The sequence below is a fragment of the Desmodus rotundus genome, chromosome X (assembly GCF_022682495.2).
Source record: "Desmodus rotundus isolate HL8 chromosome X, HLdesRot8A.1, whole genome shotgun sequence".
NCBI lineage: Eukaryota > Metazoa > Chordata > Mammalia > Chiroptera > Phyllostomidae > Desmodus > Desmodus rotundus.
Window position 1 is genome coordinate 41060559 of NC_071400.1, and position 288358 is coordinate 41348916.

Consider the following 288358-nt stretch of genomic DNA (forward strand, 5'->3'; position numbering starts at 1 on the left):
CTCTCTCTGGGATCCCCTGATGCCAACTCCCTCCATGTGTCCACTTCCCCCACCCACACAAAGAAACACAGAATCACACAGCATTGGGCAGGGAGCATGGGGGGAGGAGATGGGTGTACAGGAGGCAGGGGGAGCAGGAGGGTCCCAGGCAGTTCCTGTACCAGGATCCAGTCTTGGCCACCACCTGCAGAAGCCACTTCCAAACCTTGTACCCACCTCCTCCTTACCTATCTCCTCCGCCAGCGACCACCATCTCTCTCCCTGTGTTCCTCCCGCAGAATGACTTTCTGCTTCTTGAGCTCCTGGACAAAAGATAGACCCAGCTAAGATGCTTGTGACTGCCTGCAGTATTGTTTCCTCCACCAATAAATGTTGTAATTCTGGTCACCTGAGACTAGTTTTCAGGCTAGTGTGGCACAGGGAGACTGCCACCCACCCACCCTAACATCCTACCATTCATTTCTCAGCAGTCTGTCAATCGTCAGGTATATGTCCTTCCCCATCTCTTTGTCTCTTTTTGTCCCTTTTATCCCTTTTCCATGGGATACACCTCTGGGCCAGCCTAAGGGTGAGCATGGTCACATGACCCACTGTCTGCCTGCACATGAGCATGCAGTCAGCATGTTGGCCACATCCCTGAAACACCAAAGAGCAGAATTTTCTGCCTCTGGGTTGAGTTGCTTGCTAGAAGAACCTGCAGCTCCTGACCAAGGTGAAGATAGAGAGCTGAAGGAAGGCTGGATTTGGAGCCAAAGCTTCCAGCCCAAGGCCTGGGACTTGTTCTATGGGTACCCAGGGCCGACAACGAACACTGAATGAGGAGTTTGGAGATGAAGTGACATTGCATATTCTTTCTAAAACTCAAGAGTGACATGTTAAACATACACACAGGATCTGTCCTGAAAAATTTTGTTAGGCAAAATAAACATTCAAACTCCAGTTTCCACCACCTGGGTGATTCCTGTTAACACTTGTGGTTGTGAAGGGAGGCAAAACTGCCATTTTGCCCTATTTCTATAAACCAGTAATTTTCAACCGATATGCTGCAAGGATTTTTGAAGCATACAATACCTGACTATTTAGTCAGGGACACTGACCTATTTTCCCTTAGACTGTCAAATAAAAAAAATGACAACAGCCAACACAATAGCTGTCTGGTGTGAATGAATCAAAATTATACCTATTTTTTGTCAGATCAGCAAAAACGATATTTTTGGTGTGCTGCAGAATTTTAGTAATTAGTTTATGTGTGCCATGAGATGAAAAGGTTGAAAATCGCTGCCATAAACCTTGCATATTATAATGAGAAAAAAACATATTGCACTGTCAGAAAAATTACACAAAACTTGAATAAAGACAACATAAGTTACTGGATATCATTTCAGTGTAGGGCTAGGCTTCACTTTCTTTTGATTGAGCAAGTTTTCCACTCTGAGAGGCTGATGTTAACCTGTAGACACTTTGTTCAATAGCTATGGAGATGATTTCTGTCCAGTGAAACAGATAACATCAATGGCTACAATTTATTGCCCTCAAGATACTATCATTTTGTATTTAACCCAGCAATGTTATCCTTATGTTTATTTTCTATGCATGTATGAAATTTAACATACTATATTTTTTATTATATTGTATACACACATCTCACATACTCTTAGCAGTTCTTTATTGTGTTGAAAAAATTTTCACATGTTCATTTCTAATTTATAAGTCATAATTTAACCTTTTCAAAAATTAACATCATCCTCAGACAAAACAGAAACATTTCCACCATAACTAAAAATAATAAAACATATTTCTCACAACTCTGGACTCCCTGTCCAAGCCAATTCTATCCCTGACTTCTGCAATTTCTATCTGAAGGTATGGTTATGTTTTTTTTTTACTTATTATTGTGGAAAATACACATAACATAAAATCATTTTTTAGTGAACAACTCAGTGGCATTAAGTATATTCACAATATTGTGCAACCATCACTGCAATCCACTTCCCGAACTTTGTCGTCACTCCAAAAGAAAATGTTCTTTTGAATGTAAGTCATGTAAAAAGGTTGCAATCCTCCCTGACTGGTGTGGCTCAGTGGATTGTGCGCCAGGCTGCCAAGTAATGGGTTGCTGGTTCCATTCCCAGTCTAGGGCACATGCCTGGGTTAGGGGCCAGGTCCCCAATAGGGGGCGCTCGAGAGGCAACCACACATTGTTTCTCTCCCTTTTCCTCTGTTTAAAATAAATTATTTTTTTAAATGTTGCAATCTTTGTACAGTCAAGAGACTCATAAACTTAGCAACCTTGATAAATTATTTTTCTTTAAAGCATTTCAATTAAAAAGCTAGTTTTTCTTAAATCTCATGGGGGCCCACTTTTCTTTCCAACTTAGAATTCTAAGTGATTATATGTCTAAAAATTTCTTCTAACACATATATTCATTTATATAACTATCTTTTCCAACATGTCTATCCATATATTAAGGCATTAGAAGCATATTCTTTTTTTTACATCCCTGTCTTGTTTCCCTGTCTCTGAAATGTTTTTTTGCATTGTAGATTTTATTCCAGACTATGGAGTATACGAAATTTCTTAAAAAGTCATTTTGAAATTGCATAGAAGTTTTTTACTCAAATTTTAAAATGGTATCAATTTTTCTTTTTTTCTAAAAGATTTTATTTATTTCTCCGCATCCTTGCCAACATTTGTTGATTTATGTTGGCCACTCTGACCGGTGTGAGATGGTACCTCATTGTGGTTTTAATTTGCATCTCTCTAATGGCTAGTGATGCTGAGCATCTTTTCATATGTCTCTGGGCCCTCTGTATGTCTTCCTTGAAGTGTCTGTTCAAGTCCTTTGTCCATTTTTTAATTGGGTTTTCTGTCTTCCTGGAGTGGAGTCGTGATGAGTTCCTTATATATTTTGGAGATCAGACCCTTGTCTGAGGTATTATTGGCAAATATGTTTTCCCATACTGTTGGTTCTCTTTTTATTTTAATGCTGTTTTCTTTGGCCATGCAGAAGTTTTTATTTATTTTTAGAGAAAGGGGAAGGGAGAGAGGGAGAGAAACATCAATGTGTGGTTGCCTCTCAAGTACCCCATACTGGGGACCTGGCCCACAACCCAACCATGTGCCCTGACTGGGAATAGAATGGGTGACTCTATGGTTCACAGGCTGGTACTCAGTCCATGAGCCACACCAGCCAGGGCTCAATTTTTCCATAGAAGATATTCTTCTCTATTTTACCAGACATAAAAGCATGTGTCATTTCATGGCAATAAATAGATCATTGTTAATAGATGCATAGTATTTCTTTAATACTTGCCTTGGACTAGGATCACAAAAAAAAATCTTACTCCTGACTCCATTTAATTGGTGTGCTACTCTATTATTTCATTCTTTTGGTGGCACTGAAGCAACACGTGCACTTTTGAGTTGTAAAATTTTCAGATTTGGCTGATTTAGTTCTCCAAACTGCCCTCAATTCTAACCACATCCCTCAATAAACTTGTTTCACCTATTCCAGGCAGACAGGATACATCCAGACTACTAAAACAGATTTTCCAGTTACACACTTTTCTTCACACCACCACTGCTCACTTACAAGAATGACCTAATGGTTTATCTTATCCTACCCTTCAGTGACCAGTTTAAGTGGGCCCCTCTCCTCTGAAACATTTTTCAAGTACCACAGCCCTCAGTAATCTCATTCTTAAACTCCAGGAATGGAATTTTCCAATGAGGGTACGCTCGCCATACTTCTAATTATCTATGTTGGTAAGTGTGCACAATGAATCTGCACCTAGATTTTAAACTGAAGGGTCACTTCTGCCAATTTTCACACAGAACTTTATTGAAAATACACTCAAATACAGAACCATATGTTTAAACAACAAATAGCAGCATAGTTTACACAGGCGACTCAGTTCATTGGACACTCAATATGAAAAAATACTGCAATCTGGACAGCAAGACAAATATGAACACATGTTTTCAGCTCTAATATTCATTTGGCATCCACAAAATGATCCAGCTTAAGCCAAGAATTGGACAAAGTTGACATCAGCATAAAAATATAAGTTACAACATAAAATCAGACTGAAAACCAAAGCACTACTCAGGGATTTTTAGGACATAAGGCTGATCAAAGACAGGTCAAACATATTAGTTTGGTTGCCCCCCCTCAGGATCGTTTTGATTGTCGATTTGGGTTTGTAGTTCCTTAGCCAAACTCTCAAATTCGTGGAATGCAGAAATAAGTGGCTCAAGACTGAAATCATCATCAATTGAGGCCAGTGTTCCATTTCTTATAATATTACTGATATTTTGAAACATTTTAATAACAATTTGAATATTATCATGTGACTCTTCCAAGTTAAAAAGACCCACAAATACCGACAGAGCTTTAGCACTGAATAGCTTCTTTGCCACCATAGGATTTTCAGACAGGTTCAACAGCATTTTCAGAATGCAAAACTTCGTTGTTGCATCTCCTGTGACTAATAGAGTGAGAAACCCAGACATAAAATTGGCAACCAGTGTGTGATAGTCAGTAGTCATAGTGAGGTGCCTAAGCAGCCTTAATCCAAGCAGCTGCTCAGGGGAATCCACGCTTTGTGCAAGGGTTTCCTCACACACTTGGCATATGAATGTCTCAATCATGTTTAGATTTGGATAAGGTGGAGCCATAAGAATAATATTTTCCAAAAACCTTGTTCGAGCTCGGGAGGAAGGATAATTGAGCAAGGTTTCAATAAGTGAGACAACACCTGAATCCCGAATAAAATCTCGGGTAAATTGAGAAGCACTTCTCATACCCATTGCAATTTTAGATATTTCCTGAATAAAGGGATCTCGAACTTTTTCCATTAACAGGAGGAGCTCCTCAAACTCTCCAGAACTGATTTTAAGCTCACATTGTATACAGCTGCAGGACCAACTCTCAGGCTGTGCACTTTCCCTGGTCCTAAGATGATCCCGAATTTCCCTGACTGATCGGTAGGATGGTTCATACTGAAATGTGAATTGAGGTCCAGGCTGATTGGCCTCATCTTCACCTTCTGAGGTAAGTTCCGCATTCTTGGGCTTTCCCTCAAACATTTCAGCAAATGCAGAGGATGCTTCTTCAGGAATTCTAAAGGAGCTTGGGGATGGGAAGCCAATCCTATGACAAGGACTAGGTTTGAATTCAACAGTGACCTCTTCCCAGGTTTTGGGCCTGGATGATGCCTTAATTTCCTCCTCAGCTGAATCTCTGAACCTGGAAGTAGCCCTGTACACAGGATTGGGATTTAGGTCAAAGCAGGCCTCATCCCTGTCCCAGAACCAGGACCCAAATATGGCTTCTTCTTCAGACTCCTGCCTGGTCTCTTCTCTGGCCACAGCCCCCAAATTGGACTCAGGTTCCTCAGTCCAGAACAAGGATCCACCGATGGCCCCCTCCTCAGCCCCTGGGGTGGACTCACAGATGGCTGAAGCCCCAGCCTCCACACCAGCTTCTTTCTCTGCCCAGAACCAGGACCCAATGATGATGTCCTCCTCAAACCTGGTGTCTGGTTTGACCCTATCACTGTTATTAACATCTTTCTGGGCCCTGGGCTTCAAGTCAGTATTAGGCTCCTCCTGATCTCTGGACCTGAATCTACTATCGGCCTCTTCTCCAGGCAAAAACCAGGACTCCTTATAGTATTCATCTTCAGACTCAGATTCAAAAAAGTCCTCTCTCTTTGTCCTGAGCTTGGACCTAATATTTGCCTCATCCCTGACTCTGGGTCTGAACAAGTTATTGGTATTTTCTCCAGGCCACAAGCAGAATGGGTTGCTGGACTCCTCCTCAGACCCAGACCAGGAATCAATATAGGGATCTTGCTTGGACCCAGGCCTGGACCGGAGGTTAGGCTGATGTTTAGCCCTGTGCCTGGACCTGGTATTGGCCTCTTCCCTGGGCCATGATCTGACACTGGCCTCTTCTCCAGCCCAGAGAGAAGAAATAGTAGAGGTCTCATCTGCTGACCAGAATCCAGATTCATTAGAGGCTTCCTCTCTGGCCCTGAGCCTGGGATAACACCAAGACCCTGTATTAGTTTCATCCCCTGATCCAAACCAGGATTGAATTCCTGACTGAACCTGGGAGCCAGGAAAGGTCTCAACATCCACATTTACCAGTTCTCGATCTACAGACATGGCCATAGGTTGCACAACTGATTCAGACTCAGTACTGACCAGTGGCCAGGCTGCTGCATTGGTCTGGGGCATGCCCTCTGTTTGGGATATTGCCTCGGCCCCGAGCTCAGTCTGGGCAGAAACCTGGGCTTCATCTTTGGGCCTTGCCCCAGGAATTGCCTTGGCCTCAGTTTTAGGGCATGCCCCACCTATTGCCCTGGCCTCGGATTTGGGCCTTGGCCTAGCCATTGCCTGGAGTTCGGTTTTGGGCCTTGCCCCAGCCATTGCCTGGGCCTCAATTCTGGGCCTTGCCCCAGCCACTACTTGGAAATCAGTTTTGGGCCTTGCCCCAGCCACTACCTGAGACTCCGTTTTGGGCCTTGTCCCATTCATAGCCTTTGACTCCGTTTTGGGTCTTGCCCCAGGCACTGCGTGGGCCTGGGTCCTAACCTTGGGTCTAACCACCATCGGGATGTCAGTCTCTCTCTCAACCGCACCTCCAGCCTCTTCTCCAGCCTTCTTTCCAGGCTTGGCCTGGGCACCAGGTTCAATCTCAGCCCCAGTCATAGTACCAATTACAGAAAAGACACAGTTAAATACCAGTAACACAGTCTCTGCCTCTACCACTGAAGAGTCAGTTCTGTATCTTCACACTCTGATCTTTCAACGATTCAGACAATACAGTTGGAAAAGAGTCAATCACCAGTCCAGCAGTTAATCAGCCTCCGTCCCAAGACTAGCCTCAGCCAATATCACAGGCAGAATGCAGAAGAGGCACAACTAAGCTGGAGGAGGATGGATGGTTCCCAGGTGGGTGTTGATCTGTTGAGGGTGGTGGTCAACAGCAACTGCAACACCACCAGAGCTGCCAATAGAGGTGGATCTAAGGAGAGAGAATGGAATGGGGCTTTGAGTCTCTTCCAATTCTGTCACTCCAAGCAGAGACCCACACAGAGACTGGACCTTGAATTCTTGGTAGGGCTGTTGGGCTGTTAGAAAGTATGCCACCCTTGTTTACTCAGAGCTGTTACACACTTAGTCTGCCACAAAATAGGTATAAGATTGGTGGGAAAATACATTGGTGATGGGGCTAAGGAGCCCCTAGACTAGACCCTAATCACTCTTGGACCTATGTTAGTCTCCACTACTCCACTCTAATTTGTGCCCACTCCCATACCAACCTGCTGACGTGGTGCAATATCCCCCTCCTTGCTTTGTTCCAGTTGTATTAAGCCCTACAGCAGACAGCAGGGCATCCTATGGACAAGTAAACATACAGGAGAAAATGGAGTCTGAGTACTTAGTTGACAGGCAGATGCTCTGACCTTTGATGAAAACATCTCTTTCTGTCTAAGGGTCAAATTTTTCTAATATTTCCTGTCTCCTGGTTCCTGACCTCAGGTTTGTTCTCATTTACAGCCCAATTCACACCTACACAAATATTTCTAATGCCATCTGCTAGAAATGGATAAGGGAGGCTAGGGCTCTGTACAAATCTGGCAGAGCAGGAGAGGCAGATCACAAAGACTTGCCACGATCTCACTCTGTAACTGTCCCCTGCATTCTCCCTCTTTGCACCAACCTGCAGCAAATTGATCCAGTCTCTTTTTCCTTTCCTTCCTTGTAGAAAGTGACCAGCCTTAAAGTTAGCCTACAGACACACAGACAGAAAGATAAAACAGTCAGGAGACCATGGTAGCAAACTGAGCACTTAGTGGATAGGCCAACACCAATGATGGAAGTCCAGAGTCTTCTTGGCTGAATATTTTCCTTTAATGAAGGCCCTGTATCAGGAGTCCAGATAACCATATCTTTTCTTGACGTCATAATCTTCCCATTACTCCCTTCTCCAATTCTGAGTATTGACCACTAGGTGCACTTCATCCCTTTGCCTTCTGCAGAACTTGGGGGATGGGGGCCCGCATATTCTAGAAAACAGGTTATACAGTGGTGCTTGTAATTATGAATGTTTCTCCCTCGACTCTGAATCCATCAATTTTGGTTGGAGATAAGGCAGGAAGTCAAGGGAATTGTCTAGAAGCTGGTAGACAGGGAAATTTTAAGATTCCTGGATGGTTGACCTGTTATGGTCTCAGTCACCCCCCTATTGGGGTCTCCAGTCAATTGTTGTTGCCCACCAACCCCCATCCGCACACACCTCCAGAAATCCACGCTATTTTCGTGCTCCAACTTTTTCTCCAGCCGCTCCTCTACAGATGCAGCCTGCCGCCCGAAATCGCCAGACCTACTGCGCAGACAGGAGACTTGGGCATCAACGAGGTGCCTGTGGGAAGGGAGAGCACCCAGGACGCGGGGCCCAACAGGCCCCCTTTCCAGAATCACAGGCCTGAGTAGCCAACGCCACCCCCCCCCCCCTCCAGCCCAGCTCCCGCTCCGCCATTTCTCCCGCAGCAGCCTCCCACCCCCACAGCCCTCTCCCAGTACAGACACCGTCGAAGGCGGGGTGCGGGCGCCGGGAAAGATGGTTGGGGAGCAGCCGGCGTGATTCGCTTCCGCGGGACCATGGGGAGCCTGTCTGGCCACCCCAGCGCCCTGAGCCCGGCGCCCGCCAGCCGCCGCCTCCTCCTCCCCCCCCCCCCCCCCGGGCTCCCGCAGCGCTGCGCACCTCTAACGAACCAGCTCCGACCGGCCGGGTCGCCTCCTCCTCGCCGGGCTGTCAGGGCCTGGACGTGGGCTGGAGGCTGGTGGAGAGTGGGGCACCACCCTCCGCCCCCACCACACCCCCACTTGCCTTTACGGGCTCACGGCCCGGGTGGTCGTCTCCCCTCCTCTCGGAGCTCCTCACTCAGCTTCCCGCTGCCCTCAGTGCGCTCCGAACGGCGAAGAGGCGTCCAACCTCCCCACCCACCTCTCCCGCTGGCCGCTGCACCAAAACGGGAAAAGGTTGCGCAGGATGCGGCACAAACCCCTGGCAGCGAGGGTGTCGGGAAGAGGGGCGGAGGGATATGGCACGAACGGTTCGACGCCCCCTCCCAGTCCACTGTAGTTCCGACTGGGAGGGGGCGGGGCCGGGAACAAGGCCGGGGGCGGGCGGAACCCCCGCCTGCCTTTGTGGATTTACGCACCCCCCTACCTGGCGGTCACCCTCACAGTCCGGGCACTACAACCTATGGGACCGGCGGGCCGGGGCCGGGGTGCGGGTTGGGGAGGTCAGAAGCAGCTGCGGGGGAGGCAGCAGCGGATGGATACAAACCGCCCCTTGGTGCGTGTGAATCGCCAGACATCTCCCTCTGCCCGCCTCCCCCTCCCCCATCCCACCCGCCGTCCATCTGGGACGCCGGTGGGGGAGGGGCTGTGGGGACTGCGGGCTGGGAGGGGAGAGGCGATCCGAAGCCAGACCACCCCGGACGTCGTGGGATAGCCCCCAAGGTTTTCTTTTACTGTTCGCGAGTGAGGGAGGGGAGGAAGTCGGGCGGGGGCTGCCACGGAGGCCTCACCATTTGGCGAGCAGACCTAGATCTCTAACCCTAGGAAACAATCCACTGCTCTGCGTCCAGAGTCATTTTTTCTGTCACACTGCTTTTTCTCTCATTCGAAAGGGTTACCCATGTTGCCATTTTGCGGTCCCCACGGTGGTCCAAGAGTTCCTTTGCCTGTCAAGACCCACACTGGTCCAGCAATCCTCGCTGTCCGTCGCCCCACAGCCAAGTGTCAAACACCAGATAGGGCAGGTCCTGGCTTCCCTTCCTCTGCTCTGTCAAGTCTTCTCCTGCAGTCACATCCAAGCTCTCATGATGTTTGGCAGTCTGGAAATGTGGCAGGGATTAGAACCAGCTTGGATTCAGCACTTCCCATACGCACCTGTCTAGTTTGCCCAGTCATTCTTTGGGGAAGGTCCCAGCGGGAGCACTCTTCCCAAGAGAGAAACCTGGCAGTTCTTGAATCCTTTGGTTCCTTCACCCCTACATTCTTCCTCTAGTCTTGAGTCCTACTTTTCTGTGCCATGGGCAAAGAGCACAATCGTGGTTAGGCACACCTGTGGTTGAACACAAACCTGTTGGTACTGTTTTCCTTTTAAAACCCAATTAAACAGCACCCCCACCGTGATAAGTTGAATGAAGGTCCCCCAAATATGTCCACATCTAATTCTCTAGAACCTGTAAATATATGATGTCACAATGCAAAGGACAGTTAAGGTTGCTGAGGGAATTAAGGTTGCTATCTAGTCAAATATAAAGATTAAGGATATGCCGGATTATCATGGCCAATGTGATTGCAAAGGTACTTTAAATGTGGAAGAGTCAGTGCCACAGGGAAGTAGCAGGAGAAAGACTGGACAGTCCAACAGGCCCTTGCTGATTTTGAAGATGGAAGGAAGCCAGGGGCCAAGTAATGCAGATAGCTCCCAGAAGATGGAAAAGCAAGGAGACAGGTTCTCCCAATAACCCCTTGGAGGAATGAACCCTGACATCACCTTTATTTTAGACCAGTAAGACCTTTTGGTATTTCCAAACACCAGAACTGTAACTGAATTTCCGTTATCTTTAAGCCACAAAGGCTGTGGTAATTTGATACAGCTGCAGTAGGAACCAAATTCACTGACCATCCTGATAAAGTGTATTTCCCTTGACTTTCTTTTCTTGGGCTTCAGCCTCGGGAGGATCAGTTTTGAGGCTCACCTCTCACCACTGTAACTACCCTCTCCAGCAATTTCCTTCACTTTGTTTTCTAAAAAAGATAAATTTTTGCAAGGGTTTTTGAGGCTCATGTTGCAGAAAATTCCTGTTTGCTAAAAATTAGTGATGTTTCCCAGGATGAAAAGGGAAGCATATTCTTACCATGAAACTTCCTAGCAACTTTTATTTGTTTTTAGATATTTATTATAACTGCAATGTTTAGGTAACAGCAGAAAAAATCTGGAGATGATTGTGTATATAGTATTTGGAGACAATGGATGTGAATTATCAGAGGACAGTCACTTTTTGTTAGAAATGCTCGAGAAACAGAGGTGGGAGGAACTGGGTGATCTGATCCAAGTGCCTTTATTTGATGCTGCACTTACAGCGGGCTGAGTCAGTATCGACTCCAGCACCGGGAGAAGGCACGAGTGGGGTTTTTAAAAGAAAAAGCGCTGGGTTTGTGAGGGAATAGGAGAGGGGTTAGTCTCGTTCTTCATGGGCGGGTGCCTCGGGCATTTCAGGATGTGAGCCAGGACAATGGGTTAGGTGAAGGACGGACTGTTCCAGGTACAGGAGGTTGTGGCTGGTGCCAGACCTCTATTGTGGGAGGTGGGAGACAGGTTCCATTAAGCTGCGGGCTGTCAATTGAGTTGGGATAACTGAGTCATGGGCAGTCCAGCGGCTTGGAAAACTGGCCTGACTGGGTCATGAGCAGTCTGGCAGATTGGGAAACTGGCCTGACCCTTTCACTTTTACTGTGCAGTTTAAATGGCTTTAGTTGAATTGTGGATTTTTCTTTGTTCCGCAGCATACTCTCTTGGTAAATACTTGGCTTTAAGAAGGGAATCTGAGTTAGGCAGGTTAGTAAGAAGCTAAGAAAATTCTTCAGCAAGTGGAATGGAGAAACTGAGACAGATAGTTAAACAGCCAATCAATTTATAGCCAGATAATAAATTGCACGGTCTTATCTTCCCTAACCAAGGACAATTAGGAGTAAATGATTTACATATTCCTGACTGTGCTGGGGGCAGACCCACCTTGGTCTGGGTCCCTTTCTGGCGATTTAAGCATTGCTGGGATCTGTGGCGGGGGGTGTGAATTTCTTTGGCTCCCTGAACTGCTCCTTCTCTTTCTTAAAGTTACTTTTGTCTTTCATTCATTCTACAATTATATATTGAGTACATACTTTGTTCTAGACCCTGGGGACACAGTATAAACAAAACAAAAAGAAATTCCTGTTCTTATTGAGCTTACATTCACTTGTGGTTTCTATTTTATTTAATTTCCTAACTAAAAGTTTACAATCATAGCAGCATAAGGCATCAGGTAATTCTCAAGGTGCTGGAATATTGATTCCAAGACACTTAGTGACAGGGGAGTGGATCTGCAAAAAAATGATTTTACTGTGAGATTTTGAAATATCTCTTGTGCAATTTGTTCTCAGTTCATTTATAAAACAGGCATTGTATGCTGATTAACATTTATGGAACTGAGAAAAGTCCTATTTTAATCTCTTTATGTGTTAGCTCTTTATGTGTATATACCAGGTAAGTGAATTATCATCTTTAAAATCAGAGAGCAAAGAAAAGATGGAAACAGGATGCAAGTGACTGAAGTCAGTCTGACTGTTAATTAATATTCTATTTATTTCTTCCTAAAAATGGATTCCAGTGTGATTGCAACATTGTTCCACTCCCCATTGTCTCTACTAGCAGCTGTGTAAACCTGACTAGACTCTGGCATTTAAAATACTTTAGTCTAAGTGTTGACAGGAGAGATGACATATGTAAAGAATTACAGATCACCAAGTCTATTAGTGTGTAATCCCATAGAAGAAAATGGGTAGAGCAAAGTTTCAAGTCAGAGCAGGGTGGCAAAAGTAAGAGCGGCTGAAGACCAGGGTGGCAAGTCCCCAGGCAGCCTGAGGCTGCGTGGCCAGAGGCCCAGTGGCCTGGGATTCAAGAGCGCCCTGAGGCCCTAAGAGAGAGAGAGCCTGTCCTTTGTTCTGAGGACTTATATAGTTGGTGGGATAGGAGAAAAAAAGTTACATATTGATTAACCGGTAAATGCGGTACCAGCTTTCCTGGGGGAATGCGACTACCCAAACTTAGGTATGTGAGGGGGTCTGTTAGCCCAAATCCTTATCTTGCTCCAGACTCCATTTGTTCATCTTGTTGTAAAACAGATTCGTGACAGGAGGCAGTTAATTAAAATTGGGGCACTTTCCAAAGTTAGTTATGGGCTCTTTCTGTAAGCATCAGGGACTCCCTCATAAAACAGATAGTGACCAGAGGTAGACAGTTAACCAAAACTGTTTTATGGGCTGCTTCTTTGGGCACCGTGGACCCTCTCCCTCATTCCAGGCCTTGGGATGAAAGCACAGTTTCAAGGCTTTTTTTTTCCCAGATAGTGGAAATTCTACACAGAATTTCAAGGACTTCCCTTCTTTCTTGCTAAAACAGTGTTTCTTGTGATGTTGGAACACCTGGCAATATTATCAGACCAGGCTCAGGACCGCTGAGGAAGTGTGTGAGACCTGTCTCCTTCCTCCTCCCTGCCTTGGTTTACTATTTATTCAACCTAATTGGTAAAAGGTGTTTCTTGGCAACCAGGGTGCTAGATGCTGGCCAGTAATAGTATTGCAGTCTCAGAGTTCTTCCTGTGCTGTCTCCTGCCTCACTAGTACCTGACATTATGTCTTTTTATTATATTGTAAGTACCTGATATTAATCTTTTGATTTCCAAGGTATCCATTTCAAAAGACATCCATCTTGAATAGACATTGATAGCTGTATGACACAGCCACTAGCAAAAGAACTGGATAAGGAACGAGGCCACCCCATAAAAGATTTCTTTTTCAAAAAGTCCTGAGTAACCTCCATAACTGAGCCATTGAATGGCCCCACTTTACCCTTCCCACACCTTACTTCCTGCTCTTATACTTTAAATTAGCCTATTGAACCCTAGGCTCCCCACCCTTGGACCCTAATAAAGCCAGAACCCCAGATTTGTTGTTTCTCCCCTTTGCCCACCCCCAGGCATTCCTAACTGAGGGTGCTACCATCAATAGTCTAAAGACCTATGGGACATTTTCAGAGCCAAATATTCTCCCAAGCATTAGTCCAGGATACAGAAACAGCTGTGCTGCTTCATCATATCTACAGCTCTGCCCGCACTCCCACTCACCTCCCACATAACATTCATGTAAAATTTCACATTAGAATATCACTTGCCCGTGCAGCTCAGATTATCTCTTGTTCCTCTCAGTCATAGTGGTCATGGACCTGTTTATGCCCACTTAGTTTAACTTACCTCTCTTCTCTCCTTCATGTGCTTCAGGCAAACTCTCCTGGGGTCTCCCTTTTGTCCAAGATTGAGTCAAACCCTGTGCATTCTTAGAATGTATCCATTCTTCTATTCCTGAGTTTCAGGAGCTTTACACAGAAACTCAAGTCCCTTGCATTTGGGACCAAAGAGACCAGGTTGGGTTCTTCTGATAAAACTGTCTCAACGGGTGTATAGTTTCAGTAGAGGCTAAAGAGCCTCTCGGCCTGTGTCTACTACTTGAGACAAGGCACATCTGGAGAACTTGTGGGTAAGCTTGCCCCAAGAATATTTTCAGGTTATTCTGAATTTGGGGTGGATTCTGTTTGAAGATAATGTATCCTGAGGGAAAATAAAACCTGGCACAATGACCTCAGCCCAGAAACAATGCCTTGTCATTAGGGGAGTATAGCTATTCTAATTGCAGCCCTAGGATTAAGACTCCAATTTTTGTCTGTTCTAACATACACCGTCAACTGTATGTCTTTCATAACAAAGTCAAATTCATAAGATATCCCAGAAAGCACTGTTTTCAAACAAACTCTGTTATATTCTAGTGTGCAAATTCCATTTACAAAAGTGCAGCCTAAAGAGAGGAAAACATCCTCCTTTCCAACATGGCTTTAAAATGTAGACTAGCACTCAGCTCTGACATCAGGAGGACTCTAGGTATGGGCAGTGGTTGGGAAAATTAAAGGGAGCAGTTGGAGGGACATAAGTGTTTGACAATAAAGCTGAGTGTGGTAACAACACCTAGAAAAATCGTGTGGAAGTCAATGAAATTCAGGACATAGAAAATACTTGAAGACTGTTAGATCTAAAGGGGCTGGTAAGGTGAGGTTATTAAATTTACAGGGAGAAGAAATCCTGAATTTCTACAATGCCAGCAAATACTGAAATTTAATTGAATGTCAAATTACTTTTCAATGTCAAATTACTTTTCAAAATAGAAAAAAAATAATGAAAAGTCCATAGTAACACAGGAGGTCAAGCCTCAGGATCTTGACTGCTAATTCACATAAGCCAAAAATCACAAGGAGTACTGTGTGGAGCAAACATAGCCTTTATTACTCACTTTACAGGGAGTGCCGATGGTGGCAAAGCAGGACCACACCACCCTGAGTCTGAGACTTGTCTTAAGGCAACCTTCAGCCTGAGGGCTGCATGCAGCCCAGGATGACTATGAATGCAGCCCAACACGAAACTATAAATTTACTTAAAACATTGAGGGTTTTTTTGTGTGTGTGTGATTACGTGTCACAATGTATTTACTGTGTGGCCCATGACAACTCCTCTTCTTCCAGTGTGGCTCAGAGACACCGAAAGGTTGGACACCCCTGTTTTAGGGGGTCCCACACAAACAGGACATGTGTCTTACACATGACTCTAAACTACGTTACCTCAGTGTATACATGCAGAGGGAAAAGGTCAAAAAGCAGTTACAGAGGACAAGAAGCTGCTCCTAAAAGGAAGTTAAGGAGGGAATTACAGTCCATTTCCAAAGCAATACCCATTCCTCTGGCCAAGGACCCTCCAGCCAGCCTTCCATTATGGGGTTTGGAGGAGCCATGCCCAGCACGACTGTACAGTCTAGCCCAACATTGCTCTTCCACCTCACATTCTTCACGTTATATTCTTCCGATAGGGGATCTGTGTGGTGAGCATGTTGGCATGTGGCATCCATATACCACAAATACAGTAAAGGCTACACCCCAAGACCAACAATGCAAGACAAAACCCAAAGAGACCTAGGAGTAGGGAATGTTACCAGGAACCTAGAGAATTCCACCAAGTTGTAAAGTGATCAGAGGCTATGGCCAATATATGTTTAATCTCAGCCCCTAGGGCAGGTAAGCCCTGGTATACACTGTGAGGATTATCAGTGGTGTATATGCAACAGTCTGTGTGCAGAATGGCACAGGTACCAGCCTGGGCAGTAGTGAGTAAGTCTAATGCCATTCTATTCTTCAGCACAACTTTCTTCATTTGATTTACCTCATCAGCAACCAGGCCTATAGTGTATCTGGTGTGATTAAGAGCTATTGCAGTGTGATGTCCTAGGGCTTTAATGGCTTCATGGGTTAGAATAGAACCTGCAGGGGGCACAAAAATGGCTAGAGGACACAACCACCAGTCAGAGCACTTGACTCGATAGTATACCCAAAATGAGTCCCAATTTATAGGGACATTTAGAAGAGTAACACTTGCCCTGGGATGTACGGTTTACCTCAGGTGCAACACCCAGTCCAATTAAATGGGAGGTAGGCCAACCATATTGGCCACAGGCCCACAGGGCTCCCCATGTGACTGAGTGGGCCTGTGCCCTGCTACTATACTGTCCCCAGTAGTCAGTAGCACTCATTACCGTTGTCTTCTTGCATAGGGCTGCCAACATCTACCCCATGAGCTGAACAGTCTCATTTATAGTATCATTTCTACATTCAATATATATAGGCACAGGTTGTCACACCTCTGAGCAGCAGCAGTCTGAGAAACCTAGTGGAAACAATAGCCCAGACTCTAGGAGGGATTCTGCACTGCCCTATGTGGCCTAAGCCTCACCACTGAGTGCAGAGTGACTAGATTAACAACTGAAGGAGACAGCCACAGATAGTAGGTCTCTGGTAGTCTTGAACAGACTGCCTGAGGTCAGAAGGGGTCAAGATCTGACATCACCAGAGGCAGATCCAGAAACAAAAAACAGTGGTAAATACTAGAGGCTACCGACATGAAATCCACTGTGGTCTTCTCCACTATTTGCGATATTTTCGTTCCTGTATAGCTTTTTAACATTCATATCTGGTCCATCAAGTTTGTGCATATTAAGTCACTAGATTTTATGCTATAGTTTATTTCAATTCACATGCTTTGCCCCTCCCTTCTCTTATTCCACTTTACCTTCCTCTTTCCTCTCATTATTTTCATTTTAAATTTTGTTTTCACCCTTGCTACAACTCATTTCCACGCCGAACTCTTACTATTTCTCCCCCATCCAGCCTTGCAAAACCAATTTTCTTGTCAATGGTCATCTCATATCCATGTCCCCTGGCTCTTAAAATACCTGCATTCTCTCCCTACCTTTAGCAGTATTTCCTTGTTTGTCGTGGATAGGGTAGCTGTTGTTGCATTATTTCAATTTTATCTCTAGATCTTCACTAATTTTGTATTTCCCATCTCAAATTTTACTGGTCCTCTCTCCTATACTTTTTTTTTTTTTTGTCTCAAACTTTTAATTTTGCCCTGTCTTAGCCTGACTTTTCTTTTTTCTTTCTTTTTTCCTTCTCATCCTTCCATTTTCTTCTTCTTTATTCTACTTTTTTCTTTTTCTTTTCATCTCAAATGTTAAATTTTTCCTGTCCTAATATGGTTTTCATTCCTTACTCTTAGTATTACGTCTCCCTTTATCATTTCAAAATCACTTCCCATTCCCCTAGACAACTCTTAGACTTTTCTTTGTTTCTCTTTCCTCTTATTCCTATCCCAACTAAACTAATTTTAGCTCAATAGTTGTTGATAGTGTTGTGGTGGATCGTTCTTTCCAATTTGGCTCCTCCATTTTTATTATTGTTTTACCTTTTTTCCTTACTTTTTCTTTCTCTCTCTCACTTTATCTTAATTTATTTTAATTTCTCTTTAAACCTAATACTGTATGCTTCCCTTCTTCTACTCTATTCTCCTTCTTCATTCCCTTCTTGATTCATGGTGTAAATTTAAGTTTCTCCCTTAACATTGCTCCTACTCCCAACTCTTATTAGTGCTCCTCCCTCTACCCTCTCAAAATCATTTTTCTTTCAGTCATGTCATATTCACTCTATTTTCTTATAATACTCTTAATCTCTTTTAATACACCCTTATTAATACAGGCGAAATTGCTGGTGATAGTGGGATTGCACGGGGGAGTTATTTTTGTGGGTGTGGGTTTGTTTCCTGGACTTTGTGGTTTTGTTCTCGCAGCACCTGCACAACAGCATACATATTTAGTAGGTGGAATGAATCTCAGTCAACCAACTGGAGGGAAGGAACCACCAAAGAAGGACGAAACAACAACCAAAACCCAATTACATTCAGAGAGTCAACATAAATGGCCTAAAGGGCATCCCAAGAGCATCAAGTTCAGGAGATCAAGGAGATTGCACCACTAAATCTCACAGGTCTCCTACCATAGAAGTTCTTACCACAAAATCGGGGAGTCAAAACACATCAATTTAAGAAGGAGAACAAAACAAGAAGAGTCTCACAAAAAATGGGAAGACAAAGAAACAACCCCAAATTGAAAAGAAAGGAGGAATCCTCAGAAAGAGTGCTAAATGAAGTAGAGGTAAGTTAACTAGCAGATATTGAGTTCAACACAATTGTTATAAGGAAGCTCTATGACTCAGTGATAATTACCAAAAACTATAGGGAAACTTGCTGTAAATTATATTACCATGAAAAAAGACATAGACATTATCGATCAGAGCCGAAAGGAAATGAAGAACACAATTTCTGGGTTAAAGAACCCAGTAGAAGGAATCAAAAGCAGGCTCGATGAAGCAGAGGATCAGATCAGTGAGCTGGAGGACAAGGTAGAAAAAAACACCCAGAAAGAGCAAGAAAAGGAAAAGAGGCTTAGAACAAATAAGAGGGATTAAGGGAACTGTATGACAATATGAAATATAATAATATCCGCATAATAGGGATACCAGAAGGAGAAGAAGAGCAAGGGATAGAAAACCTGTTTGAAAAAGTGATGATGGAAACTTCCCTAATTTGATGAAAGAAAAAGTCACACAAATCAAGAAACACAGAGTCCCAAGAAACAGGAATCCAAAGAGGCCCACTTCAAGACACATCATAATTAAAATGGCAAAATTCCAAGACAAAGAGAGAATCTTAAAGGCATCAGGGGAGACAGGAAGTAACAAACAAGGGAGCCCCAATAAGACTAGCAGCTGACTTCTCATGGAAACTCTCCAAGTCAGAAGGATTGGCAAGGAATATTCCAAATAATGAAAACCAGAGGCCTGCAACCAAGACTACTCTATCCAGCAAGGCTCTCAATTAAAATGGAAGGCCAAATAAGGAATTTCCCAGATACAAGAAGGCTCAAGAATACACCTCCTCCAAACCATCACTGCAAAAGGTGCTAAAGGGTCTGCTTTAAGAAAGGAAAAAATAATAATAAAGAGTGAGAAAGAGATGAAAACAGGTAAGAAAAAAATGGCAATGAACAAGTACCTATCAATAATAACCTTAAATGTAAATGGAATAAATGCTCCAAACAAAAGACATAGAATAGGTAAATGGATAAGAAATCATGACCCACACATATGCTGCCTACAAGACACCCACCTCAGAACAAAAGCCATATACAGACTGAAAGAGAAGGGTTGGAAAAAAATATTCCAAGCAAATTGACAGAGAAAAAAAAGCTGGGGTAGTAGTACTCATATCAGAGAAAACAAACTTCGAAACAAGGGCCATAATAAGAGATGCAGAAGGTCACTTCACAACAGATTCAAGAGAAGAATCCATCAAGAAGACATAAACATTGTAAATATATATGTACCTAACATAGGAACACCAAATATATAAGGAAAATCTTGGAGGACTTCAGGAAAGAAATTGACAGTAACACAATTATAGTAGGAGATTTCAACACCTCACTGTCAAAAATGGATAGATCTTCCAAACAAAATATCAGCAAAGATACAGCAGCATTGAACAATGTTCTAGATTAAATGAACCTAACTGATATATATAGAGAGAGCATTTCATCCCAAAGAAGCAAAATGCACATTCTTTTCAAATGCATATGGAAGATTTTCAAAGATAGACCACGTGATAGGACCCAAAACAAGCCGCAACAAACTCAAGAAAATTGAAATCATATCAAGCATTTTCTCTGACCACAAGGGACTGAAACTAGAAACCAACCTCAAGGAAAAAAACTCAGAAACACTCAAACCCATGAATGAGTCAAGAATGAGATCAAGGAAGAAATCAAAATGTTTCTGGAAACAAATGAAAATGAACTTATAACAAACCAAAACTTATGGGACACAGAGAAAGCAGTCCTGAGAAGGACGTTCATAGTGATACAGGACTACTTAAAAAAGATAGAAACATTTCAAATAAACAACCTAACCCTACAACTACAAAAACTCGAGGAACAACAACAAAGACAGCCCACAACAAGAAGAAGGAAGGAAATAACCAAGATCAGAGTAGAATTAAATGACATAGAGACTAAAAGAACAATTCTAAGGATCGATAAATCCAGGAGCTGGTTCTTTGAAAAGATAAACAAAATCAACAAGCCTTTAAGCAGACTCATGAAGAAAAAAGAGAGAGGACCCAGACAAACACAAACAGAAATAAAGGAGGAGAAATTACAACTGATATCACAGAAATACAAAGATTTTAAGAAATTATTATGAAGAATTCTATGCCAAGAAATTTGAAAACCTAGGTGAAATGGACACATTTCTAGAAAAATATAATCTTCCAAAACTGAATGAAGAAAGAGCAGAAAGCCTGAACAGACCAATAACAGCAGACAGAATTGAAGCAGTAATCAAAAACCTCTCAACACCCAAAAGCCCTGGACCAGACAGTTTCAGAGGAGAATTCTACAAAGCATTTAAGGGAGAACAAACCTCTGTTTTTCAACCCACACTATTCCAAGAAATTCAGGAATACGGAAGACTCCCAAACTTTTTTTTTTTTTTTTTTTATGAAGCCACCATCATTCTAAACCCAAAACCAGATAAAGACACAACAAAGAAAGAAAACTTCAGGGCAATATCACTAATGAACATAGACACTAAAATCCTCAACATAACGTTGGCAAACCACATCCGCCAATTAACAAGATCATATACATTGATCAAGTGGGATTCATCCCAGGGATGCAAGGATGGTACAATAGTTACAAGTGAATAAATGTAATACATCACATAAACCAAAGGAAAGAGAAAAATCACATGATCATATCCATATCAATAGATGGGGGAAAAGCATTTGATAAAGTAGAGCACCCATTTATGATAAAAACACTCAGCAATTGGGAGTAGAAGGAGGACCATACCTCAATATAATAAAGGCCATATATGAGAGACCTACAGCCAACATCATACTCAATGGACAAAAACTTAGAGCTTTCCCACTAAGATCAGGAACAAGACAAGGATACCCTCTCTCACCACAACTATTCGTCATAGTATCAGAAATCTTAGCCACAGCAATCAGACAAGAAAAAGAAATAAAAGGCATCCAAATTGGAAAGGATGAAGCAAAACTGTCACTATTTGCAGAACACATAATAGTATACATAGAAAATCCTATAGAGTCCACCAAAAAACTACTCAACCTAATGAGTGAATTTGGCAAAACAGTGCAATACAAAGTTAATATTCAGATGTTGAAGGCATTTTTAAAACCAACAATGAAATATCAGAAACAGAAATCAGGAAAAAGTCCAATTTTCTATAGCAACAAGAAAAATAAAGTACCTAGGAATAAACATAACCAAGGAGGTAAAAGACCTGCACTCAGAAAACATCACAAGACTGAAGAAAGAAGTTAAGGAAGACAGAAATAAATGGAAGCATATTCCATGTTCATGGATTGGAAGAAGTAACGTCATTAAAATGTCCACACTACCCAAAGGAATTTATAGATTCAATGCAATCCCTATTAATATATCAATGACATATTTCAAGGATATAGAACACACTTTTCAAGAATTTATATAGAATGATAAATGAGCTTGAATACGTGCACCAATACTGTGAAAGAACAAAGTAGGAGGGATCAGTATGCCTGACATCAAGCTATATTATAAGGCCATGGTAATCAGAACAGTCTGGTACTGTCATAAGAACAGACACATAGAACAATGGAACAGAATAGAGACTTCATAAATAAACCCATATCTCTATGGTCAATTAATATTCAACAAAGGGGACAGGAGCATAAAATGGAGTATAAATAGCCCTGTCAACAAATGGTGTTGGGAGACCTGGACAGCTATATGCAAAACAATGAAACTTGATCACCAACTTATGCCATGCACAAAAATGAACATAAGATGGATAAAATACTTAAATACATGTTATGACACTATAAAAGTCTTGGAGGAGAACATAGGCAGGAAAATCTCAGACATTCCACACAACTATATTTTCACCTATGTCTCCTAGAGCAAGGGACATAAAGGAAAGAATAAACAAATGGGATTTCATCAAAGTAAAAAGCTTTTGCATGGCTAAATCAAACTTCTGCAAAATGAAAAGCGAACCACCCATATGGCAAAATATATTTGCCAATGATACCTCAGACAGGGGTTTGATCTCCAAAATATATATAAGGAACTTACATGACTCCATTCCAGGAAGACAAAAAACCCAATTAAAAAATGGGCAAAGGCTTTTAACCCGGCAATTCCACTGCGGGATTATATCCGAAGAACCCTGAAACACCAGTCCATAAGAGCCTATGCACCCCAATGTTCATAGCAGCACAATTTACAATAGCCAAGAGCTGGAAGCAACATTAGTGACCATCAGTAAATGGATGGATCAAAAAACTATGGTACATTTACACAATGGAATACTACACAGCAGAAAGAAAGAAGGAGCTACTACCCTTTGTAACAGCATGGATGGAACTGGAGAGCATTATGCTAAGTGAAATAAGCCAGGCAATGAGGGACAAATACCCTATGATCTCCCCTTTGAGTGGAATGTAATCAACAAAACAAAAAAAGCAATAAAAATATAACCAGAGAAATTGAAATTAAGAACAATCTGACAGTAACCAGAGGGGAGGTGGGAGGAAAATAGTGGAAAGTGGAAAGGGTTTTGAGGAGCAGCTATAAAGGACACATGGACATAACTAAGGGGGGTGGAATCAGGGGAGGGAGGTGGCGATAGCTTGGGTCGGGGGGAGTGGAGGAGGGTAAATGCAGACAACTGTACTTAAACAACAAAATCATTTAAAAAATGAGCAAAGGACCTGAACACATACTTTTCCAAGGAGGACATACAAAGGGTCCAGAGACCTATGAAAAGATGTGCAACATCACCAGCCATCAGACAGATGAAAATTTAAGCCACTGTGAGATTCCACTTCACACTGGTTAGAATGGCCATCATTAACAAATCAACAAACAAGAAGTGCTGGCAAGGTTGTGGAGAAAGGAGAACCCTAGTACACTTGGTGGGGATACAGAGTGGGGCAGCCACTGTGGAGAACACTATGGAATTTCCTCTAAAATCTAAAAGTGGAAGCCTTTTGATTCAGCAATTCCACTGCTGGGATTATACCCTGAGAACCCTGAAACACTAGTTCAGAATAATCTTTGCACCCCAATGGTCATAGGAACTTTATTTGCAATAGCCAAGTGCCAGAATTGACCTAAGATGCCATCAGTAAATGATTGGGTCAAAAAACTGTGGTACTTTTATACAGTAGAATACTATGCAGCAGAAAGAAAGAAGCACCTCCTCCCTTTCAAAACAGCATGGATGGATCTGGAGAGCATAATGCTAACTGAAATAAACGAGGTGATGAAAGAGACATATTATATGATCTCTCCTATAAGTGGAACATAATCAACAAAACACACAAGCAAGCAAAGTATAAGTAGAGACATTGAAATAAAGAATAAACTAATGGTAACCAGAGGGGAGGTGGGAGGGGCCTAATGGCAGAAAGAAGGGGAATTGTGTATAAAGGAAGAAGAGGAACATATATAAAGGACACATGGACAAAGCCAAATGTAGGAAGGATTGAGGGTGAGAGGTTGTGTGGGTGAGGAGGAGGAAAGTGGTGGCAGTAAAATGTAGACAGCTGTACTTGAACAACAATAAAAAAGTTATTACCTTTTCTAGAGTATGTTCATCAATGTCCATCTATGAGTCCTGCCCTCACAGGGGTTTTTGAGCCACTTGCCAATCATCTTGCCACTAACAGGGCAGCCACAAGGTCAGTCCGTTTTATATTGCCCAGCTATTTGTGCAGAAGGTCTCTGGCCCAGGGTTTTGGGTTGACTATACAGACAGCTCTCAACTGAGCCCATTGACTACTTTGTCCTTAGCCATCTTGCATCCATATGCTGTCCGTGGTGGTCTGTTAGGCCACTACCCTCCAGGTGGGTGGCTGCTCCTGTCAGGAGCCATCAGTGTAACAGGTGTCCTCAGGCACAGAGGCTTGACCATCTTTAATTGTAGGCTCAGGCATGGGACGAAGAGGAGGGACCTCCAGGCCCATGTCTTGGTAAGTAACTGGGCCCATGAGCTGCTGCAATTCTTGACTCAGCAAATTGGCACATTGGTATGCCCTTGCTGTTGCCAGAGGCACCAGGCATAGCCTTCAGGGATGATGTGGACATGTAAATCATGTGCCTGAGATTGATCCATGACCCCCACTGCTTGTATGGTCCTCATCGCTAGTTAGAAGCCTTAAAGGCCTGGTCATGCTCTTGCCCTGAATCCCTGTTGGCTCTTTTGTAGATGAGGTGATAAAGAGGGCATACTATCTGAGCTAAGTGTGGTATAAAATTCTGCAGGTACTCCAACAACCCTAAAAATTCTTGTAATTGCTTCAGCTTCTGTGGGATGGAGAAAGGCTGAATCTTAACTATCATAGCAGCAAGCATCACCTTTGTCTTACCCGACCAAACACCACCCAAGAATTTGACAGGCAACCCAGGTCCCTGGATTTTGTTGGAACGGACTGCCCATCCTCAACCCTGGAGGTGAGCCAACAGCTGAGGGGTGGTGTGCTCTAACTCTGTAAGAGAATCAGAGGTCAGCATGATATCATCAATGTAATAATACAATATCACAGAGGATGGTACAGTCCATACAGCTAAGTCTTCAGCCACAAGGCTGTGGCAGACAGTAGGGCAGTGCAGAACAGTGAATGTCCACTGGCAGGCTTCCCAGGTGAAGGCAAACTGATCTTGACTCAGAATCAATATCAATAGAGAAAAAGACATTAGATAAATCTAATACATAATGGTATGTGTCCAGCTCATGGCTGAGCTGGTCTAGGAGGCTAGCTATATTAGGCTTGGCTTCAAAGAGAAGGGGAATTACCTCTATAATCTAAGTCATGCACTAAGTTCCATCCTGCTTTCAGGTAGGCCACACAACTGAGTTGTAGGGGCTGTGGGCCAGTCTGATGATGTTTACCTTAGCCAATTCTATGGTTTCCCCAATCTCCTATGGCTACCTGGAAGGCAGTGTTGTTTGTTGGCCACTATTCTATGGGGAGTGGGAAGTGACACAGGGGGTTGTCTGGCATGCCCCCTCAAAATGGCATTCACAACCCATATTCAGAGGTGAAACTCCCCCATGGTGGTCTGCAGGTACATACCAGCTAGAATGTTAGTTCCCAGGATATACTCAGGAATAGGGGAAACATACACCTTGTAGGGGTGTGGTGGTAAACACCCTATTCCAAGAGTCAGTGTCACAACCTGCAACAGAATGGATGTCCTCCGTAGCCATCAGTGGCAGTTATGGACCACCTAAGTCTCTCTGGGATAACATAAATAAGAGAACATTCTGCACCAGTATCAACTAAAGCCAACATTCTTTGGGAACATGTAAATAACAAGTTCTACCTGTGGCCTCAAGTCCCCACTGGGTCTCCATAAGCGAGTCCCTTGGCCATCCCCCTATGCAAAGACCCTCCCCATGAATAGTCCTCTGGATGGCCCAGAGGCAGCTCCACAAGTAGGGCAGCCATGAAGTCAGCCAAGCAGGGTGTTGGCTCTGGGGGCACCAATGGGACTGTTCCAGTTGATAGTGTCCATTCCAATGTTCAGACAGTAGATGTCATTATGGGCTGCAACTGTTGCTCAGGTTTCAGTTGCTGCCACAGCCTTACAAGCATGTGGTTATACTTTTTGTCTATCTTATCTACCCCAGCCTTTACCAGATCATTCCATAGTTGCTTGCAGGTTACTTTCACTGCAACTTTTTGCTTATGTTTCAGTTAGATTCTCTCCCTTTTTCCTTCTTTGTCCTTCTTTCCTACCTGTCTTATTCCTTTCTTTTGTCTCAATAGCTCTGCTTCCCCTAGGTTGGCGGCTGTCTGTGCCACATGTACAAAATTGCCCACCTTGGTAGACAAAATAGGTATCAAGGTGCCTAAGTAAGCCAAGGGTGCTGTTTGCACAACACAATCCCTCATTCCTACAGTAAATTGTTCCATATCTGGCCCATTAGACTGTAGGTTATAGATGGCATGTTGCATGCCTAGCTACTGGATGAACTGCTGGAGTTCTAGTAAAGTGGTCCAGCATGGGTTAGATGAGGGTAAATTCCCCTCATCAGGCCACACCACCCTACAGCCAGCCATTAGCCACATAAGGAGTATAGTTGTGTGACCATATTGGGCTCCGGCCCTGTGAATCCTTTGTCTCAAAAAGGGGTGCGTGGTGGGGTCCCTTCTTCTATCTGTATGGCCTCCCTCCTCTCATCTATTATGATCTCATCTGAGTCATTTTCACTTTCAGCCATAGGATTCCACTTGCAAGGATTACATTCACACTGTGCCACGATCGCCCATATAATGTGTGTGTGCTAATCACCATCTCTGTACCTTCTCAAAGTGGCACACTGGTCTCTTTGTATCAGCTCCCCAAGGCATCCATATTGTCCACCATTAAGAAACATGTGTTTGTAGTTTCAGTTCCTCTTCTAAACAAACAGTGCATGCCTCTGCCACTGTTTCTCAATTACCTTTCCCAGCGCTGGTAATCTTAACCAGCCCATGTGACAACAAAATGGCAGAGGTCTTTCTTTTTCCCTAGGGTACACCATTCTCCCACTTACTGCAAGGCTTATAGGAGGACAACGGGAGTTTCAGGGGCATCCCCTTAATCCTGTGGCAGTCCTCATGTATCAAGAAGGCCTGCCACCTCATATCACATATTATTTGCTGGCTAACTCAGGATTCCTCCCAGCATCCTCCCACTCGGCATAACATCATCCAGTTGACTCAACTTGGGGAGTTTTCAGGGTATGTGAATACTGCTGACAATTATACAAACTGTAACCACAAGAAGATGAACCCAGGGATCTCAACTGCTCATTCAGATAAGCCAAAAAAACACAAGGAAGATTGAATGGAGAAGATATAGCCTTTATCACTCACATTATGGGGAGTACCAATGGCAGCAGATCAGGAAAACAGGACCACACCTCCCTGAGTCCAAAATTTGTTTTAAGGGGTCCCACACAAACGGGGCATGTGTGTCCTGCACATGACTCTAAACTACATCACCTCAGTGTGTATACATGCAGAGGGAAAAGGTCAAGAAGCAATCACACAGGACACCAAGCTGCTCCCAAAAGGAGATAAGGATGGAATTACAATACATTTCCAAAGCAATACATATTCCTTCTGGCCAGGGGCCCTGTGGCCAACCTTCCATTATGGGGTTTGGAAGAGCCATGTCCAGCACAATGCCACAGTACTTTTAGTAATGTTTGTCATTACTTAACCATCACTTACTCATTTGATTACTACCATGGGACATCATCACAGCCTATGTCCAGCCAACAAAGTGGGGAAAAAAGTGGAGGTAGTCTACCCACCTCTTGAAACCCTTAGTCAAGAAATTCCAATATCATTTTCACTCACATACCACTGACTGGAATTCAATCACCATTTATTGCAAATCCTGACTGCTAGTCATGATGGCAGTGGAGGAAGACATAGCTTGCCTCTTCACACAACCATATCAAAATTACAACTAAAGTATAGAACAATGAGCACTTGGACCCATCAGAAATCGAGTTGAATGGAGGTATGAAACTACGGAATTAAAGAAATCACCTCCATCTAGACTGGTAGGAGGGGTAAAGACATAGAACAGGTTAGTCCCACACCCATGTGAGGTGGATAAAATTCAGGAGGGATATCTCAAGATCCAGGAATCCCAGCCCCACACTAGTCTTCCCAGTCCAGGGTTCCAATGCCAGGAAGATAAGTCCCCCAACCTCTGGCTGCAAAAACCAGAAAGGATTGAGTTGGTGGAAGAAACTCTGGAGCCCCAAGCAGTTTCTCTTAAAGATCCCACACACAAACTCCTCTACTCAGACTCACTTCCACTGAGCTCCAGCACTGGAGTAGCAGCTTTGAAGATACCAGTGGCATACTGGGAGAAACTGAAGTGTCTGGAATCAAGGTGAGCACAAGCCATTGTCCCTTTTCTAAACCTTCCCCCCACAGAGCCACAGAGGTGGCAAACTGGTGCCACATATGAGACTCCATCAACCTGGCTAACACTGTTTGACCCACCTTGGAGATCCCCAGAGACTCTGCCCCACCCAAATTACAGGCCCACCCAAGCTACTTTTCCATATGAATGACTGGTCTCAGCTCATGCTTTACAACTTCCTAAATCCTCTCAACCAAGCAACAGATGGCCTCAGTGAGCCCCAGGCCTAGTACTAGCAGCAGCCAGCTTAGATTCACAGCTTGGCTTTGTCTGGGATTTCCAATACCAGCAAAATTAGCAGCAATCTCAGATTCCTTTACAGCTCAGACTGGATGGCCCAGGGAAAAATACAGGTAGGGGCTGACCTTGGTCTGCACCATCTGGGAAACCCAGGGCCAGCACACCCAATGGACAGCTACAGACCACATTGGAGCACCACCCTACTCGTGCAGAGAAAATCCACTATGGATGGTGGATGTTGGTGTTAAGTGGTCACGCCCAATTCTTGCAGCTGACTGGCCTGGGTAAATCCCTCCCATTGAACTGCCAACAACAGCCAAGACTTAACTACAAGAGGAGGGTGTACTCAACCCACACGAAGGGCTCACCTTGAGTACCCAGTTTGGGTAATAGGGGAGACTGTGCCACTGGACCCTACAGGACACCTACTACATTAGGCCTAATTACCAAGACATAGAGTCAAAGCAACTCTACCTAATACATAGAAAGAAACATAGGGAGGTTGCCAAAATGAGTAGACAATGAAACATGGCCCAAATGAAAGAACCAATCAAAACTCCAGAAAAAGAGCTAAACTAAATGGAGATAAGCAACCTATTAGATGCAGAGTTCAAAACACTAGTAATAAGGATACTCAAGGAACTTAGTGAGGACCTCAGCGGCATAAAAAATTCCAGTCAGAAATGAAGGATACACTAATTGAAATAAAGAGCAATTTACAGGGAAACAACAGTGGAGTAGATGAAGCCAAGAATCAAAGCAACGATTTGGTACATAAGGAAGAAAAACACATTCAATCAGAACAGTCAGAAGAAAAAAGAATTTAAAAAACTGAGGATAAGCTAAGGAGCTTCTGGGATATTTTCAAATGTACCAACATTCAAATCATAGGGCCGAGAGGAGGAGGAGAGGAAGAGAAAGACATTGAAAAATTTATTTAACAAAAATAATGAAAGAAAACCTCCCTAATTTGGTTAAAGAAATAGACATTCAAGTCCAGGAAGCACAGAGAGTTCCAAACAAGATGGACCTGAAGATAACCACACCAAGTGATGCAGACTCTGACCAGCAGTGTCTGCGGTGTTGTGGAAACAATGAACAAATTCACATGGACTTCAGAAGTCCTGTGGAGAAAAAAGGATGGCATGGCCACTCTCTGAGTAAGAGCGCCCCAACTCTTGCCTGGACAGGCTTTTATTGCTTTCTAATACATACATCAAAGAAGGTTCTCATTCATTATGCTCAAGTTTGCTTTAGGTGATTACCTTTTACAGATAACAAAGGAAAGGATGTTGCTGATTACTTCTTACAGATTAACAAAGGAAAAAATGTTGCAAATGCAAGGGAACAATAAGAGTGATTTGTCTGGTTACACTCTGTCCTTGGGAGAATTAGCATGAACTTTAGGAAGTTATTTTAAAGATATGCAGTAAACATTTGCTGCTTCAATTCAGGGTGAGGGAGCTTTAGCAAAAGCAAGCCTCAAACCAGGCCTGGTTTCCCATGGGAAAGCAGATCTGTGGGCCTGGCTCCTGTGTGCCACCTTGCGCCAGCTGGTTTTCCAGAAGGCCTGGGCTACATTTGCTATTGCCAAGAGGATAGGTTCTCTATAACCAAGACACATCATAATTAAAATGACAAAGTTTAAAAATAAAGGGAATCTTAAAAGCATCAAGACAAAAGCAGATAGTTACCTACAAAGGAGTTCCCATAAGCTGGTAACCTTATTTTTCAAAAGAAACTTTTTAGGCTATAAGGGACTGTCAAGAAGCATTCAAATTGATGGAAAGCAAGTACCTACAACCTAGATTACTCTATCCAACAAAGCTATCATTTAGAATTGCAGGGCAGATAAAGTGCTTCCCAGACAAGGTAAAGTTAAAGGAGTTCATCATCACCAGGCCATTATTATATGAAATGTTAAAGGGACTTATTTAAGAAAAAAAAATCAAAACTATGAACATTATAATGACAATAAATTCACAACTACCAATGATTGAATCTGAAAAACAAACTAAGCAAACAAGCAAGACAGGAACAGAATAATAGATATGGAGATCATTTGGAGGGTTATCAGTTGGGAGGTGGAACGGGGAGAATTCAAGAAAAGGTGCTTGGATTAAGAAGTACAAATTGGTAGGTACAAAATAGGGGGATGTTAAGAACATTATAGGAAACAGAGTAGCCAAAGAAATTATATGCATGACCCATGGACATGAACTAATGGGAGATTTGCTGGAGGGAATGGGGGTATCAGGGGGAGGAGGGCAAAGGGGGAAAAATTCCAACTGTAATAGTATAATCAATAAAATATATTTAAAAAAGAAGAAATGAAGGAGGTACTGGCATGATTGAACACCATTATAAGCAACTCTATGCTTATAAATTTGACAACCAAGTTAAAAAGGATCAGTTCCTGGACATCATGTATCAAAATACACACAGAGGAAATAGATCATTTAAATAGACCTTTATTTATTAAATAAATTAAATCAATAATTGATAAGCTTCCAAAATAGAGTGCGAGACTCAGATATTTTCACTGATAAATTCTATCAAATAGTTCAGTAAGAAATTATACTAACTCTTCACAAATGAAAGCAGAGAGAATGCTTCCTAACTCATTCTATGATGCCAGCATTATCTTAACACCAAAATCGGATAAAGACATTGAAGTTAAAGTACTGGTAAATGTATAATATGAAGCAAGATGTAAAAATCCTCAACAAAATATTAGCAAATTAACTCTAACAATATATAGAACATGTATCATAACCAAGTGACATTTATCCCAGGTATACAAAGCTCATTCACCATTTGGAAATCTATTAATGTAACAAGTCACATCAACAAAGTGAAAAAAATCAAATGATCACATCAACACATGCAGTAAAAGCATTTGACAAAATTCAACACCTATTCATGATAAAAAAAAAAGAAGAAGAAGAAACCTCTTAGCAACTTAGAGTGAGGGTAACTTCCTCAACTTACTAAATAGAACATAAAAAAAAAAAAAATTCAGCCAACAGCAGACTTCATGGTGAGAAAATAGACACTTTCATCCTAAAGCAAGAACTAAGCAAGAATGGCTCTTCTCAACTCGCCTAATCTACATCATATCAGAAGTCCCAACTAATGGAATAAGACAGGAAAATAAAAGGTACACAGATTAGAAAAGAAGGAATACAGCTACTTTTGTTCTCAGATGATTGTATTGTCTATGTACAAATTTCAAAAAAAAAAACCCCAAAAAACTCATGAAACTAATAAGCAATTACAACAAGGTTTCAGGATACAAGTTTAACATACAAAAATAAATTTTTTCTCTATACCAGCACTAAAATTGAAATTTGAAATTAAAAGCAGAATAACATTTACATCTGCATCCAAAAATGAAATATTTAGGTATAAACATAGTAAAGTATGCACAACATGTAAAAAACACTACATGAACTACAAAACAATGATAAAAGCAACCAATGATCAAAATAAATGGAGAGGCATTCCATGTTTATAGATAAATAGATTCAGTATTGTTAAGACATCAGTTCCTGCTCTGGCTGGTGTGGCTCAGTGAATTGAATACCAGCCTTTGAACTAAAGTGTCACTGGTTCGATTCCCAGTCAGGGCACCTGCTTGGTTTGTGGGCCAGGTCCTCAGTTGGGGGCAGGCGAGAGGCAACCACATATTGAGGTTTCTCTCTCTCTCTTTCCCCCTGTCTTTCTCCCTCCCTTCCCCTCTCTCTAGAAATAAATAAATAAAATTTTTTTTAAAAGACATCTGTTCCTCCCAACTTGATGGACAGATTCAACCAATTCCAACAAAAATTCAATCAAATTGCTTTATGGATTTTGAAAAATTATTCAAAAGCTTATACGAGGTGGGAACCCCCCAAAATGGAATTTATTTATAAAAAATTGTATATTCTTTCATGTTTAAACTTCAGTCATCTTCAGAATACTCTCCATTTTGATGCAATACATCTATCGAGATGTTTTTTCCAATGCTCAGAACAGTTTATGAACTTCTCAATTTTGATGCTTTTTAGTGCTTCTGCAGTTTTTTTGTTTCATCTCTTCCACATTGACAAAATGTTTCCCTTTGAGGACCTTTTTCACCTGCGGAAGCAGCAAAGTAAAAAGCTTCTCAGGGTGAGATCGGGTGAATAGGGACATGGGGTACAGAGATTATGACATTTTGGGTCAAAAAGTGCTGAACACTCAGTGCATTGTGCTGAGGTGTGCTCGTAAATCACCTGTTGTGAAATGGGCAAACCCTTTGAAATTATCTTTAAAAAATTCACTGAAGCTGAATGCAGCCTCTCACAAAAATGGCTGCTGATAGACTGATACAGATGGGCTCCTAGAACACTCACCTAGCAGGGGAAGCCTGTACTTCAAGGGGCCTGCCCTCCAGAAGGTAACTGTGATTTGGGGGGTACCCTTTGTATGGAAAGGCAAAAAATAAAAAGAGCCAACAAAATATTGAAAGACAAGAATAGACTTCTGGTGAAGATGGTGGCATAGGTAAAGGCGGTACTTGCCTCCTCCCACAACCACATCAAAATTACAACTGAATTACAGAAAAACCATAATCCAGAACCATCTGAAATCTGGCTGAATGGAAGTAATACAATTAAGGAAATAAAGAAGAAGCCATATTGAGACTAGTAAGAGGGGTGGAGACACAGAAAAAATTAAATGGGCTGGTTCCACAACCATGGGTGGTGGATAAAATTTGGGAGGGGTATCTTGGCTACAGAAGTGCCTTTTGAGGAGTGAGGGGTCCCAGCTCCACACCAAGCTCCCCAGCCCAGGGTTTCAGTACAAGGAAGAGAAGTCCCCATAACTTCTGGCTGGAAAGCCAGCAGGGAATGAGGCTGAGGGAGATGGAGGGATTCTAGAGTTCCAGGCAGTTTCTCTGAAGGGGCCCATGCACAGACTTGCTTGGACTCATTCCCTCTGAGCTCCAGTGCTGGGGCAGTAGCTTGAAAGCAGAAGAGACATATGGAGAGGAAGTGAGTTATCTGGCATCAGTGTGAGGCTTAGGGCAGCTTTCTCCCAGACAGAAGTGATGGCAGAGGCCATTGTTCCATTGGTGAGCCCCCCTCCAAGAGCTGACAGGTGGGCACCATATTGTAGACTCCATCAAACTGGCTGACAGTTTGTCCCACCCTGGTGATTCCCTGAGGCCCTGCCCCACCTAACTTTCAGGTCCACTGAAGCTGTTTCCAGTGGCTTTTCCATACAAATGTCTTGTCTTGGCTCATGCTTCAAATTTCCCTAAAATCTCTCAAGCAGAATTTGGCCTCAGTATGCACCATAGCTCTTGCTAAGTGGCCCCAGGCCTGGCACTAGCAACATCCAGCCCTGGTTCACAGATTGTCCTTGCCTGGGCAACTCCAAGCTTAGCACAAGTAGCAGCCATCTGAAGATTGCTTTGTAGCTTATGCCAAGTGGCTCTGGGCAGAACACAAGTGGTAGTTGACCTTGGCCTGCACCTCCCAGGAGGCCCCAGAGCCAGTGCACCCAGTGGACAGCTTCATTCTGAAGCATCACCACCCAACCAACTCCACAAGTGACACACTCAAGGTGCATACCTAGAAGGCACCAGAGCCATGCCAAAGTAAGTCCTTCACAGTATGGTGGGCCCCTGCACAGCTGATCCTCCCTGGTGGTTGGTGGCCAGTGGTTGCAGCCAGTCCTTGCAGCTGATTGGCCTGGGGATAAATACCTCTTATTGACATGTCAATAGCAGTTAAGGCTCAACTACAAGAGAAGGGTGTACACAGCTCACAAGGGGGAACACCTTGATTGCCCATCTTGGGTGATTGGGGAGGCAGTGCCACTGGAACATACAGTACACCTACTACACTAGGCCACACTACCAAGACCGGGAGTCATAGCAGCTCTACTTAATACATAGAAACAAACAGAGGGAAGCTGACAAAATGAGGAGACAGAGAATTATGTCCCAAATGAAAGAAGAGAGCAAAACTCTAGAAAAAGAACTAAATAAAATGGAGACAAGCGATCTACTACATGCAAAGTTTAAAATACTGGTTATAAGGATGATCAATGAACTTAGATTTTCAACATAATGAAAAAAAAAAACTAGTCAGAAATGGAAGATAAACTAAGTGAAATAAAGAATAATTTACAGGAAATCAACTTCAGAGTAGATGAAGCCAAGATTTAAATCAACAAATTGGAAATAAGAAAGCGAAAACCACATAATCATAATCAGAACAGCAAAAAGAAAGAAGAATCTAAAGAAATGGGGTCAGTGTAAGAAGCCTCTGAGACAACTTCTAGCATGCAAACATTTGCATCATAAGGGTGCCAGAAGAAAAGGGAGAATACAATAAATTGAAACCCTATTTGAAAAAATAAATAATAAAAAACTTCCTTAACTTGGTGAAAGAAATAGACATACAAGCGCAAGCAGCACAGTCTCAAACAAGATGAACCCAAAGAGGCCCACACCAAGACATGTCATAATTAAAATACAAAAGTTTAAGGACAAAGAGAGAATTTAAAAGCAGCAAGAGAAAAGCAGTTAGTTACCTACAAAGGAGCTCCCATAAGACAGTTGTCAGCTGATTTCTCAACAGAAACTTTGCAGGCCAGGAGTGGCAAGAAATATTCAAAGTGATAAAAAGCAAGGACATACAACTAAGGTTATTCTACCCAATAAAGTTATCATTTACAATCAAAAGACAAAGAGTTTCCCAGACAATAAAAAGCTAAAGGAGTTCATCACCACCAAACCAATATTATATGAAATGTTAAAGGGTCTTCCTTAAGAAGAAAAAAAAGATTAAAAATATAAAGAATTAAATGACAATAAATAGATGTCTATTAGCAACTTAACCTAAAAAACAAAATAAACAAGCAGTTAGAACATACACAGACTCCTAGAAACAGCAAACATTTTGACAGTTGCCACATAAAAGGTGGTTTGGGGAGATGGGTGAAAAGGTGAAGGGATTAAGAAGTACAAATTGGTTGTTATGGAATAGTCATGGGATGTAAAGTACAGCATATAGACTACAGTTAATAATATTCTAATAACTATGTATGGTGTCAAATGGATGAGAGATTTATTGGAATGATCACCTAGTAAGATATGTAATGTAGAATCACTGGGCTGTATACCTGAAACTAAATATAATAATGTATGTCACCTGTAATTGAAAAATAAAAATGAATGAAAAATGAGAAAAAAGAAAGACAAGAATAAAGTCAAAAACTGACAATATCTGACAGCAAAACTTACTAAAAAGCTATAGTGAACAAAACAGTGTGGTGTAGGTGAGATAATAGACAAATAGGTCAATGGAACAGATTATAGAGCCCAGAAATATACATACACAATATGGACAACTGATATTTGGCAAAGGTGAAAAGAATTCATTGGAGAAGGGACATTCAATAATCATGTATAACAAAGGAACAACCATGGATAAAAAAATATATAGATAGGGCTTACATATTAAAAAAAAAAAAGAACAAAAAGTGGATCATAGACCTAGATATAAACACAAAAGTATAAAACTTCTAGAAAACAATGTAAGAGAAAATCCAAATGACCTTGGGTTTGAAGATGAATTTTTTCCAGCTTTATTGATATGTAATTGAAATGTACTATTGTGTAAGTTTAAGGTGTAAAATGTGATGACTTGAGGCACATATGCAGGGTAGGGCAAAAGTTGGTTTACTGTCATGAGTACACAAAACATAGAGTTTATTTTTGGATTATTATTTATTAATTCTTGTATTATTTTCTACACGCATAAACTGTAAACCTACTTTTGCCCCACCCTGTTTTGTGAAATGATTACCACAGTGGGGCTAGTTAACACCTCTATCACCTGACATAATTACCATTTCATTTTTTGTAGTGAGAACATTTAAGTTCTACTTTGTTAGCAACTTTCAAGAAAATAATACAGTATTCTTAATAATAGTCACTATGCAGTCAGTTAGATTCTCATGGTTCATTAATCTTATGATTGGCAGTCTGTACCCTTTGACTAACATCTCTCCATTTCCCCCAACCCACAGGCACTGGCAACCGCCAATCTACTCATTCTTTCTATGAGTTCAACTTTTAAATTCCACTATGCCCTAACCAGTGTGACTCAGTTGGCTGGTTGTCATCCTGCAAAGCAAAAGGTTACCAGTTTGATTCCTAGTAGAGGGACATGCCTGGATTGTGGGTTAAATCCTCAGTTGGGGTGTGTACAAGAGGCAACCAATTGATGTTTCTCTCTCAATTTCATGTTTCTCTCCCTCTTTCTCCCTGCCTTCCCCTTTCTCTAAAAATAAGCAAATAAAATCTTTAATTCCACATATAAGCAAGATTATATAGTGTTTGTCATTCTCTAACTTATTTCATTTAGCATATGCCCTCAAGGTCCATCCATGTTGTTTCAAATGGTAGGATTTCCTCATTCCTCATGGCTGAATAATATTCTCTTGTGTGTGTGTGAACACCATATTTTTTTGTCCATTCATTCATTGATGGACACTTATGTTTTTTTTCCATATCTTGGTTATTGTGAATAATGTTGACATGAACATGGGGGTGGAAGATCTCTTTGAGATCCTAATTACATTTCCTTTGAATATATACCTATAAGCAAGATGGCTGGATCATATGGTGGTTCTATTTTTAATTTTTTGAGGACTCTCCATAATAGCTATACCAATTTACATTCTCATCAAAAAATCACAAAAATTCCTTTTTCTCTACATCCTCATCAACAAATGTTATCTCTTCTGTTTTTGATAACTGTCATTCTGACAGGTGTGAGGTGATATATCATGATGGTTTTGATTTCCAATTCCCTGATGATTAGTGATGCTGAACATCCTTTTATGGACCTGTTGGCCACCTGTATCTCATCTGTGGAAAACTGTCTATTCAAACCGCTTGCTCATTTTAAATCAGATTATCATTATTTTCACTCTTCAGTTGTATGATTTTTGTACCCTCTTTCAGATATATGGTTAGCAAATATTTTCTCCCATTCTGTAAAATGTTTTTTTCATTTGGTTGACTGATTCTTTTGATATGCAGAAGCTTTTTAGCTTGATGTAGTTTACCTCTAAGTTTAATTTTACTTTTGTTCCTTGTGATTTTGGTGTCATGTCCAAAAAAGGTGTTGCCAAGACCAATGTTAAGGAGCAATTCAGTATACAGATTGTTCACATCCTAGGTTAAATTTATTTTTATTTCTTTCCTTTTTTTGCTGCTACTAGAATGAAACTAAATATCAATAACAGAAGGAAAATTGGAAGCTTCACAAATATGTGAAAATTAAATGATACACTCTTCAACCAACAGGTCAAAGAAGTAATCAAAAGGAAATTATAAAATAACTTGAGACAAATGAGAATTAAAACAAAATAACTGCTTCTTGAACCTGAGTCTCAACTTCTTGCCTTCCTTCCTGAACAACATGAGCTTCAGTATCCGCTCCAGCTTTTCCACAAACTATCAGATCCTGGGACCCATGCAGTTGCCCGGCCACCAGGTCCTACTCCATCAGCATGTAGGGTGATTGGGGATCTGGAAGCTTGGCTGTGGGGATAGCCAGGGGTCTGGTGGGAAGAAGGGTCATCCAGAGTGAGAAGGAGACTCTGAAATGTGTGAATGACTGCCTGGCTTTCTACCTGCAGAAGGTGAGAAGCCTGGAGGCTGCTAATCAGGCACTGAAGAGCAAAATCTGGGAACACTTGGAGAAGAAGGGACTCCAGGTAAGAAACTGGAGGCATTATTTCAAGACCATCAAGAACCTGAGGCCTCATATCTTTGTAAGTTCTGTGGACAATGCCCATATTGTTTTGAAGATTGGCAATGCTTGTCTTGCTGCTGATGACTTCAGAGTATGTGGTGGAGCTTGCCATGCACCAATCTGTGGAGAGTGACATCAATGAACTCTGAAAGGTCATCAATGACACAAATATCACTTGGCTGCAGCTGGAGACAGAGATTGAGGCTCTCAAGGAGTTGCTCTTCATAAAGAAGAACCACAAGGAGGAAATAAATGGTCTACAAAACCAGATTGTTAATTCTGAATTGACCGTGGTGGAGTTGGATGCCCCCAAATTTCAGGACCTCAGCAAGATCATGGCAGACATCCAGGCCCAGTATGACAAGCTGGCTAGCGAGAAACAAGAGGAGCTTGACAAGTACTTACTTGTCCAAGCAGATTGAGGAGAACACCACAGCAGTCACCTTGCAGACATCTGAGAAAGGAACTGCTGAGATGAAATAGAGCTGAGACAAACTGTCCGGTCCTTGGAGGTAAACTTGGACTTGATGAAAAATCTGAAGGCTAGCTTGGAGAACAGCCTGAGGGAGGTGGAGACACACTATGCCATGCATATGGAACAGCTCAACAGGCTCCTCCTGCACCTGGAGTCACAGCTGGTCAAACCTGGGCAGAGGAGCAGCACCAGGCTCAGGAGTAGGAGGTCCTGCTGAACATCAAGGTCAAGATGGAGGCTGACATAGCCACCTACTGCCACCTGCTGGAAGAAGGGGAGGACTTCAATCTTGGTGATGCCCTGGACAACAGCCACTTCATACAATCCATTCAAAAGACCACCACCAGCAAGAGAGTGGACAGAAAAGTGGTATCTGAGGTCAATGACACTAAGGTTCTGAGGTGTTAAAGGCAGCAGAAGTGGGGCACCCTTGGCAGGGGCAGGGGACCAATAAAAAGTTCAGCAATCATTGAACATTAAAAAAAATTAAAACAGACTTCTGGCCAAGATAGAGGTGTAGGCAGACACACTGTGCCTCCATGCACAACCAAAAGAAGGACAACATATTTAAAAACAAAAAAACAACCAGAACTACCAGAAAATCAAACTGTATGGAAGTCTGACAACTAAGGAGTTAAAGAAAAAACATTCCTCCAAACCAGTAGGAGGGGCAAAGACTGGAGGCTGGAGCAGAGAGGACTCGTGTCAAGGCAGTGGCTGGAGGACAGAGTGGTCCCACATTTGCATGCAGATAAACCAGGAGGATTGACTGGGGAGCAAGACAGACCATGCAACCCAGGGTTCCAGAGTGGGGAAATAAAGCCACAAAACCTCTGACTGAAAAATCTGTGGGGGTTGCGGCACTGGAAGAAACCCCCAGCCTCATAGGAGAGTTTGTTGGAGAGATCCATAGGGTCCTAGAATGTACACAAACCCACCTTCGCAGGAATCAGTACCAGAAGGGCCCAATTTGCTTGTGGGTGGCAGAAGAAATGTCTTAAAGCCAGCTGAGAGCCCAGCAAGCAGCATTGTACCCTTTCGGACCCCTCTCACAAATACAGCACCACAATACAGCTACGTATGTTACCCCACCCTGGCGAACACCAAAGGCTCTGCCTCTTACTAGGCAACAGGCATGCTGAGACAAAAAAAAATTTAAAAAGCCCAAATAAAAGAATAGATGAAAGCTCCAGAAAAAATACAACTAAGCAATGAAGAGATAGCCAACATATCAGATGCAAAGTTTAAAGCACTGGTAATCAGGATGCTCACAGAAATGGTTGGGTATGGTCACAAAATAGAGGAAAGAGTGAAGACTATGAAAAGTGAATTAAAGGAAAATATACAGGGAACCAACAGTGATGGGGAGGAAACCGGGACTCAAACCAACAGTTTGGAGAAGAAGGAAGAAAGAAACATTAAACCAGAACACAATGAAGAAACAAGAATTCGGAAATATGAGGAGAGGCTTAGGAACCTCTGGGACAACTTTAAACATTCCAACATCTGAATCATAGGGTTGCCAGAAGGAGAAGAGGAAGAGCAAGAAATGGAAAACTTATTTGAAAACATAATGAAGGTCGACACCAGAGAAGATGGCGGTGAGATGGGTGGGAGCAGAGTCCACTTCCCCTCAACACCACTGAAACACCTAGCTGATCTGAGCAGCAGAGCGAACAGCCAACGGTATTCCAGCATATATGAAGATCGGAGACCAAAGATAGAGGACATTGAAAGATCTGATGGTAAGAAGAGTGCTTAAGGACAATAAGGTTCCTGGGACCTGTACGGGGAACAGGGCGGCTGAAGCCCCGGCGCGGGCGCAGGGTCTGCTGCAGGATTCTTGGGAGAGAGCCAGGCTGAGCTGTGTGAGCAGCCAGGTGCTTGTTTGGACCAGGGGGGCTTGAATAGGAAGAATTTCTCAAAAAGAAAAAGAAAATAGAGGCACTCAGGGGCTAGTTAGAGAACTCTCCGCAGCAGCTGCGGCCTCTGGCACCCCCCCCCCCCCCCCCCCCCCCGCCTCAGCCCCTGGACTGTGAATGCGGGATAAGCAGCCCCAGCTCTCAACTGAAGCCTGGCTGGCATGGACCCAGATTAGCGGACTGGGGGACCACAACTGAAACCCCAGCTGGCCGCCCACACCTCAGACCACGGCAGGGCGCCCACCCCTGAAACCTCAGGTGGGTGCGCACTGGGAGCAGAGGCTACATGCCCCACACACAGGCCCAAGGCGGAAGACCACACAGCCACGCGAATCAGTCCCAAAGCGACAGACCGGCCTGCCCCGCAAAACTCAGGCCAAGAGAAATGGACCAGCCGACCGGGTGCAACCCAGGCCCAAAGCATATCCATGAGGCAGTTTTTGTAGTTGGTGCCCAGAAATACCTTCCTCTGAGGCCCAGGACTACAGGGGGTAAGGAGTCTCAGATGAAGCAGTAAACCTGGTACCTCCAGATGGGTTACCTGGAATTTGAGGACATAGTGGAGCTGTTGTTTCACAACTACACTTTCAATGCTTTGCTGAATGGGTGTGAGAACCAGGAATCCTATTGGGGTTTAAAATTTTAAGGTATCCTGATGAGACCTCCTATATGAAAGGCTGAGCACAAATTCTGAGACTGACTGAAATAAAACCATCTGTGTTCCCTTTCTCCTAAGTCTGTGTCTTCATCCCTTTCTTCAGATCTGTCCAGATGTCAGCCAGTAGCACAATCATATGTTCTTGTGTACAGAGTGATTCTATTCTTTGAACATGAAACTAAAGGGTCTGTCAACGTGAACTTGTTTTGTTTGTATCCCCTACACACACAGACAGTGCTGTTTATTACCTTTGTACAGATTGTGCTTTATTCCTCTGACTAGATTTCAACTGAAGAGCTAAGACAACGTTTTCACCAGTTTTAGCATGCAACTTTATTATGTAAAAGAAGTGTCAAATGAATACACTTATGTCAATATAAAAAGCACAGAAGTATAACTTACTCAGGATGAACAGTTTCATTATCAGGTCATGTTACAAAATATTGAAAATATCTCAATTTATATAGCACAACAAAAATTAACAAATATTCAAGCTCTCAAGATCATTTGGTATCCATAAAATTGCCTCCTTCAGTCAATACAGATAACATAAATACTGAACTTATAATATACCTCAGTTTCATACTATGACACCAAAAAATTCTTCAAGGCTTTGTGAGAATACTTGGCTATTCAGAGTTTGAGTATTAATCGTATAACTTTATCTCTCACCTCAGGATCACTGTGCTCTGCTAAGTCTTGGAGTTTCTGACCAAACTCTTTTGCTTCCTGGAATATGGAAATAAGTTCAGATTTAGTGAACTCTTCCTTGGTAAATAGCTTCACCTTCTTTTTGAATTGGAAATTTATATTCTCAAAAATTCCAATGATATTAAGAATATTGGCCTTTGACTCATTTTTGTTAAAGGGTGCAACCAATGATGACAGTACTTTCGCACTGATCAGTTCTCTTGTGTTAGCTTGATTTTTAGACAAGCGCAAAAACACTCTTAAAACATAAAACTTGGTTTTGACACTCCCCTTGTTTAACAAGGTGAGGAAATCTGGAATGTAACTGGCGATCATATGGTGATTCTCAAATTTCACACTCAAATGCTCCAACAATTTTAGTCCAGCAAGTTGCACATGGGAGTTCAAAGGATAAGAGATTATGTCCTTACAAACTTGATGTATGTATGACTCTTCTGTTTTTAGTTCTTCAGAAGACTCAGAATTGTCATCTACCTTAGCTCTAGGGTGGTCTTTAATATTGGGATTAGTGACCAAGTTTTCAATCATAACAGTAATACCTACATCATGAACTATATCTTGGGTAAATGGGTAAGCACGACTGATGCCCATTATCATCTTTGCTATTTCATGAATGAAAGGATCCCTAGTTAACTTAAGTAGAGCAACGAGTTTATCAAACTCTTTAGGCTCTAAAGTGAAGACACGTGATTTGCAGCGGCAGGCTTTTGGATTGGGACCATACTTTTCCCTATACTTAATCTGTTCTTTGATCTCAGCTAAGGTCTGAAAGTAAGGTCCGTTATAAGGTGGAATCTTGGTCAGAGGCCGAATCCCCAAAGGAGTTTCAATCAAGGTCTCAACCAAAGTCCAATTCCCTTCTGGAGGTAAGGATCGCTCCCCTCCCTCTATTGGGACTAGGACACTATACCTGGCCCTGGACCATGCTGCCACTTTTTGCTTTATAGTAAGTTCTGGTTTGGGTGTGGGCTTAGACTTTTCCTGGATCTTAGGTGGAGGCTTATCAACTTGATAAGGTGTCTCTTCTTCAGGCCAGAACCAGCATCCTAAACTAGGTTCATCTCCAGTCCAGAACCAAGAGCAGATATTTTCTTCATCGTCATCATTGGACTCCATTATAATACCAGCGCTGTCCCCAGCTCTGAACTTGCTGCTGACCTCTCTCCTTTTCTGGGGTTTGGATCCAGCATTAGCCTTATCGTAATCTTTAGAAAAGAACCTGATATTGGCTTCCCCTCCATCATCGCCATCGACTTCATACTTGATCACAGCACTGGTCCTAGATGTTGGCATGGCCTTCGAGTTGTTTTGGGGCACTACACCAGGTTCTGCCAGGGGTTTTGCCTTAGTTTCAGCCATGACTCTAGTCTTAGTCTTGGCTTCCATCTTGTTCACTTCCCTTGCCATAGCCATGGCCTCATTATAGGTCACCGTTTGTGTCCTGGCCACTGTTCCATCACCAGCCTTGGCCTGAGTCGCTGGTCCCGTTTTTGATTTTGCCTCAGCCACTGCCTTGGTGTGGATCTTAGCCTTGGCTATGGTGTTGGCAGGGCCACTATTCCAGTTTTCAAACTAGGACCAACCTCTCCCCTTCCTTTGACCTGGCCTCAGAGCCAGTCATAATCCAAAATCAATCAAGGCCAATTTATATACCTTCACCCCCCTCACAGCCTTGAGCAAAGGTCTGTCCCAGGTTGGTGTTTTTATACAAAGTCCAGTAGTCACTGAACCCTCTTTCAAACTACAGGCTCTGCCAATGATATAAACAAGGTGCAGAGAAAGCTCACTCAGGAAAGTGAAGAATGGCTGTGTGCCTGAGATCAGTCCTGTGGAGGGTGGTGGTCTTCAGCCACTCCAAAGCCATCAGATCTGCTGCTGAAGTTGGACCTGGGGTGGAGGAAGGAAATGAGGCTTTGAGTCTCTTCCAATTTTTTTCTCATTTTTATTAGCACAGAGAGGCAGAGGAGTATAGAAACTCAGTGCTAAATGGGAGAGGTAGATAATTAGCAATCTCCCCATTAAATTCACAGTCCCTTCAACTAACTGCAGGTGCTACTTATCTTTCAATGCAAAATAGGAGTATGGAGATTGGGAAAGCTGGATGGGAGTAAGAGAGCCTGAGAAATCCCTACACTGGCTCTTTACCCATACTGGACCCAAGAACATCTCTACTACTTCATTCTACAGGACTACTGAGGAAGTTTCCATACCAACCTGATCTGGAGTAATTGATCTTCTTCTCCTTTCCTTGCTTTCAATGATAAGTTCTACAGAAGATCTAAGGACAAATAAACAAACAGGAGGTTATGGAAACTGATCTCTTGGTAGACAGACCTTGGTCCCTGTTCCCTGTATTTATAGTTTTTCTAGTGCTTCCTTCCTTTTGGTTCCTTCATCCCCCATTGCCCCACTTCAGGGATTCTCGCCCTCCTCCCTGCTGCCCAGCATTTTCCTCTTCAGCAATTGCCCTGGCATTTCTCTAGTTCAGAACTGGGCTAGAGTGAAGCATATGGATAGGAAAATCAAGTGGGAAGTGAGAAAAGCAGATGTTATCCTTCTCTACCCCCAATGATGAAGACTCTCAACTAAATCAGCAGTGGACCCAACAGGGGTTAGGAAACTGGCAAAACAGAAGGGATATAATTCTCTAGTCTCAATCATCCCCTGCCCCACTACCATCACATCAATCTCAACAGACATGGGGTACCTTTCTCTTCACCTTTTCCTAGCTTCAAGTTGGGTTACCATTTATAAACCTTCACAACAACTGAGAGTTACACAGACCTAGAGAACACACAGAGATTGACAAATACAGAAATAAATAAGCAGAGACACAGGAGACAATTAAGACTGAGTCCTTAGTAGAGAGAGCAGCACTTGGGACACCGATCCCTTCTGGATAGAGGTACTAGTTTGCCAAAATTTTCTACCTCCCCTTTTTCCCCTTTCTCCCAAATCTCCAATTTTGTCTACCGCATTCCCAAATTCTGACAATTCCCCTGCAGAGACAACTCAAACATCCCTGCACAATAGTGGTGGCGTCAATAGGGATGAAATGCTCAGCCGCGGAACTTGCCTGGGAAATCAATGAAAAGTATTATTTCCAAATTTCATCTAAGTTCTTATGCTTCCTTACTCTCCCAAAGTCTATCATTTTTGGCAACACAATGGAAGTAAAAAGGGACTGTTTGGAAAGCTAACAGAAAGGAGATCTGGAGTTTCCCCTAGACCCCTACCTGCTTTAGTCTTATCCATCTACCACCTTCAAGCATTGTACACTATACAAAAATTTGTTTATCCCATCCCTCTGAGGTCATCTTCCCCCTACAAATCCTTACAGAAGATTGGAGTACCACAAATTTAGGAACAGGCCTACACATAGAAATGTATAATACACAAGCCAACACCAAAAGAAACAACAGTGGGAGAGACTTGGTTATGTGGTCAGACAAGTAACCAGGGCATGAAACCCTTTTCTAATTCAGGGACTTGATTATCAAACACAGCCTGTTTTTACACTCTCTCCCTTACACGGCTCCCCAGGCAACTGTTCTTACCCATAGCAGCAACCCTTTCTCCTGTTATATAATCTACCATTTCTCTGCTAGAAGCTGCTGTTATATTCCTTTCCCTTCTCAAACATGGTCGGAGGTGGGCCGAAGATCTGGAAATCACACTAGCAAGAGACATTTTAACTTTAGCTTCGTGTGCCACTCAAATTACCTCCGTTCCTCTCTCACCGCCCGCACCACATGATCAGGTCACATAATCCCACATTCACCTCCAACAACCATATCCACACTCCCAAACCATCCCCGCATTCTCACTGACCTGCTTTGCCTGGATCAGGGCCAGTTTTCTCATTTCCTTGCCTCAGAGGTGCCATGTCCTACAGAAAGAGGGACGGACAGTCAGAAGGACACAAGGACAGGAGACAATGGCGGCGGCGACTGCGTTTGGGGGGATTGGCCCCGCATCTGGGACGAGATACCTGTTTTATCAGATAACGGGCCGTAATTGCTAAACAATAGTCACTTTTGAATATTCCCTTGTCCTTCCCATCCCGAGTTCCTCAGGGACCCGCTCTCAGTGACTAAATTAGCAGCTTCCTCTTCCTCTGCAGATTCTGCCTTGCCACTTCCCCATACCAAAATCGACTGACGGAGGAGCTAATGTAGTTTAAATGGACACTGCCAGACAGAAGCGGACTGATACCAACCTTTGCGGAATATCGGAGCAGCTAATGTAGTTTAAATGGACTCTACCAGACAGAAGCGGACTGATACCAACCTTTGCGGAACATCGCTTCCCTCGGTGAGTTCTGTCCCGCCCACCCTGGCTGTTTCCGGTTTTGGAATGGGTAGGGGCGGGATCACCATATAGAGAAAGCAGCGCTGGACTGACAGAAGCAGGCTCATATCAAAGGGTTTAGTTATTAGTTTCCCTCTTTTAGGAGCTCCTCCCCACCAAGCCTACATCTCCCCCAACTTCCCAAACTGAAATGTTCCCGGATTTCGGGCAGTGACGTCAGGGAATCAGCTCCCGCGGGACTACGTGGACAGATACCAAAGTGTCGTATTTACACTTTCCTGTCACCAAAGCCCCGTATTTACACATTAACATCACCAAAGTCCTAGGCCCACTGAAATGCGCGGGATGGAGGAGGGGACCTATGTGAGAAGGTTGGGAGAGAGGCTGGAGACTAAGAGAGGAGGGTAAACTCTAACCCATTTTAAAAACCGTGTGTCCCCTGTTATGAGAGACACCTTTCCAAGTACTCAATTTTCTACAGGAAATGGGGCGGGGCATCTGGAAAGCTGCTCTGGACTGATTTGTTGATCAATACAGAACACCTTAGTCTTTCCTTGTTCCTCTCCCTATTGCCCACCAGATTTCCTGCACTGAAACAATCAAGGTAAAGGAGGGATAAGGATATAGAGAAAGCAGAAATGGAAGAGAGATTATGAATATAGAACTACCCTAGTGTGCACATGTTCCTTTCTTATGACTTGCCTCCCCTCCTGACGGCCATGATATTTTCTGCACCTAAATTTGTAGGGGCCTGAGTGTGGGCATGAGAGAAACAATTCTCTACTCATGGAAGAGGATTAATTGTCAAATATATTTGTGCCCGTAAACCACCCCAACAACCCCATATCACATAGTTTGCTCGTCACCTGCAATGGGGGATGAAGTAGAACAGAGGTAAACAGCTTCTAAAGTAAGAAGGGATTAAATGCCAAACTATCCCATTATCCCATTGTGAGCCCCTTCTCTGGCCTGACTCACCACATTTCCTGTACAAAAAGTCAGGTGGGTAGAGGAAGTGTCAGGAAAGCAGGCTTAGAGAAGAAAGGCAATTTAAAGCCAGACCACCCTGCAGGTTTTGAGGTGGCCCTCCTCAGTTTTTCTTGCACTGTTCAGAGGGCCACCGAGGGGAGGAAGGCAGAAGGGGGCTGCCATGGAGGCCTCACCATTTTCTCCTCTTCTATAGGAAGAGAGACCTAGACTTCCAATGGTAAGAAACAATCCACTGCTCTGTGCCTAGAGTCATTCTACCACACTGCTTTTTTCCCCTCATTCGAAATGGTTACACACTTTGCCATTTTTCACAGTTTCCACACTTGCCCAAGAAAGAGAACCTTTCCCTGTCAAGACCCACACCAGGTCATACAATCCTCCCTGTGTGTGGCCCCGCAGCCAAGTGTCAGGCACTAGGTGGGTCAAGTTCTGGCTCCTCTTACACTGTCTTCCTTAACAAAAAGGGACACTACCCATGTATGCACTTCTCAAGCTCTCTCCTGACTCCTCCCTTTCTCTCACCAACCACATCTTGCCTAATGAATGCATATGTTCTTTCTCCCTGAATATGTAAAAATTTTTTGACTTTCCATTCCGAGCAGTGGCAGGGGAGAGTATGAATGAGATTCTAAGTTTCATGTAGGAAGGGCCTTTTTCTCAGTATTGTTCATCACTGTTTCCTCAATGCTACACATAGAAGACAAAGTAGTTAGTCAATCAGTAGTTGAAGAATGTGAGGGACCATTGAGTCATGAGAATTCCATGGTATCTGTTATCAGCTACAGATCAATGTTTTATCTACAGATGTGTCTTTATCTTTGATGTCTGTGACCCCAGGCCTTAGCCTAGAGTCTGTCATGTAAGAGATGCCCTCCATATAATTTTTCAGTGGAAGAAGGATGAAAGAATTTAAGAAATATTTTGAATAGAAACCTGGGGTATCTTAATATCTCATATTGTAATGAATATTTGTGGGGATATATGTAATTTGTGTTTATATTAGTGATTCATTAGTTTTTTCTTTTTCTGTATTTTTAAAATATTTATTTATTTATTAATTTTTAGACAGAGGGGAAGGTAGGGAGAAAGAGGGAGAGAAACAGCAATGTGTGGTTGCCACTCATGAGCCTCCTGCTGGGGACTTGACCCACAACCCAGGCATGTGCCCTGACTGGGAATCAAACCAGTGACCCTTTGGTTTGCAGACTGGTATTCAATCCACTGAGCCACACTAGCCAGGGCTCTTTTTCTGTATTTTATTCATGCTTAAATATATGTCTTACTAAGCTCCCTAATATAAAGAAAAAGACCAATGACCAACAATCCAATAGAAAAATAGGCAAATATATGAACATTGTTCATAAAAAACAAATCAATGTTTCTTAAATGTATGAGAAAATGTTTCATCTAACTGGTAATAACAGAAGTGCAAATTATAAATACAGTGATATATTTTCTCATCTATCAATTGGCAAAGAACAAAACAATTGAAAGCAAATTGCATTGCAGAAGAAGCAGAAAAACTGACATTCTTATACATTGCCGGTGGGAGCATAAATTGTCACTCTCTCTGTGAAGGTAATTTGGAAATACTTATCAAAATACAAATGCACAAAGCCATTAACGAGCAATTGTATTTTAAGAATGTATCTTAAACTAATAGTTGTACATTGCAAAATGCTGTGTGTAAAGATATTCACTGCAGAATTTTTTAATAGTGAAAGATTGGAAAGATTCTAAATAATTATCAATAAGGGCAGGTTAAATTAATTATGGTCTATCTCCATATCTCATGCAATATGCAGCTGTTAAAAAGAAATGTACATGTATGTATGTATCCATGTGTGTATACATACATGTATATATGTATATGTACATATATAATCTTCAAAACACATCTTTAAGTGAAGAAGTCAAGGTGCAGAACAATGTTAGTGTCCTCTCATTGACTTAATAATACTTTGTCACATGCATCCATATAGTGAATATCCCTGTCTATATCAACAAGTAGTAACTGGTAATAGGTCTTGCCTTTTTTGGAGAGTAACCTATTGGCAGTCAAAGATGGGAAGGAGACTTGGAGACATACTTGTATGAACTTTTATGCTTTTTGAATTTTCAAACCCGTGTTTGTATTAACTATTCAAAAATAAATTTCAATTTAAATAAAATATGCCTTAGAATAAGAGTATATTTAAAACATTTATCCCACGTTTTTAGAAACACTCCAGAAAGGATCAGGCCATTTCCCAGCCCACCAGACTACTCATGACCCAGTCGGGCCAGTTTTCCAGCCTGCTGGACTGCTCATGACTCAGTTATCCTGACTTGCTTGATAGCCCATGGCTTAATTGAAACTTTCTCCCACCTCCCAAAATAGACATCTGGTACCAGCCACAATATCCAGTGGTCAGACTGACCCTCCTGTACCTGGGAACAGCTGGGCCCTTTACCTAACCCATTGTTCCAGCTCACATCCTGGAACCCTGAGGCACCTGCCTAGAACAAGAGACTAACCCCTCCCCTATCCCCTTACAAACTCAGCACTTTTTCTTCTAAAAACCCCATTCCTGCCTCCCCCTGGCGCTGCAGTCGATCCTGACTCAGCCTGCCTGTAAGTGAAGCATCAAATAAAGGCACTTGGATCAGATCACTCGGTCCTCCCACCTCTATTTCTCATTCATTTCTTACAGCTCCAACTCCACAGGCCTACACATCTGGACTCTAAGATGGGCCACCATGTTAGTGAAAGACAATGAGAGAGGCCCTTTTGTTGGTTTACAAATATTTCCAATTCCTGGAAATGGCATTAATGTGTGTAGATATTTATACTCTAGATTTGAAGGGCAAGCTTCCAAGAGTCTCTTAACTTCACACTTCTCCTATGCTATCTATAATCTAGTTTACTAGGTAAGTTCATAATAAATTTTGTACTACTGGTACTATTAAAGATAATTTTGCTTTACATTCAGGAAATTGTATCTGAATCCATACAGAGGTGTGATGTGAAACGGCACTTTTAAAAAAAAATATTGAGTTTATTGGGGTGACATTTTAAAATAAAATTATACAGCTTTTAGGTGTGCATTTTTTGATATATTTATTGATTATGCTATTACAGTTGTCCCATTTCCGCCCCTTCACTCAACTCCATCCTGCCCACCCCCTCCCTCCCACATCCCACCCCCCTATAGTTCATGTCCGTGGGTCATACTTGTAAGTTCTTTGGCTTCTACATTTCCTACACTATTCTTACCCTCCCCCTGTCTATTTTCCACCTACCATTTATGCTATTTATTCTCTGTACCTTTCCCCCCTCTCTCCCCTTCCCAATCCCCTATTGATAACCCTCCATGTGATCTCCATTTCTGTGGTTCTGTTACTGTTCTAGTTGTTGGCTTAGTTTGCTTTTGTTTTTCTTTCAGGTGTGGTTGTTAATAACTGTGAGTTTGCTGTCATTTTTACTGTTCATATTTTTTATCTTCTTTTTCTTAGATAAGTCCCTTTAACATTTCATATAATAATGGCTTGGTGATGATGAACTCCTTTAACTTGACCTTATCTGAGAAGCACTTTATCTGCCCTTTCATTCTAAATGATAGCTTTGCTGGATACAGTAATCTTGGATGTAGGCCCTTGCCTTTTGTGCCTTGGAATACTTCTTGCCAATCCCTTCTTGCCTGTAAGGTCTCTTTGGAGAAATCAGCTGACAGTCTTATGGGAACCACTTTGTAGGTAACTGTGTTCTTTTCTATTGCTGCTTGTAAGATTCTCTCCTTTTGTTTAATCTTGGGTAATGTAATGATGATGTGCCTTGGTGTGTTCCTCCTTGGGTCCAGCTTCTTTGGGACTATCTGAGCTTCCTGGACTTCCCAGAAGTCTATTTCCTTTGCCAGATTGGGGAAGTTCTCCTTCATTATTTGTTCAAATAAGTTTTCAATTTTTTGTTCTTCCTCTTCTCCTTCTGGCACCCCTATAATTCAGATGTTGTAATGTTTCAAGATGTCCTGGAGGTTCCTAAGCCTCTCCTCATTTTCCCGAATTCTTGTTTCTTCATTCTTTTCTGGTTGGATATTTCTTTCTTCCTTCTGGTCCACACTGTTGATTTGAGTCCCAGTTTCCTTCGCATCACTATTGGCATCACTGTACATTTCCTTTGTTTCTCTTAGCATAGGCTTCATTTTTTTCATCTACTTTTTCAACAAATTCAACCAATTCTGTGAGCGTCTTAATAACCAGTGTTTTGAACTGTGAATCCGATAGGTTGGCTATCTCTTCCTCGCTTAGTTGTATTTTTTCTGGAGCTTTGAAGTGTTCTGTCATTTGGGCCATTTTTTTCTTTTTTTTTTTTTTTGTCTTGGCGTGTCTGTTACTTAAGGGGGTGGAGCCTTAGGTGTTCCCGGGGGGCGGGGTAACGCTGGTTGCTGCGCTGTACATGGGGGAGGGGCTGAGAGGGAGCAATGGCGCCCATTCTACTCTCCACCGGATTTCAGTCTTTCACTCCACTACCCGCAATCAAACTGGGCCCCTCTGGTGCTGGTTCCCGAGTGGGTGGGCTTGTGCATGCCCTAGGCCCCTGTGGGTCTCTCCAACGACCTCTCCTGTGAGGCTGGGAGTCTCTACTGCTGCCGCCCCAACCCCCACGGGCATTTTCAATCAGAGGTTTGAGGCTTTATTTCCCCGCGCTGGAGCCCTCGGTTATGCAGTCAGCCTTGCTCCCCGCCGCTCGTCCCAGTTAATCTGTGCGTGAGTGTGGGGCCCTGGGGTGCTACCCGCAGCTCTGCCTGCCCCGTTCTCGGCCACTCTGAGTCCGGCCCTCTCGGTTTATCTGTGTGCGAATGTGAGGCCGCAGGGTCTGCTAGTGGTCAGACTGCCTGCCCCGTTCGTCCCACACTCTGCCAGTCTCAGTCCCGCCAAGGCCACGCGAGTCCTCTCCGCCCGGTGGCCGTCTCCGCCCCTCCTACCGGTCTGGATGCATGCCTCTTTCTTATCTACTTGGTGTGGAACTTCCCTGCCGTTCGATTTTCCGTCAGTTCTGGTTGTCCGAGGAGGCGCAGTGTGTCCACCTACGCCGCCATCTTGGTTCTCCCAGGTGTGCATTTCTATAATATATCATCTACATACTGCTGTTCACCACACAAAGTCAACTACTTCCATCTCTTGATTCTCATAAAACATCCAAAGAGTAGAAATGCCATTGACAAAAATAATTAGTGGAAAATATTCTTTCTATTTCTTAGGCATCTTTATTATTTTGGGGAAGCCCCAGATTTTTTTTTTATTGGAGGAAACAGAGAGTAGTGAGATGGTTCTCATGACCATACTCTTTTCAATTGAATTTACTGGGGTGACACTGGTTAATAAAATTATATAGGTTTTAGGTGTACCACTGTATAATACATCATCTGCATATTGTATTATGTGTTCATCACCCCAAGTCAAGTCTCCTTTCATCATCATTTATCCCTCCTTCAACCACTTCTACTTCCCCTACACCCCTTCCCCTCTGGTAATTACCATACTCATAATTTTAAATTTATTTTTTATTTTTTATTTATTTGTTGCTTTAGAAATGTTCTTTGTCCTGAAAATGATTCAGCTTCTTTTCTACTGCAAATGTTTCTATTAAAACTGCTAGGAATGTCAGTTTTCCCCATTCTTTAACTTACTTTTTATTACCTAAGTTATATATGTTCACAGTAGAAAAAGTAGTAATTAGAAGGAAATGAAAAAAGGTACTGCATATTCTAATGTTTTGGTATGTATCCTTCTAGGCTTTTATCAATGTGGGTGTGCATGTGTGTGTACACATACATATTTACAAAGTAGATTTCATTATAATCAGTTATCTTTCTTGCAGCATAAAATATGCTGTTATTTCTCCCATTTTAAAAACATACCCTCGACCCCTCTTCCTGCAAAAGCTTCCACCTCTTCCATTTCTTGTTTCAACTATTTTTCTGTTTGTTTACTTGTAGTATATTCTAATTTGTTTTAAAAATGTGTTAGGGTGAGTTCCAGCCAAGATGGAGGCATCGGTAAATATGCTTCACATCCTCGCACAACCAAAAGAAGGAAACAACCACTTTAAAAATGAAAACAACCAGAACTGCCAGCAAATCAAACTGTATAGAATTCTCAGAACCAAGGAGTTAAATAAGAAACATTCATCCAGACTGGTAGGAGGGGTGGAGATGGGCGGCCAGGGTAGAGAGGACCAAGGTGGCAGCTGGTGGACAGGGCAGGCGATGGTGGTCTGACATTGCTTGTGGGTAAACTGGGAGAAACAAATGAGGAGTGAGACAGACCATACAACCCAGGGTTCCACCCCAGGCAAGATAAGGACTCAGAACTTCTGGCTGTAAAAATCTGAGGGAGAAATTGCCAGTCTCTTGAAAGCAGAGTGAGAGCCGAGCAACCAGCATTGTTCCCTCCTTGACCACTCCCCTACACACAGCACCACAATGCAATGAAGTGGGTTGCCCTGCCCTGGCGAATACCTAGGGCTCCACCCCTTAGAACATAACAGGTGTGCCAAGACAAAGAAATATGGCCCAAATGAAAGAACAGATCAAAACTCCAAAAAAATAGCTAAGTGACAAGGAGGTAGCCAACCTATCAGATGCAGAGTTCAAAATACTAGTAATCAGGATGCTCAAAAAATGATTGAGTACAACTGCAAAAGGAAGGAAGAACTGAAGGCTATACAAAGTGAAATAAAGCAAAATATACAGGGAATCATCAGTTAAGGGAAAAAAACCAGGAGTCAAAGCAATGATGTGGAATAAAAGGAAGACATAAACATTCAAACAGAAAAGAATGAAGAAACAAGAATTCAAAAAAATGAGGAGAGGCTTAGGACAACTTTAAACGTTCCAACATCTGAATCATAAGGGTGCCAGAAGCAGAAGAGGAAGAGCAAATTGAAAACTTAATTGAAACAATAATGAAAGAAAACCTCCCCAATTTGGTGAAGGAAATAGACATATAAGTCCAGGAAGCTCAGAGAGTCCCAAAGAAATTGGACCCAAACAAGAAGCAGCAAGACACCTCATAATTAAATTACCCAGGATTACAGATAAGGAGAGAATCTTAAAAGCAGCAAGAGAAAAGAAGACAGTTACCTGTCTTCAAAGCAATTCTCATAAGACTATCAAATGATTTCTCAAAAGAAACCTTACAGGCAAGGAAGAGCTGGAAAGAAGTATTGAAAGTCATGAAAAGCAAGGACCTATATCCAAGATTACTCTATCCAGCACAGCTATCATTTAGAATGGAAGGGCAGATAAAGTGCTTCCAAGATAAGGTCAAGTTAAAGGAGTTCATCATCACCAAGTCATTATAATATGAAATGTTAAAGGGACTTATTTAAGAAAAAGATCAAAAGTATGAACAGTAAAATAACAACATACTCATAACTGTCAACAACTGACCTAAAAAAAAAACAACAAAAATAAACTAAGCAAACAACTGCAACAGGAAAAGAATTACAGAAATGGAGATCATATGGAGGGTTATCAGTGGGGAGGGGGAGAGAGGAGAATGGGGGAAAAGGTACAGGGAATAAGAAGCGTAATTGGTAGGTACAAAATAGACAGGGAGAGGTTAAGAAGAATGTAGGAAATGGAGAAGTCAAAGAACTTACATGCATGACCCATGTATATGAACTAAGGGGGGAAATGCTGGTGGGAATGGGGGTACTGGGTGGAAGGGGAGAAAGGGGAGAAAAAAAGAATGGGACAACTGTAATAGCATATTCAATAAAATATAGTTAAAAATAAAAATGTCTTGGAAGATTTTAGTGACATAGGAAAGATTCCAAAGAGATTATGCCAAGTGAAAAACATATCATCTGAAACAGTGTTATCCAGATGATAAGTTATATAAGGAAAGAGTATTGCAAAGAAAAGCAAAGATCAGCAGTGGTGATTGTGCTCATGATTTGGATTGTGAGGGTTTCTTGTCCTCTGTGGTGTTATACTCTTCAGTATTTTTCACATTTCTACAGTGAGTATATTAGAGTCATGAAAAATAAAGTACCATTTTTAAAGGATTCCACTGTGGAATTTTAAACATTATGGTAAAGTATAAACAACATAAATTTTACCATTTAACCATTTTAAAGTGTATAATGCAGTCTCATTAACCATATTCACAATGTTGTATAACCATCATCATTATATAGATTCAGAAATTATTTAGAAACCCCAAGCTCTTAAGCACTCAATCTCATTCGCCCCCCACCAAGGCCCTGGCAACCACAAATCTGCTGTCACTGTGGTTTACCCATTCTGGATATTTCATATGAATGGCTTTTTTTCACTCAGCAAATTATTTTCAGTGTTCATCCATATTTTACTGTTTTTTTTTCTTTTTACTGTGGAAAAAGTCACATTACATAAACTTACCCTTTTAACCATTTTAAGTGAACAATTCAGTGCATTCAGTACAATCAAATTTTGTACAACTATAACTACCTAGTTCAGGAACACTTTCAAAACCCTAAAAGGAGATCTGTATCCATTAAGCAGTCATGTCCTGTTTCCCCTTTGCTCCTTCCCCTGGCAAACACTAATCCACTTTCTATATCTATCAATTTTCATATTCTGAATGTTTCATATAAATGGAATCATACAATATGTGGTGAGTCACACTGATAAGAAGCCACACTGTCTCCAAAGGCCAACCCTGGAAACAGCATGTGTCCCTTCTTATTAGAATTTATTGACAAACTACCTATAGAGTCAAGCCTGGCATAACTGCTACAGAATGCCAAGGTGAATGGCAGAGTTAGGGGTGGAGAAGGAAGGACCTTCCAGTCCTGCACCCACTGACTCATGGTAGGGCAGGGGAAGAGCTATCCAAGATACACAACATACCATGTGTAACATCACTTTTTATTATGAAACTCCCCCAGCACGTGTGAATGGGCAAAATAAACAGAACAAATGATTCTTCAGGTGGTTATGTTACCTGACCTATAAGGTAACTTCAGCTTCTTGGTCAGCCAGGCCTCCAGCCCCAGTCATGGGTATGGCCTTAGGCTGAAGAAAACAGAAAACAGAACAATGGGGATGAAGACAAAGATGACATCCGAGGGCTCTTTTTAAGGGATTTGTTTGAAGGCCTCCTCTGGGATCTCGCCCTTTATCTGCAAGGGAGGAGTTGGGATGTCAGAAGAGTCAGTTCCCTGAGTTTCATTCCAGGGCACCAGGTTCCACCTTCTTGGCCTTCCCAAAGGCCCAGAAACACCCATCTTAACCCACTTGATACCCAGACCTCACCTTGAGCATAGTGAAGACCTGAGCAGCTCTGGTATAGTTCCACTCATTCTCCTGAAGGCACCTGGAGTAGGAGAAGAACAGGTGATCTCCCTTAGTACCACAGTGCAGACACGTCAACCACGCAATGCCACCACAAAGTCTATGTCACTAAATCTATGCTGGGACAGATGTGCCAGAAAGAGCACTGTAGGGAACCGGTTTGTTTCAATCTGGCAAATGTGACTCAGACCTGTATGGAAAGCTGACAGGAGTAAAGTGGTGGGCAGGAGCCAGACCCTCAAACTGGATTTCCCGTGGGAACCAGGCCTAGAATATGCATCCAGACTGTTATGCCTTGCTCTTGCTAAAACTCCCTCAGCCTGGTCTGAAACAGTAGATGTTTATTGACTATCTTCAAGGTAATTTCCAAAGCCTGTATGAATTTTCCCAAGGATGGAGCATAATCAGCTCGCCAACTTTCCCTTCTGCATTTGTTATTTTTGTGTTCTTGATTGTATCTAAAATGTAGACAACAACATTCTATGTCATAGATAATAAGACCCGAGAGAAACAATAAAAGCCTGTCCAGGCAAGGGTTGGCATGCTCTCCCCTTGAGAGAGTGGCCAAGGTGCTCTCCCCTTGAGAGAAGTGGCCGTAGGACTCTCATCTTAAGAGAGTACCTGTACCGTCTCTTTTTCTCCACAGGACTAATGTAGTCTGTGTGCATTTGTTCTCGTCTTCAGCCACAACATGCAGACTCTGCTGGCTGGAGTCTGCCACAGAGCACAATGTGAAATGATGAGGAAAGACCTGGTGAAAATCAAAACCTCTGTCACTAGCATTCATGCCCACTAGAATTCAAAACAGAAAAACAGAGCTGCTAAGAAGAAGGCAGAAGCTTAATAGTGTTGATGAAGAAAGATGTTCAAGAAAATAACAAATGGAAATTTTAAAATGAAAATTTCCAATCCTTTTTAAACTGGGTTATAATGCACATACTGTAGTATTCATCATTTTAAGGTGAAGCAAACACAATTCAGTGGTTTTGTAGTATATTCACAAGATTTTGAAATCATCAGAATTCCACAATCTAATGCCAAGGCATTTTAATCACCTTACATACAACTCCTTACCCATTAGCATTCACTCCCTAGTCCCCCTTTCATCTGACCCCAGTGACCATTAATCTGCTATCTGACTATAAATTTTCCTATTTGGGTATTTCATGTAAATGGACTCATATAATATATATGGTCCTAGAAATCAGGAAAAAACCCCATTTGATATAGCAACAAGAAAAATAAAGTACCTAGGAATAAACCTAACCAACAAGGTAAAAGATGTATGTATACTCAGAAAATTACACAACACTGAAGAAAGAAATTAAAGAAGACACAAACACATGGAAGCATATACTGTTTTCATGGATTTGAAGAATTAACATGAGTTCTAAGATGGTGGCGAGATAGGTGGAAGCAGAGTCCACTTCCCCTCAGCACCAGTGAAACAACTAGCTGATCTGAGGAGCAGAGCGAACAGCCAACGGTATTCCAGCATATATGAAGATTGGAGACCAAAGATAGAGGACATTGAAAGATCAGACGGTAAGAAGAGTGCTTAAGGACAATAAGGTCCCTGGGACCTGCGTGGGGACCAGGGTGGCTGAAGCCCAGCCCAGGCACAGGATCTGCTGCAGGATTCTTGGGAGAGAGCCAGGCTGAGCTGTATGAGCACCAGGTGCTTGCTTGGACCAGGGGGGCTGAATAGGAAGAATTTCTCAAAAAGAAAAAGAAAATAGAGGCAATCAGGGGCTACTTAGAGAACTCTCCACAGCAGCCTCGGCCTCTGGCGCCCCTCCCCCCTCAGCCCCTGGACTGTGAACTCGGGATAAGCAGCCCCAGTGCTTACCTGAAGCCCAGTTGCGCGCACCCAGAGCACCGGACTAGGGACCCAGAACTGAAACCCCAGCTGGCCGCCCACACCTGAGACCCCGGAGTCGCGCCCACACCTGAAACCTCAGGTGGGTGGGTACGCATCGGGAGCAGAGGCTAGCTGCCACGCAAACAGGCCCAAGGCAGCAGACCGACCAGGTGCGCGAGCGCGAGCGTGACCCAGGCCCAAAGCAGCAGAAAGGCTGGCCCCATGCGACCCAGGCTCAAAACCTCAGATCGGCTGATCAAACGCCTGGCTGCCTGCTAGGGACCACACCTAAAAGTACCGGTTCTGAAAAACTCCTACATAGCCCCTGTGCACAGAGCCCTGCAGGGCCTACTGGCTATCTAGGACTAAGGCAGAACACCCAGCAGAGGGAAGCTGCAGGTCTAGGGGAGACTGCATTCCCCAGAAACACTTGACCCAGTAGGGGGCTGAACTACCCCATAGCAGCATCTAAGACAGCACAGAGCAAGAAGGGAGAGTGTGAGTTGCCCCTAATTGGTGCAACTCAAGGACAGCACAACTGGTGATCTAAAGGCATAGTGGGGAGCAGAAGGACCCAGAGGAACTGGCCTGCAGGCTGAAAACAGGGAAGAGTGTGGCTAGGAAGAGAGAAAAGTGAAACCAATCCTTCCAACCACCCCTACCTGTTCCACAGACAGGAAGACCAGCAGAACTAACCTGACTGGTTTAAAGCCAGCAGAAGACTTTTTTTTTTCTTCCCCCCTTTCCTCCTTTCCCCCTAAATTCCTTCTTCCTTTCTGTCCTTCTTTCTTTTTTATTTTATTTTATTCCTTCTTCCTTCCATCCTTTATATTTTTATTCCTTCTTCCTGCCTTCTTTTATTTATTCATTTGTTTAAACTTTTGTTAAAATTCCTTCTTATCTTGCCTCCGATCTTTCTTTCTTCCTTCTCCCTTCCTTCCTTTCCTTTTCTATTCCCTTTTTCCCTCCTTCTGTTGTTTCCCCCCCACTTTCTCTTTTTCCCACAGGTGAGACAATAAAACCTGGAGTACTGAAAAGACCAGAGTTAGACTGTTACACCCATAAACATCAGCTCAAGACCAGTGAGAACAGGAGATTAAGGAGACAGCATCACAGAATCCCATTGGCATTCTACCATAGAAGTTCATACCATAAACACAGGGAGTCAGAATAGATCAATTTAAGAAGCAGAGGCTAACAAGAAGAGTCTCCCAAACAAGGGGAAGACAAAGAAACAATTCTCAAATGAAAGGAAAGGAGGAATCCTCAGAAAGAATGCAAACTGCAAAAGAGGCAAGTCAACTATCAGATACTGAGTTCAAAGCAATGGTTATCAGGAAACTCACTGAGCTCAAAGAGAACTACCAGAAACTACAGGGAAACTACAATGAACTCACTGCAAACTATATCAACATGAAAGATGAAACAGAAACTATCAACAAGGGCCAAGAGGAAATGAAGAATACAATTTCTGAATTGAAGAACACAGTAGAAGGAATGAAAAGCAGACTTGATGAAGCAGAGGATCTGATCAGCGAGCTGGAGGATAAAGTAGAAAAAAACACCCAGAAAGAGCAAGAAAAGGAAAAGAGGCTCAGAAAGAATGAAGAGGGATTAAGGGAAATGCAGGACAACATGAAACATAACAATATCCGTACAATAGGAATACCAGAAGGAGAAGAAGAGCAAGGTATAGAAAACCTGTTTGAAAAAGTAATGATGGAAAATTTCCCTAATCTGATGAGAGAAAAAGTCACCCAAATCGAGGGAACACAGAGAGTCCCAAGCAACAGGAACCCAAAGAGGCCAAGTGCAAGACAAATCATCATTAAAATGGCAAAATTCCAAGACAAAGAGAGGATCTTAAAGGCAGCAAGGGATAAAAAGGAAGTGACATACAAGGGAGGCTCAATAAGGTTAGCAACTGACTTCTCAATGGAAACGCTCCAAGCCAGAAGAGAATGGCAAAAAATATTCCAAGTAATGAGAACCAGAGGCCTGCAACCAAGGCTACTTTACCCAGCAAGGCTCTCAATCAAGATAGAAGGTCAAATAAAGAGTTTCCCAGACAAAAGAAGTCTAAAACAATACACTTCCACCAAACCAGCTCTGCAAGAGATGCTAAAGGGAATGCATTAAGGAAAGGAAGGAAAAGAGAAAGGGAGAGGAACACAGGTAGGAAAAAATGGCAATGAATAACTACCTATCGATAATAACCTTAAATATAAATGGATTAAATGCTCCAATCAAAAGACATAGAATAGCTGAATGGATAAGAAAACATGACCCACACATATGCTGCCTACAAGAGACCCATCTCAGGACAAAAGACCTACACAGACTGAAAGTGAAGGGCTGGACACAAATTTTCAAAGCAAATGGACAGGAAAAAAAAAAGCAGGGGTAGCAATACTCAGATCAGACAAAATAGACTTCCAAAGAAGGGCCATTAAGAGAGACCCAGAAGGTCACTTCATAATACTCAAAGGAAGAATCCACCAAGAAGACATAAACATTGTAAATATATTATGCACCCAACATAGGAGCACCCAAATACATAAATAAAATCTTGGAGGACTTCAAGAAAGATATTGACAGCAACACAATTATAGTAGGGGACTTTAACACCCCACTGTCAAAAATGGACAGGTCTTCCAAACAAAATATCAAGAAGGATATTGTGTCACTTAAGAATACCCTAGATGAAATGGATTTAACTGATATATATAGAGCTTTTCATCCCAAAGAAGCGAAATACACATTCTTTTCAAGTGTACATGGAACTTTTTCAAAGATAGACCACATGATAGGACACAAAGCAAGCCTCAACAAATTCAAGAAAATTGAAATCATATCAAGCATTTTCTCTGACCACAAGGGACTGAAACTAGAAACCAACACCAAAGGAAAAAACCCAAAACACTCAAAATCATGGAGACTGAATAGCATGCTATTAAACAATGAATGGGTCAAGAACGAGATTAGAGAAGAAATCAAAAACTTCCTGGAAACAAATGAAAACGAACTCACAACAACCCAAAACCTATGGGACAGAGCAAAGGCAGTCCTGAGAGGGAAGTTCATAGCAACACAGGCCTACCTTAAGAAGATAGAAACAGTTCAAACAGACAACCTAACCCTATGCCTACAAGAACTCGAGGAACAAAACCAAAGACAGCCCAGAGCAAGCAGAAGGAAGGAAATAATCAAGATCAGGGCAGAACTAAATGACATAGAGACTAGAAGCACAATCCTAAGGATCAATGAATCCAGGAGCTGGTTCTTTGAAAAGATAAACAAAATCGACAAGCCTTTAAGTAGGCTCATCAAGAAGAAAAGAGAGAGGATCCAAATAAACAGAATTAGAAATGAAAGAGGAGAGATTACAACTGATACCACAGTAATACAAAGGATTGTAAGAAATTACTATGAAGAACTGTATGCTAAGAAATTTGAAAACCTAGATGAAATGGACACATTTCTAGAAAAATATAATCTTCCAAAACTGAATGAAGAAGAAGCAGAAAACCTGAACAGACCAATAACAGCGGAGGAAATTGAAGCAGTCATCAAACAACTCCCAACACACAAAAGCCCTGGACCAGATGGTTTCACAGGAGAATTCTATAAAGCATTTAAGGAAGAGCTAACCCCTATCCTTCACAGACTATTCGAAAAAATCCAAACAGATGGAAGACTCCCAAATTCTTTTTATGAAGCCAGCATCATCCTAATCCCAAAACCAGATAAAGACACAATGAAGAAAGAAAACTTCAGGCCAATATCACTGATGAACATAGACGCTAAAATCCTCAACAAAATATTAGCAAACCGCATCCAGCAATACATTAAAAAGATCATACACCATGACCAGGTGGGATTCATCCCAGGGATGCAAGGATGGTACGATATTTGCAAATCAATAAACATAATACATCATATCAACAACAGCAAAGACAAAAATCACATGATCATATCAATAGATGCGGAAAAATCGTTCGATAAGATACAGCACCCATTTCTGATAAAAACACTCAGCAAAGTGGGAATAAAGAGAGCAGTCCTCAACATAATAAAGGCCATATATGAGAGACCTACAGCCAACATCATACTCAATGGACAAAAACTTAGAGCTTTCCCACTAAGATCAGGAACAAGACAAGGATGCCCTCTCTCACCACTCCTATTCAACATAGTATTGGAAGTCCTAGCCACAACAATCAGACAAGCAAAAGCAATAAAAGGCATCCAAATTGGAAAGGAGGAAATGAAACTGTCACTGTTTGCAGATGACATGATAGTGTACATGGAAAACCCTATAGACCCCTCCAAAAAACTACTCGACCTAATAAATGAATTTGGCAAAACAGCTGGATACAGAGTCAATACCCAGAAATCAAAGGCATTCCTGTACACCAGCAATGAAACTGCAGAAACAGAAATCAGGAAAAAAATCCCATTTGCTATAGCAACAAGAAAAATAAAGTACCTAGGAATAAACGTAACCAAGGAGTTAAAAGACCTGTACTCAGAAAACTACACAACACTGAAGAAAGAAATGAAGGAAGACACAAACAAATGGAAGCATGTACCATGCTCATGGATCAGAAGAATTAACATCATCAAAATGGCCATACTACCCAAAGCAATTTATACATTCAATGCAATCCTTATTAGAGTACCCATGAGATATTTCACAGATATAGAACGAACATTTCAGAAATTTATATGGAACCATAAATCACCCCGAATAGCCTCAGCATTTTGAGAAAGAAGAACAAAGTAGAAGGGATCACAATACCTGATATCAAACTGTGCTACAAGGCCACTGTAATCAAAACAGCCTGGTACTGTCTTAGGAACAGGCACATAGCCCAATGGAACAGAACAGAGAGCCCAGAAATAAACCCAAGTCTCTATGGCCAGTTAATATTTGACAAAGGGGGAAGCAGCATAAAATGGAGTAAAAATAGCCTTTTCAACAAATGGTGTTGGGCTGAATAGCTACATGCAAAAAAAATGAAACTTGATCACCAACTTACACCATACACCAAAATAAATTCAAGGTATACCTGATAAAAGACTTAAATATAAGCCATGACACCTTAAAAGTCCTAGAGGAGAACACAGGCAGGAAAATCTCTGGCATTCCATACAGCAATATTTCACCGATATGTTCCCTAGAGCAGGGACATAAAGGAAAGAATAAACAAATGGGACCTCATGAAATTAAAAATCTTCTGCATGGCTATAGAAAACAGCATTAAAATGAAAAGAAAACCAACTATATGGGAAAACATATTTGCCAATGATACCTCAAACAAGGGTTTGATCTCCAAAATATACAAAGAATTCACACGACTCCACTCCAGGAAGACAAACAACCCAATTAAAAAATGGGCAAAAGACTTGAGCAGACACTTTTCCAAGGAGGACATCCAGAGGGCCCAGAGACATATGAGAAGATGCTCAGCATCACTAGCCATCAGAGAGATGCAAATTAAAACCACAGTGAGATAACACTTCACAACAGTCAGAATGACCATCATAAACAAATCAACAAACAACAAGTGCTGGTGAGGCTGTGGAGAAAAGGGAACCCTAGTGCACTGTTGGTGGGAATGCAAACTGGTATAGCCACTGTAGAAAACGGTATGGAATTTCCTCAGTAAACTAAAAATGGAACTGGCTTTTTACCCAGCAATTGCACTGCTGGGATTATATCATAAGAACCCTGCAACACCAATCCAAAAGAATCTATGTACCCCAATGTTTACAGCAGCACAATTAGAACAGCCAAGTGTTGGAAGCAATCTTAAGTGCCTGTCAGTAAATGAATGGATCAAAAACTATGGTACATTTACACAATGGAATACTATGTAGAAGAAAGAAAGAAGGAGCTCCTACCCTTTTCCACAACATGGATGGAACTGGAGAGAATTATGCTAAGTGAAATAAGCCTGGTGCTGAGGGACAAATACCTTATGATCTGCCCTTTGAGTGGAACCTAATCAACAAAAAAAAGAAGCAAGCAAAATATAACCAAAGACCTTGAAATTAAGAAAGAAGTGACAGTAACCAAAGATCAGGTGGGAGGGGATAATGGGAGGGAAGGGGAAAAGTGTTTTCAGGAACATCTATAAAGGACACATGCATAAAACCAAGGGGGCGGTGGAAGCAGTGGAGGGAGGTAGGGATGGATGGGGTAGGGGGATTGGTGGGGGTAAATGCTGACAACTGTACTTGAACAATAATAAAATAATTAAAAGGAATATATGTATAGTCTTTCATGCCAGGCCTCTTTCACTTAACAAGATAGTATCAAGGTTTATCCATGTTATAACAGGTATCAGAACTTCATTCTATTTTGTTATTAAATAATAGTCCACTGTATACTGATATCCCATTTTATTTATTTATTTAGTTAGTTAGTTATTTGAACAAGCACTACCTGTATTGTTTAATGGTTTTTTGGATAGATGCTGCTTTGCACAGCATTGCACAGAGAGAATACAGAATGCTAGATTTGCAAAATAGATGTTTTGTAAACAAAATTTCAAACTCTGTTTTAGGGTAGGAGTCCTTTGGGACCCACAAATGACCACAGCCTACTCCCCTGTGGGGAAAACTAGAGCTCTATAAACTGAAAGGGAGATAACTTGCCAAAGCCCATTGAGTGAGTAAACGTCAAAGACTTGTTGAGCAGCAGTGAAGAGTGTTAAAATTTCATAGTCACTTGAAACTTTCCTTTGACAAAGTAATTTTAAAAGGAACGCCAGCATCCTCTAAAATGTTTGTGTTTTGTGATACCCTGTTTTATTTATCCTTTAATAAGCTGATGGACGTTTAGGTTGTTTTCACTCTTTGCTATTAAGAATGCTGCTGTGAATATTTGCATATAATTTTTAAAAGACTTTACTTATTCTTAGAGGGAGGAGAAAGGAGGGAGAAAGAGAAGTAGAGAAACATCGATGTGTGAGGGAAAAACATAGACCAGCCACCCCTTGCACTTGCCCCAACTGGGGACCGGGCCTACAACCCAGGCATGCGCCCTAACCAGGAATGAAACCAGAGGCCTTTTGCTTCTCGGGACGCCAACCAACCAACTAAATCCCACCAGTCAGTGCTCTCATCCAATTTTTTGTGTGTGAACATATTTTTTCAACTATGTTGATATATATATATCCAGGAGTGGAATCACTGGACCATATGGTAAATGCATGTGTAGCCTTTTGAGGAACTGCCAAACTATTTTTCCATGGTGGCTGCAACATTTTGCATTCCCACCAACAGTGTATGAGGGTTCCAGTTTCTCCACATCTTTGCCAACACATAGCCATCCTAGTTTGTGTAATAGTATGTCATTCTATTTTTGATTTCCATTTTGCAAATGAGTAAATGATATTGAATATCTTTGCATGTGTCTGGCCATTTTTTTTTGATAAATGTCTATTGAGATCTTAAGTTCTAAGCATTTTTAAAATGTATTCTGGATACACATCACTTATCTGATAATGATTTGCAAATATTATCTCTGATTCTGTGGGTTGTCTTTTCACTTTTTTGTTAGTGTCCTTTGATGCAAAAAATTTTAAGTTTTGATGAAGTCTAATTGATTTATTTTTTGCTTTTTGTTTGTGCTTTTAATATATGTCAGAAACTGTTGCCTAATTCAAGCTCATAAATAATTTACTCCAATGTTTTCTTCTAAGATTTTTATAATGTTAGTTATAACTTGATTTATGTTTATATATGGTGTGAGACAGAGGTACAAACTAATTCTCTTTTGAGTGGGTATCCAGTTCTCACCAAATCAGTTGTTGAAGACTAGTCTTTACTGAATATTTTCACCACCCTGGTTGAATACCAATTGTCCATAAAGGTGATGTGTGTGTGTGCATGTGTGTATAGATTCTAATCCTATTTCGTTGATCTGTATGTGTATCCTCAAGCCACTACAATATAGTGTTGATTACTATGGCTTTGTACTAAGTTTTGAAATGGGGAAGTGTGAGTTCTCCAACTTTGTTATTTTTGAAGATTACTTTGTCTATTCTTGGTCCATTGCATTTTCCTATAAATTTTAGGATTAACTTGTGAGTTTGCACAAAGAAACCAGCTTGGATTTTGATATAATTGCATTTAATCTGTATATAAATTTTGTGAGTATTGCTATCTTAACAATGTTAATTCTGATCCAGGAACATGGGGTATCTTTCTACTTATTTAGACCTTTTAAAATTTACTTCAACAATGTTTGGAGATTTCAAAGTATACATTTTGCATTTTTTGTTAAATTTGTTCTACAGTTATGTTATTTTTGATGTTATAATAAATGAAATTGTTTTCTTAATTTCATTTTCTGATTCTTCATATTAGTAGTGTATCGGTTTTTCTACATTGATCTTGTACCCTGCAATCATGTTGAACTCGTTCATTCAAATGTTAATTCTAACATTTTTAGTGGTTTCTTTAGAATTTTATATATGCAAACCCATGTCATTTGAACAATATATTGTTTAAAATTATATACATATATCAGAATAAAATTAATATAAATATTTCATGAGCTCACTTTTTTTTTGGAAGCACATCCAAATAGTTATTTTTACAAATTAAACACAAATTCCCATGATCCACTCCCTTGCCCTCCCGGCTCCTTCCTATCCCCACAGATTCCCAGCACTCACTTCTGAGACCATTGGAGGCTTATCCCAGACTGGGTGGAGAAAACCTGCACCATTTCCTGCTGCTCCGCAGAGAGGATAGGCAGAGAGCTGAAGGTGGGTGTAGGCACTGGAACGGAGAACTCACTCTGGGTTTCTTTTGTCACCACAGTTAACATATCATTCACAATGCACAGACTGGAAGAAAGATGGGCCCTCAGATTCCCCCAAATGATCCTGCTCCCAATGTCACTCAGAAACCAGTTTCTTTCCATACCCTGACTGTGCCTGCCCTCCCCCTCCCCAGATTCCTTGGCTGGTACCTCTGACCCTCCCTCTGAGTTCACCTTTGAAGAGGTTTTCTACCAGCTTCACTCAGTTTTAGATTTAATCCTAATGCATTTACCCTTTACAGCAGCTAAAGGAATGGATACTCTAATCCCCATTTTCAGAAAGGGATAGATAATGAGTCACTAAGGTCTTATGAGTTCACCAAGCCCACTTTGCTATCTAGTAAGTGTTGAGGTCAGGAAAAGAATCTGGGATTCTGACTCCAGAACCCACAGTCTTAACCACTAACCTAGACCTCTCCTTGGGTCTAACTCTTGGCTTTCCACAATATTGAGAAAATCTCCAGGTTGCACCACCACATTCCTATACCAGTGGAATTAGGCTGGGATGGGTATTCATTCTCATGTTACACCCACAACACTTACCTGGAATTGCTGTCAGAAGACAAGATGAAGGTCCGGGTGAAGGCATGGACAGACCCTTGAGATTTTTCTTCCACTTTAAAGACAACAAACAGCACCCCCCCCCCCTTAGAGTTGTACACATGTTTCACACAAACAGCATTCCCCAGTCAGGGTTTTAACCTGATACTCTTGCAACATCTTGATGGCAGCTAGACAAGGACAATTTTTCACTGGGACTCAGGAGGGGATTTCAAGGACTGAGAGGGTAACAGTAGGTATAATCAACTCAGTAACAGGACTTCTAACATGTCTCATCTCCTCTAACATATTCACTGGATTCATTTTCTTTTAATTATTTTATTGTTGTTCAAGTACCATTGTCTGCATTTACCCACCACCACTCCCCACACACCCCAGCCATTCCCACCTCCCTCCCCTGATTTCATGCTCCCTTGGTTTTGTCCATGTGTCCTTTATAGTTGTTCCCAAAAACCTGAACCCCCTTTCCCCCCATTATCACCTCCCACCTCCTCTCTGGTTACTGTCAGATTGTTCCTAATTTCAATGTCTCTGGTTATATTTTGCTTGCTTGTTTGTTTTGTCAATTAGGTTCCACTTAAAGGTGAGATTATATGGTATTTGTTTTTCATGTATTCATTTTTTAAAGCAGCCCCAGAAAAGGGTATTAACAGCCCATTTTTCAAATAAAGAAACAGAAAGGTTAGATTTTGGGCCCAAGGTCACAGAGTAAGGGAATAAGATGAAAGCTGTAAAACCTCACAGGCTGTGTCTCTAACACATGAGCTATGTTGGAGTAGAAAGGCATGGATGTATGTCAGAACACAATGTTTGGGGGTAAGGTAGCAGTGGGACAAAGGGAAGGGAAGGAAAGGGGAGAGGAAAGGAAAGGAAGGGAAAGGACAGGAAAGGAAAGGGAAAGGGAAAGGGAAAGGGAAATGAAAGGAAAAAAGAAAAAGAAAGCAACCTGGGAAGCTGGGAAAGTTTGGGAGGAAATCCATTTAGGGAAAGTGAGTAGTGGGGGATCTGGGGAGGGAACTCTACACACACTCACCTTCCTTGAAAACCCCACTGACAGAAAAACAAAGCATCATTTCCTGAAAGGAGAGAACAGTTATTAAAGCTCTCAGCATCCTTGTAAACCTCCTACCCACCTCTTTCTTTGTGTTGGAAGGAGAATACAGGTGCTTACAGTCTGGACGCACAGGTCTACCACACAGGAGATGAGGTCATGCTGAGTTTTGGGCAACACACAAAGGGAGCACACAATGTCATGCTTTGTATGTTTCAGCAGCTGAACCCTCAGGTCTGTTGGGGAAGGAGAAAGGAAGGTTGGGGCTTTGACCACTATGAGTGACCACACCTCTTTTCCCATGCTGATCTCACATCGTGCAATTACCAGGATCCTTGACTTTCTTCATATTCCTGTTATTCTTGAAGTACTCAAACAAGCTACATCTAGGAGAAAAAGAGGAGGTGGTGGTCCAGCCAGTGTGGGTGTTCCCATGGGCTGGCCTGTGTCTGCTGGGGAGCCACATGCTCCAGGAGCAGAGTCTGAGCTGTAATACTCACTGGTCTGGATTGTTTGGGTGGAAAGTAGTGGTCAGGGAGAAGCAGGCCTCATCATGATAAGCACTAAGGAGACTCTGTCGGTCTCCAGAATCATACATCAAGTAATACCTGTGGGGAAAAAGGGGGAACTGGTTACCTCTCTGATTAGGGTCCCCAGCGGACCTTGAAAACGTCACTCAACCTATGAGCAGACCTGAGCTTGTGTAGCCTCTCCTGTCCCAGTCCTCATCTACTTCATGATCCCAGGGGTACTTACTGAAGCAGGAATTGAAAGACTAGATTCTTCAGCGTCTCAGATCCTTTATAGCTTTCCTAAAATCAAAAGACACCTTCAAACTATGTAGTAGACAAAGCATCCCTTGCAACACCCAAAATATTGCTTGATCTATCCTCACCTTACAGGGTTTTATTATATCCATGTGTACAATGTCAATTATAGTTGGTGGGGGTAAATCCTGGCCATCCTGGATAAGGGAAGAGTAAGTCAGAAGTGGAGATGAGGGAGGTGGCCCTGGAAGATTAAGGGAAAAGATGGGCCCAGGAGACCATGAGGGGCATATGTCAGGGGCATATGTATGAAAAGGCCCTGGAAATTCAATGGCCAAGATTACAGTGGGCATCTACATTATGAGATCCTGGAAGTTCCTACTGTTATATGCAACTTCTCTCTGTATGTGTCTGTTTCTCTCTGTCTGTCTGTCTCTCTGTTCCTCCCTACTACCTCCTTCTTTCCCCTCTACCTCCTTCTCTCCTTCCCTCTTTCCCTGTCCCACTCTGTGTGTATACATTTCCACAGAGATCATATTCATGTCTTTTTCAGAAGTCCATGCCCCCCAAAATGTATAAGGGTCTGAAGCAAATGTGTAACGTAGGAAAGACTCTAAGTGCTTGAGGGAAGGTGTGGAGGTCATCTATGTGAGTAGAGACAATGATGAACGAAGGCACTTACCAAGCGTAACAACTTGGGGAAACATTTCCTGATAGCACTGTCCAAATCCAAAAACAGAAAAAAGTAGTTGATAGTTTGGGTTGCAATGCTTCCATTTATTTAAAATACTCATGGCATGAACAGAGACAGGTGTTCTGCCCACTCAGCAGCCCCCTTCCCTCCTCAGCCTCTGATTTCAAGTTTTCTGAGCCCAGTTGCCTGCTGAGCACCTACCATCTGCCATATGGAATCTCAGAAATACACAGTCTCCTCATCTCTCTCCACACCTTCATGTTCATATTACCTTCCTCCCTCCATCACCTTTTCCCTCCTGCCCTCCCTCTCTCTAAATCCCTCTCTATCCTGCTGGTTAGTTCTTGTCCAGAGGGCCCTGCCTCCCTTCTCCAGTGCCATAGGACACAGCATTTGGATCCCAGATTCCAGGGCTTCTTCCCCTTCCCTGCCTCCCTTTCTTCCTCCTGGTCTCCAGTGAAGGCTCCAGAGAAGTGGGGAGGGGGTGGGAGCCCAGGGCTCTGGTACCTCACTGGGGGTTCAGCATCCTGCCAGGGCCAGGGCCCACCTCATGCATGGCTCAGGATGCTGGGGCAGGGATGTGAGTGAGGGAGGGATTACGAGGCAGGAAGGGAAAGGGAGAGGGAAGAAGAAAGAAAGGGAATTAAGATAGGAGAGGAGATTGGGAGGACACAGGGGAGTGAAGACAAAGGAAAAAAGTGGTGGGAAAGATGCTCTGCCCTAGAGGTGGGAGATGGGGTCAGATAAGGAGAAAGAAGAAAGGGAACTCCCCTACAACACCCTTTCCTTCATCTGTCCCTGGATGGCCTTGGCTCTCCAGGTAGGAACAGAAATCATGCACTTGTTGGCCTAAGGGCCACTGGATGCTGATTGAGCCTTTGTCAACTGTGGGAGCTGAGTCTGAACTGAGGGTGGGAAATGCAGCAGCCACGAGATCAGGAGACCTTCCCCCAGAAGGAGTAAAGGGTGAGGCCCCAGCTCCGCATGAGGCTGGGGGTCTGTGGCTCCCTCTTATGATGACCACCTTCTCTCTTCATGGCTCCTCAGCACCTGTGCTGGTCTTAGGTGGTTCCTTGCCTGAGGAATCCTACCCATGTATAGTACCTAGGTCAGGCAGGTGATGTGATGTGTGGAGGGAGGGGCCACTGAGAGGGCTGTCCTTCTGTGTCATTAACCCTTCTGGCCTCTGCCTTCCACTACTGCCTTGGAAGGCCCTCTGCTCACTGGTGTTGGCTCACTTCTGGCCTCTTGACTCAGAACCTTGTGTTCTTCCAAGGCTGCCCCATTCCCTGGCATTGCACTAAAAGAATAGATGTCATGATTACAGCCATGTAGGGCCTGGATTCTTGGCATAGGGTGGGAAAGTCCTCATGCCAGTGTGGGATTTTAGGGGAGACCCTTTTGAAGGAGGGGAAAGAAAGTTCCTCTCAGAATAGGATAGAGATACTCTGTGTCATCTCGGAAGCAAGAGGGCCTGTCTGAGCCTGACTCTGGGGTGGAGACTCCTTCTCAATGCAGGGCAACAGCATCTGGCTGAAGGCTGGACTCTCTTGGTTCTAGTGAGGAGGGGGAGCACTGCTTCTTGGAACACACTCTTGGGTGGGCATGCTAGAGAAGGCTGGGTGTAGAGAAGTGGGACACCAACTCCAAACCAGGTGAGCAGTTCAGAGGAAGGATAGGAAACCTCTAAGCCCAAGTGAGAGATACATATACTAAGAATGGTGAGGGAAAGGCCTGTGGTCCTTCCAGAGGACTAGAGATTCCACATCTTGCAGAGGGGCACTGTTATGGGTAATTTGGCTCTCAGAAGGTGAATGAAAGATCTCTCTGTGAAAGGATGAGAGTGGTTATCACCAACCTTACATAGGTGGGCTGGTCTGGGAAGGTGCCACATAGAGGGTTCCCTTCCAGCCACAGCTCTTCAAGCTTTAGGCCTCTGATCTTGTCCAACTCCCAGGCTGACTTCAGCTGTGAAATATTGGAAAAATTGCAAAAGGAATACCAGGGAAAGAGGGACATCTGGGCTCCTGCATCCAGTCCCCTCCCTGCCCCACAGGTACCTTTGCCTGCCTGCCACCATCACTCTGATGACCACTATGCCTAACTCTCAACCCAACTTTGATCTGTCCTTCTCACCTCATTTTTTGAAAGGTTCAGGTTCTTAACTGTGGGGGCCATCTGCATAATTTCTGATAGGTCATCCAGCTGGTACAGTTTGTTCTTACGCAAGTTGAGGGACAAGAGCTTTGGGAAAGAAGTGTTAGAATGATGGTTACTATTTGGGATCTCAGAGACAAAACTGCTCTTCATCTAGTCTGTTCCACCCCCAACCATAACACCAGAACTGGGCCTAAGGCCTCACCTCAGGGAAATTCTTTTCGATGATATGCAGGGTGGCAGCCATGCACTTTCTTTGATTCAGGATTATAATAACATCATGGTCCAGTAAGTCTTCAGGGAGCCAAGAGGAGGTAATTAAAAGGTGGAGAGGGGTCCAGGACCAGCACCTCCCTCATTACCATTTCTAGGTCTCCCTCTCAGGAACACATTTGTGCCTTCACCTTCCCTAGAATTACTAATATTAGCTATACCTGGGTCAAAGCGGAGCTTATGAAGGTCAAGAGCTTTCTGGGAGACATCATATCGTTTTCTCATGGTCAGCTGCAGAGAGAGATGGAGACTGACCTCTGAGGTTATAGTGGTGACAGGGAAATTGTGGGCTGGAGGTGGAACAGGTGGGTCTGAGGTACACAACATGCCTTGAGTCTGCATTACCTTTAACTGCTCCATTTCTTTTGGCTTCAACTTATTGCACACAGAGTAGGGTACAGCAGAAGTATTGACAAAGATAAGTATCTGCAGGGAGGGGAGGAGGGGTAAGCACCAGGAACTCTAATCCCAAAGAAGGTTATTAGCCTCTGGCATGTCCTTCTGCTTTGGGACTAGGTACAGGTAATATCCTCAACATACCTTTTGGTTTTCCTCATCACAAATCTTATAGCTGACATCCTTCAATGCAGAGGCAGCACTGGCACCCTGGACAAAGAACAGGGCCCGGTGTTGAACATAGTGGAACTACAAGGATTGAAGGGAACAGCAACAGTTAGTTTCAGAGGCCTATGGCTCCAGCTGAGCCAGGTCTCTCCTCCTTCCCTGTGCCCCCACATCTGGCTTCACCATCCTCTCTTACGTCCACTGGAGTGAAGGGGACACTGCAATGACTCTTGATTGAATTCATTAGCCATGTGTTGTCATACTTTATCCCATAAGGGATCTAAGGGTGAGAAGAATGGAAGGGATGGGAGAGAGGGGAAACATCATGGAGACAAGGTTGGAGAACAGCCTAACACACCTTTTTATTCTGACCTCCTACTGAACTTTAAAAGACTTTAAAGTAGTGACCACGCACAGAATTTCACTTTTTTTTTGTGCCAGATATGGATTTTCTAATTGTCCCTTTTCTCTATTCCAACATTTCCTTCCCAAATAATCAACTTTAGATGCTTAAAATCATCTTCCTTTAATAAGGTTCCATGAGACATCCTACTTATTGAAGATCCTACCTGTCCTTCTGATGGAAAAGAAAACAAAACAAAACACTAGAGAATCTATACCCCACACTCAGCTTGAGACAAACCAAGTCATCTATTGAGAAGTTGCTCCATCTCCTTGGCATTAGTTTCTACCTTTGCCTTTAGACAACCTCCTGTGATCTTTCAGTCAGCCTGTTCCTTTTTATACTTCTCTGAACCTGCCATTTTGATAATCAATGATAACTCCTCCAGTCCCTAACAATTTTCCTAGCATCTCTATATGAAAACAACATAACTGCCCTTGACCTACCTCTCCTGCACATCCCTACATTTTTTTCAGGATACTCACTGTGATCTTGAACCAGTCCCCCAGGGTTCCTTCTTGTGTGTTCTCCATTTGTCTCTCTGGAGGAGTTCTATCTTGGTATGCTTTAATCCACTTCACACTGATATTGTTGGGGTGGAAGTCAGAGAGAGTTCCATCAGGAAGTACATAGAAGTGAGTGTCCATAAAAGTATAGAAATGCTAAAAAGACTTTTATATATGCTCACCTCAATTATACCAAGTCTACAACTAGGACTGTTAAATCATTATTCCAGTTCTATCACTCTTCACTTTTATAGCAAGGAAAGAAAAAGAAGACTGTGGAAAGTGAAAGAGTTGCATAATTCTAGATGCTGTTACATGCAAACTAGGCTGAATGAACACTTATCGTACTATTTGAGGGTCCTTCTGGGAATCCCTCATTGTCGTATTTCCATCATCTTCATGAAGGTGGAAAGGCTGAGGCTCAAACCCACCATATTCATAATGAAGTTTCCCCTTGGCAAAATGCTGGAAAGAACCCCACATTTTCTTTTTTTCCTTATGGAGAGCTACCCCATCATTGTATTTTGAAATTGAGAACAAAAAATAAAATTGGGAGACCATGTACCAACCACATCTTGACCTAACATTATGGTAGGGCAAGCCAAGTATCAAACTGCTTGAATACAATAATCGCACAAACCCCAGAGAGCAAACTCCTCTCCCTCTCTAGATATGATAGTCTTACTTGATAGATGGCATAATCAGGGAAGAAATCTTGAAGTAGGGGTAACTATGTTGAACCATTTAGAAATTGAGACAGGATTTATGGAGAACAAAAGTATAAACATTTATGGGTTATATACTAGGAAGGCATCCGAATCTTGCCTTCTTTCAGGCCTCTGTAATCTAACAACCCTGCCACAACCTGGTAGGCAAACTCTCATACCTCCCAAACACAATCAGCTATGAAACTTATTTCATTACTAATTAGCAAGCTGTACTTCCTTTCTTCTTCCTTTCTTCTTTTTCTTTCTTCCTTCCTTCCTTCCTTCCTTCCTTTCTTTCTTTCTCTTCCTTCCTTCCCTTTCTTCCTTCTCTTTCTCTTTCTCCTTCCTTCCTTCCTTCCTTCCTTCCTTCCTTCCTTCCTTCCTTCCTTCCTTCCTTCCTTCCTTCTCTCTCTCTCTCTCTCTCTCTCTCTCTCTCTCTTTCCCTTTCTTCCCTTCCTCCCTTCCTTCCTTCCCTCCCTATAGTCCAGGCTTCAATGTCAGCTGAGACTGATTTAACAGCCTCCTAAATTGTCCCTCTCCCTCCACCCTTGCTCTCAACAATATTCTGTTTGAAATATTCTGAGTAAGCTTTCTTTTTGTTCATCCAGAAATGTATTTCAGCTCAGGGGGAAAGTCTTTCTAATTTCTGCTCTTTTAAAACAAGGATCTCAACAATGAACTGGAATGATGGTGTCAACTACAAGTGTTCAGATATTTTTCTATTTGCTTCTGTTATAGATATATTTGATTGCATTATTGTCAGAGAACATACTCGGTATGATTTCAAGTCTATTAAATTTGTTGAGGTTTGTTTTATGGCCCAGGAGATAGCCTATTCAGGTGAACAATGCATGGGAAATTGAAAGAAATGTATATTCTGCTGTTGTTGGTTAGAGTATTCTGTATATGTCATGTAGATTCCATTGTTATATTGATTATATTATTCAGATCTTCTATATCATTGGTGATTTTCTCTCAAGTAATTCTATTACTTGTTGAAAAGAGGGTTTTGAAGCCCTAACAATAACTGTTGACTTGGCCATTTCTCCTTTCAGTTCCACCAGTTTTTGCTTCCTGTACTTTGAGGCTCTGATACTTGAATGTGTACACATCTAAGATCCTCATGTCTTCCTGGTGGAGTAATGCTTTAACCATTATATAATATTCTCTTTGTCTACTAATTTTCTTTGCTTTAAAGTATACCTTATCAGATATTATGGTCTCAGGTGTTGGGAACCGCCCTGCCTGGTTTCAGAAGCTGTAACCCCCCATGGCTAAGGCTGAGTGAGAGACCTTGGGACCATAAGCCACTAAAGAGACAAAGCTTATCTCCCTGGCAGGGGCACTGCCTCTGCCCCCTTTTACTTCACCCTGCTTGGCCCCGAGTGGATGACCAGTTAGCCAATGATGGGAAAGATTCCTCAAGGAAGGGATGACCTAAGACAGGCATGGTCACTAAGGGGCCCTAAAGGAAGGACCTATAGAAAAGGGGAGTGATGGACCCTCGCCCCTCAGCTTTGACATAGCTCGAGTCCTCATTCTGTCTGTAAGAAGTCTCCTAATCTCTTGGCTGCCCTACTTCCCCTGCCTGACTTAAGCTTGAAACAATGCCAGAGGTGGGTGCAGCCCTGTGCTGGAAAAGGCACGTTCCCCGGGGCGATCAGGCCTAAGAAAGAATACATAAAATCCTGTGAAACCTGCTTTGCTAAGAATGTCCTCAGTTTTCTGATAAGGGTCAAAGCATGAAATGAGTTTGTTTCCAAAAGTTTTATAGCCCTTTAGCTAACTGACTCTGACTCAGAATAAGCCCTCATAGATCTTTGTGTTATCTATTGTTTATCCTTACTGCCTGACAATGACTGATGAGTTTTACCTGTATTCCTTTTATTGAACCCAATAAAAGTCCATTGAGGAAAAGGCTCCTGGCCCTTCTCCTTTGAGAGATTGGTCACCTTTCCTCCCCAAGCAGATCAGGTCTTGGTAGACTTATTTTCATCCATGATGGACAGGCAGAGCTCCCCCCCGCCCCCCACTCAGGTATATTTCTAAAAGCGTTTTGGCTATATTTCACACTGCATTCACTCTTAGCAATTTCCTTTTTCTTTTTATTTAGCAGGCATTGTGGTAGAAGCAGATATCCTACTTACAAAATTGGTGAAATAGTGCTTGGTTTATCTCACAGGTTTGTTGTGAAGATAAAGTAAGATCATAAAATTACACAGAACCTGGCACATAGTATACCTTCAAATGAACAGTAGTTTTATTATTATTAGGAAGCACCTGGACAGCCTTGCTTTAAGATTAATTTGAAATACATTATTTTTTAGTTTTCAAACACTCAATGTATTTAAAGCATTTTTTGACAGTGCTGCATGCAGTCAGTGTTGAAAGGCAGTAAGAGCTCCAACAGATCTAGATTTAAAGGTTATCCTCCAGCACTCCTTACATATAATCTCTCCCAGTTTGTATATACCAGGGCTGTTGTTTATCCTCTGAACACAATGTAACCAGTGGATGGCAGGGCCTCATGAAAAGGTTAACTATAGCTGTGATTATTATTATTATGGTTTATATTTACAAGATATCTTAGCTTGGGTACCCCAAAGTCAGATCATGAAATGAAGGCTTGAGTGCAAGTAGTTTATCTGAGAAGTGATCCCAGGGAGCAGTGGTAAAGAACTGAGGAAATAGAAAATAAGAGAGACAACTAATGGAAGGTATTGAGCTCATCCCTTCCACCTTTCCAAACCAAGGGGGTCAAGAAGTGCAGTACTATTAGGTGCTAGGAAGAGAGGAAAAATGGAAATACTTGGAATGGTGTAAAAAAAACAAAAACAAAAACAAAATGGACAAGGAATTCAAATACAAATCCTCCAAAAAAGATATACAAATAGCTATCAAGTACACAAAACTATGCTCAACATTATTAGACATTAAGGAAATGCATATAAAGCCACAGAAGATACCATCTTAAACCCAGTATAATCGCAAAGGTGTACAACACAAATATTGGTGAGGATGCAGAGAAACTGGAACCTTCATACATTGCTTTTGCAATTGTAAAATGGTGCACCCACTTTGGAAAAGAGTTTAGCAGTTCCTCAAAAGTGTTAAACAGAGTTACCATATGAAGAGAAATAAAAGCATACACACACACACAAACTTGTACACAAATGCTTAGCAGCATTATTTGTAAGAGCCTAAAAGTAGAAACGACCACAATGTCCATCAGTTGATGTTGGATACAAAAAATGTGGTATTTCCGTACAATAAATGTTATTCAACAATTAGAACAAAATGAAGTACTGACACATGCTACTCCAAAGATGAACCTTGAAAACACAATGCTATGTGGAACAAGCCAGTTACTGAGGACCACAATTGTGTTATTCCATTCTTGTGAAATGTGCACAGTAGGCAAATCCATAGAGAGAGAAAGTAGATTAATGGCTGACTAGAGCTTAGGAGAGGAGATGGAGAGTGACTGTAATGGATACAGGTTTCTTTTTGGGGTGAAGAGAATGTTCTAAAATCAATCATGCTGAGAAGATGGTGGTAGAGTATCTGGAAGTTACATTCACCTCCTCCCACATCAGAACTGGAATTACAACTAAATTAAAGAACAATCAGCCTGAATAACCAACCGAATACAAGCTGAACAGAAGTTTTATAACTAAGGATTTACAGAAGCCACATCAAGACTGTAGGAAGGACAAAGGTGCACAAAGGGCTGCTCCGCACCCACATGTAACAGCTGAGTATCCAGAAGGATATCTCAGCTGCAATGGTTACCCCTGAGGAACATGGAGTCTCAACCTCACACTGGACTCTGCAGCCTGGAGAAACAGACCCAGGAAGAGGCACCCACATAACATCTGGCTGTGAAAATTAGCAAGGATTTTGTATGCCAGGGAGAGATGGGAGTCTGCTAGAAACCCAAATGACCTCTTAAAGGACCAACACATAAAATCTCGTTTTCAGACACTCACCCTTGGCTTTGGCAGAGGAAGGGAGGACTGAAGCAGACTGGAGTCATGTAAGGACAGATTGGGTTGTATGGCTCTGGGGAGAGAGCTGAAGTGACAGCCAGTAGGGTCCCTGTGCTGAGTCCTTCTCCCATTACCACCCACAAATGCCACCTTTCCTGGGTCAAGCAGTCCCCTCCAAACTGCACTAGTCCCAGGGAGCCTGCATAAGACCTACCTTCATGACTCACTGTCACATGGCCTTGCCAAGCTACTGCCCTGCAGAGGAGTCTGTTGCCTGACCCTGTGGTATATGTACACTTTCTTGAGGGGACCTTGAGGGAAAACACTGCAAGAACAGGAGCAAAGTTGTGTGGCAATGGGGCAGAGGCCATTTCTCCTGCCCCCTTCAGGATACCACAGAAACTATCACATGCTGTGGGTGCCAGAGCAATGGCACGTAAATCTCCACTGGCCATAGAAGTTGTGCCTTGCACTAGAGAAGCAAAACCCCAACCTCCCACAGAGCACAGTAGTGGTTACCCATCCCCTCATGAAAGATCTACTAGACACATCAGGAGAGAACCACTAGCTCCACCCTCCTGACTCCCTGAGGCCCTGCCCTGCTGAACTTGCAATCTGTAATATTGTCAGCATGCTGTGGCTGGCCTAGTTCCTGGTGCAGAAGACTCTCTAGGAGGTCTGGGCACACTCTGGGAAAAACTGAGTTGTGTGGTTCTTGGCTGGGGGCCATTTTCCCTTGCACACTAGACCAGAGCCACTAATCCTGTGCAGAGTCCGTCCTTCACATGTCCAAATCTTGGTCTGTTTGGGAATGAGAAACACTGCTGGCTTCACCCTGATGAATACCTGAAATGCTGACTCCCCACAAAGGTCTGGGCACCTGGCTGGTGGCAGCTAACCTTTGTGAACTCTGAGACTGTTGCTGAGTGGTCTCAAACCCAGCACTGAGTTCATCATTAAATATGTATCAATCTGGTGAACACCACTTGCCCCTACTTGGTGACAAACTGAGAGAGTCCCTCAAGTAACTCACTATAGCCAGAGGCTCTTTCAGTGACTGAGCCTAAACAGGCAGCTCAAGGCAGAAGCAGATCTCAGGGAGGCTTGGGCCTTTGGCCAAACTGCCCCTGGGCTCAGTGTTGGTGGAAACCAGCCTTGATACACAGCTTGGATGCTCCCGTGCACACCCACACCCAGCAGAGGCAGCCATATACTGTAGATGATCACTTTGTAACTCCAAATAGGTAGCCCAGGGCCAGTTACAGGTAACGCTTGACACTGATGTCACTGTAGTTCCTCCCAAGTGGCCCCCAGAACCAACATATCCAGTGGTTCAGAACAAATCAAAGCATGATGCAATTAACTTCATGAATGGCACACAAAAAGGAGATCTTATCAGGCACCAGAACCTGCTAGAGTGAATTTAGATTTGTAGAGTCAGCTCCTGCACAGGAGCTTATACATTACAGTCAGGGTCAAACCCCATAGCTAGCCAAAAAAGTAACCCCACCCACAGATGGGCCAACAGCAATCAAGACTCAACTACAATTAGAGGGCTCATATAACACAAACAAGGAACATTTCTGGAGCACCTAGCTCAGGTGATCAGGAAGAGTGCACCATAAGACACCACATAAGGCCAGAATACCAAGACTGGGAGACATAGAAGATCTATCTAATACACAGAAACAAATATATAGAGAGAGCCCAAATGGGAAGACAAAGAAACATGCCCCAAATGAAAGAAAAGGAGAACTCCCCAGAAAAAGAGCTACAAGTATCAGAGGCCAGCAACCTACCAGATACAGAGTTCAAAACAATAGTTATAAGAATGATCAAGGAACTTACTGAGAACTTCAAGAGAAAGATAACAACCATAAAAAAACGTAGAACCCATAAAAAAGAACCAGTCAGAAATGAAGGATACAATATCTGAAATGAAGAATACATTAGAAAGCATAAAACAGTAAATTGGATGATGCAGAAAATCAAATCAGTGATCTGGAAGACAAGGTAACAAAAACCACAAAATCAGAACAGCAAAAAAAAAATTATAAAAAATAATGATTTTTTTTCAGGGACTGTGGGAACAATATGAGGCAAAATAACATCCCCATCTCAGAGGTACCAGAAGGAGATGAAAGAGAACAAGGGATTCAGAACCTATTTGAAGAAACAATGACTGAAAACTTCCCTAACCTGGTGAAGGAAATATATACACAAGTCCAGGAAGCACAGAGAGGCCCAAACAAGATGAACCCAAAGAGGTCCACACCAAGATACATCATAATTATAATGGTAAAGGTTAAAATCAAAGAGAGAATCTTAAAAGCCACAAGAGGAAGGCAGCTAGTTACCTACAAGGGGGTTCTTATAAGACTCTTAGCTGTATTCTCAACAGAAATATTTCAGGGCAGAAGGGACTGGCATGAAATTTTCAAAGTGATGAAAGCAAGGACCTACAACCAAAATTACTCTACCCAGCAATGCTACTACAACTAGGTATCAAAGGAGAGATAAAAAGCTTCCCAGACAAAAAAAACTAAAGAAGTTCATTATCACCAAAATGTGTTTTAAAAAAGTGTTAAAGAATCTTCCTAAGAGGAAAAAAAAGAAGAAAAAAACAGAGGAACATAGTTATAAAGAATAAAATGGCAATAAATAAATACCTATGAATAATCACTTTAAATGCAAAAGGCTTAAATGCTCCATTCAAAATACATGGGACCCTGGCTGGTGTGGCTCCATGGATTCGGTACTGGCCTGTGAATCAAAGGGTCACCAGTTTGATTCCCAGTTAGGGCACATGCCTGGGCTGCAGACCGGGTCCCCAGTTGGGGGTGTGCAAGTGGCAACCACACATTGATGTTTCTCTCCCTCTCTTTCTCCCTCTGTTCCCTTCTAACAATAAATTAATAAAATATTTTAAAAAAGACATGGGGTAGGTGAATTGATAAGAAACCCATATATATATATACTTTTATATATATATACATACATATATATACACACACACACACACACATTGTCTACAAGAGACTCACCTCAGAATGAAATATACACACAAAGTAAAGGGGAAGAGAAGAAAAAGAAATTTCATGCAAATGGAAAAGAAGGAAAATCTGGGGTAGCAACACTTGTATCAGACAAAATAGACTTTAAAACAAGGCCACAGTAAGAGACAAGAAAAGCGCACTGGCTGGTGTGGCTCAGTGGGATGAGTGCCAGACTGTGAAGCAAAGGGCCACTGGTTCAATTCCCAGTCAGGGCACATGCCTGGGTTTCAGGCCAGGTCCCTAGTAGGGTGTGTGTGAGAGGCAACCGCACATTGACGTTTCTCTCCCTCTCTTTCTCCCTCCCTTACCCTCTCTCTAAAAATAAATAAATTCTTTAAAAAAGAGAGACAGAAAAGGACATTACATAATGATAAATGAATCAATTAAAGAAGAGGATATAACCCTTGTAAACATTTATGCTCTGAACACAGGAGCACCTAAATATATAAAGCAAATCTTGATAGAAATAAAGGGAAAGATCAACAGTAACACAATCGTAGTAGGAAACTTTAACACACCATTGACATCTGAAGAGCTCTTCCAGATAGAATATCAACAAGGAAATTCACCTTAAATAGCAAACTAGATCAGAAGGATTAAATCAATATCTTCAGAGCATTTCACCCCAAAGAAGCAGAATATACATTCTTTTCAAGTGCACATGTAACATTTTCTAGGATAGACCACATGTTAAGACATAAAACAAGTTTCAGTAGATATAGGAAGACTGAAATATATCAAGCATCTTCTCTGACTATGATAAAATGAAACTAGAAATCAATTATGGAAATAAAACTTAAACACACGGATACTAAATAACAAGTTACTAAAAAATGAATGGGTTAACAGTAAGATCAAGGAAGAAATCGAAAGCTATCCTGAGACAAATGAAAATGAACACACGATTTAAAATCTATGGGACACAGTGAAGGCAGTCCTAAGAGAAAAAATTATAGCAATACAGGCCTAACCCAAGAAGCCAGGAAAATCTCAAATAAACCATCTAACCATACCCCTAAACAACTAGAAAAAAGAACAACATATAGACTGAAAAAAATAAAAAAAAAAATCAATGACACAAAGAGCTTATGCTTTGAAACGGAAAACAAGATCGATAAACCTTTAATGAGATTCACCAGAAAAAAAAAGAGAAAAAGAGATAGGACTCAAATAAACAAAAATCAGAAATGAAAGAGAGGTAACAACTGACACCACAGAAATGAAAACTATTATAAGAAATTATTATGAATAACTATATGCCAATCAATTGGACAATCTGGAAGAAATGGATAAAATTCTAGAAATGTACAAACTTCCAAAATGAAATAAAAACATAACCAGAAAATTTGTACAGGCTGATTACAGCTAATAAAATTGAAGCAGTAATCAATAAATTCACAGCAAACAAAAGTCCTAGAGACGATGGCTTCACAGGGGAATTTTACCAAACATCTGAGTCAAAGAACTAACATCTATCCTTCTCAAACTATTCCAACAAGTTCAAGAGGAGTAAAGACTGACAAGCTTATTTTACCAGGCTAGTGTTACCCTAATTCCAAAACCAGATGAAGACACTATAAAGAAAGAAAATTGTAGGCCAATATCCTTGATGAGCATAGATGCTAAAATCCTCAACAAAATATTAGCAAACTGAATAAAAATACATTAAAAAGATGATACACTTAGATCAAATGGGATTTATTCCTAGGATGCCAGGTTGGTACAATATTAAAAAATCAATTAACATGATACACCACAAAAATGAAAAGAAGGTTTAAAATTATATCATATCAATAGTTGCAGAAAAGCATTTGAAAAAATCAAGCATCCATTTTTATTAAATATAACTCAACATAATAAAGACCATATATGGCAATCCCACAGCCAACCTCACACTCAAAGTGCAAAACCTAAAAAGCATTTTTCTTAAGATAAGGAACAAGACAGGGATGTCCACTATCACCACTCTTATTCAACATAGTATTGGAAGTTCCAGATACAGCAATCAGACAAGAAATAAAAGGCATCCAAATTGGAAAGGAAGAAGTAAAGCTGTTGTTATTTGCAAATAACATGGTACTATAAAGAGAGAACCCTAAAGATTCCACCAAAAAAACTGTTAGAACTGATAAATATTCAGTAAAATAGCAGGATATGAAGTTAATATTCAGAAATTGGTTGCATTTACATGTATCAGTAATGGACTATCAAAAACTAAGAAAACAATCCCATTTATAATTTCATCAAAAAATAAAATGCTTAGGAATAAATTTAACCAAGGAGGTAGGAAAAAATCTAAGAAGATACAAATAAATGGAAGCATATAACATGTTCGTAGATAAGAAGAATTAACATCATAAACATGTCAATACTATCCAAAGCAATCTGTAAACAAAATTCTCATCAAAATACCATGGTATATTTTACAGAATGAAAAATATTCTGTAATTTTACATTCTGTATTTTACAGAATGAAAAAACAAATAATACAAAAATTTATGTGGAACTGCCTAGAGCAGTGTGACTTAGTTGGTTGGGCACTGTTCCACAAAGTGAAAGGTCCCTGGGTTTGATTCTCAGTGAGGGCACATACTTGGGTTGAGGGTTTAGTCTCAGGTCAGGGCTCCTAAGAGAGGTAACCAATCAATGTATCTCTCTCACATCGATGTTTCTCTCCCTTTCTTTTTCCCTTCCTTTTTCTCTCTCTAAAACTAAATAAATAAAATATTAAAAATTTTCATATGGAACCACAAAAACCTTCCAAGTGCCTCACAAATATTGAGAAAGAATAAAGCTAGAGGTATCACACTACATGATATGAAACTATACTACAAGGCCATAGTAATGAAAACAGCATGATAGTGGCATAAAAACAGACATATAGATCAATGGAACAGAATAAAGAGCCCAGAAATAAACACCTGCCTTTATGGTCTCTTAATATTGACAAAGGAGGCAAGTCCCTGCAATGGGGTAGGTAAGATAGTCTATTCAATAAATGCTATTGGGAAAATTGGACAGATATGTGCAAAATATGAAACTGACCACCTTCTTACATCATACATATGTATAAACTCAAAAAGAATTAAAGACTTAAATGTTAGACTCAAAACCATAAAAATCTTAGTAGAAAACATAGGCAGTAAAATCTTCAGTATTTCTGGTAGCAATAATTTTTCTGACATATCTCCCAGGGTAAGGGAAACAAGCAAGCAAACAAACAAACAAGCAAACAAAAAACAACAGGACTGCAGAGGGGATTGGAGAGGGAGATAACGGGGGAAAGAAAAGGGGAAGGGTCATCAAGGAACATGTGTGAAGGACCCATGGACAAAGCCAAAATGGGGTAGGACTGAGCAGGGGAAGGGAAAACTGGTGGAGGGAAGAGAAAAAAATAAAATAAAAAGAACTTAAGGGTGATAAGGCTCGCTTAAAAGAAAATGGAAGATGGTCTGTTAGGGTACATAACCTGCTGTCTTCTCAGATTGCCAGCCATTTGAATAAAGAACCCATAAAGATTCAAATAAATATGGTGAGGGACAAATACCAAATGATCTCACCTTTAACTGGAACATAATCAACAGAAGAAAAAAGCAAACAAAATATAACCAGAGACATTGAAGTTAAGAACAATCTAACAATAGCCAGGGGGCAGTGGGGAGGGGACAGTGAGGAGAGGGGATTACAGGAGCTACTATAAAGGACACACGGACAAAATCAAGGGGGAGGGTGGAGGTGGGGGAGGGAGGGGGGTTGGGCGGGGGGGGGGTGGAGGGATGGGGAAAAAAGGCACACAACTGTAATTGAATAACAATAAAAATTTAAAAAATAAAAATAAACAAAAGATTCAAATAAATAAAAATTTAAAAATGAAAAATTTTTGTAAAACAAAGGAAACTATCAACAAAGTGAAAGGACAACCCACTGAATGTGAGAACATATTTACCAATGATATATCTAATAAGAGGTTAATATCCAAAATTTATAAAGAACTTATACAACTCAACATCAGAAAAACAAACAATCCAATTAAAATACGGGTAAAGGACCTGAATAGACACTTCTCTAAAGAGGACATGCAGAGGGCCCATAGACACATGAAAAAATGTCCAGCATCACTAATCATCAGAAAAATGCAAAATTTTTTAGCCACAATAAGATATCACCTCACCTGTCAAAATGGCCATCATCAACAAATCAACAAACAAGTGTCGGCAAAGATGTAGAGAAAAGGGAACCCTCGTGCACAGTTGGTGGGAATGCAGATTGTGCAGCCACTATTGAAAACATTATTGAGGTTCCTCAAAAAATTAAGAACGGAACTGCCTTATGACCCAGCAATTCCACTTCTGAGGTTTCATCTGAAGAAACCCAGAACACAAATTTAAAAGAATATATGCACCCTTATATTCATGTCAGCATTATTTACAATAGCCACAATGTGGAACCAAACCCAGTTCCCATCAATAGATGAATGGATAAAAATATATCCAATGGAATATTACTCAAGCATAAAAAAATAATAAAATCTCACCTTGTGTGAAAGCATGGATGGACCTAGAAGTTAATACACTCTGGGAAATAAGTCAGTGAGAGAAAAACCAATATCATATAATTTCACTTACTCCACATTTTGCTGTGTATAATTTTTTGCCCAAATTTTTGAGGGAAAAATAAGGATGTGCATTATACACAGGTAGTACTAATTCTGTATCTATATAAATGTTTTTAATTATTTTATTTATGCTTCTGTGTTAAAAGTGTAACTCCAGAAAGCAATAAAGATATCTGTATGCAGAGTAATACCCTAGAATATGATAATTGGTTTTGTTTCTAAATATAAATAAATAAATAATCGAATTAAAAAATTAAAATGAAAGTTTTTTCCTGAAAGTTTGGGTCAAAAATGTGGGTGCGCAATATACACAGCAAAATATGGTATATGTGGAATCTGAAGAACAAAATAAATGAAAAAACAAAATTGAAACAGACTCATAGACAGTGGTGATTGTCAGAGGAGAGGGTGTTTGGGGGACTTGGTGAAAGTGTGAAGGGATTAAGAAGTACGAATTGGTAGTTAAAAATTATCATGCAGTTGTAAAGTACAGCATAACTATGTATGGAACCAGCTGCATACTGGAAATATTGGGGGAAACACTTTGTAAAGTATATGATTGTCTAGCCTCTATTCTCTACACCTGAAACCAATAAAAATAATATTGAAAGTGAATTTTAACTGAAAGACAAAACTAATAATTTAAAAAACTCTAAAAATAAAATAAAATCAGTCATGCTGATTGTACTACTCTGCATATATATATATATATATATATGAAAAATCACTCAACTATATACTTTAAATAGGCAATTTTATGTTATGTAAATTATAACTCTATAAAGCTAGTCAAAAATGAATGGCTACATATATTTATAACCCCATAAAGGTCATGCTTGTCAGTACTGTGAATTAGGCTTTATGGTGCTTGCAAATAACAGAATCCATAGGGAAATTTAACTTTGTATTCATATTTTTAAAGTCTTAATGTGAGCTTTTAAAATGTGATTTAAAATATTTTACGTTTTTTTTTGCTAACCCTAACCTTAACCTCTGATGTGGTCATATTCCTTCTATGTCTACTAAAAATCATTAATGTCTCTCTCAATGAAAGCACTTTCCTTAAAACTGCTGATTACCAATGCTGAATGATTATTAATCTTTATCCCAGGTTGTTTCACCACAGTTTCTCTCCTGATCCCTTTCAGAAAGATTGAGAAAGGTTGCTTCATTGATAGGAACATATACAGGTTTGAGGAATACATAAAAAAGACTTATATAGGTCATTCTTTTTATCAAGAGCAGAATACACTTTTTTTTACAACTGTACATGAAACCATCTTCGGTTCATAACAGATGTTATAAAAATTCTTAGTAAGTTTGAATATATTTCAATTAAATAAAATATATAGTAGATTAAATTAAATTATATGTAACCACATTTTATTATAATTATAAATCAACAGGTGGAAAACTGAAAATTTTACAATAGCTTCACTGGTAAATTGTACCCAAATTTAAAAAGAAGTACCTCTGAGAGCATTTGATATCCTGCTTCCCAACATTGTTGTCAGTTTGGCTCAAATAAAGTCTTATAAAAATTCTCAAAAATATAAAAATAAGTAACTCTGATATTTAAAATTATCTCTAAAAAATAGAAAAGAGAGGATTAGCTGGAGTAAGCAAGACGGTAGACTAGGAGGCTTTAGTCCCTTGTTCCCCAACATAGACACTGAATCAACAACAATATATGAATAGGTTTTGCACAAAATACCTTTGTCACTTTAGAACTTTAGAAACAATTTTATAAGTTACAGCATCCAGTCCAATGCAATGGCAAAAAAAGAATTCTAGCAAAAGTGTAAGATAGCTCGAGGCAATTTGAATGTCTGTGTTCTTCTCTGTACATGGTATAGTGTGGTGCAACCAGGAGGAAAACTCTCATATGGGGGCTCCTCTCTAAGTGTAAAAATGACTGGATCATTCATCCAGCACTCTGGCTTATTTGGGAGCTATGGAGGGACTGGTGTTCCTCTCACCTGTCTCAGAGTGCTGAGAAATCTGTCACATAGTTTGAAAACCACAGAAACACAGGTGAGCTAAGCGGCACATTACAGGTGCAGTTCCACAGAAGACACCAGGAGGATCAAGATATTACGACCTCCATAAACATGGGCAGACTGTGTGAAATTTGAAATAATTAAATGCAAACACACAAGCCCCCAAAAGACACACTCCCAGAAAAGTTTTGAGAGTTCCTGAACCAATATTGAGGCTGATTGCTGAAGGTGTCCCCCTGCATGAATTCAGTCTATGGAGATAGGGAAAGGTAGTGGTTTATTCAAATGATCAAATCTCTTCAAAAGATCACAAGGCATACAAAGAAATAGGGACACATGATGAATTAAAGGAACAAAATAAGTCTCCAGAAACTGACACTAAAGGAATTCAGATCTGTCTGATAAAAATTTTTAAATATGGTCTAAAGAAACTTGACAAACTAAAAGAGAACATGGATAAACAACTAAATGAAATTAGGAAAAAAATAAATGGATAAAAGAATCCCACACCATGACCAAATGTGATTTATACCTGCAATGCAAGAATAGTTCAACATATAAAATTAATCAATGTAATATATTACATTTCAAAACAATGGACAAAAATTCCATGTGAATTTAAATAATGCAGAAAAAGCATTTGACAATTCGACACACTTTCATGATAAATACACTCAACAAACTAAGAGTAGAAACAAAGTACTTTAAAATAATAAAAAGGCAATAAAAAAATCCCACATTTGACATCTCACTTAGTGATAAAAGATTAAGAGCTTTTTCTCTAAGATTAGGAACAAGACACAGATACTTGCTCTTTCCACTTCTATTCAACATAGTACTGGCAGTCCTAGCCAACACAATTAGGCGATAAAAAGAAATAAAATGCTTTCAAATTGGGAAGAAAGAAGTAAAGTTATCTTGTTTGCAGATGACATGATATTATATGTAGAAAATCCTAATGACTCCACAATAATATGTATTAGAATTAATAAACAAATTTAACAAGGTTGAAGGACACAAAATTAATGCTTCCAAATAAGTTGCATTTATATACACTAACAATGAACAATTAGAAAAAAACTTAAAAAGACAATTTCATATACAGTAGCATCAAAAATGACAAAATATTTAGTAGTAAACCTAGCCAAGGAGGTGAAGGACTTATACACTGAAAAATGTATACTGAAGGACTTATACAGTGAAACTTGTACACTAAATATTATATAACATTGCTGAAAGAAATTAAAGAAGACACAAAGAAATGGAAACATATCCCGTATTCATAGACTACAAGACAATATGGTAAGGTGTCCATATTACTCAAAGTGATCTACGTATCCAATGCAATCCCTATTAAAATCCCAATGGCATTTTTTTTTCACATACATAGTCATGCTAAAATACATATGCAATTTAAAGGGATCTAAAATAGCAAAAATAATTTTGAAACAGAAAAACATGGCAGAAGACTCACATTGCCTATTTTCAAAATACGTTACAAAGCTAATATAATCAAAACGGTCTATCACTAACACAAAGACATCAAGTGTTTTTCAAAATTTGTATAAATTAGAATCTTTGTGCAATGTTGGTGGGGAAGTAAAACATTAATTGCTATTTTTATAATAACCCTTCCATTTGGGAAATATTTTCATGAGCACTTTGACCATTTTTATATTTTTTCAAAACATTTATTCATGTTCTAGGACCAGTATTTCATGAAAAATTAAACACTTATTTTAGCAACATGAACCACAATATTTTAGGAGAGTACTTTCCTTGAGTGAGACACCATATTGGAATCACCACAGTGATGGCATTATTTTATAACCCAGCAACAGTGCAAATGAGTTTCAATTTCTTAGCATTTTTGTCAAAACTTGTTAACCACAGTTTTTTTTTTAGAACCCATACTAATGTACATAACAGAGGAAAATTTATACTTTCACATGTTTACATTTAAGAAAAGATAAAAATCAATGACTTAAGCTTCCACTTCACCAAACTAGAAAAAGAGAAATTTATATTCAAGGTAAGTAGAAGAAAGGAAATAGTAAATTATAAATATGAGAGCCAAAATCAGTGACATAGTACTTGAGCAAACAGTAGGGGAAAATCAATAAAAAAAGAAAGCCAGACTTTTGGATCTGTCAAAAAATCTATAAATTAAAAGCCAGCCTGTTGAAGAAAATGAGAGAGACAGGAGAAGGCATGAATTACGAATATCATGAATAAAATAAAGTCTTCATGAAAAAGTGACATCACGGAAACAGTGGAGTAGGGAGCACCAAGCAGTCCCTCCACTGAAGAGACCAATGAAATTGACAAAAACTGACAGAATCAAAATTTTCAGAACTCTGGAATCTAATTAAAAATCTTATAGCAACCATATAAGTGCATAATGAAGAAAGAAACTGCTAAATTTTGGGAAGAATGCACTGTGGAGTTTTTGCTTATCTGCCTAAAATCCCCCATTCTCCAGATCAGTGGCAGCCATGAGACCAGCAGCCACATTTATGGTGCTTCTTGCTGGTGCCAGGGGTTGAAATATGGACCTTGTTCTCCAAAAATAGCATTTGGGTTTTATGACCTCTCTGGAGGATCCCTGAGGGAGTAGTATACAGAGGATGACCTTTGTTTCCTACTCCTACTCTGAGGCATTGAGTGGCTATCTGACTGGTGTCTTTCAAAAGGATCTAAAAATATATACTACCCATAGCTGCCTGGGACAAGCAAAGGCAGATAAGACAAGCAACAGAGAGCCCCCAAAGCCTGATAATGACAAGGGTGAGGGGAAAAACCCTTGGGGGAATAAGAGTTTTGAAGGGCATAACAGAGTCTAGAGTGCAATGCATATGCATAAGGTAGGCACAGGCTCAGAAAAGGCCTGAAAGGAAGCCAGCTTTGTACATCTCGTTGACCCCAAAGCAAGAGGTGAAATCAAAAGCTGAGTTGGAGAACACCTGCTTAAAGATCGGTGGAGTATCCCAGCTCAGAGCCAATTTGCAAAGACTGGAAGATATGTATGTATATATGTATACACACACAGAGAATCACACACATATATATTAAAAAGTAGTATATGTATATGTGTGTATATGTATGTATGTATGTATACATGTATATATAAACCTTTTATATATAAAAAGTTATATATAACATTTATATGTATTTAAAAAGTCTGCTCCTTTTGGCTTCAGATCTTTCAGGAAATCTTTATGGCCTAACTATCTGAGAACTGATAAATTAAAAGGATGACTTCAGTGATAGCATATACAAGAAATTCATGCTTTGCAAAACCATTTGCTTGATGCTGTCACTACTCAAATGGGTGACAGTAGCTTTCAACAAAAAACATCAACAAGTATTCAGTTAGTGGAAAAAATCTGATTTCCAGAGTTGCCACAATGTAATATTCAAAAATTCCAGTTTTCAACAAAACCCGCAAGATACAAATAACATGGAAGTATGGCTCAAGAGCTGAAAATTTCAACAAGTGAAATTAAAAAAAAAAATCATTAGAGGTGTTCAACAGCATATTTGAGCATGCAGAATAAACAATCAGTGAACTTGAAGGAAAGCCAGTAGAAATTATGCAGTTGAAACAAATTAAAAAATAATGAAGAAAAATGAACAGTCTAAGGGGCTTGTGGGACACCATCAAGCACACGCACATATGCATCATAAAAGTCCCAGAAAGAGAGACATGAGGGAAAGGTGAAGAAAGAATATTTGAAGTAATAATAACCAAAATGTTTCCAAAGTTGATGAAAATGTGAATGTACACATCTAAAATCTCAGTGAAGTCCAAGGAAGATAAACTTGAAGAGACAATACTGAGACACATTATAATAAACTATCAAAAACCAATGACAGATATTGACAGCAGTAAGAGAGAGAAACAACTTATCACATGCAAATGATACTCAGAGAAATACAACAACTGATGTGAATCAGAAACCAGAGATGCCAGAGACAAAGGGATGTCATATTTAAACTGCTGAAATATGAATGGAAAAATCTGCCAATCAAAAATTTGATATCTAACAAACTATCCTTCAAAAATAAAGGAGAAATTATGATATTCCCAAGTAAACAAAAGCTAATGGAGTTCAATGTTTGTATCCTAGCCCTACAAATAATACTAAAGGAAATCCTTCAGGCTGAAATGAAAGGACATTAGGCAGTAATTTGAAGCCAGGTGAAGAACAAAAAACTTTAGTAAATGTAATTAACTTCATAGGTAAATATAAAACCAAAGATTACTACATTTTGGCTTTAAACGTTCTGTTTTGTTTCCTACATTATTGCTAAGAATTCCATAAAGCAGTCATTATAAATATATGTTATAGGTCATACAAAGTACAAAGAAGTCAATTGTGGGAATAACAACATAAAATGGGTGGGGTGTATAGCTGTACAGAAATGAATTCTGGTATGCCTGTGAAGTTAAGTTTGTGTCAATTCAAAAGAGATTGTTTAAAATTTGGGAAGGTTAATTGTAATGCCCATGGTGACCACTAAGTAAATAACACACAAACATATGACAAGTGAATAAGAATATAGACTAGGAAAAAAACAGACAAACTACAAAATAAGTCACTTTAGTAAGAATTGAGAAAATAAAAAAAATGTGAGAAATATAGAAAATACAGCAAAAATTCAGAATGAATTTTTTTAAAAAAAGACTGCTATGTCCTATCTACAAGAGATACAAAGAATGAAATAGGTTGAAATTGAAAGAATGGAAAAATGTATTCCATGTAAACAATAAGAAAAATATAGCTGAAGTGGCTATACCAAAATCAGACAAAATAGACATTAAGTAAAAATTACTACAAGATACAGTGAAGATCACTAGATATAGCAAATATAGTAATTATAAACATATGCACCAAACCAGAGAAAGCTAACATATATGGAGTATACACTGACAGAACTGAAGGGACAAATAGATAGTTCTTCAAAACTAGTTAATTGGTTCAATATCCCACTTTCAATAATGGATAAAACATCTATACAGAAGGTTAGTAGGAAAATAGAAGATTTGAACAAAACCATAAATACACTAGAACAGATATGTATAGAACACTTCAGCCAATCACAATGGAATGCACATTCTTCTCAAGTGTGTATGGGACATTTTCCAGAAAAACCTGTTAGGCCACAAATGTAGTGCTCAATAAATTTCAAAAGATTGAAATCATACAAAGTTTATTCTCTGACTGCAGTGGAATGAAGCTAGAAATTTGTAACAAAGGTAAGTCTGGAAAATGCACCGATATATGGAACCTGAACAACACACAGTTAAAACACCTATTGGTCAAAGAACAAATCATGAGGGAAAAATGTAAATACATTTAAGCAATTGAAAATGGAATCCACACAGCATGCCAAAACTTGTGAGATGCAGCAAAAGTAGTGTTCAGAGGAAAACTTGTTAGTCATGGGGTAAATGTAAATTAAACCATAATGGAATATAAAATGATTCTGCTGCAGTGCAGAACAGTTTGATGGGTTCTCACAAAATTAAACACAGAAATACCATATGACTCAACTATTCCATTCCTAGGTATATATGCGAAATAATTTAAAAGAGGTGCTAAAACAAATTCTTGTACACAAATGCTCATGACTGCATTATTTACAATACTCAAAAGGCTGAAACAACCCATATGTCTATTGGAGGATGAATAGATAAACAAAACTGTGGTATATACCTACACTGGAATATTATTAATCCAGAAAAAAATAAGGTATTGATATATACTTCAGTGTGGATGAACTTCAAAAATATTATGCTAAGCCAGACACAAAAACTCACATATTGTATAATTCCATTTATGTGGAATATCCAGAAGAGATAAATACAGATTGTTTGCCAGGGGTGGGGATAGAGGGAAAATAGGAGTAAATACTTGAAGTGTATGGGGTTTTCTAGGTGAGAAGGTTGAGACTTCTTTGAGGCTTTGATCACTCGGGCACTACATGGAATAACATGGAATTATTCTTTATGTAATGATAATTGTCTCCTTAGTTTATATTTTTAAGAAATTCATATATATATATATCCCATTTTAAATATACATAAAGAACTGAAAAGTGTCAAATAGTAGGAAATAACTTGTCCAAGAAGTGAAAATAGAGGCACAATTTGTAAACTGGTGGTACCTCACTTGTATCAACATTTATAGGATTCAAACTTGAATTTGGTTTGGCATCACTATTATTTTAGTTTAAAAAATTATGTCTGCTTCTTGTTTAAACACTACATAAGTGTGGAGAATAATGGTGCTAGTGTCCTTTTCAACTCTCACCTGCAACTCTGAACTGCTAATTGCAGGTCAGCAAGAAAGGTCCCACAGAAGTGGCCTTAATGTGAGATTCCATGCTACTTTTGTTTGGAAGGAAAAATAAATGGCTGAATCCCCTCAGGAACATGGACACAGAGCACCACGTGTCAGCAATCTGAGAAATGCACTGGGGAGACAGGCTGACTCTCCATCACTCTCAGGTGCAGAAGTGAGATCCTACCCACAGTGCACCTTCAGAAAGGGGGAGGAGGCTATATAGTGAGTGGATGAGAAAACAAATGCAAGCATGGTTAGAAGTGTGAAAAGACACACTTCCCATTCACCTGTGGGCAAATTGTAAACCTGTTTACTACAGTATGGTCTTTGAAAATAGTCAACTGACCAGGAAGAAGTAAAACATGTGAGTTCGTTCTTCCTTCCTTCCACAGCCCTTACTATGCAGTAGGCAGGCATCCTTTGCAAAAACTCCTTTGTGCTGGGTCTCATTGTCTGCTTCTGCAGGCCTCTAAGGAGAGCATCCGATTGAGTCGGACTGTCTCCAAAGGCCAACCCTGGAAGCAGCACGTGTCCCTTCATATCAGAATTTATTGACAAACCTCTAGAGTCAAGCCTGACATAACTGCTAGGGAATGCCAAGGTGAATGGCAGAGTTGGGAGTGCAGAAGGAAGGACCTTCCAGTCCTGCACCCACTGACTCATGGTAGGGCAGGGGAAGAGCAATCTAAGACACACAAGATACTATATGTAATGTCACTCTTTATTATGAAAAACAAAACAAAACAAACCCAGCAATCGTGAGTGGGGAAAATAAGCAGAACAAATGACCCTTTGGGTGTTTATATTACCTAACCTATAAAGTAACTTCAGCTTCCTGGTCAGCTGGGCCTCCAGCCCCAGTCATGGGTATATCCTTAGGCTGGCGAAGAGAAAACAACAATGGGGATGAAGACAAAGATGACATCCAAGGGCTCTTTTTAAGGGATTTGTCTGAAGACCTCCTCTTGGATCCTGCCCTTCATCTGCAGGGGAGGAGTTGGGATGTCAAAAGAACCAATTCTCTGAGTTTCATTCCAAGGTACCAGGTTCCACTTTCTTGGCCTTCCCAAAGGCCCAGAAACATCCATCTTAACCCACTTGATACCCAGACCTCACCTGGAGCATAGTGAAGACCTAAGCAGCTCTGGTATATTTCTATTTGTTGTTCTGAAGGCAACTGGAGTGGGAGAAGAACAGGTGATCTCCCTTAGTAACACAGTGCAGACACGCTGACCAGGCAATGCCACCATTAAGTCTATGTCACTATATCTATGCTGGGACAGATGTGCCAGAAAGAGCACGATGTGTGATGAGGAGGAAAGACCTAGTAAAAACCAAAACCTGTCACTAGCATTCATGTCCAATAGAATTCAAAACAGAAAAATAGAGCTGTTCAGAAGAACGTGGGAGCTTAATAATGTTGATAAAGATTTTGAAGAAAATAAATGGAAACCTAACAATGCAAGTTTTCAATTAAACTTTATTGAGCTACAGTGCAATACATAGCAATCGCCACTTCAAAGTATACAATTCAGTGCTTTTCAGTATATTACAAGAATGTGCAACCATCACAAGTATCTAATTCCAAAATATTTCCATCACCTCAAAAAGAAACTCCTTAAGTGTAAGAGATCACTCCCTGTTTCTTCCCTTTCCCTAGACCCTGGCAATTACAAATTTGTTTTCAGTACCTATGGATTTGTCTAGACATTTCATGAAATCATACAATATGTGAGCTTTGCTGACTGGCTACTTTCACTTAGTGTAATGTTTTCAAGGTTCATCTATGTCATGATGTAAGAACTGTGTTCTATTTATGAATTTATAATATTCTGTTATGTGAATGTACTATACTTTTTAATCCATTCATCAGCTAAAAGACATCTGGGTTGCTTCTGAGTGGAATATTTCTCGTATGAACTTTCCTGCACAAGCTTTTACTTGAATGTATTTTTTCATATCTCTTGTTATATACTTGTGAGTGGGATTGCTGGGCCATATGGTACCTCCGGGTTTAATATTTTGTGAAACTTCCAAAAAGATTTCCACAGTGAATGCTCCATTTTGCATTTGTATCAGTAATATATGAAAGTTCTGATATCCTCACATCTTCATCTACACTTACCTTCTATTTCACTCAAAAACCATCTTACTGTGTATGAAGTGGTATCTTATTTAGATTTGCATTCCCCTAATGGCTAATGACATTGAGTATACTTTCATGTGCTTATTGTTTTCTGCATACGATCTTAACAGAAATGTCTATTCAAATCATTTCCTCATTTTCAAGTTGAGTTGTCTTTTTAAAAATATATTTTATTTACTATGCTATTCTAGTTGTCCCATTTCTCCCCTTTACTCCCCTCCACCCTGCACAACCTTCCCACTCACATTCCCTCCCCACCTAGTTCATGTCCATGGCTCATACATGTACGTTCTTTGGCTTCTACATTTCCCATACTATTTTTAATCTCCCCCTATCTTCTACCTACCATTTATGCTACCTATTCCCTGCACCTTTTCCTCCATAACCCCCTCCCTTTCCCCACTGATAACCCTCCAGTGTGATCTCCACTTCTGTGATTCAGTTCCAGTTCCAGTTGTTTGCATAGTTCATTTTTGGTTTTTATGTTCAACTGTTGATAGTTGTGAGTTTGTTGTCATTTTACTGTTCATAGTTTTTACCTTTTTCTTAGATAAGTTCCTGTAACATTTCATATAATAAGGGCTTGGTGATGTTAAAATCCTTTAACTTGACCTTATCTGGGAAGCACTGTATCTCCCCTTCCATTCTAAATGATAGCTTTCCTGGATAGAGTAGTCTTGGATGTAGGTTCTGGCCTTTCATGACTTTGAATACTTCTTCCAGCCTCTTCTCACCTGTAATATTTCTTTTGAGAAATCAGCTGATAGTCTTATGGGAACTCCTTTGTAGGTAACTGTCTCCATTCTTCTTCCTGATTTAAAGATTCTCTCATCATCTTTAATCTTGGGTAATGTAATCATGATATGATATGGTGTTTGCTTCCCTGGATCCAACTTCTTTGGGACTCTCTGAGCTTCCTGAACTTCCTGGAAGTCGATTTCCTTGCCCAGGTTGGGGAATTTCTCCTTTATTATTTGTCCAAATAAGTTTTCAATTTCTTGCTCTTCCTCTTCTCTTTCTGGTACCCCTAAGATTAGGATGTTGGAATGTTTAAAGATGTCCTGGAAGTTCCTAAGCCTCTCCTCATTTTTTGAATTTTTGTTTCTTCATTCTGTTCCAGTTGAATGTTTATTTCTTCTGTATGGTCCAAACCATTGATTTGAGTCCCAGTTTCCTTCCTGTCACTGTTGGTTCTCTGTGACCATACTCAACTCATACTCATGCCCTCTCTCACCACTCCTATTCAACATAGTATTGGAAGTCCTAGACACAGCAATCAGACAAGAAAAAGTAATAAAAGGCATCCAGATTGGAAAGGAGGAAATGAAACTGTCACTGTTTGCAGATGACATGATAGTGTAAATGGAAAATCCTATAGACTCCACCAAAAAAATACTCGACCTATTAATGAATTTGGCAAAACAGCTGGACACAAAGTCAATACTCAGAAATCAAAGGCATTCCTGTATACCAGCAATGAAACTGCTGAAACAGAAATCAGGAAAAAAATCCCATTTGCTATAGCAACAAGAAAAATAAAGTACCTAGGAATAAACCTAACCAAGGAGGTAAAAGACCTGTACTCAGAAAACTATACAACACTGAAGAAAGAAATGAAGGAAGACACAAACAAATGGAAGCATGTACCATGCTCATGGATTGGAAGAATTAACATCATCAAAATGGCCACACTACCCAAAGCAATTTAGAGATTCAATGCAATCTCTATTAGAGTACCCATAACATATTTCACAGATATAGAACTAACATTTCAGAAATTTATATGGAACCATAAACAACACTGAATAGCCTCAGGAATTTTGAGAAAGAAGAACAAAGCTGGAGGGATCACAATACCTGATATCAAACTGTACTACAAGGCCACTGTAATCAAAACAGCCTGGTACTGGCATAAAAACAGGCACATAGACCAATGGAATAGAACAGAGAGCCCAGAAATAAACTCAAGTCTTTACGGTCAATTAATATTTGACAAAGGAGGCAGGAGCATAAAATGGAGCAAAAACAGCCTCTTTAACAGATGGTGTTGGGAGATCTGGACAGCTACGTGCAAAAAATGAAACTTGATCACCAACTTACGCCATACACAAAAATAAACTCAAGATGGATAAAAGACTTAAATATAAGTTGTAACACCATAAAAGTCCTTGAGGAACACATGGGCAGGAAAATCTCAGACATTCCACGCAGCAACATCCTCACAGACATGTCCCCTAAAGGAAGGGACATAAAGGAAACAATAAACAAATGGGACCTCATCAAAATAAAAAGCTTCTGCATGGCTAAAGAAAACAGCGCCAAATTACAAAGATAACCAACAGTATGGGAAAACATATTTGCTAATGATACCTCGAGCAAGGGTTTGATCTCCAAAATATATAAAGAACTCACATGACTCCACTCCAGGAAGACAAACAACCCAATTAAAAAATGGGCAAAGGATTTGAACAGACCCTTCTCCAAGGAAGACATACAGAGGGCCCAGAGACATATGAAAAGATGCTCAGCATCACTAGCCATCAGAGAGATGCAAATTAAAACCACAATGAGGTACCATCTCACACCAGTCAGAATGGCCAACATAAACAAATCCACAAACAAATGTTGGAGAGGATGCGGAGAAAAGGGAACCCTAGTACACTGTTGGTAGTAATGCAGACTGGTGAGGCCACTGTGGAAAACAGTATGGAATTTCCTTAGAAAACTAAAAATGGAACTGCCCTTTGACCCAGCAATTCCGCTGCTGGGATTATACCCCAAGAACCCTGAAACACCAATACAAAAGAACCTGTGCACCCCAATGTTCATAGCAGCACAATTTACAATAGCCAAGTACTAGAAGCAACCTAAGTGCCCATCAGCAAATGCGTGGATCCAAAAACTATGGTATATTTACACAATGGAATTCTACGCAGCAGAAAGAAAGAAGGAGCTTATACCCTTTGCAACAGCATGGATGGAAGTGGAGAGCATTATGCTAAGTGAAATAAGCCAGATGGTGAGGGACAAATACCATATGATCTCACCATTAACTGGAACATAATAAATAGGAGAAAAAAGTAAACAAAATATAACCAGAGACATTGAAGTTAAGAACAATCTAACAATAGGGAGTGGGGAGGGGACAGTGAGGAGAGGGTATTACAGGAACTATTTTAAAGGACACATGGACCAATCAAGGGGGAGGGTGGAGTTGGGAGAGGGAGGGGGGTTTGGCTGGGGTGGGGTGGAGGGCTGGGGAGAAAAGGCACACAACTGTAATTGAATAACAATAAAAAATTTTTTTTAAAAAAGAAAAAGACTGTATTCTGCTGCTGGTAGGTGGCATGTTCTATTTGTCAGGTAGATCCTATTAGTTTACTATATTATTTGGATCTCTTCTATCCTTGTTGATTTTTCCTCTAGTAATTCTGTCACTTGCTGTAAGGGGGGTGTTGAAGGCCCCAAATATCATTTTTGATTTTGCTATTTCTCCTTTCAACTCCATCAGGTTTTGCTTCATGTACTTTTGGTTGTTTTTGGTGCATAATCACTTATGGTCATTATGTCTCCCTGGTGGATTTGTCCTTTCATCAATCATTATGTAATGGCTCTCTTTAATAAGTTCTTATTAATTTTCGTTTTTACTGGAGATTGTAAACACAGGTATGCTAATGAAATATCTTGATTGATTTGGATCCTGCATTCTCTCTTAAGAGTTCTGTTGCTGTCCATCCCTCTGCCCACAAACACTCCTGTCAACATATGTAATTCACCTTGTGGAAGGATTTGGCAGTTTTTTTGGTATCTACAGAAATAAGGAGGTTGCAATTCTCTCTCTCACAGGTAGTTTCACTGAGGGTATTTTATCTTTACCACATTCAACTGAAACACTGCACCAGCAAACAACATCACTAGTGCTTTGAGTAGGCAGGAAGATTACGGAAATTAGACTGTTAGAAACCAGTTCCTTTGAGGTCTCATATTTAAGGTTCTCTAGGTTTGTGTGTTGCACATTTTGTACATCAATTGTCCCATGTTTCCTCAGGGCCACTCATGAGTAAAATTCCAATCATGGCTGATCATTCAGCAATGTGCTGATGACAACCAGGCCTCAGATTAACACCTCTGGGGAGTCACTGCTCTCACTGGGTGGCCCACTGTCAGGACAATCTTAAAAGTCACAGCCCTTGAGACCATCCATGTGTGTAGCACTGGAAGTGAAATTGAACATGAGTAGAGCATTTTACCCATGAATACCACTTCCTCACTTCCCAAAATTTGGGAGGACACTGGAGTATTCTCTTTCTCTGACACTCCACAACCCAGCGATCAGGACATTCTCTAGGCCCCGCTCCAAAAGTCTATCCAGAATCTAGCCACTTCTCACTACCTCCATTACTACGTGCTCTGGCCAAGATGCCAACATCTATATGGTGGATAATGCTGCCTTCCATCTAGTCCTCTGGTTTCATTCCTGCCCGCTCACCATAGGTTTTCAATCCAACAGCAGAGCGTAGGTCTACTCATTCCACTCTGCTCAAACATGCAATACAATGGTTTGAAGCCCATGAGCATATTCAAAAGTCATGAGTTTGTAATGCTAGTAAACAACAATAACCACACCAAAGTGGCGCCTTATTTGGAAGTGTTGGTGAATGCCAGAAAATCAAACCATTTCCATGAAAATCAAATTTAAAAAATCAAATATTCAAGGGAGCAGTAAGGGTAGGGAGTGAACACAGGATTTATAGGAAGAGCTAGTGTAATTTTTGGGAACTGAACAAAAATTGTTATTATTAACAAAAATTATTATTAACAAAAATTATTGTTAATTTAGCAATAACATTGGCAAGGAAAAAGTATAAAAGTGAGTTAGAAAACAGCTACAGCACTTCCAACTAGCCAACTAAGTAATTATAGTGACTGAACAGGGGCTGAGGCTTCCCTCATCAAGCTGCTTCAGACACAAGGCATCTTTCAGGAGAGTGGAAATGTGATAAAAGCTGCAGAGGGATATTCCCACACGCACCCACACACAGACACCCATACAGACATCCACTTATTGAATATTTGCATCTCAGCACAATCTCTGTTTCACAGTCTTGCTGCCAGAATCAAAGGTGGTAACAGGGCCATTACAAAGCAGCTAGTACCTTTCACTTTGCATGATGCAGCCAACTTTGCTACTTCCCAAATTACTTATATGAAAAATCACACACTAAAGCCCATCACCACCTTAATAAAGATATAAAGCAGAAAACACCCAGGAGTGGTGTGCACCCACTGGGACTGTGGATTCCACCTGGGAAGAGTTAGACAGTGACAGACGCTGGTCCAAGTTAAGTGGGAACTGTGAACAGCAGTACACCTGTTAGAAGAGGAAACACAACAACAAAGGAACCAGCAACAGAGAAGGACAGAATAAGGTAAAGGAGGGAGTGGAAGCCACACTAACCTCAACCCATGCCAATCTAGAAATACAACTAAATGGTGGCGAAATTACCCAGAGAAACAACTGAACAAGAGCGAGAGATAACCCTCAAAACCTCAAACACAGAAGAACCAGCTTCAACACAACCTGTACACAACCTGGATTGAGCGACCTTCAGTTAACCAACTGGAGGGAAGGACCCATTAAAAGACCCAACAACAATCAACCCCCAAAGACATACAGAGAGCCAACATAAATGACGGTCCAAGACAAGCACGTTCAGGAGATCAAGGGGATTGCACCACTGAATCTCACAGGTCTTCTACCATAGAAGTTCACACCATAAACGTACAGAGTCAGAAAAGATCAATTTAAGAAGAAAGGCTAACAAGAAGAGTCTCACAAACAATGGGAAGCCAAAGACACAATCCCCAAATGAAAGAAAAGGAAAATCCTCAGAAAGAATGCTAATTGAAATAGAGGCAAGTCAAGTATCAGATATGGATTTCAAAGCAATGGTTATCAGGAAGCTCAATGAGCTCACACAGAATTACCAAAAACTACAGGGAAACTACAGTGAACTCACTGCACACTATATCAACATGAAAAAGGAAATAGAAACTATCAACGAGGCCCAAGAAGAAATGAAAAATACAATTTCTGAACTCAAGAACACATAAGAAGGAAAGAAAAGCAGGCTAGATGAAGCAGAGGATTGAATCAGCAAGCTGGAGGACAAGGTAGAAAAAAACACCTAGAAAGAGCAAGAAAAGATAAAGAGGCTCAGAAAGAATGAAGAGGGGTTAAGGGAAATGCAGGACAACATGAAACGTAATAATATCTGCATAACAGGGATACCAGAAGGAGAAGAAGAAGAGCAAGAGATAGAAAACCTGTTTGAAAAAGTAATGAAGGAAAATTTCCTTAATTTCATGAGACAAAAAGTCACACAAATCCAGAAACACAGAGTGTCCCAACCAGGAGGAATACAAAGAGGACCACTTCAAGACACATCATAATTAAAATGTCAAAATTCCAAGACAAAGATAGAATCTTAAAGGCAGCAAGGAAAAACAGGAATTAACATACAAGGGAGCCCCAAAAGGTTAACAGCTGACTTCTCAATAGAAACGCTCCAAGCCAGAAGACAATGGAAAAGAATATTCCACGTAATGAAAACCAGAGGCCTGCAAACAAGACTGCTTTATCCAGTGAGGCTCTCAATTAAAATGGAAGGCCAAATAAGGAGCTTCCCAGACAAAAGAAGCCTCAAAGAATATACCTCCCCCAAACCAGCTCTGCAAGATGTGCTAAAGGGTCTGCTTTAAGAACATGAAGAAAAACAGTCAAAGAGAGAGGAACACAGGCATGAAAAAATGGCAATGAATCAGTACCTACCAATAATAACCTTAAATGTAAATGCATTAAATGCCCCAATCAAAAGACAGAGAATAGCTGAATGGATAAGAAAGCTTGACCCACACATACGCTGCCTACAAGAGACCCACCTCAGAACTAAAGACTTACATAGAATGAAAGTGAAGTGCTAGAAACAAATATTCCAAGCAAAAGAACAGGGGGAAAAAAAAAAAGCCGGGGTAGCAATACACATACCAGACAAAACAGGCATCAAAAAAAGAGCCATAAAAAAAGACCCCGAATGTCACTTCATAATCCTCAAGGGAAGAATCCATCAAGAAGACATAAACATTATAAACATATATGCATCCAACATAGGAGCACCCAAATATATAACGAAAATCCTGGAGAACTTCAAGAAAGATATAGACAGCAACACAATTATAGTAGGGGATTTTATCACCCCACTGTCAAAAATGGACAGATCTTCCAAACAAAATATCAACAAAGATATTGTGGCATTGAACAATGTCCTAGATCAAATAAACTTAACTGATATATATAGAGCCTTCCATCCCAAAGAAACAAAATACACATTCTTTTCAAAGGCACATGGAATATTTTCAAACATAGACCACATGATAGGACACAAAACAAGGCTCAACAAGTTCAAGAAAATTGAAATCATATCAAGCAATTTCTAGGACCACAAGGGACTGAAAGTAGAAACCAACCTCAAGGAAAACACTCAAAAACACTCATACTCATGGAGACTGAATAGCATGCTATTAAACAATGAATGGTTCAAGAATGAGATTAGGGAAGAAATCAAAAAGTTTCTGGAAACAAGTGAAAATGAACTAACAACATCCAAAACTTACAGGAAAAAGCAAAGGCAAGCCTGAGTAAGAAGTTCATAGCCATACAGGCCTACCTAAAAAAGATAGAAACCTTTCAAATAAACAGCCTAACCCTATGCCTAAAAGAACTCAAGGAAGAACAACAAAGACAGCCCACAGCAAGTACGAGGAAGGAAATCACCAAGATCACAGCAGAATTAAATGACATAGAGACTAAAAACACAATTCTACGGATTAATAAATCCAGGAGTTGGTTCCCTGAAAAGATAAACAAAATCGACAAGCCTTTAAGCAGACTCATCAAGAAAAAAAGAGAAAGGACCCAAATAAACACAATCAGAAATGAAAGAGGAGAAATAACAACTGATACCACAGAAATACAAAGGATTGTAGGCAATTACTAAGAAGAACTAAAGAAGTATATGGCAAGAAATTTGAAAACCTTGGTGAAATGGACAAATTTCTAGAAAAATATAATGTTCCAAAACTGAATGAAGAGGAAGCAGAAAGTCTGAACAGACCAATAACAGCTGACAAAATTTAAATAGTAATCAAGAAACTCCCAACAGGCAAAAGCACTGGACCAGATGGTGTCACAGGAGAATTCTACAGAGCACTTAAGGAAGAGCTACCCCTATCCTTCACAGATTATTCCAAAAACTTCAAGAATATGGAAGACTCCCAAATTCTTCTCATGAAGCCAGCATCATCCTAATCACAAAACCAGATAAAGATATAACAAAGAAAGAAAACTTCAGGCCAATATCACTGATGAACATAGATGCTACAATCCTCAACAAAATATTGGCAAACTGCATCAGCAATACGTTAAAAAGATCATACAATATAATCAAGTGGGATTGATCCCAGGGATACAAGGATGGTACCATATTCACAAATCAATAAACATAATATATCATATAAACAAAAGGAAATCAAAAATCACATGATCATATCAATATATGTGGAAAGAGCATTTGATAAAGTACAGCCCCCATTTATGATAAAACACTTAGCAAAGTGGGAATAGAGGGAGCATTCCTCAACATAATAAAGGCCATATACATATATGAGAGACCTACAGCCAACATCATACTCAATGGACAAAAACTGAGAGCTTTCCCACTAAGATCAGGAACAAGACAAGGATGTCCTCTCTCACCACTCCTATTCAACATAGTATTGGAAGTCCTAGCTACAGCAATCAGACAAGAAAAAGAAATAAAAGGCATCCGACCTGGAAAAGGGGAAGCAAAACTGTCATTGTTTGCAGATGACATGATAGTGTACATGGAAAATCCTATAGACTCCACCAAAAAATTACTTGACCTAGTAAATGAATTTGGCAAAACAGCTGGATACAAAATCAATACTAAGAAATCAAAGGCATTCCTGTATACCAACAATGAAACTGCTGAAATAGAAATCAGGAAAAAAATCACATTTGATATAGCAACAAGAAAAAATAAAGTACCTAGGAATAAACCTAACCAAGGAGGTAAAAGACCTGTACTCAGAAAACTACACAACCCTGAAGAAAGAAATTAAGGAAGACACAAACAAATGGAAGCATGTACCATGCTCGTGGATTGGAAGAATTAACATCATCAAAATGGCCATACTACCCAAAGCAATCTATAAATTCAATGCAATCCCTATTAGAGTACACATGACATATTTCACAGATATAGAACAAACATTTCAGAAATTTATATGGAACCATAAACGACCCCGAATAGCTGTAGCAATTTTGAGAAAGAAGAACAAAGCAGGAGGGATCACAATACCTGATATCAAACTGTACTACAAGGCCACTGTAATCAAAACAGCCTGGTACTGGCATAAAAACAGGCACATAGACCACTGGAACACAATAGAGAGCTCAGAAATAACCCCAAGTCCCTATGGTCAATTAATATTTGAAAAAGTGGGCAGAAGCCTAAAATGGAGTAAAAATTATCTCTTCAACAAATGGTGTTGGAAGAGCTGGACAGCTGTATGCAAAAAAATGAAACACAATCACCAACTTACACCATACACAAAAATAAATTCAAGGTAGATAAAAGACTTAAATATCTCTCGTGACACCGTAAAAGTCCTGGAGGAGAACATAGGCAGGGAAATCACATTCCACACAGCAACATCTTACTGATATGTCCCCTAGAGCAAGTGACATAAAAGAAAGAATATACAAATGGGACCTCATCAAATTAAAAATCTTCTGCATGGCAAAAGAAAACAGCATTAAAATGAAAAGAGAGTCAACTATATGGGAAAACATATTTGTCAATGATACCTCGAGCAAGGGTTTGATCTCCAAAATATATAAAGAACTCACACGACTCCACTCCAGGAAGACAAACAACCCAATTAAAAAATGGGCAAAAGACTTGAACAGACACTTCTCCAAGAAAGACATACAGAGTGTCCAGAGAGATATGAAAAGATGCTCAGCATCACTAGCCATCAGAGAGATGCAAATTAAAACCACAATGAGACCACTTCACAATGGTCAGAATGGGCATCATAAACAAATCAACAAAGAAGTGTGGAGAGGATGTGGAGAAAAGGGAACCCTAGTGCACTATTGGTGTGAATGCAGACTGGTGCAGCCACTGTGGAAACAGTATGGAATTTCCTCAGAAAAGTGAAAATGGAACAGCCTTTAGTTCCAGCAATTCCGCTGCTGGGATTATATCCTAAGAGCCCTGAAACACCAATCCAAAAGAACCTATGCACCACAATGTTCATAGCAGCACAATTTATAATAGCCAAGTGCTGGAAGCAACCTAAGTGCCCATCAGTTAATGAGTGTATTAAAAAACTGAGGTACATTTACACAATGGAAATTATGAAGCAGAGAGAAAGAACTAGCTCCTTTCCTTTGCAACAGCATGGATGGATCTGGAGAGCATTAAGGTAAGTGAAATAAGTGGGGTGGGTGGTGAGGGACAAATACCATATGATCTAACCTTTAACCAGAACATAATCACTGGAACATAATCAACAAAAGAAAAAAGCAAACAAGATATAACCAGAGACATTGAAATTAAGAACAATCTAACAATAGCCAGAGGGGATGGGGGAGGGGACAAGGGTTTTCAGGAACTACTATAAAGGATACATGGACAAAATTAGGCCAAGGGTGGAAGCAAGGGAGGGAGGTGGGTTTGGCTGTGGTGGTTGGTAGGCATGGGGGGGGGGCAAATGCAGACAACTGAAATTGAACAACAATAAAATAATTTTTAAAGAAGGATCTGAAAACTAAAAAAAAATAAAAAAAGATATAAAGCACATACCACACTCCAAAAGGTTCCCAATTAATTTCCCCTTCATCTCCCAGGTCCATTTAAACCTTGATCTGCTTTATGTCACTATATATTACTTTTGTCTCCTCAAGAATTTCATGTGAATAGGACCATGCATTTGATAGTCCTTTGCGTCTAGCTTATTTAAATCAGCATAATTTCTCAGGCTGCATTTGTGTTCTTGACCTTTTTGCTGCTGAGTAATATCCCATTGTATGTATGTGCTTACCTTTGATGTTGCTTTAATGAGGTTTCAGGAGACAGTGAAAGTAGATCTTTGTGTCCAACAAGTCATCTTTCCTAAACAGCCTATTTGTTTACAATGGATAATATTTCTTCCTTTGTCACTCCTTTATCTCTCTGGGGAAATATTATCTATCTTAAGACCTTTACCAGCCTTTTCTATTTGTGTATTCCCTCAGTGGAAATCACTTCAGTTGTTGAGTTTGCTCTGTCCCTACCATGCTTACCCTGGGCTGTGACTGTCTCCTGCAGGGTAAGCTTCACTGCCCAGTAGCCCTGGGCTTGTGGGTGCTTAGGTTTAATCCATACCTTGGCTCTGGCTTCACCAGTGGATTAGCTTCTACCCTGGCCCTACCACTGATGGTCACTGCTTACCACTTTGTTTTCCCATTTCCTTTCTGTTTTATGGAGATATTCTCTTTCTTGCATGGGAATTATTCTTTCATGCTTTCCACTACACTTATTTATTTATTATTAAAATATGGTATGGAATGAGAACCAAGATGGTGGCGTAGGTACACACACTGCGCCTCCTCGCACAACCAGAACTGACGGAAAATTGAACGGCGAGGAAGTCTGACACCAAGTAAATAAAAAATAAACATTCATCCAGACTGGTAGGAGGGGCGGAGATGGGCAGCCGGGGTGGAGAGGACTGGAGCTGCCGTGGTGGGACCTAGACTGGCGGAGTGTGGGACGAACAGGGCAGGCAGTCAGACCACTAACAGACCCCGTGGCCCTACACTCGCGCACAGATAAACTGGGACGAACAGCAGGTAGAGAAGCAGACCGTGTAACCCAGGACTCCAGTGCGGGGAAATAAAGCCTCAGACCTCTGATTGAAAGCGTCCGTGGGGGTTGGGGCGGCAGCAGGAGAGACTCCCAGGCTCACAGGAGAGGTTGTTGGAGAGACCCACAGGGGCCTAGAGTGTGCCCACCCACTCGGGAGCCAGCACCAGAGGGGCCCAATTTGATTGTGGGTAGTGGAAGGGGTGACGAGGTCCAGTGGAGAGTAGAGCAGGCGCCATTGCTCCCTCTCGGCCCCTCCCCCACGTACAGCATCACAGCACAGGGACCAGCGTTACCCCGCCCCCCCGGGAACACCTAAGGCTCCACCCCCTTAAGTAACAGACACGCCAAGACAACAACAAAAAAAAATGGCCCAAATGACAGAACACTTCAAAGCTCCAGAAAAAATACAACTGAGCGAGGAAGAGATAGCCAACCTATCGGATGCACAGTTCAAAACACTGGTTATTAAGACGCTCACAGAATTGGTTGAATTTGTTCAAAAAGTAGATGAGAAAATGAAGCCTATGGCAAGAGAAACAAAGGAAAATGTACAGGGAACCAATAGTGATGCAAAGGAAACTGGGACTCAAATCAATGGTGTGAACCATAAGGAAGAAAGGAACATCCAACCAGAGCAGAATGAAGAAACAAAAATTCGGAAAAATGAGGAGAGTCTTAGGAACCTCCAGGACATCTTGAAACATTACAACATCCGAATTATAGGGGTGCCAGAAGGAGAAGAGGAAGAACAAAAAATTGAAAACATTTGAACAAATAATGGAGGACTTCCCCGATCTGGCAAAGGAAACAGACTTCCAGGAAGTCTAGGAAGCTCAGATAGTCCCAAAGAAGCTGGACCCAAGGAGGAACACACCAAGGCACATCATCATTACATTACCCAAGATTAAACAGAAGGACAGAATCTTACAAGCAGCAAGAGAAAAGGAGACAGTTACCTACAAAGGGGTTCCCGTAAGACTGTCAGCTGATTTCTCCAAAGAGACCTTACAGGCAAGAAGGGACTGGCAAGAATTATTCCAAGTCATGAAAGGCAAGGGCCTACATCCAAGATTACTGCATCCAGCAAAGCTATCATTTAGAATGGAAGGGCAGATAAAGTGCTTCTCAGATAAGGTCCAGTTAAAGGAGTTCATCATCACCAAGCCATTATTATATGAAATGTTAAAGGGACTTATCTAAGAAAAAGAAGATAAAAAATATGAACAGTAAAAATGACAGCAAACTCACAGTTATTAACAACCACACCTAAAACCAAAACAAAAGAAAACTAAGCAAACAACTAGAACAGAAACAGAACCACAGAAATGGAGAGATCACATGGAGGGTTATCGATAGGGGATTGGGATGGGGAGAGAGGGGGGAAAGGTACAGAGAACAAATAGCATAAATGATAGGTGGAAAATAGACAAGGGAAGGGTAAGAATAGTGTAGGAAATGTAGAAGCCAAAGAACTTATAAGTATGACCCATGGACATGAACTATAGGGGGGGAATGTGGGAGGGAGGGGGTGGGCAGGGTGGAGTTGTGTGAAGTGGCGGTAATGGGACAATGTAATAGCATAATCAATAAATATATCAAAAATATGGTATGAATTTATTATTACAATATCATTCAACATTATTCCAAAACCATGAGTATAAAAATTACAAATTAAATTACGTATAATGTTGCATTCTCAACATTTAAATTGTTTTGGTAATATTCAACCTTGTTTACACACTAGAGTCACTTGGGGAGACTGAAATAGTCCCTAGCATCTGGCAACACCCATAACAATAACAGCAGAATTGGGGTCAGACCCAGACAACCGTATTTTTTAAACTTTCTGGGTGATTTCAGTGTGCAAACAATGTTGAAAACCACTGTGGTAACATACCAGATTTTGGTTTATGCATGCCAGAAGATCCTAGAAATGGCTGCCACCTCATTCTGCTGAATTTCTACTCAGTGTTTGAGGTGCTAGTGATTCCATTAACTTAGATCAGTGATGGGTCAACTATGGCCTATGGGCCAAACCTGGCCTGTGGCCTGTTTTTGTGGAGCCTGTAAGTTAAGCTTGGTTTTTTCATATTTGAATTATTGAAAAATCAAGATTAATATTTCTTGACACATAAAGGTTATCTGCAGTTCACACATCAGCACCCATGCATAGAGGTTCACTGCAACACAGCCGCCATACTGTTTCTACGGCGGCTTTCACCTTCCACTAGCAGAGTTGAATGGTGACAACAGAGACCAAACGTCCACACAGCCTCAAATATTTATACTCTGGTCTTTTCCTGAAGAAGTTTGTTCAGCTCTGACTTAGAGCACGTGTCCCTCAAGCAAGTGCACAGTATCTCAGATAAATGGCTGGAGGTCCCTTTGGCAAAGCCCCGGAAGATTTATTACAGTTAATTGTTTCAAGGTAGGGTCTTTCCTCAGCAGTCTTTCATGGTGCTCAGGGTCAGCTGTGGGAACTGAGTAAGGGACCATCATTAAACGGCTAAAGTCACCAGATCCAGAATTTCATTTATGTATATTAAGCTCGTCTATGCTTATTTCAAATAAATATTTATATTGCATTTCTTTTTCACTGATCAAATGCAACTTTCGAGGATGTTCAGATTTTTCAAGATCCAAGGTACCTGTTGACCAGTAAGCCGCCTTCAAAGTTCCTTGTACATCAAAAAATGTGACCTGAGAGGTTAAGTGCTTCCGCTAAGCCCGTGTCTCTAGGATTCCAACTTCCCCACTGAGATAAGGGGACCATGTCAATGGAAATATCTACCATGCCATCTCCTCTGTAGCCTACACAAGTCAGCCACTTCAGAACACTTCAGAGATGAAGATGTCCTTCCCATCAATATGTTTCTCAATGCTGTCGGGGAAAGGAGTGTCCTCTGAGTCCTTAACAGCAGCTCCTTGGTCCACCAACATTCTGGCCTTAAACACATTTCAATGCAAGTGACTGCAAGTGATAACTTTTGCAAGTGTTTTACCAATGCATGCTATGGAATGCCAACGTATCACCTACTATCAATTGGATCTCCTCTATCTTCGCATCTCCCTAGGTCAGATAACCTATCTGGAATCCCCGTTTCCTCTGGGGCCCTTCAGTTGCAACCCATTCTGAGGTCAAGTACTCTGCCTATGACATTAGAGTTTATTCTAACTATTTCATAAAAATAAGACATCTGCCCTGGCTGGTGAGGCTCAGTGGATTGAGTGCTAACATGCGAATCAAAGGATCACAGGTTCGATTTCCAGTCAGGGCACATGCGTGGGTTATGGGCCACATGCCCGTTTGGGGGTGCACGAGAGGCAACCACACATTGATGTTTTTCTCCCTCTCTTTCTCCCTCCCTTGCTCTCTCTCTAAAAATAAATAAAATCTTAAAAAATAGAATAAAATTAGTAAAAAATAAAAAGTAAGATATCATTAATGACATTTATTACATAGCCTACAAAAACTCTGTGAGGGCCTGCAAAGTGGACTTAGATGCCACACAGCCAGGAGAAGCTCATGCATGCTATGAGACCTCTCTATGTACTTGAAACACCACTGCTGTCTGCCTGCTACTTGACGTGTTATAACAGAGACTGAATTCCACAAACTCTGCTATGGCTGTCCCATAAAACAGAGACCTCCTTCATCATACATAGCTGACCACATCATTGACCCATATGTGGCTCCCATGTCATTCAGTTACACCTCCAAGTCTCAGGATGGTGCATATATTTGATACACGCAAAACTGTTTGGGGAGCCTATATGCAAGGGGCTGTAGCGTGCACACACACACACTCACTCACTCACTCAGTGACTCACATAAGTCTCTACTTCTGTTTTAAGCTTTCTGGTCTCTACAGTACAGAACATATATGAGTATTTATGAGCGTTGCAATACTTGCCAAGTCAGCCAATTCCTAGTATATTTCACAGAGCCAAATTTTTACGATTGTAAATGAAAATGTTATTTTCGATTTGTTGCAATTATTTTCTATATATTAGTCTTATATCCAAATCACTATTACCATAGTTTGGTAGATTCTCTTGAGTCTTATATAAAGACAATTATACTTAGAGTTTTGTTTCTCTTTGCATTTACACCATTATTAACTATGTATATATGTATGTATTAATTTATTTTTGCCTTACTGCAATGTCCAGGAGTCTCAGCTTAGATCTTGAACAAAAGTGATTATTTATGAGTCATTTTTGCCATTTCTGACTTCAAATGAAGTGCTTTGGACGTTTCACTGTTATGTATGTTGTTCATTATAGTTTTTTAAAATACCTGTTATTAGTTATTACAAGTATTTTTGTATTCCTGGTTAGCTGAGAGAGTTATTGGTGTTCGTGTTTAACTCCATGAATTGTTACCCTTTATTGTATGCCTTTTTTCCCAGAATCTTTGTGATAATAACCCTGTTCTTACTCCTTTTTCTTATTAATGCATTAAGTTACATTATGCATCTCCTAATGTTAAACCAGCATTGCAAGTTTAGGATGAACACAACTTTGTCATGCTGTATTATGTGTTTTAGCCATTGCTGCATTTAGTTTGCTATTATCTTATTTCTATTTTTCACATTTCTATATCTATTTAACATTGACCAGTGATTATGTCTTCTCATGCATTGTCAAGAATATTTCTTCAATATCAAAGATTCTATTTTTTATTGGAATTCATCCATACAAATTTTCAAATTTTGTGCCTGTCTTACCTTTCATAGCTTTTCTATAACTGCAATATATGAAATCATTCCCATTCAAAAGTGGGAATGCCTTCTTCTGATACTTTTGGTGCCAAAATTATCAATGCCTTCTAATTTTCTTCCCAGAGGTTAATTTTCTTATATTTTGAAATCATTAATATCTAGCACTTTTTCCAACTATTTCATATGTTATCAATTTCATTGTGTTTTGCTCTTATTTTTGTTATTTTCCTTGATAATATGGAAAGACATGAGGTTACTTTTATTAAGTATGTGACAAATGAATACTCTCTTCACCTACTGTCAGATTTTCTTTTATAACTTTTATCCTTGAATAGCGTGATTACCCAAATAAGCAATGCCATTGTTTCCTTGGAAAAGAAAGACATGTGGTTTACCAGTCCTTGGGATTTAAATCCAGTCCATCATGTCTATTCAATCCCATTGTTAGAATGAACGTCAGGTGATTAAGAGAGATGGAACTGCAGCATTGAAGTAAAGGAGTTTTTATTATAAGTATATAGGAACTACACTTAAAAAGATAGCATAAATGTAGGAAAAAAGTAGGAATAGAAAGAGCATGGACTCTATGGAAGATGGTCTGTCACTGCCTATGTGATTTTAGGTAGCACCCAATGCCTCTGAGCTTCAATTCAATGATGTGTTTGTCAGTGGTGTTCTTTGCCAAGTGTTTCCATTTTTACCCTGTTCCAGGCACCTGGTAGAAATGCACTGCCTGACCCCCTTTTGAAGAGTGGGCTGGTGCATGTGACTAGTTCAGGATACTGTTTTGTGAGTGACATGTGTTATTTCTCCACGAGAACATATGGTTGTTGGTTTAAATACCTGCAGGGCCTTCTCGCGCAGTGACTGACAATTTTATAGATGGTGGATTTTCTGTCAGTTTGGGTCTCTAAGTTATTCCAGTAAGAATTCCTCAGGCCTCTAACATCCACCATCCTCTGATGGACGTACACTTGCCATGGACATGTAGTACGAGTGAAGAGTAAGCCATTGACATGTTGAGATTGTCTACTACCACAGGGCTTCACATAAGATAGAAACTCAAAAAATGGCAGCTGTAATTATTAAGTAATAACAGCTGGTTTTGAAAAAGTGGAGAATTGCTATAAAATGAGAGATCCTGCATCTGCTCATCTTCCCAGGGAAGTTGTATCTTGCTCTAAGACGGGGGCACTACATTTGTTGCTATATATATGACTTCCGTATGAATTGTATTTATGTCCTCATTTCTTGCCATCATGATATCGGAAACATACTTATAAACTGGGGGTATGCAAAAAATGAACAAGTGAGGGATTAAGCATACACAGACTGACTAATGAAGTAAGATAAAATGAGTTAAGAAGAAATAGGTAGTTTCAGAAGAAGAAAAAAGCAAACAAAATATAACCAGAGACATTGAAGTTAAGAACAATCTAACAATAGCTGGGGTGGTGGGGGGGGCAGTGGGAAGAGGGGATTACAGGAACTACTATAAAGGACACATGGACAAAACCAAGGGGGAGGGTGGAGGTGGGAGAGGGAGGTGGGTTCAGCTGGGGTGGGTTGGAGGGATGGGGAGAAAAGGCATACAACTGTAATTGAATAACAATAAAAATTTAAAAAAAAAGAAATAGGTAGTTTCTTGATGAGAAACATACATTATACATATTAATAAATGTACACTGCTTTGCTTTACATTGTTCCAGGTAAACATACGTACAAAGTATTAACATGCTAGAAGAGGACTAGGTTGAACAAGGTCTCCTGAAATGTTTCCCAAAACACAGCAGTGCCTCCAATGGTCTGTGGAAATATGTTCCATTCCCATATAAGTGGTGGAAACTAGTTGCTTTGGACTGAATGTTTATGTTTCAACTTCACAGCCCTAACTTGATGATATCTGAAGACGCAGCCTTTGGGAAGTGATCAGGTCACGGGGGAGGTGCCCTCACCTGTGGGATTATTGTCCTTACAAAAGAGACCCAGAGAGCCCCTTTGCCCTTTCTGCCACGTGAGGACACAGGAAGAAGACAGCCACTTGTGAACCAGGGAACGGGCTCTCACCAGACACTGACCCTGCCAGTGCCTTGATTTTCGACTTCTCAGCCTCCAGAACTGCTAGAAATAAATTTGTGTTGTTTATAAGCCACCCAGTCCATGGTGTCCTCTTCTAGCAGCCTGAACCAACTAAAACACTACTCATCCCTTTGAGATTCAAGTTGCATATTAGCATATTACCTTAAGAAATGCTACAATATGGAAATCCTTTTACCTTCATTTCTGTACGCCCCATGTTCCTTTAATGGAAGATCACGTTTTTGTTGTTGCTGTCTATCGGGCATATTGTGTCGCTGACCAAACTTGGAAGTGCTGAAATGAGAGAAAAATAAGGTGGATATAATATAATGAAAACAGTAGCAAAAGTAGTAATATTCTTTGATCATCCATCAAATAATATTTAAATTACCCACGATGTAAACTCAGTCCTTTATTTCCTGAATTGCGCTCAGTCCGTAACATCTACATGGTTTTTCCGAAAAATACCCCTCCTGATTTTACTTAACAGGTTTTTCTTCAATACACTCACTATTGTTTTGCACATGAAGAAAAGCAGGGAGTTTTCAAGGGGTCTAAGAAGCAATGGTTAGAAAATGAAAACCTAGGAGTGTTTGGTTGGAATGGTTTGAACTCTTTAAGCATCCCAAGCGCAGGAAGATTGAGGCATCCCACCCCACATGCATTTTAAAGAAACTACTGAGCCATGGCTGGGTGGCTCCGTGGGTTGGAGCGTCCTGCCATACACTGGAGCGTGGACTGGTACACCAAGACCGCGGGTTCGATCCCCTTCAGGGCACATGCTTAGGTTGTGGGGTTCAATCGTGGGGTGGGGCGGGGCGGGGCGGGGCAGGGACACTGATTGATGTTTCTCTCTCATTTCGCTGTTTCCTCTCCCTCTCCTCTCCCCACTGTCCCTTCCTCTTTCTCCAAAATCAATAAACATATCCTTGGGTGAGGATTTTCGAAGTAATACAAAACGAAGTTACCAAGCACCAAAGAAAATATAATAAATAAATTCTGAACGTTGACATGATGCTCCTTTCACACTTTTTATTGAAAACAATCAAATTCCTTTAAAAAATTATTTCTCCCTCTCTGCAGCAGCAAATAAGGGACAGACACTCAAATCAGATTTGTAATCCTGTATACGAAGTGGCACCTAAGAGGTCACGGGTGTCCTTAAGACACACGAACAGAGGGGCAGAGTAAGCCATCACACAGTACACACAGGGAATACGGGAGGGTGCTGGTAAGCAAGAGCAGGGCTTGGATGTGGGGGCGCGGAAGGGAAATCAGAAGCGCGTGGGGGTGTGGAGGGAAAGCGCGGGTCTTACCCGGGTTCTCCAGCCTGGGCACTGCGACAAGCGCACTAACCCCGGCCGCGCCGCCCTCTGCCACTGCCAATTCTCTCAGAAAACTTGTGCTAGAGACTCCCAATGCTCTTACCCGAATGGCGCCCCTCCTACGCGGTACCACCCAGCGCTCACCGAGGCAGGTTGTAAATGGGTGGGAAGGTTAGTGTTCCAGCCAGTCTCGTCAAAATTCCCCCTGAGCCAGGGCACAGACTACAATTTTCACGGTCTTCTGACCCTACAAGTGAGACTCCTCAGAAAGCTACGCCGAGCTACGGTTTTGGAGTTACCACACACTTAAATGGCAGACATGGCCATAGGGGGTAACATGGCTGCAAGACCCATGCAACGCGCAGCTGTGGAGCCCTACCTGACTTCCTGGACCTTTCGACAGGGGCTCCGAGATGGAAAGATGCAGGTTTTAAGAGCCCTCAAACCTCATGTGGCTGAGAGAACCGAGTCTCGCGTGATGATAGTGCGGTACGTGATCGTAGCGCGGTACAAGACCGTAGGATATACAGGACCCACAGTGATTGGGTAGCGGCAGTGCTGGCGTAACTGCTAGGGCTTTGCCTGCCCAGTGATAGTAGGAGCCCCGGAACTGCTGACTGAAGAGTCGGCAGACTCCGTAGTAGTCCTCAATCTTTACGTGATCAAGGTGGCTGAGCCGGACATGTGACCATAGCGGCATACGTGACCGTAGTATCCACACAACCCTAAGAAGCCATTCATTTACGTAATTTTGCGGGCCGGAGCTTCCACGTGCCGCCAAGTAGAAAGGGCCACACGACAGGAAGAATACACACGGTGGGCAGGGTTTGAGGAGTCCACGATGCTCCACTGACTTGAAGAGCTAGATCTACCTCATGACCGTAGGGGCAACAGGTCCAGAGAGACCACAGGAGCTCAGGTGCAGATGTGACCAGTAGTCCCGGGCCTGCCATGTGACTATAGCATCCACATGATGGCAGCATCTACGTGACCACAGCTTTAGGAACTCACAGTGCTCACAAGCTGGGTACAATGACAGTAGGGCTCTCCTGATCTGCGTCTTTCAGGAGACCATTCTCTTCACAACACCCGGCGATCTGAGACTGCCCACATTCCTGGCTTCCCCAGGGGTGGTTGTGCCTCCCAGTGACTTTTCTCAATACACAACTTGGGCTTCACCTGCCCCCACTTCTTCTCTAGTGTGCTAATTTTATGGGTGTTTTCTGATGCGCTAAATGTGATATGTAAATTAATACGTGGCAACAAAACAGGTCCTTCCTAAAATCATACTCATTGCCGTATTGTAGCGATTACTTCAAGAGACTAAGCTCTGGGCTATTAAAAATAAGCATTTGTATTGATCATCTTGAAGGCAAAAAGTTAAAAATTTACTCACCTTCAATTTCAATGAATGCCTTTACATGTGGTAAATGTTTCCAACATTCTGATTAGGTAAATATCCGCAGTGTTCTATGTTAAAACAATGTTCTGTTTTACACATTACTTTATGCAAAGAAAATAGCATTCAACCAAAAATGACATTAAAGAAAAAAAGACTAAGCTTTGGGTACAGGTTAAGTGTTGTTGACTTCATTTCGTGTGAGTCTGAAGAAAATATATTTCTGGGTGCTCTTTCTGATTTAGGCTGTTTCAAAGTCGAAATGTTTTCTTTCAACTCGTTCCACACCCCCCCCCCACCCAAATACTAAGTTAGGGTAGAGTTTCCATTTGCTTTGTGTCTGTTTTTCTCATGTGTTTACACGCCACAGGTCCTGACTTCCAAGGTCTTATTCCTTCCTTTAGAAGTGTATTTTGCTGTCATACTTCCACCTAGGATCAGCTTTCTCTGGATCCTCGCCCCATCCCCTTCCCCACAATGTGTCTGTTCAATTTGATTTCTGAAACCAGCATTTTTTTATTTTCGTTGTTCTAGTGGAAACTATATGCTTGATAGTGTGGAATCCCTAAGGGCTTAGATCACCAGAGCACTCTGATCTGCTGCTGACTTTGTGCAGTTTTTCCTGCTCACCTGTAATTCAGAACTTGGCAACTTTGCCCAATGTTTCACTTACTTTCAAACCCAGCTTTCCAGTCAGATCAAGAAACAATAATTTTTGAGATTAGAGTGGTGGCAGTGATGAGGAAAAGAATTGGACATTAAGAGAAATTCTTCGGTGAGACGATCAAAGGGAACTGCTTATGGTCTAATGTAGGAATGAAGATGTGCTCAAATGGTGTTTGGCCTGAGGAACTGGATGAAGATTTTACAGAGATGGAAAAAAACTGGGAGATGAATGGCTGGTGATGGCAGAAAACAGGCACCCTAGTTGGTTATACTAAGTTCGAAGTGCCGAAAACATAGTCAAGTGGATATATCAAAGAAATAGTCTTTGAATTGAGAAGGAAAAAAAGCCCGTTTTAGAGGTCACGTTCTTTGAGAAACCTTTCCTGAATGCCCACTTCCCATCCCTTTCAGCGCATTATTACCCTTGCTACGCACAGCAACCATCATCACTCCTATTGTAGTCTTTATTAAATTTACATCGCAATTTCCTGTTTATTGGTCCAATTTCTCTGTGACTGTGAGCTGTTTGTAGAATAGAACAGATGCTCTCATGTTTTTCTCAGGTTCTTTCTTGTCTCAGTGCTGACAGTCATTTCTTCTTATTTGCATGAAAAGATAGTCAATTCAATTTTTTCTATAGCTCCAAGTATTGAAAATCATTTTCCAAATTCAGCCAGATTTGCCTTTGTCTCCCTTCTATTCAGTAGAGAATATACCTATGAAGGTATAAGCTAGTAATTGACTTGTCTGAATACTGACTTCAAAATTTGCCTTAGAGCGTATGTGATCTTAGGTCTGGATGAGCATACTACTCTTTCAAACCAAGCATGTAATAAAAATCCTGACACTGTTTCCACATGTAATATATTTAACTATGTCTCCTCACATATGTTTTTATAGTGTCTTCCATAGCCAAATGCAGGATTTAATAATTACATTCATTAAATTTCATCTTACTAGACTCGGCACTTAACTCCAGAAGCGGAGTTCATTTTGGATCCTGCATATGTCTGTTGACTTACACTCTTACCTCCAAGTGCTCAGAGGCAGAGGTTGGGAGCAAAGCAAATGTGCCAGAGTTGGGCACAGGTCCTTCTACCCAGCCTCAACCGGGAAACAACACTTTCTGGGTAACAGAAAATGTATTCTATGGTGGCATAACACGAAGTGTATTTTTGTCCTAAAGTCTTTCTTTGTCCTAAAATTTCTGAAAACCATTTTCTAGAGTAATTCACTGCTGACCCTCTCAATAATATTCAACACCACACCTTTTTCCCTCCTCCAACTTGCCACACCTCCCAATTTAAATGATTTTAATGTTTAAAATTTGTGTGATTTACCCAGTATTGGTTAAAACTGTGTGGCTAATTTTAATGAATTATTGATCTATTTAAGTTATTTTGAAAAGATCACAGTGATTTGGTATCTTAGTGAAGATTCTTACGACATATAGTTTTGAATTCCCATCCCCCAGATTTAAACACAAAATGGACTTCTGCAACAGAACTTATCAAGTCTAAAAATGCTCACAATTTGCCCTGGGTGGTGTGTCTCAGTGGATTGAGTGCCGGCCTGCAAACCAAGGGTTCACTGCTTCAATTCCCAATAAGGGCACATGCCTGGGTTGCGTGCAGGATCCCCAGTGGGGGGCACGTGAGAGGCAACCACATATCGATGCCTCTCTCCCTTCCTTCTCCTCTGTCTAAAACTAACTAAATAAATAAATAAAATCTTTAAAAAAAATAATGCTTACAATTTATATTGGCTCACATTCTTTTTATGAAAAAATTTTGCTGTCTTGGTATGTTCAGAAAAGAGAATTTTTCATTTTTTGGCTAATTGACAATCTATTTGCTTGACTGGGGTTCTTCTTTCCCCTTTTCTCCAGTATATCAGATGTGTTAAAAACAGGGAAAGTGATAATATAGCACCAAATAATCTTATACCTATAGGCTTGTGGAATAAAAGTTAATTTGGGTACCATCTAAATTCCCTCTGGGCTATTCATTCAACCAGATATAAACCCAACCAATCACAATGTGCTTCAGCTCATATTTACCATTTTATTCAAATTGCAAGAAAAACCAACTATTAAATGACTTGCCTAAGTGCACATACATCACCATCTAAATTTATTTACTTTTTGATAGGATGAGCACATCAAGGGAATACTATAGCCTATTTTTTCCTGTCCCTAGTGACTCCATGTTGAATTCTCATGGTATTGCCACAAGGTCACACAGAAACTTGACGGTACTACTGCAACCAGATTTGGATTCTCAGGCTATCACTACTTCTATACTATGGCGATGTTCAAATGCTTACAGGAGGTGCTTATCATAAAAAAGGGGAACACTAGAGTAAAAAAATAAGCAAGATGAAACAATTTAAAGATAATGTACCCTCATAGCCCATTCTCACTTATAAATTCTTCCTTCTTCAGCTTTAAGTATATAGTCAGTTGTACTTCTCTATCTTAAAACTGAGCTTAAGTCTGAATATTGGCTTCTACTAAGCAAGATGTAGAAGAAGTAAAATTATTACAGCTTTATAATGTGATCTCCCCAGAGGTACAAACTGTTTATTTCCCCTCTCACTTTCAAAGTAAAATAATCTTTGGCTGGGAAATTATCATTTACATAAAACAATATGTAGAAAACACTTTAATATAATATAAACATTTCCAGAATAGAGACTGACTTTGTATCAGTACTTTTAAAACTATATATTGTCTAAGATTATTATAGACTATTTCATTTTCCACTTTCAGCACTACAAAATACAAAAATACACTGCAAATTAGATTTAACAAACAAAGAAGTCAGTCTAAATCTCTTCATAAATTTTTCTTGGAGAAAATCCAGAAACATAAACAAAGACACAATAGTAATAAAGCACCAACAACACCAACACAAACCCAAACAGAGAATGGATTCTGTAATGCCTGGTAATTCTTTCACTTAAAATAGATTATCTCCCATGGGTAAATAATTCACTATCACAGCAATCTGATGAATAGAAATAGAGACAACTTCATTAAGGAAAATTACATTGTATGTAAGAAATACGTAATTTCTCTCTTTTTTTTTTTAAGGAAAATGAGGAAAAGTAACTTGACAGAAAGGCATACTGAATACTTTTATATCACTTGGCTCTTTTTAGAGGTTCAAGTCACTGTCCACTTAGGAAACTCAAATAACATGAATTTAATGGAGCCAAACTCTTCGATTTGTTTCTTTAATTCAACCTTAAGTTAGCAAAAGTAAAAAGTTCAAAATCCATAAGTAGATTCATCCCAAAGAATGACTCTCCTGTCTTTTCTTCAACAAGTTTCCTTTTCTCTTATGTTCTTGTGTTCTTACCATCTTATATTCTTAGAGACTATAGTTAGGCTTGTTTATTCTTTGCTTCACTTTATTTCCATTAACAAAAGCTTTCCTGAACTGACACTGACTGCATCCGCCTCTCTTTTCCTTCATTTAATGCTCTTTTGTCCAAGTCGATTTTCTTAACTTAGTTTTTCATTGCATCTTTGGGTAAACAATATTAAAAATTTAAATTCCCAGAACAGACTCATCCCAAAGCATTTACTCTTTTGTATCTTCTTCATCAGGTTTCCTTTTGTGTCATGTTCTTGTGTTCTTATGTTCTTTCTCAACATCTAGGTTTAGGCTTGCTTGTTTCTTCTTTTAATTCAGTTTCAATTTTTACACACATACAAAAAACTTTCCTGAACTGACACTGACTGTATGCACCTCTCTTTTTCTTTACTGAATGTTTGTCTAAATCCATATTCTTATGTGTTTAATGTATCTTTGGGTAAATAAAATTTGAAGTTCAAAACCCAAGTATAGATTCATCCCAAAGCATTTCCTCTTCCGTCTTTTCTTCAACAGATTTCTTTTTCTCTTTCCTGTGCTTACGTTCTTCTTTCGCAGAGGTTATACCATGGCTTTTTTTCTTTTTTCGGTGCTTAAGCTTTCCTGAACTGACACTTACTTTATCTCTTTTCTTTTGTCGGATGCTCTTGTCCTTGTCTATTTCCATATCCCCATCACTCTTTTTTCTTTTATGCTTGGACTGCTCTTTCTCTGGCTTTTCTTCACCTTCCTGCAGATGCCTTCTTCTCTTCTGATGTCTCCGTTTATGACCTCCTTGAGGGTCACTGGTATTTTTTTCCGAGGAGAGGTGCTTGTAAACTTCTGATTCTATACTGTATAAGCCAGAGTTATTTTCTTGCTGACTAAGGCTTAGGGGTACTGGTTTTTCTGCAAAATAATCTCTGGTGGGTTGACTGTAGGTCATAGAGTCTAATTTCTGCTTGCTGTCATGAGCTGGTAAGCAATGAGGTAACTGATTTTCCACTGCTTGTGAAATATTGTAAGATTCTGGGTAGGTCTGAAAAGTCTCAAATGGGAGTCTTTGCTCAGACATTCTATATCTAGGTCTGGAATCAACCATGTCTCTGTACTTACGGGTTTCTGTAGAGCTGTCACTTATCTTTCTGAAACAAGTCTTTGGATGTAGTCCTCTGGCTTTCTGAACTTTGATGTAATCTTCCAGTTCATCTTGGAAAGAGTCATACGCCCTATTTGAATAAGCTGGTAACCAATAATGTAACTGGTTTTCCACTGGTGAAATATTATATGGTCGCTGGTAGGTATGGGAAGACTGAACTGAAAATCTTTGCTCATACATTCTTTGTCTGGGTCTAGAATCAACTTCTCTGTATTCATGTGTTTCCATATAATTCTCTCTTATCTTTCTGAAACAAGTCTTTGGATGTAATCCTCTGGCTTTCTGCACTTTGATGTAATCTTCCAGTTCATCTTGGAAAGAGTCATATGTCTTCTTTGAATAAGCAGGTAAGTAATGAGGTAACTGATTTTCGACTGTTTGTGAAATTTTATTTGATTCTGGGTATGTCCGGAAAGTCTCACGTGGGTGTCTTTGTTCATACATTCTACGTCTGGATCGGGAATCAACAACTTTTCTGTACCCACGGGTTTCCAAAGAACTCTCTTCCATCTTTCTGAAACAAGTCTTGGGCTTTGGTTCTCTGACTTTCTGCACTTTGATGTAATCTTCACTTCCATCTTGGTAAGAGTCTTGCATCTTCTTTGAATTCTTCACTAGATTAATAATAATGGATTCTCTGCAAAGAAGACCATAGAAAGTTGTCATTACTGGATTATTTTATTTGAATATTTTCTTTGCTTTCAAAAGCAGTAGTCTAAAAAACCAAAAAACAACAAAAGCCCAAAATTTAAAAACCTACCTCAATATAAAAGCTATAAATCATGACTTTTATGCCAAAAAGCAGCAACAAGGACAGTCAGATACCTCCCAGGTACCTCACAATATTTTACACATAGAAACATTTTCAGGCCTGGGAAGATGGGTACAAAGAAGCAGACATATCTAATATTATTATAGTACTTAAAGTGTAAGACAAGTTGGGATGTGTGGGAAAGGACCAATAATATTTAATGTCCTCAAGATGGTCTCATCTGAATGTCATGCTGTTTTAAAAGTTTTGGTTACTCAGGTCCTTGTATAGATTTTTTAAATATGGTGGCTATTTATTCTGGGACACTGAGATTTTTTTAGAAGTCTAAATGAAGGTTAATTTGGTAAGTCAGACAATTTAGTTCCTAAGTGTTTAGATTCAATAGTATAATTCTTTTCAACAAGAATAAAATCATGTAATACTATGATTTGACTTTAAAAGTAACAAACCAATATATAATAGCTAAGTGACCCTCTGTCCTGCTACTTGACTTATCCAGTCCCCAATTGTCCACTCAATCCTCTCTTTCTTAAAATAATGGAATGGAATAAATATTTATTGAGCTCCTACTATGTTCCAGGCCAGACACTTTACACATATTTTTATATTTCATTAAAACCACTTTATATCAGAGCTGTCCAAAGTTACATACTTGATAGAGAGATAGATCTGGTAATCCATTCCAGGTCTAACAGAAAGACCTTTGTTATTAACCACTATACTTCACCAGAAGAATGATGACCAGGTCACCAAGTCCCTGAAATTAATACAACCTACCAGGGATTATTTGAATGTATATGGTTAGCCAGAGAATGAGCCTTTAATAATTTCACCAGAGGAGGACAATGCTGTCTGGTAAGAAAGAGTGCCAGTTAACAAGCTCTGCCAGTATACTATCATGGTTATAGAACTTACTGGGGGATTATACTAGCATGTAATGTGTTACAAATACCACAAACCATACACAGGATTAACTCATAGGGAAATTATTGCCTAGAAAATTTGTAAAAAACATGCAAGAGTACTTGACAGAAGCCCCTCTCTTTGGTATCACAGGAGCATTTTGGCAAAAAAAATACTTACTTAATTTGATGCTCACTTCCTTGCATATGGGACCGGAACATGTCTAATGATGTAAACGTGATATTGCAAATATGACAAACATAGGTTCTTGTACTAAATGCTGAAAAAACAGAGTTCAAGTTAAAAAGGTTAGTATGGATACACTTAGAATCACACAGGTGGACATGAATTTACTAGATATCATCTACTTGTACTTTTCCAATTTAAAGGTAAGGCCCAGAGAGGTCAAGTGACTTTATCAAAGTCACAGAGATAGTAATAGAGATATCCTTTCAGAGCCCACATCTCCTAATTTAAAGCCCAGAATTCTTTACATGATAGCACACTGCTTCTCTAGCCTTGGCCTTTTTCCTAAAAATCTGCTATCTGCCTGCTTATTGTTACTATGTGGGAGTATAGCAGGCACTTTAAATTTAGCATGCCCAATGAACGGACCTTTGCCTCTAAACCCCCAACCAACCTCTTTTTGTTTGATCCTAATTATCTTTACACTCAACCAAAACCTGAAATACCCCAAAAGATTAAAGACAAAAGCAAATTTTCACACTGTTATCTGAAATGATGTAGTACATTAGTTTACCAAAAGTAATTTCCACAGACAGATTTTAGAAAGGACAGAGGTTTAATGAGACCCACTATCAGGACAAAAGCTGAAAGCAAAATTCTAAAACAAAACTACTAGTTACCACTTTAAAAGAGCCAATAGCTACAGAATAGGTATATTAGCTATATTCTGCTTCCTAGGTAGAATTGGAAACAGGACAAATTAATTTTTACTTTCTTCATCTCATCATCTTTCCACTTTTCTTTGGTCATAAGAAGCAAATTAATAAATTTCATAAGTTAAAAATAAATACCCTAAAAAAAGAGGTAATAAAATAAATTGGTGGTTGCAGAAATTTTAGGATCAAGCAAGATCATCTTTGAAATCAAGCAACAACTCAATCATGTAAAGGATATGCAAATAATCATTACAAAGTATATTGACCTTTCCCAAGCAAAGATTGTTCATAGAAACAGGAGACTACTGGCAAGGGGAAAGAGATGCTGACTTTGAAGAACATGAAGACTCTATGCACTCCTGACATATACTCTATGGATGGGCCCAGAAGAGCTCAGCAGGTTATGCCAAAATTTGAATGAATAATTCCTCAAAACTATCTTCTCTCCCAGTGCTTTGATCCTGTGCTCACACAGTCACTTACTGATTATAATTTGGTTCCCCATATTCTTTGGTATCAAAAAGAGGACACCCCGGATATTTTTTTAAACCCTGAGAACTAGAAATATATACAAGGTGGGGCAAAAGTAGGTTTACAGGTATTAGTACATGAAACAGAGTTTATTCTTATATTATTATTAATTATTATAATATTTCCCACACAAACTCTAAAGCTACTTTTGTTTCACCCTTTATATATGCCCCCTTACTGTAAGTCAATACCAGAATGACAGTGTGTTAACTTAAACTGCAATGTTTCCCAGACTTCTCCGGTAAGAATCACCTGGAGTGTAAGTTTAATCTATAGATCTCTGGGCCCTTGCCCCAGAGAACATGATTGGCTGCCTCTGGGGCAGGGAATTTGGATTTTAATGATACCCTTGGTTATGGTTATCAGTAAATGTGTGAGAAATGCACCAAGGGAATACTTCCCAGTTCCTTAGTTATTTGTCAGCATCTTTCAAGTCTGTTTGTGGTTTGGTGAGTCCCTAATTTGAAGGTGATCAACTCTGAAGATTCTGGACTTGTTTTTTAAAATAATTTTTAAAGATTTTATTTATTTATTTTCAGAGAGAGGGGAAGGGAGGGAGAAAGAGAGTGAGAGAAAAATCTATGTGTGGCTGCCTCTCGTACACCCCCTACTGGGGACCTGGCCCGCAACCCAAACATGTGCCCTGACTGGGAGTCGAACAGGTGACACTTTGGTTTACAGGCCGGCACTCAATCCACTTAGCCACACCAGCCAGGGAAGATTCTGGACTTCTTGCAAAGCTAAGGACTAAATTCAGGACTCTGCATGTTCACAACACTTTACAGGAAATTATTACTATACTTATTTAACAGGTGTGAAAATTAAGGCTCAGATTTGCTTGGTCAATACTATACACTTTGAGGGCATCCAAGATATGCAAGATAAGCAAAAGTCTCAGTTTCCTCTAAATTAATGTTTCTCAATGTTAGTTACACATTACAACCACATGGAGAACTTTAATACTTTTCATGTTGCAGTCCACATCAGACCCATTAAATCAGAAGAGTGGAATCAGGCTTTCTGACTTTTTGAAAGCATTCTAAACCATTTTTCTGGGCAACCATTGTTGAGTACCACTGCCCTTGATTATCAAGCTAAAGATATTCATTATAATTATGAACTCAGATTATATTTCAGAGGTTTAACATATTTGTTTAGAGTTATAAAGTATATGGTATATAATGTTCTTCTCAGTTCCTCTACTGTTTCTTAAAAATTGTATCAGAAGATTATAATATAGGTAATATAAGAGTTTAGAGGAGCAGCAGATCACACATGAAATATCCAGAGGCAGTTCTGAAAATGTGGTCTCATTACTATTGACTTAGCCATTGTCTTTTTCGCACACCTTATCTTTTTCTAAGCTATTGACATCTCAGAAAATAATATATAAAAATGGTGTAACCCTTTCTGTGATTTAAAGCTTATTTATTGGTCCCAATATCAAAATTCCTGGTCTAATACTCCTGGCACCTGCCTCCATATGTTTCTTTTTTCAACCATATGTTTCTTACACTCTCGACCGCCCCCCCCCACATTTGAATCTTCCCCTCGGCCCTGTCCACCTTTGTTGCCCTCAGCCCTGCTACGATTCCTTGTTTTTGACTTCACCCAGAAACTCAAGTTTCTTTGCATCTTGTACCTTTCAGAATCTTCCATAACCACTTGTGGGGCCCACATTTCTCCCAATCATAGATCAATCTCGTAACTCCCTCAATTAAGGTATTTGTTTTCAAAGCATATATATGAGAAGTGCTGTTTGTCTTTATAGTCTAACATTGTGGTTCTCAATCTTGGCTCTACATTTCAATCACTTGGGTAGTTAAAAAAGAGAAAATAAAATACTAATGTGTAGGTCTCAGGGATTCTAATTTAATTGATTTGAGAGATGGCCCGAGCACTGGAATTTCTAAAAGCCCCCTGCATTATTTTAATATGCAGTCAAGGATGAGAACCATGGGTCCAATGTCTTAAACTGAGAAAAATCAATTGAGAGAAATGTATAAGCAAAAATACAATTAATATGGGATTAGGTTTATGAAGAAAAATAAAACATGTGTAATTTACATGTTTTTTAATGTTATGATAGGAAAACAAAACATTTTTTTTAAACTAACATTTGTTGAGAACCTATTCTGTGATGGACACCATATATACTGCTTTATTTCATCCTTTTTCAATACTATGAAGAAGCCTTATTTTCATTTTATACCTGTAGAATCTGAGGTGCAACTAGGCAAGTAACTTCGAATATGCCTCTGGATCTATGTTTATCTCTTTATAAGACATTGCTCTCAATAAACAATTAGCAAATATGAATTGAGGAAAACTATACAGTCATTGCCATATAAAACACTGAGAAGAATATTGCAGAATAAAATATAATCCTATGTCTCAAGGAGGCTATTTCAATTAAGGAGCTATAGTTAATGCAATTGTCAGTGAACAGTAAAGTCCATGAGAAAGCAGAGGAAGGGAATGATACCAAGAGCTAGAGCAGTGAGGGAAGTCATGACATATCTTAGAGAACAAGGATTTGAACTGTAAGGAAAGCAGATACAGGCATTCCAGAAGATGAAAGCAGTACCAGGTATGGCAGAGACAGAAATGGGCATGATGTGTTGAATTCAAATAATCTGTTCAATAAACATTGAGCACCAACGTGGCACCAAGCAACATGCTAGATCCTAAGGGTACAAGATGAACAAAATGGGCAGGTTGTTCACAAATCCAAGTGATAAAGATATGTGAACAGGGGATTTCAATCTCATTTGTTAAAAGGTAGTAGAGGTGTGCTAACATGTACGGGAGCTCAAAGAAGCAGAGGCAGGCAGTGAGAACATTACAGGAATCTGAAGAGGGATACTGGAAGAAATGATTCCTTCGTTAAACTTGGAAGGAAGAAAAAAATTGTTAACTTGATGAAAGACTTGAGAAGAGCATTACAAGCAGAGTAAATAACATTAAAATAGCAGAAGATGTGGCACATATATGTACACAATGGAAAATTATGCAGCCATAAGAAAAGATGAAATATTGCCATTTGCGACAACATGGTTGGATCTTGAGAATATCATGCTAAGCAAAATAAATCAGACAGAAAAAGTAAAAAGAAAACAACCCTATGATTTCACTCGTATATGAGACATAAAAGTGAAAGCATCAAATGAACAGGGCAAATAAACAAAAACTCATACACACAGACAACAGTGGTTATCACAGGAGAGGAGGATGGGGAGAATAAAGGGCAAAGGGGGTCAAATATATGGTGACAGAAGGATATTTAAATTGGGTGGTAGAAACACAATGCAATACAGATAATGTATCATAGATGTAGACTTGAAACCATTGTTAACCCAATAAATTTAATTTAAAAAAAGGAAAAAAAAAAACCCACAGAAGTATCTGAAAGAACTTCTTTTAAAAAATATATATTTTATTTATTTATTTTTAGAGAGAAAGAAAAGGAAGGAGAAAGGGAGAGAGAGAAACATCAATGTGTGGTTGCCTCTTGCTTGCCCCCTACTGGGGATCTGGCCCACAACCCAGACATGTGCCCTGACTGGGAATTGGACTGGTGACCCTTTGGTTCACAGGCTGGCATCCAATCCACTGGACCACACCAGCCATGGCTAAAGGAACTCCTTAATAATATGGAATTGTTGTAGAATTAAATATAAGGGGGAGAGATGGGAGAGGCAAAACGGTGTCAGATTAGAGAGAGATTTGTAAGTTATGCTAAAGAACCCAGCCTTTTTATTTTGTTCATTGGGAACCTTGAAGCAGTTTAAGCATTAAGTGAAATGGTCAACTGTATGTTTTAGAGAAATTGCTCCTCTAGCTACAGTATGAAGGATGACTTTGACAGAAGCAAGCTTGGAAATAAGGAGACTATAGTTATATAAGTATACTACACCAGGCAAGAGATTGGAATGGTCTAGAAAGGTCACAGTAGGGGCAGAGAAGAACAGGGAGATTAGTGAAATATTTAAATATTTAGCATTAGAACTGGCAAAACTTAGTGACTAAATGAATGTTGGAGATAAGGGGAAAGGAGAAATATTGAGGAGTCTAAAATAACTCTCAGCATCTTAGTTTGGCACCTGAGTGGGTGGTGATCCTATTAACTAAAATTGGAATGTCAGAAGGAAATGTTATTTTAGGACGTGGGAGAATAAGCAATGGTGAGTTTGAGTTTGGATACACAGAATCTGGGATATCTGTTATATTTCCATGTAAATGTGTCCAACAGGCGGTTAGATATAGGAGTTTGAAAGGTAGAAGATAAGTTAGAGCAATTTTGGAGAAGTCAGAGCATGGGAGTAGTTAAAATAATCAGAGTGGATGAGATCTTCTGAGGAGAATGGATGGGTGGGCATTAGAATAACAACACAATGATAAAACCCTGAAAAGTACCACTCTTTAGGATGATAGAGAAGGAGGGGGGCCATGTAAAGGTCACAAAATAAAGGACAGAGTTATAAGAATGAATAGGAGAGAGTAATGTCAAAGGAGCTAAGAAAGCAGAGATTTTAAAAGAGAAAAGATTAGTAAATGCAGTAAAGCTGTACATTGGATTTAGAAATTTAGATGTCACCATGACCCTGTGAGGAACATTTCTGAGTGGAGTGGTGGAACAGTGTTGTAGAGAGCTAGGGAAATGTGTGTCAACAAATGGCAGTGAGTTGAGTAACTGAAGATGTACATATTTGAAAAAACAACAAAAACTTGGCTAAGAAGGGAAGGGTAAAGTGTAGCAGTTAAAGGGGATCTCATGGTTAAGGGATAATTTGGTTGAGGCAAGAGACTTGGTAATACATATTTAATGGCCAATTTTTTCTTGATGAAATAAGGAATAAGCTTGCCTTACAGGTATGAGGAGGGGGAGAATAGAACTGTGGAAGGGTATCTTAGAGAGTGGTGTAGATTTAAAAATCACTGCTGAGAGAAAAATGAAAGGATTAAGTAGGACCAAAAGTCCATGCGGTTGGATACCAAGACTCTGTAGAGGTACCCAATTTACCCTACATAATTTTCTATAACATCACTCAGTATCCTGAATATAAAAGTAGAAACAGGGAACCGTGCAACTGATCCAGGGTTGAAATCTTGCTATTAGGGAATGAGAGAATAACGAGGTATAAGTAAAGCCTTTCAGAAGGTTGTTACAGCATTGAAGTGTGAGATGCTTGTAGTGGAAATATAAAGGAAGGATACAGGATGGAGAAATAGTTCTAAGAAAAGTTGGTAACACTGCCTGATGGGCAAGGATATAGGGAATTATGAAGTAAAAAATGCCCTCAAAGATTCTAGTGTAGGTGACAAATAGTGGTACTACTGGCAAAGACAGAAAACTCAAGTTGGTTTCAGGAAATTCAAGTTGGTTTTAGTGGACATTATTAATTCAATTTTAGATATGTTGAGTTACAGGTGAAGATGAGACATCTAAGTGCAATAATGGGGCTAGAGATTAGTAAGGTAAACAAAACAAATACAATAAAAAATACATACATACTTTAGTTCCATATCGTTATGGTAGCCATTCCTGTGCTAATAAGATCTGGACTGGATGAGGGACATGAGGAAATAGTGAGAGTGAAGAAGAAAGAGATATAGTAAAAACATAAACAATAGCAGATGGAAAAGAAGGCAGTGACAGGAAGAAGGGAGAAAACGGCTGGAGAGTGAAATAGTTAAGCTGGCACGTGTTAAATGGTTTTTGTCTTACCGCTTGCTCACTTGTAATATGGGCTTCTGATGTTACCATTCTTTGAAATTCTCACTAGCTAATTTAAATTCTCCAGCTACTTTTTAATCTCCAAACAGTTACTGTTCTCAAAAATGGAATGTTAAGGCAAGGTTGAAAATCTCTTTTCGAGCTCTAGCTTCAGAAGCTCATGGAAAATGACTTCACTGAATGGATTAAATTATGCTGATGATCAGCATCCTCTCCCAGCCAGATGAAAAGATAACCCAAATCCTCTTTCCCTTATTCTAATACCCCTGAAACTTCAGACTACTAAAATGATCCTCCCTTTAGAGTACAACACTTCTCATAGCTGACTCAGTTTCAAATTTACCTAATGCTACTAAACTAGAAGCCACTTATTTCAGATACCCTCAGCCAAACAATACAAACAAAACAAAACAAAAACAACCCTCTACCAAGTGGAAGTTTGTCATTTCTTCCAACATCTACTACTTTCACATGCCCTGTGACTTCTATTTCCACACTTGCATAAACCAACATTTTTTGAAATCCTGGATAAAAACTCATATCTCTGCATAACTTTTGGGGATATGTTGAATCACATTAAGTAGGAAACTTAAGAAGTACAATCACATCTTTGGCACTCAATATATGAAAATTAATACTTCGCTGGTTCATATATTAGACTAATCCCTATTGAGATAGGTATACTCTTGCCAGTTTCTATCTCTAGCACTAGAAATAGAGGAGTTAAGTGAAGTCTCTTCCCTCGAAGTCCATACATTCTAATGGGAGACAAAGATACATGGACAGATAATTAGAAACGCAGGTTAAGGAAGCACAGAAGACACGTCTGATGCAAGTGAAAAGGCTTCCAAGGAAGTAGCATGTTAAAGAATGAGTAGAAGTCCGCCAAGAGGGACATGGGGGTGTTCCAGGCAACATGGCAACATGAACAAGGACACAGAGATAAGAAATAGCATAATGATTTCTGGAAACCATAAAGAGTTTGTAGGTTCTAATCTATGGAAATCATGGCAGGAAGTAGCAGAGGATAAGCCTGGAGAAGGAGGCAGGGACAAGGTGGTAAAGAGCTATCAAGCTTAAATTTTATCCTTAGAAAACAGAAAAACAATTAAGAATTTTTAAGAAGGGAGGGTAATGATATGGAAAGATATGCACTTCAGGTGGAACATTCTAGTCGTTAAATTGAGGACAGATTTGTAGAGATAAAACTGATGGCAGAGAGAGTAGTTAGGAGGTTGTGGCAATATTGTAGAACAATGCTTCTCAAAATTTATTGAGTGCATATCACCTAGGAGGTCTTATTAAAATGCATATTTTGATTCAGTAGGTCTGCAGTGAGGCCTGAAATACTTTTTTTCTAATAAGCTATCAAATGATGCCAATGATGTTGGCCACAAATCATACTTTGAGTAGTAAGGCTCTAGGAAAGATGATGAGGGCCTGAACTAGTGTGAGAAGAGTAGGCTGGAGATAAGGTAAAAGTAATATTTTGGAGGTAAAACAGTCATAGCTTGGTGCTTCATTAGATACAGAACGTGAAGAAGGTGATTTTGGAGAATTCATGGTTAACTGCAGTTCTACTTTGAATGACTGTGTGGATTTCAAATAGCTATGAGGTATCCAGGGGAAGTAACAGCTGCCATGTGGATAGATATATGAGTCTAAAGCTAGACAGAAAGGTCATAAGCATACAAATGAGAGATGAAATTGGGGGTAGATTAGATCATATTTGCATAGTAAGATCAAGAATGGAACCATGGGACTATCTACATTTAGGTAATTAATTTTAAAAAGAGCCCCCAAAGAAAAAAGCTAAGATATAGAATCACAGGAGAAGAACCAGAGCATAAGGAGTTACATATGACAAAGAATAGAGCTTCAAGAAGAAGGAAGTAATGAACATTTTCACATGAAGCAGAAAAAGTCTAGTAAGGAAAGAATTAAAAAATAACAGTGAGTGAAGGAAAAGAAGTAATTGAAAGGAGGAATATGAAAAAGGAGTAAAATACACTAGTAGTGCGAAGGTACCTGTGGGGGAAAAATGAAAAAAAAAAATATGGTTAGAAGAGCAAGTGGATCACTTGGATTAGGATTAGAATCCTTCTTGTGACTGAATTCTTGTCACTCCATCTTAGCACGTTTGTTCATCCTCTCCTTCCCACTCTTACCAATCTAAATTATGTATTTCCTCTAAGAAGATTTTTTTGAACCATGATGTTTTATTCCTCTGGTTACCATAAATATGTACACAGAAATCCATGTCTGTAGCCACTTGCAATGAAGTATTAGTAACCCAAGTAGTTTATAAACTTGCTCTGGCAAAATGGTATATCCATTCTCATTTGTATTCCCAAGAATGACTACTCTATCACCCAAGAGACACTTAACCCATACTTAGTGAATGAATGGTATAAGCACCCAATACTAATTTAAAACATTTCCTTATATATGTATGATACAACAAGGAACCATGGAAATACCTATATTTGATTCTATAATTAATAAGGGTGATCTAAAACGTTCTGGTTGTCATGCCCTAAAAAACAATAGACAGAACTAAGTCCTTATTCTAAGTCCTTACTTACCTAAAATTCTATGATCCCATGAGTACTAACAACATCCTACTCGATAAGAGTAAAACTGTAGGTATATAAGCCCGTATGTGTTTTAAAATATAAACTTCCAATGAAAGAGTTTTGTGATATTTTACTGTTTACCATTTGCATCTGATTTTGCTAGAAGAGGTTTCTCTCTTATCTTGTCTACAAACTTCTTTTTAGCTTCATTTCGTTTGTGTTTTTTTCCAACATAATGTTGTTGGGCCATTAATGGACTATTAAAGGAAGCAGGGCACAGCTTGCAATACTTGTTTGGATTATTCAAATCCAAAGCAGTGCTGGAAGAGGAAGGCATAGTCTTGTCTTTAATCCCACCTGGAGGAGGCTTGACTGCAAGGGGCTTCAGAAAAGTTGACTCTGCGGAAGTAGTAATAGGCACACCTGCTGAAATAGTCATAATGAAAAGTGATCAACATGTATTCAGCTATTAGAGCTACACTGATTATAAAATATTAGGGAAATTTAGAATTCTTTTAAAACCCACTCTCTTTGGACTTTTTCGCACAATTGTAAGATAAAGGAACTCGGGTTAAAAAGAACTGCCTTCTGTGAGAAAGGAAATATGAATACAAATTTGTCACCAAGTTTCTCCAACAAAGATACAGGAAGGGATGTTCAGCATCAGGAATTTACTAATTATATTAATTGGAAAAATCAATCAAAGCATGAGAACTGTCTTAGGATGGTTCTTAAAATTATTGAGAGTAAAACAGATGGTACCAAATACTAAGTTGCTGCACTTGAGCAGCACAGTAAGTCATCTATGTAGTCCAGACTTATTGTCTGTATCAAAATAAAATGTATGTAGTTGTTTAAAGCTATGAAATTATGTGATTTCACAATTACAGTTATTTCAGAGCTCCTTCATTTAGTCTCCTGTCTGAGCCCGAATTGATGCGTTTGGGTGGCTGAAGATAAGGCTTTACAAGATACTTTCCTTTGTAGGGCACACTGATTCTGACCCATTTTAGAATGATAGGCAGAAAAAGAAAAATATAAAAATTAGAGAGACTAGAATAAATTTTATAATAATTCTGGTTTCATTTATTAAGACAATATGTTTTAATGCTGGATGAGGCCTATACTATCAGTTGGAAATTAATGTTGGTAAAATTTCCATGCCAGGCACGATGTATTCCTTAATTGCTGAAGCTAGTAAAAATGTGGTAAATTATTTATTCCAGAGATTCATTATCTTATTCTTTGTACTAGCATACAAATTTTTCAAAGTACATGTTAGGTTTTCCATGGTATACTCTGCCACTTCAGGCCACAAGTGAGATCTTTGGGTCAAATCTCTCATGTACTTGTGGTCCGACATCACTGGAAGAAGGAAAGAGGCAATGCTTTATAGTTTGGTATATCTTTAGGATCTAGCATAAAATAAGTATTCAATAACTATTGACTGATGATGCTGCCATACTTTTTCTTTTTGTTATATAATGATTTTTAAGAGATTTTATTTATTTACTTTTAGAGGGGAAGGGAGGGATAAAGAGAGGGAGAGAAACATCAAAGTGTGGTTGCCTCTCATGTGCCCCCCTTGGGGGACCTGGCCTGCAACCCAGGCATGTGCCCTGACTGGGAATTGAACCAGTGACCCTTTGGTTTGCAGGCCTGTGCTCAATCCACTGAGCTACACTAGTCAGAGACATACTTTTTCTTTATATTCATAGGAGAAAGAAAGGAGCAATAAGAGTAAAAGGAGACCCCATAACTTACTTTTTTTTTGCCTACAGTTATAGCCAGGAAATGCTGCACCGTAACTATATTATGGGGTCTGAACCCACATATAAGATAATGTTCTGGAAAGTACTAAAGCAAAACAAGAATGAGATAGATGCTAATGGGAAGAAGTAAGGAGCTATGATTTGATTAGAAACTGAAGAGCTCAGGCTGGTTATTCTTTATTCTTTATAGCAACATAGAGAATCACTTGCTTTTATTTGGATTTAATAAGATGAAAAGGACAAGTCAAAACATATCTTAAAATTCAGCTAACAATTATAATCTCCACAATAAATGAAAAGAACACAGAAAGAGATTAACTGGGCAGAAGAAGAAGAATCAATATAAATCAATAGACTTTCTTAGAGTTTAAGTCTCTCTGAGAAAAAATGGATGACAGAGTTGGGGAAAATGATAGAGAAACCCTGTATTGAAGCTAAAGAAGTAAACATAATCTTACCCATATCTGGCTGAAATCTTGATGGAGATACCTGATCATGCTCCTCCATTAACTGCTTCAATTTTTTAGCATGAACTTTCCCCACATAGTGAGACTGAGCAACAACTGGAGAGCTAAAAATCATATTGCAAAGATCACAAAATTTGTTTCTGTTCACTACTTCACTCTTATGAACCTGAAATAAGGACAATCTTGTTAGAAAGATACAATAACTCAAAATTTAGAATTACAACATCAACATAGGACACTTACCTGAAAATTTCTAACATCCATCTTCATTTTTTTACTAGGCACTTCATTTTGTTCTCCATACATTTGAAAATAAAACCTAACGTTTTGAGCATGTTTTTCACTCTGAAAAAAGATATAATATGACTTTATTTATTCAATAACAGAGGCACCTCAAATTTATACCTCTTTGAATTTGAGGGCATTAGTGAGTTGTAATGTATTTGGTGCATACCAAGTTTATGAAAGAGCTATACATACTTTCAAATCTCTAAATCTCAGTGAAAAGTGAAAATAATGCTATAATTTAGACGCCAGTAACATTTAGGATCTTATTTTTGACAGGGACTCCTAGTTGTTGTCTAATATCAATTTTCTTCCTCTTAGTCAATGTAACCAGTTGAAAAACTGCACGTTCCAGCCTCCCTTTCAGCAAGATAGAACCGTGTGACTAGATTCTGGCCAGTAGGTTGTAAGTTTTGGGTGGAACTTGTTGGAAGTCTCCTTAACAGGGTGGGGGATAAGCCCTTTTTCTAATCTTTCCTCCTACTTCTGGAATTGAGATATAAAAGTCAGAGTTCCAACAGTCATCTGGGACAATGGGGGATCTTGAGGACAGAAACTAATTCATAGGAGCGGAAATACAGAAAATGCCTGGGTGCCTAATGATGCCATGGAGCTGCAGTATCAGCCCTGCACTGCCTATTTCCTAAATTCTCTTTTTGTAAGGAAATTAACCCTTCTGTGTTTTTCTAAAATCTCTGAACAAACATATAACAAAATACATAAGAACCACAAAAATGTCAGTGTAGGTAGAAGGGAAACTAACATTCCTGAGCACATACTGTGAGTCTATCACTCTCTCTCTACAGAATTTTAAATAAAATATATTCATCATATAGAAAAGCACAAGAAATAATATAGCTGAAGCCCATACCCACTATCCAGTTTTAACATTTTGTTATATTTCTTTCAGATCTCCTTTTTAAAAGAGGTAAAATTTTACATATACAGTCCTATCTCCTCATGTCTATAATCCTTTTCTCCTTGCTCTCTCACCATAAATAACCATTATCTTAAAGTTGAGTCTGTATCATTTCCTTTCATGCTTTTATTCTCTTACTACATATGCATGTACCCATAAACAGTTTTATATACTATTGTCATCTAAAAATCTTTATGAATATGGAATAATTCTGTTCATACCTTTTTTCAACTTGCTGTTTATAAACTCAATATTACATTTCTAATATTTACCCATATTGATCCATATAGCTGTAGTTCATTCATGTTACATGCTGCATAATATTCCACTCCATATGCCACTGAAAGCAGTTATGTTTTTATTTATTTTGCTATTGCAAGCATTTATGTACTGAACATATGTAAACTTATCTTCTGGTATACATGTCAAAGAGTTCTTTCAAAGTAGATTACTAGAGGAGAAGTTCTTAGTTTACAAGGTATAAGGATTTTTCAAGTTTCAGTAAGTATTATAAAATTTCTCTCCATATATGTTGAAGCACATAGCAGCTCCAAATACAGTGTATGTGAGTGTTTCTGTCTTCCTATATACTCCCAAAATGTTAAGTGCTATTAGATATTAATTTTGCCAGCATTATGGTTTTGATAAGATAGCTCATTATCACTTTAACTTTCATATCATGTATGATTACTAGTGAAGTTGGATATCTATCTCATCTATTATCCTGTTTATATTACCTTCTCATTTTTCTATTGAGTTGTTTTTTATTCTAATTGATGTATAAGTCCTTTATACATATATATTCTAGACACTAATCCTTTGTTAGTTACATGAGTTATAAATATGACTAAATATGTGGTTTGTATTTTAACTTTCATGATGATATTTTTATCATATAAAATTTTCCCTACTAGATATCATGACTTATTTTAAATCTACAGTAATAACCTGAAGTTATTGTAGACACAGGCAAACAGAGAAATACTAAAACAGAATAGACTGAAAACACACACTCACATATATTATATACATGAAAATTAGTACATGAAAGAGGTGTCATTAAAATCAGTGAGGCAAGGATGGCTGGGACACCTGGCTATCTGTATTTGTAAAATGTTACCACTCTCCATATGTGAAAATCAATACCAGATAGATTAAACACTTTAACATAAAAAATAAAATTTTAAGAGTATTAGAAAAAATATTAGATATCTATATGACAAAAGTACAGAGAGCGGTTTCTTAAACATGTATAAATAAAACCTCATTAAAATTCAAAACTCCTGCAGAACTGCTTTTTTTTTACATACACAATAACTACTATACTGAGATAGTCTAACACTATTAACCAAGCTGCATACTAAAAGAGAAAAAAAACACCTTTTCAGAATCCATGGAAAGTCATGCATAGTTTTGATTTGACAACTTAACAAGCTTTAAACACCAAACTACAGGTAGCATTGAAATTTAAATTAAAAATACACTACACTATATAATAGAGTGATTTATAGTCATTAAAATAATATAAAAGAAGAAAAAAGATGTAATGATAGGACAAAATGTTCAGAATATGCTCTTAAATGAAAAACAAGTACAAAACAACATATACAATTCTCTTTTAAAAAATGTGTCTGTGTTTTCAGAAAACATACTGGAATCATATAAGCAAAAGAGATGTTAAACAATACAAATGATAGACTATGATTGATTTTTACTTTCTTATGTTTTGTAAATTTTGTTAACTGAATAGTACTGCATAAGCCCACAAAAAGTTATTTTTCAAATTTAAATTCAAATGGTTCCAACTACAATTATTATAGAGCCCCTGGATTGCATGCCACTTTTTACTAACTCTAAATCTTAGAGCTATGGAGTCTGAGGATGAGGTAGACACACTCACATATTTGTTTTCATTTAATTTTCACAAGTATATTAAGATTTTACCGCCCCCATTTTACAGGTTCAAGAAACAAGCTCAGAGAGGTAAAGTGACTTGCTCAGGGTTCCACAACAATGGAGTTAAGTCTTGATCCTAAATCCTTTCAATCTGCAGCCAACACAATTTGCCTATCTGTAATTATACTAATTGAATCCCAATGAAGATAAGGACTTGTCTGATAGTTGCTAATAAGATTTGCAATGAGCAAAATGAGATAAGGTGTTTTTAAGAACTAGAGCTGGCATTCTATTTCTTTTAAGAAAATATAGCTAGTACTTTTAGTGACCCAGATAGCAGATATGTAAAACAATCCAGTAGCTCATCATATGATATAGAAATGGCATGCAACAGCAAATGAAAAAACACTAGATACGAAATCACAAGAAATAATTTTTAAGTTTAGCCATGACAATGCTAGCTATGGAGAATCTCTCTCTGAGTCTCAGCTCTTTAACCCAAAAGAAGGGGATTTGGCTGGGGTTGGGGGGAATGGTGGGTGGGGAATGCAGAAAACTGTAACTGAACAATTAAAAAAACCCAAAAGATAAGAACACTAAACGTCTACCTCTAGAATTCTATGTTTCTGTGCAAAAACCATGTGGCTAAGTCAAGTGCAAGACTGGTTCATTTTGTTTTTATAGCCTTCACTTACTGTAAAGGAAGCCTCTGGAGTTCTATAATAGCTCTTAATTCACATTAACAGTTTTCCTTACATTTACTACAAAGACATGAAGGATATAGTAGTGGCTTGATGAATACAGAGATACAAAATGGTGTGAAGAAAATAAGACAATCTTTGTAGTAAATAAGGCTAAGTTTAAACTCTAATTCCCCAAACTTAAGCTAGAAAGTTACTGTCCCTCTCTGAGTCAGTCTCCTTATCCATCAAAGGGAAATAATATCACCTGCTTCACAGAATCCAAAAAGATAACATGGGAAGTTTATCTGCTACATTTAAAAACCTACTTTGGACTCCGTTCCCATTCTTTTTAACCTACCTCATAATGTGAAATCCTTTGTGATTCAAACTGTAGCACTACTCTGCATGCATTACAAAAGTCATCTGTAAAGAGTTCAGGCTTTTCCTGTTCATTCCAAGTTGTATCTATGAATAAAATAAAGGAAGGTGAGACTATATATCCCATTAATGAATATTTAGAGGTGTCATTTTCATTCTTCAACTATATATAATTTCATATACCACCTCAAATCTGAGTGCTTGTGGGCTATGATAATAGCTTTTTGCTTATCAAGTATGCAATTTACTATGGGCATCTTAAGTCTTCCTATAATGCCTAATATGGCAAGAGTTATTTATTTAGTATTATAAATCTAAACTAGGCAATACTATTCCAAAGGGAAAGTTATGGGGGTACCAGTGACTTCATGAGCTTCATGGAATGATTTGGGACACCAATAATGACAGGCGGGATTAAAACACCAAGGCTTGGAATTCCATGTTTTAAAGCAGACAGTCTGAAGAAAGGCATTGTTTTAAGATTGCCAAGTATCTGGACTGATTGTTCCAATATTATCTAAAAATCACCTGGGACCACAAACAAACTTTACCCATGGTGGGCAAACATCCTCCATTGTTGCACAAACACTACCAAACTTATCTGGTCAGACAAGCCTCACACAGCCTCTCAAAGCTATAAAATAATGTTCATATACTAATATCTAGAAGTTATGCTATAGTGTTTCTTGCTGTAAAAAATAACAAATACCCAAACTTTCTACATTTACACTTGAAGTCCATACTTCTATCTAAAGTTCTTGACAGCTATAATGTATTCCACCAAAAATTATTCATTTACCTATTGAGTATAAATCACAAAACATCAAAAATTTGTTTGCTATTTGGTTTTTTAAATGACAAAGCTTATACCACATAAAAAGTTATGGAAAAATGCCAATGATATATTACATAGATAAAAAGTTACAGAACAATAACTATAATACATTCAATTCCTAATGTTAAAATATTAAATACACACTAAATATAAAAATATGGAAAAATGATGGCTGGTGTGGGGGGAATGGTGGGGATAAATGGATATAACTGTACTTCAACAACATTAAAAAATAAAAGTGGTTAATTTTGAAAAGTTGGGCTAGAAAAGGAATGAAGGGAGAAAATTTAACATTGTATTTTCTGTACAACTGTCTTAATTTTTGCACAAAGCATGTAGGACTCTCTATTTTAAAAACTTTAAAAATATTTATTGATTTTCATATTTATTTATATATTTTTACTTTTTTATTAAACTTTTTTTATTGCTGTTCAATTACAGTTGTCTGCATTTTCTCCCCACCCCTCCACCCCACCTCAGCCAAACCCACCTCCCTCCCCCACCTCCACCCACCCCCTTGATTTTGTCCATGTGTCCTTTATAGTAGTTCCTATAATCCCCTCTCCTCACTGTCCCCTACCCACTCCCCCCTGACCATTGTTAGATTGTTCTTAACTTCAATGTCTCTGGGTAGATTTTGTTTCCTTTTTTCTTCTATTTATTATGTTCCAGTTAGAGGTGAGATCATATGGTATTTGTCCCTCATGGCCTGCCTTATTTCACTTAGCATAATGCTCTCCAGTTCCATCCATGCTGTTGCAAAGGGTAGAAGCTCCTTCTTTCTCTCTGCTGCATAGAACTCCATTGTGTAAATGTACCATGGTTTTTGGATCCACTCGTTTGCTGATGGGCACTTAGGTTGCTTCCTGTACTTGGCTATTGTAAATTGTGCTGCTATGAACATTGGGGTGCACAGGTTTTTTTGGATTGGTGTTTCAGGGTTCTTAGGTATAATCCCAGCAGTGGAATTGCTGGGTCAAAGGGCAGTTCCATTTTTAGTTTTCTGAGGAAATTCCATACTGTTTTCCACAGTGGCCTCACCAGTCTGCATTCCCACCAACAATGTACTAGGGTTCCCTTTTCTCCGCATGCTTTCCAACATTTGTTTGTTGATTTGTTTATATTTATTTATTTTTAAAGAGAGAGAGGTAAACATAAATGTGTGGTAGCCTCTCGCCTGCCCCCCTACTGGGGGCCCGACCTACCCAGCAACCCAGACATGTGCCCTGACCGGGAACTGAACTGGCAACCCTCCTGTTCACACACAGGTGCTCAATCCACTGAGCCACACCAGCCAGAGAAATTTTATTTTTATTTTTGTTAGTTTTTTAATGGGGACAATCTTTTTTTTTAACGTTATGTGAGATATCGTCAACTAAGCTTCAATTTCAGTACCACAGTATAGACTAAGAAAAGGCTTACTTCAAATATTCCAGTGTTCCAGGTATAAAGAGGGAGATGTGGCAATGAACAAGTATCTATAAATAGTAATCTTCAATGGAAATGGATGAAATGCTCCAATCAAAAGTCATATGGTAGCCAAATATATAAGAAAACATGACCCGAACATATGCTGCCCAGAAGATACCCACCTCAAAACAAAAGACTTACAAAGACTGATAGTGAAAGGATGAAAAAAAAATTCCAAGCAAGTGGACAGGGAAAAAAGCTGGGGCAGCAATACTTATATCAGACAAAAGAGACTTCAAAAGAAGGCCATAAAAAGAGACTGAGAAGGATACTTCATAATACTCAAGGGAAGAATCCAACAAGAACATAAACATTGGAAACATACATGCATCTAACATAGAAGCACCAAAATATGTAATAAAAATCTCGGAGGACTTGAAGAAAGATACAGACAGCAACACAATTAAAATAGGGGATTTTCACACCTGATTGCCAACAATGGACAGATCTTCCAAGCAAAATATCAGCAAGGAAATTGTGGCATTGTGGCAAAGCCCAAGATCAAATATACTTAACAGATATACATAGAAACTTTCATCTCAATGAAGCAAAATAAGCATTACTTTCAAATGCACAAGGAACATTTTCAAAGATAGACCACATGATAGAACACAAAGCAACCCTCAACAAATTCAAGAAAACTGAAAATTATATTAAGCATTTTCTTAGACGACAAGAGCCTGAATCTAGAAACCAACCTCAAGGGAACAATTCAAAAACAGTCAAATTCATGGAGATTGAATAGCATGCTATTAAACAAAGAATGGGTTAAAAATGAGATCAAGGAAGAAATCAAAATATTTCTGGAAACAAAAGACAATGAACACAAAACAGCCCCAAACTTATGGGACACAGTGAATGCAGTCCGGAGAGGGAAGTTCTTAGCAATTCAGGCCTTTCCTAAAAGACAGAAATATTTCAAATAAACAACCTAACCCTAAATCTACAAGAACTAGAGGAACAACAAAGCCCACAGAGAGCAGAAGGAATGAAATAACCAAGATCAGAGCAGAATTCAATGACATAGAGACTAAAAGAACAATTCAAAGGATCAATAAATCCAAGAGTTGGTTGTTTGAAAAGATAAACAAAATTGACAAGCCTTTAACCAGACTTATGAAAAAAAAAAAAGAGAGGACCCAAATAAATAAAATCAGAAATGAAAGAGGAGAGATTAAAACTGACAGCACAGAAATACAAAGGATTAAAAAAAAAAAGAAATACAAAGGATAATTAAGAAATTACTATGAACAAGAATATCAAACTGTATGCCAAGAATATGAAAACTTGGGTGAAATGGACAAATTTCTAGAAAAATATAATCTTCCAAAACTGAATTAAGAAGAAGCAGAAAGCCTAAGCACACCAAAACAGTGAGTGAAAGTGAAGCCATAATCAGAAAACACCTAGCAAGCACACAAAAGTCCTGTACCAGATGGTTTCACGGGAGAATTTCACAAAATATTTAAGGACAAGCTAACCCCTATCCTTCTCAGACATTCAAAAAAATTCAAAAAGAGGAAAGACTTCCAAACTCTTTGTATGAGGCCAGCATCATCCTAACCCCAAAATCAGACAGACAAAACAAAGAAAGAAAAGTACAGGGCAATATCGCTGATGAACATAGACACTAAAATCCTCAATAAAGTATTGGCCAACTGCATCCAGCAATACATTAAAAAGATCACACATCGTGATCTAGTGGGATTCACTCAAAGGATGCCAGAATGGTACAATATTCACAAATCAGGAAATGTAATATATCATGTAACCAAAAGGAAAGACAAAAATCACATGATCATTATCAACAGACGCAGAAAAAGCATTTGATAAGGTACAGCATCATTTATGAAAAAATACTCGGCAAAGTCAGAGTACACAGAGCATACCTCAATATAATAAAGGCCATACACACGAAATCTACAGCCACATTATACTCAATGGGCAAAAACCTAAAAGCTTTCCCACTAAGAACAGGAACAAGAAAATGGTGTCCACATTCAACACTTCTATTCAACATAGTACTGGAAGTTCTAGCCACAGTGATCAGAGAAGAAAAAGAAATAAAAGGCATCAAAATTAGAAAGAAGGAAGTAAAACTGTCATTGTTTGCTGATGACATGATAGAATACATAGAACACCATATAGACTCCACCAAAAACTACGTGACCTAATAAGTGACTTTGGTAAAACAGCAATATACAAAGTCCATATCCAGAAATTGAAGGTATTTTTGTACACTAACAATGAAATATCAGAAAATAAATTAGGGAAAAAATCTCATTTGATATAGCAACAAGAACAATGAAGTACCTAGGAACAAAACTAAGCAGGAGGTAAATGACCTGTACACATAAAACTATACAACACTGAAGAAAGAAATTAAGGAAGAAACAAACAAATGGAAGCATATACTGTATTCATGGATTGAAAGAATTAACATCATCAGAACCTCACACTACCCAAAACAATTTATAGATTCAACGCAATCCTTATTAAAATAACAATGACATATTTCACAGAGATAGAATGAACATTTCAAAAATTTAAATGGAACCAAAAATGACCCCGAATAGCCTCAGCAATTTGGAGAAAGAAGAACAAAGTAGTAGGGCTCACAATACCTGATATCAAACTATATTACCAGGCCACGGTAATCAAAACAGTCTGGCACTGGCATAAGAACAGACACATAAGACAAATGGAACAGAATAGATAGCCCAGAAATGGAACTAGGTCTCTATGGTCAATTAATATTCAACGAAGGGGGCAAAAGCACTAAATGGAGTAAAAACAGCCTTTTCAACAAATGGTGTTGGAGATCGGGACAGCTACCTGCAAAATAATGAAACTTGACCACCATCTTACACCATACACAAAAATAAACTCAAGGTGGATAAAAGACTGAAATATAAGTTGCAACACCATAAAAGTCCTAGAGAAGAACAGAGGCAGGAAAATCTCAGATATTCCACACAGCAATATTTTCACCAATATGTACCCTGGAGGAAGGGACATAAAGGAAAAAATAAACAAATGGGACCTCATCAAATTAAAAAGCTTCTTTCTGCATGGCTAAAGAAAACATCAGCAAAATGAACAGAGAACCAACTGTATGGGAAAACATATTTGCCAATGATACCTTTGACAAGTGTTTAATCTCCAAAATATATAAAGAAACTCACATGAGTCCACTCAAGAAAGACAGACAACCCAATTAAATAATGGGCAAAAGACTGGAACAGGTACTTCTCAAAGGAGGACCTACAGAGGCCCCAGTGACATTTGAAAGGATGCTCAGCTTCACTAGCCATCAGAGAGATGCAAATTAAAACCACAATGAGGTACCATCTCACACTGGTCAGAGTGGCCAACATAAACAAATCCACAAACTAATTTTGGATCAAAATTTGGACCAAATTTTGATAAAAAGACCAAAGTTGGACCAAAAAGGGGCCATCCAACAGCTGAGAAAGTAAAACAAATTTCACTTTACTAGTCCAGAGAACATGCAAGTTATTATATATTTGTATTATTATTTTTTCATTATTCTTACATCACTCATTTCATTAATATTTTTGTATCTCCTTTCTGTTTAGTCTTCTACGCCTAACTGATTAATTTGCATTTTTGACTGGTTTCCACTTGCTCTCTCTTTCACAGTGTATTGTTAATTAACTGTCTTTCACTTCACTTGGGTTCCATTAGTACACTACTCTAGGACATATAGTCCCTATTCCAGTTATGCAGATCACATAGATTCTGTCATATGATTGTTGCTCCATTACTATTTTAAATAATAGCTGATCCATACATCTGTAAAAACTACACAGAATCCCTCCCAGATCTCAGCCCACTTCACTGTTTCCTGAACTTTATTACTGGTGTGGTTAACTCTATTCTCTCACACATTACAATTATTTTCTACCCTTTACTCTCACTTTACCTCATAATCTGACTTCCCACAAGCTCATAGCTTTCTTGATGCAACTCACAATCTTCCCCAACCCTGCCAACAAGAGTCTTATCTTCTTTCCACCCTTTCTAAAAGGTGGCAAGGTAGGTAAATTATCATGATTAACACTATACATATCCAAAGGATCTCCTATGTATTCTCTCAAGGCTGGTACTTTAAATATCATATAATACACTCCTGCTCTCTTACACCATTTCGCCTTCAACCTACAACCTATCACAAAAAAGAGTAGGTAAAAGCCGTGAACACCAGGATGCCTACCAGAAGAGGAAACCCACCAACAAAGGAAACACCAACAGCTAAGAATAGAGAAAGGTGAAGGAGGGAGTGGAAGTCACACTAACTCAACCCAGGACCTATCTGGAAATACAAATAAATAGTGAAGAAATTACTAAGAACAAACAACTGAACAAGAGCAAGAGAAAAGCCTCAAAACCTTGTACACACAGAAGAACCACCTCCAACACAACCTGCCCACACCTGCACAACAGAAAACAAGAGGTGGGGGAAGAGTCTGACCCTCAGATAAACAGCTGGTGAGAAAGACCCACCAAGGAAAGACACAACAAGAACCAAAAACCAAAGACATACACAGAGCCAATATAAAACACAGCCCAAGATCAGTAAGCTTGAGAGATCAAGGTGACTGTACCACTGAATCTCACAGGTATTCTACCACAGAAGCTTGCACCATAAATTCAGGCGGTCAGAATAGAGGAACTTAAGAAGCAGAGGCTAACAGAAAGAGTCTCACAAACAATGGGAAGACAAAGAAACAATACTCAAGTGAAAGGACAGGAGGAAATATCAGAAAAAATGCTAAATGAAAAATAGGCAAGGCAACTATCAGATACTGAATTCAAAGCATTGGTTATAAGGAAACTGAATGAGCTCACAGAGAATTACCAAAAACTACAGACAAACTACAATGAACTCACTGCAAACTATATCAACATGAAAGATGAAACAGAAACTATCAACAATGGCCAAGAGGAAATGAAGAATACAATTTCAGAACTGAAGAACACAGTGGAAGGAATCAAAAGCAGGCTCAATGAAGCAGAGGATCGGATCAGCAAATTGGAGGACAAAGTAGAAAAAGACACCCAGAATGAGAAAGAAAAGGAAAAGAAGCTCAGAAAGAATGGAGAATGGTTAAGGGAAATGCAGGACACCATGAAACGTAATAATATCCATATAATAGGGATACCAGAAGGAGAAGGAGAAGAGCAAGGGATAGAAAACCTGTTTGAAAAAGTAATGAGGGAAAATCTCCTTAATTTGATGAAAGAAAAAGTCATACAAATCCAGGAAACACAGACAGTCCCAAGCAAGGGAAACCCAAAGAGGTCCACTGCAAGACACATCATAATTAAAATGGCAAAATTCCAAGACAAAGAGAGGATCTTAAAGGCAGCAAGGGAGAAACATGAAGTAATATACAAGGGAGCCCCAATAAGATTAACAGCTGACTTCTCAATGGAAACACTCCAAACCAGAAGACAATGGCAAAAAATATTCCAAGAAATGGGAACCAGAGTCCTGCCCCCAAGACGACTTTACCCAGCAGGGCTCTCAATCAAGATAGAAGGCCAAATAAAGAGTTTCCCAGAAAAAAGAAGTCTAAAAGAAAATACCTCCACAAAAGTAGCTCTGGAAGAGATGCTAAATGGACTGCTTTAAGGAAAGGAAGGAAAAGACAGACAGAGAGAGGAAAACAAGTACGAAAAAATGACAATGAATACATACCTATCGATAATAACCTTAAATCTAAATGGATTAAAAGCTCCAATCAAAAGACATAGAATAGCTGAATGGATAAAAAAGCATGACCGACACATATGCTGCCTACGAGAGACCCATCTCAGGACAAAAGAACTACACAGACTGAAATTAAAGGGCTGGAAACAAATTTCCAAGCAAATAGACAGGAAAAAAAGCAGGGGTAACAATACTCATATCGGACAAAACAGACTTCAAAAAAAGGGACATAAAGGGAGACCCAGAAGTTCACTTCATAATACTGAAAGGAAGAATCCACCAAGAAGACATAAACATTGTAAATATATATGCACCTAACATAGGAGCACAAAAGTACATAAAGAAAATCTTGGAGGACTTCCAGAAAGCTATTGACAGCAACACAATGATACTAGGGGATTTTAACACCCCACTGTCAGAAATGGACATATCTTCCAAACAAAATATCAACAAAGATATCGTGTTGAAGATATTGAACAATGCCCTAGATGAAATGTACTTAACTGATATATATATATATATATATAGTCCTTCATCCCAAAGAAGCAAAATACACATTCTTTACAAATGCACATGGAATATTTTCAAAGATAGATCACATGATAGGACACCAAACAAGCCTCAGAAGTTCAAGATAATTGAAATAATATTAAGGAATTTCACTGACCACAAGGGACTGAAACTAGAAACAAATCTCAAGGAAAAAAACCCAAAACACTAAAAACGTGGAGATTGAATAGCATGGTATTAAACAACGAATGGGTGAAGAATGAGATTAGGGAAGAAATCAGAATGTTTCTGGAAACAACGGGAATGAACTCACAACAATCCAAAACCAATGGACACAGCAAAGGCAGTCCTGAGAGGGAAGTTCATAGTGATACAGGCCTACTTAAAAAGAATAGGAAAATTTCCAATAAATAACCTAACACTACACCTATAAGATCTTGAGAACCGACAACAAAGACAACCCAGAGCAAGTAGAAGGAAGGAAATAACCAAGATGACAGCAAACTTAAATGACATATAGACTAAAAGCACAATTGTAAGGATAAATGAATCTGGGAGATGGATCTTTGAACAGAAAAACAAAATTGACAAGACCTTAAGCAGGATCATCAAGAAAAAAGGAGAGAGGACCAAAGTAAACACAATCAGAAATGAAAGAGGAGAGAATACAACTGATACCACCAAAATACAAAGGATTGTAAGAAATTATTATGAAGAAATATATGCCAAGAAATTTGAAAAACCTAGTTGAAATGGACACATTTCTAGAAAAATATAACCTTCCAAAACTCAGTGAAGAAGCAGAAAGCCTGAACACACAAGTAACGCCTGAGGAAACTGAAACAGTAATCAAAAAGCTTCCGACACACACAAGCCCTGGACCAGATGGTTTCACAGGAGAATTCTACAGAGCATTTAAGGGGGAGCTAACCCCCATCCTCCACAGATTATTTCAAAAAATTCAAGAGGATGGAAGACTCCCAAACTCATTTTACGAAGCAAACATCATCCCAATCCCAAAACCAGATAGAGATACAACAAAGAAAGAATACTCCAGGCCAATATCACTGATGAACATAGATGCTAAAATCCTCAAAAAAAATATTGGCAAACTGCATCCAGCAATATGTTAAAAAGACCACACAACATGATTACGTGGGATTCATCCCAGGGATGCAAGGATGGTACAATATTTGCAAATCAATAAACATAATACACCACATAAACAAAAGCAAGGACGAAAACCACATGATCATATCAATAGATGCGGAAAAAGCATTTGATAAGGTACAGCACCCATTTCTGATAAATACACTCAGCAAAGTGGGAATAAAGGGAGCATTCCTCAACATAATAAAGGCCATACATGAGAGACCTACAGCCAACATCATACTCAATGGACAAAAACTTAGAGCTTCCCCACTAAGATCAGGAACAAGACAAGGATGCCCTCTCTCACCACCCCTATTCAACATAGTATTGGAAGTCCTAACCACAGCAATCAGACAAGAAAAAGAGATAAAAGGCATCCAAATTAGAAAGGAGGAAATGAAACTGTCACTGTTTGCAGATGACATGATAGTGTACATGGAGAATCCTATAGACTCCACCAAAAAACTACTTGACCTAATAAATGAATTTGGCAAAACAGCTGGATACAAAGTCAATACTCAGAAATCAAAGGCATTCCTGTACACCAACAATGAAACTGCAGAAACAGAAATCAGGAAAAAAAATCCCATTTTCTATAGCAACAAGAAAAATAAAGTACCTAGGAATAAACCTAACCAAGGAGTTAAAAGACCTGTACTCAGAAAACTACACAACACTGAAGAAAGAAATGAAGGAAGACACAAACAAATGGAAGCATGTACCATGCTTATGGATTGGAAGAATTAATATCATCAAAATGGCCATACTACCCAAAGCAATCTATAGATTCAATGCAATCCCTATTAGAGTACCCATGACATATTTCACAGATATAGAACAAACATTTCAGAAATTTATATGGAACCATAAATTACCCCGAGTAGCTGCAGGAATTTTTAGAAAAAAGAACAAAGCAGGAGGGATCACAGTAAATGATTATGAAACTGTATTACAAGGCCACTGTAATCAAACAGCCTAGTACTGGCATAAAAACAGGCACATAGACCAATGGAACAGAACAGATAGCCCAGAAATAAACTCAAGTCTTTATGGTCAATTAATATTTGATAAAGGAAGCAGGAGCATAAAATGGAGCAAAAATAGCCTCTTCAAGAAATGGTTTTGGGAGATCTGGACAGCTACGTGCAAAAAAACGAAACTGGATCACCAACTTACGCCGTACACAAAAATAAATTCAAGGTGGATAAAAGACTTAAATATAAGTCATACTACCATAAAAGTCCTAGAGGAAAACATTGGCAGGAAAATCTCAGACCTTCCACGCAGCAAAATCTTCACAGACACATCCCCTAAAGCAAGGGACATAAAGGAAAGAATAAACAAATGGGACCTCATCAAAATAAAAAAGGTTCTGCATGGCTAAAGAAAACTGCATTGAAATGAAGAGAGCCAACAGTATGGGAAAACATATTTGCCAATGATACCTCAGACAAAGTTCTGATCTCCAAAATATATAAAGAATTCACACAATCACACTCCAGGAATACAAACAACCCAATTTTAAAAATGGGCAAAGGACTTGAACAGACACTTTTCCAAGGAAGACATACAGAGGACCCAGAGACATATGAAAAGATGCTTAGCATCACTAGCTATCAGAGAGATGGAAGTTAAAACCATAATGAGGTACCATCTCACACTAGTCAGAGTGGCCAACATAAAGAAAGCAACAAACAAATGTTGGAGAGGATGTAGAGAAAGGGGAACCCTAGTACATTGTTGGTGGGAATGCAGACTTGTGAGGCCACTGTAAAAAACAGTATGGAATTTCCTTGGAAAACTAAAAATGGAACTGCCTTTCGAAGCAGCAATTCCACTGCTGGGATTATACCCTAAGAACCTTGAAACGCCAATCCAAAAGAACCTATGTACCCCAGTGTCAAAAGCAGCACAATTTACAATAGCCAACTACTGGAATCAACCTAAGTGCCCATCAGCAAATGAGTGGATCAAAAAACTATCGTACATTTTCACAATGGAATTCTACACAGCAGAGAGAAAGGAGGAGCTTATATCCTTTGCAACACATGGATGGAACTGGAGAGAATTACACTAAGTGAGATAAGCCAGGTGGTGAGGGACAAATACCATATGATCTCACCTTTAACTGGAACATAATCCACAAAACAAAAATGAAACAGAATATAACCAGAGATATTGAAGTTAAGAGCAATCTAATAATAGCCAGAGGGTATGGGTGTAGTGATAGTGGGGAGAAGGGTTTTCAGGAACTAATATAAAGGACACATGGACAAAACCAAGGGGGAGGGTGTAGGTGGGGGAGAGAGATAGGTTTGGCTGGGGTGGGGTGTAGGGATGGGGAGTAAATGCAGACAACTGTAATTGAACAACAATAAAATAATTTTAAAAATGAAGAAAAAAAGAATATATAACTCTTTAAACATATATGCACCAAACATAGGAGCAGCTGAATATATCAGGAATATCTTGGAGGACTTCAAGAAATATCAACATCAACGCAGTTATAGTAGGGGATTTTAACATGCCATTGTCAACAATGGAGAGATTTTGTAAGCAAAGAATCAGGAAATATATTGTGTCATCAAATAACAGTCTAGATAAAATGTACTTAATAGACATATACAGAACCTTTCTCCCCAAAGAAGCAAAATGTACATTCTTTCCAAATGCACAAGGAATATTTTCAAAGATAGACCACATACTAGGACACAAAACCAACCTCAACAATTTCAAGAAAATTGAAATCGTATCAAGGATTTTATCTGACCACAAGGGACTGAAACTAGAAACCAACCTCACAGAAAAAACTCAAAAACATTCAAATTCATGCACACTGAATAACATGCTATTAAACAGTGAATGGGTTAACAATGAGATCAAGGATGAAATCAAAAAATTTCTGGAAATAAATGAAAATGAACACACAACAGCCCAAAACCTATGGGACACTGCAAAGGCAGTCCTGAGAGAAAAGTTCATAGCAATATAGACTTACATAAAAAATATAGAAAATCTCAAACAGACAACCTAACTCTTATCTACAAGAACTAAAGTAATAGCAACGAACAAAGCCTAGAGCTAGTAGAAGAAAGGAAAAAAAATCAAGATCAGAGCAGAAATAAAAGACATAGAGACTAAAAGAACTATTCAAAGGATCAATAAAACTGGGAGCTAGTTCTCTGACAATATTACAAACAAAACTGATATGACTTTAACCAGACCCATAAAGAAAAATAGAGAGAGAATCCAAAAAATAAAATCAGAAATGAAAGAGGAAAAATTACAACTGTTACCACAGAATTACAAATGATTGTGAGAAATTACTATGAACAAATATATGCCAAGAAATTGGACAATCTGGGCAAAATGGACAAATATCTAGAAACATATAATCTTCCAAAACTGAATCAAGAAGATGCAGAGCCCAAAGAGTGATAACAAGTAGAGATATTGAAGCAGTGAAAAAAACAAAACAAAACAAAACCTCCCAGCACAGAAAAGCCCTGTACTGGACAGCTTCACAGGTAAATTTTACCAAGCATGTAGGGAAGAGCTAACTCCTATCCTTCTCAAACTAATCCAAAAACTTGAAGAAAAGGAAGGATTCCCAAATTCTTTTTACAAGGACAGTATTATCCTATTCCAGAACCAAGTAAAGACATAACAAAGAAAGAAAACTACAAGGCCAATATCACTGATGAACATAGATGCTAAAATTCCCAACAAAATATTGGCATCCGGCCCTGGCTGGTGTGGCTCAGTGGATTGGATGCTAACCAATGAACCAGAAGGTCCCCAATTCAATCCCCGGTCGCGGCACATGCCTGGGTAGCGGGCCATGTCCCCAGTGAGGGGAGCTCACGAGGTGGCCACATACTGGTGCTTCTCTCCCTTTCTCCCTCCTTTCCCTTGTCTAAAAATAAACAGAATCTTTTAAAAAAAAGATTGGCAATCCAGATCCAGCAAAACATTAAAAAGATCACATACCATGATCAAGTGGGATTCAAACTAGAGATTGAAAGATGGCATAATTTTCAGAAATCAATAAATGTAATACACCACAGAAACAAAATGAAAGACAAAAATCATGCATTCATATCAATACATGCTGAGAAAACGTTCTATAAAGTACAGCACCCATTCAGGATAAAAACACTCAGCAAAGTGGGAGTAGAGGGAGCATACCTCAATATAAAAAAGCCATATACCAGAAACCTGCAGCCAACATCATACTCAATGGGCAAAACAATAAAACTGTTATTGCTAAGACCAGGAACAAGACAAGGGTGTCTGCTTTCACCACTTTCATTCAACATAGTATTGGAAGTTCTAGCCACAGCAATCACACAAGAAAAAGAAACAAAGGCATGCAAACTGGAAAGAGACATAAAGGAAAGAATAAATAAATGTCATTCTTACCCAGAGTTTTACATCAAATTCACATGCACAACTTTTCAAAATCATTTAAAATTGATGGAGAAATAAAGAGCATCCCACACAAGAAAAAGCAAAGGGTTAGGACACAAAAAAGTCTCAATAAATTTAAGACTGAAATCATATCAAGCATCTTCACTGACCACAGTGCTATGAAACTAGAAATCAATCACAAGAACACTGAAAAATATACAAAGACATGGAAGCTAAATAACAGATTATTAAACAATGATTGGGTCAACAACAAGATCAAGAAAGAATCAAAAGACACCTTGAAACAAATGAAAATGAGAACACAACAACCCAAAATCTGTAGGACACAGGGAAAGCAATTCTATGAGGGAAATTCATAGCATAACAGGGCTACTTGAAAAAACAACAACAAAAAGCTCAAATACACAATCTAACTTTACACTTAAATGAACTTGAAAAAGAACGAAGCCCAAAGTGAGTAGAATTAAGGAAATAATAAAGATCAGAGCAGAAATAAATAAAATGGAGTCAAAAATGATACAAAAGATCAATGAATCCAAGAGCTGGTTCTTTGAAAAGATAAACAAGATTGACAAATGTTTAACTAGACTCATCGAGAGAAAAAGAGAGAGGACTCAAAAAATATTTTAAGAAATGAAAGTGGAGAAATAACAACTGACAACAAAGAAATACAAAGGATTGTAAGTAAATATTATGAATGATTATATGTCAACAAATTGGACAACCTGAATGAAATGGATAAATTACTAGAAACATAGGATCTTCCAAAACTACATCAAGGAGAATCAGAGAATCTGAATAGACAGATTATACCTAGTGAAACTGAAGCAGTAATAAAAAAAATTCCCAACAAACGAAAGTCCTGGACTGGATGGCTTCACAGGTGAATTGTACCAAACATTCTGAGAACTAACACCTCTCCTCAAACTATTTCAAAAAATTCAAGAAGAGGGACAACTCCCAAGCTCATTTACAAGGCTGGCATTACCCTAATTCCAAAATCAGATAAAGACACTACAAAAAAAATTATAGGTGAATATCCCTGATTAACTTAGATGCTAAAATTCAACAAAATATTAGCAAACTGAATACAGCAAACTTCAGAAAGATAATACACCATGATCAACTGGGATTTATTATGTGGATGCAATGATGGTACAAAATCCACAAATCAATAAATGTGATATGCTACATAAAATGAAGGATAAAAACCACATGATCATATCAATAGATGCAGAAATAGTATTTGATAAAATTCAGCACCCATTTATGATAAACACTCTCAGGAAAGTGGGATTAGAGGTAACATTCTTAAACATAATAAAGGCCATATATGGCAAACTCACTGCCAGCACCATACTCAATATGAAAAAAACTATAAGCATTCCCCTTAAGATCAAGAACAAGACAGGGATGTCCACTTCCACATCTCTCATTCAACATAGTACAGGAAGTCCTGGCCACAACAGTCAGACAAGAAGAAAAAAATAAAAGGCCTCCTAAATGAAAATAACTGTCTTTATCTGTAGATGGCATGATACTGCATATAGAGAACCCTAAGGATTCCACCAAGAAATGACTAGAACTGACAAACGGACTCAGCAATGTAGCAGGATACAAAATTAATATCCAGAAATGAGTTGCATTTTCATATGTCAAATGAACTACAAAAGGGAAATTGATAAAACAATCCCATTCATGTTTGCTTCAAAAAGAATACCTAGAAATAAATCTAACCAAGGATGTAAAAGACCTGTACTGGGAAAATTATAAGACGCTGAAGAAAGAAACTGAAGAAGATACAAATAAGTGAAAGCACATACCGTGTTCATGGATAGGAAGAATTAACATCATTAAAATGTCCATGTTACTCAAAGCAATCTATAGATTAATTGCAATTCCTATCAAGATTCCAATGGTGTATTTCACAGAAGTAGAACAAATATTGCAGAAATTTATATGGAACCACAAAAGGTCCTGCATAGCAACAGCGATCGTGACAGAAGAACAAATTGGAGGAATCACTCTACCTAATATCAAACTATACTATAAGGCCATAGTAATAAAAGTAGCATGATACTGGCATAAAAATAGATACATAGATCAATGGAACAGAATACAAAACCCAAAAATAAACCCACATCTTTATAGTCAATTAATATTCAACAGAGGAAGCAAGTACATACAATGGGCTAAAGATACTTTTTTCAATAGTGTTGGGAAAATTGGAAAGGTATGTGCAGGAAAAAGAAATTAGACCACCTTCTTATACCACACACAAGAATAAATTCAAAATGGATTAAAGACTTAAATGTTAGACCCAAAACATAAAAATCCTAGAAGAAAACAGGCAGTACAATCTCGGACATTACTTATAGCAATGTATGTCTTTTTAATTTTTAAAGCCACTTTTTAATTTTTAAACATTTTATTTATTTACTTTTAGAGAGGGGAAGGGAAGGAGAAAGAGATGGAGAGAAACATCAATGTGTGGTTGCCTCTCACACACCCCCTACTGGGGACCTGGCCCACAACCTAGGCATGTGCCCTGACTGGGAATCAAACCCATGACCCTTTGGTTCACAGGCTGGCACACAATCCACTGAGCCACACTAGCCAGGGCTGTAGCAATATTTTATTTGATATTTCCCCTCAGACAAGGGAGACAAAAGGTTAAAATAAACAAACTGGACTACATTGAACTAAAAATGTTTGCACAGCAAAGGAAACCATCAACAAAATAAAAAGACAACCCACAGAACGGAAGAATATATTTGTTTATATACTTGATAAAGGGTTAATATCCAAAATTTATAAAGAACTTACAAAACTCAAAACCAAAAAGAAATTCCCAATTAAAAAATGGGCCAAGGACCTGAATAGACACTTCTCCAAAGAGGACATACAGATGGCCAATAGACATATGGAAAGAGCTCAATGTCACTAATTACCAGAGAAATGCAAATTAAAACCACAATGAGATATCACATCACACCAGCCAGAATGGCTATTATCAATAAATCAACAAACAAGTGCTGGCACGGATGTGGAGAAAGAGGAACCCTTTTACACTATTGGCGGGAATGCAGACTGGTGCAGCCACTGTGGAAAGCAGTATGGAGACCCTTCAAAAAATTAAGAGTGGATCTGCCTTTTGACCCAGAGATCCCACTTCTGGGAATATATCCGAAGAAACCTCAAACCCTAATTCAAAAGAACATAAGCACTCCTATATTCACTGTAACATAATTTACGATTTCCAAGTTATGGGAGCAGCCCAATTATCCATCAATATTTGGGTGGATAAAACATCTATGGGACATTTATACAATGGAATAATGTTTGGCTGTAATTAAGAATAATAATTTACTCTTTTGGACAGTATGGATGGACCTGGAGAACATTGTGCTATGTGAAATATGCCAGTCAGAGAAAGACAAATACCATATGATTTCACTCATATGTGGAATCTAATGAACAGACTCATATATTGAGAGCAAGATGACAGCTATGGGGGTGGGGGTTAGGGGATGAAGGGATTGAGCAAAAAGGAAAAAGGCCTCATTGATATGGACAACAGTGTGGTGATTGAGGGGGTGAGAAGGTATAAGGGGGACAAATGGTAATGAAAAAGTGTATTAGAAAGCAAAAAAGTAAAATGGTTTACCCTAACTTTCTTTAATTAGCATGACTTTCTAATCAATTCAAATATGATTATATTTACATTCCAGTTTCAGGAACAAATCTTCATATAAATGTCGTTCTTACCCAGAGTTTTACATCAAATTCACATACACAGCTTTTCAAAATCATACATGCTGAATTATAATTAATATCTGTAGGTATAACCTATTCACAAGTGATTGTTTTGATCAACCATGTTGGAAATTACTGTCCTACAGGATAGTCTAAGATCCTAAAGCACAATGTCCAATATCCATTTGGTGGCTCAGATAATTGTATAAAAGTCTTTTCATCTAGAATGATACTTATCAAGCTAAATGTGCTTTAGTCAAACCAGAATAGATTTAAAAAAAAAAAAAAAAGGAAGGAAGGAAAAAAAGACAAAAAGGAAAAAGAAAATAATCTTTGGCACTACCTCAAATCTATTTAAATCTCCAGGATTGAGGCCCAAGAATCTGTGTTTTTAGATAGGGTCCCCAAGTTATCTCTTAAATGGCCAACCTAGTGATCCTAGTTCAACCTTCCTTCCACTAAGGTAGTTGTCAACCCTAACTGCACATTAAAATCACCTAGGCTGTTTTTAAAACATACATGTCCAGGCACCTTCCCAGACCAATGGTTCTCAGCCATAGTTTGTTGTTTATTTTGTTTTTTAAAGCTTCCGTGGTGATTCTGTTGTACAGTGAAAGTTGACAAGCACTGGTAACTTCTTTTTTTAAAATCCTCACCCAAGGACATGCTTATTGATTTTAGAGAGGGGAAGGGAGGGAGAGAGGGAAAGGAACATCGATGTGAGAGAGAAACATCAATTGGTTGCCTCCCGTACATGCCCCATCTGCAGATCCAACCTGCAACCTAGATATGTGCCCCGACCGGGAATTGAACCTACGACCTTTTGGTGAATGGGACGATGCTCCAACCAACTGAGCCACACCAACCAGGGCTGGTATCTTGTTAGTCGTCAAATATTCACGCATTACTGTTGAACTGTAATCTGATTTCCTAGAATAGGGGGTCTCAAGCTTTAGTGTGTGTCCGAATCACCTAGAGAGCATGTTAAAAAAGATTGCTGGACTCCATCCCCAGTAGTTCTGAAATGAGGACCCAAGGACATACATTTTTAAAAAGTCTCTGGTGATGCTGATTCTGCTGATCCAGTTAATTACACATTGAGAACCACTGTCTTAGAGCTTCCACTGGTCCTAGTTCTATTCCTTTAATCATGGGAAGTATAATCACTCTTCTAAAATGGAAACCCTGAAATATCTTAAGAAAACCATTACGTCTTTATTCCTTCCCTCCCTCTTTAGCCTTTTTGTGAATTAATCCCAGTCCCATCATGTAGCATGATTTCTAACCCTCTTACTAGTTTTCCTAATTCCCTGCCGTTCATACAGTATAACATAAATACAATCACTCTCATTGTATTTAGGGGTCACTATAACGACAAACAAGTAAAATGAGATCATCACCTTATTTTTTAAATTGTGATTAAATAACACATGAAATTTACCACCTTAACCATTTTTAAGTGTACAGTTGAGTAGTGTTAAGTATATTCAACTACTTATTTTGAATGTTTCTCTTCTATTAATATTGCCTAAGAAAATGCAACTAGACCACCTTCTTACACCACATACTCAAAATGGGTTAGAGTCTTAAATGTAAGACTAAAAACCATAAAACTCCTAGAAGAAAACACAGGCAGTAAAATCTCTGAAATTTATCTTAGCAATACTTTTCTAATATATCTCCTCAGGCAAGGGAAACAAAAGAAAATATAAACAAATGCAACTACTTCAAACTGAAAGTTTTGCATAGCAAAGGAAACCATAAACAAAATGAAAATACAACCTACTGAATGGGAGAAGATATTCACCAATGATACATCTTGTAAGGGGTTAATATCCAAAATTTGAATTAAACAATTCATACTACTCAATACCAAAAAAAACCCAATCCAATTATAAAATGGGCAGAGGACCTGAAGACACATTTCTCTAAAGAGGACAGACAGATGGCCCACAGACCTATGAAAAGATGCTCAATGTCACTAATCATCAAAAAATGCAAATTTAAACCACAATGAGATGTCATTTCACACCTGTCAGAATGGGTAGCATTCATAAATCCACAAACAAGTGCTGGTGAGGATGTGGAGAAAAGGGAATCCTCACCATCATTCACGGATGATGGGAATGCAGACTGGTGCAGCCACTATGGAAAACAGTTCCTCAAAAGATTAAAAATAGAAATGTCTTACGAACCAGCAATTCCAATTCTGAGGATTCATCTGAAGAAGCCCAAAACACTTACTTGAAAGAACATAAGCACCCCTAGTTCACTGCAGAGTTATTTACAATAGCCAAGATATGAAAGCCACCCCAGAGCTCATCAATAGATAAGTGGATAAAGAAGTGGTACATTTATATAACAGAATATTACTTGGCCATAAAAATATCAAATCTTACCATTTGTGAGAGCATGGAATGATCTAGAGGTATTATGCTAAGTGAAATAAGTCAGTTAAAGATAAATATCATATCATATGTGAAATCTAAAGAACAAAATAAATAAAAAACAAAATTGAAACAGACTCATAGACATAACAGACTGGTAGATGTCAGATGGGAGAGGGTTTGGGGGACTGGGTGAAAGAGGTAAAAGTATTAAGGTGTACAAATTGGTAGTTACAAAATAGTCACAGGGATGTAATGTATAACATAGGGAATATAGTCAATAATGTCATGACTACATGGGTGCTAGGTGGCTGCTGGAAATATTGGAGGGAACACTAGGTTTGTGAAGTGTATGACCGCTGTGCTCTGCATCTGAAACCAATGCAAAGTAATGTTGAAAGTGAACTGTCATTGAAGAATACAAAATAAATAAATATAAATTTTTAAATAAAATAATTTTTAAAAAAAGCAATATAGCCTAAGATAACTTCACCATTTTTTGGTGGTCACATCATACTGTTGCCTCACGCTATGCTAACTTTTTAAAAAAAAGATTTTATTTATTTAATTTTAGAAAGTGGAAGGGAGAAAGAGGAGAGAAACCTCAATGTGTGGTTGCCTCTTGAGTGCCCTTTACTGGGGAACTGGCCCACAACCCAAGCATGTGCCCTGACTGGGAATCAAACTGGCGACCCTTTTGTCTGCAGGCTGGAGCTCAATCCACTGAGCCACACCATCCAGGGCCTATGCTAACTTTTGACTAAAATATAAGCTTCTTTTTCACCTGAGCTAAACTCTGTCCCTCCAGGACATTGTTATATAGAAAATGTTCAGACCCAATATAAACTTATATTTGTCCCATTTAACTTTTACCTTGTTAGATTCTACCAGACATTCCTGCCTCTTAATCTTTTTTTCTCTTTTTAAAAAATAATTCAAAGTGTGTGTATGTACTGTATTTTGCTGTGTATAATGTGCGCCCACGTTTTTGTCCCAAACTTTCTGGAAAAAAAACTTTCATTCTAATCTTTAATTCATTTTTTTATTATTTATATTTAGATAACCTGTTTTTTTGCAGTATAAAGGAATTTTAGCATTTATTTTTGAACATATCAAGGTACAAGAAATTTTATGTAACAAATAATTATGAAGCACAAGAACAGATACAAGGTATTTCTGGTACTGCCCATATAAAATGCATATCCTTATTTTTCCCTCAAAACTTTGAGCAAAAAAAGTACACATTACACATGGCAACATATGGTATTTTTCACTTTCATTTTATTTTTTAAAGATTTTATTTATTTATTTATTTTTGGAAAGAGGGGAAAGGAGGGAAAAACTGAGGGAGAGAAACATAAATCTGTTGCCTCTTGCACAGCCCCCGCTGGGGACCTGGCCTGCAACCCAGGCCTGTGCCCTAACTGGGAATCAAACTGGTGACCTTTCGGTCCACAGGCTGGTTCTCAATACATTGAGCCACATGAGCCAGGGCTCAAGATCTATTAAATCCAAGTATGTCAACAGGAGGCTTGTGGAAGGTGGCTTTTTACTGAGAACAATGATATGTTGTGGGGTACTATTTTTCAGAGGCCACTCCACACTGTCAAATTTTCCTCAAGCTGCATTTACCATAAATTTGACATGATTGTGATGATGTATACTTTCTAATGGTGATACCTGAGGCTTGGAGAGGTCAAGCAATTTGCCCAAAGGAACACAGCTAGTTAAGTGTAAGAGCCAGGATTCACATCTGTTTGCCCAAGATTTCCCTGAGAGCTGGTTCTTTTAAGAAGGCAAAATTCCCTGGCTGGTGTGGGTCAGTGGGTTAAGCACTGGCCTCCAAACCAAAAGGTCGCCAATTCCATTCTTTTTTTAAATAATTTTAATTTTTATTGTTATTCCATTCTGATCAGGGCACATTCCTGGGTTGAGGGCCAGGTCCCCAGTTGGGGGCATGTGAGAGGCAACCAGTCAATATTTCTCTCTCACATCAATGTGTCTCTCCCTTCTTATCTCCTTCCCTTCCCCTTTCTCTAAGAAATAAAATATTTTTAAAAAGAAAGAAGGAAAAAGTTTTGTATGAAAAATTTCTTCTCTAGGTTTGGCATGTGTAAAAAACATACCTGTGTCACAACAAATGGTAAATAAGACCCTACTCTACCCCCATAACTACTTGAGACATGATGTTTGGACTCCCAAAAATAAATAGCCTAAAGCCAATTCTGAAAGTGGGAGAGGAAACTGGTAATAGTATAGATGTTTTTCAGCCTGTATCAGAGGGAAGGCCCAGAGAGCAGGTCAACCTCATGGAGTATATGATAAATTAGGAGTCAGGTGAGTAAATGATGTTGGTTTTGAGGAAGATGGCTGGGACAGGAACTAATGTTTTCTGAGTACTCACTACCTGCCAAAAACTAAAGGTAAGTGTTTTGGCAAAGAACTGAAGCGTACGAGATCACTCTGGTAGGCTGGTAGGCATGGGTACCAATGAATAGCTGAAGAAACTTAGGGATTTGTATCTTCCTTTCTTTCCTTTTTTTAATTATAGGCTCTACATATCTTTTCTTTATCTAGTTAGAATAGGAAATAAATGTATTGTTATTGTTTGATTATTAAATATGGGCTTATACAGATTCTTAATTCTGAAAGCACTAAGGAGTTGTAAAAAGCACTACAATGAGACTACATTACAGTCTTTACCCTACTGTTAACTAGGTGTATGACGAAGAACATATCACCACCTTTTAGATTTCCATTTCTTAACTTTTTGTACTTGACTATATATAGGTTGATCATCATCAGTGGGAAAATGTTGTATTTTAGATAGGAATACATATACATAAAAGCAAAATTTTGGTTGAGTCCTTACAGAAGGATACAAATATCTTAGCTGCTTACAAATAATAAGTCTGTCAGGAAACACAAAAGAAGATTTGAAGTTTTAAGCAGCTATAGAGTTCATACAGATTTGAGACTTTAAGGGCCTGAAATTAGAAAGATCCCAATATTTTCCCCTACTTTTCCATTGTCTAGTTTGTGTCTATGTCCTAACCCTAAAGTTTGTTCTCTCCAAAATATTCCTTTGCAAAAACACACACAGCATTTCTCTTACCAAGCACAATGTTTTAGTCATTATAGTGTCAAAAAGGAAAACAAGAGTATTATTTTGGTTATAATTTAGGTGTAAATGCTTCAGTTTTCTTCCTTGTCAATGAATACTGAGTTCCTAGCAGATGGTTCTGCATCTTTTGATCTAATTTAGTTAGAAGTTAGGAGAGCTAGTGTTAAAACATCTAAATAGACTACACATTAGAATAGTCATGGGGATGTAAAGTACAGCATAGGAACTATAGTCAATTATATTGTAATAACTATTTATGGTGCAAGGTTGGTACTAAACTTATTGGAGGATCCCTTCATAAATTATGTAAATGTCTAACTACTATGCTGTACACCTGAAACTAATATAAAATATTGAAAAACTAAAGTGACATTGAATGTCAACTGTAATGAAACATAAATTAAGTTAAAAAAGAAATACAAAAAAGAATATTCAGTGACAAAATACTGAATGCTGTGAAGTGTCTTCATCTCTCATCTGCAACAAATAAACTTCTGTGAACATGGAAAGGTTAATTAACTGCTGGTTAATCTCAGGAACAGTGTTTTACTATTCCTAGCATAGAGCACTTCTCAACTGTTCTTCATTCCCTGACATGTTTGAATTTTGTATGCTATCATGAACTTGGAAAAAAGGTATGGATGGGAGCAAGATTTTATACTCAGATTCAAAGCCCAGTTTAGTGCAGCCTTGCAGTGAGTGAGATCTTAATAACACAATAGTGCGTTCTCAAATATGGACTGGGAGTTTCTGATGCTGATACCATTACTTTGTGTTTTAACATAAAACAAAAGTAGTGGAGAACAAGAAAATACTGTCAAAAACTCAGCTCAAAAATGCGAAGAAAACCTAAGTATGATAATGGAATAAGGGCTTAAACTCATAGTACCTAGGAAAGATAAAATAAAACTAATATTTAATACATGGTACTTATTTACATTCAAAGTATAAGAGGGTAAAGTTGCTTTGAAATGCTGTGACCTGTGCTCATAATAACCTTTACTTTATGAGGTTGTCAAATATTAACAAATTAAGTATAACATTTAAATATCTGTTGTTCTCCAGAAATCAGACACATCTGTTCTTTAAAGTGGAGGAATATGATCTATAACAAAACTATGACCTACAGATAGAGAGTTTCAGTTTTGGATGATGAAACACTTCTGGAAATGGACAGTGGTGATGGTTGTTGCATAATGTGAATGTACTTAATGCTGAATAGAATGTACTTAATTGTACGCTTAAAAATGCTTAAAAACGGAGAGAAGATGGCGGTGAGGTAGGTGGGAGCAGATCCCACTTCCCCCTGTGCCCAGCTGGAACACCTAGCTGATCTTCAGAGGAACAGAGTGAACAGCCAACGGCATCCCAGCTTATATGAAGTTTGGAGGCCAAAACTGTAGAGGACATTGAAAAACAGACGGTAAGGAGATTTCATTGGCATGGTAAGGTCCCTGGGACCTGCATGGGGACCAAAGCTGCTGCGGCCCCCAGCATGGCGCCTGCCACAGGATTCTTGTAGAAGAGCCAGGTCAGCAGCTCCCTCCCCTACCAAAGCAGGGACAACAGTGTGGCACCAGGAAAGACTTGGATGCTTGAACTCGCTGGGGGAAATAAAGATGAAGTGGGAGACGCACAGAGGTGGTGCTCATCCACTGGGACTGTGGACACCTGCTAGGTCATTACCAGAGAAATTGGACAGCCAGGTGATACCTGGAGAAGGGAAGAGTTGGGCCGTGTGGGACCCTGACCTGGATAGTCTCTGGTGTGGTTAGAAAGTTGGGCTCTGTGAAAAGCCAGGCGCTTGTTAAGAACAGCGGGCTTAAACAAAGGGATTTTACTCAAAAAAAGGCTCTCAGCTGCTATTTAAGGAACTCTCGCGTAGCAGCTGGATGGCGCAATGCAGCTGGCTCACACCTTGGCTGGCTTGCTCTGTGGCTGGCTCACGAAGAGGAAGGAGGAAGCACACAGCAAGGACCTTTCACAGGAGAGCAACAGGGCTCCAGATTTAACAGTCCCCAGAGAGACATTTTGGTGGGGGAGCTGAACTGCCAATGAAGAAACTTTGAGAGTACCCAACACCCAGACCAGCAAAGAGGGAGAAGGTGGTGTGTGAGTTACCCCTAATTCATGTACCTCACTGGTGGCACAACTGGTGGATTAAAGGCACCAGGGCCCAGCAGCTCACGAAAGACCTGGGCTGGAAGCTGGGCAACTGTGAACATTGTGGCCCAGATCTGGACCCCATCCTTGAAAAATTAGAGGAAGGGAGAAAAGCAAAGCACAGCCCCTCTCTGCCTGCGGCATCCAGGAAGACCAGCAGAACTCCCTTGGTGGGTTTAAAGTCAGCAGGAGGCTTTTTTCCCCTTGTTTCCTTTTTTTACCCAAGTGAGAGAATAAGACCTGGAGCTAAGGTATCCAAAGAGGGAGCACAAAACTAACCCCAACAACTGAGAAACTGAGACAAATTTCACTCTGCTATCCTATAGAACTAGCATTATATTGTTTTTTGTATTATCATTATTATTATTTTTTCATTATTTTTATTTTTTATTAGTAAATTTTGTATCTTCTTTCTGTTTAGTTTTCTTCATTTTGTTTGTTTAAGTGCATTGTTTCTCTGGTTTTCCTTGTTCTCTCTTTCATATTGTATTTTAATTTCCCTCTTTTATGTCATTCATGTATAATAACATACTACTTTTGGTTGTGTAATTTCTATTCTTGTTATTCAGATCATATAGTTTCTGTCATATTATTGTTGTTCCAGTAGTGTTATAAATAATTGTTGTTCCATACAATTGTAAATACTACACAACACCCCTCCCTGACGTTAGCCCATTTCACCATCTCCCTGAACTTTATTACTGTGGTGGTGAATTCTATTCTCTCGCACACTATGCCTACTTTCTGTTCTTTACTCTCACTATATCTCACCATCTAACCTTGCACAAGTGCTCTGTTTTCTGGATTCAGCTCACAAACCTTCTCTCCTCTAATAAGAGTCTTTTCTGTCTTTCACCTTTCGTAAAAAGTGGCTAGTTGGGTGAAATACCATGGTCAACACTATACTTATACAGGATCTACTATCTCTTCTCTACTTGTTGGTAATTTAAATCCCATAGAATACTCTCCCACTGTCTTAATCCATTTTGCCTTCCCCCTGCCACTGATCACATACAAGATTACTTGGGAGCTGTGAATACCAATATAGCTGCTGGAGTATAGAACCCACCAACAGGGAAAAACCCAAGTACAACAAGAGAGCCCACACAAACAGAAGAAAGGACAAACCTAGAACATCCACACAAACAGATCAAAGAGAACACACCCCTGAATCCCATAGCATTTCTACCATAGAAGTTCACCCTACAAAGACAGCTGGCAAAGTGGAACATCAAGAACCACAAAAACTAACAAAAAATGAGTGGGCTAAAATGGGCAGACAAAAAAAAGAACCTGCAATCAAAAGGAATGGAAGACTCCCCACTAAAAGAGCTAAATGAAATGGAGGTAAGCAAACTATCAGATATAGAATTCAAAAAAATGGTTATAAGGATGTTCAAGGAACTCACAAACAACCACAAGGAACTGAGTGAGAACTATAACACTATGAAAAAGGAAACAGAAACTATAAACAAAACCAGGAAGAAATGAAAAATACAATTTCTGAAATAAAAAAACAAACTAGAAGGAATTACAAGCAGGCTGAAGGAAACACAGAACCAAATTAGTGAGCAGGAAAACAAGGTGGAAAGAAACACCCAGGCAGAGCAGATACAAGAAAAAAGACTAAAAAAATATGAAGACAGCTTAATGGAAGTCCAAGATAACATGAAACAACAACAATCGAATTATAGGAATAATGGAAGGAGAAAAAAAGGAACTAGGGATAAAAGCCCTGTTTGAAAAAATAATGACAGGAAACTTTCCAAACCTGGAGAGGGGAAAACACCACGCAACATCAAGAAGCACAGAGAGTCCCAATCAAGTTGAACCCAAACAGGTCTACTCACAGACATACAATAATTAAAGTGCCAAGTTTTAAAGACAAAGAGAGAATCTTAAAAGCAGTAAGGCAGAAACAAGGAGTAACATACAAAGGGGCCACAATAAAGCTAGCAGCTGACTTCTCAACAGAAGCACTCCAATCAAGGAGAGAATTTCAAGAAATATTCCAAGTAATGAAAAACAAAGGCCTGCGACCAACACTACTGTACCCAGTGAGGCTCTCAATTAAAATGGAAGGCAAAATAAGAGTTTCCCAGAGAAAAGAAGGCTGAAAGAATACATCTCCACCAAACCAGCACTACAAAATATGCTAAAGGGACTACTATAAGAAGATGAATAAAAAGAGTGAGAGAGAGAGGGGAATACAGGTACAAAGGGAGAAAAATGAATAAATACCTATCAATAATAACTTTAAACATTAAAGGATTAAAAGCTCCAAACAAGGGACACAGAATAGCTGAATGTGTAAGAAAACATGATCCACATACATGCGGCCAACAAGAGACCCACCTCAGAATGAAAGACCTATACAGACTGAAAGTGAAGGGTTGAAAAAAATTTTCAAGCAAATGGAAAGGAAAAAAAAGCCAGGGTAGCAATACTCATATTAGACAAAAGAGACTTCATAACAAGGGCCATAAAAAGATACCCAGAAGGGACACTTCATAATACTCCTAGGAAGAATCCATCAAAAAGACATAAACATTATAAACATATATGCACCCAACATAGGAGCACCCGAATACATAAAGAAAACCTTGGAAGACATCAAGAAAGATGTTGACAGGAACACAATTATAGAGGGGGATTTTAATACCTCACTGTCAAAATTGGATAGACCTTCCAAACAAAATATCAACAAAGATATTGCAGCACTGAAGAATGTCCTAGATCAAATAGACTTAACTGATATACACCGAACCTTTCATCACATAGAAGCAAAATATACATTCTTTTCAAGTGTACATGGAACATTTTTAAAGATAGACCACATGATAAGACACAAAGCAACCCTCAACAAATTCGAGAAAATTGAATTCATATCAAGCAATTTCTAGGACCACAAGGGACTGAAACTAAAACCAACATCAAGGAAAAAACTGAAAAACACTCATACTCATGGAGATTGAAGCATGCTATTAAACAATGAATGGGTCAAGAATGAGATCAAGGAAGAAATCAAAAAGATTCTGGAGACAAATGAAAATGAACCCAAGACAGTCCAAAACTTATGGGACACACTGAAGGCAGTCCTGAGAGGGAAATTCATAGACATACAGACCTACTTTAAAAAGATAGAAACATTTCAAATAAACAACCTAACCTTACATCTACAAGAAGTAGAGGAACAACAACAAAGATAGCCCAGAGTAAATAGAAGGAGGCAAATAATTAAGATCAGAGCACAATTAAACAACATAGAGACTAAAAGAATAATTCAAAGGATCAATAAATCCAGGAACTGTTTTTTTGAAAAGATAAAATAAACAAGCCTTGAAGCAGACTCATCAAGAAAAAAAGAGAGAGGACCCCACAAAACACAATCAGAAATGAAAGAGGAGAGATTACAACTGATACTACAGGAATACAAAGAACTGTAAGAAATTAATACAAAGAAGTATATGCCAAGAAATTTGAAAACCTTGGTGAAATGGACAAATTTCTAGAAAAATATAATCTCCCAAAACTGAATGAAGAAGAAATAGAAAGCCTGAACAGACGTATAACAGCTGATGAAATCAAAGTAGTAATCACAAAAGTCTCAACACTCAAAAGCTCTGGACCAGACGGTTTCACAGGAGAATTCTAAAAAGCATTTAAGGAAGAGCTAACCCCTATCCTTCACAGACTATTCCAAAAAATCCATGAAAATGGAAGACTCCCAAACTCTTTATAGGAAACCAGCATCTTCCTATTCCCAAAACCAGATAAAGACACAACAAAGAAAGAAAACTTCAGGCCAATATCACTGATGACCATAGATGCCAAAATCCTCAACAAAATATTGACAAACTGCATCCAGCAATACATTAAAAAGATCATACACCATGACCAAGTGGGATTCATCCCAGGGATGCAAAGATGTTACAATATTCGCAAATCAATAAATGTAATACATCACATAAACAAAACAAAACACAAAAATCACATGATCATATCAATAGATGTGGAAAAAGCATTTGATAAGGTACAGTACCCATTTATGATAAAAACACTCAGCAAAGTGGGAATAGAGGGAGCATTCCTCAACATAATAAAGGCCATGTATGGGAGACCTACAGTCAACATCATACTCAATGGGCAAAAACTAAAAGCTTCTCCATTAAGATCAACAACAAGACAAGGATGTCAGGTTTCACCACTTCTATTCACCATACTATTGAAAGTCCTAGTCACAGCAATGAGACAAGAAAAGGAAATAAAAGGCATCCGAATTGGAAAGGAGGAAGCAAAACTGTCATTGTTTGCAGATAACATGATAGTGTACATAGAAAATCCTACAGACTCCACCAAAAAACTACTTGACCTAATGAATGAACTTGGCAAAACAGCGGGATACAAAGTCAATATTCAGAAATCAAAGGCATTTTTTTTTGTCTTTGGGTACAAAGACGAAACTTTGGGATACAACAACGAAACTGCAGAAACAGAAATCAGGAAAAAAAAATCCCATTTGATATAGCAACAAGAAAAATAAAGTACCTAGCAACGAACCTAACCAAGCAGGTAAAATACCTGTACTCAGAAAACTACACAATGCTGAAGGAAGAAATTAAGGAAGACACGAAAAAATGGAAGCATGTACCATGCTCATGAATTGGAAGAATTAACATCATCAAAATGTCCATACTATCCAAAGCGATTTATAGATTCAACGTAATACCTATTAAGGTACCTGTAACATATATCAAAGATACAGAACAAACATTTCAGAAAATCATATGGAACCATAAGTGACCCTGAAGAGCCTTGGCAATTTTGAGAAAGAAGAAAAAAGTAGGCGCGATCACAATACCTGATATCAAACTGTATTACAAGGCCACTGTAATCAAAACAGCCTGGTACTGGCATAAGAACAGACACATTGACCAATAGAACAGAACAGAGAGCCCAGAAATAAACCCAAGTCTGTATGGTCACTTAATATTTGACAAAGGGGGCAGAAGTGTAAAATGGAGTAAAAATAGCCTCTTCAACAAATGGCGTTGGGAGAGCTGGACAGCTACATGCAAAAAAATGAAACTGGATCACCAACTTACACCATACACAAAAATAAATTCAAGGTGGATAAGAGAGGTAAGTATAAGTCATGACACCATAAAAGTCTTAGAGGAGAAAATAGAAAGGAAAATCTCAGATATTCCATGTAGCTATATTTTTACCAATAAGTCCCCTAGAGCAAGAGACATAAATGAAAGAATAAACAAATGGGATCTCATCAAAATAAAAAGCTTCTGCACGGCTAAGGAAAACAGCATCAAAATGAAAATAGAATGAATTGTATGGGAAAACATATTTGCCAATGATACCTCAGACAAGGGGTTGATCTCCAAAATACATAAGGAACTGACACAACTCCACTCCAAGAAGACAAAAACCAATTAAAATATAGGCATAAGACTTGTATAGACAATTCTCCAAGAAGGACATACAAAGGACCAAGAGACATATGAAAAGATGCTCAGCATCACTAGCCACCAGAGCGATGCAAGTTAAAACCACAATGAGAACCCACTTCACACTGGTCAGAATGGCCATCATAAACAAATCAATAAACAACAAGTGTTGGAGAGGATGTAGAGAAAAAGGGAACCCTAGTGCACTGTTGGTGGGAATGTAGACTAGTGCATCCACTAAGGAAAACAGTATAGAATTTCCTCAGAAAACTGCAAATGGAACTGCCTTTTGACCCGCTAATTCCACTGTTGGGATTATACCCTAAGGTTCCTGAAACACCAATCCAAAAGAACCTATGTACCCCAATGTTTATAGCAGCACAATTTACAATAGCCAAGTGCTGGAAGCAACCTAAGTGCCCACCAGTAAATGAATGGATGAAAATGTTTGGTGCATTTACAGAATGGAATACTACACAACAGAAAGAAAGAAGGAGCTCCTACCCTTTGCAACAGCATGGTTAAGTCTGGAGAGAATTATGCTAAGTGAAATAAGCCAGGCAGTGAAAGACAAAAACTATATGATCTAATCTATAAGTGGAACCTAATCAACAAAACAAACAAGCAAGCAAAATATAACCAGAGACAGTGAAATGAAGAACAACCTGACAGTAACCAGAGGGGGGTTGGGAGGGGACAATGTGGGTAAGAAGGGAAGGATTTTCAGGAACAACTATAAAGGACACATGGACAAAAACAAGGTGGGTTAGAAGCAGGGGAGGGAGGTGGGGATGACTGTGGTGGGGGGAGTAGCGGGTGGTAAATGTAGTCAACTATAATTGAAGAACAATAAAATAATTTTTAAAAAAGAACAAACTGACAGTAACCAGAGGGGAGGTGGGAGGTGATATCGGGGGGTGGGGGAAGGAGGAAGGTTTTTCAGGAACATGTATGAAGGACACATGGACCAAACCAAGGACAGGTAGGATTACAGGTGGGAAGTGGGGATGGCTGGGGTGGGGAGGTGGTGGGGGGAAAATGGATATAACTGTACTTGAACAACAGTAAATTTTTTTAAATTCTTAAAATGGCAATTTTTGTTATATATTTTCTACCACAATTAAAAATATATTGGGGCCCTGGCTGGTATGGCTCAGTGGATTGAGCACCAGTGTGTGAACTAAAGGGTTGCCCTTTCGATTGCTAATCAGGCACATGTTTGGGTTGCCAGCCAGGTCCCTTGCAGGGGGATGCACAAGAGGCAACCACACATGATGTTTCTCTCAGTCTCGTTCTCCCTCCCTTCCTCTCTCTCTCTAAAAATAAATATATAAATAAATCTTTAAAAAAAAAAATATATATATATATATATATATATATAGTCTCTTTCCCAATATGTATATATATTGGGAAAGAGATGAAAGCACCTTTTTTCCCAGAACCATGGTTGCCCCACATCAATCCATCACACAGAGGAAACTGCACGAACAAGTAATAAACCATTGTTTTGCTACCATGACATAGCAATCCTTTCTTGAATACCAGATATGAGGGTTATTGTAAATGAAAGAGTGGTTTGTGACAAGTTGTAAATGGGATATAAGAAAGTTTATGTAATCATTGCTCCTACAATTTGATTATATGCATGTGTGGCTTTAGTCTTTAGTTAACAAAATGAATCAACCAATTTTTTTTTTAATTAATGGAAGTATTTATTCTCTTTTTTTCTTCCTACAATGAATGTTTACATGACTTGAGAAAATAACACTTTCATAATAATTTGAAATGGGGGAAAATTATGACCTATAGCACTAAGCAACAGGAAAAAAAATAAGCTTTTGAGTTGGTCAAACAGATTCATATCCTATCTCTATCCATAACTATATAACTCTGAGCAAATTATTTAACAATTTTGAGCCAGTTTTTTTTCACCTAAAGAGTACAGAATTACAATATCTGTCCCAGGATATGATGAATATTAAATGAAATAAAAATTTTAAAAACAATAGCCAGAGGGGAGTGGGGAGGGGATAGTGGGGAGAGGGTCTATAGGAGCTACTATAAAGGACACAAGGACAAAATCAGGGGGGAGGGTAGAGGTGGGGGAGGGAGGTGGGACTGGCTGGGGTGAGGTGGAGGGATGGGGAGAAAATGAAGACAATTGTAACTGAATAAAAATAAAATAAATAATGAACAAATGTAGGTACTTGGTAAAGTATGTTTGTTTGCTAATCCAGAAGCTCTGAATTTTTTAGTTAAAATTATATATAATTGCTTTATTTCAGATGCGAATACCTTTAGAAATCATCTAGTCCAGGGTGTCTCAATGTTGGTATTACTGTTACTCTGGGCCAAATAAATAATTCATTTTTGTGAAAGGCTGTTCTGTGCACTGTAGGATATTTAGCAGAACACTCAGCCTCTACTAACTAGAAGTTGATAGCATTCCTCAGGTGTGACAACCGAAAATGTCTCTAGACATTGTTGCATGCCCCTTGTAAGGCAAAATGCCTCTATTTTTAAAATTATTGAGCCTAATATCCTCATTTCAAAATGAGAAAGCAAAGGCTCAGAGAGCTTATAGGAAATAAAAGACTGGGGAAGCTGAAATTTAAAAGATATGATTCTGTATTCAGGTGGATTTGAACCATGAAAAAAATTCCAGTAGTCTGGGGGACACATTAGTCTTAGCAGAGGGAGGTCCTTAAGCAAGTGAAATACAAATGTGTGTACTAATAACTCACATTCTACGGACTTGGGCATTACTAAAATCCTCTATGTTGATATAAAATATGAAATTCAGCTTGTACCAGAATGCCGACCTTTCATAATATAAAAAGCAAACAGGATACACATGCAAGAAACTCACTTTTTAGGGACCCTTGTTGGAAATAATTATATTATTATGCTAGAGTAAAATATCAATACCTTTAAATTCTGTATTTAAAAATGCAATTGAGTGTAAAATCTAAATTATTGTGATTGAAACTTTCTTTTAATTAATACTGGTAAACAACACCAATTTAATATAAGATATATTTTTGTGACAAAAGAATAACATATATGGTTTGAGTCAGAGAAAAACAATGAAAATGTGCCCCTACAATTTAGTTCACTCTCTATGAATACAATTAAAAACCAAACAAGATCTCTGAGGAAGGAACCAGAAGGTTATCATATCTCATCAGTTCTAGGTAAGAGAACTTTCTCTGTTCACACCAATTAAATGTTCTTTCAGTTACCCTGCTAAGAAGTTTAAGCTTATTCAAATTAGGTGACTCTCTCTATAATTGTCTATATTTAATAAATTGAATATTACTTGCATTTGTTAAATGACAATTAGATTTAGTTGTACAAAACCCAAATTTCTTCCTTAAGACAACTCATCAGATGTTTATGGCAAAAATAGCTATTAATTGTTTTAAGCTTTGTTGAAGTGGGAATTTTGTAGCCCAACTAATCTTGAAGCAAAAAAAAAAAAATCTAACATTGTAAAGAACTCTGCATATCCTATTTTAATATAGTGATAAGAGTGGAGCAAACCTCAGAAGGGTTGGCTGCAATACTATAATCATAAATCTCATTCTTAGTCACAGATTTAAAATCAGGCATTAAGAAATATAAGAAATAATCACATTAATTCTACACAGAGCATATGTGCTATATAGTCTCCTTGATTATACCTTTAGAGATAACCACCATGAAACATTTTTGAAGAAAAAGGATTTTTGTAAGTAGCTGACTTGATCCTTGCAATCTTTTTATACCATCACAGTCTTAGGAAAAAAATGAGCAGAGCTCAACTCTAAGTTATAAGGAGACTGGGGAACTACCTGTGCTACCCTTGTCAAAAAGTTTTAACTGTCTTTTCCCCCTAAAGGCCTTGTCTCCTACCTTAACTCATAAACTAAGCTCCAGCAAAACCATTCTCAGATAATTCTGGAAAGAGTCTCACATGTTCTGTCTCAGGACCAATGTTCATTCCTACAGCCATTTCTAATCCCTATCCATAAGAACTGTTCTCATGCTTCCAAGTCCTTCATAAATGCCATCTCGTCTAGGCTTTCCTGTTTTCTTAAAGGGAAGTGCTCTCCTGCTCCTCTTGAGTGGGCATTGGATACTTTGTCCACACCATCCATACATCCTTTAGCTCCCCATTATGAACACTCATAGCTATAATGCTATCTAGTAACCTTACTTTCTCAGGTTGTAACATTAGTACCTGATTTATGAGTTTGGCTATTTTGGGGCAGAATATTATACTAAGAAATTATAAAGGTTTTCCCATGGCATATTAAGAGTGACAAAATACAATGAAATTAATGAAATTAATTGGGAGTACTGGTTGCATGTTTACTAAGTCTTTGAACTTTATAATCATAAGCACTCTGTGGTTTGCTAGCTGAGAAGACCTGCTTGTGAAGTTAAAAAAACTAAGTTCAGTTCCGACCAAGATGGAGGTGTAGGTAGACACACTGTGCCTCCTCGCACAAGCAAAAGAAGGATAACAACAAATTTAAAAACAACAACAAAAAAACCCCACCAGAACTGATAGAAAATTGAACTATATGGAAGTCTGACAACCAAGGAGATAAAGAAGAAACATTCATCCAGACCGGTAGGAGGGGCGGAGATAGGCAGCCTGGCAGAGAAGACTCTAGGCAAGGCGATGGCTGGGGGACCCTGTGAGGCAGCAGATTGCGCACTAGACGGTCCCACATTCAAGTGCAGCTAAATCGGGAGGAACAACTGGGGAGCAAGACAGACCAAGCAACCCAGATTTCCAGCACGGGGAAGTAAAGCCTCAAACCTCTGATTAAAAACACCTGTGGGGGTTGATACACCACTGGGAGAAACTCCCAGCCTCACAGGAGAGTTTCTTGGAGAGACCCCCAGGGTGCTAGAATGTACACAAGCCCACCCACCCAGGAAGCAGCACCAGAAGGGCCCAATTTGATTGTGGGTAGAGGGGGAAGTGACTGAAAACTGGTAGAGAGTGGAGCAAACGTCATTGTTCCCTCTCGGACCCTTCCCCCACATACAGCATCACAACACAGCTATGTGGGTTACCTGACCCTGGTGAACACCTAAGGCTCCACCCCTTACTATGTAAGAGGCATGCCAAGACAAAAAAAAAAAAAAATGCCCAAATGAAAGAACAGATCAAAGCTCCAGAAAAAATACAACTAAGTGACAAAAAGATAGCCAACCTATCAGATGCAAAGTTCAAAACACTGGTAATCAGAATGCTCACAAAATTGGTTGAATATGGTTGCAAATTAGATGAAAAAATGAAGGCTATGCTAAGTGAAATGAAGGAAAATGTACAGAAAACCAACAGTGATGGGAAGGAAACCAGGACTCAAATCAACGGTGTGGACCAGAAGGAAGAAAGAAACATTCAACCAGCATAGAATGAAGAAACAAGAATTCAAAAAAATGAGGAGAGGCTTAGAAACCTCCAGGACATCTTTAAATGTTCCAACATCCAAATCATAGGGATACCAGAAGGAGAAGAGGAAGAGCAAGAAAATGAAAACATATTTGAACAAATAATGAAGGAGAAGTTCCCCAATCTGGCAAAGGAAATAGACTTCCAGGAAGTCTAGGAAGTGCACAGAGTCCCAAAGAAGCTGGACCCAAGGAGGAACACACCAAGGCACATCATCATTACATTACCCAAGATGAAACAGGAGAGAATCTTAAAAGCATCAAGAGAAAAGGAGAGAGTTACCTATGAAGGAGTGCCCATAAGACTGTCAGCTGATTTCTCAAAAGAAACTTTGCAGGCAAGAAGGGTCTGGAAGAAGTATTCGAAGTCATGAAAGGCAAGGACCTACATCCAAGATTACTTTATCCAGCAAAGCTATCATTTAGATTGGAAGGGCAGATACAGTGCTTCCCAGATAAGGTCAAGTTAAAGGAGATCATCATCACCAAGCCCTTATTATATGAAATGTTAAAGGGACTTATCTAAGAAAAAGAAGATAATAACAGTAAAATGACAACAAACTCACAGTTATTAACAACTGAACCTAAAACAAAAACTAAGCAAACAATTAGAACAGGAACAGAACCACAGAAATGGAGATCACATGGAGGATTATCATCAGGGGAGTGGGTGGGGAGAGAGAGGGAAAAGGTACAGAGAATAAGTAGCATAAATGGTAGGTAGAAGATGGACAAGGGGAGGTTAAGAATAGTGTAGGAAATGTAAAAGCCAAAGAACTTATATGTATGACCCATGACCATGAGCTGAAGGGGGGGGAATGCAGGTGAGAGGGGGTACACAGGATGGAGGGGAATAAAGGGGAGAAAATGGGACAACTCTAATAGCATAATCAATAAAATATATTTTAAAAAACTGAGTTGAAATCCTGTTTAAATCCATTAATTTACTTGATCAAGTTGCAGCTACTTTGCATGAGAAAGCTACTATGCCCTTCATTCCAACAGGTTCATAAATGTGAATGAATTTCCTAGACTGGTTTCAGGTAGAAAATAATCCTAACAGATAGGTGATGAAAACAGTAAGGGACATGCTTAGTCAATATTTTCACATATTGACCACCTAATAAAGACAGAGGATCAGAAAGTAACAAATGGTCATTAACTTTTCTCCAGACATTCCCTACACTGCCAAATGCAAAGAATTAAAAATTACTTCTAACAACTTGCTAGTTATTCTTTTTAGATATCAACATTATATTTACAGCATGTTTTTCAGTGTGCTTATAGTATATAAACCACCATGGGAAGAGTATAGACTTATAACAAAATATGGAAGAGTCCTGATATTTTACGAGTCTGACTAGTTATATTTAAAACTGCATTTCCCCAATGATCTTACTTATTCATTTTATAATTTTACTATCAAGCACTACTTTGAGCTGTTCAATATAGCTGTGTCTAATTATATCCTTAGCACTCAGCACAGTGTGTGGCACATACACACTGGTGTTCAATAAATGATTCCTGAATAAAGGGAAGGCTATTAATTAAATTTCTTATGGTGAACCTGAAACTTGACTAATATGGAGACAAAGGAGATTCTTGTTAGGTAATTGCTATGCAAATGGATTATTAATTAAATAAAAGCCAGAATGCCCTCCAGTCTAAACTAGAAGCCATTTAATAATGTATTTTTCTTAAAGAGGTAAACAAGAGGGGTTTTGTTTATTTTTGTTTTGATTTTTGCTATGATTATATACAGGGGGAAATTCATTTCTGAGCCATTGAACATTTTTTTTTAAAACTTCACTGAAAGAAACATGAAGTGCCCTACAAAATCTCAATACTTCCTTTACCATGAATATCCTGGGTATCTTTTTATATGCCTGGTCATGGGGCACTTCTTTTGCTTGTTGTTTTTGTTTTAAGTCTAGTTGCCAGATTTGCAATTTGTAACTTTTGAAAGCTTCTAATCTTCCCGGCTTTTCAATTTCTAATTTCTACTGACATTTGCTCATTACCAGCCCAAGATAGATGAGATCCTCAGGAATGTTAGCTATCCTTGAAAATGAATCACCTAATGCATAGCAAGCCACTTTTAATGGTCCTATTTGCATTAGACTTGTAGTAATTGGAATGTCTGACAATTCTCTGCCACCTTTTAGAGAATCTCCTAACTAGGACTTAGACAAAGAAAAGATACTGGCACACCACCAAGCAACGTTTTTCTCTCTTTTATCCACTACTACACACAGCAACCATTTATGGCCTTTACAAACATCTAAACAAAAATATTTTGAGATCTAATAGTGTTTTAGGCAGTGTACTATATCAAATATTTATCATTTGTTAAGTGAAAAGGTAAGAGAGTTTTGTTTGGTCTGAGCAGTTTATGAAAGATATTTACCTAAAATGAAATGTTAGTTTTAGGTAGCAATTATGTGTGGTTTTTCATATTCTAGTACAGTGTCTCATCACTAACAACACAGATTTTATTACTCAGTGAATATCAGGTGATAAGTTTTTGGGTAAGGTTTCTTATGGATTATAAGTCCCTGTTCTAGTGCACAGCCATGAATATGTCATTGAAAGAATATTAATACAGAACTGCAAAATCATGGTTCATAGGTTCAGATCTGAAATCAACCTCAGAATCTGGCTAGTCTGAAATCTCTATTTCACACATGTCAAAACTGAAATCCCAAAGGAAGCTTGGGATCTGTTCACAAAATTTAGTAGATTAACAACAGAACCTAGGTTCACTGCACCAGGCTCATACACTATGGCTCTCATTTTACCAGCCTGCAATAGTATAGGCAGAGTATTACTGCAAGTTTATGAATTTTTATCTCTTAAAGCTGTTAATACTTGCATATATTAAAAAAGATACTGCAACCAAGCCAGGCAAAAAGCCATTTTCTCCATGACATACTAGTCCTAAACCTTACTGTAAAAAGGCCATGGCAGCCAAACTGAATTGTGATCTTGACCACCTAGAACACTGTTTCCTCTTCCTTGCTGGTTATGGACAGAAAGTTTGGTATACTAACAAAAAGTCCAGATTTCACATTTTCATCCCAGAACAACTGTACAAATCCAGGTTGACTGAAGACATTAAACAAAGGATTTCAAAGGTTGCCTTCAGTAGGCGTGTTAATTTAAAGAATCATCATATTACACTGTATTTCTAATTTCCATATTAGTAAGTAGCATTTATGTAATGTGCCCATGACAAATATCATAAGGCATTTTTTTTTTTACTGCTTTGCCTTTCCTCCAAAGTGAAAGGTGTGAAAGGATATGGAAGAGCACACAAATATGTATCACTTAAGAATGTGAAGAGAAAAATCATTTTATGGGGTCATTTTAATGAGGTGTCCTCCTAAGAAAAAGGAACTTATTCTACTTTATTTTAGAATCCATGGTCTTTCACTTTGGAGGCAAGTTAGCAACATAAGGTAACACTGCAAATACTGTAAATTAATACAAAATTTACGATGGCAAAATGCTTTAGAGATCTCCAGTGGAACTGGTTTCAACCATCTAAGAAGTATTTCCAAAGATGCTTTAAAACACAACGGCAAATTTTAGTTTGCTACTAGTAGGCTGTTTACAAGTACATAGTACTTTGTGTTAACTAAATACCACTTATACTGAAATAGTCAAGAAATATATATTTCTGGTAAGAGTTATATGTGTTGTTGGTACAACAGCACTTATTAAAACCAAAACCACCTTAAAGATGGGCCACCAAACCTTGCTGTACAAGGTTTCTGCCTCAAATAGCCAAAGAAAACTCTCCAAAGTGATTGCTGAAATCGGTGCTTCCGCCAGTCTCTTCCTCTCTTCTTTCCTCAATACAACTCCCTCCTCCACCAGACCCTACGATTTTAAAATCCAACAGATCCTAGTTGAAAGCTCAAGTATACACTTTAACATCTCCAAATTACTAACTTCATCTTCTTCAACATCCTTCTGCAAGTTTCTACACTGCAGGATGCTGAATTTCACCAAAGGGGGGTTTCTCCCTCTGATTTCTTTGGCCTTTCCTCTTTCAATCTCTGTCCCTTTTCCTCACCAGTATCTCTTCCCTTTCCCTGATCCTCTAGTTCCACAGCACTTGTACCTTGTCTTCTATCTTTATCAAATCACACCTCAGCTTCCTAGAGCATACTAAGGTGCTTTGGCTGGGAGAGAAATTGCTTTTTGGTTTTTTTTTTCCTCCATCAAACTCCTGCCTTGAGAATACCTGCGATTCCTTTTCCTGGGAGCCCCCCTCCTTTTCGGGGGAGGGTAGAAGTAATGAAGACCCTCTCTGCTTCAGTCCATCTTGTACACGCCGGGCTACTACTGCGGGGCGGGGCGGGGCGAGATTGGCCTTTACTGCGCCACAGCAGGTGGGGGGTGGGGCGGTGGCGAACCGCGCCCACTCCGATCTCAGACCCGCAGAAGAGAGGCAGCGAAAGACCTGGGGCCGCCCCCACACCCCGGGACGGGAACTCACCTTCTCTGAGGCAAGGGCGAGTGTCTACTTTAAAACTACTGCCCCCCCTCCCCGCCGCCGCCATAGTGGAGCCGCCAGAGCCGCCGCCGCCGCCGTCGCCACAGCCACCGGCAGGCGAGCTGGCTTGGGTGGAGGTGGCGGAGGAGGCAGGCTCAATCACTGCTGCTACCACCACCGCCGCCGCCACCGCCGCCGCCGCCGCTGCCGCCCCCGCCCCCGCCGCGCAGGCGGTGTAGGAGGAGGAGGAGGGGGCGACAAAGACGGTAGCTTCCTGAGGGGAAGACTCTGCCGCCAGCGGTGTGAGTGTATTCGGCGCCGCCGCCATCGCAGCGAGGCGCGGACAATTGCACTTGCGCCTCTCTCCAGTTAAATCCCATAGTACCGCCTCCCACTTAGCACCGCCCCCTTCTCCCCTCAAGCTCTGGCTTCAGCTCCAGCATCGTTATCGCTCCTTTCCACCAATAAGAATGCTTTAGACCTGCGGGCCGCCTCTCTCCTACCCCCACGATTTGGCATCACCAATCTCCGTTCTGAGGGGAAGTAAGATAATCAAGAGCAAAGGGCAAAAAGCGCGAGATGTAAAAGCATGTGGGCCTCACAGAGTCAGGCTCTTCCCTTGGAAGAGCTCATCTAAAACCAGTTCAAAGGAAAAAAAAAAAAGTCAGGAAAAACCAACTGATTCCACTTCCAAAGTATCTCTAAAATACCTCACCTGTCTTTCTTACAGCATTCAGTACAAAGTACAAAAATAAACATCGTCCTTGGTCATGACTCATGACATACTTTCATCATGTTCTCATAAATAACTGCTTGACTATCAAATTACCCATCTAAATTAAAAACCTGTGAATTCAGTACCCAACCAAAGAACTAGAATAATGCTGGTAACATAAATTTGCTCACCACCATTTTCTCAACTTCCCTCCCGGAGAAACCAATATCTTCATTTATATTTATTTCCATGTTCTTTTTTCATAGATTATCACATACATGCATGCTTAAACAATATTGTTTAGTTTTGATTGTTTTCAAATTTCATGAAAATTTATATCTTTTGTGGGTAGCATTTTGGGACTTACTTGTTTCACTAAATATCTTGTTCCTAAGATCTATGTAGCTGTGGTTCGTTCATTGTCAATGCTGTACAATATTTCATCCATTTCCCCTTGATGGGCATGTGTCCTGGTGCATCTGTGCAAAAGTGTCTTTTAAGTATGTCCTTCTTTCCAGACTCACTTTCATTGTCCTATTTCAAGTCCTCGTCATCTCTTTTCAGAACTATGACATCTGTCCCATTGGTCTTCTTTCCTCTAACCCCAATCCTTCCAATATATTTCAGTATTGCTGTCATTTATCACTAGTTTCCCATTGCTTTTTCGATACCAAAGGTCACAGCTTTGTACTATTACATCCCTAATCTCATCCTCTTCTGCTGCTCCTACCATAACCACTCCTTTGCTTTATGATTCAGCAATTTAAATCTTTTTATAGATTCTCATGAAGATTATGGTTTTCTCATGATGTAATATAAAAGTATTTGTTTCACTTCTTGAGATGCCCATTTCCTCACATTAGGCACCTTACCTAAAAGGCCCTCTACCCCCCTTGAAACGTAGTTAATGCATCACTTCTTCCAGGCAACCTTCTCTATCTCTACTTAGACTTAATTCCACCCTATGTCTGTGCTACACCTATACCTTATGCATATGTGTATTGTGTACCTCTCTTCTCAATAGCCTGGTACCATTTTAAGACAAAAACAGTTTGTTTTGTTTTTGAAACTCTATTCTCCAAAACAGTGAAGTCCTAGGGCAAAGTTCTCAAACCAGTGGACATTAGGCCTAGGTCCCTAAGTCCCTAGATCTGGCCCACATATATGTTTTGTTTAACTGCATAATTGTTTATTTGCTTCTTTGCAGACATTTGAAAGGGGCATTTCATGCAAAAAAGTCTCTTAAAAGTATTTGTAGATTGGTAGTAGTGTCTGTGCCCTAGAGCTGAATAGCAAATTCAGAGACTTTGAGTGTTGGGCTCTTAAGAACATATCTTTAGGTCGTTTTTGTGGTTCAATAATTTGCCCAATATTATCTGAGTCATTAGGGTTGTTTCTCTTCTATCATGTCCTTTCGTAACTTAGTGCAACATTTCTCATCAAAGAAATTACAGGATAGGTCATGTACAAGAAATATTCCACTGAAATAGCCAGTGGGACAAGGTAAGTATAAAAAGAGACTGTAATTTCATTTCTTCTAATATGGGGGTGGGGATCTTTCAAAAGGATTCTACCTCAAAATGTGAATCACAGTCCACATGTAAAAGAATATTCAATCAGAATCTCTGAGGAGTGTGGGAATTGATGTTATAGAAGTGTATTTTTTTTGACATGAAAAGTTGTCATACATACATATATATTTATATGAAAAGGTTATACAGAATTTTACAGAAATTATTCTGTGTATGCCTAACATATTTATCTCACAGTATATTCTCATTTTTGTTCTCTGCTACCCACCCCCATTACACAGTAACAGAATTTTTTTTTTTTTTTATCAGCTTAGAGAGGATCTGAAGGGGACATTCTGCCAAGTGATTTAGCATCCAGATCTCTGCCAGAATCACTTTAAATGCTCCCTATGCTACATAAACATCCAGAAAGTTCTCATTGTTTGAGAACTATAGAAAATAGCTTTCTATAACCTAAGGTTATCTTCTATGATTGGTTAAGGGAAGAACACATTTAAATACTGGTCACTTAATCACCCAATGGAGTTTGGAGTCAGGAAACAATTTCAGCACCACAATTCCTCTGGTTTCATGTGCACCCCAACTTCTGGTTTTTCATTTTTATATTATTCATCCTCTTTACATGACCGTGCAGCTCTTGCTTTAAGAGACATAAGCTGTTATTTTTGTCCTATCTTGGATTGTTCTTTCTGCTAGAGACTGTTCTCTGCATTCAAGTGACAATGAAGTTAAGTAAAAGTAATTGCACAAATAGTGTCTAGTAGGATATATTTTTTTAATTTAGAAGTAATCTTATCTTTCAGCTAATAAGTATTTTCTGAATGCAAATAATATCAGAAAATATCACTGTAGCCTTTTGTTTATTATTGCTAAAGGGTGTATTTCACGTGGTGTTTTAAAAATACTTAACACAGCCCTGGTTGGTGTGACTCAGTGGATTGAGTGCCGGCCTGCGAACCAAAGGGTCACTGGTTCAGTCTCCAATCTTGGGCACATGCCTGGGTTGCAGGCCAGGTCCCTGGTGGGAGGCATGCAAAAAGCAACCACACCTTAAGGTTTCTCTCCCTCTCCTTATCCCTCCCTTCCCCTCTCTAAAAATAAATAAATAAAATATTTAAAAAATACTTAGCACAGTTATAGAATACAAGAGTTTACGCTATAGGAAGGGTCTATTAGCTTCATAATATCTGGTGTGTTGTGTGTGTTTGTGTGTGTATACTGGACAGCCCAGATCCAGGCCTTTGAACTCTTCTTCAACAGAGCCACTCACCACAAGTTTTTCTTCAATTTTTTTCTTTTAAAATAGCTTTGTTCTACGTCAGTTTTGGTCCTTAGAAGACATCAGAACAGAGGCTCTGGTCAAGGAAATTGTCCACCAAGACAAATCTCTGGCAGACATTTTGGATACAAACCCCAGAATGAAGACAGCTATGGATCTGAAGGGAAGTTTGTTTCCTTGAGATGTTAACGTACTGCAGGAAAACAGGGTAAAGAAGAAGGCCACGTAGAGAACTGTCAGTTGCCCAGGATATGAAGGCAAGAGGGATGGAGACAAGAAATCAGTGGACATGTTAGTTAACTGTCCTGCCTGTGTCTATTCCCAATGCAGAAGAGATGAATGAGGAAGGGGAGAAGGTGGATATTAACAAAAAGAAGGCCAAGGCTAGTGGGAAGCCTCATCCCCCAACCTTGAGACACTCCAGGAAGAGAAGGGGAGTCTGCTAATGAACATCAATGTCAATAATGCCCTGGGAGAAGAGGTGGAGGCTTTGATCAGTGAGCTCTGCAAGCCCAATGAATTTGATAAGTACAAAATGTTCATTGGGGACCTGGACAAGCTGGTAAACCTGCTGCTCTCTCTGTTGGGGTACCTAGTCCAATGGAAAACATCCTTTGTGGCCTTGGTGAAATGCCAGTAATGAAGAAAGAAGCTCTCTCAACAAGAAGAATGTCCTGGCAAGGCAGCATTAGGATGCCCAGGAGCTCAAGGAGAACCTGGATCAAAGGGAATGCATGCTACTGGACTTCCAGCCAATTAAGAAGAACAACTCCAGGTTACCAGCATTTCATGTAAATGAAGTCAACATTCCTCACTGAGTAGCAAAAGGTGGATGGATAAGATCAAATGTGTTCGGGGGCAAGTAAGTGTCTGTTGGAGTTTTCCCTCAGACTTCATTCCCAAGGCAGGGGCCCTGGCTCTGCCTCCAATCTTCACCAGTGAAATAACTCATCTTAGGGGATGTACTTTCATTGGTATTTTTCCAAAATTAACCTCTCTACTTTAACCTCTTCTAAAATGCCCAACCAAAAGGCCACCCATTCCACCCAAGAGAGGGACATCCACCTGAAATAAACAACTGAAGACTACTTAAAGAGGAGAGACTTAACCAAGGACAGGCAGAAACCACCTCGAGACCGGTAGAAAGGACAAGGACACAAAAAGGTCCAGCACCACTTTCATGGGCAGGGGGCCAAGGTTGCCACATGGCTGTGGGAGCTTCCCCTGAAGAGGAGTGAAGCCTGGACCTCAGACTGGGCTCTAAAGCACAGAGCACCAGTGCTGGGATCACGTGCTTATGCAGCATCCAGTGGTGAAAGACTGTGGGTTTTTTGCCCATTGGAGAAAGATGGAGCCCACTGGAGACAAAGCCACTTTTTTCTTCTTTTTTCCTTTCTTTTGTTCTAAGGGGCCAATGCAAAGGTTTTGCATTCCCAGCCACTGACCTTGGGTTTGTGCAAAGGGAGGGCAGCACAGTCTACAATCATGTGAGGAGAGTTTTGAGTGGGAGGCTTGAGGGAGAGGTGGTGGGAAATGGATGCTGGGTTTCTGGGGCTAGGATATAAGACCATACTGCAGCAGCCATTTTTCTTGAGAAGAGCAGGCCCCTCCCAGGGGAAAAACGATTACCCCACCTTGTGGGTTACCACTCGCCCCACTGGAAGCCTCTTAACTCCATTTTCTGGAATCCTACTTGCCTCACCCTCTGGAATTCTGTTCACCCCACCACGCATCCCTGTTTTTTTTTCCTTTTTTATATTTTAATTTTTTCATTCTTTCTTACTTTCCCCCAACCTGTAGTTTATCCCCTGCTGAGGAGACAGTAGCATAGGTAGACTCACAGGTGTTAGAGACTAGCTTTAAGACATGGCCATTTCATACACTTCCCTGGAAACCAGACTGGTGCTTCCCCCTCACAGGAGAGCCTAGGAACACCCTCCTGGTTTCTGGCAGAGTGAAATTCTGGGCTCTAGATGCCCTACCCATTATCAAACTAGGGGCTTCATCCTGCCTAATTCAGGGAAATAATCTAGGACAGACTCAGTCATGTGGCACAAACACAGTGGAACACACCCACTATTCCCTTAAGTGTGAATGGCACCTCCCACAGGAGATCCAAGGGTCCAATCCTCCTGATTCCACCAGAAGCCTTCTCAGAAACAGACGGGTCAGTGGCTAGACTAAGACTAACAGCAGGACTGCAGGGAGAGGCAGGTGGAGGTGGGTCTAGCTGTGCCTTTGGTGCATTAGTTGACCTACCCCTGAGCCCTGTGCTGATAAAAAGCCAGCCTTGCAGAGCAGTGAGGCCCATCCCAGAAGCACCCAACCCTGAAGGGGACAGCCACAAACTGTGATCACTTGTAGCTTTGAACAGGCTGCCTAGAGCTAAACTGGACAGCATCTGACATTGACTTGAACCAGCTTTAGATAACATCAGAGTTGTATCCAAGGGAGAACCTAGCAGAAAGACACTAAACTCTGCTGAGATGAATACCACATGATTCTTTTTCATTATTTTCATTGTTTTTCTTTTGCATAGCTTTTAAAATTTTTCTTTCCCTCAATTTTTTCTTTATTTTTGTCATTCAAATCTCATATTTTACTGTTCCTGGTTGTTACTTCATTTTGCATTCTTCCTTCCTTTACTTATTTTTTAAATTTTATTTTTTCCTTTTCTTTGTTCTTTTGTGATTTCCTATTTCTATTCCTTACTCTTATTGTATGTTCTTCTTCTATCATTGCATAATCATTTTTCTTCCCTGTGGTCTTATTGTATTCTTGTTTTTGTAATAATATTCTATTTCTTTTTCCATTTTTATTATTCTTTGCTCTTTTATCATTGACTTTACTTTTGTTGGAGGGGTTTGCTTGTGTCAGTTTTTTTCTGCCTTATTTTGCTTTGTTCTGTCAGCACTGGTACAACAGCATACAGGACGTGGTAGGGGTTGAGCCTTTCAGTCGGCCAGCTAGAGGGGACAAACCACCAATGAATGGGAAAACAACAATCAAGACCAAAATATAACAGAAGAGCCCAAATAAACCACAGAAGGAGTATTCCTAGACAATCCAGCTCAGAAGGTCAATGAGACTGTAACACTGAGTCCCACAGGACTCCAGGCACATAAGGCCACCCCATGAACACAGGGAACCAAAGAAGATCTACCTAATACCTAGAAACAAGCAAACAAAAAAAAGAGTCAGGTAAAATGGGGAGACGAAGAAACAAATCCCAAAGGAAAGAAAAGGAGGATTACCCAGAAAAAGAGCTAATTGAAATTGAGGCAAGAAATTTATCAGACATAGAGTTCAAAGTAGTGTGTATAAGTATGCTCAAGGAACTTAATAGAATTAAAGGAACTTAGTGGAAATTACAACAGCATGAAAAGGGACATAGAAAGCTTGACTAAGAACCAGTTGGAAGTGAAGAATGCAATATCTGAAATGAATACACTAGAAGGAATTAAAAGGAGGTTAAATGAAGCAGAGGAAAACAAGGTAGGAAAAATACCCAATCAGAACAAAAAGAACAAGGATGGTTTAAGGGAACTTTGGGACAACATGAAATGTAACAATATCCACATCATAGGGGTACCAGAAGGAGAAGAAAGTCAGCAAGGGATAGAAAACCTGTTTGAAGAAATAATGATAGAAAACTTCCTTATCCTGGTGAAGGAAAAATGAACACAAATACAGGAAGGAGAGAGAACCCAAATAAAAGGAACCCCGAAAGACCCACATGAAGACACATTATAATTAAATGGCAAAGTTGAAAGTCAGAGAGTATTAAAGGCAGCAAAAGAGAAACACGCAATAATCTACAAGAGAGATCCAATAAGACAGCAAGCTGCTTACTCAGTACAAACACTTCAGGACAGAAAGGATGGGCATGAAGTATTTAAAGTAATGAAAAGTAAGGACCTGGAACCAAGACTACCCTACCCAGAAAGGCTAACATTTATTTTTTATTTTTTAATTTAATTTAATTTATTTTTTTCAATGAAAACCATTTTAATGCAATTAGTATATAATGTAAAACAGAATTGTTATGTCTTGCATGTATTATATCATTAATTAAATTGCTAAAATAAATTATTTACCTCATCAAGTAACACACAGAAATATATATAGAAAAAAATACCAATAATATTATAGTGGGAAACACAGATGCTTTCTTTTTTTGTTTGTTTGGTTTTTTTTGTTTTTAAATTTAAATTTAAAGTTTTTAAAATAATTTAAATTTCTATTGTTATTCAACTACAGTTGTGTGCCGTTTCTCCCCATCCCTCCACCCCACCCCAGTTGAACCCACCTCCCTGCCCCACCTCCACCCTCCCACTTGATTTTGTCCTTGTGTCCTTTATAGTAGCTCCTATAGACCCCTCTCCCCACTATCCCCTCCCCACTCCCCTCTGGCTATTGTTACATTGTGCATAATTTCAATGTCTCTGGTTATATTTTGTTTTCTTTTTTCTTCTATTTATTATGTTCCAGTTAAACGTGAGATCATATGGTATTTGTCCTTCACTGCCTGGCTTATTTTACTTAGCATAATGCTCTCCAGTTCCATCCATGCCATTGCAAAAGGTATAAGCTCCTTTCTCTATGCTGTGTAGAATTCCATTCTGTAAATGTACCATACTTTTTGGATCCACTCATTTGCTGATGGGCACTTAGGTTGCTTCCAGTACTTGGCTATTGTAAATTGTGCTGCTATGAAGATTGGGGTGCATAGGTTCTTTTGTATTGGTGTTTCAGAGTTCTTGGGGTATAATCCCAGCAGCGGAATTGCTGCATCAAAAGGCTGTTCCATTTTTAGTTTTCTGATGAAATTCCATAGTTTTCCACAGTGGCCTCACCAGTCTGCATTCCCACCAACAATGTACTAGGGTTCCCTTTTCTCTGCATCCTCTCCAACAATAGTTTGTTGATTTGTTTATGTTGGCCAGTCTGACTGGTGTGAGATGGTACCTCATTGTGGTTTTAATTTGCATCTCTCTGATGGCTAGTCATGCTGAGCATCTTTTCCTATGTCTCTGGGCCCTCTGTATGTTTTCCTTACAGAAGTGTCTGTTCAAGTCTTTGCCAACTTTTTAAATTGGGTTGTTTGTCTTCCTGGAGTGGAGTCATGTGAGTTCTTTATATATTTTGGAGATCAGGCCCTTGTCTGAGGTGTCATTGGCAAATATGTTTTCCCACACTGTTGGTTCTCTTCATAATTTAATGTTGTTTTCTTTAGCCATGCAGAAGCTTTTTATTTTGATGAGGTCCCATTTATTTATTCTTTCCTTTATGTCCCTTGCTTTAGGGGATGTGTCTGTGAGGATGTTGCTGTGTGGAATGTCTGAGATCTTCCTGCCAATGTTTCCCTCTAGGACTTTTTTGGTGTTATGACTCGTATTTAAGTCTTTTATGCACCTCGAATTTATTTCTGTGCATGTTGTAAGTTGGTCATCGAGTTTCATTTTTTTGCTTGTAGGTGTCCTGATCTCCCAACATCATTCATGAAGAGGCTACTTTTGCTCCATTTTATGCTCCTGCCTCCTTTGTCAAAGGAGGCAGGAGCATTAATTGACCATAAAGACTTGGGTTTATTCGTTGGCTCTCTGTTCTCTTCCATTGGTCTATGTGTCTGTTTTTATGCCAGTAGCAGTCTGTTTTGATGACACTGGCCTTGTAATACAGTTTGATATCAGGTATTCTGATCCCTCCTGCTTTGTTCTTCTTTCTCAAAATTGCTGCAGCTATTCGGGGTCGTTTATGGTTCCATATAAATCTCTGAAATGTTTGTTCTATATCTGTGAAATATGTCATGGGTACTTTACTAGGGATTGCATTGAATCTATAACTTGCTTTGGGTAGTATGGCCATTCTGATGATGTGAATTCTTCCAATCCATGAGCATGGTACATGCTTCCATTTGTTTGTGTCTTCCTTCATTTCTTTCTTCAGTGTTGTGTAGTTTTCTGAGTACAGGTCTTTTACCTCCTTGGTTGGCTTTATTCCTAGGTACTTTATTTTTCTTGTTGCTATATCAAATGGGATTTTTTTCCTGATTTCTGTTTCTGCAGTTTTGTTGTTGGTATACAGGAATGCCTTTGATTTCTGAGTATTGACTTTGTATCCAGCTGTTTTGCCAAATTCATTTATTAGGTCGAGTAGTTTTTTGGTGGAGTCTATAGGATTCTCCATGTACCCTATCATGTCATCTGCAAACAGTGACAGTTTCATTTCCTCCTTTCCAATTTGGATGCCTTTTATTGCTTTTTCTTGTCTGATTGCTGTGGCTAGGCCTTCCAATACTATGTTGAATAGGAGTGGAGAGAGAGGGCATCCTTGTATTGGTCCTGATTTTAGCGGGAAAGCTCTAAGTTTTTGTCCATTGAGTGTGATGTTGGCTGTAGGTCTTTCATATATGGCCTTTACTATGTTGAGGAATGCTCCCTCTATTCCTACTTTCTTGAGGGTTTTTATCAGAAATGGGTGCTGTACCTTATCAAATGCTTTTTCCTCATCTATTGATATGGTCAAGTGGTTTTTGTCTTTGCTTTTGTTTTTGTGGTGTATTATGTTTATTTTTTTGTGAATATTGTACCATCCTTGCATCCCTGGGATGAATCCCACTTGATTATGATATATGATCTTTTTAATGTATTTGTGCATGCAGTTTCCAATATTTTGTTGAGGATTTTAGCATCTATGTTCATCAGTGATATTGGCATGAAGTTTTCTTTCTTTTTTATGTCTTTATCTGCTTTTGGGATTAGGATGATGTTGTCTTCATAAAACGAGTTTGGGAGTCTTCTATCTTCTTGAATTTTTTGAAATAATCTGTTGGGGATGGGGGTTTGCTCCCCCTTAAATGCTTTGTAGAATTCTCCTGTGACACCGTCTGGTCCAGGGCTTTTGTGTGTTGGAAGCTTTTTGATTACTGTTTCAATTTCATCAGGCATTACTAGTCTCTTCAGGCTATCTGTTTCTTTCTCATTGAATTTTGGAAGGTTATATTTTTCTAGAAATTTGTCCATTTCATCTAGGTTTTCAAATTTTTTGGCATACGGTTCTTCATAGTAGTTTCTTACAATCCTTTGTATTTTGTTGGTATCAGTTGTAGTCTCTCCTCTTTCATTTCTGATTGTGTTTATTTGGGTCTTCTCTCCTTTTTTCTTGATGAGCCTGCTTAAGGGCTTGTTGATTTTGTATATCTTTTCAAAGAACCAGCTCTGGGATTCGTTGATCCTTACAATTGTGCTTTTAGTCTCTATATCATTTAATTCTGCTCTGATCTTGGTTATTTCCTTCCTTCTACTTGCTCTGGATTGTCTTTGTTATTGTTCCTCGAGTTCTTGTAGGTGTATGGTTACGTTGTTTATTTGAGCTGTTTCTATTCTTTTTCGGTAGGCCTGTATCGCTATATACTTCCCTCTCATGACTGCCTTTGCTGTGTCCCATAGGTTTTGGATTGTTGTGAGTTCATTTTTGTTTGTTTCCAGAAAATTTTTGATTTCTTCTGTGATCTCATTTTTCACCCATTCATTGTTTAAAACATGCTATTCAATCTCCATGTGTTTGAGTATTTTTGGGGTTTTTTCCTTGAGATTTATTTCTAGTTTCATTACCTTATGCTCAGAGAAAATGCTTGATATGATTTCAATATTCTTGAACATGTTGAGGCTTGTTTTGTGTCCCATGCTGTAGTCTATCTTTGAAAATGTTCCATGTGCATTTGAAAAGAATGTGTATTTTGCTTCCTTGGGATGAAAGGCTCTATATATATCAGATAAGTCAATTTCTCAAAGGCCTTGTTCAATGACACAATATCTTTGTTGATATTGTGTTAAGAAGATCTGTCCATCTTTGACAGTGGGGTATTAAAATCCCCTACTATCATTGTGTTGCTGGCAATATCTTTCTTGTAGTCCTCCAAGATTTTCTTTATGTATTTGGGTGCTCCTATGTTGGGAGCATATATATTTACAATGTTTATGTCTTCTCGGTGGATTCTTCCTTTGAGTATTATGAAGTGACTATCTGGGTCTCTCTTTATGGCACTTTTTTTGAAGTCTATTTTGTCTCATATGAGTATTGCTACTCCTGCTTTATTTTCCTGTCCATTTGCTTGGAATATTTGTTTCCAGCCCTTCACTTTCAGTCTGTGTAGGCATTCTGTCCTAAGGTGGGTCTCTTGTAGGCAGCATATGTGTGGGTCATGCTTTCTTATCCATTCAGGTATTCTATGTCTTTTGATTGGAACATTTAGTCCATTTAAATTTAAGGTTATTATTGATAGGTTATTATCATTGTTATTATCATTATTATCATTATTAAGGTTATTATTCATTGACAATTCTTTGTACCTGTGTTCTTCCCTCTTTCTCTCTTTTCCTTCCTTTCCTACAGTAGCCCCTTTAGCATCTCTTGCAGAGTTAGTTTGGTGGAGGTATAATCTTTTAGACATCTTTTGTCTGGGAAACTCTTTATTTGGCCTTCTATCTTGATTGAGAGCCGTACTGGGTAAAGTAGTCTTGGTGGCAGGCCTCTGGTTCCCATTTCTTGGAATATTTTTTGCCATTTTCTTCTGGCTTGGAGCGTTTCCATTGACAAATCAGTTGCTAACCTTATTGGGGCTCTCTTGTATGTTACTTCCTTTTCTCCCTTGCTGCCTTTAAGATTCTTTTTTGGTCTTGGAATTTTGCCATTTTAATTATGATGTGTCTTGCAGTGGGCCTCTTTGGGTTCTTCTTGATTGGGACTCTTTGTGATTCCTGGATTTGTTTGACTTTTTCTCTCATCAAATTAAGGAAATTTTCTATCATTACTTTTTCAAACAGGTTTTCTATCCCTTGCTCTTCTCCTTCTCCTTCTGGTATCCCTATTATATGGATATTATTGTGTTTCATGTTGTCCTGCATTTCCCTTAACCTCTCTTCTTTCTTTCTGAGCCTGTTTTCCTTTTCTTGCTCATTCTGGGTGTTTTTTTCTACCTTGTCCTCCAGTTCGCTAATCCAGTCCTCTGCCTAATTGAGCTTGCTTTTCATTCCTTCTACTGTGTTCTTCAGTTCCAAAATTGTATTCTTCATTTCCTCTTGGCCCTTGTTGATAGTTTCTATTTCCTTTTACATGTTGATATAGTTTGCAGTGAGTTCGTTGTAGTTTCCCTGTAGTTTTTGGTAATTCTGTATGAGCTCATTAAGCTTCCTCATAACCAATTCCTTGAACTCATTATCTGGTAGTTGACTTGCCTCTTTTTCACTTAGCATTGTTTCTGAGACCTCCCCCTTTCCTTTCATTTGGAGTTTGTTTCTCTGTCTTCTCATTGCTTGTGATACTTTTCCTGTTAGCCTCTGTTTCTTAAGTTGCTCTGTTCTGACCCCCTGGGTTTTTTTTGTAAACTTCTGTGATAGAATACCTGTGAGATTTAGTGTACAGTCTCCTTGATCTCCCGAGCTTACTGATATTGGGCTGTGCTTTATGTTGCCTCTGTGTATGTCTTTGGTTTTTGATCCTTGTTGAGTCTTCCTTTGGTGGTTCTTTCCCACCAGCTGGTTATCTGAGGGTCAGTCTGTTCCCCACCTCTTGTCTTCTGTTGTGCAGGTGTTGGCAGGTTGTGTTGGAGCTGGTTCTTCCATGTGTACAAGGTTTTGAGGCTTTTCTCTTGGCCTTGTTCAGTTGTTTGTTCTTATTAATTTCTTCACTATTTATTTGTATTTTCAGATAGGTCCTGGGTTGACTTCGTGTGGCTTCCCCTCCCTCTCTCCCCTTCTCCTATTCTTAACTGTTGGTGTTTCCTATGTTGGTGGGTTTCCCCTTCCAGGAGGAATCCTGGTGTTCCCAGCTTCTCCCCACTCTCTTTTTATGGTAGGCCTTCTCCTGGCTATGGGTGCGCGTGCAGAGCCTTCCTTGATTTACACTCTCCCTGGTGCCTGTGGTCTCAGTTCCCTCCGAGAGGAGGTGCAGACACTCCCCGGTGGGTGGGCACACTCCCGGTCGCTGGGCCTACTCCCAGTGCTGGGCCCCCTCCCCCGGGTGGTGCTTGTAGTCTCAGCTCCCTCCAAGATGAGGTGAATTTAATTTAATTTAATTTTTAAAACATTTTATTTATTTTTATTTTTATCATTTTTTTTACGTCAAATACAACTGTCTCCATGCTATCATTTAAAATTGAAGGTAAAGGAGGAAAGATGGCAGCGAGATAGGTGGAGCAGAGTCCACTTCCCCCTGCACACATGGGAAACACCTAGTCTATTTACTGAGGAACAAAGCGAACAGACAACAGTACCCCAGCGTTTATGAAGATAGGAGACCAAAAAGTATAGAGGACACTGAGAAAACTGACAGTAAGGGGATTGCTTCAAGACAAAAAGGTCCCTGAGACCAGCTCGGGGAACAGGGTGACTGCAGCCCCAGGCCCGTCACCCGCGGGGCCTGCTGCAGGACTCCTGGGAGATAGCCGAGCTAATGGCTCCCTCCCCTGCCAAACAAGGCTTGAGCAGCACCGAGAGAGAGACCTGGTTGCTTGAAGTCGCAGGGAGGGGAATAAGGACGAAGTGGTAAACACAATGAAACCATGGGCGCCCGCTGGGGAGAGTTGAGAGCCCTGACCCAGACAGTCCCTGGTCTAGCTGGAGAGGTGGGCTGTGTGAGAGGACGGGCCCTTCCTGTTATGGACCCGCAGGACTGAGCAGGATGATTCTCAAAAGGAAAAAGACCCTCGGGGGAAGTTTGGGGAATTGTCCTGCAGCAACAGCTCCAGTCTCCTCTCCACTCAGTTGCCCGCCTGGCGCTCCTGTGGAGGTGTGGGGGGCAGCGAGCCCCCAAAGAAAAAGAAGTCCTGTGCCCAAATCGGAAGCATGGAGAGAGTGCAACTCGAGGGACCTGAGACCACAGGCATCAAGGAGAGTGCAAAACACAGAAGGCCCCCAGCGAGCGCAACCATAGCCCTGTAGAGGGTGAGTGCCTGAACCTGTGGGTCCTGAGGGGCAGCTGGAGAGCTGGGCTGGAGACCCCGAGGGCTGGTCGGAAGGGAGAAGAGCTGGGCTAAGCCCCCTGAGTTAACTGCAGCCAAAAAGACCAGCAAAACTGGCTTGGCCAGTTTGAAGCCAGCAGGCTTGTTTTTTTGTTTGTTTGTTTATTTGGTTTATTTTTTAAAGTAATTCTTTATTATTATTATTTTTTTTCTTTATTTTAACTCCTTCTTCCTCTCTTTTCTTCTTTCTTGTTCTAGTCCTTCTTTCTCGCCCTTTATATCTCTTCTTCCTTCCATCTTTTCTTTTTCTTTTTTAATCCCCACAAGTGAGACAATAAAACCTGGAACTGTGAAAAAACCAAAGTTGGACCCAAAGAGGGGCCATCCAAACAGCTGAGAAAGTGAAACAAATTTCACTTTGCTATTACAGAGAACTTGCAAGTTATTGTATATTTGTATTATTTTTTTTCATTATTCTTACATCACTCATTTTATTAATATTTTTGTATCTCCTTTCTGTTTAGTCTTCTATGCTTGACTGGTTAATTTGCATTTTGACTGGTTTCCCCTTGTTCTCTTTCACAGTGTATTGTTAATTAACTGTCTTTCACTTCACTTGGGTTCCATTAGTACACTACTCTAGGACCTATAGTCCCTATTACAGTTACGCAGATCACATAGATTCTGTCATATGATTGTTGCTCCATTACTGTTGTAAATAATAACTGTTCAATACATCTGTAAATACTACACAGAACTTCTCCCAGATCTCAGCCCACTTCACTGTTTCCTGAACTTCATTACTGGTGTGGTTAACTCTATTCTCTCACACATTACAATTATTTTCTACCCTTTACTCTCACTTTACCTCATAATCTGACCTCCCACAAGCTCACAGCTTTCTTGATCCAACCCACAATCTTCCCCACCCCTGCTAACAAGAGTCTTATCTTCTTTCCACCCTTTCTAAAAAGTGGCAAGGTGGGTAAATTATCATGGTTAACACTATACATATCCAAAGGATCTCCTATGTATTCTCTCAAGGCTGGTACTTTAAATATCATATAATACACTCCTGCTCTCTTACACCATTTCGCCTTCAACCTACAACCTATCACAAAAAAGAGTAGGTAAAAGCCGTGAACACCAGGATGCCTACCAGAAGAGGAAACCCACCAACAAAGGAAACACCAACAGCTAAGAATAGAGAAAGGTGAAGGAGGGAGTGGAAGTCACACTAACTCAACCCAGGACCTATCTGGAAATACAAATAAATAGTGAAGAAATTACTAAGAACAAACAACTGAACAAGAGCAAGAGAAAAGCCTCAAAACCTAGTACATACAGAAGAGCCATATCCAACACAACCTGCCCACACCTGCACAACAGAAAACAAGAGGTGGGGGAGAGTCTGACCCTCAGATAAACAGCTGGTGGAATGACCCACCAAAGAAAGATGCAACAAGAATCAAAAAGCAAGGACATACACAGAGGCAACATAAAGCACAGCCCAAGATCAGTAAGCTCGAGAGATCAAGGTGACTGTACCACTGAATATCACAGGTATTCTACCACAGAAGCTTGCACCATAAATTCAGGCGGTCAGAATAGAGGAACTTAAGAAGCAGAGGCTAACAGGAAGAGTCTCACAAACAATGGGTAGACAAAGAAACAATACTCAAGTGAAAGGACAGGAGGAAGTCTCCATAACAATGCTCAATGAAAAACAGACAAGTCAACTAACAGATATTGGGTTCAAAGAATTGGATATAAAGATGCTTCATGAGCTCACACAGAATTACCAGAAATTGCAGGGAAACTTCAATGAACTCACTGCAAACCATATCAAAATGAAAAAGGAAATAGGAACTATCAACAAGGGCCAAGAGGAAATGAAGAATACAATTTTGGAACTGAAGAACACAGTAGAAGGAATGAAAAGCACATTTGATGAAGCAGAGGATCGGATCAGCGAGCTGGAGGACAAAGTAGAAAAAAACACCCAGAAAGAGCAAGAAAAGGAAAAGAGGTTCAGAAAGAATGAAGAGAGATTAAGGGAAATGCAGGACAACATGAAACGAAAAAATATCTGTATAATAGGTATACCAAAAGGAGAAGAGGAGGAGCAAGGGATAGAAAACCTGTTTGAAAAAGTAATGATGGAAAATTTCCCTAATTTGATGAGAGAAAAATTCACACAAATCCAGGAATCACAAAGAGTCCCATCAAGAGAAACCCAAAGAGGCCCACTGCAAAACACATCATATTTAAAAAGGCCAAATTCCAAGACAAAGAGTGATTCTTAAAGGCAGCAAGGGAGAAAAAGGAAGTAACATACAAGGGAGCCCCCAAAAGGTTAGCAACGGACTTCTCAATGGAAACGCTCCAAGCCAGAAGAAAATGGCAAAAAATATTCCAAGAAATGGGAACGAGAGCCCTGCAACGAAGACTACTTTACTCAGCAAGGCTCTCAATCACGATAGAAGGACTAAGAAGGAGTTTCCCAGAAAAGAGAAGTGTAAAAGAAAATACCTCCGAAAAGTAGCTCTGCAAGAGATGCTAAAGTGACTGCTTTGAGGAAAGGAAGGAAAAGAGAGAGAAAGAGAGGAACATATGTAAAAATAATCGGCAATGAATAAGTACCTACCAATAATAACCTTAAATATAAATGGACTAAATGCTCGAATCAAAAGACATAGAATAGCTGAATGGATAAGAAAGCACGACGCACACATATGCTGCCTACAAGTGACCGACCGTAGAACAAAAGACCTACACGGAATGAAAGTGAAAGGCTAGAAAAAAAAATTCCACGAAAATGGATAGGAACAAAAAAATAAAGCCAGGGTAGCAATATTCATATAAGACAAAATAGACTTCAAAAAAGGGCCATAAAGCGAGACCCATAAGGTCACTTCATAATGCTCAAAGGAAGAATAAACCAAGAAGACATAAGCATTGTAAATATATATGCTCCCAACATAGAAACAACCAAATACATCAAAAAAGTCTTGGAGGACTTCAAGAAAGATATTGACAGCAACACAATGATAGTAGGGGATTTTAACACCTTACTGTCAAAGATGGACAGATGTTCCAAACAAAATATCAACAAAGATATTGTGGTATTGAACAATGCCTTAGATAAAATGGAGTTAACTGATACATATAGAGTCCTTCATCCCAAAGAAGCAAAATACACATTCTTTTCAAATGCACATGGAACATTTTCAAAGATAAACCACAGGATAGGACACAAAACAAGTTTCAACAAATTCAAGAAAATTGAAAACATATCAAGCATTTTCTCTGAATATAATGGAGTGAGACCAGAAAAAAATCTCCAGGAAAAAATCCCAAAACACTCAAACTCATGGAGATTGAATAGCATGCTATTAAACAATGAATGGGTCAAGAACGAGACTAGGGAAGAAATCAAAAAGTTTCTGGAAACAAATGATAATGAACTCACAACAATCCAAAACCTATGGGACACAGCAAAGGCTGTCCTGAGAGGCAAGTTCATAGTGATACAGGCCTACTTAAAAAGAATAGGAATATTTAAAATCAACAGACTAACGCTACACCTACAAACTGGAGGAACAACACCAAAGGCAGCCCAGAGCAAGTACAAGGAAGGAAATAACCGACATCAGAGCAGAATTAAATGATATACAGACTAAAAGCACAATTCTAAGAATCAACAAATCCAGGAGCTGGTTCTTTGAACAGATAAACAAAATTGTCAAGCCCTTAAGTAGGCTCATCAAGAAAAAAAGACAGAGGATCCAAATAAACACAATTAGAAATGAAAGAGAGACTACAATGAAATAAAAAGGATTGTAAGAAATTACTATGAAGAACTATATGTCAAGAAATTTGAAGACCTTGGTGAAATTGATAGATTTCTAGAAAAATATAACCTTCCAAAACTGAATGAAGAAGAAGGAGAAAGCCTGAACAGACCAACAACACCTCATGAAATTGAAACAGTAATGAAAATGTTTCTGACACACAAAAGCCCTGGATCAGATGGTTTCACAGGAGAATTCTACAGAGCATTTACGGGACAGCTAACTTCCATCCTCTAGAGATTATTTTTAAAAAGTCAAGAAGACGGAACACTCCCAAACTTGTTTTATGAAGCCAACATCATCCTAATCCCAAAACCAGATCAAGACATAACAAAGAAAAAAAACATCAGGCCAGTATTGCTGATGAACATAGATGCTAAAATTTTCAAAAAAATATTGGCAAGCTGCATCCAGCAATACATTAAAAACACAATACACCATGATCAAATGTGATTCATCCCAGAGATGATGCAAGGATTGTACCATATTTGCAAATCAATAAACATAAAACAACACATGAACAAAAGAAAAGACAAAAATCACATGATCATATCAATAGATGCGGAAAAAGCATTTGATAAGATTCAGCACCCATTTATGATAAAGACACTCAGCAAAGTGGGAATAGAAGAAGCATTCGTCAACATAATAAAGGCCATATATGACAGACCTACAGCCAACATCATAATCAATGGGCAAACTTTAGAGCTTTCCCACTAAGATCAAGAACAAGACAAGCATGCCCTCTCTCACCACTCCTATTCAACATAGTATTGGAAGTCCTAGCCACAGCAATCAGACAAGAAAAAGAAATAAAAGGCACCCAAATTGGAAAGGAGGACACAAAACTGTCATTGTTTGCAGATGACATGAGAGTGTACATGGAAAATCCTATAGACTCCACCAAAAAACGACTTGACCTAGTAAATGAATTTGGCAAAAGCCGAATACAAAGTCAATACTCAGAAATCAAAGGCATTCTTGCACACCAACAATAAAACACCAGAAACAGAAATCAAGGAAATAATCCCATTTTATATAGCAACAAGAAAAATAAAGTATCTAGGAATAAACCTAACCAAGGAGGTAAGAGACCTGTACTCAGAAAACTACAAAACACTGAAGAAAAAATTAAGGAAGACACAAACAAATGGAAACATATACCATGCCCATGGATTAGAAGAATTAACATCATCAAAATGGCCATACTACCGGAGGAGAACCAAGATGGCAGCGTAGGTAGACACACTGCGCCTCCTCGTACAACCAGAACTGACAGAAAATCAAATGGCAAGAGAGTCCAACACCAAGGAGATAAAAAAGAACCATACATCCATGACCAATAGGAGGGGCGGAGACGGGCACCTGGGCAGAGAGGACTCGCATTGCTGTGGCAGGACTGAGACTGGCGGAGTGTGGGATGGGCAGGCAGTCTGACCACTAGCAGACCAGGTGGCTCCACATTCTCGCACAGATAAACCACTAGGGCCGGACTCAGAGTGGCAGAGAACGGGGCAGGCAGAGTGGCAGGTAGCACCCTGCAGCCCCACATTCATGCACAGATAAACCAGGATGAACGGCGGGGAACAAAGCAGACCTCATAACCCAGGGCTCCAACGTGGGGAAATAAAGCCTCAGACCTCTGATTGAAAGCGCCAGTGGTGGTTGGGATGGCAGCAGGAGAGACTCCCAGCCTCACAGGAGAGAGCGTTGGAGAGACCCACAGGGTCCTAGAGTGTTCACAGGCCCACCCACTCGGGAACCAACAGCAGAGGGGCCCAATTTGATTGTGGGTAGCGGAGGGAGTGGCTGAAATCCGGTGGAGAGTGGAGTGCGTGCCATTGCTCCCTCTCAGCCCCTCCTCCACATACAGTGTCACAGCACAGTGACCAGCATTACCCCACCCCCGGGAACACCTAAGGTTCCGCCCCTTTAAATAACAGACACGCCAAGACAAAAAAAAAAAAAAAAAAAAAAGGCCCAAATGACAGAACACTTCAAAGCTCCAGAAAAAATACAACTAAGCGAGGAAGAGATAGCCAACCTATCGGATGCACAGTTCAAAACACTGGTTATTAAGATGCTCACAGAATTGGTTGAATTTGTTAGAAAAGTAGATGAAAAAATGAAGCCTATGCCAAGAGAAACAAAGGAAAATGTACAGGGAACCAATAGTGATGCGAATGAAACTGGGACTCAAATCAATGGTGTGAACCAGAAGGAAGAAAGAAACATTCAACCAGAGCAGAATGAAGAAACAAGAATTCGGAAAAATGAGGAGAGGCTTAGGAACCTCCAGGACATCTTCAAACGTTCCAACATCCGAATTATAGGGGTGCCAGAAGGAGAAGAGGAAGAACAAAAAACTGAAAACTTATTTGAACAAATAATGAAGGAGAACTTCCCCAGTCTGTCAAAGAAATAGACCTCCAGGAAGTCCAGGAAGCTCAGATAGTCCCAAAGAAGCTGGACCCAAGGAGGAACACACCAAGGCACATCATAATGACATTACCCAAGATTAAGCAGAAGGAGAGAATCTTAGAAGCAGCAAGAGAAAAGGAGACAGTTACCTACAAATGGGTTCCCATAAGACTGTCTGCTGGTTACTCAAAAGAGACCTTACAGGCAAGAAGGGACTGGCAAGAAGTATTCCAAGTCATGAAAGGCAAGGGCCTACATCCAAGTATCCAGCAAAGCTCTCCTTTAGAAAGAAAGGGCAGATAAAGTGCTTCTCAGATAAGGTCCAGTTAAAAGAGTTCATCATACCAAGCCATTATTATATGAAATGTGAAAGGGAGTTACCTAAGAAAAAGAAGATAAAAAATATGTACAGTAAAAATGACAGCGAACTCACAGGTATAAACAACCACACTTAAAACCAAAACAAAAGAAAACTAAGAAAACAACTAGAACAGAAACAGAACCCCTGAAATGGAGATCACATGGAGGGTTATCAATAGGGTATTGGGAGGGGGAGAGAGGGGGAAAGGTACAGAGAACAAATAGAATAAATGATAGGTGTAAAATAGACAGCGGGAGGGTAAGAATAGTGTAGGAAATGTAGAAGCCAAAGAACTTATAAGTATGACCCATGGACATGAACTATAGGAGGGGAATGTGGGAGGGAGGGGGTGGGCAGGATGGAGTTGAGTGAAGGGGCGGAAATGGGACAACTGTAAGAGCATAATCAATAAATATATCAAAAGAAAATCCATGGCACATTTACACAATGGAATTCTATGCAGCAGAGAGAAAGAAGGACCTCCTACCCTTTGGAACAGCATGGATGGAACTAGAGAGCGTTATGCTAAGTGAAATAAGCCACGCCGTGAGGGACAATTACTAAATGATCTCACCTTTCACTGGAACATAATCAACAAAAGAAAAAAGCAAAGAAAATATAACCAGAGACATTGAAGTTAAGAGCATTCTAACAATAGCCAGAGGGGAGTGGGGAGGGGATAGCAGGGATAGGTGTTTTCAGGAAGTAGTATGAAGGATGTATGGACAAAACCAAGGGCAGGGTGGAAACAGGGGTGGGAGGTGGGTTTGGCTGGGGTGGAGTGGAAGGATGGGGAGAAAATGCAGACACCTGTAATTGAACAACAATAAAAAAATGTAAAAAAAAAAAAAAAAAGGTAAATAAAGAGCTTCCCAGGCCAAAAGAAAAAAAAAGGAAAAAAAAAAACCAAACAAGTCTGAAGGAGTTCATTACACCAAATCAGCACTACAAGTGATATCAAAAGGATTGTTTTAGGAAGAAAAAGTAATAGAGAGAGGAACATATGTATAAAAAATGAAGTGACAATGCACAAGTAACTATCCATAATAACATTAAATGTAAATGGACTAACTACTCCAATCAAAAGAGATAGGGCTGCAGAATGTAAAAGAAAACATGACCTATATATGCTGTCTACAAGAGACACACCTCAGGGGAAAAAAAGCTACACAGGCTGAACGTTAAGGGATGAAAAAAATATTCCATGCAAATGGAGATTTAAGAAAAGCTAGGAGAGCAATACGTGTATCTGACAAAATTGACTCGAAACAATGTCCATAAAAAAAGACAAAGCAAGGTTAATAATAAAACTAAAGGGATCAATCCAACAAGAGGATATAACCCTTATAAACATATATGTGCCAAACATAGGAGTGCCTAAATATATGAAGAAAATCTTGGTAGCCTTTAAGGAAGAAGTCGACAGCGATAAAGTTATTGTAGGGGATTTTAACACCCCACTATCACTATTGGATAAATCTTCTAGACAAAAAATCAACTAGGAAACAACAACATTAAATGGCACACTAGATCAAGTGGGTTCAATTGATATCTACAGAACATTTGATCCCAAAGCATCAGAATACACATTCTTCTCCAGTGTCCACAGATCATTCTCAAAGATAGACCACATGGTTGGACACAAAAGAAGTCTTAAATTAAAGAAAATTGAAATCATATCAAGCATTTTCTCAGATTACAGTGGCATGAAACTAGAAATAAAACTCAGTAAAAAAAACCCCTCAAAATCATTAAAATACGTAGAGAATAAGTAGTATTTTATTAAATAGTGAATGGGTCATCAATGAGATCAAGGAAGAAATCAAAAAGTAGCTGGGAACACATGAAAATTAACACACAACCGAAAGCCTATGGAAAACAGAGAAAGCAGTCCTGAGAGGAAAGTTCATAGCATTACAGGCATAACTCAAGAAGATAGAAATATCTCAAATAAATAATCTAACCCTACACTTAAAAGAACTAGAAAAACAACAACAAACAAATCCCAAATAGAGTAGAAGGAGGAAATAATCAAGATGAGAGAAGAAATGAATGAGAGAGATTAAAAAAATTTTGAAAAATCAATGTATCCAGGAGATGGTTCTGTGAAAAGATTAATAAAACTGATGAACCTTTAAACAGACACATCAAGGAAAAAAGAGCCAGGACCCAAATTAATAAAAGCAGAAATGAAAGAGGAAAAATAACAATGGATGTCACAGAAATACAAAGGATTTTAAGAAAATATTATGAACAATTATATGCCAACAAATTGGAACATGTGGGCAAAATGGATAAATTTCTAGAAAAACACAATCATCAAAGACTCAATCAAGAAGAAGCAGAAAACCTGAATAGATTGATAACAACTAATAAAATTGAATCAATAATTTAAAAAATCTCCCAGCAAACAAAAGACCTGTACCAGATGGCTTCACACGCTAATTTTATCAATCATTCAAAGAACTAACACCTATCCTTCTCAAAGTATTCCAAAAAATTCAAGAAGATGGAGGCTTTCCAACCTCTTTTTACGAGGCCAGTATTATCCTAATTCCAAAATGAGATAAAGCCACTACAAAGAAAAAAAACTATAGGCCAATATCCCTGATGAACGTTGATGCTAAAATCCTCAACAAAATACAAGCAAAATGGATCCAGCAATACAATGAAAAGATCATACACAATGATCAAGTGGTATTTATCCCTGGGTGCAAGCTTAGTACAATATTCATAAATCAATAAATTTGATACATCACACAAACAAAATGAAACATAAAAATTCACATGATCATATAATTAGATGCAGAAAATGGATTTGATAAAATCCAGCACCCATTTATGATGAAAGCTCTCAGCAAAATGGGAATAAAGGGATCATACATCAACATAATAAAGGGCATATACTAAAAACCTATAGCCAACATCATACTGAATGAGCAAACACTAAAAGCATTTCCTCTAAGAGCAGAAAGAAGACAGGGATGTCTGCTTTCATATAGGAGACCATTCTAAGTGGCGTGGGCCCAGCTCCCACTCAGAAAGGCCAGTGGAAAGCGAGGTCCGGCGCATAGGACACACACCCACGGATAGGTTCTCCCATGGGGAATCAGGCCTGCGTTGTAACTAGGCCACTTTGAGACTTGCTTTTTGCTAAAACTGCCTCACCCTGAATTGAGGCAGCAAAGGTTTACTGCATATCTTTAAAGTAACTTCTTAAAATCTATGCTAAACCTTCCAAGGATGAGTGTAACCAGTTCAACCAGTTTTCCCTTTACATTTGAAAATATCCTTCTTTTTTGATGTAATTAGCAACACCCTCTCCTTTGTTTTCTGTAAAAGGTAACCACCTAAAATGAACCTGTGCATAGTAGATGAGGACCATCCTCAATGTAATGTGCCCAGAAAAACAATAAAATCCTGTCAAGGCAAGGGTCAGGGCACTCTCCTCTTGAGAGTGTGGCCGAGGTGCTCCGAGGCACTCTCACCTTGAGAGAGTGGCTGTGCTGTCCCTTTTTCTCCACAGGACTCAGTAGTCCGTGTGAATTTGTCTCGTCTCAGCCACAATGCCGCAGACATTGCAGGCTGGTATCCACATCAAATTAATGTTTGACAAAGTGGTCAGGAGCATTAAATGGAGTAAAACAGTTTCTTCAATAAATGGTGTTTGGAGAACTGGACTAGTACTTGCAAAAGAAATGAAAGTAGACCACCAACTTATACCACATACCAGAATAAACTTAAATATAAGTCATGTTGCCATAAAATTCTAGAGGAGAACATATGGAGTAAAACTTCAGTTTTACATAGCATTATTTTTGCTGATATATCTCCCAGGGTAAGGGAAACAAAGTAAAAAAGAAACAAAGTGGACTCCATCAAATTAAAAAGCCTCTATACAGCTAATGAAACCATCAGCAAAATGAAAATGGATCCCACTGTATGGGAGAACATATTTGCCAATGATACATTGGATAAAGGTTTAATCTCCAAAATATGTAAAGAACTCATATGGCTCAACACCAGGCAGACAAACAATTCAATTAAAAAATGAGCAAAGGACCTGAATAGACACTTCTCTAAGGAAAACAAACAGATGGCCCATAGACATATGAAAAAATGCTCAACTTCACTAAGGATCAGAGAGATGTAAATTAAAATCACAATGAGATACCATCTCATACCTGCCAAAATGATTTTCATTTGTAAATCAGCAAAGAACAAGTGCTGCGGAGAAAAGGGAACCATAGTGCATTGTAGGAGGGAATGCAAACTGGTTCAGCCACTCTGAAAAACAGTGTGGAGTTTCCTCACAAAATTATAATGGAGCTGCTTTTCTGACCCAATGATTCCACTTCTGGGAATATTCAATGAATCCCAAAACACCAATTTAAAAAAATATATGCACCCCTATGATCATAGCAGCATTATTTACAATAGCCAAGATTTGGAAACAGTCTGAGTGACCATCAGTAGATAAGTGTATAAAAAAGCTGTGGTACATTCATACAGTGGAATGTTATGCAGCAGTAAAAATAGAAGGAATTCTTACCTGTTGTGACAGCATGGATGGAACTGGAGACTATTATGCTGAGTGAAATAAGCCAGGCAATGAAAGACAAATACCATATGATCTCACTTATAACTTGAATCTAAGGAACACAATAAACTAATGGGCAAAATAGGATCACAGGCACAGAAACAAGGAACAGATTGATAGATAGGAGGAGTCAGGGGAGGTTGGGAATAGTTAAAAGAAGGCAAAGGGATTAGACAAAGAACATATATGCATCACCCATGGACATGAACAATGGTGTGAAGATTGACTCTAAGACAGTGGGGCTGGTGAGATGGGGCAAATGGGGAAAATTGGGACAACTGTAATAGCATAAATAATAAAAAGTAGCCCTGGCTGGTGTGGTAGAGTGGATTGAGTGCCGGCCTACAAACCAAAGGGTTGCATGTTTGATTCCCAGTCAGGGCACGTGTCTGGGTTCAGACCAGGTCCTCAGTAGGGAGTGCTTGAGAGGTAACCACACATTGATATTTCTCTCCCTCTCTTCCTCCCTTTTCCTTTCTAAAAAAAAAAAAGATAAATAAAATCTTTTAAAATATATAAACATTTTTAAAAATTAAATTAAATTAAAATGATAGTTATTTGTGTATTAATGACTTAATTGATTCTATTTTTTGTTAGACTTAGACAATTACGTTTTAACCTTGTTTTGTGAAAAACCTAATGAAATGAAGAATTCCAAAGATAAAAGTAAAATAAAGTAGCTTCATTCAAGAAGTGTTTGGGTGGGGGTCTGAATATTTTTACGGGGCTGTGTATTTCAAAACTACTCAGAAGCACCACAGAACATTTAATTTATTATAACAATAATAGTTGGCATTTATTGGGTACTGAATATGTTGATAGAGGATGTGACCTACCTCAGGTGCTACAAAGTCTGATTGTGGGACACATGTGCTGACTCTCACTTTAGTACTCAACCCAATAGACCAACTCTTCTGAGTATTTATGTCTTGTCAGCCTCCAGAGACAGCACAGATATCAGGTCCCAAGAAGGAAGGAACTTGCAAGTCTACAGTAGGTTTATATAGTATTGATTTTCATAGTCCTTTCCCCAAAGGAACCTATGGCCATTTCCTTAGGTAATGGTACACTGAAAAAATTTACCCAAGTATTTTAGGCTTTTGGACATAGGGTTCTAGTTGACAATGATGTCTAAAGACCTGAAACGCATTCATGGCCCTTTGTTAAAGAAGAAACATAGCCCAGGATTGACTCACTATGGTTTTATTGAGTCTGCCTCTCCAAGTTTGGATCACTGTTGTTCTAATGAATCCACGAAATAATCTGCTTGTTATAGCTGTGATTCACAAATATATAATCAGAATACATATATATGGCAGATGGCAGAAACTCCACATTGGTTCCTTAGCATAGGAAGAAAAAATCTATCATTCTGGGGAAATACAAGTGAAAACCTCTGAAGCTGCTACCACTCCAGCCAAGACAGAAAAAACAAAACAAAACAAAACAAAACAACAAAAAAACCATACAAAATCCTGTGGGGAGTGGAATAAATTTGTGCAAACTTTAAAGATGTAAATGACACAAGGATAGTGATACCCATCATTTTCCCATTTAATTAATTAGTCTGGACCATAAACAAGTCCAGAGGGATTATGGAGGAGAGTGAACTACCGCAAACTCAAACAAGTATTAGCCTAAATAGCAGCTGCTATTGGATGTGATATCCTTACTAGAACAGATTAATGTGACTGCAAGTATATGGTATGCAGCCACCAATCTAACAAGTTGTTGGGAACCACCCTGCCTGGTTTCAGAAGCTGTAACCCCCCATGATTAAGGCTGAGTCAGAGTTGGGACCATAAGCCACTAAGGAGACAAAGCTTATCTCCCTGGCAGGGGTGCCATCTCTGCCCACTTTACCCTGCTTGACCCTGAGCTTGACCAGTTAGCTAATGACAAGTAAGATTCCTCAAGGGAGGAACAACCTATGACAGGCATGGTCATGAAAAAAGGCCCACAGGGAAGGACTCGGGGGGGGGGGTATAGAAAAAGGTGGTGGTGGACCCTCGCCCCTCGGTGTTGACATAGCCCGAGTCTTCATTCTGTCTGCAAGAAGCCTCCTAATCTCCTGGCTGCCTTACTTCCCTTGCCTGACTTAAGCATGAAACAATAACAGAGGGCAGTGCAGTCCTGTGCTGGGAGGGGCAGATTCCCTGGGGAATCAGGCCTAAGAAAGAATGCATACAATCCTGTGAAACCTGCTTTGTTTATACCCTCAGCTTAAATGATAAGGGTCCAGGCCTGAAATGAGTCTGTCTCCCAAAGTTTTATAGCCCTTTAACTAACTGACCATAACTCAGAATAAGCCCTCAAAGTTCTCTATAAGTTATGTATTGTTTGACCCTTACTGCCTGACAATGATTGATGAGCTTTATCTGTATTCCTGTGCAAAATGAACCTAATAAAAGCCCCTGGAGAGAGAGGCTCTTGGCCCTTCTCCTTTTAGAGATCGGCCACTTCTCCTCCCCAAGCAGGTCATGTCTAGGTAGACTTATTCTCATCTGTGGTGGCTGGGGGGGGGCTCTGTGGGTGGAGCCCCCCCTAACAAGTGAGTTCCGTCCCATCCTTACCACGAAGAATGTCCAGGTACAGTTCACATTCACATGATTTGGTCAACAGAATTAATCTGTGGTTTTGTCTTAGAGATATGTTAACCATCCAATTATATTATAACATAATTTTAAAAGGTGTGAAGCACAAATAAATAAACCCATACTTATATGGCCAATTAATATTTAACAAAGGAGGCAAAAACAGGCAATGAAGTTAAGACAGTCTATTTAATAAATGGTATTAGGAAAATTGGACAGAGAGATGCAGAAAAATGAAACTGGACCACCTTCTTACACCATATACAAAATAAATTCAAAATGGGCTAAAGACTTAAATGTAAGACTAAAAACTATAAACCTCATAGAAGGGAACATAGGCATTAAAATCTCTGAAATTTCTCTTAGCAATATTTTTTCTGATACATCTCCTCAGGCAAGGAAAACAAAAGAAAATATAAATAAATGTACTACTTCAAACAAAAAAGTTATTGCACAGAAAGGAAAACCATAAACAAAACAAAATTACAACCTACTGAATGGGAGAAGATATTCACCAATACTACATCCTTAAAAAGGTTAATATCCAAAATTTAAAAAATATTCATACTACTCAATACCAAAAAGCCCCAATCCAATTAAAAAATGGTCAGAGGACCTGAAGAGACACTTTTCTAAAGAGGATATACAGATGGCCCATAGACATATCAAAAGATGCTCAACTTCACTAATTGTCAAAAAATGCAAAAAGAACAATAAGCTATAATCTCACTCCTGTCAAAATGACTGTCACCAACAAATGTTGGTGAGGATGTAGAGAAAAGGGAACCCTCACCCTCCTGCACAGTTGATGGGAATTCAGACTGGTGCAGCCACTATGGAAAACAGTATGGATGTTCCTCAAAAGATTAAAAATAGAACTGCCTTATGACCCAAAAATTCCAATTCTGGGGGTTTATCTGAAGAAACCCAAAACACTTACTTGAAAGAACATAAGCACCCCTAGTTCACTGTAGGGTTATTTACAATAGCCAAGATATGGAAGCCACCCAAGTGCCCATCAATAGACAAGTGGATAAAGAAGTGGTACATTTATATAGTAGAATATTACTTGGCCATGAAAAATTACATTTGTGACAGCATGGAGTGACCCAGAGGTATTATGGTAAGTGAAATATGTCAGTTAAAAACAAACATCACATCGTATGTGGAATCTAAAGAACAAAACTAATGAATGAACAATATTGAAACACTCACAGTGAACAGACTGGTGGATGTCAGAGAGGAGGGGAGTTGGGAGACTGGGTAAAAAAGGTGAGGGGATTAAGAAGTACAGATTGGTAGTTACAGAATAGTCACAAGGATGTAAAGTACAGTATAGGGAATACAGTCAATAATATTGTGTTAATTATGTATGGTACCAGGTGGATACTGGAATTATCGGGTGCAACACTTTTTAAAGTATCTAATTGCCTAACCACTGTGCTGTATACCTGAAACCAATATGAAGTAATATAGAAAGTAAACTGTGATTTAAAAATAAAAAAATATAGCCCTGGCTGGTGTGGCTCAGTGGATTGAGCACCAGCCTGCAGACTGAAAGGTTGCCAGTTCAATTCCCAGTCAGGGCACATGCCTGGGTTGCAGGCCAGGTCCCCAGTAGGGGGCGTGTGAGAGGCAACCACACAATGATGCTTCTCTCCCTCTCTTTCTCCCTCCCTTCCCCTTAAAAAAAAAATAAATAAATAAAAATAAAAAAATAAATATAAAAGATAATAGAAGAAAAAAGTGGTATCCTATCTGAAATATAATTTCAAAAGCAATACTCAGTCATGAAACTGGTACATAAGGAATTAATGTATTTTAATTAAATATTAAGCTATAATTAAATATTTTAATTAAATATTAGGCTATACAAAGTGAAATAAATCACATAATAATCAGTTTAGGATGAATTGACTGCATATGGGGCTCACAAAACAACAGCCTCTAGGCAGTATCTGAAACTTTGCTCTAAACATCTTTGGTTCTTTATTTTGAGCTTATTTTCTCCATGGAAAAATAAGCTAGGAAAGAGCTGTTTCCATTCTTCTGTACAAGTAAATCCCAATATATTTTTAAAGATAACAAAAGTGTGAGTTTCAGCAAAGATGGAGGCATAGGCAGAAATGCTTCACACAACCAAAAGAAGGACAACAACAAATTTAAAAACAAAAAACAACCAGAACTGCCAGAACATCAAACTGCATGGAACTCTGACAACCAAGGAGGTAAAGAAACATTCATCCAGACCAGTAGGAAGTGTGGAGATGGGCAGCCAGGTGGAGAGGATGTGTGGCAAGGTGGCAGACTGTGCTGTGGGGAGGAGGCTGGTGGATTAGGCTCTGCCACATTCACACAGATAAGCCGGGAGGAACAACTAGGGAGTGAGACAGACCTTGAAGCTCAGGGTTTTAGCATGGGAAACTAAAGGCTCAAAATCCCTGGCTTTAAAATTCTGTGTGGGTCGCAAAGGTGGGAGAAACTCCCAGTCTCACAGGACAGTGGGTTGGAGAGGCCCATGGGGTCCTAGAACAAACACAAACCCACCCACCTTGGAATCAGCACCTGAAAAGGCACAATCCACTTGTGGAAAGTGAGGGAAGTGACTGAAAGTGGGGTGAGAGCCGAGCAAACAGCACTGTACTCTCTCTGACCCTGGCCTCACACACAGCATCACAATGCAGCAAACAGTGTTGCCCCACTCTGGAGAAACCTAAGGCTCTGCTATCTTACAACATAACAGGTACACTGAGACAAAGAAATATGGCCCAAATGAAAGAATAGATCAAATCTCTAGAAAAAGAGGTAAGCCACAAAGAGGTTGCCAACTTATCAGATGTGGAGTTTAAAACACTGGGAATCAGGATACTCACATAAATGATTGATCCTGTTTGCAAAATGAAGGAACAAATGAAGGCTATACAAAGTGAAATAAAGGAAAAGATACAGGGAACCAACAGTGAAGGGAAAGAAACAGGAACTCAAATAAATGATTTGGAACAAAAGGAAGAAATAAACATCCAACTGGAACAGAATGAAGAAGCAAGAATTCAAAAAGTGAGGACAGGCTGAGGAACCTCTGGGACAACTTTAAATGCTCCAATGTATGAATCATAGAGGTACCCGAAGGAGAAGAGGAAGAGCAGGAAATTGAAAAATTATTTGAGCAAATAATGAAGGAGAGTTTTCCCAATCTGGCAAAGGAAATAGACTTCCAGGAAGTCCAGGAAGCTCAGAGTCCCAAAGAAATTGGATCCAAGGAGAAACATGCCAAGGCACATCATAATTACATTACCCAAGATGAAACAGAAGGAGAGAATCTTAGAAGCAGCAAGAGAAAAGGACACAGTTACCTACAAAGTGGTTCCCATAAGACTGTCAGCTGATTTCTCCAAAGAGACCTTACAGGCAAGAAGGGACTGGCAAGAAGTATTCAAAGTTATGAAAGGCAAAGACCAACATTCAAGATTACTCTATCTAGCAAAGCTATCATTTAGAATGGAGGGGCAGATACAGTGCTTCCCAGATAAGGTCAAGTTAAAGGAACTCATCATTATCAAGCCCTTAGTAAAAGAAATGTTAAAGGGTCTTATCTAAGAAAAAGAAGATCAAAAACTATGAACAGTAAAATGACAACAAACTCACTATTGTCAACAACTGAACCTAAAAAAACCTAAGCAAACAACTAGAACAGGAACAGAATCACAAAAATGGAGATCACATGGAGGGTTATCAGTGGGGAGGGTGAGGGGGAGCATGCAGGGAAAAGTTACATGGAATAAGAAGCATAATTGGTAGGCATAAAATAGACAAGGGGAGATTGAGACAGGGGGAGTATAGGAAATGGAGAAGCCAAAGAACTTATATGTATGATCCATGAACATGAACTAAGGAGGGGAGAATGCTGGTGGAAAGAGGGATTCAGGGTGGAGGGGGAGAAAGGGGAGAAAAATGGGACAACTGTAACAGCATAATCAATAAAATATTCTTAAAAATGAAATTTGGCAAAAAAAAGTATAACAAAGGTGTGAAACACATGATCCACTATATAGATGAAATCATGTTGATTGCATCATATGAGAAAAAACTACAGGTATATTTGAGTACTCATTAAAACACATATGCTACTCTACTGAATCCTTTATCAGTTCTTGTAGTTGTTCAGTTGAATCTTATTTTTTTTTTGTAGAAAAGAAAAGAATGCAATTTTATTTATTTATTTATTTATTTATTTATTTATTTATTTTTTGGAGTTACAGATTTTTATTTTTTATTTTTTTTTAATTTTATTTTTTATTGTTATTCAATTACAGTTGTGTGCCTTTTCTCCCCATCCCTCCACCCCATCCCAGCCAAACCCCCCTCCCTCCCCCACTTCCACCCTCCCCCTTGATTTTCTCCATGTGTCCTTTATAGTAGTTCCTGTAATCCCCTCTCCTCACTATCTCCTCCCCACTCCCCCCTGCCCATTTTTAGATTGTTCTTAACTTCAATGTCTCTGGGTAGATTTTGTTTCCTTTTTTTTTCCTATTAATTATGTTCCAGTTAAAGGTGAGATCATATGGTATTTGTCCCTCACGGCCTGCCTTATTTCACTTAGCATAATGCTCTCCAGTTCCATCCATGCTGTTGCAAAGGGTATAAGCTCCTTCTTTCTCTCTGCTGTGTAGAATTCCATTGTGTAAATATACCATAGTTTTTGGATCCACTTGTTTGCTGATGGGCACTTAGGTAGCTTCCAGTACTTGGCTATTGTAAATTGTGCTGCTATGAACATTGGGGTGCACAGGTTCTTTTGGATTGGTGTTTCAGTGTTCTTAGGGTATAATCCCAGCAGTGGAATTGCTGGGTCAAAGGGCAGTTCCATTTTTAGTTTTCTGGGGAAATTACATACTGTTTTCCACAGTGGCCTCACCAGTCTGCATTCCCATCAACAGTGCACTAAGGTTCCCTTTTCTCCGCATCCTCTCCAACATTTGGTTGTGGATTTGTTTATGTTGGCCACTCTGACTGGTGTGAGATGGTACCTCATTGTGGTTTTAATTTGCATCTCTCTGATGGCTAGTGATGATGAGCATCTTTTCCTATGTCTCTGGGCCCTCTGTATGTCTTCCTTGGAGAAGTGTCTGTTCAAGTCCTTTACCCATTTTTTAATTGAGTTGTTTGTCTTCCTGGAGCGGAGTCGTGTGAGTTCCTTATATATTTTGGAGATCAGGCCCTTGTCTGAGGTATCATTGGCAAATATGTTTTCCCATACTGTTGGTTTTCTTTTTATTTTAATGCTGTTTTCTTTAGCCATGCAGAAGCGTTTTATTTTGATGAGGTCCCATTTGTTTATTCTTTTCTTTATGCCCCTTGCTTTAGGGGATGTGTCAGTGAGGATGTTGCTGTGTGGAATGTCTGAGATCTTCCTGCCAATGTTTTCCTCTAGAATTTTTATGGTGTTATGACTTATATTTAAGTCTTTTATCCATCTTGAGTTTATTTTTGTGTATGGCATAAGTTGGTGATTGAGTTTCATTTTTTCCACGTAGCTGTCCAAATCTCCCAACACCATCTGCTGAAGAGGCTGTTTTTGCTCCATTTTATGCTCCTGCCTCCTTTGTCAAATATTAATTGACCGTAAAGGGTTGGGTTTATTTCTGGGCTCTCTGTTCTGTTCTCTTGGTCTATGTGCCTGTTTTTATGCCAGTACCAGGCTGTTTTGATTACACTGGCCTTGTAATACAGTTTGATATCAGGTATTCTGATCCCTCCTGCTTTGTTCGTCTTTCTCAAAATTGCAGCAGCTATTCGGGGTCGTTTATGGTTCCATATAAATTTCTGAAATGTTTGTTCTATATGTGTGAAATATGTCATGGGTACTCTAATAGGGATTGCATTGAATCTATAAATTGCTTTGGGTAGTATGGCCATTCTGATGATGTTAATTCTTCCAATCCATGAGCATGGTATATGTCAGTTGAATCTTTAGGGTTTTTTTGTATACAGTATAATGTCATCTGCAAACAATGACAGTTTTACTTCTTTCTTTGCTATCTGGATGCCTTTTATTTCTTCTTCTTGTCTGATTGCAGTGGCTATGACTTCCAGAATTATGTTAAATAAGAGTGGTGAAAGTGGGCATCACTGTCTTGTTCCTAATCCTAAGGAAAATGCTTTGTTTTTCCCCATTCAGTATGATGTTAGCTGTGGGTTTTCCATATATAACCTTTATTATGTTGAGATATGTTCCATCTGTTCCCACTTTGCTGAGGATTTTTATCATAAATGGGTGCTGGATTTTATGAAATGCTTTTTCTGCATTTTTGATATATGATTATTATCTTTCATCTTGTTTTTGTGGTGTATCATATTAATTGATTTGCGATATTGTACCAACCTTCAATACCCAGAATAAATCCCACTTGATCATGTTGTATGATGTTTTTAATGTATTTATGGATCTGGTTTTCTAATATTTTGTTGAGGATTTTAGTATGTATGTTCATCAGAGATATCAACCTGTAATTTTCTCTCTTTGTAGTGTCCTTATCTGGTTTTGGAATTAGGATAATTTTGGCCTCATAAATAGTGTTTGGGAGTCTTCCTTCCTCTTGAATTGTTTTGAATAGTTTGAGAAAAATAGGTGTTAGTTCTTTGAATGTTTGGTAAAATTCACCTGTGAAGTCACATCTGGCCCAGAACTTCTGTTTGATGGGAGGGGTTTTTTTCTTTTTTCTTTTTTTTTTCCTGCTTTAATTTCATTAGTTGTAGCCCTGGCTGGTGTGGCTCAGTTGATTGAGTGCAGGCCTGTGAAACAAAGGGTTGCTGGTTTGAATCCCAGTCAGGGCACATGCCTAGGCTGTGGGCCAGGTCCTCAGGAGGGGACACATGAGAGGCAATCACACATTGTTTCTCTCCCTCTCTTTCTCCATCCTGTCTCCTCTCTCTAAAAATAAATAAATAAATATCTAAAACAGTAATTTCATTAGTTGTAACCTGTCTATTCAGATTTTCTGACTCTTCCTGATTCAGTTTTGGAAGATTGTATGTTTCTAGGAATTTATCCATTTCACTGGCAAGGATATGGAGAAAAGGGAACCTTCATGCTTTGTTGGTAGGCATGCAGATTGGTGCAGCCACTGTGGAAAGCAGTATGGAGTTACCTCAAAAATTAAAAATGGAACTGCCTCATGACTCAGCAATTCCACTTCTGGGATCATATCCAGAGAAACCCGAAAACACTAATTCGAAGGAACATAAGTATCTCTATGTTCATTGCAGTGCTATTTACAATCACCAAGGTGTGAAAGCAGCCCAAGTGCTTATCAGTAGATAAGTGGATAAAAAAGCTATGGTACATTTACACAATGGAATACTATGGGGCTATAAAAAGAAAGAAATCTTACCTTTTTCTACAACACGAATGGACCTGGAGAGTATACATTATTCTGTGGTCACCATCAGAAAAATGATTTCAGTGTATTTCCATTACATTCAAAGATGTTAAATAGCATTGACAGAAGAAAATTGTTATAACCACCTTTTACAAAGGAACTGCATTTCTGTTCAATCATACATCATCATATATTTATAATGGTTATACATAGCACATGTTTTAATAATATAATATATAATACTGTATGTTCTCTTAGTACTTCTCTAGCTCCTGAACACTTCTGTTATCTCTCCTTTCCCTTCCCCACCCCCCACACATCTTTCTTGTTAGCCAAAGTATGGGCTGAAGGATACTTTTTGTCATGTGATTTAGTGTTTGAGTGTTTTGCCTGATTATACTCAGGACCCCTCAACTCCCTGCTACTTGCTATGTGATGCCCAAGATGCAGTTTTTGAGATTTCTTCACCAGATGACACAGATCTATGACTGAAAATAATATGTATTGCAATCTATTTTAAATATAGATTGTGAAAAAGTATAGAAAAACATAATTGTCATATTTAGTGATAACACATTTTCCCCTCTCTTACATTATTACTATGAATTCAAATAATTTAATTTTGCTCCAGTTAAAGGTGAGATCATATGGTATTTGTCCCTCACCATCTGGCTTATTTCACTAAACATAATGCTCAGAAGAAAAAAGCAAACAAAATATAACCAGAGACATTGAAGTTGAGAAAAATCTGACAATAGCCAGGGGGGAGTGGGGGGGGGATAGTGAGGAGAGGGGATTGCAGAAACTACTATAAAGGACACATGGACAAAATCAAGGGAGAGGGTGGAGGTGGGGGAGGGAGGTGGGTTCGGCTGGGGTGGGGTGGTGGGGTGGAGGGATGGGGAGAAAAGGCATACAACTGTAATTGAATAACAATAAAAATTAAAAAAATAATTTAATTTTGTATTTACTGAGTGGCTACATTATCACATGGTGCTGATAGTCAGTGGATGTAAAATGCCTGCAGTCAGAGCAAAGAGACTATGGTGTACAGGGACTTAGGAACCCTAGGACAGTGGTCAGATTCAGACCCAAGCAGTGGATGCCAAGATGTCAACCACCTAGAACCAGAGCTGACAAGTTTCACTTCCACCACCAAGAAACTTCCCAAACCACCCATTTCCAAGCAAAGTGTCTATATGGGACTGTTTATATAACATTGCTAGAAGGAAGGGGCTGGATTGGACACAATGCATTAAACTTTCACAGTCTCCATCCATTAATCTCCTTGTGGTTGGCTGAGAGAAATACAAGTAATGATACATTCATTAACATATACTGAGGAGAATTTGTTAAATGCCAGGAGAAATACTGCTTAAGTTATGTATGTCCTTATTGTTACTCTTCACTACACTTTTATATGGTGTGTACTTTCATTTCGGTTTCACAAATAAAGAAATAAGTGCTCAGGGAAAATATGTAACTTGGTCAATTATCATGCAATTGTTAAGAAGTCTGAAGTCAGGTTTTTATGAAATGTTTTATACATTGGATCTCTTTTTGAGCTTGCAATTTTGTTCCTTAATGTTTTGTCATCACTTATAGAGCCAAGGCACTTCTCACTTGTAGATAACAATAACCAAATGGATCATTACCTTCAACTTAGTGACATCTCCCCATTCTACTATCCCTTTTCTATCCTGGCACAAATCATGCTGGATTGGTGCCTGGATGAAGAGCAAATAATAGGATGAGGCTCACAGAAAATTGACAACCCACCCCTGATCCCAACAGGTTATTCCATGTGTTATAAGACAGCTCAATATCACTAGCCACTAGAGAAATGCAAATTAAAACCACAATGAGATACCACTTCACATCCGTCAGAATGGCCATCATAAACAAATCAACAAACAACAAGTGCTGGTGAGGATGTGGAGGGAAGGGAATCCTAGTACACTGTTGGTGGGAATGCAGACTGGTGCAACCACTGTGAAAAATGGTATGGAATTTCTTCAAAAAACTAAAGATGGAAATGCCTTTTGATCCAGTGACCCCAGTGCTGGGGCTATACCTTAAGAATCCCAAATCACCAATTCAAAAGAACCCATGCACCCCAATGTCCATAGCAGCATTATTTACAATAGTTAAGTGCTGGAAACAGCCTAAGTGCCCATTGGTAAGTGAGTGGATTAAAGAACTGTGGTACATTTACACAATGGAATACTACATAGCAGGGAGAAAGAACTCCTATCCTTTACAATAGCATAGATGCAACTGGAGAGCATTATGCTCAGTGAAATAAGCCAGGTGGTGAAAGACAAATACCATATGATCTCACCTAGAATTGGAACCTAATCAACAAAACAAATGAGCAAAATAGGACCAGAGACATGGAAATAAAGAACAAACTGACAATGACCAGAAGTGGCGGGGAGGGGTGATAATGGAGGAAAGAAGGCGAAGGGGCAAATCAAGGAACATGAATAGAGGACTCCTGGGCATGGGCAATGGGGTAGGGATTGACTGTGAGACCAGGGTAGGGGGGATGGGGCAAGGGAAAACAACACGGGAAAAGGTGGGACAACTGTAACTGAACAACAATAAAAAAAAAGAAAGAAAGAGGAAGGAAAGAAAGAAGGAAGGAAGGAAGGAAGAAAGGAAGGAAGGAAGGAAGGAAGGAAGGAAGGAAGGAAGGAAGGAAGGAAGGACGATGCCTTAGCTGGTGTGGCTCAGTGGATTGAGCGCTAGACCTACAAACCAAAGAGTCACCCATTCAATTCCTAGTCAGGGCACATGCTTGGGTTGTGAGCCAGGTTCCCAGTAGGGGGCACGTGAGAGGCAACTACACATTGATGTTTCTCTACCTCTCTTTCTCTCTCTCTCTTCCTCTCTGTCTAAAAATAAAGAAATAAAATCTTTTTTTAAAAAAAGAAAGTGAAGTTTCTGTCAAAGTCTTCTGTCCTTCCCCAATATGATGGTTCTAAAGTTTGATCAAACAGAGGTTCCTCTTTTCAGGGAATATATGTCTCTGTACCTGATACCATACTTGGAACTGTGTGGATCTCCCAGTGAAGGAAAAAAGATCTAAATGTGATCTCAGAACCAGCATTATTAAATAGAATGTCAGCTCTGGATCTACCTCATTACAATGATATCAAATGAGGAGCCACTAAAGGATCCTGGAGGACAATGCCTATGACTCCAATTATAGTAAACAGGCACCCCCAGCACTCCAGGTACCATATGCCTAAGGCTTGAAAATGTGAAGCTTTCTGGTTCTGCTTGTCCTGGCTCTGCCTTATGTGGCTCATGGTTTGGATCCAGGATTTTACCACTGCAGTTCACTGCCAAATTACTTGGGCTCCTTTATATCTTATTTGTTTGGAATATTCGGTCAGTTCACAATTTTCCCGTAAGTGATTACTCCATAACTCTTGAAAGGCAAAGGACAAACATTCAGCCACTTTCATAATAATTTTTCAAATGTGAAACTTTGCCTCAATATCTGGAAGCTAGCTCAGGATTCACATCAGGAGTTCCCAACACCCACCACAACAGGGTCCTTACAGATATCATCCACAGCCAGAAACAGACAATGACAGACAATAACCATCATCTCAAAAATGACAACCTCAGCCCAACAGTTCAACACTTTGAAGATGATGACCTCTGCCCAGTAGATGAACATATCTCAAGAGATAATCTCAGCACAACTTGGTAGCCACAGCCTTGGTACTGACACCCCCAAAAGTCCTGCCAATGCAATCACGTGCCAAAATTCACCATGTAAAGATTTTGACCTTCTTTTTGTTCCCAAACTCAGGCACTGGTTCTTCTACCCCACCTTTATACCTAGTTGGATCCCCTATAATTTCCCCAACTGCTTCTCTTCTTTCCTCCTACCTTATCCTTCAACTTCAATCTATGCAGGCCTCTATTCCCCACCTGGCTGATGGCAATTAACCATGGTTATTGTTAATGGCTTAACAGAAGAGTCCATCCATCCTGGATTGGCCAAAAAGTTCATTTGTTTTTTTCCACAGGATGGATCTAGTAGCGCTTAGTTGTCTGTAACTTCATTCAAAACAATTTTGTTAGATTGTATTGTGACAGCTGTCATATCAGCATACATTTAAAAAACTTATGAAAGACTATACTTTCAGGGATCATTTCTATAGTTCATAAAAAACTTATCAAAATTGGTGAATTTTTCTGTACTTATTTTAATATTGAAGATGAAAGAAAATATGCAACATTTTGGCATATTATGCTTTATCATTTCAATAAAGGTAAAAATGCAACTGAAACACAAAAAAGGATTTGTGCAGTGTATGGAGAAGGTGTTGTGACTGATTGAACATGTCAAAAGCAGTTTGTGAAGTGGGTCATGCTGAAGATTTCTCATTGGACTATGCTCCACAGTCTGGTAGACCAGTTGAAGTTGCCAGTGATCAAATTGAGACATTAATTGATAAAGATCAACATTATGCCAAGTGGAAGATAGCTGACATACTCAAAATATCCAAATCAATAAAGTTATTGGTGAAAATTAAAAATGTGTCTTTTACAGAAAAAACTAAGTGGACTTTTTGGCCAACCCAATACATCTCTGTGATACCATAACCTCTCTTGCACAATGTAAGAACATGTTGCAAAAACTAAAGCATATAAGTAAGCCCCATTATCTATCCAGTTGCATCAAGGAACTCCTGGTAGATTATTTAGATTTATTCATGACTCACTCTTTTCATGCTCTGCCCTGTTGGTGTAAGCTAGTACCTTATAAGTTTTACTTTTATTAGTGCCACACCAATTTTATTGGGGTATTCACTTCCCCTACCCCTACAGAAAGGCCTAAAATGTTACCCCCTACTAAGTACAACAATTGGTACCTGGCCATGATAATGGTCCCTATAACTAACTGTCCCTACATCATTTCCCATTGTGAACCCCACAACTGCAAAAGCTATGATTTTCCCTTGTTCAACAAACCACACTTCACTCTCCACTATTCCCCAATCAATATACTCACTTTCTACTTTCTTTGACATTCTGGACAATATCTGTGTAACAACATGTCACCTTTAGCATTGTTGGGCCTGCTATCTGGTGTTCCAGCCTGGACAATTACTTATGCAACTAATCCTTGCCTCCTGGAGGTGTTTGATATCCATATTGACTACTCATTCTCCTCTCCTCCTCTGTTCTCTTCACTTCTTCCAAGCATTCTGTTGACCTCATTAACTTCCCCTTCTTGGACCTCACACCTTTCCTGCATCCCACCATCAATCTACGTTATACACAGCAGTGTTGTTCTATTAAGATTACCTGACCCTCACATGTCTGCAATGATCTAAATTTTCCCACCCAAAACTCCACTCTCTAAGACCCCTTGGGCTACTGATTCTCTTGTGGTACCACTCACTCTTTTTCAGCAGGTTCACATAGTCTACTCCTCTATTTCTCCCCTTTCTGCTGTAAGCAACCTGACCTTTGTTTTATGCATATTTAGTACACAGGTTTCTCTATATCTAACTAGAAAATCCATTTCTATCATCTAGCCTTTCCACAAAAAGAAGCACCAAATGAACTTTCACTTATTATGTTGGGCCTCATTATAATCTTTGGTATAACAGGCACAAATTTAAGTATTTTTAATTTATTAGCACAAATTCAATTCATAGAAACTACCCAGACAACAACTCCTGGAAGACCATTTACAAGGTCTGTCCAGAAAAGGTCCCACCATTGTTAATATATTGAGAACAGTTTGTGTGGCATCAATGTAACCTGGAAGCCAAGGAAAATGGACTAGAATGCACATGCATGAATAATGATTACTTCACTTTACTAGTCAGTGGGGGTGGTAGATGCCACTGAGTGAACAAGTACATTGTTTGGCCATCACATTCAAAATGACTGAGCAAGTAGAGCAAGGAATCTGTATCAAATTTTGCATTAAGCTTGAACATTTCTCCATAAAACTATTTGAATGACTCAGAAGGCTGCAGCTATGAGCAACTGGTGATTGGCAGCTTCATCACAACAATGCACCCATGCATGCATCATGTCTCATGCACACTTTCTCATGCAAAACATCAAATCACACAGGTGACTCAGCCCCACTACAGCCCAGATTTGGCACCCTGTGACTTCTGGTTTTTCCCCAAACTAAAATCACCTTTGAAAAGGAAGAGATTTCAGATCACAGGAGAGGTTCAAGAAAATACAACAGGGCAGCTGATGGCAATTGGGAGAAATGTGTGAGGTCCGAAGGTGCCTACTTTGAAGGGGATCAAAGTGTCATTGTCCTACGTACAATGTTTCTTGTATCTTGTACCTTCTTCAGTAAATGTCTCTATTTTTCATAGTATGTGGCTGGGTAATTTATGGGCAGACCTCATATATATCAAGTATCTCTAGACTTAGAAGCCCTTAATGTGGCACAAATGTCTCTAACTGTTATAGTAGCTGATAAAAAAAATATCATTAGAGTTCTGGCCAAAATAGAAGCATAGGCTTTGCCTCCTCACTCAACCAAAAGAAGGATAACACCCAATTTAAAAACAATAAGCAACCAGAATTGCCAGAAAATCAAACTGCATGAGACTCTGACAACCAAGGAGTTAAAGAAACATTCATTCAGACCAATAGGAGGGGCAAAGACAGGCAACCAGGCGGAGAGGACCCAAGGCAAGATGACGGACTTCGTGGGCAAGGCGGGGATGGCTGGCTGGGAAACTACAGACTCAAAACCTCTAGCTGTAAAACACTGTGGGGGCTGCAAAGCCAGAAGAAACTTCCAATCTCACAGCACAGTTTGCTGGAATGTGGGGCTAGAGTGGAGTGAGTGAGCTGCATTGTTCCCTCTCTGACCCCTCCCCTACAGACAGCACCACAATGCAGCAAAGAGTGTTGCCTCACCCTGGCAAATACCTAAGGCTCTGCCCTATATAACAGGTACACCAAGACAAAGAAATATGGCCCAAATGAAAGAACAGATCAAATCTCCAGAAAAAGAGCTAAGTGATGAAGAGATAGACAACCTACTTGATGCAGAGTTCAAAACACTGGTAATCAGGATGCTCACAGAAATGATTGAGCTTGGTTGTAAAATGAAGGAACAAATGAAGGCTATACAAAGTGAGATAAAGGAAAAGACACAGGGAACCAACAGTGAAGGGAAGGAGACTGGGACTCAAATCAATGATTTGGAACAAAAGGAAGAAATAAACATCCAACCAGAACAGAATGAAGAAACAAGAATTCAAAAAAAAAAAAAAAAAAAAAAAAAAAAGAGGAAAGGCTGAGGAACGTCTGGGACAACTTTAAGTGCTCCAACATCCTAATCATAGGTATGCCAGAAGGAGAAGAGGAAGAGCAAGATATTCAAAAATGTTTGAACAAATAATGAAGGAAATCTTTGCCAATCTGGCAAAGAAAATAGAACAGGAAGTCCAGGAAGCCCAGAGAATCCCAAAGAAATTGGACCCAAGGAGGAACACACCAAGGTACATTATAATTAAGTTACCCAAGATTAAAGATAAGGAGAGAATCTTAAAAGCAGCAAGAGGAAAGGAGAGAGTTACCTACAAAGGAGTTCCCATAAGACTATCAGGTGATTTCTCAAAAGAAACCTTACAGGCAAGGAGGGTCTAGAAAGAAGTATTTGAGGTCATGAAAGGCAAGGAAGGACCTACATCTAAGACTACTCTATCCAACAAAGCTATCATTTAGAGTGGAAGGTCAGATAAAGTGCTTCCCAGATAAGGTCAAGTTAAAGTAGTTCATCATCACCAAGCCCTTATTACATGAAATGTTAAAGGCACTTATCTAAGAAAAAGAAGAAGATCAAAACCTGTGAACATTAAAATGACAACAAACTCATAACCATCAACAACCAATCCTAAAAAATAAAGACAAAAACTAAGCAAGCAACTAGAATAGGAACAGAATCCCAGAAATGTAGATCACATGGAGGGTTATCAGTGGGGAGTGGGAGGGGGGAAATGGGCAGAGAAAAGCACAAGGAATAAGAAGCATAATTGGTAGGCATAAAATAGACAGGGAAGGTTAAAAATAGCATAGAAAATAGAGAATCCAAAGAACTTATATGTACAACCCATGGACATTAACTAAGGGGGTGGAATGCTGGAGGGTGGGAGGTGTGCAGGGCAGAGGGGGACAAAGGGGAGAAGGAAGTTGGGATAAATGTAATAGCACAATCAATAAAATATACTTAAAAAAGAAGTATAATTGGTAGGTACAAAATTGACAGGGGGAGGTTAAGAATAGTGCAGGAAATGGAGAAGCCAAAGAACTTACATGTATGACCCATGGACATGAACTAACGGGGTGGAATGCTGGTGAAAGGTGGGTGCAGGGTGGAATAAAGGGGAGAAAAAATTGGGACATTTTTTATAGCATAATCAATAAAATATACTTTGAAATTAGCATTAAAATACTGCCATAGTAAGGTGATGTTTCTGACTTAAAGGGGACCTCCTGCTGCAAGTAGAGCAATCATACAGAAAAAATCTCCAGAATACTGCAACAGATAGAACAAACCGAAATAGTGAATGATATTAGGAGATTAAGAGATTTCTTGAGTCCTGGTTGATTTCTACTCCTGGCTGTCCTCTTCTGCCTGCAGTGACAAGTTCTGTACTATCTTTCAGGGAGCTATAATGGCTGGTCTAATTACCTTGAGTTCTCTTTGTAATGTCTCTCAAGCATAAGTTTATTTACAGGAAACCTGGCAGGTTGTTGTGCTAACTCAGACATCAGGGGGAAATATGTGAGGAGCAGAGAGAAAAAAAAAAAATGTGTGTCCTCATTGATGTCTGATTTAGTGCCAGCAACCGTTAAGCCACATTTTCTAATTGTGTCCATTACCTCCTTTAGCATCCTGATTAGGCTCACTCTGCCCACACATTCTGCAATCTCATGGACCTTTTTGATGCCTTTTTCAAACTTTGCACTTGTAGCTGCATATTTTAAATCTCTTGCCAGTGGGAATTCCTTTTTATAAAATTTCTATGGACTTGGTTCTCTCTCTCTGTTTCTCTTCTCTCTTCTTTCTATTCCCTTCCCTTCTTACCCCCTTCTCTCCCTTCTTCCCTCCTTCCCCCAAGACTTTTTCTCCCAATGAGCCATCCTCCCAACACCTTGCCTTAGGATTTCTCCACTTGTGTGAGTAATACATCTTTCTTTAATTGTACCTAAGGATTACTGTCATGATTTTCAATATCTAAATCTAATATTTCCAGGAATAGGGCTTTTAAATATCACAGTGAAGTTGCTATAGCAAGGGTTTATTTACCCTCCATAATAGCTGAAATAATTTGGGCAAGCTATCCTCCTTCCAACTGGTCAGAGTTTGATTAAGCAAGCAGGTTCTTGTGCCAAACTAAATTCTACCAGAGGTTTCTCCTCCCACTCACGGTCTCCAGGCTCTTTTTTATACCATTCAATGTGGCAAAACTAAAAAGGGACACCACCACAATTCCATGTATACACCCATTAAAGCAATATGGGCAGAGGATGAGGAGAATAGATGCAAATATTGAGAATAATATGTTATAATCTGAAAAATATGTTTTTTGGAAAGGAAAACCAAATAAAGATGAAAATTTGGTCCCTTTGGAGAAAATAGCCAGAAACAGGGGAAGACATTTGCTGTGACATAGCAATTCATACATTAATTCAACATATACTTACTAAATACCTACTATGTTCTAGGAGTTGTACTAGATGTTGGTGATATAAAGTTGAATAAGAGGGCATAGTTCCTGTCTCAGGGAGTTTATAGTCTTATAGAGTAGGCAGACAAGTAATTAAGCTTACAAAACATATAAAGAGTGTTATGAGGTTATTCCAGGATGGAAAGAAAAATTTCAGATAGGTAATTTCCTGATACAGGACATTCAGTGAGATTTTACAAAGAAATGACTTTTAAGTTGGACATTTAAGGATGAAAAAGAGTAGGCCAGTTTGAGATTGTTTTAGACATATTTCAGAATTTAAAAGAGACAAGCATGTGTGATGGCAGGGAGACATGGGAAAATATGGTCCATTCAAAGGTCAGTGAGTGATTAGTTGAAGTGTCACATACACAGAGAAGAAGCAAAAGAAAGGAATGTCAGGACTCAACTAATGAAGGGCCTTGGGTAATATGCTAATAGGTCTGGATTTAATTCTTTGGTCAATGGGAGCCTTTGAAGAGTTTAAAGGAGAGGCATGATAGAATCGGGTTTGTATTTAAGATATATCACTTTAGCAGAACTTTTGAGGGTAATTCAAGTAGGAGAAGATAGAGGCCAGTTAAGAGAATTTAGCAGCAATCCGCAGTTTTACTGATATAACAATAGCTAGAATTAAGGCAATGACACTAGGAATAGAGAAGAAGGAACAAATCCAAGTGATAATTAAGATGTAAGACTTGGTAGTTGAGTGGTTGAGTGAGAATGATAAGAAGTGATCAAAGATGAGTCTGAAATTTTTGATTTGGACAATGTGGCTGGTATTGATGTTTGTTAAGAGGTAAAATATAAAAATAAAAAAGAGAAACAGATTTGAGAGACATTAAGAACAGGAAACAGAGGAAGACTTTTATTTTACATGCACAGTTTATTTTGTCCAAAGAGTGTCTTAGAAGCAACTGAGGGTGCAACTATATAGCTCAGGAACAAGATCAGGAGATTCAGGTTTGTGAACCATTAGCATGTAGGTGGCCATTAAAGCTAAAATCTGGCTGAGGTCATGTAACAAACATGTGTAAAGTGAAATGAGAATGAGCTAAAAGATAAAACTCACAACAGGAAAGGCTAATATATCAGGGCCAGTTGGGGGGTGGGTAAAGCCAGTAAAGAGATTGAGAAGCACTAGCCACATTGGATAAGAATCACAAGAAAGTGATGTCACAGAATCAAAGTAGGAAATATCAATTGATGAAGTGTTCAAATATCATAAAGACTGAAAAGTATCTGCTAGAATTAGCCTTGCTAAAAAGCCATTTTACTGGAGAGACTGGGAGAGACATTAGTCTATAGTAAGTTGAAGAAGGAATGGAAAATTAAAAAGTACAGATAGCCCTGGCTGGTGTGGCTCAGTGGATTGAGCACTGGCCTGTGAACCAAAGGGTTGCTGGTTCTGTTCCCCATGTAGGGCACAAGCCTGGGTTGCAGGCCAGGTCCCCAGTAGGGGGTATATGAGAGACAACCACACACTGATGTTTCGCTCCCTCTCTTTCTCCCTCCCTTCCTTTATCTCTGAAAATAAATAAAAAAAATATTTTTAAAAAGTACAGATAACTATAAGAAACAATTATTTTAAAAAAGAACTTATCTTGAAAATAATGGATCAAAGAATCTCTCCATCTTGTTTATTTTTTTATTTTTATTTTTAAAATTTTTATTGTTATTCAATTACAGTTGTATGCCTTTTCTCCCCATCCCTCCACCCCACCCCAGCTGAACCCACCTCCCTCCCCCACCTCCACCCTCCCCCTTGATTTTGTCCATGTGTCCTTTATAGTAGTTCCTGTAAAAAGCCAGTGAATAATGAAATGTCAAAGATCCAGGGAGGAATGAGGACAATTTAAGAAACAAGGTCCTGAAGTCATAGGACAAGAGGGAATTTTCGGAACATAAGTGAAGGATTTCATTTTGAAAGGGGAAATCTCCATTCCACTGAAATTCTAAGGAAGATTGTATGGATAAGTGCACATGGATATTGTTGTGAGGGTGGGAGGAGGAACTTCAGGGAATCCCATGTTTTGGTCTGTTTTTTCTTGGACAAGTAGGAGATAAGATCATTTGATGGAAGCAGCTGACTCAAAAACAGTAGTGAATGTCTAAAATAACTACTGAGAGAGAGAGAGAGAGAGAGAGAGAGAGAGAGAATATGCCTATGAAGGACACAAAGAAACATTTTTTGATAGCAACTGAAGGATAAGATGAGGCTTGTAGAACTGGAGTTTGTAGAGGCACATATGCTTGGAAATACCTTATTTTCTTTAGCTGTGATTAACACCCTCAGTTGAAGTAGGAAAAAACAGACAGTTAAATAAAATTGGGCTTCATTGCTGCCAAGCAAGATAATAAAATGGTCATGACCAATGACCATTTTATTATTTATGACCAATGACAGAATTGAGAATAATGGTTAAAGTAATGAATTGGCAGGATAAGGCAGTGAAGACAAGGGTTTCTTGAAAGAGAAAATAGAGTCAAATATTTGAGGTCTCTGTGAGATCATATACTCATTTAAGTGGAATAAAGGAAACCTAGAGGTGAAAATGTAAGAAGGAGTCATTTAAAAGTAGTACTAGAGTCTGCGATGTCTGAAACATAAAAATTATACATGATTACTGTAACCAGGTTGTGGCCATAGGAGGATATTTCTGGTATGGCAGGAAGGTGAGGATAACCGTAATTGAAGAATCTGTGAAGTTAGAAGGTGGTTGATTTGTGTAAGTGGATATTGAAGGCAGGAAAGATGAAAAAGGTGGGATAGATAGTAAGGACATGAATATGGGGGAAGTAACCAGAGAGTTGGTAGAGAGTAATGAAGACAGGTAGCTGACTATATACATGTATAAACAGATGGCACAAGAGGCGGTTTTATATTAGGGTATAAGAATAATGATTTGGAAGTGGCAATTGTGTCTCAGAGTCATCTCTGGGACTGTGGTATGGGGACTTGAAATAACTATCAAATTTCCCTTAAAAGCTGAAAAAAAGGAAATGTTCTCAAATGACAGCTGAGTGTAAGTTGCAAGCGTTCTGCACAAAATACATGCTTTATTAATGTTCAAGGAAGAGAAACAGTAGCTCCAAACCCTCTCATTAACTAAAGATTAGTGCAAGCTATTAAACTGGGGAAGTTGTGGTCCCCGACTGTCAACACTCAGCTCCCAGAGACTTATAAACTGCACATTTTCTAAAAGATACAGTGATGCAAGAGAAAGAGCGGAAAAAAATAAAAATAAAAAAGAGCGGAAATCCTTATAAGCTGCCTTCCTGTATTATTCTCAGGATCTGATTTTTGGATTCGATCTAAACCACAGATTCAAAAGACCCTGAATATAAAGACCTTAGCTGTAGAAATGTAGTTAAATAGCAGCACTAGATAGAACATAGAGCCCAGGAATGTCAGATAGAGCTGCAAATGTGTTTATGGAGATCGCCACCTAGAGACAAAGTTTCTCATTTTTATACATCAGAGAAAAAGACCCACAGAAGCAAAGGGACTTGTCTAATTTTACACAAAGTTTCACAGAAGAACCTAGACTGGAATTCAGGGATCCTATCACAGATAAAGAAATTGAGGCTCATTGAGGTTGAATTACTTTCCTCCAAATTACTCAGCTACCAAAAGGCAGCACCAGGATTCTTGTTTAATGAGATACCAAAACCAATCCTCTTTCTGAACTACAATCAAATAGACAATTATTCAATTGTTCAAGAGAATATTATTTTATTGATAAAAAAGAGATGGAGATTACAGTGCAGTTTCCAGACAATAGACAGGCTTCAGAAGAAAGGAAGTATTCTGGTTATAAAGGTTTGAGAGGCTGGAAGAGCTAAAATTATGGGCAGAAATAACAGATGTGGGATATCTTGGATTACCTGACTTCAAAGTTTTAGGTGGAGCTCAGGAACAAGTGTGGTCTCAGGTGGTATATAATAGAAAAGCAGACAGAGAAAGGCTCCCAAGATCCTCTTGGTAAAATGTTTGGGGGTCTTGGAAGAATTCATAGTTTAGAATAACAGGCTAACTTAATCAGTTGATCCCCAAGCCTTCACTTCTAGGGGGCAAACAAAAGCACTCTTCTAGGAAATGGTTGGCCACAACTCTGAAAAGGTCCTTACTCAGTTGTACAGAGTTTAGAGAGTAAATGGAATTAGGGTGGGGTGCAGTGGAAGAAATTATGTAGAAGTAATATTTGTTCAATATAAACATTAAAATTCACTAAGGACCTATAATAAGAGCTACAGTGACAAAGACCAAGCTGGCATATATAACTATATAAATCCCCAGAAAGTCAGCTCTGCTGCTTCAACTGGTATACCCTTAATCATCAGACTTGTGTATAGTAAGGCTTCACTTAATGTCATTAATAGGTTCTGTGACTTTAAGCTAAAAGACACCCAACAAAAACAATTTTACCGTAGGCTAATTGATATAAACTATGGTTAAGTTCTTAGGGCATTTCATCAATGTCATAATGAAACAACATTGAGTGAAACACTATTTGGAGAGCTGCTATACTCCTAAGGTTCTTCTTCAGCTTCACCCTTAATAGGACCCCTTAATCATCCTACACAGTCTCCAGAAGAATCTTGGATATTAAAAGTATTAAAAATAGCTCTCATAATTAAAAAAAAAAACACCACAAAGATTGGTGGAAATCGTGGTTATGTAGAGATAGTATCTTGCACCTCAAGATATTTTTGGAATTATTCTTGGGACTTAGACTTTATAAACTAAAGCCTTTAGAAGATTGGTAAGAGCACCCACTCATTTCTGCCAAAGCCTCGTTTAGAAAATATTTCACTATACTTAGTGAAACTTTAATGGCACAACAAAAACCCTTAAACCATAACACCATGTTTAATCTGAAGAAATTAGACATCATCCATCCTATTTGGCAAAGTTTTGTGTATTTCAAATCAAAATAAAGACAGTCAAAGGATAATGGGTGGAAGAGATGAGACATCAGGAGTCCCTGAAACACCCGTAAGATATGGATGAGAATCAATCTGGAACTCATTGTCACCCTGCCACTTTCAGCTCACAGATTATGTACTATTTAATATCTTATTCCCCTCTCGCCCATACACTAATATAAATATACATTCTTTTCTGTACTATCTCTCTTTGATGGACATTTGTACTTTTCTCAAGAATTCTTGTAACAGATTAAGATATTGGATTTATAGAGAGCTTTATAACAATGATAGCTAGTATTTGTTAGATGCAATTACATCATTATAACACAACAATTTAATTAAAAACCACTAAGGTTACGCTCATTTTTTTCAGATGTGGAAACTGAAAGATCAACTTGCCCCAAACCACATAACTAAGTGGCACTGTTAAGGACTCAGCGTTCCCACGTAGGCATCCAGGTTGTAGCTACTAAATCATTGTGAAACTGTATGTTTTTTGGTTAAGAAGACTCATTGTTGAAAAAAATCACACAATTTTGTGATAAAATAGATAGTAATAATTCTTTGTCACTCATTTTATAGACAAAGAAAATGAGGTTACAAGAGGGAAAGTAACGAGCCTGTAACATAACTCATTAGCAACAGAACCGAGAATCTAACCCATGTCTCTGTGACTGCAAAATCTCACTACCACCCACAAGATATTTCTTCCAATACCTTCTGCATTGAGCTCAAGTCCACCAACAGTAACTTCCTTTGAAATAAGGTTTTGTATTAAGCCATCTATATTCATCACTCATATGCACAAAGAGAAAACCTGCTATAAAATTTAGGCAAGCCATTAGTTGACAGGACATAAGACAAGTAATTTTTGATGAGGAGGAGGAAGGAAGGAAAGATGTATAATTGGGGAAAGTCCAGCCAGGGCAGACACCAGAGTATTTGCCTCAAAAGTAAGGGGACAAAAGAAGGACATTAAATAACTGAAGAAATAAAGTCTAAAGAGGTATTGAAGAGAGTACTGAGGAATTAATAAATGAAATTAATGGCTGGGTGGTAAAAACAAATTTCACCTACTTTTTAGTATAATGTATATAATTTGAAGCATGCTTTGCTATGTACAAAGTGCTTTATGTAAAGTACTTCCTACAGAGCCTGCTTCTAGCAGGCATTAAATAATGTTAGCTTTATTTTTATTTGTTTTCCTTCTATCTTTCCATTCTTGAAAATATTTTGAGATATATCATGCCAGTCAGTATCATATCTGTTTGAACAGTAGGTTGTGTCTTATAGTAGAAAGATAATGGACTTTGCAGCCAGACAGAGAGGACTTAAATCCAGTTTCAATCATTTAATAGCTGGTGCTGGGATGGTGAAAACAGAATTCCATCCTGAAAAAGATGTTCAAGTTATTGTTTTTCTAGATTTCAACTGTCTTCCCTGAAAATATCTTAGGGAGAAGGCTGAGATGCTCCTGAGAGCTCCCAACATGTTGTATCCAAATTCAGATGAAATCTTTGTGGGAAAAGAGGAGCCAGACTTTCTGGTGGGACATATTTGTATTTTCACCTTCTCAGTGACCTCTTGGTAATGCTTTCTTTTAGCTTTTTATACAATAACAGCTCAAAGAAATGAACCTTCTAATATCAACTTACACATTGGGCAATAATGCAAGTTCTCATGCAACATGAAGACAGAATGTAACAAGAAAATGAAAGAGAGAAGTCATGAGTGCTGCATTTTACAACTTATAACATGATGGTTGGTATTTCATAATTTTTAACAAGAAAGCACTATTGCTTTACATTATCCCAAGAAAATGAAAGGGTTTTCTGTGTAATTGGTAAGGGGGAAGAAACGTTTCTATCACCTTAACACCAAGCTGGACCTCACTTTAAGGAAAGCAAAAGCAGAGAATTCCACCAAAATGATAGATAAGCCGCAGATATTGAAAAGATGAAGGATGGTTTGCCATATTCTCTGCTATCATATCTGTTTCCTTAGTCAAGCTGTTTGGAAGACTGAAGTAAAAAGGCTCAATGGTAAAGAGAATTATTTTTAATTATTTATGCTATTATAATGTAGGAAGGAGGAGTGGCAACAGGGATCCCATATAATTGCTGTCTCTGGGACACACTTAATAAATTACTGTCCAGGACCTTTCATCATCACCTCTATGTAACCATCCATCATCCTCTTAGTATAGTGTGAGAATTTTTCAAAGCTTGGAGGTAGAAGAAGATCTCAGGAACAATGCTCAAGATATGTAACATGTAAATATTCATGTGGGCAAATGCTGGCTCCTGTGTCTGCAGGCACTTCTAACAATTTCCCAACCTAGATGAGTTATCAGTCTTCTCTAGTACTATTGCCTTAGAGCAGAAGCTATGTTGACCATATGAAAACATTATGATGACATGGAACAGTCATTTTGAGAATGTCCTAAAAGGGTTTGAAAAATCAAAAGTTATGTAATTTGAATAACAAAATGGTACTTTTTGGCTAAGATATAGGATATTTGAATGGTAAAAGGAGAGAGAAAGTTAACATGCACACATGAGGACTTTTCATGTAAACTAGTATGTAGTAGGAAAATATGAAATGGCTTTTGAATGACATGATCAGAGCCATGTTTTAAAAAATAAATTTGTATATTTATTTTTTAAATATATATAGTGTACTGTTAGTGGGAATGCAGACTTGTGCAGCCACTGTAGAAAACAGTATGGAATTTCCTTAAAAAATTAAAAATGGACCTGCCCTTTGACCCAGCAATTCTGTTGCTGGGATTATACCCTAAGAACCCTGAAACACCAATCCAAAAGAACCTATGCACCCCTATGTTCATAGCAGCACTATTTACAATAGCCAAGATCTGGAAACAGCCCAAGTGCCCATCAGTAGAAGAGTGGATAAAAAACCTGTGGTACATTTACAAAATGGAATACTACAGAACTGTATAATGGAAGGATATTTTACCTTTTGTGACAGCATGGATGGAACTGGAGATTATCGTGCTAAGTGAAATAAACCAGTTGGTGAAAGACAAATACCATATTTATCTCACTCATATGTGGAATTTCATGAACAAAATAAACTGATGAACAACACAGAAACAGAGGCATGGACACATGGAACAAACTGACAGATGTCAGAGGGGAAGAGGGAGGGCAGACTGGTTGAAAGAAGGTGAAGGGATTAGCCAAAGAACATATATGCACAACCCACAGGCAGATACAACAGTGTGGTGATGACCAGAAGGAAAGGGGTCAAGGGTAGGAAGGAGGTAGGAATGGGGGAAGATGGGAACATCTATAATAGTATAAATAATAAAAACAAAATAAAAATTAAAATGAATTGGTACAATAAAAATAGCTAACTCTATCAAGCATATGTTGTATTTACTTTATATGTGTGGGGAGGTTGTGTGTGGGTATGTGTGTCATGTAATCTCACAGTAACCCTAAGACATAAATATTGCTAAAATCTTATTTTTCTTTACAGGTTAGAAAACTGAAGCACACAAAGGTTTACACACACATTTATATAGATATCTTGTAGCCATACATAACACATGTTCTGCAGGATTTATGGTATCCTTATGTCTATTAGAGGACTTAACAGGACAATTTGTGTGTGTGTGTGTGTGTGTATACATATATAAACACACATACATATATATCCATGTAGTTTATCTTAACTTCACTTGAGAATTGAAATACTTATTTTAGTTAATTGCCTTCACACAAAGGAACTGTTAACTGGAACATAATAAATAGAACAAAAAAAAGGAAACAAAATATAACCAGAGACATTGAAGTTAAGAACAATCTAACAATGGACAGGGGGGAGTGGGGAGGGGACAGTGAGGAGAGGGGATTACAGGAACTACTATAAAGGACACATGGACAAAATCAAGGGGGAGGGTGGAGGTGGGGGAGGGAGGGGGTTTTGGCTGGTGTGGAATGGAGGGATGGGGAGAAAAGGCGCACAACTGTAATTGAATAACAATAAAAAATTAAAATTAAAAAAAAGACAAAGAAGAAAAAAAGATACTTAATGTTTGAACTGGGACTGGATCCTGAATTTGGGGATAGGCAATAAAGGACATTGAGACAACTGAGGATACTTGCATAAGAATGGGATATGAGACACTACTGAATGGATGTGAATTTTCTTAGGTGTGATAATAAGTGTCAAATTGTTATATCCTTACACTAAAGAATTTATAAGTGAAAAAAAAACCTTTCTTATCTCCTCTATAAGCAAATGATTACAACCTGAGACAAACATAGTTAAGCTATCAAAGTGCCATAAAGAGTTTGCTAGGTGTTTACGTTTCAAAGGTGATGAAATACAAACCCTTCAAGAGAGTTACGTACATTACAAAAGGTTAGAATAAGGACTCTTGGTTAACTGAGTTTCCCAAAAAAAGACCTTTGGAAGAGGAGGACCCTTTACGAAAAGGCAATAATGCAATAATTTTTACTTACTGTTATAGTAGCTCTGTTATTGACAACAGTGGGACTTCAGACCCAAAGAAAAGTTATGGGAGCTGCTTAAAATGTAGCAGCAAAATCATCCACAGAGCTGAAAAGACTCAGGAGAACCTATCCTCCAAGTCGGATCTTAACTCACTAAACACTTGCAAGATACAAGATTGCTCCTAAGTTCTCCACTAGCACTCCTGGAGCCCAAAAGTCTAGGAGCTGTCTAGTATCATATAATCCATTCATGCCCCCAACAAATGAATGCTGGTGACAAATACTAGAAACCGGTTAATGTGTAGAGAGGAAAACAGGAAATAGGGAGGAAGATGGCGGCGAGATAGGTGAGAGCAGAGTCGACTTCCCCTTAGCACAAATGAAACACCTAGCTGATCTGAGGAACAGAGCAAACAGCCAATGGTATTCCAACATATATGAAGATCAGAGACCAAAAATTGTAGAGGACATTGAAAAATCAGACGGTAAGAAGAGTGCTTAAGGACAATAAGCTCTCTGGGACCAGCGCGGGGACCAGGGTGGCTGAAGCCCCAAGCCAGGGCCACAGGGTCTGCTGCAAGATTCTTGGGAGAGACCCAGGCTAGGCTGTGTGAGAGGCCAGGTGCTTGTTTGGGACGGGGAGGGGGGACTTGAATAGGAGGAATTTCTTGAAAAGAAAAAGAGAAAATAGAAGTACTCAGTGGCTGTTTAGAGAATTCTCTGCAGCAGCCGTGGTCTCTTTCACCCTCACCCCCTCATCCCCTGGACTGTGAACACCAGATAAGCAGCCCCAGCACATACCTGAAGCCCAGTTCTGTGCACACCCATATCAGTGGCCAGGCTGCCTGGGCGCACAGGCACAAAGCCCCTGGGTAGGTGCATACCCATTCAGCAGCCTGGGCACCCACACCTGAAACTCCGGGTGGGTGTGCACACTGATCAGTAGCTTGGCTGGCCAGACGCACAGGCAAAAAGCTCAGGTTGGTGCACAACCCAATCAGTGGACTGGCTGCCCATGGGCAACCATGCCTGAAGCACCTGGGACAGAACACCTCCCACCTAGCCCCATGCACAAAGCCCTGCAGGGCCTACTTGCTCTCTAGAAGAAAGGCAGAATGCCCAGCAGAGGGAAGCTGCAGGGCTAGGGGAGACTGCAGTCCCCGGAAACACTTGACTCAGTAGGAGGCTGAACTACCCTGAAAGGGCACTGAGAGTTCCCTAGCATATGGGACAGCAAAGAGCAAGAAGGTGGAGGGTGAGTTGCCCCTAATTGGTGCACCTCAAGGACAGCACAACTGGTGGACTAAAGGCCTAGGGGGGAGCAGAAGGACCCTGAGGAACAGGACTGGACGCTGGACAACAGCGAAGAATGTGGCTCAGGAAGGGAGAAAAGTGAAACCAATCCTTCCACCCACCCCCTCCTGTTTCACAGACCAGAGGACCAGCAGAACTGACCTGCCTGGTTTAAAGCCAGTAGAACATTTTTTTTTAAATTCCTTCTTCCTTTCTGTCCTTCTTTCTTTTTTATTCCTTCTTCCTGCCTTCTTTTATTTATTTATTTTAATTTTTGTTAAAATTCCTTCTTCTTTTCTTTCCTCTGATCTTTTTTTATTCCTTCCTTCCTTCCTTCCTTCTTTCCTTCCTTCCTTCCTTCCTTCTTTTCCTTTCTATTCCTTTTTCCTTCCTTCCCTTTTCTTTTTTTTCTTTTTTTCTCCTTTTCCCACAGGTGAGACAAAACCTGGACCTCTGAAAAGACCAGAGTCAGATCCAAACAAGGGTCATCTTAATAACCGAGACAGTGAGACAAATTTCACTTTGCTACTCCAGAGAAGTTGCAAGGTGGGAGCAGTGAAGACCAGTACACCTGCTGGAAGAGGAAACCCACCAACAACGGAAACATCAACAGATAACAATGGAAGAAGGTGAAGAAGGGAGTGGAAGCCACAATAACCTCAATCAAGGTCTGTTGGGAACTGCCCTTCCTAGTTTCAGAGGCTGTAACCCCCCATGATTAAGGCTGAGTCAGAGTTGGGACCATAAGCCACTAAGGAGACAAAGCTTATCTCCCTGGCAGGTGTGCCAACTCTGCCCACTTCACCCGGCTTGGCCCTGAGCTTGGCCAGTTAGCCAAAGACGGGTAAGAATCCCCAAGGGAGGATCAACCTAAGACAGGCATGGTCAAGGAAGAGGCCCGCAGGGAAGGACTCGGGGGGCAGTGGAAAAAGGGGGTGATCGACCCTCGCCCCTCGGCTTTGAAATAGACTGAGTCCTCATTCTGTCTGCAAGAAGTCTCCTAATCTCTTGGCTGCCTTACTTCCCTTGCTTGACTTAAGCCTGAAGCAATAACAGAGGGCAGTGCAGTCCTGTGCTGGGAGGGGAGGATTCCCTGGGGAATAAGGCCTAAGAAAAATACATACATTCCTGTGAAACCTACTTAATTTGTACCCTCAGTTTAAAACATAAGGGTCCAGACCTGAGAGGAGTCTGGTGCCTAAACTTTTATGGCCCTCTAACTAATTGGCTGTAACTCAGAATAAGCCCTCAAAGTTCTCTGTAAATCATGTATTGTTTAACCCTTACTGGCTGACAATGATTGATGCACTTTATCTGTATTCCTGTGCAAAATGAACCTAATAAAAGCCCCTGGAGAGAGAGGCTCTGGGCCCTTCTCCTTTTAGAGAAGCAGCCACCTTTCCTCCCCAAGCAGATCATGTCTTGGTAGTCTTATTCTTCACCCGTGGCGGACTGGGGGGCTGCGTTAAAGCCCCCCGACAAAGGTCTTATCTGGAAATACAACTAAATAGTGGAGAAATTACTCAGAACAAACAACTGAACAAGAGCAAGAGAGAAGCCCGAAAACCTTGTACACACAGAAGAATCAGTTTCAACACAAACTGTACACATCTGCACAACAGAATACAAGATGTGATAGATGGAGTGACCTCAATTAAATAGCTCGAGGGAAGGACCCATCAAAGAAAGACCCAACAAGAGTCAAAACCCAAAGACACACAGAGAGCCAACATAAATGACACCCAAGACAAGCAAACTCAGGAGATTAAGGAGATGGCACCACTGAATCTCACTAGCATTCTACCATAGAAGTCCATACCAAAAACCCAGGGAGTGAGAACAGATCAATTTAACAAGCATGGGCTAACAAGAAGAGTTTCACAAAAAATGGGAAGACAAAGAAACAATCCACAAATGAAAGGAAAGGAAGAAGGCTCAGAAAGAATGTTAAATGAGATAAAGGCAGTCAACTATCAGATACTGAGTTCAAAGCAATGGTTATCAGGAAGCTCACTGAGTTCACAGAGAATTACCAGGAACTACAGGTTAACTACAAAGAACTAACTGCAAACTATATCAACATGAAAAAGGAAATAGAAACTATCAACAAGGGCCAAGAGGAAATGAAGAATACAATTTCTGAATTGAAGAACACAGTAGAAGCAATCAAAAGCAGACTTGATGAAGCAGAGGACCGGATCAGCAAACTGCAGGACAAAGTAGAAAAAACCACCCATAAAGAGCAAGAAAAGGAAAAGAGGCTCAGAAAGAATGAAGAGGGATTAAGGGAAATGCAGGACAACATGAAACGTAACAATATCCGTATAATAGGGATACGAGAAGGAGAAGAAGAGGAGCAAGGGATAGAAAACCTGTTTGAAAAAGTAATGATGGAAAATTTCCCTCATCTCATTAGAGAAAAAGTCACACAAATCCAGGAAACACAGAGAGTCTCAAGCAAGAGGAACCCAAAGAGGCCCACTACAAGACACATCATAATTAAAATGGCAAACTTCCAAGACAAAGAGAGGATCTTAAAGGCAGAAAGTGATAAAAAGGAAGTAACATACAAGGAAGCCCCTATAAGGTTAGCAACGGACTTCTCAATGGAAACGCTCCAAGCCAGAAGAGGATGGCAAAAAATATTCCAAGTAATGAGAACCACAGGCCTGCAACCAAGAATACTTTACCCAGCAAGGCTCTCCATCAAGATGGGGGGCCAAATAAAGAGTTTCCCAGACAAAATAAGTCTAAAACAATACACTTCCACCAAACCAGCTCTGCAAGAGATGCTAACGGGACTGCTTTAAGGAAAGGAAGGAAAAGAGAAAGAGAGACGAACGCAGGTATGAAAAATGGCAATGATTAACTACTTATCAATAATAACCTTAAATGTAAATGGATTAAATGCTCCAATCAAAAGACATAGGATAGCTGAATGAATAAGAAAGCATGACCCACACATATGCTGCCTACAAGAGACCCACCTCAGGACAAAAGACCTACACATACTGAAAGTGAAGGGTTGGAAACAAATTATCCAAGCAAATGGACAGGAAAAAAAAGCAGGGGTAGCAATACTCATATCAGACAAAACAGACTTCAAAAAATGGGCCATAGGGAGAGACTGAGAAGGTCACTCCATAATACTAGAAGGAAGAATCCACCAAGAAGACATAAACATTGTAAATATGTATACATCCAACATAGGAGCACCCAAATACATAAAGAAAATCTTGGTGGACTTCAAGCAAGATTTGACAGCAATTATACTATAATAAGGGATTTTAACACTCCACTCTCAAAAATGGACAGATCTTCCAAACAAAATATCAACAAAAATATTGTGGTATTGAAAAATGCCCTAGATTAAATGGACTTAACTGATATATATGTTGAGCTCTTCATTCCACAGAAGCAAAATATATATTTTTTCAAGTGTACATGGAACATTTTCAAAGATAGACCACATGATAGGGCACAAAACAAACCACAACAAATTCAAGAAAATTGATATCATATCAAGCATTTTCTCTGACCAGAAGGGACTGAAACTAGAAACCAACCCCAAAGAAAAAAACCCAAAACACTCAAAATCATGGAGACTGAATAGCATGCTATTAAACAATGAATGGGTCAAGAACGAGATTAGGGAAGAAATCAAAAACTTTCTGGAAACAATCGAAAAAAACTCCCAACAACACAAAACCTATGGGACACAGCAAAGGCAGTCTTGAGAGGGAAGTTCATAGCAATACAGGCCCACCTTAAAATGATAGAAACATTTGAAACAAACAACCTAATCCTATGCCTACAAGAACTCCAGGAACAACAACAAAGACAGCCCAGAGCAAGCAGAAGGAAGGAAATAACCAACATCAGAGCAGAGTTAAATGACATAGAGACTAAAGCACAGTTGTAAGGATCAATGAATCCAGGAGCTGGTTCTTTGAAAAGATAAACAAAATCGACAAGCCTTTAAGTAGGCTCATCAAGAAAAAAAGAGAGAGGATCCAAATAAACACAATTAGAAATGAAAGAGAAGACATTAGTGTTGTGTGCCGTCCCCAAACTATCTCTTTATGTGATATCTCTCTTATGACTTTCCGACCCAAAGACATCCTCCAACTGGACATATCCATGTGTATCAAGAAAATGACATACCTATATATGAGATCACACACACACACACACACACACACACACACACACACACACCACATACATAAACCCTGAGTCTGTATCCAACAAATTCTTGAAACATCTTGAAAGTTCACCACATAAGGATGAGATGATAGAGTAGCAGGAAAAAGACAGATTTAAAAGACCAGAAAACATAAGTTAAAATTTCTGTTCTGTTTCTTATGACATGGTCTTCAGTCGCTTTGTATTAAGGAGTTGTATTATGAGTTGATGAAACGAAAGTTGTTCATTGCACCATTTCCATGTAGGTGAGCAGAGTATGATTTGGGTAAGAAAAATCATCCCCTTCTACTTTTTTCATGTTACGTCTTTGTTCCATCACTTTATTTTAATTTTCTAATAGACAGCAAATCATCTCTCATCATTTATTTTTATTATAACTCACTTTTAATCACTACCTTGAATTCCATCCTAATGATGTGACACTCAATTTTTACAACTTCATGTTATTTGTAATTCAGAAAGTTTTTGATTTTACCTATTATTAACATTGTGTGGATGGCATGTTTTCAGTTTCTGTACACTGGTAAAGGACATAGTTCAGGCCACATCTCAGGCATGTACTCTCATTGGAGAGCTGAATGTGTCCTCTTTAACCTCTTGGGTAAATTCTGGTATTGATAGAAGAGGACCTGATGAGTATGAATGTGTGTGTGTGTGACTGTGCTTGAGTGTGTGACATTGTGCTGATAACCACAGTATTTTCTTGCCAAACAGCCCTGATTACAACCTCCAGTTTAATGTTGGTGGAGAGTGGATATCATGCCTTCATCTTGATGTTGTGGGGCAAAGAACTCAACGTTTTACAGTGAAGTATGATATTAACTTTGGGATTTTAGAGATGCCATTTGCCACATTGAAGAACTTCTCTCCTATTTCCAGTTTTTTGGATGTTTGTCAAATGCTTTTTCTGCATTTAAGGAAATGATCATGTGATTTTAATTTTTTATTCTATTGATATGATGCATTACATTATTTTTTACTTTATTGTTGTTTAAGTACAGTTGTGTGCATTTTCCCTGACCACTCCTCCCCACACCAGCCATCCTCATCTCACGCCCCTGATTCCACTCCCCTTGGTTTTGTCCATCTGTCCTTTATAATTGTTCCTGAAAACCCTTCCCCAATTTCCCCAAATTATCCCCTCCCACCTCCCCTCTGGTTACTGTCAGATTGTTCTTAATTTCAATGTCTCTGATTCTATTTTGCTTTCTTGTTTGTTTTGTTGATTAGGTTCCACTTAAAGGTGAGATGATATGGTATTTGTCCCTCACCACCTAGCTTATTTCACTTAGCATAATGCTCTCCAGTTCCATCCAAGCTGTTGCAAATGGTAGGAGCTTCTTTCATTCTGCTGCATAATATTCCATTGTGTAAATGAGCCATAGTGGTTTTTTTTTTAATTTTTTATTTTTTTAATTTATTTTTCTTGTTATTCAATTACAGTTGTATGCCTTTTCTCCCCTTCCTTCCCCCCACCCCGGCTGAACCCACCTCCCTCCCCCACCCCCACTATCCCCCCCGATTTTGTCCATGTGTCCTTTATAATAGTTCCTGCAATCCCCTCTTCCCACTGTCCCCACCTCACTCCCCCCTGGCCACTGCTAGACAGTTCCCCCCCCTCAATGTCTCTGGTGGTATTTTGTTTGCTTTTTTCTTTTGTTGATTATGTTCCAGTTAAAGGTGAGATCATATGGTATTTGTCCCTCACCGCCTGAGCCATAGTTTTTTGATTCACTCATTTACTGATGGGCACTTAGGCTGTTTCCAGCATTTGACTATTGTAAATAGAACTGCTATGAACATTGGGGTGCATAGGTTCTTCTGAATTGGTGTTTCATGATTCTTAGGGTATAGTCCCAGCAGTGGAATTGCTGGTCAAAAGGCAGTTCCATTTTCAGTTTTCTGAGAAAATTCCATATTGTTTTCTACAGTGGCTGCACCACACTGCAATTCCACCAGCAGTGTTCTAGGGTTCCCTTTTCTCCACATCCTCACCAGCACTTGTTTGTTGATTTGTTTATGATGGCCATACTGACTGGTGTGAAGTGGTATCTCATTGTGGTTTTAATTTGCATCTCTCTGTTGGCTAATGATGCTGAGTATCCCCTCATATGTCTCTAGGCCCTCTGTATGTCCTCCTTGTAAAAGTGTCTGTTAAAGTCCTTTGCCTGTTATTTAATTGGATAGTTTTTCTTCCTGGAGTGGAGTCATGTCAGTTCTTTACTTATTTTGGAATCAAACCTTTGTCTTAGGTATCTTTGGAAATTATATTTTCCCATATGGATTGTTCCCTTTCCATTTTGCTGATGTATTCTTTAACTATGCAGAAGCTTTTTTAAATTGATGAAATCCTATTTGCTTATTCTTTCCTTTATATCCCTTGCTCTAGGGGACATATCATTGAAAATATTGCTGCGTGGAATATCTGACATATTCCTGCCTATGTTCTCCTCTAGGACTTTTATATTGCCACAACATTATTTAAGTCTTTTATCCATCTTGATTTTATTTTTGTGTATGGTGTAAGTTGGTGATCGAGTTTCATTTTTTTGTATGTAGCTGTCCAGATTTCCCAAAACCATTTGTTGAAGGGGCTCTTTTAACTCCATTTTATGCTCCTGCCCCCTTTGTTGAATATTAATTGATAATAAAGAAACAAGATTATCCATGCCATTGCAAAGGGTATAAGCTCCTTCTTTCTCTCTGCTGCGTAGAATTCCATTGTGTGTGCATTATGCTAAGTGAAATAAGCCAGGCGGTGAGGGACAAATACCATATGATCTCACCTTTAACTGGAACATAATCAACAAAAGAAAAAAGCAAACAAAATATAACCAGAGACATTGAAATTAAGAACATTGTAAAAATAGCCACAAGGGAGTGGGGAGGGAATAGTGGGGAGAAGGGTCTATAGGAGCTACTATAAAGGACACAAGGACAAAATCAAGGGGGAAGGTAGAGGTGGGGGAGGGAGGTGGGACTGGGTGGGGTGGGGTGGAGGGGAGGGGAGAAAATGCAGACAATTGTAACTGAATAAAAATAAATAAATAATTTTTTTAAAAAAGATCCTTCGAAATGTAATTTTCATATAATCTTCACATAAAACATGGCAATGTTGCCTTTTAAATTAAAAAAATATATATCACTAATTGGTACTTTTAAAACTGAAGTGGCTGAAGGTCACCCAAACCTGATCTCCCCCTTCTCCAGCCTCCTTGCAGTTGTCAAGGCTATGAGATAACAAAACAGCTCACTTTGGACCACTGTGTATAACTGCCAAGGGGGAAAAGGACTGTTTTACTTCTAAATGAACTAAAAAGAAACAAACTTAGAGGGACTCTGTATATTACAGAAAGACTGTACAGATTAAAGAGGGCTTATAAAAATCTTGGGAGTAAATTATATAAACAAGCTAGTACAAAATTTGGTGGATTCTTTTCAGTATGATAAATGAGAGAAAGCTTTTCTACCTGCCTAAAAAGCCAAGGTTCTATTTAGTAAAATGATTATGTGTCATGCCATTTTAATCAAATGCTTAACTAACTTTGAAAGAAAAATTCATCTCTCTCAATCCTAAGGACAGAAGTTTTGTCAGCCTATATTGGTGCTATATGCCTTTTATTATCACCTTAAATAAATAATCAAACATCATTTCACAAAACACTCCTTAAGTCAAATGTTTGGCAAGATTTCCAGGGTTTAAAATTTGAAAGACTTTTCCTTAACCTAGAAATGGCTTTGAGGTATTTCAAAGGACCCCTGAAATATCTTAGGAATTTATTATTTATTCTTGCAAAAGAGAAAAGTTTAGACTAATCAGGCTTATTTAATACATTTAAGATGTATAGAAATTTCTACGAGTCTACAAATTCTTGATATACTTCTATTCATAATTCTAATAAAAGACTATGAAAGTTGCAGAAGGACTGAATACATCACAGAGAGTTTGTGTAAGTCATAAATGGTCTGTGCAAGTTGAAGAAGGATTGTGTGGAAAGGGGAGGAGCAAAAAAGAAGGAAAGAATAAAGGGAAGAGACATAAGAGGAAAGGGCATTGGAATAGGAAGCTCAAAAAGGGAAATAGGAATTAGGAAAACTAGAAGTTACAAAGAAAAGGAAAGGCACATAAATAAATGGCAAAGACAGTTTTAATAACAAATAAAAAGCCAAGAGCCCCCTTTAATTTTCCAAAGCCAATCATTATTTCCACTAGAAACCCCATGTGAAATGGGCAATTGGGGACAAATAAATTAATCTCTCAACCTGATGCACTTTCATTTATAATTTTTAGTGCTATTCCAAAATGTTTTTTACAAAAAGAAAAATCCTTTGTCAATTGTAATCACTGATTTATGACCTAACTTAGAGTAACTTACAGATTGTTCTCTCCCACTGCTACACTGTAAATAAAAAGCAACACAAAGAATATATGCTGGGAATTATGCTAATAAATTATCTAGTCATTATACTCAACAGTACACATCAACTGTGGGGTGGAGAGTGGGGAATACCATCCCAGATCAAGACCCTAACTAGACCTGTTGAACTAGGACACATGAAGGACAAGAGGGAAAGAATAAAATCCTACCCCTTTGCAAGGGCAATTAAGGCTTTGCAAAAGTACAAACACCAACCATAACTCTGCAAAAGGCCGAGCACTTCTTGGAACACATTCATCTGCTAAGCAACTGACAGAAAAAGCCATCAGTGTTTTTAACAATCAAGACAGGGCAAAGGAAGAGCAAAAGCCATCATACAATAGAAAAAAAGATCACTTGTTGATCACACCTTTAAGCCCTCTGCCATCTCAGGGACATCCACCCCCACAAATCCAGAGAAGGGGAAGGGTGGCCACTGCCCATCCTGTGGTGTATCCCACATCTCTTCTGTTTTTCCCTTTTCTGGGTCCTGCTGGTACCCCTTGGGAGGCAAAGCGAGATAACATCTGTGTTGGGGAAGTCCTCCCATTGGCCAAAGAAAGGTAGGGACAAAAATTCTGGAAGTATCTGTCCAGAATGGAGACATCTGTTCTGGATACTCAGGGTCTCAGGTTCCTGAGCGCCAAGTTCCTCAGGCTATGACATCAGGTGTGTGCTCTCTAGCTTTCTGGCTTTTCCTCTTTTCAGATGTCTCTATATGCATCCATAATGGAGACGTCCATTCTGGATAATCAGTCTTGGGTCCCAGGATGCCAAGATTCTGTTTATGACCCTAGACATAGGACCTCTAAATCTTCTGGTGTTTTTTCCTTCTAGATGGAAAATCAGGCGTCCATTACAGATGGAATCCCACTAGTCTGTATCCTTTCCAACTGGACACAGTTTGACCCCCAAACTCTAAAGAAGGAAAGATATGTGTACACACACACACACACACACACACACACACACACACACACACAGCTTGGCCTCAATACCAGTTAGCTTATGGGGAATCTTGGCCAATATATGGAAGCTTAAATCACAATACCATATTCCAGCTTTATGACTTTTGCAAATGCTTAGGCAAGTGGTCAGAAATCCCATATGTACAGGCATTCTTCTATTTAAGGGGAAGAAGGGACCTGTGCTCCAAATAGAAGGTAACTTTTACCATAGTACCATCTGGTAGCCATTCCATAGGCACCTCCCCTTCTACACCCTTGCCTTAAGAAAAAAAAAATATTTAAAAGAAGTGCCCTCAACATCTTCATCATTACTGCCATACCCTGGACATTCAAGTCAATTAGCAACCTTCACACCTTCTGGTCCTAGGCCCTCCCCACCAACTAAGCTTTTACCATTAATTGAGGCTGCAGGAGAGTATGGCTCTCGGCTAGTATATAAGCACTTCTTTCTTGTAGAGCTTAATCAAATTAAGGCAGTCTTAGTTTCAATGTCTCTGGTTATATTTTGTTTGCTTTTTTCTTTTGTTGATTATGTTCCAGTTAAAGGTGAGATCATATGGTATTTCTCCCTCACTGCCTGGCTTATTTCACTTAGCATAATGTTCTCCAGTTCCATCCATGCTGTTGCAAAGGGTATAAGCTCCTTCTTTCTCTCTGCTGCGTAGAATTCCATTGTGTAAATGTACCATAATTTTTTGATCCACTCATTTGCTGATAACCAGAGACATTGAAATTAAGAACATTGTAACAATAGCCACAGGGGAGTGGGGAGGGGATAGTGGGGAGAGGGGTCTATAGGAGCTACTATAAAGGACACAAGGACAAAATCAAGGGGGAGGGTAGAGGTGGGGGAGGGAGGTGGGACTGGCTGGGGTGGGGTGGAGGGAAGGGGAGAAAATGCAGACAATTGTAACTGAATAAAAATAAATAAATACATTTTAAAAAAGAAAAGAAAAAAAAGAAACAAGATTATTTCTGGGCTCTATATTCTATTCCATTGATGTATGTGTCTATTCTTGTGCCAGTACCAGACTGTTTTGATTACAGTGGCCTTGTAATAGTTTGATATCAGGTATTGTGATCCCTCCTACCTTCTTCTTTCTCAAAATTGCTAAGGCTACTCAGGATCATTTATGGTTCTTTTTAAATTATTTGAAATGTTTGTTCTTTATCTGTGAAATACGTCATTGGTATTTTCATAAGGATTGCATTGAATCTATAAATTGCTTTGGGTAGTATGGACATTTTGAATGTGTTAATTCTTCCACTCCATGAACACTTATTCCATTTGTTTGTGTCTTCCTTAATTTTGTTCTTTATTATTATGTTGTTTCCTGAGTTCAGGACTTTCACTTCCTTGGTCAGCTTTACTGCTAGGTACTTTATTTTTATATTTGCTATACCAAATAGGATTTTTTCTAATTTCTGCTTCTGACATTTCATTGTTGGTGTACAAAAATGCCTTCCATTTCTGAATATTGACTTTGTATCCTGATGTTTTGCCAAATTCACTTTAAAGGTTGAAAAGATTTTTGGTGGAGTCTATAGGGTTTTCTATGCACATTATTATTTCATCTTGCAAAAAATGACAGTTTTACTTCCTCCCTTCCAGTTTGGATGTGTTTTATTTCTTTTTCTTCTCTGATCACTGTGGCTAGGGCTTCCCATACTATGTTGAATAGGAGTGGTGAAAAGCAGATATCCTTGTCTTGTTCCTGATCTTAGTGGGAAAGCTTTTAGATTTTGCCCATTGAGTATGATGTTGATGGTACATTTCTCATATACAGCCTTTGTTATATTGAGGAATTCTCCCTCTACTCCCACTTTTCTGAGAGTTTTTGTCATAAATGGGTGCTGTCACTTATCAAACGTTTTTTTCTGCATCTATGTGATATGGTCATGTGATTTTTGTCTTTCCTCTTGTTTATGTGAAGTAGTATATTTATTGATTTGCAAGTATTGTACCATCCTTGCATCCCTGGGTGAATCCCACTTGATCAGGGTTTATAATCTTTTCACTGTATTGCTGGATGTGGTTTGCCAATACTTTGTTGAGGGTTTTAGTGTCTATATTCAGGAGCAATACTGATCTGTAGTTTTCTTTCTTTGTTGTGTCAATCTAGTTTTGGGATTGCAATTATGCTGGCTTTATAAAGAGTTTGGGAGTCTACCCTCTTCTTGACTTTTTTTTTTTTAATGGTTTGAGAAGGATATGGGTTAGCTCTTCCTTAAATGTATTGTGAAACTCTCCTGTGAATCTTCCTGTGAATGTTTTGTGAAACCATCTGGTCCATGGCTTTGTGTGCTGAGAGTTTTTTGATTGCTGCTTCGGTTTCACTAGCTTTTATCAGTCTGTTCAGGCTTCTGCTTCTTCATTCAGTTTTAGAAGATTATATTTTTCTAAATGTGTCTATTTCACCCTGGTTTTAAAATTTCATGGCATATAGTTGTTCATAGTAATTTCTTACAAACCTGTGGTATCACTTGTAATCTCTGTTCTTTCACTTCTGATTTTGTTTATTTGGGTCTTCTCTCTTTTTTTCTTGATGAGTCTGCTTAAAGGCTTGTCAATTTTGTTTGTCTTTTCAAATAAGCAGCTCCAGGATTTACTGATCCTTTGAATTATTGTTTTAGTCTCCATGTCATTTAATTCTGCTCTGATCTTGATTATTTCCTTCCTTCTACTAGCTCTGGGCCTTGTTTGTTGTTGTTCCTCCAGTTCTTGTAGATGTAGGGTTAAGTTGTTTCTTTATAATGTTTCTATTTTTTGTAGGTAGGCCTGTGTTGCTATGAATTTCCCTCTCAGGACTGCCTTCACTGTGTCCCATGTTTTGGACTGTTGTGTGTTCATTTTCCTTTGTTTCCAGTAACTTTTTGATTTCTTCTTTGATCCCATTCTTAATCCATTCATTGTTTAATAACATGCTATTCAATCTTCAGTGATCAAATCTGTGGGTTTTTTAAAGTTTTTTCCTTAATGTTGGTTTCTAGTTTAGGCTCTTGTGGTCTGAGAAGGTGCTTGACATGATTTCAATTTTCTTGAATTTGCTGAGGTTTGTTTTCTATCCTATCATGTGTTCTATCTTTGAAAATGTTCCATGTGCATTTGAAAAACATGTATATTTTTCTTCTTTTGAAATGAATATTTTATATATATCCGTTAAGTCTATTTGATCTAGGACTTTGTTCAATGCTGTAATATCTTCGTTGATATTTTGTTTGGAAGGTCTATCCATTTTTGGCAGTGAATTGTTAAAATCTCCTAGTATAAATATGTTGCTGTCTATATCTTTCTTGAAGTCCTCCAAGATTTTCCTTATATATTTGGATTCTCCTATGTTGGGTGCATATATGTTAATAATGTTTAGTCTTCTTGATGCATTCTTCCCTTGAGTATTATGAAGTGTCCTTCTGTGTCCCTTTTTATGGCCTTTGTTTTGAAATCTATATAACTATTTCTACTCCAGCTTTTCTTTTCCTGTCCTTTTGCTAGAAATACCTTTTTCCAATCCTTCACTTTCAGTCTGTGTAGGTTTTTTGTTGTGAGGTGGGTCTCTTGTAGGCAGCTTTTTTGCAGGTTCTTTTTTTTTTAATCCATTCAGCTAACTTATGTCTTTGGCTGGGAGCATTTAATCCATTTACATTTAAGTTTATTTTTTATAGGTACCTATTCATTATCATTTTACCCCTTTTGTACCTGTGTTCCCTCTCTCACTCTTTTTATTCCTCTTCTGTAAGCAGTCCTTTTAGCATGTCTTGCAGTGCTGGCTTGATGAAGGTGTATTGTTTCATCCTTCTTTTTGTGGGAAACTTCTTACTTCGCCTTCTGTTTTATTTTATAGCCTTGTCGGTTGAGTAGTTTTGGTTGCTGGCCTTTGCTTTTCATTACTGGTAATATTTCTTGCCATCCATTCTGTCATGTAGTGCTTCCGTTGAAAAGTCCGCTGCTAGACTAATCAGGGCTCCTTTTTATATTACTTCGTGTTTCTCTCTTGCTGCCTTTAAGATTCTCTGTTAGTTGGAATTTTGCCATTTTAATTATGATGTGTCTTGAAGTGGGCCTCTTTTGGTTCCTCTTGATTGGGACCCTTTCTACCTTCTGGATTTGTATGACTTTTTTCTCTCATCAAGTTGGGAAAGTTTCCATCATTACTCTTTCAAACAGGTTTTCTATACCTTCCTCTTTTTCTTCTCCTTCTAGTATCGCTATTTTATGGATGTTATTACATTTCATGTTGTCTTGCAGTTCTCTTAGACCCTCTTCATTCTTTTTCAGTCTTTTTACTTTTCTTGCTCTTTCTGGGTGTTTTTTTCTACCTTTTCCTCCAGCTTGCTTATTTGATCCTCTGCTTCATCTAGCCTGCTTTTGATTCCTTCTACTGTGTTCTTTAGTTCACAAATTGTGTTCTTCATTTCTTTTGGCTCTTACTGATAGTTTCTATGTCCTTTTTCATGCTGGTATAGTTTGCAGTATGTTCCTCATAGTTTCCCTGTAGTTTTTGCTATTTCCCACTGAGCTCATTGAGCTTCCTTATAACCATTGTTTTGAACTCTTTATATGATAGTTGAGTTGCCTCTATTTCATTTATCACTCTTTCTGAGGATTTCTCCTTTCCTTTATATTGGGGGTCATTTCTTTGTCTTATCATTGTTTGTGATACTATTCTTGTTTGTTTCTGCTTCTTAAATTGATTTTCTTTGACTACCTGAGTGTGGTGTGAACAAACTCACAACACAAACCACCTCTATGGTAGGAGACCTGTGAGATTCAGTGGTACAGTCTCCTTGATCTCCTGAACTTGCTGCTCTTGGGTTGCCATTTATGTTGGCTCTCTGGATGTATTTGTGTTTTGATTGTTTTTGTGTCTTTCTTTGGTGGGTCCTTCCCTCCAGCTAGTAAACTGAGGGTTACTCTGCCCACAATGTCTTGTATGCTGTTTTGTATATGCAGTCAGATTGTGCTGAAGCTGATTCTTCTGTCTGTCCATGGTTATAAGTCTTCTCTCTCACTATTGTGCAGTTGTTTGTTCCAGGAGATTTTTCCACATATTAGTTGTAATTCCAGATTGGTCCTGGAGGAGGATAGTGTGGCTTCTATTCACTCCTCTGCCATCTTGTGCTTCCCTACACCCACATCTTTTCAAAGCTTCATAGACCACATATTTTTAATATTAAATAATATTCCATTGTATATGGATATACCACAATTTATTTATCCATTGACTGAGGGACATCTTGGTTGCTTCAAAGATTTGGCAACAAATATTTGGCTTCAAAGATATTAAAAATTATGAATAAAGCTACTGTAAACACCTGTGTGCAGTTTTTGTGTAGACATAAATTTTCAGCTCTTTTGGGTAAACACTAGGGAGTGTGATTGCTAGATTCTGTGGTAAGAGTATGTTTAATTTTGTAAGAAAGCACCAAACTGTCTCCCCAAGTAGCTCCAACATTTTGCATGCCCTCCAACACTAAATGGAAGATCTTGTTCTTCTAAATTCTCTCCAGCAGAGGAGAGAGAAGATGGCGGTGAGATAGGTGGGAGCGGAGTTAACTTACCCCTACACCTGGGTGAAACACCTACCCACTCTACTGAGAAACAAAGTGAACAGCCAAAAGCAGCCCAGCGTTTATGGAGATAGGAGACCAAAAAGTACAGAGGACACTGAGAAAACAAGGTAAGGGGATTGCTTCAGGACAAAAAGGTCCCTGGGACCAACGCGGGGACCAGGGCGGCTGCAGCCCCAGGCCCACCCGTGCGGGGCCTGCCGCAGGACTCCTGGGAGAAAGCCAGGTTAACAGCTCCCTCCACTGCCAAACAAGGCCTGAGCAACACTCTGAGAGACCTGGTTTGCTGAAGTCGCAGGGAGGGAAATAAGGACGAAGTGGAAAACCCAGGGAGACAGCAGGCGCTGGCCGCTTGCGATCCTGACCTGGACAGTCCCTGGCCAAGCTGGAGAGGTGGGCTGTGTGAGAGGTCAGGCCCTTCCTTGTACCGGGAGAGCCACAGGATCGAGCAGGAGGATTTTTTCCCAAAAAGAAAAAGACCCTCTGGGACACTTTGGGGAATTCCCCTGCAGCAACAGCTCCAGTCCCCCCTCAACCCCACCACCCGTCAGGGGACTGTGCGCACCTCATCTCGGAGGGTGCTGAGACTACAAGGACCACCCGGGGCAGGGTGCCCAGCAACCTGGAGTGTGCCTATCCACCGGGGAGTGCTCGCACCTCATCTCTGATGGAGCTGAGACTATCGGCATCACCGGGTGAGTGTGCCCAGCTACCTGGGAGTGCCCAAACCGCATCTTGGAGGGAGCTGAGAGTACAGGAACCACCCGGGGCAGGGTGCCCAGCGAATTTGGAGTGTCTGCACGTCATCTCGGAGTGAGCTGAGATCACAGGAACCACGGAGAGTGCGAATCAAGGAAGGCTCCGCACGCACACCCATAGCCCAGAGAAGGCCTGCCAAATAAAAGAGTGGGTAGAAGCGGGGAACACCAGGATTCCTCTTGGAAGAGGAAACCCACTAACAAAGGAATCACCAACAGATGACAACAGAAGAAGATGAAAGAGGGAGTGGAAGTCACACTAACTCAACCAAGGACCTATCTGGAGATACAACTAAATAGAGAGAATAAATAATTGAACAAGAGCAAGAGTAAAGCCTCAAAACCTAGTAAACACGGAAGAACCAGCTCCAACACAGCCTGCCCACACATGCACAACACAAGACAAGAGGTGGGGGACAGATTGACCATCAGATAACCAGCTGGTGGGAAAGAACCACCAAGAAAGACCCAACAAGAACCAAAAACCAAAGACATAAACAGAGCCAACAGAAACCACAGCCCAAGATCAGTAAGATCAGAAGATCAAGGTGACTGTACACAAAATCTCACAGATATTCTACCACAGAAGTTTACACCAAAAACTCAGGGGATCAGAACACAGCAACTTAAGAAGCAGAGGCTAACAGGAAGAATCTCACAAACAATGGGAAGACAAAGAAACAATCCCCAAATGAAAGGAAAGGGGGAAGACTCAGAAACAATGCTAAATGAAAAAGAAGCAAGTCAACTATCAGATAATGAGCTCAAGAAATTGGTTATGAGGAAGCTTAATGAGCTCACACAGAATTACCAAAAACTACAGGGAAACTACAATGAACTCATTGCAAACTATATCGACATGAAAAAGGAAATAGAAACTATCAACAAAGGCCAAGAGGAAATGAAGAATACAATTTCTGAACTGAAGAACACAGTAGAAGGAATCAAAAGCAGGCTTGATGAAGCAGAGGACCGGATCAGCGAGCTGGAGTACCAAGTAGAAAAAATCACCCAGAAAGAGCAAGAAAATGAAAAGAGGCTCAGATAGAATGAAGAGGTCAAAAGGGAAATGCAGGACAACATGAAACGTAACAATATCCATATAATAGGAATACCAGAAGGAGAAGAAGAAGAGCAAGGGATAGAAAACCTGTTTGAAAAAGTAATGATGAAAAATTTCCCTAATCTAATGAGAGAAAAACTCACACAAATCCAGGAAACACAGAGTCCCAAGCAAGAGGAACTCAAACAAGCCCACTGGAAGACACATCATAATTAAAATGGCAAAATTCTAAGACAAAGAGAGGATCCTAAAGGCAGCAAGGGAGAAACAGGAAGTAACATACAAGGGAGCCCCAATGAGGTTAGCAACGGACTTCTAAATGGAAACGCTCCAAGCCAGAAGAGAATGGCAAAAAATATTCCAAGTAATGAGACCCAGAGGCCTGCAACCAAGACTACTTTACCCAGCAAGGTTCTCAATCAAGATGGGGAGCCAAATAAAGAGTTTCCCAGACAAAAGAAGTCTAAATGAATACACTTCCACCAAACCAGCTCTGCAAGAGATGCTAAAGGGACTGCTTTAAGGAAAGGGAGGAAAAGAGAAAGAGAGAGGAACACAGTCAGGAAAAAATAGCAATGAATAACTACATATCGATAATAACCTTAAACGTAAATGGATTAAATGCTCCAATCAAAAGACATAGCATACCTGAATGGATAAGAAAACATGACCCACACATATGCTGCCTACAAGAGACCCATCTCAGGACAAAAGACCTACAAAGACTGAAAGTGAAGGGCTGGAAATTAATTTTTCAAGCAAATGGACAGGAAAAAAAAACCAGGGGTAGCAATACTCATATCAGACAAAATCGACTTCCAAAGAAGGGCCATAAAGAGAGACCCAGAAGGTCACTTCATAATACTCAAAGGAAGAATCCACCAAGAAGACATAAACATTGTAAATATATATGCACCCAACATAGGAGCACCCAAATACAAAAAGAAAATCTTGGAGGACTTCAAGAAAGATATGGACAGCAACACAATTATAGTAGGGGACATTAACACCCCACTGTCAAAAATGGACAGGTCTTCCAAACAAAATAACAAGAAGGATATTGTGTCACTTAACAATACTGTAGAGGAAATGGACTTCACTGATATATATAGAGCTTTCCATTCCAAAGAAGAAAAATCCACATTCTTTTCAAGTATACATGGAAATTTTTCAAAGATGGACCACATGATAGGACACAAAGCAAGCCTCAACAAATTCAAGAAAATTGAAATCATATCAAGCATTTTCTCTGACCACAAGGGACTGAAACTAGAAACAAAGCCCAAAGGAAAAAACCCAAAACCCTCAAAATCATGGATACTGAAGAGCATGCCATTAAACAATGAATGGGTCAAGAACGAGATTAGGGAAGAAACCGAAAACTTTCTGGAAACAAATGAAAATGAACTCACAACAACCGAAAACCTATGGGACACTCAAGGGCAGTCCTGAGAGGGAAGTTCATAGCAATACAGGCCTACCTTAAAAAGATAGAAACATTTCAAACAAACAACCTAACCCTACGCCTACAAGAACTTGACGAACAACAACAAAGACAGCCCAGAGCAAGCAGAAGGAAGGAAATAACCAAGATAAGAGCAGACTTAAATGACATAAAGAGTAAAAGCACAATTCTAAGGATCAATGAGTCCAGAAGCTGTTTTTTCGAAAAGATAAACAAAATCGACCAGCCTTTAAGTAGGCTCATCAAGAAAAAAACAGAGAGGATCCAAATAAACACAATTAGAAATGAAAGAGGAGAGATTACAACTGATACCAGAGAAATACAAAGGATTGTAAGAAATTACTACGAAGAACTGTATGCCAAGAAATTTGAAAACCTAGGTGTAATGGACACAGTTCTAGAAAAATATAATCTTCCAAAACTGAATGAAGAAGAAGCAGAAAACCTGAACAGACCAATAACAGCAGACGAAATTGAAGCAGTCATCAAAAATCTCCCAACACACAAAAGCCCTGGACCAGATGGTTTCACAGGAGAATTCTACAAAGCATTTAAGGAAGAGTTAACCCCTATCCTTCACAGACGATTTGAAAAAATCCAAACTGATGGAAGACTCCCAAACTCTTTTATGAGGCCAGAATCATCCTAATCCCAAAACCAGATAAAGACACAATGAAGAAAGAAAACTTCAGACCAATATCGCTGGTGAACATAGACACTAAAATTCTCAAGATAATATTGGCAAACCGCATCCAGGAATACATTAAAAAGATCATCCGCCATGACCACGTTGGATTCATCCCAGGGATGCAAGGATGGTACAATATTCGGAAATCGATAAACATAATACATCACATCAACAACAGCAAAGACAAAAATCACATGATCATATCAATAGATGCAGAAAAAGCATTTGATAAGATACAGCACCCATTTCTCGTAAAAACACTCAGCAAAGTGGGAATAAAGGGAGCATTCCTCAACATAATAAAAGCCATATATAAGAGACCTACAGCCAACATCATACTCAATGGGCAAACTTTAGAGCTTTCCCACTGAGATCAGGAACAAGACAAGGATGCCCTCTCTCACCACTCCTATTCAACATAGTATTGGAAGTCCTAGCCACAGCAATCAGACAAGAAAAAGAGATAAAAGGCATCCAAATTGGAAAGGAGGAAATGAAACTGTCACTGTTTGCAGATGACATGATAGTGTACATGGAAAATCCTATAGACTCCACCAAAAAACTACTCGACCTAATAAATGAATATGGAAAAACAGCTGGATACAAAGTCAATACTCAGAAATCAAAGGCAATCCTGTACACCAACAATGAAACTGTAGAAACAGAAATCAGGAAAAAAATCTCATTTCATATAGCAACAAGAAAAATAAAGTACCTAGGAATCAACCTAACCAAGGAGGTGAAAGACCTGTACTCAGAAAACTGCCTAACACTGAAGAACGAAATTAGACACAAACAAATGGAGGCCAGTACCATGCTCATGGATTGGAAGAATTAACATCATTAAAATGGCCATACTACCCAAAGCAATTTATAGATTCAATGTAATCCCTATTAGAGTACCCATGACATATTTCACAGATATAGAACAAACATTTCCGAGATTTATATGGAACCATATATGACTGCGAATAGCTGCAGCAATTTTGAGGAAGAAGACCAAAGCAGGAGCGATCACAATACCTGATACAAACTGTATTACAAGGCCACTGTAATCAAAACAGCCTAGTACTGGCATAAAAACAGGCACATAGACCAATAGAACAGAACAGAGAGCCCAGAAATAAACTCAAGTTTTTATGGTCAATTAATTTTTGACAAAGGAGGCAGGAGCATAAAATGGAGCAAAAACAGCCTCTTCAACAGATGGTGTTGGGAGATCTGGACAGCTACATGGAAAAAATGAAACTCGATCACCAACTTACGCCATACACAAAAATAAACTCAAGATGGATAAAAGACGTAAATATAAGTCATAACACCATAAAAGTCGTTGAGGAAAACATTGGCAGGAAAATCTCAGACATTCTACTCAGCAACATCCTCACAGACATGTCCCCTAAAACAAGGGACATAAAGGAAAGAATAAACAAATGGGACCTCATCAAAATAAAACGCTTCTGCATGGCTTAAGAAAACAACATTAAAATAAAAAGAAAACCAACAGTATGGGAAAACATATTTGCTAATGATACTTCAGACAAGGGCCTGATCTCCCAAATATGTAAAGAACTCACATGACTCCTCTTCAGAAAGACAAACAACCCAATGAAAAAATGGGCAAAGGACTTGTACAGACACTTCTCCAAGGAAGACATACAGAGGGCCCAGAGACATAGGAAAAGATGCTCAGCATCACTAGCCATCAGAGAGATGCAAATTAAAACCACAATGAGGTACCATCTCACACCAGTCAGAGTGGCCAACATAAACAAATCCACAAACAAATGTTGGAGAGGATTCGGAGAAAGGGAACCCTAGTGCACTGTTATTGGGAATGCAGACTGGTGAGGCCACTGTGGAAAACAGTATGGAATTTCCTCAGAAAACTAAAAATGGAACTGCCCTTTGACCCAGGAATTCCGCTGCTAGGATTATACCCTAAGAACACTGAAACACCAATCCAAAAGAACCTGTGCACCCCAATGTTCATAGCAGCACAATTTACAATAGCCAAGTATTGGAAGCAACCTAAGTGCCCATCAGCAAACGAGTGGATCCAAAAACTATGGTACATTTACACAATGGAATTCTACGCAGCAGAGAGAAAGAAGGAGCTTATACCCTTAGCAATGACGTGGATGGAACTGCAGAGCATTATGCTAAGTGAAATAAGCCAGGTGGTGAGGGACAAATACCATTTGATCCCCCCTTTAACTGGAACATAATCAACAAAAGATAAAAGGAAACAAAATATAACCAGAGACATTGAAGTTAAGAATATTGTAACAATAGCCACAGGGGAGTGGGGAGGGGATAGTGGGGAGAGGGGTCTATAGGAGCTACTATAAAGGACACAAGGACAAAATCATGAGGGATGGTAGAGTTTAGGGGGGAGGTGGGACTGGCTGGGGTTGGGTGGAGGGAAGGGGAGAAAATGCAGACAATTTTAACTGAATAAAAATAAGTAAGTAAATTAAAAATAATAAATTCTCTCCAGCATTCGTTGTTGTGTGTGTAATGAGTTTTGGCCATTGTGATAGGTGTGTAGTGGTATTGCGTTGTTATTTTAATTTCTATTTCCCTGATGAAATATGAAGTGTAACATCTTTGTATATGTTTATTTGCCATACATATATCATCTTAGATGACTTGTCTGCTAAGGTCTTTTTCCCATTTAGAAGTTGTGTTGTTTATATTCTTGTTGTTGAGTTTTAATAATTTTTTGGATATTATGGATGACTGTCCTTTATTAGATGTATATTCACTCCCAGTCCATAAGTTTTATTCTCATTGTTTTTTTTATTCTTTTTATTTTTAGAGAGAGGGGAAGAGAGGTAGAGAGGGAGAGAAACATGAATGTGAGCTTGCCTTTTGTGCGCCCCTGACTGGGGACCTGACTGGCAACCCAGGCGTGTACCCTGACTGGGAATTGAACCGGCAACCCTTTGGCTCAAAGGCCAGCACCCAATCCACTAAGCCACACCAGTCAGAGAATATTCTCATTCTCTGGACATTCTCTTTTGCAAAGGAAAAGTTTCTAATTTTAATGAACCTCAACTTATCAGTTATTTGTTTCATGGACTGTGTCTTTGGCATTATATCTAGAAAATCATCACTGTGACCAAGGATGCTTTTACATTTAGGTCTGTGAACCATTTTGTGTAATTTATACAAAGAGTGTAACATCTGTGTCTAGATTTATTTTCTTTTACATGGATATGCATCCAGTTTTTCCAGAGTTGAAGGGATGTTCCCTTCCACGTGTTGAAGGGACTATCTTTGTTTCATTGCATTGTCTTTCCTCTTTGGTTTAAGATCTATTGACTCTACATATGTAAGGGTATTTACAATCTCTTTGTCCCATTGCAATACACACACACAAACACAGGGTCTGTCCAGAAAGTATCCAGGCATGCAATATGGAAAACAAACATTTATTGAAGAAGACACAAGAAACATTGTACATAGAACAATGATACCTCAGTCACCTTCAAAGTAGGCACCTTGGGACCGCACGCAGTTGTCTCAATCACCACCAACTACCCCATTGTAGTTTCCTGAATTTCAACCACAGTCTGAAATCTCTTCCCTTTCAAGGGTAATTTTAGTTTTGGGAAAAACCAGAAGCCACGGGGTGGCAAATCTGGGCTGTAGGGGGCCTGAGTCACCTGGGTGCTTTGATTTTATGCCAAAAAACTGTATGAGATGTGATGCATTATTGAGCCCATTGTTGTGATGAAGATGCCAGTCACCAGTTGCCCATAGCTGCAGCTTTCTGAATCATCTGAATAGTTTCCTCAGAGCAATGTTCAAGCTTAATGCAAAATTTGATGCAGATTCATTGCTCTACTCACTCAGTCATTTTGAATGTGAGGCCACACAACACACATGCTCACTCAATGGTGTCAACTGCCTCTACTGACTAGTACAGTGAAGTTGTCATTATTCATGCATGTGCATTCCAGTCCACTCTCCTTGACTTCTAGGTTACACCAATGTTGTACAAACCGTTCTCATTATATTAACAATGGCTGGCCTTTTTTCAGACAAACCTCATAAATATATATATAATATATTTTGCTATTACCCCACTGTCTTTGTTATACTGCAGACACAGAGAGACCCAAGTCAAGAGCCTTTCTCCTCTGCCTGAGTTCTTGTCTTATTCATAAGACACAGATTCAAGTAAGAGACAAACACGTATAGTGGAAATGAGATAGCAAATTTATGAAACACTTGAGAACAAAACTACAAGCAGTCACCCAGCTAGTCTAAATGTCCCACATGTAGAGGAAATAAACATGTTAGTAAGTTAGTGTGTTTGTTCTACACACTTGAGCTGAGGCTACCAGTGGGTACCTAGCTAATCTAAGTATGCCAGCTATTGGGGTTCAGGGGTTATATACCTTAGCTAGCTTCCAGATACCCCCCTTTATCTCCCTTGAAAATAATGTACAGCTGCAGTTATTAAAGGCTCTATGTCTTAGCAAAATTGTTACAGAAGCTTCCTTTCCCAGCATAGAATCTCAAGGACTACCCCCCTCCCTGTAATAGTCTTGTTTGTGATGTTCACAACACCTGGCAATGTTAGTGAGATTGTTATAAAGGCACCCCTTTCTCAGCACAGTCTCAAAGACTACCTTTTTCTCCTACACTATATTGCTTGTGATGCTCAGGATGCCTGGCAATCTTATCAAACCAAGTTCAGGACTGCTGAGTAAATTGATGATACATGTCTTCCTTATACTTCTAGCCTCCTGTATTTAGTTCTTCATTAGATTGTAATGGCAAGGGCCCTGCTTTTATTTCTCCTCTAGACATTCATTCTTAGCTGCTGCCTAACATTTCCCCTCTCCAGTAATGGGAATCCAATTCTTTGAGGATTTTGAGTGATGACCACTCTGGCTGCTTCTTGTTGAAAGGGAATGCTGTTGTGGTTTGGCTTCCTATACTTGATGACTGTCAGCTGAAAGAGATATCTGGAGTGCTGTCCTTCTAGGAGCTGGTGATAAGGGGTTGAAGGTCGTTGGCTGGTTTTTCTCAAAGTGGGGATGGGCTGGAATTCCCAAAGAGTCATTATCTTGACTTGGAATTGCTGTGGCCTTGAGACAACAAATTTGACAAGAAGATTAATGGAGTGGAGAATGTAGGACTTTATTTGATAAGGGTTAAATCGTTAGGGATACAAAAATTCCTGTCTGGGGGAAGATATTGAGCATATTGACAGGTTGGTAGAAAAAGTGTCAGAAATATGAGAAAGACAATTAATTTCATTAAGACCTAGTTGTTGTGTTACTTATTTGTAACAGTTTTTTGTTTTCTGAAGAGGAGTTTGAGGTCCTCTGCTGGGTCACAGGAGTAGAGAGTATTGTCCTGCTGTTTCGGAAATCATAAAGGAATTAGCGCCTTGCATGGTTTAACTTGAGAGTGATGTATCCAGCTGGAGATGTCAGGAACCTTGATGTCTGTCCAGGAAAACATAAGAACAGGTAGGGGTCCTTTTTATGAGGGTTCTAGTTGAAATATAGGGGAATCATCTTTCCATACTTTTATTAGAACCTGGGCTTCCAGAGGATATAGTAGGGTCTTAAGTTGATTAAAAGCCTTTTGTTGATTTTGTTCCCATTGTAAGGGGTCTGGATTATCCTGCCCCTTGAGGCTATCATAAAGAAGCTATGCAATGAGGTCATAATTAGGTAGCCAAATTCTGCAATACCTGGTTAGGCCAAGAAAGGCCCTTGGCTGTTTCCGGGTGCTGGGTTCAGGGAGCTGCGTGATAGCCTGAACTCTGTCTGGGGAAAGGCCCTATTTACTAGGAGTAATTACCAAGCCCAAGTAATGTGCATCCTGCTTGACCAGCTGAGTCTTAGGCTTCAAAACTTTATATCCCGACATAGCTAAGAAATGTAATGTCTGAACAATGTGTAAGCAGATAGTTCCTGATTTGGGGAGCAGATAGGTAAATCATTTACATACTGAAGGAGTGCTCCATTTTCTAGCTTTAAGTCAGTTAATTCCTCAGCCAGGGCCTAACTGAATAAATGGGAGCTGTCTTTGAATTCCTAGGGTAAAACAGTCCAGGTTAGTTGTTGGGGCATCCCTTCAGGGAGCATCCATTCAAAAGCAAAAAGAAACTGAGACTTTACGTCTAACTGGATACAAAAGAATGCATCCTTAGGATCTAACATAGTAAACCACATAGAATCCATGGGTATTTTCCCTATAAGAGTATATGGGCTGGGAATAAAATGGTGTAGAGGAATTACTGCTTCATAAATAATTTTTAGGTCTTAGACTATTCTATAGGAGTAGTCCTTTTTCATGCCTGCTAATATAGGAATATTGCAAAGGGAATTAGTGGGTTGGAGTAACCCATGACAAAGGAACTTAGAAATTATAGGCTGGAGTCCAGCCCATGATTCAGGTCTTAGGGAGTATTTTTTCTGGTGGGGAGACTGTGAGGCATTTTTAAGATTAATGAGGACAAGGGTAAGGTTTTTAGCCCTACCAGGGACCCTGGTATCCCTTACCTCTGGGTTAGTTTGGCCCTCTGATATAGGAATAAGGGGGTTCTGATGGCCTTCAGTTTGTTTGACTAACATTTGGAGGGGAGGTCTCAAGAAAGATTCTCACCTACAACTACTGTGGTTCATAATAATTGGAGAAGGTCCTTCCTAAGGATAAAGGTTGGCATTCAGGGACTACAAGAAAGGAATGAATGAAATAGTATCTGTTCCAGAGATAGCCCAAAGGAAGAGTGAAATTCTTAGTAGTGGGCCTTCCTGCTACTCCTAAGATGGTACAGGATTGTGAGGAGAAGGTTCCAGAGAAGGAAGCAAAGACAGAGTAGGTGGCCCCAGTATCTAACAAGAAAGTTACTGTCGTACCTGAGATATCCATATGTACTCTGGGCTCCAACTCAGTAATGGTGACCTTTTGAGTTGGGGAAGACAGCTTCAGTCCTGAGTTGACATCTGTGAGGCAGTGGTGAACTCAGGCCCAGGGGCCCTATGGTCCCAGGGACAGAGTGCTGACCAGTGACCTGCCTTCTTGCGCTTACAGCATAGTCTCTGAGGTCACTTGTCATGGTTTTGAATCTCTTGGCCCAGTGCCCCACTTTTTCAACATATTGAACACTTCACATCCTTAGTAGAAGGGCCATGGGATGTGGCTGTCCTGCAAGGGTGGTTATAATTTGGGCATGCCTAACCTCCTTCTTTTTTCCTTCTCCTGAACCCTGTCCTGTCTTGATCTTAGTTGAAGTAGACTGTATTGACTGTGATTAACATTTCATTTAAGGAGAGTCCAGGTTCCTGAGAAGCTCCTGGAGTTTTCTCCTTATATCAGACCCAGATCGGTTTAGAAAGTTATTTTTTAGTATGTCCTGACCTTCACATGATTCTAGATCTAGGTTGGTGTGTTTGATAAGTGCCTCTCTTAGCCTTTCTGAAATATGGTGGGATTCTCATCTAGGCCTTAGCTGACAGTGGAGAACTTCGAATAGTTAGTGGCCTTTTGTTAGCCTGCCTTGAGGTCCACTTTAATGCAAATTAGAAAGTGATTTTTGCTGATGGGCACTTAGGTTGCTTCCAGTACTTGGCTATTGTAAATTGTGCTGCTATGAACATTGGGGTTCATAGGTTCTTTTGGATTGATGTTTCAGGGTTCTTAGGATATAATCCCAGCAGCAGAATTGCTGGGTCAATGAGTGGATCAAAAAACTATGGTACATTTACACAACGGAATTTTACGCAGCAGAGAGAAAGAAGGAGCTTATACCCTTTGCAATGGCATGGATGGAACTGGAGAGCATTATGCTAAGTGAAATAAGCCAGGCAGTGAGGGACAAATACCATATGATCTCACCTTTAACTGGAACATAATCAACAAAAGAAAAAAGCAAACAAAATATAACTGAAGACATTGAAATTAAGAACAATGTAACAATAGCCAGAGAAGAGTGGGGAGGGGATAGTGGGGAGAGGAGTCTACAGGAGATACTATAAAGGACACAAGGACAAAATCAAGGGGGAGGGCAGAGATGGGGGAGGGAGGTGGGGTTGGCTGGGGTGGGGTGGAGGGATGGGGAGGGGAGAAAATGCAGACAAATGTAACTGAATAAAAATAAAAATAAAAAAAATTAAAGAAAAAGAAAGTGATTTTTTTTCCCACTTGGGGGAAGGGTCATTGTAGTCCCATTCAGGGTCTATGGGTGGAACTGCTGACTGTTCAATGGGGTATTTGCTATCAGATAGGTGTAAGTTGTTAGCAAATTTCCTGGTTTCCTTTATTACCTTTTCCCCTGTTTGAGATCTGATAAAGTCTGCCATAAAACAACCATAATGTCCTTCCAGTTTAACTCATAAGCTAAGGTAACATGTTTGAATGCATCTATGTACTTATTTGGGTTGTTGGAGTAGCTTCCTAAGACTGCCTTAATTTTTTTTTACATTTAAAAAAAATTATTTATTTATTTTTATTCAGTTACAATTGTCTGCATTTTCTCCCCTTCCCTCCACCCCACCCCAGCCAGTCCCACCTCCCTCCCCCACCTCTACCCTCCCCCTTGATTTTGTCCTTGTGTCCTTTATAGTAGCTCCTATAGACCCCTCTCCCCACTATCCCCTCCCCACTCCCCTGTGGCTATTGTTACAATGTTCTTAATTTCAATGTCTCTGGTTATCAGCAAATGAGTGGATCAAAAAATTATGGTACATTTACACAATGGAATTCTACGCAGCAGAGAGAAAGAAGGAGCTTATACCCTTTGCAACAGCATGGATGGAACTGGAGAACATTATGCTAAGTGAAATAAGCCAGGCAGTGAGGGAGAAATACCATATGATCTCACCTTTAACTGGAACATAATCAACAAAAGAAAAAAGCAAACAAAATATAACCAGAGACATTGAAACTAAGACTGCCTTAATTTGATTAAGCTCTACAAGAAAGAAGTGCTTATATACTAGCCGAGAGCCATACTCTCCTGCAGCCTCAATTAATGGTAAAAGCTTAGTTGGTGGGGAGGGCCTAGGACCAGAAGGTGTGAAGGTTGCTAATTGACTTGAATGTCCAGGGTATGGCAGTAATGATGAAGATGTTGAGGGCACTTCTTTTAAATATTTTTTTTTTCTTAAGGCAAGGGTGTAGAAGGGGAGGTGCCTATGGAATGGCTACCAGATGGTACTATGGTAAAAGTTACCTTCTATTTGGAGCACAGGTCCCTTCTTCCCCTTAAATAGAAGAATGCCTGTACATATGGGATTTCTGACCACTTGCCTAAGCATTTGCAAAAGTCATAAAGCTGGAATATGGTATTGTGATTTAAGCTTCCATATATTGGCCAAGATTCCCCATAAGCTAACTGGTATTGAGGCCAAGCTGTGTGTGTGTGTGTGTGTGTGTGTGTGTGTGTGTGTGTGTACACATATCTTTCCTTCTTTAGAGTTTGGGGGTCAAACTGTGTCCAGTTGGAAAGGATACAGACTAGTGGGATTCCATCTGTAATGGACGCCTGATTTTCCATCTAGAAGGAAAAAACACCAGAAGATTTAGAGGTCCTATGTCTAGGGTCATAAACAGAATCTTGGCATCCTGGGACCCAAGACTGATTATCCAGAATGGACGTCTCCATTATGGATGCATATAGAGACATCTGAAAAGAGGAAAAGCCAGAAAGCTAGAGAGCACACACCTGATGTCATAGCCTGAGGAACTTGGCGCTCAGGAACCTGAGACCCTGAGTATCCAGAACAGATGTCTCCATTCTGGACAGATACTTCCAGAATTTTTGTCCCTACCTTTCTTTGGCCAATGGGAGGACTTCCCCAACACAGATGTTATCTCGCTTTGCCTCCCAAGGGGTACCAGCAGGACCCAGAAAAGGGAAAAACAGAAGAGATGTGGGATACACCACAGGATGGGCAGTGGCCACCCTTCCCCTTCTCTGGATTTGTGGGGGTGGATGTCCCTGAGATGGCAGAGGGCTTAAAGGTGTGATCAACAAGTGATCTTTTTTTCTATTGTATGATGGCTTTTGCTCTTCCTTTGCCCTGTCTTGATTGTTAAAAACACTGATGGCTTTTTCTGTCAGTTGCTTAGCAGATGAATGTGTTCCAAGAAGTGCTCGGCCTTTTGCAGAGTTATGGTTGGTGTTTGTACTTTTGCAAAGCCTTAATTGCCCTTGCAAAGGGGTAGGATTTTATTCTTTCCCTCTTGTCCTTCATGTGTCCTAGTTCAACAGGTCTAGTTAGGGTCTTGATCTGGGATGGTATTCCCCACTCTCCACCCCACAGTTGATGTGTACTGTTGAGTATAATGACTAGATAATTTATTAGCATAATTCCCAGCATATATTCTTTGTGTTGCTTTTTATTTACAGTGTAGCAGTGGGAGAGAACAATCTGTAAGTTACTCTAAGTTAGGTCATAAATCAGTGATTACAATTGACAAAGGATTTTTCTTTTTGTAAAAAACATTTTGGAATAGCACTAAAAATTATAAATGAAAGTGCATCAGGTTGAGAGATTAATTTATTTGTCCCCAATTGCCCATTTCACATGGGGTTTCTAGTGGAAATAATGATTGGCTTTGGAAAATTAAAGGGGGCTCTTGGCTTTTTATTTGTTATTAAAACTGTCTTTGCCATTTATTTATGTGCCTTTCCTTTTCTTTGTAACTTCTAGTTTTCCTAATTCCTATTTCCCTTTTTGAGCTTCCTATTCCAATGCCCTTTCCTCTTATGTCTCTTCCCTTTATTCTTTCCTTCTTTTTTGCTCCTCCCCTTTCCACACAATCCTTCTTCAACTTGCACAGACCATTTATGACTTACACAAACTCTCTGTGATGTATTCAGTCCTTCTGCAACTTTCATAGTCTTTTATTAGAATTATGAATAGAAGTATATCAAGAATTTGTAGACTCGTAGAAATTTCTATACATCTTAAATGTATTAAATAAGCCTGATTAGTCTAAACTTTTCTCTTTTGCAAGAATAAATAATAAATTCCTAAGATATTTCAGGGGTCCTTTGAAATACCTCAAAGCCATTTCTAGGTTAAGGAAAAGTCTTTCAAATTTTAAACCCTGGAAATCTTGCCAAACATTTGACTTAAGGAGTGTTTTGTGAAATGATGTTTGATTATTTATTTAAGGTGATAATAAAAGGCATATAGCACCAATATAGGCTGACAAAACTTCTGTCCTTAGGATTGAGAGAGATGAATTTTTCTTTCAAAGTTAGTTAAGCATTTGATTAAAATGGCATGACACATAATCATTTTACTAAATAGAACCTTGGCTTTTTAGGCAGGTAGAAAAGCTTTCTCTCATTTATCATACTGAAAAGAATCCACCAAATTTTGTACTAGCTTGTTTATATAATTTACTCCCAAGATTTTTATAAGCCCTCTTTAATCTGTACAGTCTTTCTGTAATATACAGAGTCCCTCTAAGTTTGTTTCTTTTTAGTTCATTTAGAAGTAAAACAGTCCTTTTCCCCCTTGGCAGTTATACACAGTGGTCCAAAGTGAGCTGTTTTGTTATCTCATAGCCTTGACAACTGCAAGGAGGCTGGAGAAGGGGGAGATCAGGTTTGGGTGACCTTCAGCCACTTCAGTTTTAAAAGTACCAATTAGTGATATATATTTTTTTAATTTAAAAGGCAACATTGCCATGTTTTATGTGAAGATTATATGAAAATTACATTTCGAAGGATCTTTTTTAAAAAAATTATTTATTTATTTTTATTCAGTTACAATTGTCTGCATTTTCTCCCCTCCCCTCCACCCCACCCCACCCAGTCCCACCTCCCTCCCCCACCTCTACCTTCCCCCTTGATTTTGTCCTTGTGTCCTTTATAGTAGCTCTATAGTGCCATCTCTAAGAAATGATAGCTAAATCAAGTCTTATTTATTGTTTATCAATAAAATAAAGGACACGTCTTTTAAAAAAATAAATAAAAGTACTGTTTTTTTTTCCTTTTGCACTTTGAGGGAGGGGAAGTTATTGTTTCTGTGGGCAGTAAAACAAAGGAAGACTTAGGGTGGAGGAAGCAACAGGAGAGAGCCTAGGTGGGCTGCTTTGGCTCCTTACAAAAATTGTGGATGGGAAAGGAATGAGTTAAAACAGGGCTGCCTTTGTTTACCTGGAAATTTGGAAAAGAGGGTCCTGGAGACAGGATCAGAGGGTTTTCCCCAGGTCAAGCTTCTGCCCACTGCTCCCCTGGCCGTAATCTCCTTGGGACCCATAAAATCTAGAGGAAACACTAGGTTTATGCCTCAGAAGGGGCAGTGAAGAGACAGTAAGACATTCACCTAGCAAATGCAACATTGCCCCTTGGGGTAGAGATGCAGCAGGATTATAACAGGTTAATGATTTCAACTTATTGTTCCCTGGCCATAGTTTAGAGTCAGAAAGGACTAGAAGATTTTGAGTAGTGGGTCAAAGTGTGCTATTTATGAGAGGGGCTCTCAAAGGCAATTACATCTCTGGTCATCTGCAGCTCTCTTACATGTCTTGATTTTTCCCCTGGTTATTTAAGACATCCAGGAGGGCTCAGAGTGCCGGGTGACCAACCCTTGTTTTGTTTATCTCTGGACAACCAAAGTTATATTACAGTGATGGGAGTTCCCTATGAGGCCCCTGAATGTCTCGGGGATTGATCCTAGACACCTCCATGAAGACACGCCTCTGTTAAGGATGCCCAAGAACTCAGACTGGAAGGGGGATGTTCCTCTTCAGTCTTCAGAACTCAAGCAAACCTGAGCACTCACCTCAGATCTTATTCTGGTTTCTGCTTCCAAAGACAGACCAAGCATATCTCAATACCCCTTCTCTACAGTGCTGCTGCATCTCCTTTAACCCCAAAGGTGAAACAGGCAATACAACATTGCTGGTGACACCATTACTCACTGTGTTCCAGATGGCTGGAGACAAAAGGGTGGGATTCAAGTCCTGAGTCATGGCACCAAAGTATGTTATGGTGCAGGAAGAGAGACCCAAGTCAAGAGGCTCTCTCTTTTGCCTCAGTTTTTGTCTCACTTGCAAGACACGAATTCAAGTGAGAGACAAATACGTATAGTGAAAATTAAATAGCAAATTTATTTGTGAAACACACAAGCACAAAGCTGTAAGTAGGCTCCAAGCTAGTCTAAATGTCCCACATACAGAGGAAATAAAGTTGTTAGTAAGTTTGTTAATAAGTTAGTGAGTTTGTTCTATACACTTGAGCTGAGGTTACAGGTGGGCCCCTAGCTAACCTAGCTATGCCAGCTATTGGGGTTCAGGGGTTATATACGTTAGCTAGCTTCCAGGTACCCCTCCTTTTCCCCATTGGGAAGAGTATACAGCTGCAAAGGCTTTCTTTTTCAGTTAGTAAAGGCTCTTTGTCTTAGTGAATTTTTATTTTTTTAAAGATTTATTTGTTTTTAGAGAGGGGAAGGGAGGGAGAAAGAGGGAGAGAAACATCACTGTGTGGTTGCCTCTCATGCGCCCCCTATTGGAGACCTGGCCCACAACCCAAGCATGTGTCCTAGACTTGGAGTTGAACCAGGGAGTCTTTGATTTGCAGGCCGGCACTCAATCCACTGAGCCAAACCAGACAGGGCTATCTTAGTGAAATTGTTACAGAAACTTCCTTTTCCAGCATAGAATCTCAAGGACTACACCCCTCCCTGGACTATTCCTGCTTGCGATGTTTAGGACAACTGGCATTCTTAGTGAGATTGTTACGGCAGCTTACAGAAGCCCCCTTTATCAGCACAATCTCAAGGACTCCCTTTTCTCCTGCACTATTTTGCTTGTGTTGCTCAGGATTCCTGGCAATCTTATCAAACTGAGTTCAGGACTGCTGAGTTAATTGGTTATACACATCTTCCTTTTGCTTTTAGCCTTCTGTATTAAATTATTTCTTAGATTGTAATGGTGAGAGCCTTGCCTTTATTTCCCCTCTGCCACTCATTTGTAGTTGCTACCTAACATCTTGATTACTGTCACTTTGTAAGTCCTGAATTTGGTCCTCTGAATTTGTTCTTTTCCTTCAATATGGCATTGACTATCCTTGGTCATTTACCACTCCACATAAATTGTAGAATCAGTTTTTCAATATCCACAAAATAAGCAAGAGGATCCAAGATGATAGCAGAGTAGGTGGAAGTAAGAACTAACCTCCTCCCAGGACCAAACTGGAATTACATCTAAATTATAGAAAAATCACCCTGAATAATGAACTGTACACTAGCTGGAGAGGAGCCCTATAACCAAAGATTTGTGGAAGAAACCACATCACCACAATTAGACTAATGGGGAGTACAGAGGCACAAGAGTTCTGGCTGGGCTCCCACTGGTGGCAGTTGAAGTGCCAGAGGGATATTGCAGCAGATGGGGATTTACCCATGAGGATTGTGGGGTCTAACCCCAAGCTGGCCTCCCCAGACTTGAGCACCAGAATTGGGAAAGGAGCCCATAACATCTGGCTGTTTAAAGCACCAGAGTTTCTGTCAGCCAGGGAGAGATGGGTAGAGATGCAGAGAGCCTCTTAAAGGGCCAATGCACAAAATTTTATTTCTTGCCACTTACTCTGGGATCTGGCAGAAGGAGGGAAAAATATCCTAGAGCCATGTGAAGAGAGTCTGGAATTGGTGGCATTGGGGAGAGAGCTGAAGTGTCTGCCACCAGGATCCCTGTGCTCAGTCATTCCTCATTCTGCAGAAACCATCTTTCTCAGGTAGAGCATGATGCTGATGTAGAATCAGCATCAGTTTAAGAGGAGGCAGTAGCCCCACCCACAAGTATCTCTCTCATCTTGCCCTGTGGAGCTTAAGATGCATTCCTGAGGAGTACAGCTGGGGGCACTTTCAGTGATTAAACCTAACAGAAATCTTATAGGTGAAGGTGGATCTCTGGGAGTTTGAGACTTCAGGTGACCTTCCTCTGGCTTAGTGTTGGTAAAAGCTGTCCTTGGTGTACAGCTTGGTTCTTTCTTCACACACCCATGCCCAGAAGAGGGAGTCATAAGCTTTGGATCACTGATAGCTCCAAACAGGTTGCCCAGGGCCAGTCAGAGGCAGTGTCTGACATAAGGCTGCACCAGAGACTTTGCAGATTTACCTAATACATAGAAACAAACACAAAAAGTCAACCAAAATGGGAAGACAAAGAAGCAGGCCTCAAATGAAAGAACAAGAGTCTTCTCCAAAAGAAGAACTAAATGAAATGGAAGCAAGTAACTGATCAGTTATAGAGTATAAAGTAATGACTATAAGGATGCTCAACAGAATGAAAAAAGGCATTAAAATCATTAAAAAGGACCAGTCAAACCTAAAAAATGCAATATCTGAAATAAATAATACACCAGATGAATAAACAGTAGGTTAGAGGAAGCAGAGAATTGAATCAGCAATTTGGAAGACAAGGTAGGAAAAAACACCCAAGCGGAACATCAGAAAGAAAAAAGAATTTTTAAATATGAGGAGATGAGATTGGGTGCATTTAGGGTGGGGTGGAGGGATGGGGAGAAAATGCAGACAATTGTAACTGAATAAAAATAAATTAATTAATTAAAAAGAAAAAAGAAAAAAGAATGATCAGAAATTTCTTCCTTAACCTGGTGAAGGAAAAAGACACACAAGACCAGGAAGCACAGAGAGTCTCAAACAAGACAGAACAAAGGAGACCACCACCAAGACACATCATAATTAAAATGGTAAAGCTTAAAGACAAGGAAAGAATCTTAAAAGCTGCAAAGGGAAAGCAGTTAGATACCTACAGCTTCCATTAGACTATCATATGATTTCTCAACATAAACAGTTTAGACCAGAAGGGATTGGCATGAAATATTCAAGGTGATGAAAAACAAGGACCTACAACCAAAGTACTTTACCACAGCAAAGCTATCACTTAAAATTGAAGAATAAATAAGAGCTTCCCAGTCAAAAAAAAACTAAAAGAGTTTGTTAACTTTTTTAACAAACCAGTATTGCAACAAACATTAAAAGGCTTGTTTGAAGAAGACGAAAAAGAAGAAGAAAAGGGATAGGAAAAAAACAGAGGAAAATAGTCTGAAACAAAATGTTGTTAACAACGTTAAATATGTATCTATCAATAATTACCTTAAATGTAAATGGCTTCAATGCTCCAACCAAAAGGTATAGGGTAGCTGAATGGTTAAAAATACAAGACTCATATATGTGCTGCCTCCAAGAGACCCACCTCAGATTGAAAGATACACACAGACTAACGTAAAGGGATAGAAAAAGATATTTCATACAAATGAAAAGGAAAAATCCTGGGGTAGCAGTACTTATATCCAACAAAACATACTTCAAAACCAAGGCTATATAGTAAGAGACAAAGAAGGACAGTACATAATGATAAAGGGAACAATCCAACAAGAGGATGTAACCATAGTAAACATTTATGCACACAACATAGGAGCACCTAAATATGTAAAGCAAATCTTGATGGACATAATGGGAGAGATTGATAAAAATACAGTTATAATAGGAGATTTTAACACCCTATTGACTACAATGAATAGATCTTTCAGACAGAAGATCAACCAGGAGACAGTGGCCTTAAAGGACACACTAGATCAAATGGATTTGATTGATATCTTCAGAGCATAACATTCCAAAGCAGCAAATATACATTCTTTTGAAGTGCACATAGAATGTTTTCTAGGGTAGACCACATGTTATGACACAAAACAAGTCTCAAATAATTTATGAACTTTGAAATCATATCAAGCATCTTCTCAGACCATAACACTATGAAACAAGAAATCAATTGGAAGAAGAAAGTGGGAAAATACACAAAGACATGGAAGTGAAATAACATGTTATTAAACAATGTATGGTTCAACAATGAGATCAAGGAAGAAATCAAAAGATACCTTGAAACAAACAAAAATGAAGACACAACAATCCAAAATCTGTGGACACAGGAAAAATGATCCTAAGAGGGAAATTCAAAGCATTACAGGCATATCTCAAGTAACAAGAAAAAGCTCAAATAAACAACCTACCTATATACTTAAAGAAACTTGGGAAAGAACAACAAATATCCACAAATATCTTGCTGGGATTCTGGGGGTCGGGATGGAGTTGTACTGAATCTGTAGCTCAAATTGGGAAGAATTGAAATCCTGACAATATTGAGTCTTTTATCCATGAACATGGAACATCTCTTTATCTAGTTGAGTTTTTTTTTTAAATTCATTGATCAGAGTCTAGTAATTTTCTTCATGTAGAGTTTGTACAATTTTTAAAATTTATATACAAGTATTTCATTTGGGGGGTACTTAGGTGAATGGTATTTTTTAAATATCAATTTCTACTTGTTTGCTGGTATATAGGAAAGTGACTAACATACATTTATTTATTTATCTAAATTATTTTATTGTTGTTGAAATACAGTTGTCTGCATTTATCACACTCCACTCCCCCCAACCCCAGCATCCCCACCACCCTCCCCTGCTTCCACTACCCCTTGGTTTTGCCCATGTGTCCTTTATACTTCTTCCTGAAAACACTTCCCCACTTCCCCTCGATTATCCCCTCCCACCTCCTCTCTGATTACTGTCATATTGTTCTTAATTTCAATTCCTCTGGTTATATTTTCATTGCTTGTTTGTTTTATTGATTAGGTTCCAATTAAAGGTGAGATCATACAGTATTTGTCCATCACTGCTTTACATATTTCACTTAGCATAATGCTCTCCAGTTCCATCCATGCTGTCACAAAGGGTAGGAGCTCCTTCTTTCTCTCTGCTGCATAGTATCCCATTGTATAATTATACCATAGTTTTTGATCCATTCATTTACTGATGGGCACTCAGGTTGCTTCCAGCATTTGGCTATTGTAAAATGTGCTGCTATGAACATTGGGGTGCATAGGTTCTTTTTGATTGGTGTTTCAGGGTTCTTAGGATATAATCCCAGAAGTGCAACTGCCGGATCAAAAGGCAGTTCCATTTTTAGTTTTCTGAGGAAATTCCATACTGTTTTCCACAGTGGCCTCACCAGTCTGCATTCCCACCAACAGTGCACTAGGGTTCCCTTTTCTCCATATTCTCTCCAACACTTGTTGTTTGTTGATTTGTTTATGATGGCCATTCTAACTGGTGTGAAGTGGGATCTCACTGTGGTTTTTATTTGCATCTCTCTGATGGCTAGTGAGGGTGAGCATATTTTCATATATCTCTGGGTCCTGTGGATGCCCTCCTTGAGGAAATGTCTGTTCAAGTCTTTTGCCCACTTTTTAATTGGGTCGTTTGTCTTCCTGGAGTGGAATCATGTGAGTTCTTTATATATTTTGGAGATCAAACCCCTGTCCGAGATACCATTTGCAAATATTTTTCCCATATAATTGGTTCTCTTTTCATTTTGATGCTATTTTCTTTACCCTTGCATAAGCTTTTATGTTTATGAGATCCCATTTGTTTATTCTTTCCTTTATGTCCCTTTTTCTAGGGGACATATGGGTGAAAATATTGTGGACTGAGATTTTCCTGCCTATGTTCTCCTCTAGGACTTTTATGGTGTTATGGCTTATATTGAAGTGTTTTATCTACCTTGAATTTATTTTTGTGTATGGTGTCACTTGGTGATCAAGATTAATTTTTTTGCATGTAGCTGTCCAGATATCCCAACACCATTTGTTGAAAAGGCTATTGTTACTCCATTTATGCTTCTGTCCCCTTTGTCAAATATCAAGTGACCATAGGGACTCGGGTTTATTTCTGTGTTCTCTCTTCTGTTCCATTGGTCTATCTGTCTGTTCTTATGGCAGTACTAGGCTGTTTTGATTACTGTGTCCTTGTAATATAGTTCGATATCAGGTATTGTGATCCCTCCTACTTTGTTCTTCTTTCTCAAAATTGCTCCAGCTATGTGGAGTAGTTTATAGTTCCATAAAAATTTTTGAAGTGTTTGTTCTCATTTTGTGAAATACATCATTGGTATTTGAATAGGGATTGCATTGAATCTATAAATTGCTTTGGGTAGTATGGCCATTTTGATGATGTTAATTCTTCCAATCCATGAGCATGGTACATGCTTCCATTTCTTTGTTTCTTCTTTAATTTCTTTCTTCAGTGTTGTGTATTTTTTGAGTACAGGTCGTTTACATCCCTGGTTAGGTTTATTTCTAGGTACTTTATTTTTCTTGTTGCTATATCAAATGGGATTTTTTTCCTGATTTCTGTTTCTGATGTTTCATTGTTGGTTTACAAAAATGTCTTTGATTTCTGAATATTGACTTTGTATCCCTCTGTTTTGCCAAGTTCATTTATTAGGTTAAGTAGTTTTTTGGTGCAGTCTATAGGATTTTTTATGTACACTATCATGTCATCTGCAAACAATGACAGTTTAGTGTCCTCCTTTCCAATTTGGATGCCTTTTACTTCCTTTTCTTGACTGATTGCTATGGCTAGAACTTCCAATACTATGTTGAATAGGAGTGGTGAAAACGGACATCTTTGTCTTGTTCCTGGTCTTATTGGCAAAGCTTTTAGTTTTTGTCCATTGAGTGTGATGTTGGCTGTAGGCCTCTCATATATGGCCTTTATTATGTTGAGGAATGCTCCCTCTATTCCCACTTTGCTGACTGTTTTTTTTTTTTTTTATCATAAATGGGTGCTATACCTTATCAAATGCTTTTTCTACATCTATTAATATGATCATGTGATTTTTGTCTTTCATTTTATGTGATGTATTATGTTTATTGATTTGTGAATATTGTCCCATCCTTGCATCCCTGGTATGAATCCCACTTGATCATGGTTTATGATCTTTTTAATGTATTGCTGGATGCAGTTTGACAATATTTTATTGAGGATGTTAGTGTCTATGTTCATCAGCCATATTGGCTTGAAGTTTTCTTCGTTGTGTCTTTTTCTGGTTTGGGGATTAGGATGATACTGGCTTCATAAAAAGAGTTTGGGAGTCTTTCCTCTTCTAGGATTTTTTTTGAGAAGTCTGTGAGGGATAGGGGTTAGCTCTTCCTTAAGTGTTTTTCAAATATCTCCTGTGAAACTGTCCAGTCTAGGGCTTTTGTGTGCTGGGAGGTTTTTGATTACTGCTTCAATTTCATCAGCTGTTATTCGTCTGTTCAGGCTTTCTGCTTCTTCTTCATTCATTTTTGGGAGATTACATTTTTCTTGAAATTTGTCCATTTCACATAGGTTTTCAAATTCCTTTGCATATAGTTGTTCATAGTAACTTCTTTGTAGTAATTTCTTACAGTCCTTTGCATTTCTGTGGTGTCAGTTGTAATGTCTCCTCTTACATTTCTGATTGTGTTTATTTGGGTCCTCTCTCTTTTTTTCCTGATGAGCCTGCTTAAAGCCTTGTCAATTTTGTTTATATTTTCAAAGAACCAGCTCCTGGATTTATTAATCCTTAGAATTGTGGTTTTAGGAAAGTGAGTAACTTTGGTATATAACCGTGTATAATGCAAGCTTGATATAACAATTGGTTATTTGTTCAAGAGGGGCTTTTTTGTTTTTGTTGTTGATTCTTCTGGATTTTCTATCATTGATGATAATATCATCTGTGTATTAGATAATTTTATTTCTTCCTATCCTATCTGTATAGCTTTTACCTCCTTTTCTTGTTTTATTGTATTAGCTAGAATTTCCAGTGTAATGTTGAAAAAGAGCGGTAAAAGGGGAAATTTTTGCTTTGTACCTGATTTTAGTGTGAAACATTTAAATGCCTCGCCATTAAAATGATGTTAGGTGTAGGTTTTTTATTTGTATTCTTTATCAAGGGGAGAAAGTTATTTTTGATAACTTTCAAAGAGAAAGTTACCTTATACTCTATCTTAAACTTTGACTCCTAATTTACTGAGATTTTTTAAAAGTCTAAATATGTGTTGCATGTGTTAATTTTTGTGAAATGTATTGATATGATCATTAATCTGTTCCTTTAGCAATTTTTTAGGTTTTTACTGAATCTTATTATGCTTTGTTGTCAAGCACATAAATGTTAAGAAGTTTTATGTCTTCTAGAGCTAACCTCTCTAATCATTATGTAATACCTTTCTTTATCCCTGATAACTTTCCTTGTTTGGAAGTCTTCTCTGCCTGAAATAATTATAGCTACTTCTCCTTTCTTTTGATTAGTGTTAGAATGTTAGTATTTTCTCCATCTCTTTACATTAAATTTATCTGAATCTTTAAATTTAAAGTGTGTTTTTGTAGACAAAATATAGATAGGTGTTGTTTTTCTGGAAAGTATATATATATATTATATTTAACTATTAAATATGCTTATCCATGAGTAGTAGGCTTTTTATGAGTTTCTATTTCTTTACTTTCCTGTACTTCCCATTTTTTATTTAAAATAAGTAAAAAAATGAAGAAAAATAAATATCCCCAGCCATCCTCATAAGAAAGTGAGTTGGTGTCAGAAGTAAAACATCCCACTACCAAGGGTATTAGGTAATAATGGGGGTCACAGACTACTTTATGAATCTTTTCACATGAGAGTTCCAATTAGCAGCTATAGGAAAAATACAAATGTTTAGGGGAAGGGCAAGCACTTCTCTCAAAGAAACCCTGCATTTAACAGTCAAACAACATCTCTACTTCCCTGTACTTTAGTGAAGATCATCAGATAAAACTAATTTCACAACATTCTTTTTTTTTGTATTTTCTTGTATAAAGCTTCTTGACCTGAAAGCAGGCTCATTAATATAACCATCTAGTCATCCAAGCAGTGAATTCCACAGGAAAGGAAAAGGAAGAGGGTCTGCATGAGATCACCCAGCCCCCCCCTCCCCCAGCTTCCAGATGGGAGAATTCTTAGATAGTTGGATTCAGGGTAAATGTTTAGCCAGAGATTCACTAAGCCAAGGGATCCAGGAGCAACCAACACATCCAAGTCAAAACACCTTTGAAGCACCTTTCTTGTACAGTTAAAAATAATAAAAGGAAAGGTAAATATACACATGCCTAATACAAATTCAGCTCAAGTTCAAAATAGGATGCATGCTTAAACTAATCAATGGATAAATAATCTGAACACAGGAAAACTAAGTATCACCGGGTGTTACAGTCAGGTTCTGGATGTACAGGCTTACATGAGTAACAGTGTGAATGAAAGACAGTAAATTAGGCCTGCACATATGAAAAGGCACTTCATATTCAGGATATACTGAGAAATTGTTTTGAGCTAGATGGTACTTGGGAAACAAAGCCTTTGAAAACATCAGGGAAAAATTGAAAATAATATCTGTACAATATGTTATTATTCCCTATAGCATATAAATGGAAACATGGGTGTGTTTTTTTAGTAGTTCCGCAAGAAAATACATATGTTAAAGAAGGTACATATGGCATGTCACAGTGTTGACATGTGTGTGTGAGTTTGTTCTTCTTATGTTTATTCGTTCCTTCTTTCCATCAAGTAACCAGTACCTATAGATACAACCATGAAAAATAGTACCATATTTCACTTAGAGATATATACATATGTAATAAAACTTTGAACATGGATGGGAAATGTTCCAGATACTGCTTGTGAAAACTGCAAGGAGAATATATGCCTACAGAAATCTGGGACAAGATTCTATAAATGGAGACATACAATAGACTATATAAGGTGTCAAGGAGAATGTGGAATGAGACTCTGGGAAATTAAGACATTTAATAGTAGTCATGTTGCTGCAGACCCCAGTCCAGCAACTGATGCTGGGGTTAGCAGCTGCCAGAGGAGCTTTGGAGCAGAGCCAGACCAGATATTGTGACTCCATGGCTCCTTTCTCTACCACAGCAGGGAAGACAACCCGGCACCAGGAGAGACCTGGATGCTTGAAGTTGCTGGGGGGAATAAAAAAGAAGTGGGAAATGCATAGAGGCAGTGTTCACCCACTGTGTCTGTGGTCACCAGCTAGGTAATTATCAGAGAAAGTGGGGGGCCTGGCGACACCTGGAGAAAGGAGAAGAGTTGGGCCATGTCAGTCCCTGACTCAGATAGTCTCCAGACTGATCAGAGAGTTGGACTGTGTGAAAAGCCAGGCACTTGTTAAGAACAGCAGGGTTAAACAAGAGGATTTTTACTTAAAAAAAATGGCTCTCAGCCACCATGTAAGGGAATTCCACCAGCCCAGGCTAGTGAAGAGGGAGGAGGAGGTGTGCCTCATAGACTGCACCATTCAGAGGGGGGAAGCAGTGGTCAGGGAGTTACCATTCCCCAGAGAGTTAATTTAGGGGGGGAGATGAACTGATTTGAAGGACTTTGAGAGTGCTCAGTACCAAGGCCAGTAAAGAGGGAGGAGGTGGGGTGTGAGTTGTTCCTAATCAATGCACCTCACGGGCAGCACAACTTGTGGATTAAAGGCGCTGGCTTGCCACAGATGAACAGTGATGGTCCCGGCAGCATGTGGAGGATCTGAACTGGAGGCTGGGCAACTATAAATATTGCAGCCCAGACCTGGCTCCCACCATCACAAAACCACAAGAAGGGAAAAAAGCAAAGCCCAGCCCCACTCTGCCTGTAGCATCCAGGAAGACCAGCAGAACTTCCTTGGCAGGTTTAAAGTCAGCAGCAGGCTTTTTTCCCCACAAGTGTGAGACAATACGATCTGGAACTATAAAATGAGCAGAGACAGATCCAGAGAGGGATCACAAAGTTAACGCCAACAACTGGGTTACAGAAAAATTCCACTTTGCTATCCTATAGAACGTGCATTTTATTGTTTATTTTTATTATTATTTTTCATTATTTTTACTTATTTTTATTACTATTCTCTTATTTCTGTTTAGTTTTCTTCTTTTTGTTTATTTGTTTAATTGCATTGTTTAACTGGTTTTCCTTGTTCTCTCATACTGCATTTTAAATTTTCCTTCTTTCACTTCACTCATGTTCCAATAACACATTACTCTTGGTGATGTACTTTCTAACGTTCTACTCTTTTTATTCAGATCATATATTTCTTGTCATATTATTATTGTTCAAGTATTATCGTAAATAATTGTTGTTCCATATTATTGTAAATACGACACAGCGCGCTTCCCTGGTTTTAACCCATTTCACTATCTTCCTGAGCTTTACTACTGTTGCGGTTAACTCTATTCTCTCGCACACTATGCCTAATTTCTATCCTTTACTATATCTCACCATCTAACCTCACACAAGAACTCTGCTTTCTGGATTCAGCTCACATTACTTCTCCCCTCTAATAAGAGTTTTATCTCTTTTTCACCTTTTATAAAAAGAGGCTAGTTGGGTGAAATATCAGGGTTAATGCTGTTCTTCTCCAAAGGATATCCTATCTGCTCTCTACTTGTTTTGGTACTTTAAATCCCATAGAATATGCTCCCACTGTTTTAATAGATTTTTCCTTCCCCCTGCCTCTGATCACATATAAGATTAGGTGGGAATTTTGAATACCAGTATACCTGCTGGAGGAGAGAACCCACCAACCAAGGAACCACCAACAGATAAAAAGCCAAGTATAACAAGAAAACACACACATACAGAAGAAAGGGCAACCCTAGAGCATCCAGACAAGGATATCAAGGAGACCACATCACTGAATCCCATAGAACTCCTACCATATATATTCACCCTACAAAGACAGCTAGCAAAGCAGAACCTCAGGAAGCACAGAAACAAACAAAAATGGGGAGACAAAAAAAGAACCTGTAATCAAAGGAATGGAAGACTCCCCAGTAAAAGATCTAAATGAAATGGAGGTAATCAAACTATTAGACATGGAATTCAAAATAATGGTTAGAAAGATGCTTAAGGAACTCACACACAACTACAAGAAAATGAGCAAGAACTGCAACAGATGAAAAAAGAAATAGAAACTATAAACAAAATCAGGAAGAAATGAAAAATACAATTTCTGAAATAAAAAACATACTAGAAGGAATTACAAACAGGCTGGATGAAACAGAGGACCGAATTAGAGAGCTGGAAGACAAGGTGGAAAGAATCACCCAGGCAGAGCAGCTACATGTAAAAAAGACTAAAAAAAAATATGAAGACAGCTTAACAAGATAACATGAAATGCGACAACATTTGAATCACAGGAATACCAGAAGGATAAGAAAAGGAGCAAGGGATAGAAGCCCTGTTTGAAAAAATAATGACAGAAAAATAATGAACCTGGAGAGGGAAAAAACCATGTAAGTTCAAGAAACACTGAGGGTCCAAACCAAGATGAACCCAAAGAGGCCTACTCCAAGATACATAATAATTAAAATGGCAAGTTTTAAAGACAAAGAGACAATCTTAAAAGCAGCAAAGGAGAAACAAGAAGGAACATACAAAGTAGCTCTGATAAGGCTACCAGCTGATTTCTCAACAGAAACCCTCCAATCCAGGAAGTATGACAAGCAATATTCCAAGTAATGAAAAACAAAGGCCCGTGACCAAGACTACTGTACCCAGTGAGGCTCTCATTTAAAATAGAAGGCAAAACAAGGAGTTTCCCAGACAAAAGAAGGTTGAAAGAATGCATCTCCACCATACCAACACTACAAAATATGCTAAAGGGACTACTATAAGAAGATGAAGAAAAAGAGTGAGAGAGAGAGAGGAACACAGGTACAAAGGGGGGAAATAAATACATACCTATCAATAATAACATTAAATGTTCCAATCAAAAGACTTAGGGTAGCTGAATGGATAAGAAAACATGACCCATGCACATGCTGCCTACAAGAGACCCACCTCAGAAAAAAAGTCTTACAAAGACTGAAAGTGAAGGGTTTGAAAAAAATATTCCAAGCAAATGCCCAGGGGAAAAAAACTGGAGTAGCAATACTTATATCAGACAAACTAGACATCAAAACAAAAGCCATAAAAAGTGACACTGAAGGACACTTCATAACACTCGAGGGAAGAATCCATCAAGAAGACATAAACATTGTAAACATATATACATACACCCTACATAGGAGCACCCAAATATATAAGGAAAATCTTGGAGGACTTCGAGAAAGATATAGACAGAAACATACTCCTTGTAGGGGATTTTCACACCCCACTGTCAAAGATGGACAGATCTTCCAAACAAAATATCAATAAGGATATTTTGGCAATGAACAATGCCTTAGATCAAATGGACTTAACAAATATATATAGACCATTTCATGCCAAAGGGGCAGAGAACACATTCTTTGCAAATGCTCGTGGAACATTTTCAAAGACAGACAACATAATAAGACACAAAAACAACCAGAACAAATTCAAGAAAATTGAAATCATATCAAGCATTTTCTCTGACTGCAAGGGAATGAAACTAGAAACCATCCTCAAGAAAAAAACTCAAAAACACTCAAACTCATGGAGATTGAATAGCATGCTATTAAACAATGAATGAGTCAAGGATGAGATCAAAGAAGAAATCAAAAAGTTTCTGAAAACAAAAGAAAATGAACACACAACAGTCTGAAACCGATCGACACAGCAAACACAGTCCTGAGAGGAAAGTTAATAGTGATACAGGGCTACATAAAAAATATAGAACCATTTCAAATAAATAACCTAACTGTACATCAAGAAATGGAGGAACAACAACAATCACAACCCAGAGCAAGTAAAAGGAAGGAAATAACCAAGATCAGATCAGAATTCAATGACATAGAGACTAAAACAACAATCCAAATGATCAAGAAATCTAGGAGTTGGTTCTTTGAAAAGATAAAAAAAAAAAAAATCGACAAGCCTGCAAGCAGATTATTCAAGAAAAAAAGAGAGAGGACCCAAATAAACAAAATCAGAAATGAAAAATGACAGTTTACAACTGATACTACAGAGATACAAAGGATTGTAAGAAATTATTATGAACAAATATATGCCGAGAAATTTGAAACCCAGAGTGAAAAGGACAAATTTCTAGAAAAATATAATGCCCTGAAACTGAATGAAGAACTAGCTGAAAGTTGGAACCTACCAATAACAGCTGATGAAATCAAAGCAGTTATGAAAAAACTCCTGGCACACAAAAACCCTGGACTGGATGGTTTCACAGGAGAGTTTTACAAAACATTTAAGGAAGAGCTAACCCCTATGTTGTTGGGGACCACTCTGTGTGGTTTCCAAGACTGTAGCCCCATGAGAGCAAGCCCTGAAAGTGGCTAGAAAGTCTCCCTGGAAAACCAAGTAAAAATGCATGTGGCAGACATGACCCGACTCTACACTGAGGATTCCCTGGGAATCAGGCCTGATAAATACATTGTATCCTTTGAAGCTTGCTCTGCTTTGTTTTGTATAGCCCTGGTGATATAAACTGGATGTTTAAGTTCAAGGCATAAGGAGTAAACTCCTTATCTCATGAAATATGTCTTAAAGACCCTCTGGTGTCAGCATGACTAGCAGACCCTGACCTATGACAAAACTCTGTGTTCCTTCAATTGTTATCTATAGATAATATCTGTTTTTGTATGACTATAACCTCTTGACATTGTTTGATGAGCTATGCATGTGTATACCTACATATACCATTCCCAATAAAAGCCATCTGGGAGAAGGTCTCAGGGCATTCTCCACTAGAGGGAATTGCCACCCCTTTTCTGGCTGGAACAGCAAGATTGTGTCCGGGACAACTTATTTCCCATCCATGGTGGACAGGAGGATTCTGCAGGCCAGAGTTCTTCCCACATCTGGCTTCCCCAACAGGGGCAGAGACTATGAGCCATTGCCGTGGACAGGCACACCTAGACAAATGGGATTTGGTGCCTTTCATCTCATGTAAGGGACAGCAGAACCAAGAGCATTTTGGTTATGCTGCCAGTGTGTCTAAGATAAGGGAAAGGGGATTTCTTCCAGGGCCGCTTTTCTTGTGGCTGCTTTGCTTTCAGTTTCGTCTTCTCTCCCCTCTTCTCTTTTTCTCTCCTCCCTCCACTTTCAGACACACTAGGCAGAAGAGGCTTACAGAACTAGATAAGCAGAGCCAGGGTTGCTTATTTTCTTGTCTTTTGGGAAACTTGGTTTGATCTTTGTTGTTTTGTATAACCCTGGAATCTTTTGCTTCTGCTGTTTGGGCTGTGCTAGTTCAGCCTTTAAAAGTTATTCACTGTACTGGTTGGTGTGAGATAGTGTCTCTGCTGTTTGGGCTTTTGTGCATTTGTTGTACCCATTGGTTTTAGATAATGTCTCTGATATTTGGGCTTCACACCATTTAAATCTTGTCAGGGTCATTTGTAGCACCAGGTGGTGTGAGATAAGATTCTAAGGCTAGTGTCTTATTCCCTCTTTTTAGAGGATTTAATTAGAAAATACTAGTTTGCTTGAATTTTGTCTTTGCTTTGGGTTTTGTTTTTGTTTCTGTTTAGAAAGGAATGGCTCAGTCTCAGTCTCAATGTTTTGCTAAACCTTTGGTAAATGGAATGAAATCTCTAATGTTGTTACATCGTAAGGATTCTTCTCAGAAACAATTTAACTTGATTGTTTAAAGAGGGAAAAAGATCTCGCTCCCCTCTCAGATAGTAAAAAGCTCAGGAGGGAAAACAATGACAAAATGTGTCTTTTAAACACTCTGAATCCTCCTTCCAGAGGCCCAGGTACTGCTTTGGTCCTGGGAACAAGCTGTGCCAAGCTTAGTATCCTCCCTTCCTCTTCTCCAGCCTCCCTAAAGTTGTCAAGGGCAATAGATAATGAGGCAGCTCACTTTCAAGCACACTCAAGGAATGTAGTAATCATCAACAATAAAAAAATATGTAAATGTATTTGCCAGTGGGGAAAAAAGTGTTTCTGAAAGTTATGAAATGTGTTCATAAATTTGTCAATCTAAAGCATGCTAATTACTTACTTTTAGTTGTCACTAAAGGTTGAAAATTTTAATTAAATTTGGAAAAATATATGGTTTTGGTAATGAAAGATATAAATTATGGATTTTATATTGAAAAAAATAGGTTTGAATGTGGGTTATTCTAAAGTTGGTTATGTCTGAATGAGTTAAAAGGGCAAACTAAAATGGGCTAGAAGAGTTGAAGAAGGATTGTGTAAGTTGAAGAGAGTCTGTGTAAGTCAAACACAGTCTGTGCAAGTTGAATGAGGATTGTATTAGGGAAAAAGAAGAAAGAAGGATTAAGAAAGTGAAAGAAAAGAAAGAGAAAGAAGGAATTAAGAAAATAATTGTGAAGTATTGTGAAGGAGAAGGGTAAGAAGAAATAAAGGAAAAGGATATATGCTACATTCATGTGTAGCATAGGAAGAAAGGACATTAGAGTGAATAACTAAAGAAGGGAAGTGGAAGTAGAAAAAAATAAGAAGAAGGAGGAATATTAAGCATCTAACTTTTTGAAACACTGCAAATTCTAAACCTAGGAGCTACCAGGTTCAGAGAACAGCAAAGCAATTAACTTGCTTCTCAAACTCATTGCAGCTTGTAGAAACAACAAGGGCCCTGTCTTTCCAAGCAGAGGGTAAAAATGATACTTTTAAAACACAGGTTGTTTTTCAGCCACTGCTTGGAGCCCGTTGCAAACTGGGCAGCTAAGGGTTAAGGGCTTAAAGCCCATAGAAGAGGAGATGCCCAATTAACCTCACGGAGGTGTCTCTCCCTGTTTGTGAGAGCTGAGTTAAGTCTTGTCAATCAAGCAATTCAAACTAGACAGTTAACCCCAAAGTTTGAAATCATTAAATGGCTTTTCATCCCTCACCAGCCACAAAGAAACTGTTGATTTACTAACTTGGGGGAAAGGGTATGCTTGTGTCTCCTCTTCTGAAGGACCCTTGGAGCTGCCGGTGAAGAGGGTGAAGTTGTATCATAGAAAAGGGTACCCCACTCCACAGCCCACCTCCATTCCATTGGACTCCCCTGATCCAGGAAGAAATGCTATGGATGATGAAGATGCTCTTGTCACTCGCCAACAACTCACTTATGATCCAGGCTTCTGTAAGCTGTGTGTCACCCCCTGAAGCGGAACTCCAGTCAGAACTCATGGGAGGAGGTCCAATATCGCATGCAAAGGGCCTTTTCCACCAATCTTAAGGGACAAATCGATCAACTCCAGTTTGAGCTATGTCAACAACTTCAGGACATTAAACAATTTACTAAACAGGAGGTCTTTCAGACCCTGCATGACAATTTACAATGGCTCAATCAAAGGACTTGGTTTGAAGGACTAAATTTGCATGTCTGGGTCATGGGGGCTATGGGATGTCTCCTAAACATTGTGGTCTTTTGTGCCTTGAAATGCACATGCAAATTATTTTCCAGTGATCGTATATGAGAAGAGAAAGTAGCAAGTATTCAGACTTTCCACTATGTCTGCCAAAACAAACAAAAAAGG

General features: G+C 39.4%; 5 protein-coding genes across 21 annotated transcripts; 1 reads left to right on the top strand and 4 right to left on the bottom strand.

Annotated features, from left to right (window-relative positions):
• Window positions 1-3815: 3815 nt before the first annotated feature.
• LOC112321367 (G-protein coupled receptor-associated sorting protein 2) lies at window positions 3816-9354 on the bottom strand. Of its 4 annotated transcripts, none has more exons than XM_071220251.1 (5): window positions 8904-9354; window positions 8310-8396; window positions 7734-7802; window positions 7333-7408; window positions 3816-7034 (listed from the first exon to the last, which is right to left on the bottom strand). In XM_071220251.1, the coding sequence occupies exon 5, from the start codon at window positions 6716-6718 to the stop codon at window positions 4154-4156; it is 2565 nt and encodes an 854-aa protein (XP_071076352.1). In that variant the 5' UTR covers window positions 6719-7034; window positions 7333-7408; window positions 7734-7802; window positions 8310-8396; window positions 8904-9354; the 3' UTR covers window positions 3816-4153. The 4 variants fall into 4 exon arrangements, with proteins under 4 accessions (XP_071076352.1, XP_071076350.1, XP_045042508.2 ...); XM_071220249.1 differs by having other exon boundaries at window positions 8310-8399; XM_045186573.3 differs by having other exon boundaries at window positions 8310-8435.
• LOC139440524 (basic salivary proline-rich protein 4-like) lies at window positions 8675-9637 on the top strand. Its single transcript, XM_071220255.1, has one exon. The coding sequence runs from the start codon at window positions 8675-8677 to the stop codon at window positions 9635-9637; it is 963 nt and encodes a 320-aa protein (XP_071076356.1).
• Window positions 9638-41752: 32115 nt separating this feature from the next.
• ARMCX5 (armadillo repeat containing X-linked 5) lies at window positions 41753-46637 on the bottom strand. Of its 3 annotated transcripts, none has more exons than XM_053917595.1 (4): window positions 46436-46637; window positions 45977-46034; window positions 44360-44423; window positions 41753-44032 (listed from the first exon to the last, which is right to left on the bottom strand). In XM_053917595.1, exon 4 carries the CDS (start codon window positions 43556-43558, stop codon window positions 42068-42070), a length of 1491 nt encoding a protein of 496 aa, XP_053773570.1. In that variant the 5' UTR covers window positions 43559-44032; window positions 44360-44423; window positions 45977-46034; window positions 46436-46637; the 3' UTR covers window positions 41753-42067. The 3 variants fall into 3 exon arrangements, with proteins under 3 accessions (XP_053773570.1, XP_045042521.1, XP_045042522.1); XM_045186586.2 differs by having other exon boundaries at window positions 46365-46637; XM_045186587.2 differs by lacking the exon at window positions 46436-46637 and adding an exon at window positions 46137-46320.
• Window positions 46638-56324: 9687 nt separating this feature from the next.
• LOC112321362 (nuclear RNA export factor 2) lies at window positions 56325-117908 on the bottom strand. Of its 7 annotated transcripts, none has more exons than XM_045186594.3 (21): window positions 117812-117908; window positions 116304-116401; window positions 74425-74521; window positions 73733-73816; window positions 73513-73617; window positions 73318-73398; window positions 73134-73203; window positions 72905-72993; window positions 72679-72786; window positions 72401-72510; window positions 70531-70567; window positions 69977-70045; window positions 69838-69893; window positions 69582-69689; window positions 69409-69467; window positions 69202-69317; window positions 69064-69106; window positions 68013-68085; window positions 67321-67426; window positions 56731-56791; window positions 56325-56597 (listed from the first exon to the last, which is right to left on the bottom strand). In XM_045186594.3, exons 3-20 carry the CDS (start codon window positions 74470-74472, stop codon window positions 56774-56776), a joined length of 1380 nt encoding a protein of 459 aa, XP_045042529.2. In that variant the 5' UTR covers window positions 74473-74521; window positions 116304-116401; window positions 117812-117908; the 3' UTR covers window positions 56325-56597; window positions 56731-56773. The 7 variants fall into 7 exon arrangements, with proteins under 7 accessions (XP_045042529.2, XP_045042524.2, XP_045042525.2 ...); XM_045186589.2 differs by having other exon boundaries at window positions 67321-67494; XM_045186590.3 differs by lacking the exon at window positions 117812-117908 and adding an exon at window positions 117577-117764 and having other exon boundaries at window positions 67321-67494.
• A 3642-nt stretch (window positions 117909-121550) lies between these two features.
• Window positions 121551-183167, bottom strand: ZMAT1 (zinc finger matrin-type 1). 6 transcript variants are annotated; one of them, XM_045186577.2, is made up of 7 exons: window positions 182819-183167; window positions 141817-141923; window positions 137919-138020; window positions 137667-137841; window positions 135578-135835; window positions 125871-125970; window positions 121551-124652 (listed from the first exon to the last, which is right to left on the bottom strand). In XM_045186577.2, exons 1-7 carry the CDS (start codon window positions 183141-183143, stop codon window positions 123335-123337), a joined length of 2385 nt encoding a protein of 794 aa, XP_045042512.2. In that variant the 5' UTR covers window positions 183144-183167; the 3' UTR covers window positions 121551-123334. The 6 variants fall into 6 exon arrangements, with proteins under 6 accessions (XP_045042512.2, XP_045042511.2, XP_045042513.2 ...); XM_045186576.2 differs by having other exon boundaries at window positions 135578-135859; XM_045186578.2 differs by having other exon boundaries at window positions 135794-135862.
• Between the last annotated feature and the right edge of the window lie 105191 nt (window positions 183168-288358).

Bases quoted from the DNA above. Each gene is read 5' to 3' on its own strand.
- LOC112321367 (XM_071220251.1), bottom strand. From the start codon at position 6,718: ATGACTGGGGCTGAGATTGAACCTGGTGCCCAGGCCAAGCCTGGAAAG.
- LOC139440524 (XM_071220255.1), top strand. From the start codon at position 8,675: ATGGGGAGCCTGTCTGGCCACCCCAGCGCCCTGAGCCCGGCGCCCGCC.
- ARMCX5 (XM_053917595.1), bottom strand. From the start codon at position 43,558: ATGGCTATGGCAAGGGAAGTGAACAAGATGGAAGCCAAGACTAAGACT.
- LOC112321362 (XM_045186589.2), bottom strand. From the start codon at position 74,472: ATGGAGAACACACAAGAAGGAACCCTGGGGGACTGGTTCAAGATCACA. The intron at 73,399-73,512 runs GTATGTTGAGGA...CCCTCCCTGCAG, and splicing joins GTGATGAGGAAAACCAAAAG to ATACTTATCTTTGTCAATAC. The intron at 69,318-69,408 runs GTAATTGCACGA...CTTCCCCAACAG, and splicing joins GAAGAAAGTCAAGGATCCTG to ACCTGAGGGTTCAGCTGCTG.
- ZMAT1 (XM_045186574.2), bottom strand. From the start codon at position 183,143: ATGGCGGCGGCGCCGAATACACTCACACCGCTGGCGGCAGAGTCTTCC. The intron at 137,842-137,918 runs GTAAGTGTCCTA...TCCTTATTTCAG, and splicing joins TGGATGTTAGAAATTTTCAG to GTTCATAAGAGTGAAGTAGT. The intron at 125,971-135,577 runs GTAAACAGTAAA...CTGTTTTTTCAG, and splicing joins AGCAAAATCAGATGCAAATG to CATTTAGTACAAGAACCTAT.